This window comes from Corythoichthys intestinalis, chromosome 22, assembly GCF_030265065.1.
Source record: "Corythoichthys intestinalis isolate RoL2023-P3 chromosome 22, ASM3026506v1, whole genome shotgun sequence".
NCBI classification, from domain to species: domain Eukaryota; kingdom Metazoa; phylum Chordata; class Actinopteri; order Syngnathiformes; family Syngnathidae; genus Corythoichthys; species Corythoichthys intestinalis.
The window spans coordinates 16,589,196-16,877,553 of NC_080416.1; the positions used below are offsets into that span (position 1 = coordinate 16,589,196).

General features: G+C 38.9%; 4 protein-coding genes across 7 annotated transcripts; 3 read left to right on the top strand and 1 right to left on the bottom strand.

Moving 5' to 3' along the window:
* Nucleotides 1-1,199: 1,199 nt before the first annotated feature.
* kcnk9 (potassium channel, subfamily K, member 9) lies at nt 1,200-56,351 on the top strand. The gene is made up of 2 exons (XM_057828699.1): nt 1,200-2,163; nt 49,474-56,351. The coding sequence occupies exons 1-2, from the start codon at nt 1,572-1,574 to the stop codon at nt 50,361-50,363; spliced, it is 1,482 nt and encodes a 493-aa protein (XP_057684682.1). The 5' UTR covers nt 1,200-1,571; the 3' UTR covers nt 50,364-56,351.
* Nucleotides 56,352-62,577: 6,226 nt separating this feature from the next.
* col22a1 (collagen, type XXII, alpha 1) lies at nt 62,578-137,904 on the top strand. Of its 4 annotated transcripts, none has more exons than XM_057828464.1 (67): nt 62,578-63,285; nt 65,893-66,417; nt 67,653-67,755; nt 72,802-72,945; nt 73,022-73,588; nt 83,478-83,558; nt 93,930-94,041; nt 96,561-96,684; nt 98,307-98,582; nt 98,655-98,735; nt 98,959-99,075; nt 99,160-99,204; nt 99,288-99,350; nt 99,502-99,540; nt 102,544-102,597; nt 102,708-102,761; nt 102,837-102,890; nt 104,996-105,049; nt 105,128-105,172; nt 107,732-107,785; nt 107,853-107,906; nt 108,254-108,289; nt 108,374-108,403; nt 108,479-108,532; nt 108,691-108,744; nt 111,276-111,329; nt 111,560-111,613; nt 111,718-111,771; nt 111,852-111,905; nt 113,355-113,408; nt 113,505-113,549; nt 113,623-113,685; nt 113,765-113,818; nt 113,913-113,954; nt 114,077-114,109; nt 116,971-117,024; nt 117,435-117,488; nt 117,581-117,634; nt 117,727-117,780; nt 117,868-117,921; nt 118,256-118,360; nt 119,745-119,789; nt 119,985-120,062; nt 120,133-120,168; nt 120,244-120,297; nt 120,421-120,465; nt 121,809-121,844; nt 121,923-122,036; nt 122,309-122,362; nt 125,011-125,064; nt 125,140-125,193; nt 125,322-125,375; nt 125,453-125,506; nt 125,582-125,635; nt 125,700-125,753; nt 125,827-125,871; nt 128,104-128,157; nt 128,733-128,786; nt 128,888-128,941; nt 132,221-132,292; nt 132,365-132,400; nt 132,483-132,527; nt 132,604-132,783; nt 132,867-132,933; nt 133,888-134,070; nt 137,036-137,113; nt 137,194-137,904. In XM_057828464.1, exons 4-67 carry the CDS (start codon nt 72,855-72,857, stop codon nt 137,385-137,387), a joined length of 4,869 nt encoding a protein of 1,622 aa, XP_057684447.1. In that variant the 5' UTR covers nt 62,578-63,285; nt 65,893-66,417; nt 67,653-67,755; nt 72,802-72,854; the 3' UTR covers nt 137,388-137,904. The 4 variants fall into 4 exon arrangements, with proteins under 4 accessions (XP_057684447.1, XP_057684446.1, XP_057684448.1 ...); XM_057828463.1 differs by having other exon boundaries at nt 62,578-63,113; nt 63,248-63,285; nt 65,893-67,755; XM_057828465.1 differs by lacking the exons at nt 99,160-99,204; nt 99,288-99,350; nt 99,502-99,540; nt 102,544-102,597 and having other exon boundaries at nt 62,580-63,285; nt 65,893-67,755.
* Nucleotides 137,905-140,963: 3,059 nt separating this feature from the next.
* On the bottom strand, nt 140,964-169,954 carry LOC130910979 (collagen alpha-1(IX) chain). The gene is made up of 37 exons (XM_057828667.1): nt 169,894-169,954; nt 169,623-169,694; nt 168,218-168,347; nt 159,491-159,887; nt 159,311-159,391; nt 156,191-156,208; nt 155,819-155,908; nt 155,091-155,126; nt 154,228-154,299; nt 154,102-154,146; nt 153,974-154,009; nt 152,082-152,105; nt 151,949-152,002; nt 151,029-151,100; nt 148,765-148,803; nt 148,584-148,640; nt 148,433-148,486; nt 148,302-148,355; nt 148,170-148,223; nt 145,926-145,979; nt 145,797-145,850; nt 145,663-145,716; nt 145,496-145,549; nt 145,358-145,411; nt 145,176-145,220; nt 145,052-145,105; nt 144,924-144,977; nt 144,796-144,849; nt 144,626-144,697; nt 144,512-144,547; nt 144,385-144,429; nt 142,534-142,566; nt 142,261-142,407; nt 142,123-142,177; nt 141,860-142,054; nt 141,665-141,751; nt 140,964-141,588 (listed from the first exon to the last, which is right to left on the bottom strand). The coding sequence occupies exons 1-37, from the start codon at nt 169,952-169,954 to the stop codon at nt 141,383-141,385; spliced, it is 2,799 nt and encodes a 932-aa protein (XP_057684650.1). The 3' UTR covers nt 140,964-141,382.
* A 3,237-nt stretch (nt 169,955-173,191) lies between these two features.
* On the top strand, nt 173,192-242,236 carry fam135b (family with sequence similarity 135 member B). Its single transcript, XM_057828314.1, has 21 exons — nt 173,192-173,309; nt 183,848-184,300; nt 190,515-190,611; nt 194,763-194,842; nt 207,982-208,121; nt 212,427-212,497; nt 212,648-212,821; nt 213,024-213,150; nt 220,431-220,590; nt 220,680-220,729; nt 220,824-220,979; nt 223,016-223,089; nt 223,161-223,315; nt 223,397-225,188; nt 227,731-227,897; nt 228,013-228,104; nt 229,877-229,974; nt 230,847-230,998; nt 235,372-235,482; nt 235,951-236,064; nt 238,531-242,236. Exons 3-21 carry the CDS (start codon nt 190,535-190,537, stop codon nt 238,734-238,736), a joined length of 3,996 nt encoding a protein of 1,331 aa, XP_057684297.1. The 5' UTR covers nt 173,192-173,309; nt 183,848-184,300; nt 190,515-190,534; the 3' UTR covers nt 238,737-242,236.
* Nucleotides 242,237-288,358: the final 46,122 nt, after the last annotated feature.

Below are 288,358 nucleotides of genomic sequence, written 5' to 3' on the forward strand. Positions count from 1 at the left end.
ATTTTCTAATAATTGCTCCTACAGTTGATTTCATTTTCAGTTTATTCGCACATCATCAAATACAGTACATAATCATACACTAGCAGTTCACATGTTAAGATGGGCGAATAGGACACTCCAAAGAAGCTATTCAAAGCTTTTAGCTTCTTTACACCAAGCGTTTTACCTATTGCAGATTCAGTCTTCCCAGCCTGGTGCAGGTCTACAATTTTGTCTCTGGTGTCCTTCGACAGCTCTTTGTTCTTGGCCATAGTGGAGTTTGGAATGTGACTGACTGAGGTTGTGGACAGGTGTCTTTTATACCAATAATGAGTATTACGTGAAGTTAGACCTCTTTGACAGCCAGAAATCTTGCTTGTCTGTCGGTGACCAAATACTTATTTTCCACTATAATTTGGAAATAAATTCCTTAAAAATCAAACAATATGATCTTTTTTTTTTTTTTTCACATTCTGTCTCTCATGGTTGAGGTTTACCCATGTTGGCAATTACAGGCCTCTCTAATCTTTTCAAGTAGGAGAACTTGCACAATTGGTGGTTGACTAAATACTTATTTGCCCCACTGTAAATAATAAATCATTACATAAACATTTCTGCTGTTAAAGTGACTCAGCACACGTTCTCGCTGATAATTTCCCCCAAAAGTTGAAGTGCTGTAAGAGGCTTTTCCTCGCATTTTATTTTCTAGAATCAACCCCAAACGTATCATCAGCCTGTTGAAGAACATAGCTCGTTCGACTTACATGATTCCAATGTGGGAGGCACCATCGGCAGCAAAATGCGCCATCAGGCGGTTCAGCACCTCGGACAGATCCATCCACTGTGGTCACTCGTGGCAATGGGAGGGGTTGCGCGCTGTGTGAAACGAGAGTGGGTGGGGGGCGGGAATGAGTGGAGAAGATGCGGTCATTTGTTGCATTTGTGTAACACTTTCTAGAAAAAGTGATGCAGGAGCTGTGACGCCCACTGATTTTTTTTTTTTCCTTTCTCTTTTTGAGCGCGTGGAAATAGATAGTGACACACGTGGTGAACTCGCGATCACACGCTCGTGGTTTATTTTCTAATTGAGTTAGCGGAGGGAGGGTGCTGCGTGAGAGTGGCCAACACACGACCCCCCCACCCACCCACTCAAGAGTGCCACGGCTGTCACGCTGGAGGGCAACGAGCTGGTGTCCTTTTATTATTTGTCTCGACTAAAACTCCCGAGAAGCTTCTCGCACTGTGGAACCTGTTGGCAATTGGCGCGCGTGGAATATTTGACATCCCTCGCTTTGCGTCTTCTTTTGGCCACTAAGCACATTTTGTCTGGATGATTTGGAGGTTTTTAGGATAAAGGGGAGAGAAAAAAATAACATTTTTTCCCTAATCTGCTGCAGTCTTTTCCTGCGTGTGGAATCTGCGCGCAAAAAAGTGCATGCTGGAAGATGTTGCAGCGAACAGGTTGGTGCTGAAACTTAAGAAGGATGCCACGCCGCAGGGGCTCGCACATGCTCTTCGAGTGAATATGAAGACGTCCAGATGATGCGCGGTGTCGGCATAACCCAGCAGGCGGTACTGACAGCAGCTCGTTGATGGCACTGCGCACCGGGAGGACTTGGTTCGGACGGGTCTTGCGCAGGGTCTCGCGGCTGCAGGGCTCCTGGTCCAGGCGCTCCAGCAGTCTTTTGTGTCTCTCCGCCAACCAGGAGCACGATCCGGGCTTCTCGTACCGCTGCCCTAGCCCCGGCCCCGCAGGTGATCACCTCGGCCACCGTCATCGGTGCGCGCCCCTCCGCGCGTCCGCCTCCAGGCGCAGTGCACTCGGCTTCTTCCCTTCTCGTCGCACCATCCCGGGGAACACGAGGGGACATGAGCCCCTCACTCGCCGGCTCCTTGTGGCCATGAAGCGGCAAAACGTGCGGACCTTATCCCTGATCGTTTGCACGTTCACCTACCTGCTGGTGGGGGCCGCCGTCTTCGACGCCCTGGAGTCCGACTTCGAGATGAGGGAGAAGGAGCAGCTGGAAGCCGAGGAGAGGCGCCTCCAGGGGAAGTACAACATCAGCGAGGACGACTACCGCAAACTGGAGAGCATTATCATGGAGGCCGAGCCACACAGAGCCGGGGTGCAGTGGAAATTCGCCGGTTCCTTTTACTTTGCCATCACAGTCATCACCACCATAGGTAAGTCAGGACCCTAAGGTAGGCTGGCTACCCCCTTTTCACGCCTTAGTCAGTCTTTTAGCCTACAATTCACGCCTTATTCAAAGTTTTTACGCTCATTCTAATACTTTGCATTGATTATCACGCACTAAACTGGAGTGTAATTAGTTGTCATTATGTAACATGTGCTCCATTTGGCGCATTTAACTCAACTTTTGCACCACGGGGATGCACTGTCGAGCCAAATTTTGCGCATGGAATGCAATTTTTGTAGTGTATTGTGATTAAATTGACTGATTTGAACACTATGGCACAAGTTAAGTGTCTTGTATTGTGGGAGAGACTCACACGCAATAATTAGGCTGTGACGTCACGACCAAAGACCTGTCAAACGTGCATTTTCCCACCCCAGTTGATCATTTTATTAGGCACTCCTCAATGTTAAATATCAACTCATTGACTGCCATTTACAGTGATATAAAATCTATTTGACCTGGGCCTGCCGGCATTGAGTGCTATTTTCTCTGCCATTGACAGCGATAGACGTCCAATCCAATTTGACTCCCATGTCAAAATGGATTGGACTTGTATCGCTGTCAATAACGGTCAATGTGTTCGGAACACAGTCCAAGTGTGATGAGATAAGAATTAGAATTAACCCATTCAGACCTGCATTTTTTCTGCTGGGTAAAAAATATATGCGCTGATTTTCACTCCGCTCAAACACCAGAACAAAGGGCAATTTTTTTGGTCTAGAAAAGACATGTCCAAAGTCCGGCCCGGGGGCCAAATGCGGCCTGTGGACAAATTTCATCCGGCCCCCAGCATCTGTCATAAAATCAATAACGTCTGACCCACACACAGACTTAATAAATTGGTCAGCAGTACTGCTACCAGCATATGAAGTATCTTACACACTAAATGCTGCTTCTCATTTACCCACAAAAAGGCAGCAGCACTCTAAGCAACATTACCCCGTGTGGCCTGTACTCCCAATTTTCTAAAATGTTGACTGCGACGGCCGACGCTTCAAGGATAGGTGGAAATTGGACCGTTTCTTCACTAAAATACGCAACAACTGTCTGCCTCATTTGCAAAAAGACAGTTGCTGTTTTTAAAGAGTTCAATGTGAGGCGATATTACCAAACAAGACACGCTGACATATACAACAAGATTACAGGGAAGATCCGTAGCGAGAAATTGAAGCAACTTGAAGCTAGTTTAATTTCACAGCAGCGGTATTTCACAAGAGCCCGAGAGTCAAAAGAGAACGCCACAAAGGTGAGTTGTGAGATTGTTGAAATTATTAATTAAAAAAATAATATAGCAAATGTGACACAAAGAATGGCTTGCTAAAATTTGCTTAAACATTTTGTTCGACATAAAGGACCCCCAAATTATTACCACACCAAATCTGGCCCCCTTTGCAAAAAGTTTGGACACCCCTGTTCTAGAATATTTCATTGTTTTTTGGGGTTATTTTTAATGTTAATGTGTTTTTAATGAGAAATTAGCACTTAATGTTATCATTTTTAAAGTTGCTTTTGGTCAGCCATTTTCAAAGCGCCAAAAACTAGCCAAGAGGGCGTGCCAAATCTCATGATTTGATTTCGATGGGTAAAGTTTCATCCAATCATCTCCCAGAAGTGGCAATCGCATAAAAAAAAAAAATCTGTGTATTTATTGGTTTAGTATCCTGCAGCAGCATACTTAGGTCTGAAGGGGTTAAAATTACATGTAAAGTGTTTTTCATTTAGAGATTTCTCTATTATTGAGGCTCATTTTTTATCTTTTTACCTTGTATTTATGATACATAATGTACCTGGGATGGCAGTGAATGAGTTCATAGGTCACCTCAAGCTGTTCAACATGGGGCATGATGCTCTCCCGCCCCCTTTACGGTCCTTCTTTGGAAGACATTATGGGAAATTAAGGATGAACTGTGAGAGCTGAGGAAGATAAAAAAGCAATCTTTTTTCTTTCCCTGTTGCGTTTTTATAGCCCACGTTGATTGTTCATGATTTCCCACCGAAAGGAGACATAATTCACATCCGTTTGACGCTAATTGCCGCTATGCATTTGCGTCATGAAGATTTATTTCACGCTGCCGCACGTTTTCTTCTTCCGCTCTGGCGCGTCTCAGCCACAAATGTGTTGTTGGATTGTCTTTGTCAGACTTGTTGCTTGATTCTGGCTTGAACTTCTCTTAAGAAGAGGTCACAGGGCCGCTCCATTACAGGGAGTCACATGCTGTTATTCAAGGTGAGGGCTGGAGAGGCTAATGCACCGCTAGGCCCTGTCCTGCACTTTTTTTGCCAGGCAACACTCAAGAGGGGGGCCGCAACCGCCAGTGGTGGCCGACGGCTATCTGTCCGCTGTTGTTACCAGGCTACGGCTCCTGAAGCCACTGTAATATTCACGTTCTTATCAAAAGCTTGCGTCTTTTGCTGCCTGTGGGGAAATGAGGATGATGAAGTCTCAGCAAGACTCCTAAAGATGCTTTCCATGTTGTCATGCATGGAAAAATCACGCATATAGAAAGCCTTTTGAGAAAGTATTCAATATCCAGCTTCAGATCCATGTTCTCATATGCAGTGTGCAGAAATGTCTGAGTAGTTGAAAAGAAACATAACAGCCTCATTGCTTAAATCAGTGCTTCTCAATTATTTTCTGTTGCATCCTCCCCAGGAAGACGTAAAAGTTTTGCGCCCTAACAACTCTCTTACAACTGTAAATAGTATCATTTACCTATAAAATTATCATAAGTCTTGCAGTCTCTGCATACCATTGTGTCCTTTTTTTACATTAAAGAAAAAACCAGTTCATTGATCCTTCGCTACTTCACGCTTCCAACTTCGCGCCCTGAGTCCATCTCGGAGTTTTTTTTGTCCCCATCAAAAAAATAAATAAATACAGATGAGCTCACTTAGCCTCACTCTCCCTCCTGCTGCTTTTCCGGGTCAGGCAGTGCACTGGAGTTGCTTGCTAAAGTTAACGATGATTGACGGATGTTAAGGTTTGATTTTGCCAAAGAAGCTTTAAAGGCCTTCAAAGCGCCGCATGTGTCAATCATCGTTCAGCTTGTTAAAACCTTGCTTGAGCAACTCGTGTGAAACTGTGCAGCGTGAACTGATTTCAGTGGACTCATGAAGCATTTAATAAAGACAAGCATTTTTCAACATTATTGTTGTTTAAAAATCATTCGGTGGGACAGTAACATGTTTAAAACTTATCATTATTTCTTTTAAAGTACTTAAAAAGAAAAAAATATATATATAAGTAAAAAATATGCTACTTCGCGGTTTTTCAGTTATAGCGGAGAGTTCTGGTCCCCATTAACAGCGAAAAACGATGGATCACTGTAATATAGAGCAACTTACAATAAGTATTAACACTGTTTTATTTGTAACAGAAAAGACTTAAAGCGCATCAATTTGCCTGAATTAATAATAATAATAAAAAAAGTTGCATCCAAACTGGAAAAAATATAGTCAAGCAGAGGTGGAATTTGACTTCTGGAGCAGGGGGGGCACAACATGTTGATGACCTGAAAATGCAGTGTCAGCAATAAAATTAACTTAGAGGAATATTAATAATAAAAAGTTGAAAATGAGCGTTTTTTTGTTTCCTATCATTTTTTAGGGGAATTTTAAATCAGGCTGCTTAGGACAACAATAATTTTCGCTAAGATCTTCATCCATTGAATATGGTCCACCCGCCGGTGCTGGCTCTGTTTTGCAATTAGCGTCTTCAGTGGGGCAAATTGAAAGTCTGTTTCATGGTCAACATTTTCAATTCTTGTTTCTTGCTCAATAGTTGTTGTCGCTTTTGAAACTTTAGGTTTGAAAAATATAGGAACATCCATCATGCCTCTTCGGTCCTCAGGTGGTTTTGGCTAAGCAAAGCAAATGACCGTCTAAGGTGCTGGTCACATGATCTGTTTGAAAAAGAATTTTGACCGATTATAAAGATATATATTTTTTGTTCATTCCATTCATTTTTGTTGTTTGCTTTATTATTTACACTTTTTGTGGACAATATTTTACTGGAAAACTCTTAATTTTAAAATCATATATAGGAAAGTCAATTATATGCAATGATACTTTTCGGCCAACTTAAACTCGGCGTATGTACTCAAGGTACATTTTAGACCATTTGATACTGAAAAATAAAAATGACTAAAAATAATATTAATAAATTAAAAAATGATTAGCCACATAAACTCGTATGCCAAACAATTTGACCAAAAAAACTAATATTAATAGACCACAAACGACAGTGTCATTGGACAGTTTTTATTTTTGCTGCAGGCAGTATCAGCTCCTTTGCTATGGTGTGGGGTTATTTTGCACTAAGCAACTTGGTATGCCACCTTATGTGATGCTAACAACGCTCGCTGGTTTACTGATGTAACATTGACAAAGCGGGCCGATTGTTGGCAATAATCGGAACGTGTCGCTGAAAAACATTCAAGCGGCTTATCAATGTGATTGGGTCGAACGTCTTTAAGTGACGTCTTAATTGATTTGGCCTTCCGTTGTTCACTCCAAACATTTTTAGAAACAGCAAACAAACTGATATTATTTCCTCGTCCCCCACTGTATTAGAAGTGAAAGCCAAAAGCTACATACGCTTCATCATATTTCCTCATCTTAGCTTTTCATATCTCCAGTGCTCTTTGCTGTGTGCTCTCGTTTGGTTCAAAAATACTGTGCACACTCTAAAAATAAGAGCGCCATTCTCACTGAGTGGATGTGCAATAACACTTTACAATAAGGGTCTCTTAATTAACATTACTTAATGCATTTTAGACAATAACTAATGTTTAAGTAACATGACAATTATTCATTCAATCCCTTATCCAACATTTATTAATATATTAATTAACATGAGTTAATGCATTAGTTAATGCATAACCAGACAGTAACTAATAGTTTGGTAAAATTAAAAATATATATCGGCCTATATAAGGTTAGGTTATAATATATGATATATATAATACATTACCTAGCACTAATTCACATGTATATTAGAGCATTAATAAATAGTTATTAATGTATACTGGTACTAGTAAGGGATTATGTTATTTTAAAATGAGAAACATTGCTCTGTGAGTCCTTGGGTGCTGCGTATGTAGCCAAACGCTACATACGCTTTGTCATATTTCCTCGTCTTAGCTCTTCATATCTCTAGTGCTCCTTGCTGTGTGCTCGTTTGGTTCAAAAATACTGCGCACACTCTAAAAATGAGAGCGCCAGTCCCACTGAGTGGATGTGCAATAACACTTTGGGTAACACTTTACAATAAGGGTCCCTTAATTAAAATTATTTACTGCATTTTAAGACAATAACTGATGTTTAGGTAACATTACAATAATTCATATAATCCCTTATTTAACATTTAGTAATATATTAATTAACAATAATTTTAGTAATATATTAATTAACATTAGTTAATGCATTAGTTAATGCATAACCAGACAGTAACTTATAGTTTGGTAAAATTAAAAATATTATATAGGCCTATATAGGGTTAGGTTATAAGTTAAGTTAGGTTATAATATATGATATATAATACATTACTTAACATTAATTCACACGTACATTAGTGCATTAATAAATAGTTATTAATGTATACTGGTGCTAGTAAGGGATTGTTATTTTAAAATGAGAATCATTGCTCTGTGAGTCCTTGGGTGATGCTAACCTAACCTTAAGTATGGTATTATTTCATGTGAACGTACCTCATAAGTATTACTTAACCTTAATTAACCATTACTGAATGTTTTTTGGACCCTTATTGTAAAGTGTAGCACATGTGTCCCTTAACTAAGAAATTATAAATCCTTAAGTTAACAAACCCTGAACCCTAACCCTATATAGGCCTATATATATTTTTAAGTTTTTCTAACATTTGTAACTGTCTATCTATGCATTAACTAATGCTTTAACTCATGTTAATCAATATATTAATAAATGTTAGATAAGCAATTATATTACATATTGTAATGTTACTTAAACATTAGTTATTGTCTAAAAATGCATTAACTAATGTTAATTAAGGGACCCTTATTGCAAAATGCTACCACACTTTGTTGCATGGCAAAAAAGTATGTTTCCTGAGGTTACATGCTCCACCCCCGGCATGCTCTGTACTGGCTTAAATGTTGTACAGTTATTGATCCGTGTAGCACATTGGGCCATGTCAACCAAAGTCGAATTTGTGAAGTTAGTTTACAACATTGTTTTATTGTGTTTTTCTGGAGAAATGACAATATTTGTTGATTTCATGCAACAAGTGTCCAACTCTTACAATAGTTTAGTCTGTTTTACAATGTTTTTTATTGCGGTTGTGCTGGTGTGGAAATGCACTGCATCGTACTGAGGGATTTAGACTTGTAAAATAATAGAACTCTAAGTGTGATGCAGTACGAATAATAATGCTAAAAAATTGTAATGTTTGCTATCGGAGCTCAATGTATTACGCATGCGTCACAATTGAGGATGACTGACACTCTTGACCTAAGCCACTAAGTAATTTGTCTTGGGAGAGTTTTGACTCTCGATCAAGTCCAGCACACGGCTTTAAGAATTTTTTTCTTGGCCTTATCAACTGCAAGGATTATTTTCTCGCAGAAATAATGAGAACGGCTTTCGCCCTGAATCAAACGTTGATTTGGGGCGGTGAAATTGAACGAGTGAAAAGTAACTGCGGTGAAGATAAGGGAACCATTTGGACTGTGTCAACGGTGCTGTTTGTGGAAACTAATTATACCTGCTGTCATTGTACGGCTCTGTATGAAACCAAATAAGATATCGATTAAGATAGCTGATGTTCTGTGTTTCTGCTCAAGGCCAGGGCCAAGTACATGCTACATACGATACTTTAAAAACATTGGTTACTAAGTGTTTCGGACGCAGATGTCATATTTGAACCCAAACCTACAGCCTAAAAAAGTTTTTTGGTAACACTTTACAATAAGGGTCCCTTAACATTAGTTAATGCATTTTTAGACAATAACTCATGTTTAAGTAACATGACAATAATTCATTTAATCCGTAATCTAAAATTTATTAATATATTAATCAACATGAGTTAATGCATTAGTTAATGAATTTCAAGACAATAACTAATGTTTAAGTAACATTCATTCATTCATTCATTCATTTTCCATGCCGCTTATTCCTCACGAGGGTCGCAGAGGTGCTGGAGCCTATCCCAGCTAACAACGGGCAGTAGGCAGGGGACACCCTGAACTGGTTGCCAGCCAATCGCAGAGTAACATTACAATAATTAATATAATTGCTTATCTAACATTTATTAATATATTAATTAACGTGAGTTAATGCATTAGTTAATGCATAACCAGACAGTAACTAATAGTTTGGCAAAATTAAAAAAAAATATAGGCCTATAGGGTAGGGGTAGGGTTTAGGCTTTAGGGTTAGATAACTTAAGCATTTATAATTTTTTAGTAAAGGGACACATGTGCTACACTTTACAATGAGGGTCCAAAAAGCATTCAGTAATGGTTAATAAAGGTTAAGGGGGGAACTTAAGCATTTATAATTTGTTAGTGAAGGGACACATGCGCTACACTTTACAATAAGGGTCCAAAAAGCATTCAGTAATGTTGAATAAAGGTTAAGACGGTGGAACTTAAGCATTTATAATTTCTTAGTTAAGGGATTTGTGTGCAACACTTTACAATATGGGTCCAAAAAACATTCAGTAATGGTTAATTAAGGTTTAAGAAATACTTATGAGGTACGTTCACGTGAAATCATATCATACTTAAGCTTAGGTTATAATATATAATATATATAATACATTATTTAACATTAATTCACATATACATTAGTGTATTAATAAATAGTTATTAATGTATACTGGTACTAGTAAGTGATTATGTTATTTTAAAACATTGCTCTTTGAGTCTTTGGGTGTTGCTAACCTAACCTTAAGTATGGTATTATTTCACGGGAACGTACCTCATAAGTATTACTTAAACTTTATTAACCATGACTGAATGCTTTTTGGACCCTTATTGTAAAGTGTAGCACATGTGTCCCTTAACTAAGAAATGCTATTTTTAATTTTACCAAACCATTAATTACTGTCTGCTTATGCATTAACGAATGCATTAGCTAATGCATTAACTCATGTTAATTAATATATTAATAAATGTTAGATAAGCATTTATATTAATTATTATAATGTTACTTAAACATTAGTTATTGTCTAAAAATGCATTAACTAATGTTAATTAAGGGACCCTTATTGTAAAGTGTTACCGTTTTTTTTTTTTCTTTTTCTTTTCTTTTCTTTTATAAAAGTGGGTATAAACTTTTTATTAACTGTCAAGTCTTTAAAGCATAACTAACACTGTTTATACTAGATTCGTACACTGGAGGAAAGCAGACAAAAAAAAAAACAAAAAAACAAACAATGTCCTGTAAATATATTGTTCAGTTGAAGTGCTTTAAGGGGATCTCATAGCCATTTAGGACCATTTCCTGCATCGTTATTGGTAGCAATATAGTTGTAACCGCATTAACGAGCGCAATTATGTCTCATTTGATATGCGCCAGACTACAGTGCTTGTAGTTAAAGTGCATCATAACGGTCGTGCTACGTAATAGCACAGCGGTGTGTTTTGATGTGTAGAGCATGAATAAACATGCATGCAAACTAAGCAAATTGGCTATTATAATGTAAATGCATTAACATCCCATTTCACACATACTGTTTAATGTGCTGTTACACATTTGTACACTGTTGCTCTCCACTCTTATAGTACATTAGATTCCATGATTTGCGAAAACCGTGAATAATTGACACCATTATAATTGCATCAAAAATTATAATACCAGGGGATATTTCACCCTCCCTCACAAAAAATATATACACATATATATTATATTTAAACTAGGGCTGTCAAATTTATCGCGTTAACGGGCGGCAATTAATTTTTTAAAATTAATCACTCTAAAATATTTAACACATTCAACGCATGCACGGAACGACCCACTCACGCAGTGCCGCAAACAGACTACAATGGCGCCGTTTTATGTATACTGAGAGTTAAGAGGCAGAGACAAGCGAGTGGAGTGGACACAGGCATTCATTGGGGTCGCGCTTTTTATTGGCAAAAGCTTTGGCATCTCTTCTACAACAATTATATCTATTGTGGTGAGCGACGTAGGGTAGAATGACAGAAGTTGATCTTTTTCTTAACACCCTGTATTGAACACAACGCAGAGAACATATACCATTTGGAGCCACCACTGACAGTCATGGCTGCCCAACTTCCCATCATGCATCTGGGCAGAACAGTTAAGCCGCTACAGTATCATTTACTGAAAGCACAACAAAAATAATATTCCTATCGCTCAAAAAAAAAAATAATGTACACAAAAAGAAAAGCTCTCAACGCAAAGAGAACTGACATTCCCAATCAAAATAGCTATGCAAAATAATACTCAGACATTGGTCAAACTCTATTCAAACATTCCGTTTAGCTCAACAAATACACTAGATGACAATATTTAGTCACAATATACAAACTCACATTTATCTTTTAAGAATTACTAGTCTTTCTATCCGCAGATCCCTATCACAGAAAGAATGTTAATAATGTTAATGCCATCTTGCGGATTTATTGTTATAATAAACAAATACAGTACTTATGTACAGTATGTTGAATGTATATATCCGTCTTGTCTTATCTTTCCATTCCAACAATAATTTACAGAAAAATATGGCATATTTTAGAGACGGTTTTAACTGTGATTAATTACGATTAATTAATTTTTAAGCTGTGATTAACTCGATTAAAATTTTTAATCGTTTGACATCCCTAAATTAAACATATCTGCAAGTACTTGAATATGACGATCTGAAACCGCGAATATGTGTGAGTCCACTGTAACATTATTTAAAGATAAAACCATGAATTGTTTGGCTGGACTATCAAACTTACAAGATAAAAACGAACATCTGCAGCTGGTGGCATCGCCTAACAACACTCCTTTTGATAAGAATACGTTACTCACTTTTTCGACCACTTCCCGCTTCCACATTATCATCCTAACCCTGAAAAAAATCCCCCAAAGTAACTGTCTTGATGACGCTCATCCATCCCTCCCTGTCTTCTGCATCCCTACTGACCTGCAGCTTGCCTCTGTTGATTTCAGAGAGTAATAGCGCAGAATGTGACACTTAGCCACGACAGCTGCACTAAAGTCTTTCTGTATAAGAGCGGCCATGGCTGCACAAGGCGACGCGCACCACGTTGCCGGGAGACAAAAGTCATCTCAGCTAAATGTCCGGAAATATCAACACCACCCTATATGTGGCATACAGTATTATACACTGTTCATTTTTTCAAGACAATATTCATTCAGTAGCCATGCATTGTCACGCTAAAATGTCTATTTGTAAAATATGACATCAAGCATATTTCCTCCAATAATTACCGTAATTTTCGGACTATAAGCCGCTACTTTTTTCCTTCATTTTGAATCCTGCAGCTTATAGTCCAGTGCGGCTTATTTATTGATTTATATGGAATAATAGGCAACGCTTTGACAGCGGCGTCATAAGACTGCAATAAGACCGTCATGATTGTGACCATGACACTATCGTGGGCATTAATGACATTATGAATTGTGTCAGTAACTCTATTTATGTCCAGCTAGGATCTTTACATCCATTGAAAACAGATAATTTGCCAGATGACACATAATGACATCTGTCATAAGCATTCATTAATGCCCATAACAGTGTCATGTCATAATTATGATGGTCTCATAACAGTTTTATTGCGCCACTGTCAAATAAAGTGTTACCAAATATCATAACTAGCAAATAATGAAACAAGTGGAACAGTAACTAAAGAAATAACTAGCACAGAACAAGATTTTGGATTGTCATATACATCTGTAGCGCTGCTATGCATGCTAAGAGGCATGTTGGATGACAAGAATGTTGACAGTAGGTGGCAGCAGAAGTTGACTGTCTCCTCAAGGGAGCAGTGATGGCCAAATGAAGCTTCTTGAAGCAATTAAGCTTTGCAAGCAGAACTGTCTCGGAAACTTGTTTATAAAGCTACCCTTTGCCGTGATCTATGTTACAATTAAGTACACTTCTGGCCAAAAGAATTGGCACCCCTGCAATTCTGTCAGATAATGCTCAATTTCTCCCAGAAAATGATTGCAATTACAAATGCTTTGGTAGTAAAATCTTCATTTATTTTGCTTGCAATAAAAAACACAAAAGAAAATTGATTTTTTTTCATCATTATCATTTACACAAAACTCCAAAAATAGGCCTGACAAAAGTATTGCCACTGGCACTGGACTACTTGACCGTGTGCATGGCATTATGAACTCTGAAAACTACCAACAAACTTTGCAGATTAATGTAGGGCCCAGTGTGAGAAAGCTGGGTCTCCCTTAGAGGTCAGGGTTCTTCCAGTAGGACAATGACCCAGAACACACTTCAAAAAGCATTAGAAAATGGTTTGAGAGAAAGCACTGGAGACTTCTAAAGTGGCCAGCAATGAGTACAGACCTGAATCCGATAGAACACCTGTGGAGAAATCTGAAAATGGCAGTTTGGAGAAGCACCCTTCAAATCTCAGATTTGGTGTGGTAAAAATGCGGGGGGCTACCTTGGCTGATTTACATAGAACACTATATTTAAACAAATTTTAGTAAGCCCTTCTGTGTGTCACATTTGCTTTATTATTATTTTTAATTCATAATTTCAACAGTCTCGTCTTTGTGGCGTTCTCTTTCGACACTCGGGCTCTTGCGAAATACTGCTGCTGTAGCTTCAAGTTGCTATAATTTCTCGCTGCGTATCTTCCCTGTAATGTTGTCGTACATGTTAGCGTGTCTTGTTCGGTCATATCATTATCGCGTCACATCGAACTCTTTGAAAACAGCGACTGTCTCTTTGCAAATGAGGCAGACACAGTTGTTGCGTGTTTTATTGAAGAAATAGTCCAATATCCACCTATCCTTGAAGCGTCGGCCATCGCAGTCAACTTTTTTTTTTTTTTTTGAATGTCGCCATTTTAGAAAATTGGAAGGGTCACACGGGGTAATGTTGCTTAGAGTGCTGCTCTTAAAGTTTTTCAAACTTTCGTGAGAATAGGCTGATTTTGTGTGGACAAGATAGTTGTAGATATCAGGGTAGCAGATGTCAGGCAGAGAGGGTGAAGACAGCGGGTCGAAAAATATCGATTTAGGCATCAAATATGGATCTGGCGAATGGATAGACTGAAGCTTTTCCACATAACGCCTTTTATGCAACGCATCCAATGAGTTTACAGCGTCTGAAAGCACCGGGGCTTCCATGAATTGCACTATAAATTGCACGACAAATTGAAACCATTGAGAATACGGATAAACAAAGATGGACAATATGGCGGCCGGATACGGCGACGCGTCATTCTGTGACGTTGGTGAGTAGGGTCTATACTTCTGTCCGGCCCATTTTGGGAGTTTTGTGTAAAATTACAATGATTTTTTTTTTTTTTTCCCATTCTCTTTTGTGTTTTTTCATTGCAAGCAAAATAAATCAAGATATTACTACCAAAGCATTTGTAAATGCAATCATTTTCTTGGAGAAATTGATCATTATCTGACAGAATTGCAGGGGTGCCAATACTTTTGGCCAGCAGTGTAGAATACCAATAAAACCAGGTATTTGCAAGATAGTGAGCACTGCTTTTCATTAACCTCACTCTGTCACCCGTGGAAGCCATTTTGATGCAGAGTTCTCTTGACAGAGGCCTACTTCTTTTCTAATAGACGAGGGACCGTCACTTACGCTCAAAGGGGACATTCCGCAGGTCCAGACCTGCTATCTCTAGAGAGTCCTAGTCTCAGAGCCGTCACAGGAAGCGCGGGAAAGCATTTCCATCGATCCACACCGAGGCCTCCATCAAGCTCACGGCGGGCGTCCTCGGCAAAGTGAAAATAATCTCCTGGCAGCAAAGTGCGCCGGCACGACATTTTTCAATAAGCAACCCGTCACGCTACGTGATCAACTGTTTCTGTTCTTGGAGGGATTCGACTATATTTGTTGGTGACAAGAAAATGCTACCATCAACTGGTTGATGATTTTAGCAAATAAGTCATTTAATATTTTTCGGATAATAACATTGTTATGCTAATTTTATATAGAGTGGGCCTGGTTTACAGAGTTAGAATATTGTTAAGAAATCCTGTCTCAAATTGAAACATTGTTCTTACTCAGCACAAAAAGTTAGACAAAGTATCCAGATGTGACGTCGGCCATTTTCCATGTCCCCTGGAGAGCAATTACCTTGTTTTGGGCTAGCTAGCCTCGCGGGCATCCTGCTGTCCACGGACCACTTTTTTGGGGCCAGAGGGGGGATGAATTAATTATGAATGTGCCTCATTGCAAAAAAACAGTCCAAAAACTTGTTGTTTTCGATAAGTCCTTTGTGGAAGTTTGTGTCTCGGCTGAGGTTGGCCTTGGTGGTTGTCTGATCTTGTTATCTTTGTCAAGGCGGACTTGTTGATTCAGCTGGATCTCATTGGAGAGTGCAGGTGTACCTGACGTGTCTGGGTTTGACAACTTTTACATTGTACAAAGCGCTTTGTAGAGATGTTATCAAGTTTTACTAATGCCATTAAAACATGTGCTGTATTCACGAATATCACCTGGAGAATTGGCAGTGCGGTATTTATTTGTAGCTGGTTTGATAGCTGCCCCTGTTATACATCACTTTGCCTTGGGCCATGAACAACCATGCATCTACAATGAGGAATGAAAGTAGCTTGTTCAAACAGAAAGAAAGAAAAACAGGGTAAACAGGGTTTGTATTTTGTTTGGACTGGACTATGTTGTTTTGCTGTTTGATATTGTTCTAAAGACAGTGCCCTGTGAAAACAGCTTTAAAAAGGGCATGGACATGTGTCATGTATAAAGATTATCGTAATTTTCAGACTGTAAGCCACTAATTTTCCCCCTCATTTCGAATGCTGTGGATTTTTGTCCAGTGCGGCTTATTTGTTGATTTATTGGGTTAATATGTAACACTTTATTTGACAATGGAGTCATAAGACTGCCTTAAGACCATCATAATTATGACATGACACTATTATGGACATTAATGAATGCATATGACAGATGTCATTAAGTGCCATCCGGCAAATTATGTCACTAACTCCATTTATTTTCTGCTTGGATATTTTACATCAATTCAAAAGTGAGATAATTTGCCGGATGACACAAAATGTGTCATAAGCATTCATTAATTCTCATGGCAGTGTCATGTCATAATCATGATGGTCTTATAACGGTCTTATTGCACCACTTTCAATTCCAGTGTTACCAGATACCATAATTAGCAATTAATGAAACAACTAGAACGGTAACTGAAGAAATATGAACTTTGATTGTTATTTACAGCCGTAGGGCTGCAATGTATGCTTGGAGGCATGTTGGACAAAAACAGTGTTAACAGCCGGCAGCAGAAGAGGCTGACTGTCCCCCCCAAGGGAGTAGTGATGGCCAAGTGAAGCTTTTTGAAGCAATGAAGCTTTGCAGTCATTTGGTTCAAAGCTTCATGGTGGTTCATTTGGTCCTATGATAGTCTTATGTTGTCGCTGCCAAATAAATTGTTATCGGTTAATATCTTTTTGTGTAAATATCCCATAATACAGTGAGGTCCGGGGCGGCTTATCTATGAGCACATGCTGTTTTCATGTCAAATTTGGTAGGTTGCGGCTTATAGTCAGGTACGCCTTATAGTCCAAAAATTACGGTAGATTAAGTTTGCTCTAAACCTAATCCCATAATCATAATATAATGTGGTATTTTTTTCCCATAAATGTCAAGTTATAATGCCTGATAAAGAGAGATACCTTGGCAGACAACAAGCATATTTTCTTTCATTTGATTTGGAAATTTCCACTGTAGCTAATATAAAGTAGAAAACCCCAATCCTCAGTCTTACCATGTCATGCTGTTTTATTGAATTAATCCAATTCATAAAACTACCTTAGGTACACCAGTACTGATAAGAAATGCTAAAAATTCAACAAGGTCCAAATATAGACTTAATTTTCACACTATTAGGTCCACTTGCACAGTCTAAGATCCAGTCCGAGACATATTAGCAATGTTTATCTATTTACATTGCCTTTGCAGTTTGAACTTTACATTATTTCAAGGTTTCCCGCAGTAACTGTCTATGGATGATTAATAAATCATCCCAAACAGCATGTTTTCTATTAATTAAGCCCTTTTTAGACATACGCATACATATTTAAACAGATAGCGTTTATGTCTGAGAGCAATTTTCACGGGTAGACTGACACAGACATGACACGGACTTTAACCGGGTTGCGTTCTAGTATAATGTTCGGACTTACCCGGCACGTGAGAAAGCAGCCGTTTGATTCCCGGGTGACAACTGATGACGTAAATATCACTGCGGGTCGATCGTCATTTCCTCTTTCTTTGTAGTAAGATGAAAAGACCTAAACAAACACCGTAATTATTAACAGGACAAACTGGAAAGATAGAGAAACTAAACTGGAAACGTAACGAAATTTAATTGCTAATGGATCTTAGAGCCGAGGAAGAGACAGTCCATCGTCCATCCATAGACTTCGTAATATATTGATAGGACACGGGGTGCGGGGCGCGGGGCAGATTCATAGGGGGCCTATTTTTAAAAAAATAAAATAAAATTTAAATATTTTCAAAACCAAAGCTGCTACCGACCTACAACATAAACAGGCCTTAGGCATATAAGAGTCTCCATGAGCAGCGGCATCAAAAAATTCAAAGTCATTCCCTAATAAAATCCAGATTTATTATTTTTTATATAAGAATAAAAAAACTTAAAATGGCTATAAAATTCTCAGATTTTACACTAAATACACAAAAATCACCAAATGCAGAGATAATGATCTATATTTTCATGATCAATAGCAATATTTAACATAAATGTTTTCGCCCAAAAGTTATCAACAGCTAATAAATCACTCAATTTTCACATCAGAAACTTAATACTTGAGGAAAACATGCAGAATCAATTATAAAAAATATATAAATAGATGATTGATAAATTCTATATACAATCACAACTTATAGAAGCCCTTTATTGTCATTATACAGTTGTACTCTGTAATTGTGGAGCATCTCCCTTTACAGTGCAGGACAAGTTAAAATCTCAAAAGTGACTTACAAGTATAAAGTATAAAGTATAAAATCTAAATAAACATAAATATACAACGCGTATGAGAGTTTTATGTTCGGACGGCGCAAATAATCGAAGTGAAATAGCAGCAGTTTGACAGTAAAGGCATTAAATCTTTCACGTTAATATTGCACGTAATTACGGTAAGTATTGCACATAGAATATTGCATATGTACAATATATACTATCGCTCTCTCTCTCTCTCTCTATCCATCCATCCATCCATCCATCCATCCATCCATCCATCCATCCATCCATCCATCCATCCATCCATCCATCCATCCATCCATCCATCCATCCATCCATCCATCCATCCATCCATCCATCCATCCATCCATCCATCCATCCATCCATCCATCCATCCATCCATCCATCCATCCATCCATCCATCCATCCATCCATCCATCCATCCACAGTGTATCACAAACATGAGTACACCCCTCGCATTTCTACAGATATTTCATAATATCTTTTCATGGGACAACACTGACAAAATGACACTGTGACACAATGAAAAGTAGTCTGTGTGCAGCTTTTAAAATAGTTAATTTATATTCCCCTCAAAATAACTCAAAATATAGCCATTTATATCTAAACCCCTGGCAACAAAAGTGAGTACACCCCTTAGAAACTACATACATCCCTAAATGTCCAAATTGAGTACTGCTCGTCATTTTCCCTCCAAAATGTCATGTGACTCATTACAGGAGTGCTGTCAGCATTGCTGCAGAGATTGAAGAGGTGGGTGGGTGGGGGTGTGGGGGTTCAGACTTTTAGCGCTCAGACCGTACGCCGCACTCTACATCAAATTGGTGTGCATGGCTGTCACCCCAGAAGGAAGCCTCTTCTGAAGACGGTACACAAGAAAGCCCGCAAACAGTTTGCTGAAGACATGTCCACAAAGCACATGGATTACTGGAACCATGTCCTATCGTCTGATGAGACTGGCATGCATGGACATGGGACAAGTCTGAAAGTGTCCAACGCCGGTAATTCCTGGTACATCTCCCCATGTGTGAAAGCCGTGACACGGGTAAATCCCACATCGTCTTAGACTGGAATTTAAAAGGGGCTATAATGAAGCTCTTTTCCTCTCTTCATCAAAGTCTTTCGACACCAAAGCACATTTTTACATGGGACCATCAAATAATTTCATGGACGAATTTGCAAATATAAAACTATTGCTTTGGCGGTAATTTGTCATTTTGGTGCCATGCCAGCGAACTGGGAAGTAAGTTGAGGAGCTTCATAGATTAAAAAAAAAAAAAAGTAGTCCTTTACCGCTATCTTCTGGCATCTAAAGGCAATTAGTACAGTAGAAATTTTCGAATGGATTCCAATTACTTGCAGATTTTTGCTTTTCGTAAAAGGGTTCGGTCGCTATCCCCCGCGACTTCTCCAAGACCACCTGCTCCTAATTTTCTCCTGCTGGACATTGACACTTATCTTCCCCGTGAAGCCTTTGTGCTGTAATGCGCTCCCACGTAGTCTTCTCACAACCACTTGACTTGATTCCGTGGGAGTGTGTGCGTGCGAGCACTCGTGTGCGCGTAACTCCTCTGAGTTATCGGCACACAACAGCAGCATGAAAATCGGCGTTGGCGGCTCATGAACAGTGTGTGGTCCGCTCGCTCTGAATTGCTATTTATTTCTTTCTTTTGGAAAAAGCACGAGTAGTGTCTCTGATGCTAAATATGGCACCCCTGCAGGGAGAAAAACAAATATACAGCAGCCGGCACGAGCGCTGACCCACACAGGTTGTAAACCTGTGAGATGAGCTCCGTGCATCTTTTTTGAGTTTTGTTTGATTCTGTCATTGTTGATGCATTCCGATGGTTCGGTTTGGATATAGCTATGGGAGTCAGGTCGTGTCATTACAAAAATGAATTTGTCATTTCAAAAAATGCTACTTCTAAATATTGGCCTTTATTTATACATTTATTACTACTGACTTTATCTGTATAGTGCGATTAAGTTGAAATGATATACTATTATTTCATTACATACAAACCCTGAAAACAGTGATTATATGCTTTGAATACATATATCTATAATTTTGTTAATTTTCTTTAACTATTTGTCTAATCTTTTCTATATATTTGTTTGATGTTGGAAGCTATACCAAGCTGTACTGAAAACAAATTCCACCAGCCTAGTCATTTATTCATTCATTATTTTTTAGTTAAAATTATGATATATGACTACACTACAGCCCATTTTCAAAGAGCCAAAAATAGCATAGGGGCCATGCCAAACCTCATGATTTGATTTCGATAGGTAAAATCTCATCTAATCATCTCCCAGAATTGTCAATAGCAACTAAATTCGGTGTATTTATTGGTTTAGAGACGGGAACGCGTCATGTCCTTCAGCAGCATACTCAGGTCTGAAGGGATTAAAATATATATCCAGTATCTAGTATACTGCTTGACTGATTTCAAAACTGATGGAGAATAAAATATATATTTATAAGTTTGTAGTTTAGTGCATTTATTTTGAAAGTATTGATCGGTTGAACGGTGAAAATTAGAAGAAAATTTCAGTAATTTTCAGCAAAAAAAAAAATTCCACATGGCAAATTTGTTTTGCCACATTAAAAAAAAAAGCCACATGGCAAAAATGTTTTGCCACATGGAAAAAAAAAATTGTGACATGGCAAAAAAAAATTGCCACATGGCAAAAAAATGTTGGCACATAAATGCCACATGGAAATTTTTTTTTGCCACATGGCAAAAAAAAAAGCCACATGGCAAAAAAAAATTGTGACATGGCAAAAAAAAATTGCCACATGGCAAAAAAAAATGTCCACATGGCAAAAAAATGTTGGCACATAAATGCCACATGGCAAAATTTTTTTGCCACAAGGCAAATTTTTTTTGCCACATGGCAAAGCCACGTTCTCGCTGTCTCTCAAAAATTTTGTATGTCGATTTTCAGTGTGCGCCCCTAAAATTTTAAATTCGGGGCCACTATGCTCCTAGTAAAAAATGTTAGTGTAGAGCCATGCCTAATAGTAGTTGGTTTTTCAAAAAAAATTTTTTTCCTAAAATATTAACTTAATCGAATATTTAGTTAAATTTAAGAGCAAAAGACTGATGAATACAATAAGCTGAAATCAAATAATGACAGTCACAACAGAGCTATGTAGAAATAATAAGACCGCTAATTGGAGTATATTTACATTTAACTCTAAAATTGGATTTGTTTCATGCTTTTCTTTGGACAGACTGTGTATAGTTATCGTTTTTAGGTTTAGTGAATTAAGTTTGGCGGGGGAGGATCGTGTAGAGTTTGGCGTGATTGAGGTGAAAGTGGTTTTGAGTGCGACTGCACTGAGGGGTCAGGGCCACAACAGGCCAAGTGGTGTCACTTTCTCTGAGGAAGTGATTTTCGAATGAGAACGGCCAAGTGCCTGTTGCTTAGCAGCGCTCGCTTGGCCGTAATTCCTGACACTGGCCGATGAGCTTCATTAGGTGCAGGAGCCTATAGTGCGGGCGAAGGGTGACACCTGGGACGCGGGCGAGCGAGCTGCACTGGTGTCCTTTGAAATGTTTGAAGGAGAGAGTTTATACTGCACTTTAGTTTGCCTTTTTCCTTGTGCACATGAGGCCAAATCCTCTCAAATGTTGTTCACAAACTGTGACGATTTTTGATAGTGAGCACATCTCTTAGCCCAAATAATCCATCAACCTCACAGTTGGAGCATTTCAAGGGGCTGACTAGACAGCATGATTATTATATTGGATTAGATTGCCCACAATAAAAGCACACTCAAAATGTGCAGGACAGCTGTATTGAGGAAGATGGGGTCAGAAAGCCAAAGAAGAATACATATGCCAGTGTACTGAAGCAGCGTGTGCCAACAGGTCGGCCATTTTGTTAAGAACATATATCAGTGGTCCCCAAGCTTTTTTGCACCATGACGGGGCTAAAAACGAACATTAAGTGCAGGGAAAATGTACCTCAACATACGCCGAATCGACCTTTTTTTTTTTTAACAGCGGCCCTTCCTAAAACTTGACGGCATACCCTTGGTCGCAGGCATAATGAGTTCTTCAATCGTGAAACGTTTCTTGGCTTTAGCAATACGATTTGCCACAAGTTATGATGTTCTCAGTGCCTCCATTTGTTGCCTCGTTTGCTAGCTTTTAGCCATGTATTATGCAGAATGGACTTGGTTGTAGGTTCCTCTTCTGACTCAGCAGGTGGCCTTTCTAATATCTGTCCAAAGACATCGCCGCTCGCAGCACACAGCCATCAGCAGCTAAGGTTACTGTTTACATTGACTGATGCTGGGCTGCAATAGGTGTGCAAACACCCCAGTAATGGCGGGCAACCACTAGAGGGTGACGTACACAAATCTCTACTCTGATTAGTCAAGAGGTACAGCCTAGATTTAGGTCGTTAGCAATTTATTTATTATTTCTCTGCGGCCCGTTAGCAAATACGACATTGACCCCGGTCCCTGGCCTGGTGGTTGGGGATCACTGCAATACAGTGATCCCTCGCTACTTCGCGCTTCAAACTTCGTGCCCTCAGTCCATCGCGGATTTTTTTTTTTCAATTAAAAAAAAAAAAAATTACAGATGAGCTGTCTTGAGCCGATCACACTGTCTCACACTCGCTCCCTCCCTTCCCTCTCCCTGCTTTTTGTTCGTCAGAGATTGACCTGGAGTTGTTTATTAACTCATTCACTCCCAGCCATTTTCACCGGATCAACCCCATTAAAATTCTCTTCTCTTGCTATATAAACATGGAACCCACCAAAAGAAAGAGTAGACTCTCTTCTTTCAGCAGGAAAAACGTAAGTTCATATCTTTTTCCATTCTTTAGAAATCAGCATTAGAAAATAGCTTAGTTTGAGCAATTTTCCAATTTCTGATGAAAAAACAGAGAAATTGAGCTTTTTGTGAAAGCATACATTTCAAACATAACTTTGACTTTAACACAGCTATTTTTTTGCTTTAGTTACATCCCAAACATCTGAATAATGTTTTCCTTTAACAAAATAACATAAACAACAAGACAAATAGAGCTTTTGATTGCAAAGTAACAATTTATTTACACATAACTAACTGAGAGATGACGCTGTTGTGGCCCCGACAGCCGGGTAAAGTTTTCCCTCATCGCCACCTGTCTCATAAAGATGGATTTTTTTGAGTCTCTGCGGGGTCTGCTCGGCAAGCAGCACGGACTCAACGGCATCGTCCGCTGCACTAGTGGTCCCGGTCTTTCTGCTCGGTCGTCCGGCGCCTGGCATCCCGGGTGTCCTCTAGGTTGTTCTGCTCGGTCATCCGCCGCCTGGCATCCTGGACGCCATTCGGTCGTCTACCGCCGGCGGCCCGGCTGTTTGTTGCCATTGAATCAGGTTACGGGTCTTACCAAATGCGCTACTGCCCTCCAGTGGCCAGTTTTATTGATTTAAAATGGATTTTCAGCTTTGTGCTTTGGAGCTAAATTGAATCAGAACCCAGAGATTTCTCTTTAAAAAAAAAAAAAAAACGTAAAAGACGTATAAATACAGCTTTGGGACACTGAAACAAAAATGGAACGTATTTATAAGTTTTTCGGAGCAAATGAGTTAAAGTAAACAATGATTGACAGACAGTAATGCTTTGGTCTTGACAAAAACAACGACCTTCGAAGTGCCTCATGCGTCAATCATCGTTTGACCTGTTAAACAGTTGCTATGACAACTCATTGTGTGTAAGTGAGCAGCTGGAGCGGATTTGAGTGAACACTCAATGAAGCATTTAAGAAAGACAAGCATTTTTTTTCTCTACCCTGAACTCTTTAAATGGATTGGGCGTATTTTTTGTTTAAAAATTATTCTGTGGGACAGTAACATGTTTAAAACTTATCATAATTATCTATCTGTCTATCTGTCTGTCTGTCTATCTGTCTATCTGTCCGTCTGTCCGTCTGTCTACTTTGGGGAAAAGGTAAAAAAAACACGTCTTATGTTATTAAAATGTATCATTTTCCAATTATAGAGCTGAATAAATACATTGAAGAAAAAAATTGAATAAATTAAAATAATATATAGTATATTGCTTTTTTTGGGGGGGTGGCGGTGGCGCTACTCCGTGGTTTTTCACTTATCGCGACGCGTTCTGGTCCCCATAAACCGTGAAAAACGAAGTATCACTGTACATCACATCGCATACTACGGTATGTAATAGAGTTGTCTGATAATGACTTTTTAACCGATATTCCGAAATTGTCCATCTCATAAAAATCCGATGCTGATATCAAACCGATACTGATATATCCCGTCGTCGACTTAGCATATCTATTATTTTTCAATCATTTTATTGTTCATTTCATTTTTGCACCATGAATGCAAATGGCCTGCTCACATAATAAATCCCAAGCATCTTAGTTTGGAGACATTTAATGGTCAATAAGCAAAGCTCCTGTGCTAAGCTGTGACAAGTCCTTGTACAAAAGCAGTAGGTAGAAGGCTTCTGTATTCACTTTGAAGGCAGCACGCATATTTTTCCAAAACCGATAAAGAAAAACTGATGTCGATGGTATCCATTTTAAAATGCTTTTATGTGACGATATTATTGGCTGCTCGGTAATATTCAGTGTGGGTACGGTAGCCAAAAATTTCACTCAAGTAATAGTAGGGTTACATCAAAATTATATTATCAAGTAAGAGTAAAAGTAGCCATCCAAAAAATGTACTCAAGTACAAGTAAAAAAAATCTAGTGAAAAGAATACTCAATTAATGAGTAACATTTTGAGTAACTGCTTTTTTTTTTTTTGATTTTTTTTTTTTTTTTTTAAACAATGGTATTTTTTTTCTCTCAGCACAAACTTATCTATATGAAGTGATCATTAAATTCCGGCAAGAGAGGGAAAAAAAAAAAAAACTGTAATGAAGCATTATTTGTCCAAAGAGCATTCCTCACCCTCTAGTGGAGAAAATAGTTCCTAGTTTGAATAGTGAATACTGTAGTTCCTTCATAGCGCGGATTACGAAATTAAAGGGATCATATCTACGTTTTTCAATCGGTGCCAACCTGGGAGAGTGTTTTGAATCTTTGCTTTCAATTCATGTTGAGGGCAGCGCTCTATGTCAAATACTCATTTGTTACGGTGCTTTAAAGATGCCACGTGATTGAACAGGCTGGCGTGATCATAGAACGGCAAGCTTGCGTCTGATTGGTGTAATGGAGTTACACCCCCCCCAGCTTTTAATGTTTCGTACATTAGTACCAAAAATGTTTAAAAAATCCTCTCAGGCTAAGCCAAACTACTATTTCAGTATCAAGTTTATAGTTCAAAACAGTAAATAAAATAATCAAGTCCCCATTCTGTATCAGCAGCTTTAAAGGGGATGTAGCGCCCTGGGAAAATTTTGATATTCCATCATTTATCCATAAACGCATGCCTTTTGTATTCATATCATGCCACTTCGTGTAATTACACACAAGAAAATGAGAGAAATTTGGCTCGATTGTCAAGCTAAAACGACCGGCGCCCGAGATCTGGCAGATTGTGTGCGTGACGTCACGTCAAGTGAAGAGAGTGCCACCGGCCACTAGGGGGGCAGCGCCTGTCTGCATCAATATAATTCCTTCTAGTGTGGGGAGAATTGGGGGTGTTTTGAGCTGTTTATGCTGATGCATTGTGTTCGTCCTGCACATATTCCAGGTTCCCTCATGAAGAAACACCGCTCGTTGTCAATAAAAGAGAATTCAGAGTTGGCAGTGAGGGCTGTTTCTTCAACAAGCAAAAGGCTCAGTGCTTTAATACTGAATGGCGGCGATAATGGCAGACAATTTCGTTTCTAGTTTCAGCGACGAATCCGACGTAGAAGGACGTAACGAATGTTCATCTAATGGTGACGAGGAGAGTTGCAAAGCTTTAATCGGTGTTATAGGTGACCAATTTGAGCCCAAACGAACGCCAATGCAGCGTAATGAAACGGTCATTGAGGGGAGCAATGACACTGACGAAACATCGGCAGCAGATCGTGTGGGAAACACCAATGATTTGTTTAGCATTTCTTTTTGTGAAGCTGATACACCGTGACTGCAAAATAAAGGAATGCATAGAATAATTATAATTTATTGCGCTATCATAGCTTTTCGCTCTGCCAACAGACACAAATATGAACGGGATCAGAGGATTTGTTCTATATATTTTACGAACGATCATTTATACATGTGTCGAGTCCTGTATCCAAAGGCGTGACATTTTTTTTTATTAATTATAAAAGAGTACTCACTCTGGCCATTTCAAGCTTGGCTGCTCCCTTCTTTGCGTAGCTTTAGCCTCCTTTAGCAGTCATCGTCTCTCTCTTGATATCTCGGGACATTTAGGTGGCTGTGCATCTATGGTCGGCACCGCATCTCCTTTGAGCAGCAATCTTTTAGCAAAACCCGATTTCTCTTGTCCATAGTTCGAGAAGCTTTCAGTTGGAAAATGCGCACCACAGAAAAGCGTGCCGGAGGCTGTGTCTAGAAAATTAGCCCTCTTTGCACGGACGAACTTTACCCATTTTCTGTGTAGTCCAGCTTTTTTTTTTCGCGTTCAGGAACTCATGGATACTATATTCCGATAAACAACTATTTGTACACCACATAGCACAGCAGTTTTGAACCATCGTTGTGATGTTTTGGTCAAACAAACCCCAACGCTACTCTCTCGTCGTTAAAAAACAATGGCACCTAGCTCCGCCTCGACTTTCAATCACTTGTCGTGACGTCGCCGCCCCATTCGGCTGTTTCCGGAACACTTTCGGTAGTGTTCGTCATTTTCGATCTATTTTCGATAATTGCTCATTAATGTGATTGATTTTTTTGTTAACTTTATCAATATTTGTTATCTTGGCGCATAACGGTTCTATTGATGTCTCACACCCCCTTTGCCGAAACATCCCCTTTAAACTGCGTTCAATTAATTTAATGTTGTGAATCAACCGTTAAAGTTGACAAAATTGCTCCCGTTATTCCATAATTTCCCTTCCTTCTACTTTCGACATGTGAATGTTTTAAAATGGTTTCATCATTTAAAGATAAACTCAAGTCAAGATTTTGCCGATTTAGCAGTATTTCAGATAAAAAGATGATTAGGTTCGCTACAACAGAGCCTTCCAGAGACGTATTCTGCTTAAAGATGGCGGCTGTTTACTAACGCCGACAAGTCTGTAATTTCGCATCTAGTTCTCTATACATGTTCTAACGCCGCCGCCATCTGTCATTTCGCATCTAGTTCTATATATATATGTGTTATCTAACATAGTATTTTGTGGCCTTATGTTTGTAGCAGCTAGCAACTGGGCGTTGTTTGTAGTTGCTGTCGCCCGCAGCCAGGTATTGTTTTTTTTTTTTTTATCTAGCGGCGTGAGTTGAACATGAGATTTACTTTTGGTCCATTCCTCATTGCGTCCCGAAGACCGTACTGACTGTGTTGTAGTTCCACTTTACCTGGTATGATAAAATAATTGTAATTTGGATGTTTGGATGTGAATTGTTCTCCAATCTTTTACGGCCAAATCGCGAAAAATCTAAGAAATTGAGTCATGAGATTGTTGTTGCAACGTCTCATTGGTGAAATTAGTAGCCTTACTCTTGGCAATAGCAGTACAATAAACATACAATTGCAATCTCTAGCAAAAAATAAAAATTAATCTAACATGAAGAATAAAGAGGAAAAATGTAAAGACTCTTTTGTAGCCCAAAGTAACGGAGTAAGAGTAGCGTTTTTTTCTTCACAAATCTACTCAAGTAAAATTAAAAAGTATTGCTTCGTAAAATACTCTTAGAAGTACATTTTTCTCAAAAAGTTACTCAAGTAAATGTAATGGAGTACACGTAACGTGTTACTACCCACCTCTGATAATATCCGACAACTCTAGTAATAATTACACTATGTAAATCTATAATTATTATTTACATATTTGTTTTTTGCTTTTTTAAACCCGTCCTGTTCAGCTGTTTGACATGGAGAATGGAAGTCTGAACAGTTTTAATGTTTCACATTGAGAGTCTGACATACTCCCTTTGTGATCATTCAACATACCTCATTTATTATGACAAAACAGCGAACAGGAAGGGGTTATGGGGGAACAGAAGAAAAGAAACACAAACAACAACATTAAATACATGAAATACATTGAACGCTGAGCTACACTAACTACTAATACGTTGGTGCTATCGTCAGCTAAATGCATTTCCAGTTGACACCATGTGGGGGGCCTGTTGACCAGGGAAAGAGGGGGAAGAAGGTGGGGGAGTCTAAAAGCTAAGTGATAGAAAGGGGTAGAGTGTACACAAATCATCTTTGTGATTTAGAACCCAGTAATCGTGTGAATCCCTAGTGAGTGTAAGCCCGTTGGCGACCGACCCTATGCCGCCCCATCACCAATCCCGGCATCGGGACCCCCCGCCCGAGCGCGCCCAATAACATGACATATTTGTTAGGTTATTCATTTCAGTCATGCATTTCTTTTTTTAAAGTAAAGTATCTCCTACACTGTAATAATCTGTTTGGCGCATTCATAACAAAACTACAGGTCGTGACATGCCAATTTGTGTTGCTTGAAGAAAACAACAGCCTCAAATCACAATCCCTCTCTAAAAATTACTGATGGTTATTGCCATTGCTCATAATGAGACCATAACACCTTGTTAGTAGCATTAAAACTCTGTTACAGCTTATGGGTGAGGCAAACCTCTCTCCGACTTTCCCTCTACACTACAGACATTAACGACTTTTAAATAATTCACCATTCATTGGCATCCCTCTTGTCTCTTTATGGGCAAAGCCACGTAAAAGTTTGAGCTGCTGGAAATAGCTTTGATTCCCATTTGCATCTGTCCAAATAGTCTGGCGTGTTACCCGCCTCTCGGCTAAATGTCATTAAATTAACTCATTTGTTTGGCTGTGAAGTGGATTCACTGGAGAATGACACAAGAACAGAAGCCTTGCTAATTCTGTCAAGATTTTGTTATTGTCGTTTTTAAGTTTTATTCATTTGCCAATTTAGTGAAAAATATCCTGGTACAAGCAGGTTATCACGTCATTCATATGATGCTGTTGTCGCGCAGCCATCCATTATCGGGGGAGGCTCCAGTCACTCCCTAAAATGCCGACATCACCGAGTACAAACATTTCAAAGCGTCTGCATTTGAAAGGGAGCAAATTACTGTTAAATAGAATTATTAAATTTTACTTCGCCTTGAAGTTTGCATGAGTCATTTCTTCATAGTCACCCCCCCAACCCCTTCCGAGGTGGTTTTATCTCTGGCCGGCAGTGTTGTTAACCAGGAGAAAAAATTGTTGAGCAGCTCTATAATGAGTTGATATAAATTGTTTGATGACTCACTGTTTATTCGTGGAGTGGTGATTTGACTTACGTGTTTAATTAATTCTATGACTCTCATATTTCAAAATATGTTTCTCAACTCCTTTGAGATGTATGGATATGCCACACATTGTTCTCATTCTGTGATTCACGCATTGGTCAGTAGGTGCAGAATACAGTGCTACCTCTACATACGAAGTTGATTAGTTCAAGGAACTTGTTTGTAAGTCGAAATGGTCATATGTCGAGCAGAATTTTCCCGTAAGAATACATTATAATTCCATCTATTCATTCCACAGCCCGAAAACCTACACTAAATCCTTAATAAATACTGCTGGTACTATAACAAATGGCAATTGCACATAGCAGAACAAATAAATTATAAATAAAAATCAGAATAATAATACCATATAATAATAATAATTTGTGTAAAAATTAGGGCTGTCAAAATGATCGCGTTAGCGGGCGGTAATTTTTTTTTTTTAATTAATCACGTTAAAATATTTGACGCATTTAACGCACATGCCCCGCTCAAACAGATTAAAATGACAACAGTGTAACGTCCACTTGTTATTTGTGTTTTTTTAGTGTTTTGTCGCCCTCTGCTGGTGCTTGGGTGCGACTGATTTTATGGGTTTCAGCACCATGAGCATTGTGTAATTATTGACATCAACAATCGCGAGTCACTAGTTTATTTTATGATTGAAAATTTTACAAATTTATTAAAACGAAAACATTAAGAGGGTTTTTAATATAAAATTTCTATAACTTGTACTAACATTTATCTTTTAAGAACTGCAAGTCTTTCTATCCACGGATCGCTTTAACAGAATGTTAATAATGTTAATACCATCTTGTGGATTTATTGTTATAATAAACAAATACAGTACTTATGTACCGTATGTTGAATGTTTAGTACCGTCTTGTGTCTTATCTTTCCATTCCAACAATAATTTACAGAAAAATATGGGCTATTTTATCGATGGTTTGAATTGCGATTAATTACAATTAATTAATTTTTAAGCTGTAATTAACTCGATTAAAAATTTTAATCGTTTGACAGCCCTAGTAAAAATGTCACAAATTGGGTTTTAATGTGGAGGATGTGTTTTGCTAGCTGTACCTGAACGCACCGTGTGGCTGACGTGACTGTGAGATAAGTGCGGTAGAGATTTTACTTTCTTTTAATGTTCTGTTGTTCTGACAGTAGGCTGTCGTGTTGCACAAGTTCTGAAATAAATGATTAAAAACCTGACAAAGCTGATGATTTCTTTGGCAATTTTACCACAATAATAATTGTCACCTTAACTTACAAAGACCGGCGAACGGAGGTTGGAGGCGGACCGTCGAGATCGTAGACATCTTACGGCTGTATTGTCGAGCCAGTTCACGGACCCGCACACCACACTCATATTTTTCTATCATTTCCATCTTCGTTTCAATGGTAAGCATCACTTTTTTCCTTTTTTTTCACCACCTGCACTAACCTTTTTGGAACCCGTGTTGATTTCTCTCACAAGAAAATCCGCCGTGCGTCCATCGTGCTGCACTGTCATAAATTGTCGTATTTTGAGCATGTCGGTTGTAGAAAAAAAATGGCGAGTCAAACTTTACGTCCAAACTTTACCGTATTGGCCCGAATATAAGATGGCCCTGATTATAAGATGACCCCCTCTTTTCAAGACTCAAGTTTGAAAAAAAACACTTTTTCAACACCAAATTAATTTTTATACAGAAAATAATTACAGTACATCCAAAACAAATAATTCAAATGAGTCATTTTGCCTCATTCAAATCTTAATATCTTAACATTTAAATATGTAAACTAAATTGCAATCACATTCGTAAATGAATGGCTTCTGGTTTTTGAAATGTAAATAAACCAATCTATTGTGATAAAACAACAACTGATAAAGCAATAACTGCATTAACCATCAAAGTGAAGTCTAACTGTAACTCTAGTCATGAAACAAATCTGAATAAGGAAAAACACTGCAATAAAATAATGCAAACTGGTTAAACTTCAGAGTAGCTGAGCTCTGTCATGACAGAACATCGCTTCAATGATATATGGCGCCATCTAGCGTCGTGAATGAGTATAATGTCTAGACCGCGAATATAAGACGACCCCCCTCTTTTTCAGTGTTATTTCAATGCAAAAAACACTGTCTTATATTCATGCCAATACGGTATATACATATGCTGTACAGGTATACTAGTATACATACAGACATCTCTGTCAATATTCAAAGACAGAACCAGAAAAATGATTGACCGCTCGGTTTTATTTAAAACTGTGCAGAATGAAAAAAAAAAAACAAGCAATAAAATTGACTGCACTGTAAACAGAAGCTTAACAAGCTCAAAAACTCCAAAACCTCATTAACCTGCCTAATTTTGCTTGTACTCGTGTTGCTGCCTCTAGTGCTCAGTTACATAAAGTAGAGGAGTAAAAAGTACAGATACGTGCTGTAAAATGTAGTGAAGTAAAAGTAAAAAGTACCACTTCATATTTGTACTTAAGTAAAATACAGATACACAAAAATGTGCTGATGTACAGTTACAAAGTAGTTTTACTTAGTTACATTCCACCACTGTTTGTCAATGATCCGAGCACTGAAGGCTGGACTATAAATGTACATTTGCAGCTTGGCTTTAGGGCCTGAGACCTTTGGACCAAGCGGGTCATGCTGGTCACCAGCAGCCTTCTGTTAAGACGCCGTCTCACATTTTCCAAAGTGACAAGCTGTCGCTGTCATGCGGCAAACGCCGGCGAAGATGTGTGCATCGTCTTGACAGCTCTTCGCATTGTTTGGCGTGCACGTGCATCTGTTGCCTCCTCGTGCTCAGAACTGAAGGCCGCCTATTTCTTTCTTCCTGCTGAATCCTTAAATCATTCGTACTTCTTATTTTTAATGCCCAAATACAATTATTGTAGTTCTGTCAAAGTTTAAGCTTCAACTTTAACTGTGGCTATAAATATCATTAGATTCGTCCCTGCCATGGATAAGAAAGCTACAATTACCGCCGTCTGATTTTTACCGAAACCAGCCTAGATTGAAAAACATACAGACTTCGGACACTTCTACTCGACATTCTTACCGACCCTTTGAAGACAAAAAAAAAAAAAGGCCAACAAAGACGGATACATAGCACGAAGTGAATTCATTCCCGTTCATTTAGCCGGTAATTGCCAGCGCATGCGACCAGACGTTTCCTTTTACAATAACTACACCGGATAAGTCTGACAACATGAAATACAGACATCTAAATGCAGGCGGCGTGCTTTGCTATTAACATTCTTTCCCTGAGGTGTTTGACTATCATACCTGAGGTGTCTGATGGCGAAGACGTGTACCGCATCATGCCGAGCCGTTGCTAATGTTTTGTCCCTCATGTGCTCTACTTCTGGGGAACTGATGAACTCATTAGCTGCAATTGGCCGTCCAATCCATTTGTAATGGGAGGTTTGGGAGTGATCATGTAAACAAGAAATGTGCTCAAATGACCTTTCTTGTTAATATTCCAAACCATACATGAAAGGATTTACCGATAATTATCAAACATTCCTTGGAAGTCACAATGACCCTTCAGTGGTGAGCTTTGTGGTAGTACCGTAATTATCGGACTATAAGCCGCTACTTTTTTCCCTCATTAGTGCGGCTTATTTGTTCAGTGTTATCTGTCAAATTATGTTACTAACTCCATTTATGTCCAGCTCGGATCTTTTACATCCATTCAAAAGTGAGACCATTTGCAGGATGACACTAATTGACATCTGTTATCAGCATTCATTAACTCATTTGCTCCCAAAAACGTATAAATACGTTCTATTTTTAATTGTTTCAGTGTCCCAAAGGCGTATTTATAGGTCTTTTACGTTTCTTTTATTTTTATTTTTTTTAAAGACATTTCTGGGTTCTGATTCAATTTAGCTCCAAAGCACAAACATGAAAATCCATTTTAAAGCAATAAAACTGGCTACTGGAGGGCAGTAGCACATTTGGTAAGACCCGCAACCCGATTAAACGGCAATGAACGGCCAAGCCGCACGGCTGGGGCGCCGGCGGAAGACGGCCAAATGGATGTCAGGCGGCAGACGACCGAGCAGAACAACCGGTAGGACGCCCGGAATGCCAGGCGCTGGATGACTGAGCAGAATGACCGGGACCGCTAGTGCAGCGGACGATGCCTTTGAGTCCGTGCTGCTCGCGAGCAGAGCCCGCAGAGACTGCGATGAGGGAAAAGTTTAACCAGCTGTCGGGGCCACAACAGCGTCATCTTTCAGTTAGTTATGTGTAAATAAATTGTTCCTTTGCTATCAAAAGCTCTATTTGTCTTGTTGTTTATCTTATTTTGTAAAAGGAAAACATTATTCAGATGTTTGGGATGTAACTAAAGCAAAAAATAGCTGTGTTAAAGTCAGTTATGTTTGAAATGTATGCTTTCACAAAAAGCTCAATTTCTCCATTTTTTTCATCAGAAATTGGAAAATTGCTCAAACTAAGCTATTTTGTAAAGCTGATTTCTAAAGAATGGAAAAAGATATGAACTAACTTTTTTCCCGCTGAAAGAAGAGAGTCTAATCTTTCTTTTGGTGGGTTCCATTTTTATATAGCAATAGAACAGAATTTTCTGTGGGCCTTGCAAAATCAGTCAAAATCCAGTAAAACGGCCTGGAGCGAAGGGGGTTGCTCCGGGGAAAATGGCTGGGAGTTAATGAGTTAATGCTCATGACAGTGTCATGTCATAATTATGATTGTCTTCAGGCGCCACTGTCAAATAAAGTGTTACCAAATACCATTACTAGCAATGAATGAATCAACCTGAATAGTAACTGAAGAAATAATTAGCACAGAACATACATTTTGATTGTTATCTACATCTGCAGTGCTGCAGTGCATGCTAGGAGGCATGTTGGACGACAACAGTGTTGACAGAGGAGGTTGACTGTCTTCCCCAAGGGAGCAGTGATGGCCAAATGAAGCTTCTTGAAGCAATGAAGCTTTGCGACCAAATGGTTCAAAGCTTCATGGTGGTTCATTTGGTCTTATGATGCCGCTGTCAAATAAAGTGTTACTGGTTAACATTTTTTCGGTGTAAATATCCCATCATACAGTGAGGACAGCTCCGGCTTAGAGTGCAGTGGGGCTTATCTATGAACAAATGCTGTTTTCGTGTCAGATTTGTTGGGTGGCGGCTTATAGTCATGTGCGCCTTATAGTCCAAAAATTACGGTAATAATTCAACCTTTTTTGTGTTCTAAGTACATACATTCGACTCTTGCCAAGTCAGACAAAAAAATGACATTTGTACTCTGCCGGTTAACCTCAGCCCTCCGACACCCTCTTAACTCACCTGACGTTTTCTTGCCTCCGAGCCGCTCTTGACCTTCATTAAAATGCCAGAGCCTGCAGCAATGAACACCTCTGGGCTACCTGAGAAGGTTGGAGGCAGATTAACCCATGGATCAAAAGAGCAAAAGGTGCTGGTTTAAGCAAGTGCTCCACACTTGTAACGTTAATAGCCAGATTACGTTTGGGCCTTGGTTTACGTTATAAATATTGCATGAAGCAGGGAAACTGATAAAAACCTCATTGTGGTAGAACCTTAACTAAACATGATTTTTTTTTGACTTAATGAATTATGAAGTATCATTGCATCATGTACAGTAGCTTAGTGATGCTGAAAACATGAAAACATCAATTTTGCCTAAGTTTACCGTTTCATCATGAAATGTATATACAGTATTTTTCAGACTATAAGTCGCAGTTTTTTTCAGTGGTTTGGCGGGGGTTGTGAAAAATACACATGTATATTATATTTTTATATGTTAGGGCTGTCAAACTATTAAAAATTTTAATCGAGTTAATCGCAGCTTAAAAATTAATCGAAATTAATCGCAATTAAAACCATCTCTCATATTTTTCTGTAAATTACTGTTGGAATGGCAAGATAAGACACAAAACGGACATAAACATTCAACATACTGTACATAAGTACTGTATTTGTTTATTATAACAATAAATCCTCAAGATGGCATTAACATTAATAACATTCTTTCTGTTAAAGGGATCCATGGAAAGAAAGACTTGTAGTTCTTAAAAGATAAATTTGAGAAGTTCTTTTCTATTAAAACCCCTCTTAATGTTTTCGTTCTAATAAAATTTGTAAAATTTTCAATCAAAAAAATAAACTAATAGCTCGCCATTGTTGACGTCGCCGAGCGAGACGTCACATGGGCTCTTCTACTTCTTTCTTCCACAATGTCTTTAACTACGTAAGGTAGTGATTGAAATACACCACAAGGTGTCAATGGCGAGTTTTAAATTAATTAGAGATTTAGCCGAGGCAAAGTCTGAGTAAGTTTATGTGTATTTTGCATAGCTATTTTGATTGAAAATGCCAGTTCTTTTTGCATTTAGCGCTTTTCTTTTTGTGAACATTATTTTTTTGAGAGATAGGAATATTATTTTTGTTGTGCTTTCACTAAATGATACTGTAGTGACTTAACTGTTTCGCCCAAATGCATCATGGGAAGTTGGGCAACAATGACTGTCAGTGGTGGCTGCAAATGGTATACAGTATGTTCTGCGTTGTGTTCATTGAAGCACGTTAAGAAAAAGATTGTCTCTTGTGTGAGATAGGAATATTATTTTTGTTGTGCTTTCACTAAATGATACTGTAGCGACTTAACTGTTCCGACCAAATGCATGATGGGAAGTTGGGCAACCATGACTTCATCATCAGTGGTGGCTGCAAATCGTATACAGTATGTTCTGCGTTGTGTTCAATTAAGCGTGTTAAGAAAAAGATCGTCTCCTGTCATTCTTCCCCACGTCGCTCGCCACAATACTTATAATTGTTGTGAAAGATATGCCAAAGCTTAAGCCAATAAAAGGCGAGGTCCAATGACCGCCTGTGTCCGCTCGCATTTCTCTGCCTTTTCGCTCTCAATGTGCTAAAACGGCGTCATTGTAAACTGTGTGAGGCAATGCATGAACGAGTCATTCCGTGCATGCGTTAAATGCGTCAAATATTTTAACATGATTAATTAAAAAAAATAATTACCGCCCGTTAATGCGATAAATTTGACAGCACCAATTTATATATAGGGTGTTCCAAAATGTTTGACCCCATTTCATAGTCCAATAATTTTGACAATTTTCGTTGGAATAACCTCAAATTTTCACAGCTTGTGTAGAAACGTTTCAAGTTTTTGTGTGTAACGTTTGGCATTTCTATCTTTTCAGGTTAAGCAATGCCGTTCACTTCAAAAGAAAAGGCATTTTGTGTGTTAGAGTATGCTCGGACTCATTCACCGAAGACAGTGCAACGTGCCTTATTCACAAATTTTGCAAAGAAGGCACCAAAAACAAAACAAAATAAGACTTGGCACCAAAAATTTCAAGAAATTTCAGCGAGTTTGGCAGGAGTTCTAATACCGACTCAACGTGTGCAGAGTCACAGGCGGCGCTCATATTGAACATTTATGAAAATCTGTCATAGAACCAACGAATATTTGTACTTTTCTTTGTAAATTTAACCAATAAAACTTATGACCTTAAACATGAAGTGTATTTAGTTTCATTAAGATCCATCAAGTAGTTTCCGTGATATGGGCATTTAGAATGGGGTCAACCATTTTGGAACACCATATATATTTATATATGTATATATATGTATATATGTATAAATATGTATATATAATTATTTTCTGATTAATAGCCTTTGCCTTGGCATTGGTTTGACAACCCCGAAGGCTCAAGAGTTTGAAAGGTGCCGATTCTGAAACCCCATCGAACGGTTCCGTCAAATTTCTCACCTCATCAAAAATTGCATCTCACGGTAAGTTTGGGACACTCGTAAAATGGGTGTCACGCCTCCAATTGCTAAGCTAAAGGAGATCTCTACGTTCTTTTGTGTGGAACTGTCGTTCAATACAACAACAAAAAGCTATTCCGTTTTTCGCCAAAACTAGTAAAGCTCTTTACAAGGCTATTACAATTTCTCCTAGTCCTTAAAATAAGACTCGATGTTTTCTTGTGCAACAAGTGGAATCGATCATGAGCCAGAGGAGTGGGCAGAGTTCTAGCGGCGATGAAGCCAAGTTTCTCCCGGCCGGATTAAACGGTGACTGGCAGAAGGGGTGTGGAAGTCACGGAAAAAAAGTGTTAAAAAGTGCACTACGAAGTTTTTCACTAATCGCAGCGGGTTCTGGTCCCCATTAACCGCGAAAAACGAGGGATCACTGTACATCATTTGACGTTATTTTCACACTTAAGCACACCTCTAGCATAGAACCGTACACTTATTCAGCCTGTTGTTCTCTATTTTTTTTTTTATTTTGAATTGCCTTTCAAAATGACATGTCTGTTCTGTTGGACTTCAAAATAAATCAGATACATTTCCCCCCAGAAGGCAACTTTTACTCCAATGTGACTTATATATATATTTTTTTCCACTTCATTGCCCATTTTTTTTGCTGATGGGACTTATACTCAGTTGCGACTTAATACTGTAGTCCAAACAACACGGTACTGCCAGGAACGTCGTCAAATTTATAGATTTTAAAACATGGAAACATCATATAGTGCCTCATTTATCCCTGGATTTTGTAACTTGTAAACCTGATTTGGAAAACTAATTTAGCCACTCAGGGGCCGTTTACATGGTGACTCTCTGAGAATACGAAAACTTTCAAAAATTTATATTTATATGGGCCTGTCTCAATTCGAACAGTGTCGCAATTCTGCATTTAAAAAATGTAGTATTTATGCCAAGCCCTAGGGGGCAGTGTATATTTACAGGGTGACAGCGAATGATGCACTTTAACCCCACCAAGCTCCTCAACCTGGAAAAATATGTGCCCGCCTACTCTAAGCAATGGCATTTTTCTTTTGTTCAAAAAGGCACAAAAATGGAAACATTCAACATATTTAATTAAAAAATATTATTAAAACAGTAAATTAAAGCCAACATCCCGCCATATTTGCTGTTATTAATGTTTAGTAGCACCGCTGCGCACGCCCAATGTGATGTGTTCGAGTACTGACGTTATCGGCGCAGTCTTGCGGCGCGGGAGCCTTTGATATGCATGCGGAGCAAGCCCCCCTCAACCCCCTGCAATCGAATTCTTCCACTTTGGAGGGAGGATTCAGAATTTTTCGTCTTCGCCGACACCATATGCATGTGAGACCATTCTGCTACTCAGTCATTGCGTCTTTGTGTCGCAGAGTCGCCATGTAAACTGCCCCTATGAGCCCTAAAGCAGAGCCAATCTGCCCTTTTCTCAACTTTGGTGACTTCGATTTAAAACACGTCTCTGCATCAATAGGTGTGCGCCACCCCCTCCTTCAGCCATCAAATGCCATGCTACTATGACCCCCTGGAGCCCAATTATCTCCATGAAAATCAAAGCATCCCCATTAAAGCAAAGTTAACAGACCTTCTCGGCTGGTTTTACGGCTTTTTATTTTAACACCTGTGTGCGAACTGTTTGGAGCTAATGTATTTTCTAACAGCCACACTGTGAAGTTCCGATAAAGCTGGCTTGCTTTGCCCACTGGGATTCAAGTCGACCATTTTCTTAAAAAATGTGTCATGTGGTAAATGTTGCTGGGTCCCTGGGAAATGAAAAAGACGTTTGGACCTCTTAATAAACAGTCAAGTGTTACCTGCTCACTTGGAGAGGGCTGTCCTCATGGGCAAAAAGCAATGTTTCACTTTGGGGAGCTTGATTATTAAGGACTGTGACTGTTTTGATGGAATGATTTATTGGCTCCCTCGCAACGTAATTCAAACACTGTTGGGTCTAATTGAGGTGTGTGCAGGCTATTCCTTGGTGGGTCAGGAAACACCCAGTGAATAAGTTCAGCATCAGTCAGAAATGGAAGTCATTTTAATCTTAATCAACCATTCAGTTTGAGGACTCATGTGACTTCTATCTTTAATTTAGTGTCTTTTTTCGTGTGTGTTGTTTTTACGGCCAACTGTTCATTTGGAGCAATTGTAGTCCCTAAGTGGAGCGGATCAGAGTGGAACCGTTAAGAAAAGTGGAAAAAAGAAAATCCTGGAGTGCGCACTTTCTTGTTAATGAAGGATGATATAAAATGTTATGACTTAGCGGACGGTGGTGCCATCCTGGACACTGTGGATGGGTTCATAAATGCAATGAAGTGATCCCTCGTTTTTCGCGGTTAATGGGGACCAGAACTCGCCGCGATGTGAAAAACGGTAAACACCCTTTGTGTGTTGAATGTGTTTATTCAGATTTAGCATTGGAAAGTTTTATATATATATATATATATATATATATATATATATATATATACATATACATACTGTAAAGACATTAAAAAAAAAAAAAAAAAAAAAAAACGTATTGGCCCGGTTATAAGACAGTGCTTTTTGCATTGAAATAAGATTGAAAAAGTGGGAGTCGTCTTATTTTCAGGGTCTAGACATTATACCCATTGACGACGCTAGATGACGTCAGATATTATTGAAGCGAATGCTGAACTTGAGGAGTAATGTTCTGTCATGACAGATCTCAACTACTCTCAAGTTTAACCAGTTTGCATTATTTTATCGCAATGTTTTTGCTTATTCAGATTTGTTTCAAGACTACAGTTACAGTTAGACCTCACTTTGATGGTTAATGCAATAATTGCAATTTTGTTGTTTTATCACAATAGATTGGTTTATTTACATTTCAAAAACCAGAAGCCATTTATTTACAAATGTGATTGCACTTTAGTTTACATATTTAAATGTTCTGATATTAAGATTTTAATTAGGCAAAATAACATACTTTTTCTCTCAAATGTATTGTTATAATCATTTGTTTCAGAAGTATTGTAATTATTTTCTGTATAAAAATTAATTTGGTGTTCAAAAAGTCTTTTTTTCAAACATGAGTCTTGAAAAAGAGGGGGTCGTCTTATAATCAGGGCGGTCTTATATTCGGGCCAATACGGTATATATATGTTACAGTTATAATGGATTTGTGTGATTCCATATGTTCACATTAGAAGGCACAATAGCGCCCCTCAACTCACGCGGTGACTAGAAATAGCTGGGCGCGTCGCGGGTGGTGCCAGTTGTATTTTGTCATCAGCAAAGTTGAGTTGGGTAGTATTGCTAAGTTGCTATTAGCTTAGCGCCGCAGAGCTAAGCAATTTAATTATTCTTTAGCACGTTGTGGCGAGGCCGTGAGAATGACCAGTTCGAGTCGTGTGCGTGTGTTATGCAGGCACAGTTATTGTTCATTATTTACTTATGCCAGTTGTATTTTGTCATCAGTAAAGCATGTTGTGGCGAGGCCGTGAGACTGACCAGCTCGCATCGTATGCGTGTGTGTAATGCAGACAATAAAAGTCAAAACCATCCACGTCCCCTGGAAACATTTTAAAACACAACACAATACAGAGTCAAGGAGTTCGAAGCTCCAAATCGAAGCGGACAAAGGAAAAGGGGTTACATTAATATATTTTTAAGCACTTAAAATGTAATAATTCGGATAAATTTTAAATATTTGACTGTCCCACCGAATTATTTTTAAACAAGAATAATGCAGAAAAATGCGTGGCTTTATTAAATGCTTTATTTAGTGAGTCCTCTCAAAGCTGCTCACTTACACACAATGAGTTGCCAAAGCAACTGTTTAACAAGTTAAACGATGATTGACGCATGCAGCGCTTTGAAGTTCACTTCTCTGGAAAGATCAAATATTAAATATCTGTCAATCATCGTTAACTTTAATTGGCAACTCCAGTGCACTCGTTGCCTGGCCAACAAAGACCAGGGAGAGGGAGGGAGGGATGGAGGGAGGGAGGTAGGGAGGGAGAGAGAGAGGGAGGGAGAGTGACTGACTCGGGACAGCTCATCTGTATTTTTTTTTAAATTGAAAAAAATCCGTGACGGACTGAGGGTGTGAAGTTTGAATCGCGAAGTAGCGAGGGATCATTGTAGTGTCTCAAATTTGGTTAAATTAACCACACTTGTGTAATCTTGTGGAATTTGTGAAATTTGAATGAAAATGAATCTCAATCATTTGTATTTCTAAAAAAATAACAACAGCTAATGACATTTTGAGGAAATTCTGGTCCACCATCCGGCACCTCAGAAGACGAAAGCGGTGCACCATTAATACTGTGTATAGGGGAGATGGGGTACTGCTGACCTCAACTCGGGACATCGTGAGTCGGTGGGGAGAATACTTTGAAGACTTCCTCAATTCCACCGACACGCAGAGTCTGGGGACTTAGGAGACCCCGCCTCTATCTCTGGGGTTGAAGTCACTGAGGTGGTTGGAAAGCTGCTCGGTGACTGGCCCCCGGGGGTGGATGAGATTGCTCGGAGTTCCTAAAGACTTTGGATGTTGTGGGGCTGTAGTGGCTGACACATATCTACAGCATAGCATGGACATCGGTGACAGCGCCTCTGGATTGGTAAACCAGGGTGCTGGTTCCCCTTTTAAGAAGGGGGACCGGAGGGTGTGTTCCAACTGGGGTGGCGTGACTCAGTGGTAGAGTAGTTTTCCCCCAACCCAGAGGTTGTGGGTTCGATTCTTCGCCCTGATGAACTTGTCTAAGTGTCCTCGAGCAAGATACTGAACCCCACGTTGCTCCTGGTGCTGTGTCACCAGTAGGTGGATGGCGAGATAGTGTAAAGCGCTTTGAGCGCCTTGAAAGGTGGAAAAGCGCTATATAAGTATAACACCATTTACCATATAGAGGGATCACACTACTCAACCACCCTGGTAAAGTCTATTCAGGGGTGCTGGAGAGGAGAGTCCGTTGGGAGGTTGAACTTCGGATTCAGGGGGAGCAGTGTGGTTTCCATTCCGGCTGTGGAACAGTGGACCAGCTCTACACCCTCGGCAGGGTCCTTGAGGGTGCATTGGAGTTTGCCACACTAGTCTACATGTGTTTTCTGGATTTACAGAAGGCGTTCGACAGTGTCGCTTGGGGAGTCCTGTTGGGGGTGCTTCGGGAATACAGGGTAACAGGCTGTTTGGTCCCTGTACGACCGGTGTCCGAGTTTGTTCCGCATTTCAGGGAGTAAGTTGGATTCATTCCCAGCGAGGGTTGGACTCCACCAAGGTTGCTCTTTGTCACTGATTCTGTTCATAATTTTTATGGACAGAATTTCTAGGGGGGTTGAGGGAGTCTGGTTTGGTGGCTTCAGCAATGCATCTCTGCAGAGGATGTGGTGCTGTTGGCTTCATCAAAACGTGATCTCCAACTCTCACCTGAGTGGTTCACAGCCGAGTGTGAAGCAGTTGGGGTGAATATCATCCCCTCCAAATCTGAGACTATGGTCCTCAGTCTGAAAGGGTGACGTGCCCTCTCTGGGTTGGGATGAGATCTTGCCCCACGTGGAGGAGTTCATGTATCTTGGAGTCTTGTTTACGAGTGAGGGTAGGAGGGGGTGGGAGATCGACAGGCGGATTGGTGGTGTGTCTGCAGCGATGCAGACTCTGTACCGGTCTGTTGTGTGGAAAAAGGAGCTGAGCCGAAAGGCAAAGCTCTCAATTTACCAGGCAATCTACATTATTATGCTCACCTATGGTCACGAGCTGTGGGTCGTGACCAAAAGAACAAGATCTTGGATACAAGTGGCCGAAATTAGTTTCCTCCGCAGGGTGTCTGGGCTCTCTCCTAGAGATAGGTTAAGACATCGATCATCCAGGAGAGACTCAGAGTTGAGCTGCTACTCCTCCGTGGTAGGAGGAGCCAGCTAAGGTGGCTCGGGCATCTGGTTCGGATGCCTCCTGGAAGCCTCCCTGGCGGGAGGCCTCGGGGACATCCTATGACACCCTGGAGAGACTATGTCTCTCGGCTGGCCTGGCAAAGCCTTGGGAACCCGCCTGAGGAGCTGGTTGAAATGGCTGAGGAGAGGGAAGTCTAGGTTTCCGTGCTAAAGTTGCTGCCCTCACAACCCGGCCTTAGATTAAGCAGTAGATAATGGATGAATTGAGGAATATATTAAAATAAACACGACTGGTAACTATAGATAACATGAAAAATGGTAATGCTCAGCATCCATCCATGTGTCCATCCATCTTCTACCTCTTATTCGAGGATGGAAAGCAAATTCATTCAGAACATTCTCACTATTTAATCAGTTTTAGCCAATTGAATGAAAAGGAACCTCTCAGTGTGACTGTAGTCATTATTAATTGCGTGCATAATATGCAGAAATCTTATAACCATATGCTGTCAGGTTGTTAAAGACCTGAACACGCATTATCATTCGTCTTCTTGCCGCTCTGAACTCTTTTTCCTTGTTGATATATTCATTAGGCTGTTACGATTTGCATGATGAGATAATTGAAAAATGTGTGATATTATAATGGAGCGACATCATAATGGAATTTGCCCTTTCATGCTGTGTCAGTTCAATTTGAGCATCAATGACTCAAAAGTCCAGCGCTGCTGCGGCCCTCGCACACACACAAACACACGCATGCACACGCACTCACACTGGTGTCGGCGTGGGCTGACGCTCCAAATAAGTGAAGTGCAAAGCAGCCAAACAAACGTTGACTCATGCGGTACGAGAGCAAAGCGGTGTGCATGTGGTCTCAAAATTGTAGAACATGCCAGGTGCTCGGCTTCTCGCACAACAAGTGTGCAGTTTGTCACTTTATTATGGGATTTAGTGGAGCTTTATTTACTTGAGGCAATATATATTTTTTTACCATAATTTATCACTGAACAGAAATATCCCAGCACACAAACATTTTTACTTTTTAAATACACGTCATCTGGTATGTCAAACTTTATATATATATTATATATTTCAAATTGCGTTGGTATCAGAAATTTAACAATTTACTTTCTCCAATAAATCTTTATGTCAAGATATGATGACGTAACATTTGTGAGTGACCACAGATGATAATTATTGTTTGTCTTTACCCGCTGACCAACCATTCTCATTCATTTCAAAGCATTCTCTTTGTGATAGCGGTTCTCCACAAAGAAAGTCAAGCTTCACCTGTGCACACACACAAAGTGCAAGAGCACCTGCGCCTTGCGCAACAAATACGTCTGTTCCCAAGACAACAATGGATAATTGAGTCATTACAAGAGCACAAACAGTTTAAAATAACTTCAATTTCAAGCAATATGGCAATCCTTCCAAAATTATTCTCCTGTATTTTACCTGAAATTAAATAATTATAAAGTTTCTCATGAAATACAGCTTTAATTTCTCAAAAAAAAAAAAAAAAAAAGACAAATTAGTTTATTTACTTAATTTTATTGTACTGTCAGTCTTACCCCCCTAAAATGTGAAATAAATATGTAACTTGGACTTATTTTACAAAAATGAGAAATTTGTTAAGGTAATATTAAGACAAAAAAACCTGACAAATATATATTTCTTATATACATATCTATATATATATTAGGGCTGTCAAAATTAACGCGTTAACGGGTGGTAATTAATTTTTTAAATTAATCACGTTAAAATATTTGACGCAATTGACAGACATGCCCCGCTCAGACAGATTTAAATGACAGAACAGTGAAAGGCCCACTTGTTAATTGTGTTTTATGGAGTTTTGCCGCCCTCTGCTGGCGCTTGGGTGCGACTGATTTTATAGGCTTCAGTACCCATGAGCATATGTAAGTAATTATTTACATCAACAATGGCGGGCTACTAGTTTATTTTTTAATTGAAAATTTTTCAAATTTTATTAAAACGAAAACATTAGGAGGGGTTTTAATATAAAATTTCTATAACTTGTACTCACATTTATCTTTTAAGAACTACAAGTCTTTCTATACATGGATCGCTTTAACAGAATGTTAATAATGTTAATGCCATCTTGTTTATTTATTGTTATAATAAACAAATACAGTCCTTATGTACCGTATGTTGAATGTATATATCCATCTTGTGTCTTATCTTTCCATACCAACAATAATTTACAGAAATACAGTATATGGCATGTTTTTTAGATGGTTTGAATTGCAATTAATTACGATTAATTAATTTTTAAGCTGTAATTAACTCGATTAAAAATTTTAATCGTTTGACAGCCCTAATTTTTTTTATGTATATGTTATATCAATAAATGTATATAAAACCCAATGAATGCATATGTTATCATTAGAACATATAAGAAGTTTGAAAGATGAAAAATAAAATATTAATAACATACTGTAAATAACATACTATCCATAAAATAATGTATAAACAATATAAAAAGTACTATAGATTTATTCTTTCTCACTCATATAAGTATGTGTAAGTATATGCAAATAAAATGTACCTAAATTTGTTTTTAGAACTCTTATACTCTCATAAAAAGATAGTAAAAACAAGATTACTAAATCCGCGATGCACTGATGCACGAAAGTTGAGCCGCGAAGTAGTGAGGGATCACTGTACTTTATTCTCATATTAGATATGAGTCATTTTACACCACCCCCAAATCATAAAATATGTCAAACTATTAAAGCATTGTAGTGATAAAATAGATATATTTTTTGTTTAGATTCCAACTTTATTTTTTTAACAGTCTGGCCTTAATACTATAGAATGGTGATTTTTTTCATTTTGCTAAGAAAATATACATCATATGTCACAATCAAAATACTACATTTGCAGTTGTAAATATGTCAAGTTGTTAAAGGAAACCACTGATAGAAAGACTGATAGTTCTTAAAAGATAAACATTAGTATGAGTTAAAATAATTTAATATAATATAATCATATAAAAAGCCCCTGTTGATGTTTTCGTTTTCATACAATAATAAAATTAAATTAGTAAGTCGCCATTGTTGTTGATTTCGCAGGGCGGTGACGTCACTGGACTACACTGCCGGGCTTCCAGAGTGTGACTAGTGACATAAACATGTCATCTGTTCAGCCCTTTCAATTTGAACCCGAGAAGAACAATAATGAGCAGGACAGCACTGTTGATATTTCACAAAACGAGCAGCAAAAGCAAAATGAACAGGAAAGACGGGATGAGATGAGACGAGAGTATGACAAAACTGGTGTTCTGCCAAAATGTGCTACACCGGTGAATTGTCCTACAAGAGGTGAATTTGACACCCAAAGTACTACCGTGCGCTTTCAGCTTGTTTTCTTGATATGCATACAGGCAGAACATACTAAAGATGCCTTAAGAAAATATTTAAACATAGTAATATCAAATAAGGGTGCTTTAAATACGCTACGTGACTAATGTGGTCAACTGATCAACAATCTGCTTTAAAGCTACCGCAAGAAAACACAATGTTTAAAGGTATGAGAGGGAAACACACGCAGAAAGTATTTTGAGGTAGTGAAAGGGTAATAAAAGACTCAATAAAAACACAAATAGTAAGTACTCACCGCTTTAAACATATGGGCGTATGTGTTGGACGTCTCGTCGCATAAAAAACCAAGGCAAGCGACGAAGGAATCGTGAATAAAAACCATCAAATGGCAGCAAGTCAATTTCTCGGCAACCTGCTTAGGATCACTTTAAAGACATTACTAACGGGCTAAAAATGGATGCATGTACCACGTCGGTGACTCATCCCACAGTTCTTTAACAAAACAATCTGACCGGCAGCAGAATGTGACAATCGTGCCAGTCGTCATACTAGCTTTGTTTGCTAGCTAGCACAGCTATTCCCCCAGTCCAGGCCGACTACGTCATCACCCCGAGCGTCCATTGCGCGCTTGAAACATGGCGCCCTCTGTAGGTCATAACCATTACTAAATATTATAGATTTTTAAATTAATGGCAATGTTTTATGTGTTTCTAATAACATACAGTGGGGCAAATAAGTATTTAGTTAACCACCAATTGTGCAAGTTCTACTACTTGAAAAGATTAGAGAGGCCTGTAATCGTCAACATGGGTAAACCTCAACCATGAGAGACAGAATGTGGAAAAAAAAAAAAAAAACAGAAAATCACATTGTTTGATTTTTAAAGAATTTATTTCCAAATTAGAGTGGAAAATAACTATCTGGTCACCTACAAACAAGCAAGATTTCTGGCTGTCAAAGAGGTCTAACTTCTTCTAACGAGGTCTAACGAGACTCCACTCGTTACCTGTATTAATGGCACCTGTTTTAACACACTATCGGTATAAAAGACACCTGTCCACAATCTCAGTCAGTCACAATCCAAACTCCATTCTATTAGAAAATGGAAGACATAAAAGACCACTGATAATCTCCCTCGATCTGAGGCTCCAGGCAAGATCTCACCCCGTGGCGTCAAAATGATAACAACAACAGTGAGCAAAACTCCCAGAACCACACTGGGAGACCTAGTGAATGGCCTACAGAGAGCTGGGACCACAGTAACAAAGGCTACTATCAGTAACACAATGCGCTGCCAGGGACTCAAATCCTGCACTGCCAGACGTGTCCCCCTGCTGAAGAAAGTACACGTCCAGGCCCGTTTGCGGTTCGCTAGAGAGCATTTAGATGATCCAGAAGAGGACTGGGAGAATGTGTTATGGTCAGATGAAACCAAAATAGAACTTTTTGGTAGAAACACAGGTTCTCGTGTTTGGAGGAGAAAGAATACTGAACTGCACCCGAAGAACACCATACCCACTGTGACGCATGGGGGGTGGAAACATCATGCTTTGGGGCTGTTTTTCTGCAAAGGGACCAGGACGACTGATCCGTGTAAAGGAGAGAATGAATGGGGCCATTTATAGAGAGATTTTGAGTGAAAATGTCCTTCCATCAGCAAGGGCATTGAAGATGAGATGTGGCTGGGTCTTTCAGCATGACAATGATCCCAAACACACAGCCAGGGCAACAAAGGTGTGGCTTCGAAAGAAGCATTTCAAGGTCCTGGAGTGGCCTAGCCAGTATCCAGATCTCAACCCCATAGAAAATCTGTGGAGGGAGTTGAAAGTGTGTGTTGTCCAACGACAGCCCCAAAACATCACTGCTCTAGAGGTTATCTGTATGGAGGAATGGGCCAAAATACCAGCAACAGTGTGTGAAAAGCTTGTGAAGTGTTACAGAAAACGTTTGGCCTCCGTTATGGCCAACAAAGGGTACATAACAAAGTATTGAGATGAACTTTTGGTATTGACCAAATTTTCCACCATGATTTGCAAATCAATTCTTTAAAAATCAAGCAATGTGATTTTCTGTTTTTCTTTCCCACATTCTGTCTCTCATGGTTTACCCATGTTGACAATTACTGGCCTCTCTAATATTTTTTGAAGTGGGACAACTTAGTGGTTGACTAAATACTTATTTGCCCCACTGTATTTAGAACAATTGTGGCTTATGAGAGCCTACAAGTCTTTAATTCCGAGGTTCCCTTTAAATGATGTATTCTGAATCCTACCTGAAGGAAATAAATAGCTTGAGATTCATTTACTTTTGCAATCAAAGCAGCGAATTGATCAAAATTTCAGGGGAGTTGTTTTGCTGCATTTTTTCAATTATATACTATATTATTCTCATAATAGCAATGATGTACGCAAGAGCAGTTCGGAATACATTCCTCATAATCGAGCGCTTTAAAGTGCAGGACTTTTGCGAGGACCATAATGGTTGTGAGTCAGCAACTTAAGTTTCATCAGCTAAAAGCGTCACTGGCTCGGCATTAGCCCTCCTTCCTCCAAACTCATCTAACTCTCTGCAAACTAATTGGATAACTTCCTCTCCCCCTACTGTGGTGTGTGCCAGTTCCACCTCCAAATGTTTTGGCAGCTTCCGCTGTACACAAAAAACTTCCAACTATAATGCAATTCATTCTTCTCTCCGTCAGGCTACGGGCATGCGGCACCAGGAACCGACGCGGGGAAGGCCTTCTGCATGTTCTACGCCGTCCTGGGCATCCCTTTGACTCTGGTGATGTTCCAGAGTCTTGGTGAGAGGATGAACACGTTCGTGAAGTACCTGCTGAAACGCATCAAGAAATGCTGCGGTATGAGCATCACCGACGTCTCCATGGAGAACATGGTGACGGTGGGTTTCTTCTCCTGCATCGGCACGCTTTGCATCGGCGCTGCCGCTTTCTCACACTACGAGGACTGGAGTTTCTTCCAGTCGTACTACTACTGCTTTATCACATTGACCACCATAGGCTTCGGGGACTTTGTGGCCTTGCAGAAGAACAGGGCGCTGCAGAAAAAGCCCCTTTACGTGGCCTTCAGCTTCATGTACATCCTGGTGGGCCTCACGGTCATTGGGGCCTTCCTTAACCTGGTGGTGCTGCGATTCCTGACAATGAACAGTGAGGATGAACGGCGGGACGCCGAGGAACGAGCCTCGCTAGCGGGGAACCGTAGCAGCATGATCATCCACATCCAGGACGAGTCGCTGCAGCGAGGGAGGCGGCGGGGAGCCCGCGAGAGCCACCGGGACGAGATGAGCGACTTGCACTCGGTGTGCTCCTGCATGCGCTACCGCTCGCACGAGCTGGCCACCTCCGGGGGGCTGATGGGCGGACTGGGATGTGCCTTCTCCAACCAGAACTCGCTAGGCTCGCAGCTCAACCCGGGCCACTACTACCACTCCATCTCCTACAAGATTGAGGAGATCTCACCCAGCACGCTGAAGAACAGCTTTTACCCGTCACCCATCAGCTCGGTGTCTCCGGGTCTTCACAGCTTCACGGAAAAACTCCAGCTCATGAGGAGGAGAAAGTCCGTCTAGGCTGCCCTGACTAAACCTCATTACAAGCACTTTCCTTTTTTGTTCTATTTTTTCCTGCTCCTGATGGAGAACACTCTCATGGGATGCAAAAGCATGAAGCATGGATGTCTATTTTTTCAAGGGATTACCACACACAACCACTCAGACCTTCTAGACGGACTTCAAAAAACTCTTATCTACGAACGTTGGTTTCCTACCATATGATGCACACTTGGGGAAATGTTATTTTTCATAAAGGAGGAGGACGCTGGTTTCACCTTAGCTTGAAAAACCACTGCGCAGATGAAGAGGAGGATTTTCTACAAGCCATCACACACAAATGCATGTGCATTTACAGTAATAATCGGTGTTTTTCACATACTTTTGTCTGTCCTCAACCGGATTTGTTTGGAATCCAAAGGATCATGCTGCTGTTACCACCAGTACAGCTTTTCACAGCTGTAATCGAATACATGGTATGGAAGATATAAAACCCACTAGCCAAACCTTTTTGGGAAAATCCCCAGATTTAAATATAATCGAGAATACTGTACATTTTCTAGCTGAAATGTCATTTGACAAATTCAGAATTCCATAATGAAAATGAAAGACATTCTCAGTGAGACCTATTTTAGTTTAGCTGCAGAATAAAGATATTTGGCTTTGACATCCCAAGATGAATGAGTTAGCAAGAGTTTCTATCTTTCGATTACAGTGGTACCTCTAATTATGACATTAAATTATTCTGGAAGTAGTCTTGTAACCCCCAAAAATCATAAATAGAGACCCATTTTACATGCCTTATCCATTCCAAGCACTACTGACATGCCACGTTGAATTTTATAATTTGGGTAAAACCGGATAACAGCCAAACACCTTTGAATCATTCCATGTACCTAACCTAACCTTCCCGTCGTCCTTGTCTGTCTTCATCTTTGTCTTTCCTTCGGGAAAACAAAATTCTGAAAATGTTCCACACTCTGAAACTGTTAATGATTTTGATAATGATTTTGATGATTTTTGTTTGATGATGATTTGATGATGATAATGACAATGACAATAAAAAAAAAAATCATTCATAAACACCTAACGTAACGTAACGTAACGTAACGTAACGTAGCCTAGCCTAACTGTTAATGCCTGTAATGAAGTAGATAAATAGAACAAAATGTTAAGAAAAAATGAAAAAAAAAAAAACCTTTTGAGTGAGGCCATGCCGTTTTTCACGAGATCAAAGGTGCCTATTGTCTATCTCACACACACAAAACACAGAAACGCAAGAAGACCTATCCTCTAATGTGCTATGAATGTAATGAACCGTCTGTGGGCTTAAAAAAACTCTTCGTGAGAAGAAAACATGAGGAGCCTTGTGCTCATTTGGCTCGGACGTCCACCCGCAATAGCAACAATAACACAGTTGCGTCCCAAATTGAAACGTCATCAACAATAGGCCAATAGGAGAGCAGAATCCCATTATAAGGTGTGATGGGAAAATATTATGACCAATTGGGCACCAGAATCTTATGGTGCGACATTTAAAAGCAGAAAGAAGGAAGTACATATGTATCTTTTACAGTATTGTATAGTATTTTTGCCTCTCCTAACCTGAATTTTTTTCACAATAGACAATACTTTCCTGTTTAAATATGTCGTAACCTAAAAATAGCATTCGTAAAGACAGTCTTAAGTAGAGATACCACTGTAATTCTATTTCCAATAATTTGCATTGTGTTGACCAACTGATATCAAGCAAACTTTCTCATTTGTGTTTGACTTAAATCCTATAGAGCATGTAATTTAGCAACTAAAGAGATGACTGAATAAAGTATTAATATTACTAGATACATTTCAAACAAAAAAAAAGATAATTATGTGTTCTGTATTACACAGAAATTAGATATCTGGAAGGGAAATGTTTCAGCACGATCCTTTGGATTTTTTGTTCCAAGAGGTTACGTATAAAGGTAGTCTCCGGGTTTCGTTGTACCCAACTTGGAGTCTCATCCGCCATTCTGTCTCAAGTTGTTGTTGTTGTTGTTTTTTTTTTTTGAATTTTAAATTTGTGTAAACAGTACCTAGTTCCCATTGCTATTCTTCATGATCCCCTCCACCTACAGCAGCGTTGCCGCTGTCTATAGTTCCTGACGGCGTCAGGTCCCACTTCCTTGTTCTCATGCTCCCGAACGCCGACTTCTCTAGTGAGTCCCAATCCGTTTTTCTGAGTTCGGACGGCGGGCTGGCATTGAGAGAGGTTACGCTGGCGACCTGAGCGGCCATGATATCTCGCCTCCCTACTAGTTCCACATTGCCCTTTTCTCTCAGCAAGGCAACTCACCCGCCCGAAAAGTCATTGACGGCATAACGGCATTTAACGCCATGCTATCTCACAGTATCTTATTGTTTTTTCACTTTACTTTATTAAATACATGTTTTGGGATAGTTATTTTGAGATTTAGGCAGAAATTAGGGGTTCTTAATGGGTTAATTCTGATCTACGTGGAAAAAAGGTTACATCACCAGAGTAGGAACGGAACTAGTTTGTAACCCGGAGACTACCTGTAGGTCACGTTTGATGGTTCTGATATGTTTTGTGTTTTTAAAAGAAATCTGCTTTACTGCATTGCATTCTAATGTCCCAACTGGTCAAACTCGCCAATAATGTTTGCTCTCAGGTTTGAACCAATCGCCTTTGTCTTTATGTTTTGCTTTGCTTTGCTCAGACTTAAAATGACACACAATGTAAATACCTCCAGTCTCCTTCAAATATTTCAAGAAGTTTTCCAAAAGAAAGACTACTGAGGTGCATCATCTCGCCAGGCCAGGTCTCCTTTGTAGATATTTGAGACCATTCTGGCCTGTTTTAAAGCCCAAATCTGCCTTTTCTCTCACACTCAGCCAGTCTAGGAGCGCATGGTGAAAGCATTTCAACTGTATATAATTTGTATACCAATTCTAGCTTTTCATAAACTGCACAAGACTAAGAGCTCTTTCCCCCTTCCTTTATTAAGTTATAGCAGACAAGAAATCATATTTATGGGCTCAAATTCCTTGTCCATCTTGCCTTGTCTTATCACATAGGAAAAACCCAGCGCCACCACTCTACTTTGGATAAAAATCTTAAATTGAGTCATGATAAATGTACAGAGGCAAGGTATTGGTGTATGGGATAAACCTTGTTTCGTTATGGGAACACGACCGGCTTATATGTTTGTATCAAGCTTTGGAATAAATACAACAAAAAAAGAGGCATATGTATTTTTTACACATTTGCGTAGACGTGCCTTGAAAAAACTGTGCTTTCTGCACAAATGGGCATACGGTATTTACACATATAGAACTGATTATAGCAACATTTTATGTATAGACAACCAAGACAGAGTTATAATATTTTCATAATTCCACACGCAATTTGTTCACAGTCCTGCAAGATGTTACACAGACTCACTGCAAAGCTCTGAAGATAATTCTTTTAATTTTGCCCATGCTAATTTCAGGTGGGATGTTTACATTTTAGAACCTGAAATGCATTAATTTTTCATAACAGTTCCTAATACAGTGGTATGAAAAAGTATCTGAACCTTTTGGAATTTCTCACATTTCTACATAAAATCCCCATCAAAATGTGATCTGATCTTTGTCAAAATCACACAGATTACAAAACAGTGTCTGCTTTAACTAAAACAACCCAAACATTTATAGGTTCTCATATTTTATTGATGATAGCATGCAAACGATGACAGAAGGGGGAAAAACATGTAAGTGAACCGTCTGCCTAAGGAGACTTAAAGAGTAATTGAAACCAATTTTTACCAAACAATTTAAGTCAGATGTGTGCCCAATCACTGATGAGTGGTTTAAAGCTTCCCTGCCCATTATAAAACACACACCTGGTAAGAATTGTCTTGATGAGAAGCAATGTCTGATGTTCATCATGGCTCGGTCAAAAGAGCTGTCTGAAGACCTGCGATCAAGGATTGTTGATTTGGTTAAAGCTGGGAAAGGATACAAAACAATCTCTAAAAGTCTGGAAGTTTCGGAGAACAAAATAGACATTCTGGAGTGGCCAAGTCAAAGTCCAGACTTGAACCCCATTGAGATGCTTTGGCATGACCTAAAGACAGCGATTCATGCCAGACACCCCAGGAATCTGACTGAACTACTGCAGTTCTGTAGAGAAGAATGGGCCAAGATTAGTCCTGGTCGATGGGCCAGACTGATCTGCAACTACAGAAAGCATCTGTTTAAAGTTATTATTGCCAAACGGGGGACCACAAAATATTAAATATGATTGTTCACTTACTTATTTTCCCCCTTCTGTCATTGTTTGCATACTATCCTCATTAAAATATGAAAACCTATAAATATTTGGGTGGTTTTGGTGAAAACAGACTGTTTTTTCATCTGTGTGATTTTGACAAAGATCAGATCACATTTGATGGTGATTTCATGCAGAAATGTGAGAAATTTCAAAAGGTTCAGATACTTTTTCATACCACTGTATGATCTGGCGGGTGATTAGTGTACAAATCATTATGATACAGTCGATGATACAGAAAAAATAACTTAAAATGTACGATGAGAAAGCACGGTTGTTTGTTCAGCCTTCGCGGATTACACAATTGCGATTTATTTCTGAATAATGTGCCATGATGTGAAATTTTAATGACAATTTAATCTTTCTTTTACCAAAAATCCAAACTTTGAGGGAAGTTTCTCAGCCAAATTGAGTTATTTTTGTGGAAATAACCACCACTAATTGGTTCATCATGACCCAAATGTCATATCATTTTCCCAGCCCACTCCCACCCACTCCTTATCCACCACATGCGCACATATGACTCTGATTTGTTAGCTGCCGTGCCACATGTTACGCTTATGGCCCTCGACAGATGGCGTGCTCGCAGGCACGCGCACACACACACCATCGCTGGCATAAGGCATGTTGTGTTTTCCCCCAAACCCTCAAAGCTGAGATAAACTGTATTGGTTTGCATGTGGCATTGATGGCCATTCCTCTGTTAGCAACGCCACACGTCTACTCTAATGTGTCTCATTATGCTTATTTGTCTGTGACTGAACAAATCAAGTGTACCGTAATCCTATAACAGGAGTCTTGTATGCGGTTACACAGTCATGCCTCGTGTCATAAGGCCAAGGGTAAACGAACCATCTACGTAGTTTATTTGAATGTTTACTTTTCCCTTTGCACCTTTTTTTCTCTCGGTTCTTTTAGAGTGTGTGCATGATTCGGTGCGGGTGACTCACTGGGTGGCGTGGCACAGCTGGGTCAAGCCATAGCACACTTTAATAATAAAACAAACAAATGCTAAGCTTCTCAAAGCCTTCTGTCTTCTTCTATTATGGCTGCTACACTAAAAACTTGTGTGGTATTAACTTGGAGAATTGCCTTTTTACTATAGAGAAAAGTACACTTGTGGTTTGCATGTCTTCCTCACCGCCAAGAGGATTTGCATGTTTTCCTTGCATGTTTATTTTTTTGTTCTGGGCACTCTGACTTCTTCCCACATTTTAAAAAAATATTTTGACTGAGCTTGAATGAAAATGCGAGTTGTTGTCGGAGAAACCATGCATAGTCTGTCAAAAATCAACTACCACGTATTTTTTGAATGCAGGCGAATATTACCATACCTTGAGTTAAGAGTGCACCGACAAGTTTATCGAATTACAAGCCATCGCTCAGTAGATTTATTTGATTTGTGTTAAGACGAAATCTGACTTCTTATGGTTGTCAACTGGCTGACAAAAAATAAAGGGCACCTCATTGGTAAAGTCGTCCGGCCCGATAACCGTCACCCTTTACTTATTTTTTTGGTTATTGTTTTACAATTGTAACGATTTTACTCAAAACGGAATTAATTATATACACATTTGAGGGATATAAGCACATGAAAAACAATAATTATCAGCAATGTATTTTTAATACAAAAAATACTAGAATAAACATCTGGAATGCTACATTTAAAACTGAATAATTTAACCCTTCACTAATAGAGAGACTTATAGTTCTTAAAAGATAAACGTTATTACATGTTGAAATAATTTGATATTAAAATCTCTTGATGTGTTCGTTTTTATACAATTTGTAAAATTAGCTTATCTAGTTGGTCGCCGTTATTGTCGCAGAGCGGTGACGTCACTTCCACAGTGTCACTTATTAGCTACATAAACATACCGTCGGTTCTGCCCTTCCGATTTAAACCCGAGAGAACCATTAATGAGCATGACAGCACTATCGATATTTCACAAAACGAGCAGCAAAAGCAAAATGAACGGGAAAGACGGGATGAGACGAGATGAGAGTATGACAAAACCGGTGTTCTGCCACAATGTGCTACCCCGGCGAAACGTACAACAAGAGGTGAATTTGACACCCGAAGTACTACCTTGCGCTTTCAGCTTGTTTTGTTTAGATGCATACAGGCAAAACGTCATAAAAATGCCTTAAGAAAATACTTAAACATAGTAATATCAAATAAGGGTGGTTTAAATACACTACGTGACTAATGTGGTCAACAATCTGCTTTAAAGTTACCACAATAAAACAATGCTTATAAGTATGAGAAGGAAACATATGCAAAAACTATTTTGAGGCAATGAAAAGGTAACAAAAGACTCAACAAAAACACAAATAGTAAGTACTCGCCGCTTTTAACCAATGAGCGCATGTATATAACGTCTCGCTGCGTAGAAGTGCAGTAACTCGGTAGCATTTGTCGAGTGACAGTAACAATCTACGTCATCACCCCGGGCATCCATTCCGCGCTTAAAACATGCCGCCCTGCGTAGGTCAAAACATGTACGAAATATTGTAGATTTTTAATCAATGGCAATATTTTCATGTGTTTCTCATAACATCTTCTAGTAAAAGAGAACAATTGTGGCTTATTAGAGCCTACAAGTCTTTAAGTCCGAGGTTCCCTTTTAGTTCCTGAGCCTTTTTCTGTGTTTGTGTAGTGTTATTGGCTGTTTATCAAAGTACTTTTTTAAAACGTGCAAACAAACTCTGAGGTAATCTATTTTTAACAATTGAGGTGCGTTCAAAGTCCCATCAGCAATAACAGTTTCGCAAATTATCACTACAAATATTAATGTGGAAATGCAAACGAAATTGGCAGAACACAAAAATATTATACAAATACATGTAGTCCCCGGGTTTCGAACGAATTCCGTTCCAATGCTAGCTACGTAACCTAAATTTCTGCGTGAATCGGAATTGACCTTTTAAGTACCCCTAAATACCCCCTAAATCTCAAAATAATTACCCAAAAACATGTATTATGTGTCATTGTACTGTCTTCGCCAAGACCTAGCTAGACAGCGAGATGAACTCGGAAATGACGATGTCAGACGTCTGTGTGGTTTGCTGACTTTATTCAGCTGCTCATCACAACAACACTTGCAGAATGAAACTAAAATAAAAATACAAATAAATCATCTTCAATAACAGCAATTCAAATTTGCGTTTATAACTAGCTGCTGATACAGCAATAACCATCCACACAAATGATTAGCATGTATGAGTTAGCGTACGCACATCATCAAAAACAATCAATGGAAATAAGTACACAGAGAAGAACAAGATAACACATTATCATCATTTTGAACATGCTTTTTACTCACACTTCACTCAATCCTCTTTTCTCCAACATTCTTATGTTGTCTTCCTTTTCCACCATTGCAGCTGCAGTACCTTCTCAACCAATGAGATGAGCAGGGTTGTCATTGTTCTGTCAGCTCATTGGTCGGAAAGCAGTGGAGGTGGGGGAATGCATCCTCCAACATATTCTTGTAAAGCATGATACCAGTATCTGTTCGTTTTACAAATAAAACACTATTTCGATTTTCATGATAATATGGGACAAGGCGCGTTCCTTGTAAGCTCACAGGACCGTTTTCATTTTTAAAGGGACGGTTTGCAACTCTAATCGTGCTTAAGATTTGATTGAAGTCTGAAAAATGAAATTGACTTTCTGCAATGTATTGCGTGTAGACAAATGTTAAATGTTTTTCTCAACAGAAGTCACATATACAAACATGAACAGAACTATCTGCCTTAGATCAATTGCCATCCTCAAAACACGTCATGTTTTGCCTGTTCTGTGATGCCATAAAATAGAAATTAGACATCTTTTATTCAATATAACACCATTTTAATTTGTAAGATTTTGCTTTTTATAGCACTGTAATGGTGTCAGGATGAAAAAAAATTCATTCACTGACAACCCTTCTACTGATAAAGTACAACTTCAAAACTTCAAAATTTGTCACAGTCTATGCTACTTACTAGCCAGCCAAGCTAACCTGGCTAACCACATGTTCCTTGCTTGCAACATTTGCGGTGAAAGGTCATGTCTTTTTTTGTTCTTGTGAAGACGACAAACTGTGGTCTAACGTTTGCGAGATAAACAATTTCTTCTATTCTTATCGAAGAAAATACACAACTGCAGCATTTCCTTTATTTTGCCCTTTTCCCATGTGCGTTGCAGCTGCACGTTCAGGAGGTGGGCAAATGATAAGCGGACCACACCGCCATAATTACAGCGTACGCCGTGTAAACGTCAGGCCAGGAAAAAGGCAACACAATAAGAGCGCAAGCGAAGGGGCGTTTGGGCCCCCCTCGCTCTGTCCAGAGCTGTAATTTGGCAGACGTAAACTGAGAAAATGTGGCTGAACCGTGATGGAGCATCGCAATAAGGAGGAACACACACCTGTTTTTCTTTAGGCACTTTTTTCAAGACCCAAGGCCAGTAGCAGACGAGTCTCATGAAAAATTGATGTGTTGTCGGAAAGCTCAACTGCTTGTTTGCCACCAGCTCATCCATTGTGGAAAGTCAACGCCAGTCAGCCTCCCAAATTCAATAAATGAGCCTGATGTGGGAGTAATGGAGCTAAAATTATAACCGGCGATTGGGATTGTCGAGGTTGTGTGCTCCAGTAAGGTTCCTGCCAGGAGCGCTCAGGACACACAACAACTTGTGGAAAGCTCTCCAATATTGAGTTGCAGAATGCTTGCAGGCTGCGGAATCTTGTTCATTATCACACTCTGATTAGAGAGCAAGCCAAGAAGGGATGAAACAGAAGGGAATTGAATCAATGCAAATCATCAAATGTAATATTGCCTGTATTACTGAGAGGTACTTTAGCCCTTCACTCATTGAAATACTTCAGACGAAATTCAAAAATTATATGAGAACTACGACTAACCTGGATATCTGGAGACATAGGCGACAAAGTAAATACTTGTTATGTGATGTTATGTGACCCTAACCCCCCCCAAAAAAACAATTAAAAAAAAAAAAAAAAAAGCTACAATGCTCAAGTAGGTCGAAATCCAGCGTAGGGCTATTTCACCTTAAAACATGTTTTGTTTTCTCCTTGAGATAACAGTTGTTGTAATTTGGTCTAAACAAATAAACCTTGATTTGATTTTGTTTGACTTGGAACACATCCTTAACTGAACAGTATGGGCATGCAGGTGACAATGTTTTTTTTAGGTAACCTATTGTGGTTCCTCAGTTTTGTTGTTATTATAGTTATTCTTTGTTCCGCAGCCCCTTTGATCTTAATTTGACCCCCTTAGAATGCTTCAAAATGCACCAAAATCGGCAGGCAGGTCAAGACAGGTGCAGTCTTTGGTGTCAACCGGAAATACATTTAGCTGACGATAGCACCAACATATTAGTAGTTAGTGTAGTTAGGCGTTCAATGTATTTCTTGCTGTTGTTTGTGTTTCTTTTCTTTCTTCTCTCGTGTTTCTTTTCTTCTGTTCCCCCATAACCCCTTCCTGTTCGCTGCTTTGTCATAATAAACGAGGTATGTTGAATGATCACAATGGGAGTATGTCAGACTCTCAATGTGAAACATTAAAACTGTTCAGACTATCTGGGCACTTAGACTTTCATTCTCCATGTCAAACAGCTGAACAGGACAGGTTATTTAAAAAAAAAAAAAAAAAGACAGGTGCAGTCTTTTGATAAGACATATTCCAAATACACTATGTAGCGCCCCCTATCAGTAATTATTTGTCCCGCCGACGCTTTGAGCCCTACTTTGACGCCCTCAGAATTCTTCAAAACAAACCAAACTCAACAGCCAGGCGAACACTGGTGAAAACTTTGATAAAACAAACAAAAAATAATCAGAATATGTGTACATTTGTGAAGCGCCCCCTAGGAACAAAACCAATATTTCATTTCATTTTTTTTTTTTTTTCAGGACTTTCTGGCCTTGTTGGGGGAAAGGTAGGTTATTTGTTGCAAGGCCGTAGGTTTGGTCTCAACATTGGTAGGGGCGATATAACAGCATAACCTGTATGTAAACTTTTTGCTGGGGATGGGACATTAATAAGACCAAACAGATTGTGTGAACGGGGGTCAGGGCTGCATTTCTCACAAAGATGAACCTAAATAATTGATAGGCCAATGACAAAATAAATAAAATAAACATGAAAATTGGGAAGAAGGAAGGGAAACCTTGGTTTACCACATATCCGTTTAATTAACCTTAACAGTAGAAAACAGAACACACGTCGCTCTAAGCAGCTTCCTACTTGAGTTTGGCAAGTTACCAAATTCACACAGTGTGTTATGTTAACTCTGATGCAGATCGGACTTTCACTAGGAAAATTAGTGGTGTGTTCCCCACCTCCACAACATCCCTCCTCTCCGAAGGGGGCGTAGGAGGCAGCATGTTGTCGATATGTTGCATTTTTATGGGGAGTGCGAGTGCTTGTGTGTGTGTGTGTGTGGGTGGGGGTGGGGGGGATCAAGTGATCAGCCAATCAAACGTGCGTTTGAGGGATAACGATGGACTGGCACATTCAGCAGGCAAAACGGGGTTAATGTAAGTCTGAACGTAATTCACATGATAAATGTATGGTCAATTCTATTCTTACAACATATGGAAAGGCAATCTAAATTATCCATACAACTGAAGTCATTATATAATGCAAATAAGGTTTCTTAAAAGTTGGTTGGGACAATTTGAGCATCCCGAAACGGTGGTTGTGTTGTATCCCTACCATCACTATGCAAACCTACGCCCTTGCGACTGATGATAATCAAATGATAACTGAAACGATACCCTATAAAAAAACTAGATCCTATAATAGTCAGAGGTGGGTAGTAACGCATTACATTTACTCCGTTTCATTTACTCTTCTTGATAAAAATGTACTTCTAAGAGTAGTTTTACTAAGCCATACTGTTTACTTTTACTTGAGTAGATTTGTGAAGAAGAAACGCTACTCTTACTCCGCTACTTTGGGTTAGACTAGTCGTTAATATTTCCTATTTGTTCTACAAATTAGATTTCACTTCTTTTATTTATTTTTTTGCCAGGGACGCCAATAGCGGCTCAACCAGTTTCACCAATGAGACGTCGCAACAGTAATCACATGACTCCATTACACCAATCAGACTCAAGCTTTCCGTTCTAAGATCACACCGCCCTGTTCAATCACATGGCGTCTTTAATGCACTGTAAAAAAAGTAAGTATTCGACATAGAGCGCCACCGTGAACATGACTCGAAAGTGCAGATTTTAATCTCTCTCCCAGATTTTAGTTAGCACTGACTGACCATGGAAAACCAAGTATGTGATCCTTTTAGTTTCATAATAGAAAATATGTTTTCTCCACTAGAGGGCCCTCATGCTCTTTGGAGGAATAATGTTTAATTTCTGTTGATTTTTCTTCTCGCCGCAATTCAATGTTCGTTTTTTGTTTTGTTTTGTATAATAGTCCAGTATAATAATAACAGTTTCTATAGATAACTTCGTGCTGAGAAAAAAAAAGTACCATTGTTTAAAAAAAAAAAAAAAAAATCAAACACTTTAACCCCTTCAGATGTGAGCATGCTGCTGAAGGACATGACACGTTCGCGTCTCTAAATCAATAAGTACACTGAATTTAGTTGCTATTGCCACTTCTGGGAGATGATTGGACGAGACTTTACCCATCGAAATGGAATAATTAGGTTTAGCATGCCCTCTTGCCTATTTCTGGCTCCTTGAAAATGACCGAAACAAAACACAACTTCAAAAAGGCAAACATAAGTGCTCATTTCTCATAAAAAAAAAAAAAAACAAAACCTAACATTAAAAATAACCAATAAAAGCATGAAATATCCCTGACCAAAAATTGCACTTTGCTCTTATATTTGAGTAGATTCAAGATTTTTTTTTTTTTTTTTGCACAGCAGAAAAAAATCGGGTCTGAAGGGATTAAGCAGTTACTCATAATGTTATTACTTGAATATTCTTATCACCGAACTTTTTTTTTTACTTGAGTAAATTTTTTGGATGACAATTTTTTACTTTTTCTTGAGTAATGTTATTTTGAAATAACACTACTCTTAATTGAGTAAAAGAAACATTCTCTACCCACCTCTGATAATAGTATACATTTTTCTTTTACGTGCCTTTTCTTCATAACAATGGCACACTAAAGACATTTACTTTTTAAAGTAATGATGTTGTCATTAATAATGATGATTGCCTGAAAGAGCTTTAAGATATATTAGTCTACATATTTAAGAAACTAATCGAGGTTATTATTCAAGTACTGTACTGTGATTTTCATTCTATAGTTGTCAAAATGAAAATGATGCTCTGTCCCAAATGAGGTCTTTGGCATCATCTAGTGGTAAAATGAAGAAAAACTGGCTGATGTAACCTTTCATCCGAGTATGGATCTTCAATACGTGAAAATGAACAATGAAAGTGATGACAAAAAAGTCGATAAAAATCATGGTATGGCATTTCTTCACTTGGCTTTCAATCTTTGTTTAGAAGCCACTTTTACTTCTTAGTGAGTGTAATCTCCATAATCCCATTAAGACTGCTTAAACCTGTTTAAGAAGCAGCAATCTTTTTTCCACAAACAGGCGATGAAGATGAAGAAAACATGAAGGAAGACACACCGGTGAGTTTGTTTTGTATCTTCAAAAACTTGCTGTCTTGCATTTTAATGACTATTTCTTCATCTATTTCAAATATATTTATCTTACCAATTCTTAAAACAGTATATTCAATTTATATGAAGTTTTATTAACGTTCTATAGCCTACATTTGTCTGTTTACCTCAAAAGAGTGACTTCTTTGCAAAATATTGTTTTTGTTATTCATGTATTATTTCATCATTTCACCTGAATTATACTACTGGACTTTAGAGCCATAAAATGTATATTTATATAAAAATTGATAACACAATGTGATTGTTCTTCATCAGGTTATATTTCATTTCATTCTGCAGTACAGTTTCCATTCTTATTCAATTTATTACTTATGTATTGAGTTTACAATTGTGTTTTCTAATATATGCAGCATTTTTCGCTAAAAGTAATTTAAAAAATGACATATTGTTGGTAATATTTTTAAATGACCCCACAAAAAGTATTATGTGTTTGCTTTAATAAAAAACAAATTAATAATTTATGCAAATAAAAATGGCAAATAAGTAACTACACAAAAGTAAAAAGAAAAAAAAATGTTTAAGCAAACGAAATATGTGTGTATTCAAGTACATAAAATTTTGTAACAGTAAAAACTGTATGTAGATTTTGTACTTATGTACTAAACCACTAATGTGTGGTTCATTTGACAAAAAAATCACTATGTTTAATATTTTTGTGCATTAGTCTGGATGATTGAAATTCATAGTTGTGTTTTTGTTGGGATTGACACACGCCGTCTTTTGTTCAGGATGTTTCTCGACAGGAAAAAATGCCAAGCCTCCAAGTTAAAAATACCGCCTTGCGTCCGAACAGTCGAAACCTTCGCCCGTTGGCTAAAAATGGCTGCCATTCAAAAACACCTGGCTGCCATTTGTCAGCGACACATGGGAAGGAAGCCACGGGTCATCTTACGGCACCCTCGAGCTCCCTAACGTCCTCAGCGCAGTTGGATCTGGTGCCTCTGAAATTGCCGGGCCCTGAGTCGCCGAGGGAAACAATGAGACGCCCTTTGAAGTTAGCGCCTCTGTCTGACCACGTGGTGAAGATCCAGAAGCAAAAACTGCTGTTTCTTCAGCAAGAAGCTATGGCAGTCAAAGCTACGGCGTGTTCTGCGAACCTTAAAGAAATGAGACCTTCGAGGCCTCATCTGCCAAAATTGGAGCCCGTGGCAGCGAGCTGTCGTATTCGCCTGGAAGGTGTTCAGTGTCGAGGCACCGGCGCTCATTTGTGCAGCAAAATGGCACCTCCTGCTCATTCATGTCGCACGGTTTGCGGCGATGCCCAGCTTGAAGCCCCCAAAAAAGAAGTTGGAAGGCGTGCCAGGCTGAGGAAAGAGCGACACCTTGAAGAGGATCAAGTCATTGCTTCAGTGGGATTGGCGGTGGAACAAAGCAACCTGGAGGTCCGAGGCGCTAGATGCCAGCTAGGAAAGTGCATGGGGGGGACGAGAAAGTGTCATGAATATCCATTGTGATGTTTTGATTCAGGGACCAAGTCATATAATATTTTGTATCTGACAAGAAACTATGATCTGTAATTCATCGAATTAATCTTTTTTTTCCATCTCACTTGATTTGCTGAGAATCATTTGTTGGTAAATAAACGACAGTAATTTGTTCAATTTTCTGGTTCTATTTAGCACAGTTGCACAAATCACTATGATCCGAGTCACAACTAAGTCCTCCGTCTTACTTGTTGTTGTCGAGTCTCGAATTTATGTCGAATCAAGTCGAGTCGAGTCATGAGGCTATGTCGAGTAGAGTCACAAGGTTATGTCGAGTCGAGCCGAGTCAAGTCAAGTCACAAGGTTATGTTGATTCGAGTCACGAGGTTATGTCGAGTCGAGCCGAGTCAAGTCACAAGGTTATGACGAGTCGAGACACAAGGTTATGCCGAGTTGAGTCAAGTCGCGAGGTCGTGTCCTGTCGTGAGATCATGTTGAGTTGGGTCGAGCCACGAAGTCATGTTGAGTCGAATCACAAAGTCATGTTGAGTCGAGTCTCGAGGTCATGTCGAGTCAAGCCGAGCCAAGTCACAGGTTAGTCGAGGCCTTCACCATTGTGTTGGCAAAATTAATCACCTTGGGAACTGGCCCTGCTGAACTTGCCATGATGCGTCCACTGTCTCGGTCTGCGCTCAGTTGATTGCCATCATGTTCCATGAGGGTGTGGTGAGAGCGGCCACGGCAACCAAGCGGGTCACTGGCAGGCGAGAATCAATCTACGGTTCAAGTTTTTCGAGTCAGCTTATTGAGTCTTAAGTCAGTGGTTCACGATTCAAGCCAAGTTGCGTCTCGAGTGATTGCCTCACAAGTCGAGTCTCAAGTCTTGGACCCTCCCAGCTCAAGCGAGTCAAGTTCAAGTCTATACGTTTCTCCGAGTCGAGTTGTGAGACATCAAATATGCGACTGGAGTCCGAGTACCTGTCACTCAAGTCGAATTGTCTGCTATTTAGTTCCTAGTCTTGCTTTGCCTTACTTCATTTCAGTGATGGCTTTTTCGGAATGTGTTCGTCACTGAAGAACATATAGAAAATAATAATAAATCAATTTTGATTTGATGTGATCCACTTTGCAGACGTGGGAGGATGAAGGCTGGCTGGTCAGTCGTTTGACAGATGGTCTACTCTCCTCCTCCGGTGCATCACAGGCCCGTCTTTAACCCTATCACCAACAGCACCAGACGCTCTTCCAGACCGACACCATCGCTCATAACTCACATCTGCTCAGAATCATCATCCCATTTCCCTTCTCCTTCACACCGAGCCTATCTAAACATAGCCTGGCGAGAGCCGCTCTCACTTTCCTTGGCTACAAAGGTGCTGGAAATAGGCCTGGCATGGAACGGCTCTGTTATTTGTTGTCTGTCACATCTAAATGTTGACATTATATGCTTTGGAGCATTTTACTGCCACATCAGCTCGATAGAGATTTATTTCCAAAGAAGTGGCGGATGTCTTTAAAAGCAAATTACCATCGAGCTGTCAGTGATGCAGAAACTTACAGGAAGTATGTGTGACAGTCTGACCACACATGACATCAGGCTGCTTTACACAGCATGGATATTTTCAATCTCGAATCAGCACAGGCCTCTGTCTTTAAAGTAAGGACTTTTACTGTCAACATTCAGAATTATTGTTGTTAAAATTCGCAAGGAGTTTTGTAATCAGTATTTGAACACACAATAACAGTAAATAAAAACGAAGGAAACCGACTTACCAATGTACTTTGTTTTGAAGGGGTGTTTCTGTCTTGCTATGGAAACTCTCCACCATAACCCTCCATTTATCCTCCGTCCAGTCACATACGACACATGAGGTCAACATTTGCCTTCGAAGGAAAATGTCATGTGGGTTGTAAAATTGTTTGTTTGATGTACTCATTCACTTTGAGTACATTTTGCAAAAAATATAGGCAAATGAAAGGCAGCGTGCTGGAACGTGGTTAGCACATCAAAGCTTTTGGATATAAAAAAGATCTTGAATCGGGCCTTTCTGTGTGAAGTTTCAGTGTTCTCTCCCTTGCTTCCTCCCGCATAACAAAAACAAGCAAGTTGTGTTAATTAAAGACTCTAAATTGGCAATAGGTGTGTACGTGAGACGTCTATGTGCCTCACTTTGGCATCGTAATGACCAGTACTGAGTGTTCTGCCTTAAATTTAGCTAAGATAGGCCTTGGATAAAAATGACAACAATTCTAGAAAAAGCATGGCTATGTTAATTCAGCTCTATTTTTTTCCAATGGTAGCGACTGAGTTAACGAAAAGGCAAACCATCCATGAAAACATTTTAAAAACGACAGATGCTGTGGTCTGATGCGAATGCGATGTCAGACCAGTGCATAATTCATGTAATAGGATCACAGAACCACTGGAAGTTCCGACATCTAACGGTACGCCGTATGTAATGCTGTTCTGTAATCATTTGGCCAACTTAAACACAGGCCTGCACCAGAAGTGCACGGCCGGGCCTCAAAAGGGCGGTTCCACTGTGGCAATCTGGACACTTGTGGTGGCAGGATGGTGAAAACGCTAGAGAAGCTTGAGCTTGAAAGGAAGGGGTAAAAAGTAAGCGGGGTGGGGGACCAAAATATCCTGAAAGTTGGATCTATAATTGGCCACGCTTTTTATGTGTGAGTGAAGCATAGGCTACAGAAGCCACCACGTTTTTACCCCCCCAACACCATCACCGACATGCATGAAACCCAACACCCCTCCCACCACCACCACCACTGCACTGTTCCCTCCCACTTGCTTCAGCCATCCACAAGGTTCTTTCAACCCATCTCACAGTTTGAACTGCACACTGGATTTTCACCCAGGATTTTACGCCACTTTAGTGCAATTTGGATGAAGATGCTGCTGGGCTGCTGATACGGGTGGCGAGGGCCTGCAGGCAAGGGGTCGAGCTGACGCCTACAGTGGAGCTGATTGACAAGGCAGGTAAGAACAAGTCAGAGTTTTGATTAAACCAACTTAATCGTTGGATATTTTTGGTCTTTTTGCATGGGTTTGCATCAGGGACAATACAGCATGTTCTGCTTTTCAGATTTAACCAATCATTAACATGATGGTTCTGTTTTATACATCTTCACTTGCATTCCCAAGTCTACAATTGACAGAGTGTGAGAGGAAGTGGAAACAAGCACGCATCCTAAAACTCGGCAACAAACAGCTCGATTATTACTTTAACATATTGCGTGGCTGCTTACAAGGAAGACGACTGAGACAATGTGAGACCTGTGGGGAAACCTTGAAGAATTTTGGAGTGGTTATACAGGGCCGGCTTTCCCAGACAAATTGGTGGTAATTAGTTGCTGTAACAAGCCTGATCGGCTGAATAGCGCCAGTGAAAGCAAGAGGTAGAAATAGCCTAATGGACCATCAGATAAGAATACAATTTACAGTACCTTGAGTAAATAGGTGGTTCTCCTCCAAAATGTACTCCACCTTCACTTTGTCCGGCAAATATGCGATGACATCAACCTGATACTAGTAGTTTTGTATAGTAAAAGTGTCCTCTCTAAGCCATTTACTTTGTTTCTTACAGCAAAACAATGAATGGGATATTAACCACATTATTTTAATTGTAACATGGTTCATTCTAGCACTTTTATTTCCTGCGTTTCAGAAATAGGATGCTAAATTAGCCGTTGTAGATTAGCTTAGCAGCTATAAGCTAATTTGTGTGATGTCATCTGATGAGCAAAATGCAAAATGGAACAGAAAGCATCCAATGAAATTAAACTAGATGAAGCCCATCATACTGTAACAATACGACTCACCGGTTTGATTTAACAAATCACTTGGTTCTGCAACCATCTTGAACACTCATTTTATGTTCAATACACCCAAAAAAAGTACACATCTGTATGTGGTTTCCACAAAAAGATTAGCTTTGTTCCTAGAATACAGTTCTTTTAGCGTGTTCACTTAAGCGTAATTTGTGGTCATTGGCAGCAATTGGTGTTGAACTGAAATGCTATTTAAACTTCGTAAACTCCTATAGCAGCGGTCGGCAACCCAAAATGTTGAAAGACCCATATTGGAGCAAAAAAAAACACAGATATGTCTGGAGCTGCAAAAAATTGATTATAATGAAGGCAACACATGCTGTATGTACTGTATCTTCGCTATATTAGCCTACTATCAAAATGACTAAGTTACAAATACATAATGAGCCTTCATGATTACCGTATTTTCCGCACTAAAAGGTGCAGCTGAAAGCCTTCAATTTTCTCAAAAATTGACAGTGCGCCTTATATATGGATCAATATTGTTTAATAATGGCATGACATTCCATTTAGTTCAGCTTCATCTTGTGGATGCATAACGTAACACAACGCCAACCACCACTACTACTGCAACTTATAATGCAATGCGCCCTATACACGAAAAAAGTTTTAAAATAGGCCAATTATTGAAGGTGTGCCTTATACCCCAATGCGCCTTACACAGTCCCTGACAAAAGTCTTGTCGCTTATCCATTTTGTAGAAACAATTGCTAATAATCTGACTTTTAATTATTCAATTGGTTTCAGAAATGGCTCATATGAAAGCTAAGACCCTCCCAAATGATGATGAATGTACAAAAATATATTTGTTTCACAGAAAAAAGATTTATCATTTAATGAAGACTTAAAGGTCAAATTTTGGAAAGGCAAAAGTTTGCCACCAATAGAAAGTAGTGTGAAAGTTGAACCAAAAATGTACTTCAAATAGAAAAATATGTTACATAACATAAGCAAATTAAGTAGTGGTGCTGTTAGATCCAAATTTAACATTTTGTATGACTTCCATGAGCTTGAAGGACTGCATCCATGCCGCTCGGCAAGGATTCATACAATTTATTGATGAAGTCATCAGGAACATCAAAGAAAGCAATCTTGCATGCCTCCCAGAGTTCATCAACATCCTTGGGTTTCGTCTTCCATGCTTCCTCTTTCATCCTGTTCATGTCTGGTGAGTGGGCTGGCCAGTCCTGGAGGATCTTGATCTTCTTTGCCTTGAGAAACTTTGAGGTAGAGATTGAAGTAAGCGATGGAGCACCATCCTGCTTCAGAATTTGTCCCTTTTTATGGTTAGGAATGTAAGAGGCGGCTAAGATTTGTTGATATTTCAGACTATTTATGTTGCCTTTCACCCTGCAGATCTCTCGCACACCCTCATACTGGATGTAACCCCAAGACCATTTCTGAAAATCATTGAATGATTAAAAGTCAGGTTATTAGCAATTGTTTCTACAAAATGGATAAGCGACAAGACTTTTGTCAGGGACTGTAGTGTGGAAAATATTGTAAACCTGTATTTTCCCTGCAGTGCATCCTATAGAGAACAATGCACCACATTACTACACTGTTGTACGATGCCGCCTCAAGTTTATTCATTATAATATTAATGCATTAGAATAATGTTTGTGTCATGTTTGTCCTCCTACGGAAACCATATAAAAGCCAAAAAATATTATTCCCTCCCCCATCTTTTTCCATCTTCAAACATTTTTGAAAAAGCTCCAGGGAGCCAAGAGGGCAGCGCTAAAGATCTGCATGCGGCTCTTGAGCCGCAGGTTGCTGACCCCCGTCCTAGAGGAATACATCAGATTTGAACTTTGGGTTTGGTCTAACTGACTACATTTGAGTAAACTACTGTAATATGTTTGGACTTTAAGGCGCACCTGATTATATGCCGCCACCAACCAAATTTGACACAAAAACGGTAATTGTACATAGATAAGCCGCACTGGACTTTAAGCTGCAGCTGTCCTCACTGTATTATGTAATTTTTACACGAAAAGATATTAACCGGTAACACTTTATTTGACAGCGGCATCATACGACTGTCATAAGACCAAATGAACCACCGGGAAGCTTTGCACTAATTGGCTTCATTGCTCAAGAAGCTTCATTTGGCCATCAGTGCTCCCTTGGGGGAGACAGTAAACCTCTGCTGCCACCTGCTGTCAACACTGTTGTTGTCTAACATGCCTCCTAGCATGCATTGCAGCATTACAGATGTAAATAACAATCAACAGTCATGTTCTCTGCTAATTATTTATTCAGTTACTGTTCTAATTGTTTGATTAAATGCTAGCTTTGGTATTTGGGAACACTTCATTTGACAATGTTGCTATAAGACTCTCATCAGACCATTATAATTATGAAATGAGACAGTCATAAGCATAAATGAATGCTTATAACAGATGTGATTTTGTGTCATCCACTTTTGAATGGATGTAAAATATCCGAGCTGGACATAAATGGAGTTAGTGACATACAGTATTTGCCCGAATATAAGACGGCGTTTTTTGCATTGAAAAGAAGACTGAAAAAGTGGGGGTCGTCTTATATTCGCGGTCTAGATGTTATTCCCATTCACGACGCTAGATGACGCCAGATATCATTGAAGCGATGTTCTGTCATTACAGATTTCAGCTACTCTTAAGTTTAACCAGTTTGCAATATTTTATTGCAATGTTTTCCCTTATTCAGATTTGTTTCAAGATATCAGTTAGACTTCACTTTGATAGTTAATGTAGTTATTGCAATTTTGTTGTTTTATCACAATAGATTGGTTTATTTACATTTCAAAAACCAGAAGCCATTCATTTACGAATGTGATTGCACTTTAGTTTACATATTTAAATGTTCAGATATTAGGATTTGAATGAGGCGAAATAACATGCTTTTTCTCTCAAATTTATTGTTATAATCATTTGTTTCAGATGTACTGTAATTATTTTATGTATAAAAATTAATTTGGTGTTCAAAAAGTCTTTTGTCAAACTTGAGTCTTGAAAAAGAGGGGGTCGTCTTATAATCAGGGTCATCTTATATTCAGGCCGATACAGTAATTTGCCGAATGACACATCATGACATCTGTCATAAGCATTCAGTAATGCCCATGACAGTGTCATGTCATAGTTATGACGGTTTTATGACGCCGCTGTCAAATATGTGTTACCTGTTAACCCAAATAAATAAACAAATAAGCCACACTGGACTATAAGCTGCAGGATTCAAAATGAAGGAAACAAAGTAGCGGCTTATAGTCCAAAAATTACGGTAGCTTTGTTATCAGAATACTTTTAGCGTATTCAATGAAGCGTAATTTGTGGTCATTGGCAGCAATTGGTGCTGAACTGAAATGCTATTTAAACTTCGTAAACTCCTAGAGGAATACATCAGCTTTTAACTTTGGTTTTGGTCTAACTGACTACACGTGAGACAACTAATTGGTTAGATATAAATATTTAAGGTGGTTGAATAAGTGCACAAAGTTAATTACAGTCTAATCTCCCATAGACATCACCTTGGACTTTGAATCACCTTTTCCAGTATAGTGATGAGACAGTGTTATGGCTAGAACCAGTCATACACCCATCACTTGTGTACAATAATCCCAAACAAGGTTTTGTGTTAATGTGACACATTTGTGTCATTGCCACACAGGCACAAGTGGCACCTACCATATAATCGTGTGGAAGGACAGTAGAATGATCCTCAGAGACCTACAACTAAGAAAACCAAGAATCACCTCGATGGACTTCTAAATTTAAAAGCATGAAGCACGTCTAAAAACTGCAAAGTCATATTTTCTTTCTCATGCCATAGTGGTGTTTGGACATCATAAAACTAGTTTGGCACATTTTCCCAACAATCTTTGGTGAGACCAGTTTCCTCAGGGAGGCTAGTATATTTTTGTCATAGGTATTATTATCTTGAGAATAGATGACATTCAATTCCAGAGTGCAGAGCAGAAACCAAGAAATTCAAACTGGACACTAGATTAAAAAAATATTTAGATGAGAAACCATCTGATTTGCATTAGACGAAGCAGTAGACATAATCAAACGCATTGTTTTATTACCAGTTACATTTTGGTTTTCTTTCCGAAATAAGAACCGGCCAACTTGTGCTTGTTTTAAGTTAAGCATTCCTCCTCTTAATTGCCACTTGGGAAGTAAATGCTGTTGATGTTTCCACACACCAGAGACTTGGATGGTGCTAATAAACTAAAGGGAACCAACCCACACCAAGACCAAGATGGAATTCCGACTGGGATTTAGGATCACACTGGTCTTGGTCATCCTGGCAGTGACTTTTTTTGGGGAGAGCGTGAAAGCACAGAGGGCAGGTAAGATCATTTGGATAAGAACGTGTTAGCTAATCGGCACAGGATGATGCTCATGTGTATCTTTTGTTTATGCCAGGCTGCAAAAACGTCCACTATGATCTAGCGTTCATCTTGGATACTTCATCTAGTGTTGGCAAGGAGAACTTTGAGAAGATCAGGCAATGGGTGGCCAATTTGGTGGAGTCTTTTGACGTCGCCCCAGACAAGACCAGAGTGGCCGTGGTTCGCTACAGTGACCGGCCCACTACTGAGTTCTACCTGGGGAGACACCGGACTCTGGAGGAAGTGAAGCAAGCCGCCAGGAACATACGTTACCTTGGGGGGAATACTATGACCGGGGATGCTATCAGCTACACCACCAACAACATCTTTTCAGAGCAAAACGGAGCGAGACCTGCCGCCAGGGGGATCCAAAAGGTGGCCATTTTGCTCACGGACGGCCGAAGTCAGGATTATGTGCTGGAGCCGTCCAGGGCGGCTGCCAGGGCTGGCATTAGGATGTTCGCTGTAGGCATTGGAGAGGCACTGAAAGTGGAGCTGGAGGAGATTGCGGCTGAGCCAAAGAACGCTCATGTCTTCCACGTGACGGACTTTAACGCCATTGATAAGATCAGAGGCCGACTCAGGAGGAGGCTGTGCGAAAGTAAGTCGTTTGTCACTCAATTAATGTTCTTGGTTTGAAGACGCCACACCCTTGATCTGCAGTTCATTAGAGTAGGCCTTGGTTTGAACCTTCAAAGGCGTACTCTGACCGCCGAGCGCATGTTCTTACCATTCTGCTTCCTACAGTCGAATGGTTCTGTGGTCTACTCTTGTTTCTTTTCACCTATGTACAGCACTTGCAATTTTTCACTACAGGAAAAGATGCATTAAATCAATGTACACTTTATAAATTAATACACAAAATGATTGCTTGCTAATGATCAGTAAAGAAATAGTGACTTAAGCATCTACACGCGGCTGTAAAAAAGGAAGTTTTTTTTTTAATGCCAACAAAATTAGATCAAATTACTATAGTGCAGTGTTTTTCAACCTCTTCCGAGCCACGGCATGTTTTTACCTTGGAAAAAATCTTGCGGCACACCACAAACCAAAAGTGTTCCAAAATGACTTTCTGTACTGTATATTTAAATAGAATATAATTTTCAATTGTTATACTTACTCAATGTGAAACTTGATGGAACGTGAAACCTAATAGAATAGGTTTCGTCTCATCCCCGGTGAAAGTAAATCCGAACGAAACATTACCTTACCTTTGAGGTTTTCGCTTTATTTATATATATATATATAAATGTATATATATATTTTTTTACCACCACTCATACTAGAGCCTTCATCTGAGTCAAAATCTTTTCCAAGACTCACTTTGGATTGCACATCTACTCTACTTCATTTAATTAGAGTCATCAAGTGTCGATAGACAGAAAAGTATCCTATCCATTTTATCCATATGTGACGACCGTCAATCCTCCCCCTGTGTTTTCTTCTAACACATTGTCGTAGACAGCAAGATGGCCGATGACTAGAAATCCAAGCAGTTCTTGAACGCGACACGAGTAATACCTCGCTCACCTGCACACAACCGAGAGCCTTCCCACCTACTCCTTCCTTCCAACTGTAACTCCGCCTGATGACGTCCGTGTCCTGCTAACAAGGCTGAGTGTCCTTCAAAATACCAGACAAGTGACCACCCTATTAAATTTTATGAATGAAATTATTTTTTAAAAATACATATTTTATATAAATTAAGACTTTGGCGGTAAAATATTGTCTATTAAAGTAGTAACGCAATAAAATAAATGAATAAAATGAACAACATTATTTTTATAATGGGTCAAAATTATTTTTCAAACAAATCATGTGACTAGCACCTTAGAGACCGTCATTTGATTTGCTTGACCCTCCCAAAAAAATAAAACCTGAGGACAGAAGAGGGAAGGTGTATATACGTAATATTTTCAAACTTAAGCTTTCAAAAGCAACAACAACTACTGAGCGAGAACCAAGGATTGAAGATGAAGACCATGAAACGCCGGAGAGCACCGCCAAAAGTTTGCTCCACTAAAAGATGTTAACCCTAAAAAATGATGGGAAACAAGACGTTAACCCTAAAAAATGATGGGAAACAAAAATAACAACAACAAAAACCCCGCTAATTTTCAATGTATTATCATAAATGTTGCTGGCGGGACTATTCAGTCAAAAAGGGATGCAGCGTCTACTTCTCCACTAGGTCAGACAGAAATACACGCGCTCACGCATGCACGCACACACACGCACACCCCCCCCCCCCACACACACACAGCTAGGATGCCTGCATGTACGAGCATGGGCTAAGCTACTGTCCGAGCATATATCTTGTGACTAAGTTAATATTACTGCTGACACTGCGTTTCAGGGTCACAACTTTCAAACCCAAACCCCCCACCCCACCCCCCCGCAACAAAAGTCAAACTCCACCTATTGGCACACTGGTTGAAAAATACTGCTATAGTGTAATGTGGTTGCATCAGTGTGTTGCATAAGTGTTTTAATTTTACCATAAACCTGACATTTGACTTTTAGACATTCACCCATACATCAATTATATTTACAGTACAGGCCAATAGTTTGGATACACCTCAGTGCAACACAAATGAAGGTCCCAACTCCATTGATAAAGCAATAAATTGCACTAACCAACCCTGGAAAGTCATACCTGTGAAGTCAAAAAACATTTTAGGTGACTCCCTCTTGAAGCTCATCAAGAGAATGGCAAGAGTATTAAAAAAAGTAATCAGAGCAAAGGGTGGCTACTTTAAAGATACTGGAACATTGTACATGTTTTTAGTTATTTCACCTTTTTTTTTTGCTAAGTACGTAATTTCACACGCGTTCATTCATAGTTTTATTAGCTTCAGTGAGAGTTTACAATGGTGTTTTTTTGCACTGAAATAAGAATGAAAAACAGGGGGTCGTCTTATATTCGCAGTCTATACATTATACCCATTCACGACGCTAGATGGCGCCAGATATCATTGAAGCGATGTTCTGTCATGAAAGATCTCAGCTACTCTCCCCATTCACGACGCTAGATGGCGCCAGTTATCATTGAAGCGATGTTCTGTCATGACAGATCTCAGCTACCCTCAAGTTTAACCAGTTTGCATTGTTTTATTGCAATAGTTTTCCTTATTCAGATTTGTTTCAAGACTACAGTTACCGTTAGACTTCACTTTGATGGTTAATGCAGTTATTGCAATTTTGTTGTTTTATCACAATACATTGGTTTATTTACATTTCAAAAACCAGACGCCATTCATTTACGAATGTGATTGAACTTTAGAGTACAAATTTAAATGTTGCGATATTAAGATTTGAATGAAGCAAAGTAACATGCTTTTTTTCTCAAATATATTTTTATAATCATTTGTTTCGGATGTACTGTAATTATTTTCTGTATGAAAATTAATTAGTGTTCAAAGGCTTTTTTCAAACTTCAGTCTTTAAAAAGAGGGAGTCTTATAATCAGGGCCGTCTTATATTTGGGCCAATACGGTATGTATGATTACTCAGTTATCTATTGATTTTTGGGCTATCACAGGTTAAAAAAAATTTGTTGTCATGGGGTAAATGTTATTCTGCACCACTCTTGACAGTAATGGAGGATGTTGTTGCATTTTCCGTGTTAACTCATTGGCTGCTGTTGACTGCACTTGACGTCCAATCCATTTGAAGTGGGAGAGTTGCTAGCGAATGAACACTCATTCGCTGCCACCCTCCCAGTTCAAATGGATTGGACATCTAGTAGTCATAAACTCTGTTACAGAGTTTTAATTTTTCATAAGCCATAAGTCTGGACGGCTAACACCGTCCAATGGCACTGAACGAGTGCCTAAAAAAACGTGTTTTTTAAATTTTATTTTTTTATTTTTTATTTACGTAGTATTGAAAATGGTATTGAGTATTTTTTTTTAGTATAGCTATCGAGTTGAAAATTATATAGTATCGCGACAACAGTAAACTTGAGGTGTGACTATGCCTGTGGCTTATCGTCCAGTGCGGCTTATTCACGAGCAAATAGTTTTCTTGTCAAATTTGGTAGGTCTGGCTTATAATATTCCGAAAATTATAGTACTACATTTTAACTCCACATAAAATTTGTATTAACTTATAATCACTTTAATCTGGAGTGGTGGTGGTGGTGATTCACTCGGTAATGCGCCAAAATGAATTCTGCCCAGCTACAAGTGTACACTCTATACTGTTGTGCCAGTGGCTTTTAAACAATGTTTTGTGTTGTTCAGTGCATTGTATGTCAAGATAAATTGGGAGGGCACTAGACAGTAAATAGCCCTTTAGTCTTCCTGGTATGTAGCCTTACCTAACTAGTTGGTGCCCTTCTATTTTTCTCCATATAAATACGCCAAGGAGAATGATGGATGTGCTATACTCCAATGCATGGAAATTCCAGCTTAAAATAACGCCGTGAGGGAAGAGAATAAGGCTTTGTGTCTTCTTCAATGAAGAGGGAATACAGTACAAATTGTAAGGATCTAATTTTGTGGTTTCACTGTAACCTGTCACTTGGTCCAGTCAAAAAAAACAAAAACAAAGATTTGTTTCTAAGAAACCTTGGCTACTCATTCCAATGCGTCTACCCTTTAACCTTGAATAACGGAACCCTTGGGTGGCAGTGTTTCCTAAATGTAGATGACAGCAGGAGGCCAAATTTTCCTTAGAAGCAAGTTTTTATTTCTGTAATCTCTTGAATGACCACAGTGAGGATATAAGTATATCAGTGGTTGAGTTGCCAAGCAGTGCAAGCTATTTTCACCCAGAAAATTACAGCTCTCGTTGTTTTTAAGTGTGTCCAGTGCTGCCGCCCTGATGTCAGTGTTCATTACCTTCACCTTCTAATCAACACGTACAAATTAAAAACAAATAAACACCTGAACCTGAAAAATTAACCAAATAATGATTTCAAACAGTTAAAATATGCAACGGGGACATAAAATAAAGATTGAATGAACTGAAGTTTGCAATCACATTTTCAGTCCTCTGATAAAACAAATAAACTGTCTGAGATATTCCGTTCCACAAGGAAAGCTTTTTTTGCATGGCTTCCATTTTAAATTGCAGCGGGAGCCTTAATTATAGTTTGGAGTGCCACAAGTGCAGGGAGTAGTTGTCCGGCATGCAGAGTGTCATGGAAGCGCGACAGTAGCGCTCTTTAAAAAACGGTGACGCACAACCCTTGGTCAATTTCTACTGGGACTTGTGGGCTTCACAGACAATAAAGGCCTGTCCGATTATCGCTTGAAAAAGGAGTGAAGAGCATTCTTTCCTTTATTTCTGTTCCAAAAATATATTGTAAAAGCAAGTAAAATAACTGCTGAAATGATAAACGATACGTCAGATTTTATTCAAATTTACTATACTAATACCGGCAGCCCGAATATGGTAGTATAGAGGCGTGTCATAGGCGTCTTTAAGTCTGCATTCAGACTACTGTAGAGTGGTGTGAAAATTTTGAAATTTCTCACATTTCTGCGTGAAATCACAATCAAATGTGATCTGATTTTTGTCAAAATCACACAGATGTAAAAACAGTGTCTGCTTTAACTAAAACCACCCAAACATTTATAGTTTTTTTAAAAAATATTTTAATGAGGATAGCATGCAAACAATGACAGAAGAAGGAAAAATAAGTAAGTGAACCCTCTGCCTAAGGAGACTTAAAGAGCAATTGAAACCATTTTTTACCAAACATTTTAAGTCAAATGTGTGCCCAATTTCTGATGAGTGGTTTAAAGCTGCCCTGCCTGCTATAAAACGCACACCTTGTAAGGATTGTCTTCATGAGACGCATTGTCTGATGTGCATCATGGCTCGGTCCAAAGTGCTGTTTGAAAACCTGCGATCAAGGATTACTGATTTGTATAAAGCTGGGAAAGGATACATAACCATCTCTAAAAGTCTGGAAGTTCATCAATCAACAGTCAGAGAAGTTGTCTACAAATAATGAGAGTTTGGCACTGTTGCTTCTTTCCCAACAAGTGTCCGTCCACCAAAGATGACGCCAAGAGTTCAGCGCAGAATACTCAGAGTGGTAAAAAAATAACCCTAGAGTGTCTGCTAAAGACTTACAGAAATCACTGGCACTCTCTGTGTACATATCAACCATATGTAAAACTATGGCCAAGAATGGTGTTCATGGGAGGACTCTACAGAAGAAGCCACTGCTGTCTAAAAAAACCCATTGTTGCTCGTTTAATATTCGGAAAAAGGCACTTGGACACTCCACTGATGTTTTGGCAAAATGTTTTGCGGACTGATGAGACCAAAGTTGAATTGTTTGGGAGTAACACACAACGTCATGTGTGGAGGAAAAAATAGAACAGCTCACCAACATCAACACCTCATCCCCACCGTAAAGCATGGTGGAGGGAGCATCATGATTTGGGGCTGTTTTGCTACTTCAGGGCTTGGACAACTTGCAATCATTAATGGAAAAATGAATTCAAAACTTTATCAGGATGTTTTGCAGGAAAACCTGAGGCTGTCTGTCAGACAGTTGAAGCTAAAAAGAGGATGGATGCTCCAACAAGACAATGATCCAAAACACAGAAGTAAATCAACTTCAGAATAGTTTCAGAAGAACAAAATACACGTTCTGGAGTGGCCAAGTCAAAGTCCAGACTTGAACCCCATTGAGATGCTGTGGCATGACCTAAAGACAGCGATTCATGCCAGACATCCCAGGAATCTGATTGAACTACAGCAGTTTTGTCGAGAAGAACAGGCCAAGAGCAGTCCTGATCGATGTGCCAGACTGATCTGCAGCTAAAGGAAGCATCTGATTGAAGTTATTGCTGCCAAAGGGGGGGCACAACATATTAAATTTGATGGTTCACTTACTTTTGTCTGTCATTGTATGTATTCTATCCTCATTGAAATATGGAAACCTATAAATGTTTGGGTGGTTTTAGTTAAAGCAGACACTGTTTTTTCATCTGTGCGATTTTGACAAAGATCAGATCACATTTGATGGGGATTTTATGCAGAAATGTGAGAAATTCCAAAAGGTTCAGATACTTTTCATACCACTGTACAGGCATATCTGATTCCAATCGGATTCCTCCTCAAATCTGATATTTTAAGACTGACTGTTCACACTATTTTAGCAAGTGTCCAATTCAGATTTGGGCCTGTTCAGACTGGTCCACATTATTGATACACCTGACAGGTTGCTGTGGTAACAAAGGCGTCATCCAGCATAGATTGATGTAACATAGTCAAATTCCATTTGAGCTGTTCAGACTGAGAAGCATCTTGTCCAAATCTGATATGACACTCCCTCCCATAAGTGGTATCAATTAGTCTCACAAATATCAGATTTCTGTGCTTTGAGACTGTTCAGACAACAAAAGAGCTATCTAGTTTCAATCTCTGATGTTGCCTGCCAGTCTGAACAAGGCCTAACAATTTCAGATTCAAGTTAAAAAAACACACATGATTGCATAATTTAGTCAAATTTCGTGCATCATTTTCAAGCTGTGATTTATAGAATACAATTAAAGCTAACATCCAATAGAAAGCACTCGGTTTTGTGGTGTAAGCAAATGTACAGTATAGCTTTCAGAACAGCTTGCGGCATATTTACTTGTTTATGATTTTCCACTGAAACAGTGGGCATACATTCTATATCCCCAAGTATTTGTATACAATCAATTATACACAATGATATACCTTTTTCATCAATTCACAAATAAACTGTGATTATTATCGCTATCATAGACACAGGTGAACGATCTCCTATTTTGTACGACCATCATGCCAAATTAAGGTTTACTTTCACTTTACAGAACAAACAGGATGTCTTTTTGGAGTAACAGAGCTGCCGTCTTTACACAAATAGCAAACCTGCCATTAAATACTGGCAGGGTTGTCTTTCCTTCTGTCATCACAATGAGTAAAATACGTCTGTGCGGAAATATAAGACTGACTTGCGACTGGGCCCCCTGGCTTTCCAGACCAAAACAAGCTCTCTACTCTCAGACATGAACATGAAAACCCCTTTCGCAGAAAGTCAGCTCATATGGTATTTGTCTGTGTTCTTCATGTCACGTCCAACTACAGGATGCATTTGTCAAAGCATTACAGTGACGCACTTTGACATCTGCAACTTCACCTATTTGCTGAAGAGGGACTCACTACTACTGTATACACACATACACACACACACGCGCACATACATACATACAGTATATATATATATATATATATATATATATATATATATATATATATCAGAGGTTGCGCTAGACATTTTCGTTGTCTGTCATTTTGACTGACAGGGTCATAAAAATCCGGTCATAGTCTATTTTTACCCGTCACTTAAATTTTTAAAATGATAATGATGACATATTCAATAGTATTTAGTTTTCATTCATTTTTAATTAATATTGTAACGCTTGCTTGGCGGCGAAAAATTAGACACGGAAGTCGTGGTATTTTTCTCCCTTTTTACTCTGCTTACCGCCAACAACTCCGCCCCCAAAGAAAAGGAGGCAACGATATAGACCCCAATCACCAACGTCACACAATGATCTTAATTGTGGTTGTCAGCCCAAAATCTTCTAAATATATATTAAATGCATCTTACCAGATATAAAAAGACTACTACATAGTCTGTGGTGATCGTTTGGTGCCCAGATTTCTTGTCGAATTACAGCAGTCCATCTCGCTCTCATCTTCGCGTCTCTCAGAATACGGTAGAACTTCAAGTCTCTCCGTCTATCTTCTCTGCAACCTGTCAAAATGACTGACGGACTTCAGTTTTTTCCGTCACCGTTTTAAAAAACCGGTCAACGACGGAAAATTTCCGGTTAACGCGACCCCTGATATATATATATATATATCTCAATACTGAATGCTTATGACAAAGGTCATTTAAGTGTCATCTGGCAAATTATGTCACTAACTCCATCTATATCCAGCTCGGATCTTTTACATCCATTCAAAAGTGAGATCATTTGCCAGATTATACTAAATGACATCTGTTATAAGCATTCGTTAATGCTTATAACAGTGTCATGTCCTAATTTTGATTGTATTATGACAGTCTTATGGCGCCACTGTCAAATAAACTGTTACCATAATGGCCGAATGAAGTTTCTTGAAACAATGAAGCTTTGCAGCCAATTGGTTCAAAGCTTCATGGTGCTTCATTTGGTCTTATGACAGTCCTATGATGCCGCTGTCAAATAAATTGTAACTGGTTATTATCTTTTTGTGTAAATATCCCACAATACAGTGAGGACAGCTGCGGCTTATAGTCCAGTGCGGCTTATCTATGAACAAATGTTGTTTTTGTGTCGAATCTGGTGGGTGGCGGCTTATAGTCAGGTGCGCCTTATAGTACAAAAATTGTGGTGTACATATATATACACACATATATATAAGCAGGGGTGAAAGTGGCTAAAATTTCTTGCCGGAACTCCCCGACGTGAAGGCCACCGCGGAGCCAGAAATTTTATTTATTATTAATTTTTCATTCAAAATTGTATTTTTTCAATGATTTGCAAAATAAATGTTAACAAAAACAGCAATAACCCCAACCTCCATCTCCTTATTTTCATATTCCCTCATTTCCTCACATACTAAATGCCAAATCTCAATTTTAACTACTTAAGAACATAGGATATATATCAAAATTGAAGTTAATGTAAACATTTACTTTTTTTTTTTTTTTTTTTTTAAATAATAAAGATATAAGTAAATGCATTCAGAAAAAGAAGTACAAATGAGTTATATTATGCAGAGTGAAATGGAATATATTTTGAATATCGTGCAAACATTGACTTTTTTAAATTATAAGGAAATGAATAAGTATCCTAACATAAATGAACAAAACCCAACTGTTTCGGTGCACTTAAAGATTTGATCAATTTGATGTTGCATTGCCCTTTGTTTGTCACATCAATTCAACAAACTTTTTTTTTCTTGCAGTTCCAGAAAACATGCACATTTGAACCAATCAGAGCTAACCATCTCTGCTGATCACATGTCAGAATATCAGCCAATTGAACGGACAAATGAGTCCAGGCATTTTGCTTTGCTGCGTGCATTCGCACATTGACGTGACTCATCATCGTCAGACTCAGATAACTGCAGCAGCTGGGAAAACCTCCATGCCGTCCGTGGAATTAAATCAATAATAAATATTGGTAGAAACGGATTACGCCACACAAGCACTTTATTATGCTTGTTGTTAACACTTGTGTATGTAAATCTGATGTTGGTAGATTGTGCTGAAATGCATGTGTGGCAGCTTAGCATTTTTTTTTTTTTTTTTTTTGGACATAGCGTTTTGACAGTTGCTGTCATATTTTCGGAATCAAAGCACCGTGTACCGGAACAGCATTCCGGCCCTGAATCTTATACCGGAACTGCGTTCCTGACCATTCTGGCCCACTTTCACCCCTGTATATAAGTATATGATTATAAAAGCATAACTTGCTTCCTAACATGTGCTCGTTTCTCTTCAGATGTACTGTGTCCAAACATGAAAGTCCAACCTGATCGCTTTCAACACAACAGTAGCAGTCATGGCCTTCAGCAGGTTCCAGGTATGTGCAAAACACACTGTAGCAACGGTGTCTGTCACTGTCACAGTCCTAATTCCTATGTTTTGATTAAGTAGACATGACTCTTTCTGGGTTGGTTGATAAGCTCCCAATATTCAGCTTATCTTCAACTTTACTTGGAAAGTTCATATGGGGGGAATTTTGGATGTATTATGTCTATTTATGTTTGACATGTTCCATTGGAATCACTGTCAAGAAAGTGCACACTTCAAAGCTTGATGGGCTTTGAACTCGGTATTACATTCACATTGAATATTGTAATAACATCCTCCAAGGATGCATGGTCAACCTAAAGTGATCTTCTAGTGTAACCAACATGACAGTGATGAGTGCACTTTCCAAATTGGAAAAGGGCTTATCATATTGACCCTTTAAATACGTGTGAGTCCTCTACTTGGAAAACTTTTGGACTGTCCTGTGAGATGTTCCCGTTTTCCCGTTAAACTTTTCTGAGAACACTTGGACAACATTTCTCCAGAAATTTGGGATGTTGTTACAAGAGTGTCTTTCATTGGGGGGGTTGTGAGTTCCTGTCTAGATCTCCCACCCACGTGAATTACACAAAGAGAAAAAACAGATGGATGGACTGTTTGTACGATTGTGGAAATAAGAGGTGCCGAAGTTTGCAGAGGAAATCATGTCAATTAGTCTTCATCCATTAGCGGTAGTCCGTTTCCCCTAGAGGAGTGTTATTGATTGAGCTGGCTCCTCATTCCTATTTCCTAGATGAGGGTCAGGTTTTACATTGACTGGTTATGCACACAAATTCATCTGAAACTGCATTTTAAAACTAAAATAGAAGCTATGTGAAGGTCAACTCCACCAACAAGACATTAGGCTTATATATTTGATATGCATTCAGTAGGGAGCAAATCTCCATTAAGGTCATAAATTGGATCAGCACACGTTATATATTGGAGTGTATAACAACATACTGATTTGCATTTTTATGGTTAAGATTCATAAATTATTCATTGAGGAATTAGTGTTGGGAAATCTTCAATTTCTTGACAAAAGTGGAATAAAACACCCTTGTAAATCGAACGGGTAAACTAACAGTGATAAATAGCATTACTTTTCCTCCATTCATTATCTATATGGGTTGCCCTCATAAGGATTGCAGGTGAGGTGGGTTTTTATCCCAGTTGGGATAATTAACAGTAGTTTTTATCATGGAATTAAATTGTTGATTATTATTTCGCATCACAATAAAGTAGTTGGCACATCTGCTTCACAGTCCAGAGGTTGTGGATTCAATTCCTGTGGGATGTGTATTTGGTTCCCATTTTGTGGGTTTTCTCCAGTACTTCCTGCCACATTCCAAAAACATGCATGATAGGTTTAATGAAGACTCCAAATCTTGCGTAGGTGTGATTGCAATATATTCCTGGATAAATACAATTACAATACATAACATCCTGTAGACAGTATTTCTTCAGTTCCCTCTCAGAGTTTGTGTCTATGTAATAAGTGTCAGTGGTTGTCTCTTTCTGTGTTTGTGCCCTGTGGTTGGCTGGTGACCTGTCCAGAGGGTAATCTGTCTTTACTCCCAAACTCAGCTGTGATGGGCTATAGCTTACTCGCGACCGTATATAGAAGTACAGAAAATAAATGTTTGCTATTCATTCCAACATTCCAGTCAATCCCCTTGTCAGGAAACATAACTCAAATTTGAACAGAGCTGTTCTTCGTTTCTTGAGATTAGAAGAATGCATAGCGTCATAGTGAGTTGTCAGGTCATAACCACCAAGACAACTGCGGTCTATTCCGGTTTTGTATCCGCCGTAGGCCGTCTGGTCGAACCCTTCCGTCTGAACGTGCTGTGGCGTAAATACTCACATCTGGTCCAATCAAAAGAGCCTCGCCATGTCCACCAGTCAGTGAACTCATCTGGCGTTTCCCGCAGGTTCTCCTCATCCCACTCCAGCCCTCCTCCCCCCTGACGTTTTTGGAGCCGTCCAAAATAACTTTCTGACTTGATTATACAGTACAGCAAGCATCGCCCGTCCAAATTACAACTGTGTGCAACGATGGCCTCCAAACAACCACGCAGAGGCAGCGTGGTGTGCACTGAGTGTGCGCTATGCAAGCTTGCATTGCACGAGCGGTACGGTACACCTAAAAAAAAAATAGTAACAGGGTCAAATCAGAAAGCTGTTCAATTCATCAGCTTTATCTGAATTTTATTGGAATTTAGATTTGTAAATCATAGCTTTTTCCTATGTAATTGCTATTTTCACATGCGTTGCTTCCCCTTGATTTAATGGCATTTATGTATATATATATATATATATATATATATATATATATATATATATATATATATATATTTATATGAAAAAAAAAACAACTTCTGGGCTCTCCTTTCAAAAATTACATACTAGAATCTGAAACTGTTTCTTAACACTTTCAAGGACAGTGGTCAATACAGTGGATATTTATTCAAAAGTTGTCATTATCTTAACTCATTCACTGCCAGCCCAGGTCACAGCGTACTGTATGTGTTGTTGTAGTGAGCGTAAGCGGATTTTAAGGGGGGGGCAGCCCCCCCCCGTGGTCAAAAAGTACCATTGCATGTAATTGACTCTCCTATATACTAGTATATATAAAACATATAAAAATGATCCAAAAAAAAAAAAAATTATAATGGGTCGAAATTATTTTTCGAGCATAATATATATCCTATATATACAGTGCCTTGCAAAAGTATTCGGCCCCCTTGAATCTTGCAACCTTTCGCCACATTTTAGGCTTCAAACATAAAGATATGAAATTTAATTTTTTTGTCAAGAATCAACAACAAGTGGGACACAATCGTGAAGTGGAACAACATTTATTGGATAATTTAAACTTTTTTAACAAATAAAAAACTGAAAAGTGGGGCGTGCAATATTATTCGGCCCCCTTGCGTTAATACTTTGTAGCGCCACCTTTTGCTCCAATTACAGCTACAAGTCGCTTGGGGTATGTTTCTATCAGTTTTGCACATCGAGAGACTGACATTCTTGCCCATTCTTCCTTGCAAAACAGCTCGAGCTCAGTGAGGTTGGATGGAGAGTGTTTGTGAACAGCAGTCTTCAGCTCTTTCCACAGATTCTCGATTGGATTCAGGTCTGGACTTTGACTTGGCCATTCTAACACCTGGATAAGTTTATTTTTGAACCATTCCATTGTAGATTTGGCTTTATGTTTTGGATCATTGTCCTGTTGGAAGATAAATCTCCGTCCCAGTCTCAGGTCTTGTGCAGATAACAACAGGTTTTCTTCCAGAATGTTCCTGTATTTGGCTGCATCCATCTGCCCGTCAATTTTAACCATCTTCCCTGTCCCTGCTGAAGAAAAGCAGGCCCAAACCATGATGCTGCCACCACCATGTTTGACAGTGGGGATGGTGTGTTCAGGGTGATGAGCTGTGTTGCTTTTACGCCAAACATATCATTTTGCATTGTGGCCAAAAAGTTCAATTTTGGTTTCATCTGACCAGAGCACCTTATTCCACATGTTTGGTGTGTCTCCCAGGTGGCTTGTGGCAAACTTTAAACGAGAAATGGTATCTTTGAGAAATGGCTTTCTTCTTGCCACTCTTCCATAAAGGCCAGATTTTTGCAGTGTACGACTGATTGTTGTCCTATGGACAGACTCTCCCACCTCAGCTATAGATCTCTGCAGTTCATCCAGAGTGATCATGGGCCTCTTGGCTGCATCTCTGATCAGTTTTCTCCTTGTTTGAGAAGAAAGTTTGGAAGGACGGCCGGGTCTTGGTAGATTTGCAGTGGTCTGATGCTCCTTCCATTTCAATATGATGGCTTGCACAGTTCTCCTTGAGATGTTTAAAGCTTGGGAAATCTTTTTGTATCCAAATCCGGCTTTAAACTTCTCCACAACAGTATCTCGGACCTGCCTGGTGTGTTCCTTGGTTTTCATAATGCTCTCTGCACTTTAAACAGAACCCTGAGACTATCACAGAGCACGTGCATTTATACGGAGACTTGATTACACACAGGTGGATTCTATTTAGCATCATCGGTCATTTAGGACAACATTGGATCATTCAGAGATCCTCACTGAACTTCTGGAGTGAGTTTGCTGCACTGAAAGTAAAGGGGCCGAATAATATTGCACGCCCCACTTTTCAGTTTTTTATGTGTTAAAAAAGTTTAAATTATCCAATAAATGTTGTTCCACTTCACGATTGTGTCCCACTTGTTGTTGATTCTTGACAAAAAAATTAAATATCATATCTTTATGTTTGAAGCCTGAAATGTGGCGAAAGGTTGCAAGATTCAAGAGGGCCGAATACTTTTGCAAGGCACTGTAAATATATATATGAATTAGAGAAAAAATGTTTTTTTAAAATGATTTTCTTCATTGATTGAAAATATATATTTTTTTGATTTACGCAACTTTATGGGGGATTGAATGATTTAGACACAAATGTCCTAATCATAATCTGGCCCAAACACAAAAAGGATTGCTTCAATCAAAACTTTTTCAGTGAAAAATTAAGTGTTGAAATGTAAATTTTTCAAATATTAAATATATATATATATATATATATATATATATATATATATATATATATATATATATATATATATATATATATATATATATATATATATATATATATATATTTCTTTATATATATATATATTTCTTTATATATCACCAATATATCTCAAATATTTGTTTGCATTGAAAACTTTTTTCTTTGATTGAAAATGTTTTTCTTTTTGATTGAAGTGTTTTTATTTATAAATGTATATTTTTTAAACTTATTTTTTTATTGAATAATAGAGAAAAATATCCAAGCCAAAATGGGACCCAAACACAAATCAACATTACTTCAATCAAAAAGTTGCTTCAATCACAAAACAAAAAAACAAAACTTGACTTAAATAAAAATAAAAACAATAAAAATTAATCAAAGAAAAATAGCTTTCACATGCATTTTTTCAAGTTTTTTGAGTTTCAGATTTATTTTTGCTTTCAAACACATTTTTTTTTTTCGATTGAAGTGACTTGTTTTGGTTGAAAATATATATATTTTGATTTAAGCAACTGGGTCCGCCCAGGGGATACAATTTTTGACTGGGGTAACTACATTGGCACGACACAGGCGGGCGTACCAAATTCAATGGATGACGATCTTGGCGGAAAGTATTGCCTAAGCAACCTGATTTAGAATTCCCCTCAAGAATGATGGGAAACAAAACACGCTAATTATCAACTTATTATTATAAATATTCTTGTAAGTTAATTTCATTGCTGACACTGCGTTTTGGGGTCATCAACATGTTGTGCCCCCCCCTGCCCCAAAAGTCAAACTCCGTCTATGGTAGTGAGTAAAAGAGGGAAATTGATATTGAACACCGACAGTGAAGAAAATAAGTATTTGAACACCCTGCTATTTTGCAAGTTCTGCCACTTAGAAATCATGGATGGATCTGAAATTTTCATTGTGTGTGCATGCCCACCGTGAGAGAGATAATCTATAAAGAAAAGTCCAGAAATCACAATGTATATTTTTTTAACTATTTATTTGTGTGATACAGTTGCAAATAAGTATTTGAACAACTGAGAAAATGAATGTTTATCTTTAGTACAGGACCCTTTGTTTGCAACAGATTTGACACAGATCTTTTCTCGATCAGTCAGGTTTCTGGGCTGTTGCTGAGAAACGTGGAGTTTGAGCTCCCTCCAAAGGTTTTCTATTGAGTTTAGGTCTGGAGACAGGCTAGGCCGTGCTAGAACCTTCTAATGGAGCCACTCCTTGGTGATCCTGGCTGTGTGCTTCGGGTCATGCTTCAATGCTCTGACTGAGGGAAGGAGGTTGTTCCCCAAAATCTCACAATACAGGGCCCCAGTCATCCTCTCTTTAATACAGTGCACTCATCCTGTCCCATGTGCAGAAAAACACTCCCAAAGTATGATGATACCACCCCCATGCTTCACAGTAGGGATGGTGTTCTTGGGATAGAACTCATCATTCTTATTCTTTCAAACACAGTTAGTGGAATCATGACCAAAAAGTTCTATTTTGGTCTCATCCGACAACAAAATTTGCTCTCATGACTCCTCTGTATCATCCAAATGGCCATAGGCAAACTTAAGACGGGCCTTGACATGTGCTGGTTTAAGCAGGGGAACCTTCAGTGCCATGCATGATTTCAAACCATGACGTCTGAGTGTATTGCCAACAGTAACCTTGGAAACGGTGGTCCCAGCTCTTATCAGGTCATTGATCAACTCCTGTTGTGTAGTTCTGGGGTGATTCCTCACCTTTCTTAGGATCATTGAGACCCCACGAGGTGATATCTTACATAGGGCTCCACTCTGATTGAGATTGACCGTCATGTTTAGCATCTTCCATTTTCTCATGATGGCTCGAAAAGTGGACCTTTTTTTCACCAAGCTGCTTGGCAATTGCTCCGTAGCCCATTCCTGCCTTGTCTCTGGTGTCTTTGCACAGCTCTTTGGTTTTGGCCATGTTACTAGTTTGAGTCTTACTGATCGTATGGGGTGGACAGGTGTCTTTATGCAGCTGACAACCTCAAACAGGAGCATCTGATTCACCATAATACATGGAGTGGTGCTGAACTTTTAACAGGTGGACTAACAGGTCAGAATTCTATCTGATAGACAGGTGTTCAAATACTTATTTGCAGCTGTGTCTCACAAATAAATCGTTAAAAAATCATGCATTGTCATTTTATTCTTTTTTGATTATCTCTCTCACAGTGGACATGCAACAACGATGGAAATTTCAGACCCCTCCATGATTTCTTAGTGGGACAACTTGCAAAATAGCAGGGTGTTCAAATACTTATTTTCTTCATTATATTGACAGTGAGAGACCATCATCCGATCGCTTACAGCTCCTCCAAGTTTAAATGAATTGGACGTCCATACTGTCAATGGCAACCAAAGAGTTAAGCTATGTAAGGTCAAAAGAGGTAAATAAAATAAAACAAAACATACATAAATAAAATTCCCACAGAAAAATACACTATTATGCATAATGATAAATATACATATAGCTCCTTCAATTGATTAATTATATTCAATCATTCGTTCATCTAAGTACTGGACCGGTTAACCTCACAAGGGATGCAGGGGTGCTGGAGCATATCCCAGCTAACAATGGGCAGGAGGCAAGGTCCACCCGGAACTGGTTGCCAGCCTGTCGCAGGGCACATAGAGAAAGACAACCATCCACGCACACACTCACACCTACAGACAATTTGGAGCGTTCAGTCAGCCTATCCTGCATGTTTTTGGGATGTGGGAGGAAGCCGGAGTACCTGCAAAGAACCCACGCAGGCACGGGGAGAACATGCAAATTTCACACAGTGAGCACGGAGCTGGTATTGAACCAAAAATCTCAGAACTGTGAGGCGGACGTGCTAACCACTCTTTCACTGTGCGGCCTTTAATTAATTCATTTTATTTTGAATTGTTTTCTATATATATATATTTTACTGCCCATTGCAAAATATATGGTGGCAACACTAATACTACAATTGGATGTCAAATGAGGGCTGCAAAATAATGTCCTTTGGGTCGCAATTGACCCCCGGGCCACCATTTTGAGACCACTATCCTATATAGGGTGTGACAAAATATCAAAATGGTGATATATCGTGATACTTAGTATTTCAAAAGGTTATCGATATGCTCCTGCCGAGAATCGAGATATCGTTTTAAAAAAGTGTCAATGAATGTCCAAAAGGGCGGCACGGTGGTGAGTGGTTAGCACGCCTGCCTCACAGTTCGAGATCAGGGGTTCAATCCCGGGCTTCGGCCTTCCTGTGTGGAGTTTGCATGTTCTCCCCGTGCCTGCGTGGGTTTCCTCCGGGAACTCCGGTTTCCTCCCACATCCCAAAAACATGCATGGTAGGCTGACTGAACACTCCAAATTGTCTGTAGGTGTGAGTGTGTGCGTGAATGGTTGTATGTCTCCTTGTGCCCTGCGATTGGCTGGCAACCAGTTCAGGGTGTCCCCTGCCTACTGTCAGTTGTTAGCTGGGATAGGCTCCAGCACCTCCGCGACCCTCGTGAGGAAAAAGCGGCATGGAAAATGAATGAATGAATGAATGAATGTCCAAAAGAAAAATGAACGAACAAATTGCTACCAAAATGTTCCACTATAATAATGTCTTGGTTAGCTCTTAGGCTGCATTGACGGGGCAAACGCCCAATCCATTTAGACTGGGAACGTTCGTTCATTTGAAACCAGAGCATTAACGTCATTCTGTCCAGTGGTGTTACCAGGATGCCCGGTGTGGGTGGGCATTAGTCTTACCTGGGTCGGCAAAAAAACAAAAAACAAAAAAAACAACCTATAATGCTCAAGTAGGTCGAAATCCAGCGTAGGGCTACTGCACCTTAAAACATGTCTTTGTTTTCTTGAGATAACTGTTGTTGTGATTTGGTCTAAACAAATCAATCAATCAATCAATCAATCAATCAATCAATCAATCAATCAATCAATCAATCAATCAATCAATCAATCAATCAATCAATCAATCAATCAATCAATCAATCAATCAATCAATCAATCAATCAAATTTATTTATGTAGCCCTTTACAAAACCTGAAAAGCCCTCAAAGTGCTTTACAACAAAACATGACTCAAGATAAATAAAAGGCAGGAAAGTATTTAACAATGACATTAAGAAAAAAAGAAATGAAACAAAAACAGCACACCACGATAGAAGTCCAGCAAATAAAACAATAAAACCCTAAAGCAAATAAAAGTTGATTTGATTTTATTTGACTTAGAACACATCCATAACTGAACAGTATGGACATGCAGGTGACAATGTTTTTTTTAGGTAACCTATTGTGGTTCCTCGGTTTTTAAAATTATTATTATAGTTATTCTTTGTTCCGCAGCCCCTTTGAGTTCAATTTGACCCCCTTAGAATGCTTCAAAATGCACCAAAATAAGCAGGCAAGTGAAGATAGGTGCAATGTTTGATACCATGTAAAGACAAATTCCAATTACACTATGTAGCCTCCCCGAGCAGTCATTTTTGTCCCGCCGACGCTTTGAGCCCTACTTTGACCCCTCAGAATGCTTCAAAACTCACCAAACTCAACAGCCAGGTGAACACTGGTGAAAACTTTGATAAAATGTAAAAAAAAAAAATAAAAAAAAAAAAAAAAAAAGAAAATCAAAATATGCGTAAATGTGTGTAGCGCCCCCTAGAAACAAAACCAACATTTCATTTATTTATTTATTTATTGTTAAGGTGAAAGAGGAGGTAACAACGCAAAGGTTTAAACTTAGAACACATCAGTACCATATGAATGGGATACCATACGCGGTGCCCAGACTGCCGTTAGTACTACATCCAGTTTTCTTTGGGTGGGCAGAGCGTGTCCACTGCCCCCCACCCCCAGGTAAATTCTGTCCGATTTTCAGGGCATTCACAGGTCACTCTCTGTTCATTTTAGGGCATTTACAGGTCATTTTCTGTTGAGTTTGAGTCACTGCCTATTCATTTGGGGTTCCCAAGTCACTTCCTGTTCTGTAACACAAAATAAACAGGAAGAGACCCATAAAATACCCCAAATCAACAGGAAGTAACTGAAAATCAACTGGAAAATGACCTTAAATGGCCCAAAATGACCTCATTGCCTGGCATTGGCTGCCACTACTGGCTTTAGACGTTCAATCCGTTTGAAGTCGGAGGGATGGCCACCCTCCCAGTTCAAAAGGATTGGACGTCTACAAGTGATAAACTCATTCCAATTCACAGCAGAAGCTTGTTTTTCTGTTTATTAGTTGTTTGTAGAATATCCTAGAATGATCTCCTGACCAATGTATTGATAATCCTTGTACCGCCATATCGTCAGATCATGTTATCGTGAGCTTTGTATCGCAAATCAGATCGTATCGTAAGGTACTAAGAGGTTTCCACTCCTAATCCTATATGAATCTAATAAAACATTTAAGAAAAAAAATCGTAATTTGTGCATGAAATCCTTATATGCCTTTTAAGAGGTACAGAAATGACCATCAACTCATCTGGACAAACTGGTCCAATTGTGCGTGCGTCACCATAGCTACAGAGTTTGTTTATTATATAAGGGAGTGTCCCCTCTTCGCCACACGAAATCTGTACACGGTCTGTGGCTGCGCCACTTCAAACGACAAACTTGTGCACGTGTACTTAAAGGCTCACAATTGGGGAGTGTACCAGTGATAGTGACTTATTTTTTCCCTCTCCTTGGAACACACGAGCCAACATTTGACACAGCGTCACTGACGTTCATATAAATCCTTACTTGACCTCAATACTGGAGTGACGTATGTGTGCTTCTTTTTATTGTGTTCTCATGCAGGCTTTGACTTGATGGAGTACTTCAGTGTCAGAGATATTTTGGGCACCAGACTTGATGAGGGTCAAAGTGCATATGTCCGTCTTGGCACTATGCCCATTGTACAGCAGACTGAGTAAGTAGCTAAAGCATTGCAATATCTGCACATGTTGGTTTAAAAGTTCATATTGTATTTTGTATGCTTCATGGAAATGGTGATAGTAATTAGACGTCAAGGTCAAGTTTCGTTGGCTAGGAAACAAAAAAAAAACAACTATCCAACCAAGGTTGAAATTAAACAGGAACTTGTCCATTTAGGTCAAATTGTTCAAGCTTGGACTGTTTAAAAAAAAAAAATCCTTGTCAAATTAGGCTTAGTTTTTTTGTCTACACCAGCTAATGCTGAAGAAGCATTACCTCAAAGTTAGATGATCAATTTAAGGATTTGCCATGGAAAAAGGGAAACACTATTATTAGATGTACAGTGGGGCAAATAAGTATTTAGTCAACCACCAATTGCGCAAGTTGTCCTACTTGAAAAGATTAGAGAGGCCTGTAATTGTCAACATGGGTAAACCTCAACCATGAGAGAAAGAATGTGAAAAAAATCGCATTGTTTTATTTTTAAAGAATTTATTTTCAAAATAGAGTGGAAAATAAGTATTTGGTCACCTACAAACAAGCAAGATTTCTGGCTGTCAAAGAGGTCTAACTTCTTCTAACGAGGTCTAACGAGGCTCCACTCGTTACCTGTATTAATGGCACCTGTTTTAACTCATTATCGGTATGTAAGACACCAGTCCACAACCACAGTCAGTCACACTCCAAACTCTACTATGGCCAAGACCAAAGAGCTGTCGAAGGACACTAGAGACAAAATTGTAGACCTGCACCAGGCTGGGAAGACTGAATCTGCAAAAGGTAAAACGCTTGGTGAAAAGAAATCAACTGTGGGAGCAATTATTGGAAAACGGAAGACATACAAGACCACTGATAATCTCCTTTGATCTGGGGCTCCATGCAAGATCTCACCCCGTGGCATCAAAATGATAACAAGAACGGTGAGCAAAATTTCCAGAAGCACACGGGGGGACCTAGTGAATGACCTACAGAGAGCTGGGACCACAGTAACAAAGGCTACTATCAGTAACACAATGCGCCGCCAGGGACTCAAATCCTGAACTGCCAGACGTGTCCCTCTGCTGAAGTCAGTACACGTCCAGGCCCGTCTGCGGTTCGCTAGAGAGCATTTGGATGATCCAGAAGAGGACTGGGAGAATGTGTTATGGTCAGATGAAACCAAAAAAGAACTTTTTGGTAGAAACACAGGATCTCTTGTTTGGAGGAAAAAGAATACTGAATTGCACCATACCCACTGTGAAGCATGGGGTGGAAACATGCTTTGGGGCTGTTTTTCTGCAAAGGGACCAGGACGACTGATCTGTGTAAAGGAAAGAATGAATCGGGCCATGTATCAAGAGATTTTGAGTGAAAATCTCCTTCCATCAGCAAGGGCTTTGAAGATGAGACGTGACTGGGTCTTACAGCAGGACTATGATCCCAAACACACAGCCAGGGCAACAAAGGAGTGGCTTTGTAAGAAGCATTTCAAGGTCCTGGAGTGGTCTAGCCAGTCTCCAGATCTCAACCCCATAGAAAAGTTGAAAGTCCGTGTTGCCAAACAACAGCCCCAAAACATCACTGTTCTAGAGGAGATCTGCATGGAGGAATGGGCCAAAATACCAGCAACACTGTGTGAAAAGCTTGTGAAGAGTTACAGAAAACGTTTGGCCTCCGTTATAGCCAACAAAGGGTACATAACAAAGTATTGAGATGAACTTTTGGTATATACCAAATGCTTATTTTCCACCATGATTTGCAAATAAATTATTTAAAAATCAAACAATGTGATTTTCTGTTTTTTTTTTCTCCACATTCTGTCTCTCGTGGTTGAGGTCTACCCATGTTGACAATTACAGGCCTCTCTAATATTTTTTGAACTGGGAGAACTTGCATAATTAGTGGTTGACTAAATACTTATTTGCCCCACTGTATAAGTATTTAGATAATACTTTTGGAGTCTCTTTAACATCTTTAACAATTGTTTATCATGTGCATGGATACTTATATGCATGTAGTGGAATGGAAATGTTCCAATTCCAATTATCTAAATCATAATTGGAGAACGATGTAAAGCTGCTGGAACCAATCCCTCCAAAAGCTAATTTAAATCGTGCCCTAATTAATGCATTTGTCAGCTAGGAAAAAAATGATGATTAAAAATGCTAACTTTTTACTCTTGCTAAGCTTTGGTTAGAGGAATAAAAAGTGTTTTAATCTACATAATCTAAGGCGTTCTTGTGATTTGACGTGATGTGAAATCAAATTAAAAAGAAAATGTGCTGTTCTTCTGACTCACTTTGTACTGCGTTTGACACATTTGGCTTGGTCCATTTTATGTATTCCTCAGAGACTCATTGGGCATGCAATATAAACAAAATGTTGGAAATACACAGTGGGCAAACCGCTGGTCTCAGGACCACCCACTGACTGCATGAAGATAGGAAATGTGATTAATATTATACACTGTCATTACAGAACTACAACTATCCATTATTTGTTGTAATATTAAGTGAAAGTGCTTTCTTTCCACAGAGACGTGTTCCCCCAGGGATTGCCAGATGAATACGCCTTTGTGACGACGTTTAAATTCAGGAAAACCTCAAGGCGAGAAGATTGGTACCTTTGGCAGATATTTGACAAATATGGAATCCCACAGGTGGGTCAGCAATCCCAAAAAGGCAATAAGTGGAAAGGTTTTCAGTTTTTTTCTGAATCACTCCCTTAATTTGGGGCAGGATCATGATTATTTACATTATTATTAAATTAAAATTATTAGTATGAACAAACAAATGTGACATGAATGATAAATAAGTATAATCATACTGTATGTTGATGAGAATGTAAATTAAGTTTGATTTTAGTCAAATCTATTGTGAGTTTATAAAAAGTCTTATATCTATCGTATTTTCAGCACTATAAACCGCACCTAAAAGCCTTCTATTTTCCCAAAAACAGACAATGTGCCTTATAATCTGATGCGCGTTATATATAAAGAAGATCATTATTGGTTAAAGGGGAAGTTCAGAATTTTTGACGTCAGGCTTAATCTTCGAATTAGTGGAGGTTTCATTAATAGGTGCAGTTGATTTCGACAAATTCCATGCAGTTTGCTAGTTATTTGTTGGTTTCAGGGCTTCGGAGTGGCTAAGCTAACGTGAGTCAATGATACTGCTAACCATACTAATAAAAAAAAACATATGCACGCATGAGAGCAACTGATGACCCGTGTAATCAATAGTTTTGGCTATGTTTTCAAGATAAAGTTATCAAAACTGACTATTTTATATCAATAATTGTAGTATGAACAGCAACATTTGTAATCCAGCAGCTCTGCAGAGAACATGCTGCCTAGGCAAGCGTGGCGGATTGATATCACATTGTTTTTTTTCACCGCTGATTCTTTTTGTGGGAACAAAAGGCACTCCCCAGCAGATTGAACACGAGTGGCCGAAGCCTATTGTGGTCTATTGTGGTCGCATTACGCATATACAAAAATTGTCCTGCAGAATGACATGAAATACGGCAGTTTGATGGGACATTGTTTTGGCCGCATGGGTATTTGGAACAGTGAACTGCATTTTGAATTTATGTGACGATGTTAGATCTGTTAATAACGTTTTTTTTTTTATTGGCGTGCTAAGCAGGCACCATAAACTCCTGCTAGCTTAACCACTCTGGAGCCTTGAAACGAACAAATATCTGAAAAACTACAATGGAAATTGTTGAATTCAACTCCACCGACTAATTAAATGCTCGCTAACTTGAAGATTAGGCGTAATGTCAAAAATTCTGAACTTCCCCTTTAATCATGGCTTGTGCAGCCAATTCTAGTGGATGTATAACACCACTACTACTACTGCACCTTATAATGTGGTGCTTCTATACATGGAAACAGTTTTAAATAGGCCATTCATTGAAGGTGCGCCTTATAGTCCGGAAAATATGGTGCTCACTTTGTTCTGTTTTACATTTTTTTTTTGAGAAATTGTATCTATTTATTTTGTTTATTCAATTTTGTGTAATTAATTTTGTTGGTTCGGTTGGTTTGTTCAGAGCATTTATTTTATTTTATTTTATTTTATTTTATTTTATTTTATTTTATTTTTTTAAAAAGTGTCATGACTTCATAAGATTCAGATTTTTTATCACTCAAAGTTTCTAAATTAATCCATTCATTTATTTGTTACTAGTCACCGATTCTTTGTCAATTATTTCTATATAAATGACACCAGCCTTTTTCTCCCCCAACACAATCCTATCCTTAATCTGTCATGTCAGGTGTCCATTAGGCTAGATGGTGAAAACAAGGCGGTGGAGTACAACGCCGTCGGCTTAACCCGTGACGCGGTCCGAGCCGTGTTCAAGAACTCCGAAGTGGACAACCTGTTCGACCGCAACTGGCACAAGATTGCTTTAAGCGTGGAGGCCAAGACTGTCTCTCTCTACCTGGACTGTAAACACATCCAGACGCTGCCCATTGGCGACAGAGAGGATATCGACATCCAAGGAAAGACTGTCATTGGAAAGAGATTATATGACAGCGTGCCCATTGATGTGAGTCTCTTTGCAAAGCGTCATCAATCTTTCTAGTCCACGGGGTCGCTCATGTGTCTGTTTACCGCACAGTTTGACCTCCAGAGGATGGTTATTTACTGCGACTCCAAACATGCCGAGTTGGAAACATGCTGCGATTTACCCAATGGCCCTGTAAGTACACATCAATGGAATTTCATGTGAACTTCCAGTTATTTTTGGCCTTTTTTTTGACTACTTGGTGTGTGTGTTGGTTTCATGAAATATTGCAATATCTAATAATATCATACCACAACTCATATGTTCCAACCGAGCTTGAATACTGATCTCTGGATGACCTTTTTGCATACACCCAAATAATTTCTGCAATATTTTAATGTATTGTGTGTCATTTTAGTGTCCAAAGAAGGTTGTGACCGAGGCGCCTCCTTTACCGATTCCCACCCCAACACCCACTACAGTGGAGCAGCAAAGGGGCCCCCAAGCCAACTGCTCCTGCCCTGCCGGAGACAAGGTGAATGCCTCCTTTACTTCTATTGGTCCTCCTGACTTGAATTCCCTCCAGGCATTTTCTTTAACGATGTTTCATTCCTCGTAGGGAGAGGCAGGTGCACCTGGCCGTGCAGGTCAAAAGGGTGAAAAGGTCTTCTACCCCACCTTTTAGCCATCTTTTGTTTGGCAATTACACACCGTTATGGTGTTTGACTGTGTGGACTACTTTCACAGGGTGAAGCCGGGCTTCGAGGTGCCACCGGCCTGACTGGCCTCCGAGGCGAAAAAGGAGAAAGTGTATGGATAAACTCAATTAAAAATAGATTCATTAATGAGTTTTAATACCAAACACACAAGTCATTTCGGACCGCATGCTTTCCCTTCCTTGTCTCTCTGGCTTTCTGCCAGCCTCGATAATAATTAATCCTTGTTGATTAATTATTTGCAGGGCAAAGTCATCTCAGTTAGAGGTGATAGAGGGGAGAAGGTAAGTAAACCTGTCGCTGATTGCGCTGCATGGGTCTTATTATAGTTTGTCAGCATGTATTCTCATCAATAGCATGTATTACTAAAGCTTTTCGTCCCACTTGAACATGTTCCATTCTACTTCTTTACATAGCGTACATTTTGAAAAAAGACAAAAGAAAAAGCACCAGACATGCTATTATACTATACAGGTAGTCCCCGGGTTACAACGTGCCCGTTTTACGTGATTTTGACTTTACAACGCCGGAGTCTCGTCCGTCATTTCGTCTCCAGTCGATTGTGATGCATGCTTTTATTTTGGCGCACGAAGCGCAGAGCAGGTAGTACTTCCTTACGCAAGTAAGAGCGCATGTACACACGAATAAGAACGCAAGCACACACAGGAGGAAGAGCGCATTTATGTACAAGAAGTGGGCAAGAGATGAGTGAGAGAGAGAGAGAGAGAGAGAGAGAGAGGGGATAGTTTACAGCTGCACGCCTGCGCGCACATTTGTTGATCGTGAAGCATCCACAGAGGCAACGCCTGTATATAACACCTTTTGTACTGTTTGTTGTGGGTTTTCAATTGTGGTGGAATACTGTAATTATTGCACTATAAGGCGCACCTAACTATAAGCCACCACCCACAAAATGTGACACAAAAACGGCATTTGTTCATTGATAAGCCGCGCTGGACTATAAGCCGCAACTGTCCTCACTGTATTATGAGATATTCACACCAAAAGATATTAACCGGTAACGCTTTATTTGACAACGACATCATAAGACTGTCATAAGACCAAATGAACCACCACGAAGCTTTGGAGCAATTGGCTGTCAACAATGCTGTTGTCCAACATGCCTCCTAGCATGCATTGCAGCGCTATAGATGTAAGTAGCAATCAAAATGCATGTTCTGTGCTGTTTCATTAACTGCTAGTTGTGGTATTTGGTAACACTTTATTTGACAGTGGGGTCATAAGACTGGATGTAAAAGATCCTAACTGGACAAAAATGGAGTTATTAACATAATTTGCCACACTTAATGACATCTGTCTTAGCCATTCAGTAATCCTCATGATAGTGTCATGTCATAAATATGACCATCTTATGACAGTCTTATGACACAACTGTCAAATGAAGTGTTACCAAATACCATAACAAGCAATTAATGAAACAACTGGAACAGTAACTGAATAAATATTTAGCACAGAACATGAATTTTGATTGTTATTTACATCTGTAGCGCTGCGATGCATGCTAGGAGGCATGTGTTGCCTATAAACCCAAATAAATCAACAAATAAGCCGCACTGGACTGTAAACCGCAGGATTCAAAATGAAGGAAAAATTAGCGGCTGATAGTCCGAAAATTACGTCATTTTTGATGATGTGGGGACGCTAACTGATTTGTATTACAGTTATTGAAGATGAAACTGATTTAATTGCATTTATATTTTAGTTCTATTCTGCAAGTGTTGATGTCATGAGCATCTGAAAAAAGTCAGCAAACCCTCATAGACATCTGACATTGTCATTCGAGAGTTTAGCTCACTATTTAGCTCGGACTTAGCATTAACGTCTTGGCGAGGACAGTACAATGACGTATAATACATGTTTTTGATAGTTATTTTGAGGTTTAGGGGTACTTTAAAGGGTTTCCGATTTACATGGAAATTCGGGCTACGTCGCCAGCGTAGAAACAGAACTCGTTCGTAACCCGGGGACTACCTGTACCCATTGAACTCATTAGGTGCCATTGACAGTTATAAATGTCCAATCCATTTTGACCGAGAGGGGTGCTAGCAGTGATCTTTTTAACTCATTGCCTGTCACTGACAACAATAGATGTCCAATCCATTTGAACTGGGAGGGTTGGCAGCAAATTAAGCATGTTCATTCGCTGCCAACCCTCCCAATTCAAATGGATTGGATGTCTACTCGTCACAAACTCCTTTAAATTCATAGCAGACAGATGAAAAGAGCCACAGTATTGGGCTTCTATCGCTGCCAATGGCAGGAATTTCATTTCTGCATGCATATTTCTTCTGGGCACAATTTGTTGCTTAAACAGCTAAAATTGTGACACAAACCAGCCCTGCACTGCGGTATAAAATAACACAGGTTGGGTCATTGAGTTGCACGGGGTGAAAGTGAATTCATCCCACTTTCATGCCTCTAATTGCACCTTTCAACGACTCACTCACAAGGGCATTTCCCCTGTGAAGTAATGCTGTTTTAAGTAATGTCTCTCGTGAACGGAGACGGTCTTTATCTTAATCTCGGATGAAAGAAATGACGTGTGTTCAAATTATATACTGTACATACACCGCTTACAGTGGAAGGCATGTATGTATGTCATGTTAAATTGGTTTATTATATAACCCTCGCAAGGTAATTTCAGAAACGTTCTTTGTGAAGACTTTCTGGTTCAAGATCCATACAACAAACAATCTTTTTAAAGTTTTTTTTTTGCCAACTGATACAATTTTAAGACAATAAATTTGACAAGTGGGATAGCAGGTATACGCGCATACCTGCTATTACTTCAAGATATTTGAGCCATGTGCTTTTGTCAAATGTGACTCTTTGTGTGTGTCCAAACTTGTGTGTACATTAGTGGTTGCCAAACTTTTTTTTTTTTTTTTTTGCAGCGCCCCCTTTTGGAGATGAAATTATTTTCATCCTCTTAGCTTACCTTATCTTGCAAACATTATTCTTTTGGAATCAACAAAAACTTGAAATACAAACATAAATACAATAATTATTGCTGTGGTCACTTCAGTTGAAAAAATGTAACGCATAATAAAAAGTTAAATGTCGCCCTAGGCATAACACTGGGCCACCCCTAGGGAGCGCACCCCCAAGTTTGATAACCACTAGTGTTCAACATTGATTCCTTCTAACAAACCATCCAATTTAACCTTATTTTATGGAGCTAACAGGTTGTGACAGCACGCCTTCGCCCTGCATGCTCAAGTGTGGCCCGTCGTTCCGTGAAAATAACAAATACTTTGCTTTAACAGGGTGATAGAGGCAGCATTGGGCTGACGGGTGCCCCCGGACAAAAAGGGGAGAAGGTCTGGCACGTCTGAACCTGGATTTACAGTGAATTTAAAATCCAAACAGTTCTCCAACTGGTGCTGAGGTTTTTTTTTTTTTTTTTTTTTTTTTTTTTATGATCTAACAGGGAATTGGTGGCACTCCTGGTTTCGATGGTTTATCTGGAGAAAAAGGCGACAAAGTAAATACTTGTTGTGTGGTGTTATTTTGAGAATGAAATGAACACCTTTTTTTTTTTTTTTTTTTTTTTTGATAGGGAGAGGCTGGGTTGACTGGGAATCCAGGACTTCCTGGCCTTGTTGGAGAAAAGGTAGGTTATTGTAGTCAAATAGTAACATTATTACAGTTAATCATAGCATATTTGCAGTTTGGCTTGTTTTTTTAGAACCAACTTTCACTCAAAAATTGATAACAAAGTGTCTTTGACAGCATATAAAAATCTTAAACAGCATTATTATGTGAATGAAAAATCATATTTTGAGACGATTCGACTATATAGAACAATTCGGCAATGCTCAGATGACGAAAAATGAGTCTTTTAATCCGCCATTTAGCCCCGCCTGTCATTATAGCGTTGTAGCGCCTCCATCTGGGTGATGACGTCAGCAGAGTAACGATTTCAGCTGATTTACAATTCAGCCCAATGGGAAAGATTCAGAGCGAAGAAAATGCGACAGAGCAGAAAAAATGTCATCATTGTTTTCATATCTCCAGTATTTTTACAGGATAGTCTTTTAAATATTTTTCCCCAATTGCTAAATAAATTGTATGGTCATGACAAATAATAGTCTTGTGCTAAGTTGAATATGTAATATTAAAAATGCATTTATTTCATACGACAGGGCTAAATTACTGCATAATGGTCAAAACTGCCGACTTCTTAAACCTCCTGAATGGTATGTTATGCCACCGGAGTTAGTCCGGCTTTTGTCATTTCCCTGCCCCGGCTTCAGAGATAGAGGAAAGAGCGTAAAGAAAACAGAAGGCGTGAAGCTTGGCGACATGCTAACCCGAACCGAGCGACTCTTCCAAGTCTTTTCCTCACATTTGAAAAAGAAAAATCACACAAAACTACCCCGATTCATGTCAAACACGGCGGCGGGGTTGATTGTCTTCACCGATTGGCCACCCCCAGACGGTGAGCAAGTTTCGGCTGGTCGTTCTGCTGCAGCCCCGGCAGTGCTTGTTGCCAGGGACGCAGAGGGGAATGAACGCCGAAAATGGCACGTTCTCGGTGAAAAAAAAGGCCGACGTCGGAGCGCGTGGCTGCCCAAGCCAAAGCCGAGTATAGCACTCTATAGGCGGGCATGCAAAGAGGACCGAGGGGGCTGGAAGTCTGGACACAATGGAGAACTGGAGACGAGAGCGGAGGGCTCCCCGGGCCCAAGCCGAGGATAGCGCTCTATAGGCAGGCACGCCTTTATTGGCCGGTGACCATGGTGTGTGACAAGTCGTCGGCCGAGTGACATTCTCGGTGGACAGGGATCATTATTACCCACAAAATGCAAGCCACCTCATTAAAACGTTTGCCATGATCCCAGTATTTGACTCAACATAAAACATGTAGCTTACTCACTTAGTCATCCGACAATGGTCTCTTGATTGTCGGACTTGCTTTGCCCTTTCTTTGTGGTGTACATGATCTTTTGGAAATCCCAAAAAGTCTCACACCACTCTCCCTGGTGCAGCAACAAAAGCCTGCAGCACATTGGAGTGGTGCGACGCAAGAAAATAAACAAATTAATCCGCTGAATCCGCAGTTCTCCTGCATACGATAGTAATGGCAGTATTGTGAAGAGGATTAGTCGGCTGATGTCACATTCGCCTTCTTTTTCTTCTTCTTAAATATATTGATCGCTTCCACACACGCGGTCTATTTCATTCAGCAGCATAAAATACAGCATGTAATATGAAATAAACATGCTTTTGCATTGAGGCAGCATTTAGTTATTATGCTCCTCACCTCTGGAACAAGTTACCTGAAGATCTGAAGTATGCTCAAACTGTTAGCTCTTTTAAATCAGGGCTAAAAATGCTTTTGTTTAGCACTGCATATCCATAACTGTCTATATATTTCAATCTATTTGCTTTCCATTCTCTTGTGCAAAATTATTAATAATATTGTTATAATTATTATGTATATATATATATATATATATATATATATATATATATATATATATATATATATTTTTTATTCTATTCATGATTAAATGTGATTTTTATGTATAATTTTATTTCCTACTTCGATTGTCTTTGTTTTTACGTCCTATTAATTTAAATGTGATTTTTATGATCTTCATGTGATGTAAAGCACTTTAAATTGCCTATTGTTGAGTTGTGCTACATAAATAAATTTGCCTTGCCTTGCCTTTTATGTGTCACATTATAATGTCATGTTTGTTTACTTTGTAGGGCGTTCAAGGTGACGCAGGTTATCCAGGAGCACCAGGTCCAAAAGGTGTCAGTGTAAGTGTGTGTACAATCACTGTTAATATGTGATAGTGAATGAATACTATATCATAACATGTCTAAATTTCTTTATAGGGTGGCGACGGAAAAAAAGGTGAAAAAGGATCGACAGGCCTAAGTGTAAGTGATGCTGTATTTGTGGAGTGAAGTGTGCACCTCTGTCCTTATGCATTGATCCCTAGTTGGACACGTTTTGATAGTTCCTCAAAAACACATATGATTGTTTCACTTAAAGGTTATGAAAATGTCAGAGAAATTATAGTTATATTTTCAATATTCTTTTTGAACTATTGGAAACTAACATTTCTCTTTGGATGAAGTCCTACTAAATCACGAATCTGTTTAAATAATGAAGATGTTAAGTTAAACAAGCATTACATTCTGTCACGCCTGAGGTGAGGACAACTTATTGTGAGAACGAGACCATTTCTCTCGGTGAACCTGCAAACCCAGGGACATAAAAATTGCACAAACAGATGTGACTTCTTTGATTCACTTTCCTCACTTCCCATCTGCCTCAAATGTGGGGGTACTTTTTGGCTACAGTGCAGCTAATTCCCAAACCCACAGACGTTTTGTTGATGTCTAATGCTTCCGCAAACATCATAACACCTCATGTCTAAAGCAGTAATGCTATAGATGTAAATAGCAACCTGTCAGTTTCCATTTAATCTTTTGTTAATATAGCAGTAAGTACAGAATCCTTTGATGACTTTTCCACACGGCAACAAGGATATGGAGCAGGCTGTCAGCATACTGAGATCTCATCAAAAACTGCACTGTGAGGTGTTCTGCCTGTCACTCAAACTGCGATTCAGCAACTTCCACAGGGTCAAGAGCGGGGAAGTACTTGTGAAAGTGATGAAGAGACTCGAAGTCACTTAGCTGACCTCTATTCTCCTCGCTCACAGCAGTATGACTGCTGGAGTGTTTTTATTTGAATCTGAAAGGCCCTTAAAAACCCAATGCACGGACATCCAACCCTGTAGAAACGATTTTTTTAAATGAAAAAATTAAGAATTGTTAGAAAATAACTACCCACGTATTGATTTACTTAAAATGTATAGCACATAAAAATTGAATTAAAATTGCATTTAAAAACCGGGTTTCTAAAAACAATTGAATGAAAACTGTACTTAAATAACAATTTCTAAAAATGAAATTTTAATTGAACTAACGAGTTAAATACAACTGAACTTTACAGGGACAGTTATTTAGTTGTGTACCACTAGAGGGAGCCTCCGGACAACTCATGGTACTTTTTACACCCTTGTGGTCCAATATAAAAGTATTACTGAAGCACCATCTAGTGGTATCTTGGTGCACAGCAACTCCTATAGTGGAAGTCGGCAATCTTGTGGCGCTTTTGTGCAAAAAACCATGTCATCCTGAACCCATAGGCGGAGTTTGACTTTTTGGGCAGGGGGGGCACAACATGTTGATGTCCCCGAAACGCAGTGTCAGCAATAAAATTAACTTACAAGAATATTTATTATAATAAGTTGACAATGAGCGCTTTTTCTTTCCCCATCATTCTTGAGGGGAATTCTAAATCAAGCTGCTCAGGCAGTACTTTTCGGCAAGATCGTCAACCATTGAATGTGGTACGCCCGCCGGTGTCGTGCCAATGTAGTTACCCCAGTCAAAAACTGTATCCCCTGAGCGAGCGGAGCCATATGGAGGTAGATTTGTGTCTTTATTATTCAATCCCCAAAAAGTTGCTTCAATCAAAATATATATTTTCAATCAAAAAAAGTCGCTTCAATCAAAAAAAAAAAAAGTTTTTGAATGCAAAAATGAACTTGAAACTTTAAAAAAATGCATGTGAAAGCTGTTTTTCTTTGAATTTTTTTTTTTTTTTGGCTTGAAGCAACTTTTATGATTGAAGAAATGTTGATTTGTGTTTGGACCACATTTTGGCCAGGACGTTTTTGTGTTTATTATTCAATAAAAAAATAAGTTGCTTCAAAAAAATATATATTTTCAAAAAGAAAAATCACTTCAATAAAAAAAAGAACAATTTCATAGAAAACGTCTTTGAATGCGGAAAAATATTTGAGATTGAAAAATTTGCATTTGAACACAATATTTCATTGAAAAAGTTTTGATTGAAGCAATCCTTTTTGTGGTTGGGCCATATTAATGTTAGGATATTGTGTCTGAATCATTCAATCCCCAAAAAAGTTGCTTCAATCAAAAAAATATTTTCAATCAATGAAAAAAATCATTTGAAAAATACAATTGCTCTCCCCTGTTTTAAAAAAAAAAAAAAAATATTATATGCAGAGTAAATGACCGTCTAAGGTGCTAGTCACATGATCTGTTCGAAAAATAATTTTGACCCATTATAAAAATATATTTTTTTGTTCATTTTATTCATTGTTGTTGCAGTTTTATTGCTTTACAACTTTTATAAAGATAGGAAAGTCAATTTCATGCAATGACACTTTTAGGCCACCAGGGGTGGGGGCTACCCCCCCCCCCCCCCCCCTAAAATCCGCTTATGCCTGAACCTCTTACTAAAGATTTCTGGAAGCATGGAATTGCACACTCTTTACATTTATTGAAACATAGTACAGTGCATTTTTTATCAATAAAAGTTATTTTCTCACTGTGCCGATTATTTGAAAGCGTCTTATTTCATTTTTTAAAAAACGCAATTAATCTTTTTTATTTTAGGGAGAGCGTGGTTTGGACGGATTCCCGGGAAAGCCCGGCATTCAAGGCAAAGACGTAAGTTGTGAACAAAGCATGGCATGTTTGTTTCTTGTCGTTATCATAACAGTTTTTCTGTATTTAGGGCTTGAGAGGACAAGCTGGCTTGCCGGGGGCTGCTGGGATAAAAGGTGACAAGGTAAGCGTCAATAATAATGTCATTATCCACAGATATAAATCATTTCTTGAAGGTATAATTCGTTTTTAAAGCATGTGTGTAAACAGCCCAGACATTCCTCTGTCTCTTTTTGTACCATCAAAAGTAAGAGCTTTCATTTGCTTACCTGCAATTAGTAACTCTGTTCATCTTACTCAGTCTCACAACGCCCATGTGCACGCACACAATAACACACACACCCAGAATGCATTGCAATTGGCCTTTTACGAGTACTGTTACTGTATTGCGAGCTAGTTGTTATCATGTCGCCCAAGGGAATTTAAGAGTTTTTTTATGTTTGATGACTTTTTGTGGGAACTGTGTCACAGGGGGAGCGAGGAATTCGTGGTTTACCTGGTGATGTGGTAAGTGCACAAGTGAAAACATACAGAAACAACAACAAAAAGATATAACATTGATTTTTAAAAAGTGGGTCTTTATTTTTTCAGTATCAAAAAGAGGGCCTAAGGGGAGAAAAGGTGAGATAGTTTATACAGTTATGTTTGTGTTTGACTGACTGTATAAGCAAATACTTAATACCTGATCAATTTTAGGGAGAGCTTGGCCTTCCGGGGCCTCCAGGGGCCGATGGGCCACCCGGACCGCCTGTGAGTACATACTGTATTAAAATTTTCCTTTCATCTTCACTTGCACTGTCATGGGGGGAATATTCAATTTCCAGATTTTAATGCTATTCACAAAGACATTCCCAGATTTTAATGCTATTCACAAAGACACCCACTGAACTAACATGTTTTCTCCAAAGGGCCCTCCAGGACGACAGGGAATCCCAGGAGAGCCTGGGGAGTTTGGCCAAAGGGTGAGAATTGTCATTTTATGGGGGAAAAACATAATTGATAGAGAAGGTTCCTGAGCGAAATATGGGTGGCGCCATCGATGACAATTTCTGCTTCGAACTTCCGGTTTAGAAAATACTTCATGAGCGGTTGAAGCTAGCAGTGTGTTGAAGAAGTTCAAACTGCAAAATCAAGCCAGAGGAACCCACGTAATCTCCAAAAATGGATTCAGCACGACGTAGATGAGACGTTGATGACATTGTATGATTGTTCTTATCAGTTCGTTGATCATTCGTGGACAAAATTATAACAACATGTCAGCCTGTGCTGACTTGAGGTATAGATTGATATGCCGGCCACTTGAGGGACCAAAAGGAGGTCAAATTTCAAATTATATTACATTTGCTGAATGCAGAAGGGCTGACACAGATTTTGTTGTTACAAGGAAAGACTACAAGGTATGTACATATAAACAAAAATAGTATGTCATTCTTATTTATTGCAGATATTGATCGCAATCAAACATTTGGACAACATGATTCCATTTCTTGTTTTATTTAAAACGATTGGTGCATGTGCAAAACAGGTCAATGAATCACAATTTATAAAATTATTGGAAAAATAGCATACAAAAATGTATATATATTTTTAGTATTTTTTGAGCACCGGACACATGAAAATTGAGGGAGAGGAATAACATACCTTCCATAACACAGTGCAACATGGCTACAAAAACACCCGGTCTTTGTGGTGGCACGAGCTTGGTTCCCCATCTGCCTTCATGAACATGTTGTCCTCCCCTGTCGTGAATCTGATGGCAGATGTATGCGGTATTTCCAAATGGTCTTTTTAAGGGATTTTGATGAATAATTTTACTCCAGCTCCACTGTTGTTTTGGATGGAGAAATTCTAAAACGGAAGTTGCTTGCAGACATACAGAAGTAAAGCGGAAGTACATCAGAAACTTGTCCATAATTTTGAGAACCTGCAATGTTCACTGTTATCACCGTAGCGAATGATCGTTGTCTGCTCTCCCATTTCAAACGGTATGACATCTATTGCCGTCAAAGGCAACCGATGAGTCAATTTGGATCTGCATCCTCCACCAAATTCTCCGATTAGTTCTTTCTTAGCCCTCACCCCTCCACAAGGGAAATGAACTAATTGCGCACAAACAAACAACCTTCCACGTTCTGGTTGGATGATTTTTCTCTCTTGAGACGTCCTCCCGCAAACCAAACATATGGCTCATGTCAGCTGGCAGCGTTTAATCTCATTGCTAAATGAATCGTAGCCCAGTGAGACGATTGAGAGAGCCTGAACGTTAATTCTTTGCGCTAATTAATGAGCAGTATTTTGCTTTTATGAGACATCCACCCACTTAGGTCCACTGGTTTTCCATTAAAATTCTTACAGTGGTAACTTCCAAAATACTAATACAGGCAAACACTTCATTTAGATCAGTGAGTATTACTGTGGGAGACAGTCTCCCTCTAATGGTATGTCAAAGAAACATCACCTTAGTACAGTTCAGTTGTATTTAACTTTTTAGTACTTAGTAACTTTTTGGACACATTCCAATACATTTTATTCAAATAATTCTATATGTACTGGTATTTTCTATTACTGTATTGGCCTGTTTTTTGCATTGAAATAAGACTGAAAAATAGGGGATCATCTTATATTCACGGTCTAGACATTATACCCATTCACGACATTAGATGGCACCAGATATCATTGAAGCGATGTTCTGTCATGATAGATCTCAGCTACTCTCCCCATTCACAACGCTAGATGGCGCCAGATATCATTGAAGCGATGTTCTGTCATGACAGATTTCAGCTACTCAAGTTTAACCAGTTTGCATTATTTTATTGCAATGTTTTTTTCCCTATTCAGATTTGTTTCAAGACTACAGTTACAGTTAGACTTCACTTTGATGGTTAATGCAGTTATTGCAATTTTGTTGTTTTATCACAATGGAATGGTTTATTTACATTTGGAAAAAAAACAGAAGCCATTCATTTACGAATGTGATTGCACTTTAGTTTACATATTTAAATGTTAAATCAAAATCTGAATGAGGCAAAATAACATGCTTTTTCTCTCAAATATGTTTTTATAACCATTTGTTTCGGACATACTGTAATTATTTTCAGTATAAAAATTAATTTGGTGTTCAAAAAGTCTTTTTTTCAAACGAGTTTTGAAAAAGGGGGTCGTCGTATCATCAGGGTCGTCTTATATTTGGGTCAATACGGTCATATACTGTATTTAGGCTCAATGATATATAATAATGCCATACCATTGTATGTTATTGATTGTCATAATTATAATACTTGGAGAGCTAAGTACTTGTTTTAGGTGGTATTAGTTTACTGAGAGCTATTACCTTTACTTATGCATAAATGTGCAGCAATAAACAGTCGTACTGTAGATGCTCCGATAACGTGTGGTTTATTGTCATCGTTATAGTTTAAGACCAGAAATGCGTTTTTTAATTTATTTTTATTAATAAGGTTTTCATCAGTTTCCATCATAATTTGTCTTGCAGGGAAAGAAAGGCGAAAGCGGATTGCCTGGAGTTGATGGACTCCCAGGACCTATTGTAAGAACGTGTTCATTTTCATACCATTAAGCAATGAGCAAGAACATTGGAAATTTATCACATATTTTAAAAGTGTGGACTGCTCACTAATTCAAAGTGGAATAAAAAATGACTTGCTTCTCTCGAGGGTGTCTTTCAGCTTCAAATTAACTTCGCAGGTTGAGCCAAATAATGTTCCGGCAAGCTTTTGCTTGAAACTTTTATTTAGGCTGTAAATGTTTATTTTGCAGGGCCCGCAGGGTCCACCTGGACCGCCAGGAAACAATGGCAACACAGGCCCACCTGTAAGAAGAATAAATCACATGCATTTATATATTATTAATACATAATTTGACAAAATATATTAGCTTTGTGGGTTGTTTAATAATTTCCCTTTTTCATTTGAAAGGGTCTGCCAGGTGAAATTGGATTTTCCGGCAAACCTGGCGAGGCTGGAAAGCCTGTGAGTTTCAATTATTTAAATGAATTAAGCCAACACTGTTATATTTCATGTCTGCATAACTTAATGTCCTCCATCAAAAGGGTCTTCCTGGTAAAGATGGGCTGGATGGTCTTCCAGGAAATGACGGTGCCATGGTTAGTTTCTTTTGAAGTACTTTTTAGAGCAAGTAAAGAGACTGAGTAACTCCAATGGAAGCAACGCACCATATTTGGTGATTGACACTGAAATTAGGAAGAAAATTATTGGTAACAAACTGATACAGGGTGGGGCAGAGCAACTTGCTTATTTAGATTCGGCCCCCTCAAGCGATGGTTTCTCTGAGGATGGGTGGGATGGACTTATTTGAGAAGGTGGGGCTTAAAGTTTGGTTCTTAATATGCGTTATTTATTTTGTGTTTATCTTTTAGGAACCCCATTGAGCATCATGGAGTGGACGAAGCTGGAACGCGCTTTCGCTGTTGAGGCATTTTTTTCAAACGGTCGCTCAATGGTCGCAATGCAACATGCATTCTGTAGACATTTCGATATTGTCCCCCGAGATATTGTTCCGGGCCGGCAGTCTATTGTTACATCGGTAAAGAACTTCAGGGAAATGGGTGATGTAAAGAAAAAGAAACCTGGCCTCCCACGAACAGCAAGGTCACCCAGAAACATTGACGCAGTGAGCCAATCTGTTTTGAGATCTCCCTGGCGGTTTGCCCGCAAACAGGCATCTGCTCATAGGTTATCTGCTCGTTCTGTGAGACGAATCCTCCATGAAGAATTGAAATTTCATCCCTACAAATTAGCTATGGCGCAGGAACTTAATCCACGTGACTTTATTGCTTGTGAAAATGTTTTGTGTGGCGCTTTTGGGCTTGCCTGATGACACACTTACTTTCTTCAGTGATGAGGCTCACTTCCATCAGTCTGGATCTGTAAATAAGCAAAACATGCAGTATTGGAGTCCTGAAAACCCCAGAGAACTTCATCAACATCCTCGACACGCACTACGTGTAACTGTTTGGTGCACTATTGCGTGTTGACATAATTGTCCCATGGTTTTTCGAAGAAAACGAACAGGCAGTATCGGTGACATCTGACCATTATGTCAACATGATCAATGAATGTTTTCTGCCTACACTGAACCAGATGGGTGTGGAACAGGGGGCAATATTGAAATGTCTACAGAATGCACGTTCTGTTGTGATGACTGAGCGACCGCTTGAAAAAAATGCCTCAACAGCAAAAGCGCGTTCCTACTTTGTCCATTCCATGATGCTCACTGGGGTTCTTGAAAAATAAACACAAAATAAATAACGCACGTTAAGAACCAAACTTTAAGCACCACTCTCTAATATGAGTCCAACCCTACCATCCGCAGAGCATCCATCGCTTCAGTGCGCCAAATTTAAATAAGCAAGTAGCTCTGCCCCACCCTGTATAAGGAACCATATTGTGTAATATCAACCAAATTAGGAAAACATACAATATGTTGCCCTCACAATTATAATTGGTAAACACATTACACTGGTATATTTCCTACACAGTCAACAGAGTACTGTACTATATGACGTCTTAATGAAGGTATGATGTCTCTGAAGGGGCCTAGAGGAGAGCGTGGAGCAGATGGTTTTCCTGGCAAAGCTGGACCAAAAGTACTGTGACTAACACACAGCTCTATCACAAAACACACTAAGCAGCATTTTGTGAGTATGATTTTTCCATATGAACATCTCACCAACTCGTTATAGGGAGATGATGGGCCTCCTGGACCAAGAGGACCTCCAGGGGAGAGAGTAAGTTGACCAAGGACTGTCTTAGAGAAAAAAAAAGATTGAAGAAAGTAAGGTTTTGGGGATATTTTAACAGGGATTGGCTGGCCCTCCCGGTGTAGCTGGTGTTGCTGGTGCGAGAGGAGAGAGAGGAACTCCTGTATGTATAAATAACATAACTGTGTTTTTCCCCCTCAATATCTGACCTATTTAACTTCTATATTGATTGTATTCATTAGGGTGACAGGGGACAAGACGGTCCAATCGGCCCAAAAGGTGAAAAGGGCGATAAGGTGAAAAAATGGTCATTGTTTAACCAATGATACCCTGATCTAATGTTTCTCATTTCTAATTCCAATGTGTATTGTATTCTTTTACTGTACTTAGGGTGAAGTAGGGGCCAGAGGACTGCCCGGTGTGCCTGGAAATGTAAATTACAATTTGTAATTTTTGTAGCATAAATACATTAATAATGAATTGGAAATACTGTATGTATATAGTATTGATCCTCTAGTATTTGGCATACATTTTGAATATTTTTTGCTTTGCAGATAGCAAGTGTCATTCCTGAGCCTGGCGAACCTGTAAGTTGATGCCTGGGAAAATATTATCTTTGAAGAGATAAAAAGTTGCAATTCAGATATTGTGTTTTCGAGTTAAATTTGTCGTTCCTTCTTTGTTATGTTCAAGGAACAAATGTGTCGATAAGGATACATAAGGACAAAGATATTAGGGCTGAACGATATTGGAAAAAACTGACACTGCGACTTTTTGGGGGTTTGCCATATATTGCGATGTTAAAAGTATAATACAGTGCCTTGCAAAAGTATTCGGCCCCCTTGAACCTTGCAACCTTTCGCCACATTTCAGGCTTCAAACATAAAGATATAAAATTTTAATTTTTTGTCAAGAATCAACAACAAGTGGGACACAACGGTGAAGTGGAACAAAATTTATTGGATAATTTAAACATTTTTAACAAATAAAAAACTGAAAAGTGGGGCGTGCAATATTATTCGGCCCCCTTGCGTTAATACTTTGTAGCGCCACCTTTTGCTCCAATTACAGCTGCAAGTCGCTTGGGGTATGTTTCTATCAGTTTTGCACATCAAGAGACTGACATCCTTGCCCATTCTTCCTTGCAAAACAGCTCGAGCTCAGTGAGGTTGGATGGAGAGTGTTTGTGAACAGCAGTCTTCAGCTCTTTCCACAGATTCTCGATTGGATTCAGGTCTGGACTTTGACTTGGCCATTCTAACACCTGGATACGTTTATTTTGAACCATTCCATTGTAGATTTGGCTTTATGTTTTGGATCATTGTCCTGTTGGAAGATAAATCTCCGTCCCAGTCTCAGGTCTTGTGCAGATACCAACAGGTTTTCTTCCAGAATGTTCCTGTATTTGGCTGCATCCATCTTCCCGTCAATTTTAACCATCTGCCCTGTCCCTGCTGAAGAAAAGCAGGCCCAAACCATGATGCTGCCACCACCATATTTGACAGTGGGGATGGTGTGTTCAGGGTGATGAGCTGTGTTGCTTTTACGCCAAACATATCGTTTTGCATTGTGGCCAAAAAGTTCAATTTTGGTTTCATCTGACCAGAGCACCTTCTTCCACATGTTTGGTGTGTCTCCCAGGTGGCTTGTGGCAAACTTTAAACGAGACTTTTTATGGATATCTTTGAGAAATGCCTTTCTTCTTGCCACTCTTCCATAAAGGCCAGATTTGTGCAGTGTACGACTGATTGTTGTCCTATGGACAGACTCTCCCACCTCAGCTGTAGATCTCTGCAGTTCATCCAGAGTGATCATGGGCCTCTTGGCTGCATCTCTGATCAGTTTTCTCCTTGTTTGAGAAGAAAGTTTGGAAGGACGGCCGGGTCTTGGTAGATTTGCAGTGGTCTGATGCTCCTTCCATTTCAATATGATGGCTTGCACAGTGCTCCTTGAGATGTTTAAAGCTTGGGAAATCTTTTTGTATCCAAATCTGGCTTTAAACTTCCCCACAACAGTATCTCGGACCTGCCTGGTGTGTTCCTTGGTTTTCATAATGCTCTCTGCACTTGAAACAGAACCCTGAGACTATCACAGAGCAGGTGCATTTATACGGAGACTTGATTACACACATTTGGATTCTATTTATCATCATCGGTCATTTAGGACAACATTGGATCATTCAGAGATCCTCACTGAACTTCTGGAGTGAGTTTGCTGCACTGAAAGTAAAGGGGCCGAATAATATTGCACGCCCCACTTTTCAGTTTTTTATTTCTTAAAAAAGTTTAAATTATCCAATAAATGTTGTTCCACTTCTCGATTGTGTCCCACTTGCTGTTGATTCTTGACAAAAAAATTAAATTTCATATCTTTATGTTTGAAGCCTGAAATGTGGCGAAAGGTTGCAAGATTCAAGGGGGCCAAATACTTTTGCAAGGCACTGTAATTTTCACCAGAGGACTTGAATAGCTCTATCTGGGAAGACTTTTGTTGACTCACTATGACCACATTGCATTCATTAGAGATGTCCCGATCCGATCACGTGTTTGGAAATTAGGGCGATCGTGGCAGTTTTCAGAGGATCGGAATCGGGTGAAAAGGATCGGATTTTTAATTTACCAAAAAAAAAAAAAAAAAAAGTTTTTTGGTTATGCTCGCACAGCCTCTCACCCTCTCTTTTACTAAGCAGTGCGATCAAACTGTTTTTCTTGGTCACCAGTGCAGCTGGCGTTTGGAACTTAAAGTTAACGATGATTGACAGGTTTGTAACTTTGATCTGGCCAGAGTCGCCTCGGTAGCGCTACGATCCAAGGCACAAATGTGTTAACCATCGTTAAACTTGGTACACAGTCTGTGTGTGGTGTGGCAACTCATTCATTGTGTAAGTGAGAGGCTTTTTTTTTTTTTTTTTTTTTTTAAACAAACTTTATTTTTCCCCGGTACTGGATGGGGACTGTATCGGCAGACTCTCAAAATCAGTTAACTCGGAACCAGGTGCAAAAATATGCTATCGGGACATCCCTTGTATTCTGTTTAATCCAGGCTAAGGGGGTTTATCTGTGAATGATGAAGATTAGTGTACAGAAAAGGGATCCAGGAAGCCATGTCTCTGCACAATTGCTACTTTTTATGAAGCAAAACAAATCTACAACAACAACAAAAAACAAACAAAAAAACGAATCCCACGTCCTGTGATGGGACTATTGCACATGCGCACATTGCGTTCAAACATTATATTGTGCAGGCCTTAAAGATATCTGGCCAATATATAATATTTGTGGAAAACCAAGCCCCTACTAAAAGCTTTAAATGGCTTCCTTAGAGTGTCTTTTTCGCGCATCTAAATGTATAAACATATACTGTATCTATTGGTATATGACATGTATTGTATGCTTTGAATGATTTGTAAATAAACTGAACTGACATTGACTTTATCTGTAACTTGTAGGGAAAACCAGGAGAAAAAGGAGAGAAAGGGGACCAAGGACAAACTGGAGAAATGGTACGACTTCATAAATAAGTTTTTCATAGTTATTATGTTTCATTATTATTGTTGTTTTACACTCGCTTTACAGTAGTCCCTAAATTACATCTTGCAACGAGCTAAGAAATCCACCAGATGTCACTAGAGATAGAAAATGAATTGTACATGGCAGGAGCGTTGAGAGTTATTCTTGTAAACAGATGTTTGTCGTCTCATCATAATGTGCAATGTACAGTATAATCTTGGTTGATTATTCTAAGACAATAGGTATTCATGTATAAAAGAAAAACATTCAATTCATGTGTATACATTGCTTAAATGTGTCAAAAATATACGTTCAAAATTGTCATTGTTTTAAAGCTAATTGAGGCATTAAACAAAAATTAAATTACAATGTTAAATGTGCTAACAAATGTCATCCTCTGAAGGGCCCGAGAGGATTACCCGGGGAGCAAGGCTTCAAAGGTCCACCTGGCCTAGCGGTAAGAATGTGCTAGTTAAGCATGTAAAAGCTGTAATAAATTGGATCAATCGATTGATCGGTCATAGTTGATTGGACTTTTCTTCCTCATAGGGTGCAAAAGGAGATTCAGGACTTCAAGGAGAGGCCGGACGTATTGGGGACCCAGTGAGTTTAATGGATTTCAAGTGATTCACTGTAAGAAGCCCATTAAGAGTATGTAGTAAATGGTATAGTAACCACTAATGTGTTTGCTCCAGGGGCCTCCTGGTGTAGCAGGTCCTCAAGGGCCTCGCGGGCTACCGGGCAACGTGGTAGGTCTACATGCACAATTTTATTGTATAGAGAGCGACTAAATACTAGTTTACGATGACTGGCTTTATTATGTTTTATTTTTTTAGGGCATACCGGGTGTCACTGGGCCCCCAGGGCCAGCCGGAGAAAGAGGAGACAAGGTCACACAGTTCATTTTTGTGTGGTTGGATGATATTCTTACATGAAGGTTTCGAAAATAAGCCGTGTAGCATCGTCCTGTGCAATATTTGAAAATTCATATTTTACTGCTCCCAAATTGATGTTATTGTTGTTTTTGTTGTTATTATCACTGGTAGTAGTCGTTGTACGCATTTGCTGTATTTAAGAATGATTTTGTTTTGGAAAAAACAAATGCAGATATGAATCATTTTACTACATTAACAAAATGGTATCAATACTATTACTACTACTACTACTGTATATTACTTTGTACGCTAATGAATTTTGACATATTACGCTTACTATTTTTTTTAGGGTGAGTCAGGCAAGCCAGGACAAACAGGTCAACGAGGACCACCTGGAGAGCCCGGTTCGATTGGACCCCCAGGGCCAACAGGGAAGGGAAAAGATGGGCTAACTGTAAGATACAAATTATTACTGTAATTTTTTTACTATAAACTTCTACTTTTTTCCCTCATTTTGAATCCCTCGGCTTGTCGTCCAGTGTGGTTTATTTGTTGATTTATTTGGATTAACAGGTAACACTTTCTTTGATGGCGGTGTCATTAGACTGCCAAAAGTTATGACATGACACTATCATGGGCATTAATGACATTATGAATCATGTCACTAACTCCATTTATGTCCAGCTCGGATCTTTACATCCATTCAAAAGTGAAATAATTTGCCGGATGACACAAAATGACATCAGTCATAAGCATTCATTAATGCTCATGGCAGTGACATCAGTCATAAGCATTCATTAATGCTCATGGCAGTGTCATGCCATAATTATGATGGTCTTATGACAGCCTTATGGCGCCACTGTCAAATAAAGTGTTACCAAATTGCATAACTAGCAATTCATGAAACAACTGGAACAGTAACTGAAGAAATAATTAGCACAGAACATGAATTTTGTCTGTAGCGCCGCAATGCATGCCAGGAGGCATGTTGGACGACAGCAGTGTTGACAGCAGGTGGCAGCAGAGGTTGACTGTCTCCCCTAAGAGAGCAGTGATGACCAAATGAAGCTTCTTGAAGCAATGAAGCTTTGCAACCAATTGGTTCAAAACTTCTTGGTGGTTCATTTGATCTTATGACAGTTGCCACTGCCGCTGTCAAATATAGTGTTACTGGTTAATATCTTTTTGTGTAAATGTCCCATAATACAGTGAAGACAGCTGCGGCTTATTGTCCAGTGCGGCTTATTTATGAACAAATGCTGTTTTGGTGTCAGATTTGGTAGGTGGCGGCTTATAGTCAGGTGCACATTATAGTCCGAAAATCACGGTATACACAATAGTACACCATCTGTGTTTACTCTTTAAATTCAGGAGGTTGCACTGCAGCCTGTCCTACTTGTATCATATATTGGGGATAAGAAATGTTAGATTTACTTATCAATATGCATTTATGTATCCACTTTTCGCTCCCATTGACTCTCACAAACAGATCTTTCCTTCCACATGTTGTAAACATGCACAATGTGGCATACATGTTGAACCACGAGCCTTACTTGCACATTTTATGCTGCGGCGCAACGTGTTCCTCCAATCTATTTTTTTCCACCCCAGAGCTGCTGACGAGGCACTAGCAAACAGGAAGCACGCTTGATTTTTATTTATTTCTTCATTTTATAGCAGCCAGGTGCGGCCCCGAGCCTTGCTGCTGCTATTTACGAGCATGAAAAATGAACTCGTACCACTTTCTGATGCCTAATGATTTAGCCTAAGTGGCTTATATCATATGAGGTGTTTGTCTATCTGAAATATCTAACAGATGTAACTGTGTGATATGACAGGGGGAACCTGGACCACGTGGAAATGAAGGACCCCCCGGGCCTAAGGTAGGATATTTTATGTAGTTTTTTACTGTGTGCGGCAATAGTTTTTTTTTTCCCTCCCTAAGCCAAACACATTGTTGCCTTGACTTACGAGAGACCTGACATACTGTATGCATTTGACCTGACAATATGAGCTTTGCAAATAATACATAGCACTGAGGATGATGAAGGTAGAATAAGCTTGTTTTTTTTTCTCAGGGTCCACCAGGGTTAAGAGGAGAGCCTGGATTACCAGGAGATAGAGGCTCCCCAGGGGAAGGCAAAACTGGACCTCAGGTCAATTACAAAATACTGTACTGTTCGAATTGAGAACATCTCTAAAATGATTATCTTTGTCTTTTCATAGGGCCCTCCTGGAAACAACGGGGATCCCGGAGCCCCTGTTAGTTGAATTGTATTTTGTTCATTTTACTCCATCATTTGATTATATTTTCACTTTCCCCCCCTTGATATTCAGGGATTGAGGGGTTTACCTGGCATTGCTGGTCCTGATGGGCCACCAGGGCATAACGTGAGTCCAAATATGGCTACAATTTTGTTATTTGATTTGATTTTCTTTTTTTTTAAGATTAAAATTAAGGTATTTGTCCAATTAATTTAATGCAGTAAAAATATGTTCTTCTTCGCCAATTAGGGACTACCAGGAAGGCCAGGAGAGAAGGGATCACCTGGAGAGCCTGTGAGCATGGCTTGAATAACATTTTTTTTTTTTTTTTTCTTTTCAAATTTTTTAATATTTAAATTCAACTCAGCCCAAGAATATATACAGTATGGTGGAAAACATTCAGGTGACTTGAAGTTCCGGTCTGGCAAATTTCAAAATTGTCCTATACGCATGTGTGATACATCCTTGGATAGCAAAATTTTGGAATGGAAGAAACATTTTGAACAGGAGGGCATTTAAGAAAATAAAATAAAATTTTAAACCCCTAAACCCTAACTTGAGGTGAGAGCATGAGAGAGTGTCATTAAAGACACCATGATTTAAACGAGATATTATCGTGTACTTACCTTGTTTTGATCCAAAGGCTCTGTGTAGCATGTCTCACCGAGTGTCAAGACACAGCTGTGAATGGCCACAGCTTGACTTTTTTGGGATTTTATGGGTGAAACACGGTAATATAACAAGGGTCGCAATGCAGAAAATGCAGATATCAAGGAGTGGTCGAGATTTTCGTTTTTTAAATATTTATCTTTTTCAACGTTTTTTTTCCCCCAATTTTTCTTTGGATGATTATTTATTATCTAAAATAATGATAAATGTAACAACTTTGAGGTTTTCCATATAAACATTCTGTGAAAAATAAGACGACAACCTCAACTAAAGTTATGGAAAAAGTTCCTATATTGCATTGCTATATTTATTGTTGAAATAAAAATAGTGCAAACATCAGTTTGTTGGTTCTAGTGCAGAATAAGTGCCAGTAAGGCTCACACACACCAATAAGGCACTTATTCTGTCTTCAATGTGTGTGTGAGTAGACAAATCCACAGATAGCGAACAAATCAGACAGATAGCGAATAAATCAGGCTCTAAAGAGAAGTCAGACGCTGGAGCAAAGTTGACCTGGCTTTACTGTGGCCGTCTTTCTCTTGACAAGAGCAATGATATTTTTTGTAAAAACTAAAAACAGCAAAACATTGAGTCAATAACATGAAATAAAGTCACAAATAACATAAAGTATACACCATGTGTCAATTTGAATAGCAACTGGTAGTACAACTTGCAAGCAATGAAATAATAACCACATTTTACCACAAATGATAACATAAAAAGTTTACACATCTGCAATATACCAGTGCTAGACAACACTCATGAATTTAAAACAAAGGAGGAATAAAACTTACAAGTGATTTAGTTATAAAAATCCGAACTTTTATATTAATATTTAAAAAAATACCCATTAAAAGAAATTAAATTGGGGGGCTGGACATCCTATCCCTTTTGTCTGTCAATGGCAGCTAAAGAGTTGAAATACGCCATTGAGCATCTTTTGATATTTAATGTTCATCTCCTCTTAGGGAAAAGCAGCAGACCTTTCTGACATAAAGCTTAAGGTAAACCCGACTCAAGTTTTAAAAATAGTTATAGTAAGTAAAGATTTTACATTACAGCCCTCTGTTTGCATCTTTTAGGACATCTGCTCAGATTGTCCAGCGGGTCCCCCTGGGCCAGCAGGTCTCCCGGGACTACCAGGAGACAAAGGACAACACGGCCCTCCTGGAAAAGATGGTCAAGATGGCTACCAAGTAGGACAGAGTCATTCGTATTCTGCTTTGTTGTTAATTTCACCTTTCCCCTAATGTAAAGTCAATGAAGAGTGTGGGTGTCTGGCTGTGTGTGCATTCATTAGGTTTAAAAACTAGGCATGAGGTCAACGGTACTAATGTGTTCTCATCAATCAATGTTCGCCCAAACACAGTCTGCATCATTAGTAGGGCCTCCTCCGGGGGCACTAGCGAGCAATTAGGGCGCGCTTAGTGTTCAGGACAAAGACTGATTGTCTGCTATGTCGTTACAGGGTGCACCGGGACTACCGGGACCTCAAGGACCACCTGGAGCGGATGGAGGGAAGGCAAGTTAACTCTTCCTTTATTTTTGCTGACACTGCCAGATGCAAATACTGTAATCTCATTTTTACTATATTTACTCACTGAGGGCGATAGACGTCCAGTGATGTAGCTTTTTTTTTTATCCTTCTGCTGTGGATTTGAATGATTTTATCATTAGTAGATGTCCAATCAATTTGAAGTGGGAGGGATGGCAGCGAATGAAAAAAAAAAAAAAAAACTTACTCCATTTTATAAACTGGAGGCAAGGAAACAGTTCTGTCATAACTGAAGTTAAATATATTATTACATCTTTAAATAAAACTGTGTGTTTATTGTTTATTGTCATCATCATCGGTATCATTGACAATTACAGATAGCATTGTGATATAATTAACCTGAAGAAAAGCGAAGAAAAGACAAGGGCTGACGGGAGAAGCCTGAGTTTATCTAGGCCCGTCCCCTTTAGACCAAGGACGCACATCATTACGTATATAATAGAGTCGATATTCCACTTTGTGTTACATGTACAGTGATTTTTTTTTTTTTTTTTCTCCCCCGAAAGTCATTGATATAACATAACACATGGGTAAAGCTGTGAATCAACTGTTTGCTCATTGGTTAGGACAAGATTGTCTGATTTGTTAAAGGAGGAATAGCCGAGGGAGGAAAACCTCTTCCACATCCTCGTTCTGCCGCGGTCAAACATATGGGCCTCCATTTCTCCCAGCCATCCTCCATAAAATCCTGACATGAGAGTATTGGCCGGATATGGGCGTTGGCTCGATGTAGGTCGCATTGTTGAGAAAAACCTGTCCATTGTCCATAGATCAGTTTAGTAACTCCATTGTACACAATTGTTACAGATTTAATCAAGGTGGACAACATTCACGTATGTCAGCACTTGAATGTTTTGTCTTTGCGACAGAACTGTTTATTAGGGAATGTTATGATTACCATTATCTTTAGCCATTGAAGTTCCTTCACTTTTGTTATTGGAACACTTTGTGGTGTCTGTGTGTCTGGCAGAACGCCTTTGTTTGACTCTAGTTCTGTTGATTTACAAAACTTGGAGGTCAATCATGGTGGCGACTAAGAATACTGTCCTTATATTTTCTTTTAAATGCTGCTAGGGACCATATGTTGGTTAATGCAGGGTCAAGAGCATTCCAGAGGCGAGCGCCTATGTCGGTAATCGAAAAAGATTTCAAGGTGGTTCTAACTTGAGCATAGGTAAACACATTGTTCCCTCTCAAATCATAAGTCGATTCCCTTTCTTGGAAGTAAATTTGTAAGTTGTACGGAAGACAATTTGTATGGGCCTTGTACATCATCTGAACAGTTTTGAAGTGTATCAAATCATAAAATTTTAAAAACTTGGATTTGATGTTGAGTTCATTTGTGTGTGCTTGTGTGCTTGTGCTGTGTGGATGATCCGAATTGCTTTTTTTTTTTTGAAGGATCAGCAGGATTTATCTTAAATTTTGAAAGTCTCCTTTTTTGATGATATTCTCGGATGATTAAGAATAAATAAAACTGCTGGTTGAGTCTTTTTGTGTTTTTAATGTCAGAAAATCCTGACATTGACACTTCACATTAAAAAGTTCTATATAGAATAAACATGTGGCGATTACCACTTTCAAGGTGTACCATGGAATGAAAACGTCAAGGTTTCAAAACTGCAAAAATTTTCCGTCATACCGTCCCGAAGGTATCAGCTATTTATTATGTCCCAAAAATGCATGGAGAAATCCCTCGCTTGCAGCTGTAAGGCACAACCCTCTACTACCGGTTGTTGCTCAGTGTCAGTGAGACAGCTGTGCTACACGATGGTTGGAGGAGGTGAAACTCCTGAACTTTTTCCTCCATCAAAGAAAACGAATCGCTTGTATGGGAATAATTCGGTTACAGAAAAGTTACAGATGGCCACGCCTTACAGGAAGATTGCCAACCGACGTGTATGCATGTTTGCGGAGGGTGGCTGCCGAGGAGGCAATACCTCCAATATGATTTCACATTTATACATATATAAAGGTTGGTAAACACTGTCACGAACGTTTCCCACCAGTTACGAGAGTTAACTCCAGCGTGTTTAGTGTGTCTAGTGGTGGTAAAACATGGTGTTTTTTCTTTCTGGCAACTGTCTGTGTTGAGAAAGAGAGTGTGTGTATAATGTAAACACGATACGAGTCATACACACATCTTGTTTACGGAAAATATTTCAATTATTTTTGTTCTGATGGTAATAATATTGAGCTGCATTTATTTTAATTAGAATATTTTGTTATTTTTGTAAATTTATTTAAACTTAACATTATACCTATGTTTCAATTTGCTAATATGTTTTGAAAAATAAAAATCCTGTTCAATCGATTTTTTTAAAAACCCAAATAAAGTAACACATTTTAAAGCTGTAATTACAATAACGTGATAACATGAAACAGTGATATTTTTGCTCAAGGTTCTCATACCGTCAGAATATCGTACATGCCCAATAAGGAGTTACTTTTAAAATAATTCCTGGATGTTTTCAAATATCCAAACATTTGTATGTAAGCTACTTTGTGACTTATAATACATAGTGTCTGAAAAGTGTTATTTTTGGTTATTAATCATTTGCAACAACAACAACAAAAAAAAACAATGCATTTTTTTATCTAATTAATTCTCTCAGGGACTTAAAGGCGATCGTGGAACTTCCGGAATGCCTGGAGATAAAGGAGAAAAAGTAGGCACACAAATTATTCATCATCTCAATATTTGGCAAATGTCATGTTTGAATCATTTCTTCTTTACTTAACAGGGTCACCCTGGACCTCCAGGTCATCCTGGCCCTGCTGGAATGATGGGTGCAGCGGTAAATTTCTCTCTCTCTCTCTCTTTTTTTTTTTTTTTTTTTTACATTATAGTTTCTAATGCAAGCTCCAAATAGTCTCAGATGCGGCACTTATTTGCCCAATTTGACAACATTTTCTTCTCGGTCAGGGTAATGATGGACAACCTGGTCCTCCTGGTCCACAAGGACCTCCTGGAGAGAAGGTAAACATTCATTCAATCTGTCTTGCATTTACTGTTGTCATTGTGAGTATTAATTTTAATGACATTGTTTTTAACAGGGCAAAGAGGGCCTCAAAGGAATCCAGGGTCCTCCAGGTCTACCTGGTTTGATCGTAAGAATAACTTTCCAGCATCAGTGTTCACATTCACCTGTAGTGTAATGATCAACTTACTCTACACTTCTTCAGGGTCCACCTGGAAAAATAGGAAAAGACGGCATGCAAGGCGAACAAGGAGAACCAGTAAGTAGAAAAGTTTTGCCATATTTTTCTGTTTGTATCTAGCTCAAACTGTTTCTGATTCCAGGGCAAACAAGGTGAACCTGGACCACTTGGAAACCCTGGTCTGCGGGGACTTCCAGTAAGTTGATTTATGTTTAACTGACCAGAGAGGTAGTTGCAGCCAGTTCACAACAATATCTCTTGCTGTTCAGGGCTTCAAGGGCCACAGAGGAGAACCCGGTTCTCCCGGTTCAAAGGTAAGAAAAGTTATCGCGATTGAAGTGAAGCTAGTACTCGTCATAGATGATGCAAACGCTCAGTATTTTTGGATCTACAAACTCATACATCACAAATTACAATTATGACAATTCCTACATACCATCAAGATAAAACAAGAAGGCGGTAAACACTCAGGTGACTTGAAGTTCTGCTCTGAGACCCCCATTTTGGCCAATTTTTAAAATTGTTCTATATGCATGTGTGATAGATCATTGGAAAGCTCATTAAAAAAGGGTTTTGGACACCCATCCTGGCACAGAATAAATAACAAACACTTCTACATGATCCTCCTTTGTCTACTCAAGTCTTTGATAATTAATATTAATACACTAAGACATGTGGGTGGATGTACACTAGTAAAGGAAATTGGTATGTGACTTAGGCTTTATGATTTAAGTATTTAATGTATCTAATACATCGATATCATCCCATCATAAGCAATCCAAACGGCAACCTGGGTTGAAAAGATAATGGATAGCACGCTAGTCAGTTAGCCTACTGCGTCCATAATTCTCGCACTAGGGTTCTACTGCAATGCATGTCTTTTTTTGGCTTTTTCCGGTAACTCGAGGAGTGAGCATGAGCGTGCATCATTAAAGGCATGGTGATTTTAACAAGATATTATCACGTACTTACCCTGTTTTGATCCAAAAACTCCATGTAGCATGTATCACGGAGTGTCAAAACACAGCTGTGAATGGCCACAGCTGGACTTTGTGGGAATTTTATGGTTGATACACGGTAATATAACAAGGGTCACAATGCATAAAATGCAGATATCAAGGAGTGGTCTAGATTTTCTTTTTCAAATCTTTACCTTTTTCAACATTTTTTTTGATGATTAATAATCATCTAAAATCATGATAACTATAACAACTTCAAGGTTTTCCAAATAAACATTCTGTGAAAACTTCAACTAAAGTTATGGAAAAAGCTCCTATATTGCATTGCTATATTTATTGTTGAAATAAAAATAGTGGAAAGATCAGTTTTTTGGTTCTAGTGCAAACATCAGTTTTTTGGTTCTAGTGCAGAATAAGTGCCAATAAGGCGAACAGATCAGGCTCTAAAGAGAAGTCAGATGCTGGAGCAAAGTTGACTTGACTTTACTGTGGCCATCTTTCTCTTGACAAGACCAATGATATTTTTTTGTAAAACTAAAAACAGCAAAACATTGAGTTAATACCATGAAATAAAGTAAAAAATAACGCAAAGTATACACCATGTGTCAATTTGAATAGCAACGGGTAGTACAAGCAAGCAATGAAATAATAACCACGTTTGACCACAAATGATAACAAAACAAAGTATAAACATCTACAATATACTACACAACACTCATGAATATAAAACAAAGGAAGAATTAAACTTCAAGCGATGTAGTTATAAAAATCCGAACTTTTATATTAATATTCAACGTGGAAGTCACGGACAAAACAGAGTGGTCGGGATTTTCTTTTTCAAATATTTACCCTTTTAAACTTTTTTTTTTTTTTTCTTTGTTTGGATCGATTATTTATTATCCAAAATATTGGTGAAAATGCAACAATAACAAAAAAAAAAAAAAAAAAAAAACAATTAAGCGATAGTTATGAGGTAGATATCCGTGACCTATTTACAGATGTATTTTTCTTCATCGTGATGTAATTTGTTTTAAAAGTAAAAATAATTTTTTAAAGTCTTTTTTTTTTTTTTTTTTAACTAGATATTAGACATCACTTAATGAATCTAAGCTAATAATGATAGACATTTTGAACAATAAATATAATTACTTCTTTTTATGGCTGGGTTGAAACAAAAGCGGTTGTGAAGTGTGCGTAAACAGGGGTCTCCAGGGTAAAACGGACTAATTAAGAATAGTCCGGGGCCATAATGCGCCATGAAACTGCTATGGCAGCATATACATATATTGTTCTATCAAACACAACAGTTCTTTTGGCTTAAAATGCAGCAGTTTATTTTAAAGAGGGGTGCAAGAGCAGAAACTCCTTTTTTGAGCCTTGTGTGTTTTTTCCGCCCTAGCTTATAAATTATAGGTATAAATAGATATAGACAGTATCTCACATTTACAGTACAAAGCTTTAGCCAGACTGAACACATAAGGTAAGTACATTCATAGGTAATTTATATATGTACTTTGCATTTATTATGTATACGATTAAATATTCAGTATACAAGACATTGAGGATGTTATTTTATGTGTCAAACAGGGGGAAGATGGAAAAGCTGGAGCACCTGGTCGTGATGGCAAACCTGGAAAAGAGGTACGGTTTATTTATATTTTTCAATAAAGGATGTGTCTCTCATGACTAGAAACATGTGGCATAGCAGGTGCTGGAGTTCCCTCCTGGAAAAATAAAGACGGTTGCATGAATATATATATCTTTGTTCATCCCAGCTAGGCTGTATAGTTGAGATATGGTTAATATTGCACCGTAGAAAATCCTAGACTGTTATAAATACAGAAAGCACTATTCAGGGTGGAGCATTGTGTCCCATCGTCTTCTGAAATTAAACCCAGTGATGATTAAAACAAGCTTGGAGCAGAATGCCAAAGTAACATTTAATCATGTCTATTTATTTACTCAATAGCAGTATACAGTGGGGAGAACAAGTATTTGATACACAGTCAATGGGAAAACCCATTGGCAGTGTATCAAATAATTGTTTTCCCCACTGTAATATATTACACTGCAGGAGATTGCTTTATTAGAAGAGTTTTGTCCCATTTATCATCAAAAAGGGATCAACTTTTGACCCATCTGCCTTCACTGCTAAAGGCTAGAACACCTTGATTCTTCCATGTGTATATTTCTAAGCTTTTGCTTTGTTATGGCAGGGTCCAAAGGGGCCTCCGGGACCAGAGGGACTCGTTGGAGCAAGAGGAGAGCCAGTGAGCATGAACACACGACTCAGCAAAGTGTCATGTCAAGCAGAATGGAAATGGAAATGAGTCCATCACTTCCTTTCTCTCTCTTTTTTTTTCCTTCCCAGGGCAAACAGGGTGAACCAGGCCCGTCGGGCAAAGCAGGTCTCCCAGGAACTCCAGTGAGTTATATGGTGCTACTCCAGAATATGCCAGTTGCGGGAATATAAATTTCATTCAGCAACAACAATATCATCATCTTCAAAAGCTACACTGTCACTATAAACAGTTTGATTGATGTTGATGTTGGAAAACGGGGGGAAAAAATGAGAATGGAAATAATGTTTGCAACAAAACATCCTTGTACAACTTATACTGAAATGGAGCTTTGAAGTATATAAAATGTAATAATTTATAACCAATTACCGTAATTTTCGGACGATAAGACGCAACTTTTTTCCCCTCATTTTGAATCCTGTGGCTTACAGTCCAGTGCGGCTTATTTGTTGATTTATTTGGGTTCACAGGCAACACTTTATTTGACAGCGGCGTTGTAACACTGCCATAAGGCTGTCATAATTATGATATGACCTTATCATAGGCATAAATGAATGCTTATTACAGATGTCATTAAGTGTCATCCGGCAAATTATGTCACTCCATTTGTGTCAAGCTCGGATCTTTTCCACCCATTAAAAAGTTAGATAATTTGCCGGATGACACAAAATGACATCTGTCATAAGCATTCATTAATGCTCATGGCAGTGTCATGTCATAATTATGATAGCTTTCTGACAGTATTATGCACCGCTGTCATATACAACAGCACTGACAGTAACTGGAACAGTAACTGAAGAAATAATTAGCACAGAACAATGAATTTTGATTGTTATTTACATCTGTAGCGCTGCAATGCAAGCTAGGAGGCATGTCGGACGACAAGATTGTTGACAGAAGGTGGCAGAAGAAGTTGACTGTCTCCCCCAAAGGAGCAGTGATGGCCGAATAAAGCTTTTTGAAACAATTAAGCTTTACAGCCAATTGGTTCAAAGCTTCATTTGTTCTTATGACAGTCTTAGGATGACACTTTTAAATTATTTTATACATATATATTTAAAAATTATAGTTATCGCATAATATCTTTGGTGTAACTATTAAGCTTGAGAACGATAAACCGATACGACCGGATATCTGGTTTTACAGGCGAGCGATACGGCTGTATTGATACTAACCATTCGACAGTAAATAGCCAGTAAATCTTAGATGTATCGATAGTACGACAAGGACACGGCTGACGCGAATGTAAAAACTGGTTATCAGCGTCCATACCATTGCTTTACTAATTTTATATACCAAGCAATGTGTAAATGAATGACACACAATTAGCCTGTACTTCAATAATGCTGCACAGTGCCTTCCCTCTGTTCGACCCGAAGGATCGCCGCACTTCAAGTGAGAGAGCCTACATCACATAACATGAACAGCCACCACTCACAGTCTTGGTTGCCTCAACTTCCCATCATGCATTTCGATCGTGACGGGCGTGTCATAACTATGCCAGAGCAAACGAAACCACAGTTCGCGCAGGCTAAAACAATGGACAAGTAACACGAGCGCGATCGCCAGCTTGCCAGGCGGAAGTTACGAATTACAGCGATTGATTTTCAACTCACGTCGGACTTTGAAGTGAAGACGGCAGCCAGATTTGTATGGGACAGAGATCGTGAGTTTCTAACCCTGAAAAATAACCCACTACAATGGCACGACCTGCTGGAGATATTGTTTCCACAAAATGCAGTCTACTTAAACATGAACATGTGGATCAGTTGATATTCCTCAAGAAAAATCTGCCCTTCAAAAAAGGACAGTGATGAGGACTAAAAATGTGGAAGCACCGGCATAAGTGAATGACTTTGCTGTGTATAAGGTTAGAATAATGATTATTGACCTATCTGGCTAAAATGCCATGTTTTTATTCCCCCAATTATACCAGAGGTAGAGAATAATAGCTTTATGCTTTATTTATTATTTATTTATTATTATAACACTAGCAGGTTTAATTATTTTTTTTCTAGTGCTCCTGCATATAATTTTAGTTTGTAAGATGTTTACGTTGAAAGGTTGCACTTAAATTATCTACCTCTTGTGTTCAAAACGCCAGGAAATACAGAGATTGAATTACTGCACTTTATTGTTATCTGTCACTGGAGTTTTATTTTATTATCAATCCCAGCCAACAAAATGATGGTCATCTAGTTGACCTCATTTTTTTTTCATGTCTCAGAAATAAAAATACATTGGTATGAACTTTTGTTGTTTAATTTTGCTTGTAGAAATTTGGTCTTTTTTATCTGTTTAAAATACTGTATGAACAAACAACAAATGTTTGCTATCGTATCGTTTTCACACTGTATCAAACCGTATCGTTCTTAAACTTTATCTAATCGCTCTGCCTTAAAAATGTATCGTTTTTTTAATCGAGTCATAACCTGTGCATCTAGATACATATTGAATCGGCTTTATTCCAGAGATTCCCAACCCTAGTAACTATGGTATCCCATAATACAGTGAGGACAGCTTTGGCTTATAGTCCAGTGCGGCTTATCTATGAACTAATGCCGTTTTTGTGTCAGATTTGGTGGGTGGCGGCTTATAGTCAGAAAATTACGGTATGCTGTTATATTTGATGGGAATTTCTGTAGTTTTTGCATGTTCTATTTTGTTCGTTTTCAATCTTGAATTCCCATTTAAAAGTTTCACATTATACATCTTAAGGTAAATCTCCTCATGGCAGACTGAGGACTCGCTCAGTGACTGTCGCTTACTTGCAGCACTCATCTATTCAATGTGCCACCCGAGTCCTCTTAAAGCTTCTGAAGCCTCTGCTCTCTGTGTAATTGAGTGATTTCACACTCAAATGATGTCAGTCCACTTGTATAAGGAGTGTGGGGTGATACAAGGACCAGGCCATGAACACTGGAGCGTAGAAAGGCGACTGCAGGTCTTCAGGCTGATAAATGGTTACTCGGGAGGAGGTGGCGTGCGGATGGGTGGTATAGCAGATAATCAGAAATGTCCTCGAGGAGGGAAGAGGGAAGGAAGCCGAGAGGTTAAAGGAGGATAGTGTGTAGTAGAGTAGAGACGGGATTGTACAATAACCAAATAATGTCAAGTCTTTGTTACATATAGTGATTCCAACATTCTCTAATTGTATAATCCACTCTGGTCCTTGGCCCTTAAAAATATTTTAATCCATTACAGCTAAATAAAATAAATCTGACAGAAAAGATTGCTTTATGAGATTTTGATCCTCAGTACTGCACCACGTTGCTTAGAACGCTAAGCTAAATGTTAATCTTGCTGAATCCTCCCTAAGGAGCAGGCTTTTTGGAGTACGCTCAAGGATGAGAAAGAATATATTTTGTGTGTGATTAACGGCCATGTTTTTCTCCATCGTTCAGGGTGCAAGAGGAGAAAGGGGAGAGGCCGGCAATCCAGGATTACCAGGCTTCAGTGGGCCTAAAGGGCCTCCGGTAAGTGCTTGTTGGTTAAAAAGGTTTACAGATTTATACCTCTCTAATTTTGACATTTATCCTGATTTCCAGGGTCCACCTGGTCCAGTTGGTCCAGAAGGGAAACAGGTAGCTACTGTAAAATCACTTATATCATTAAATAGAACAGTAGTCTCAATTATGTTTTTTTTTTTTTTGCGGTGTTTTGTAGGGAATGACAGGCCGAGTGGGCGATCGTGGCATTAAGGGGGACAAAGTAAGTACGCGAACGTAATTTCATGCAAAGTGCTCTGCTGAAAAACCTAACTTGCAAATGTTCTTATCTAATTCAGGGTGACTCAGGCATAAAAGGAGACAAAGGACAATCAGGAGAGCCAGGTATTCCAGGAAATACAGGACCACCTGGCAGAAAGGGCCACACTGGGATGATGGGTATGTCAGGACCACCAGGTGAAACTGGTGCTCCTGGTCCACAAGGACCTTCCGGGAACCCTGGAATTCCAGGCCCGAGGGTGAGTCCTTGAAACAATTTTACTGTGCATGCACAATATAGTGGAAATAATTTTGTCATCGAGGGACATTGACATCTTTCCAGGGGGAGTCCGTATCAATGGAGCATATGAGAAGGCTCATCCAGGAGGAATTGTCAAAACAGCTGGACGGTGGGGCACTGGCACCACTCGGGTTCTTTTCATACATGAAGGGTTTCATCTAGTGTTGTTTTTGGCAGCCATTTTAATTTTCGTCTAAGTCTTTTGGATGAAAATACTTATTTATTAGTCTTAGTCATATTTTAGTTATTTCAAAAGTGTTCATCTTCGTCTAGTTTGTCAACCAAAACTCAGACAAATTTCGTCAAGTTTTCTTCGACAATTCTCAAAATGTTTTCGTTTATAAACTTCAAAAGTTTTAGTCCATGAATAAATAAATTGAAGGTTTCCAACAATTTCGAATGAACATGACCGACGAGCACATAACTGTAGAGTCTACAAGGTTATCACCATTTTCATGAAGATATTATACACTCAGCAGGACAGCAGCACATTATTTGCAGTTAATTAAACTCACCTGGAGTCCACGAACTGGATGTAAAATGTTTTCCAAGAGTTTAAGAAGACACCGAGTCAGCGCGCTAAATGCAAATGCTAACGCGAACGCTATGCTAACACTACAAGTTAGTTTAGTACGTGATGATCACTTAGCACAGACCTTTAAAGGCTAAGGCAACATGGCATATCTACCCAAGATAAAAAAGCTAAACTTACCAAGCAGCACTTGACACATATGTTTCACAAAGGAAGCATGGAATGGGCACAGGCTTACTAAGTGTGTGTGTGGGGCGGGAGGCACAGCACATCACATGAGTGACACGGCCAAGCACTGCTAAACTGCGTTCTAACTACACAAACAATAAGAAAATATCACACATTGTGAATTTATGACAAAAACTACCGCGAATTTTCATCTCGTTCTCGTGTCGTCAGACGACAACTGGCATCCATCTCATTACGTTTTCAGCGCGTGATCGTGACGTCATCGTCATGAAAAAATTGTTTGTTGACGAAAACAACACTGGTTTCATCAAATGTACTTGAAAACGCTTTTTGTGTTTCCAGCTAAAATGGCCTACCTAATGGCTCAGATACAACCAGCCCACGTTAAGAGCTCCGCAGGACGACCAGGACCACCTGGTCCTCCTGGTAAAGATGGCCTCCCTGGACGACCTGGCCCACCAGGTGAACCGGGCATACCTGGACTGAATGGAGGCGAAGGATCGAGGGGACCCATGGGGCCTAAAGGTAGCGACGTCAATGCTTTTCAATAGGACTGTGTAAGAATTGGTGGTGATTCCAATTGGGATTTGAGTGAGCATGGAAAAGCAATCAGCAAATTTTTGGACTTGAATCAGAAAGAGTCTTGTTGCGTATATTGTCAAAACTTGAATGTAAGAATGACGAATGTATGTGGGATATGCAATGTTTTGTGTGGAATCAGGCACTTTCAAACAAGACACCTGGAAGATTGTGGGCTGGAATGTGAATAGCCAGCTAATGAGCCTTAAATTAAACTGTTAAACAGTCAGTCAATAAAGCCCATCCGGGCAGTGTATCAACGATTCTGTCGTTACTTTGCTGTTGGCCTCTCACTCACTCATAGCGAGAAACAAAGCGAGTGCCAACACGGGTCTCCAAAGAGAGAGACTTCTACCCTTCTAGCTTAGCTATAGCAATCAAGGATGAAGCTGGTCCCAGCCGACAAGGACGGATTTACGGGATCAAAATGAACAAAGCCCAACTCAGCGAGGGATCCTGGTTGAAGTAAGCCATTTTCAACTAAACAACTTTTCCGAAGGGAGAAGCAGCAGCCAACACGCAACTGCATACTTTTCGGTGAAATGCACTTTAAGCACCATAGGGTGTAGAGAAAGTGCTATACAGGCTCACAAAACTGAGCATGGATTAACCATTCGAAAGGTGTTTGATACTGTCAACTCAAATATCTGAATCGGGATTACGGATACGAGTCCCAGCTTCTCGCGCATGTATAGTGGCTCACACGGTTGACGTGCCACAAGCATGTGATTGTTTCCTAGCAATGACCACAGATGGGAATGATCATCTGTCACACCGTACCCTATGATTGCTTGGTAACCAATCCAGGGTGTAGTATGCCTTTTACCACCAGGCATAGGCATACTCGTTTTGACTTTCAATTGCCCCTTTCAGACATACGCTCAACTCCGGTTAAATCCCGGGATTTAAACGGGAAGCCCCTATGTCTGAAACAAATTTCCCGGGTCGACTGACAAGGAGATGACACGGACATTAACCGGGTCGTGTCCTAGTATAATGTCTAGGACTTACCTGGGACGCAGCTTGTGTGAAAGCTGCCGTTTAATTCTCGGGTCACAGCACGAAGGCTGATGGCAAGGCAAGGCAAATTTATTTGTATAGCACAATGCAACACAAGTCAATTCAAAGTGCTTTACATCACATGAAGGTCATAATCACATTAAGAATGTTAATACACAGCAAATCGAAACAGGAAAGAAAATCATACATGCACAATAAATTGAAATCGGAAATGGAAATAAAGCAGAAAAGAAATAAAAAGCAAATAGCTTGAAATTTGAAATAGACAGTTATGGACATGCTGTGATAAACAAAAGCATTTTTGCCCTGATTTTAAGAAGCTAACAGTTTTAGCGCACTTCAGACCTTCAGTTAATTTGTTCCAGAGATGAATAGCACAATAACTAAATGCTGCCTCACCCTGCTTGGTTCTTGTACTTGGAACACAAAGGAGACTGGTTCCAGACATGTTTCTTGTACTTGGAACATATAGGAGACCAGTTCCAGACGACCTTAGGGGTCTAGATGTTTCATAGGGATCCAACAAATCACGCATGTATTATGGTCCAAGGCCATCAAGTGTTTTGTAGACGAGCAGTAGTATTTTATAGTCTATCCTTTGACTCACAGGAAGCCAGTGTAACGATTTCAAAACTGATGTAATGTGGTCCAATTTCCTTGTATTTGTAAGGACTCTGGTAGCAGCATTCTGTACTAGCTGCAGCTTCCTGACTGATTTTTTATCAAGACCTGTAAATATACCGTTGCAATAGTCCAATCTACTGAAAATGAATGCATGCATAAATTTTTCCATGTCTTGTTGAGTCAGAAGCCCCTTAATTCTGGCTATATTTTTTTAGGTTGTAATAAGCAGATTTAGTGATGGACTTTAGATGGCTATCAAATTTTAGGTCTGAGTCAATAATTAAGGCAAGATTTCTGACTTGATTTGTAGCTGTAAGTGACATTGTGCTAAGGTGCGTGCTTATCTTCGATCTTTCCTTTTTTTAGCCCAAGAATGATCACTTCTGTCTTCTCCACATTTAGCTGGAGAAAATTCTGCCACATCCATTTATTGATTTGATGAGTGTGTTTACTCAGAGAGACTAAGGGACCATAATCATGTGAGGGACACAGAAATGTAGAGGTGTGTGTCATCTGCATAGGTGTGATTGGAGATGTCATACTGTTCCATGATCTGAGCTCGGGGAAGCATATAGATGTTAAATAAGAGTGGTCCAAGAATGAACCCTTGAGGGACTCCACACAGGAATTTGGTTCGTTCTAACTGATGGTTTCCGATTGACGCACAGAAATCCCAATCATGACGTAAATATCATGGTGGGCAGATCGTCATTTCCTTTTTCTTCGCAGTAAGACCAAAATCGGTAAACAAACATCGCAATTATCAACATGGCAAAACGGAAAGATAGCAAAATTTAACTGGAAACATATCAAAATTAAATTACTACTGGATCTTGGAGCCGAGGAAGAGACAGTCCACCGTCTATCTTTGGAAATGTGTCGTTTATTTTGTTGCCGATGCCGACCAAAAATGACGTAATGTTCGGGTTATAAAATCCCGCCCCTCGCACTCCCCCCACAGAGATTGCTGAGTCACCAACACGGGCCAAGTCTGAAAGTGTCCAACCCGGGTAATTCCGGGTACATCTCCCCATGTCTGAAAGCCGTGACACTGTTAATCCTGCATTACCTTACACAGGAATTTAGCGGCATATAAGTCTGAAAGGGGCTAATGTGTTGTTAGTACAATCAATATGTTGGTTGGTAGCAGTTTCTGGTCATCAGAAACTGTGATTCTTGTCATAGCCAACATGGGCAAACCTGTCTCGGTATGTGTGGTTGGTCTTTATGACTTGGCATGATGCACTAATGCTATTGTTCTTTCCAGGTGAAACGGGGACTAAAGGAGACAAGGGAGATAATGGGATTGGTGAAAGAGGAGAGCAAGGCCCTCCGGGTGCAATTGGTAATAACGACAAACAAAACTTTCTATTTTACATTGTGTTATTGGATTTGTAGGCTAAAGTGTTTTATTGTACATTACAGGTCCAGCTGGTATCCCTGGTTATGGCAAAGATGGAAGCCCAGGACAAGCTGGAGCTCAAGGGGAGCCAGGAAACCCCGGCCCACACGGTCCACCTGGCCCTCCGGGACCTCCTGGGCAATGTGACCCATCCCAATGTGCCTACTATGCCAGCCTTGCCAACAGACCTCACACCAAAAATGTCAAGGGAACTTAAACAATTTTTTTCAAGAAGGCACCAAGATCTTGACGAAGAGCTGTATTTATGAACATTGTGGTGTCTGAATCCAGAACATTTCGAGGGTAAATAACCTCACTTTTGGAGGACTGAAGCAATACGTGTGGATGGTCATTAATTGCTTTCTTTTTTTCTTTTTTTGGGGTATGATGCTTATAATTTCGGGGGATTGGACTCTGGGAACTTTTTCAGATGGAACGGGTGGTAAAGAGGGCAGCTAATTATGTTTTTCTGACTTGCATGCTTCCTGTAAAATATATCAGGAGACAAGACGAATAATGCAGGTCCCTCCAGGTATGTCAAGCTTTAATTTTTATCTCAGTGTCAGTTGCTAGATCGGCCGCTGGTCAGTCTGTTGGGTAATTGCTTGGTATAGGGGTTATTGATTTCTTGATAGTAGTTGAGTGGGGAGCTTTGGGAAGCCATGTTTTGTTTCTTAGTCAGTATTACAAATGATTGTTTATGGGAGTGTGTGTGTTTTGTGTTTCTTATGTAGCCCCAACTGGGATCATTCTGCCCAGTTTGCCAAATATAGAGGTGAGTTGTAGCACCCTCTTTTTGATTAAATTAAGCTTTAACGATGGAATAAACCTACGGCCATGCAACTCGCCTCACGCTCTCCCAAATCATTGATTTGAGCATCTCTACCTCTGGGAGAGAATGATAGGATTTCATTTTCAAATGTAGTTCACCACGTTAAAAAAAAAAAAATCGCAACTGCAAAAGATTTTGCACATTAATTAAAAATGAATGAAATTTCAAGTTTCATTTTTATTTAAGATGAATAACGAGCAACATTCGTTCTTGCAAAAAAATTTAAAGGCCCATTGCTTGAAAGCAATTTCTTTTGATCCACTTTATGACTCATGGGTGAGTCTTATTAAGAGCGTTCATGAACAGGCCAAGTGAGCTAATTCATTCGTCCCTTAGTATATTGTTATATTGTCAAATGTGCTAGTCATCAACAATTTATGGGGTTGTCTGATTTAAATGTATTCTATTTGACATCCTTTTGAAGAATGAACAATTATAAAAAAAAAAAAAAAAGTAAAAAATAAACCTGAAATGCTCTCTGTAGAGCGATCGTTATTGTATTTTATTTCATTGAGATAATGCATAGCTTAAAAATAAATGATCCCTTATTCCATGTCTATTATCCGTTTCAGCTTTAATCTGGAAGATCAAATCATAAAAATATTCCTCTTTTGTTCTCTAATTTGACAATTGGAAGTCCATTTATTCCGTACCGCAATATATTCTGTTATTATCTGGGGAACATGGTGCTAAAGTGTTTTTAAAACGATGTCATATTGTAAGTACTTCAAAGAGTTATGTAATGTACTGTACTATAAAGATTGGAATAAATTAATCTCAAACCAGAATTCGAGACTTTTTTTTTAATGTGAAGACACTACAACTAATTTATTTAGTAATACAGTGGTATAAAAAAGTATCTCATCCTTTCGGAATTTCTCACATTTCTGCATAAAATCACCATCAAATGTGATCAGATCTTTGTCAAAATCACACAGATGTAAAAACAGTGCCTGCTTTAACTGGAACCAACCAAACATTCATGTTTTTTTTTCATATCTTAATGAGGATAGCATGCAAACAAAGACAGAAGGGGGAAAAATAAGTAAGTGAACCCTCTACCTAAGGAGACTTAAAGAGCAATTGAAACCAATTTTTACCAAACAATTTAAGTCAGGTGAGTGCCCAATCACTGATGAGTCGTTTAAAGCTGCCCGCTACAAAAACACACACCTTGTAAGAATTGTCTAGATGAGAAGCATTGTCTGCTCGGTCAAAAGAGCTGTCTGAAGACCTAAGATCAAGGATTGTTGATTTGTATAAAGCTGAGAAAGGATACAAAACCATCTGTAAATTCTGCATGTTTATCAATCGACAGTCAGAGAAGTTGTCTACAAATGGAGAGAGTTAGGCACTGTTGCTTATCTCCTAAGCAGTGGCCATCCACCAAAGATAACACCAAAAGTTCAGCGCAGAATACTCAGAGGTAAAAAAGAACCCTAGACTGCCTGCTAGAGACTAATAGAAATCACTGGCACAGTCCAATATCTTTGTGTACACATCAGCTATTGGAGGACTCCATGCAGGAAGCCACTGCTCTCTAAAAAAAACATTGTTGCTCGTTTAATGTTTGCAAAAAGGCACTTGGACACTCCACAGAAGGTTTGGCAAAATATTTTGTGGACTAATGAAACCAAACTAGAATTTTTTGGGAGTAACACACAACGTCATGTGTGGAGGAAAAATGGAACAGCTCACCAACATCAACACCTCATCCCCACCGTGAAGCATGTTAGTGGGAGCATCATGATTTGGGACTGTTTTGCTACCTCAGGGCCTGGACAACTTGCAATTATTCATGGAAGAATGAGAAGTGGAATGGAATGGAAGTTTATCAGGATGTTTTGCAGGAAAACCTGAGGCTGTCGGTCAGATCGTTGAAGCTAAAAACAGGATGGATGCTGCAACATGACAATGATCCAAAACACAGAAGTAAATCAACTTCAGAATGGTTTCAGAAGAACAAAATACATGTTCTGGAGTGGCCAAGTCAAAGTCCAGACTTGAACCTCATTGAGATGCTTTGGCATGACCTAAAGACAGTTATTCATACCAGAAATCCCAGGAATCTGACTGAACTACAGAAATTTTGTATAGAAGAATGGGCCAAGATGAGTTCTGATCGATGTGCCAGTCTAATCTGCAGTTACAGGAAGCATCTGGCTGAAGTCATTGCTGCCAAAGGGGGGCTCACAAAATATTAAATGTGATGGTTCACTTACTTATTTTCCCCCATTCTGTCATTTTTTGCATACTATTCTCATTAAAATATGAAAACCTGTAAATGTTTGGGTGGTTTTAGTTAAAGCAGACACTGTTTTTTCATCTGTGTGATTTTGACAAAGATCAGATCACATTTGATGGTAATTTTATGCAGAAATGTGAAAAATTCCAAAAGGTTCAGGTACTTTTTCATACCACTGTATATCATCACTTGGAGCATTACCATAGGGGATTGTAGTTCATGGTTTATACTTCTATACAGACTGGTTGTAGGTAGGATGAGCTAGTTCTTGAGGTGGTTTAACAGGTGAAATAATTATATTTGATCCGATGTTTGCAGTTTGCATGCACAGGGTACAATATTGACTTTCTTTTTGTCTGGGCAACACAGAATGACAACCTCACTAATCTTTTAAGGGACATTTGGTGCAATAAGGGGCTGTTTCACTGCAGGGATATCATTTTATGTTATTGTGCCAATACAATAATGTTTTTAATTGCTGCTTCAGGACAAAAAAAGGCTCGTCATTTCGCTGGCAAGGTATGCAACACTTCCAAAACATATCAATTTATTACAATGTTTGAAAAAGAACATTGCTATGATGTTTACTGTAATGATTCTACATCAACAAGCACATTTTAGCCGTGGGTCTGCACTTCAAGTGAAATCTTTTGAAGTTTTGTCTTGAGAGCAAAAGCACCAAAAGGTAATACTACTAAAGTCTCCTCCTAACTGGTTTTTAATTGGACTGAAACTCAGTGGGTCCAAACCCTGTCGAGAGCTGTAAAAGAACATGTCAAAGTTTCTGTGAGCTTATTAAGAATGAAATGATGCATGTAGTCAAAATTAAGTCTTTTCTATTTTACAGTTTGTTCATAACTGTTTTGTTAAAGAAACTAAATTCAGAAGCTTGTTCTTGGGAGCTTCTTTTTAGTAGGTACACACCTTCTGGTGAGCTTACTTTACAGTCACCCACAAGTCCAAATGTCTATACAGTTTCTACAGTTGTCCCGTGTCTTATTTCCCTTTGTGTCGCTAACATCCGCAGTTCCAATGTCGTCTCCAGAAGAATACCAAAACTGGACTTGTGGACCACCCAAGAAACTCCGTCACTTGAAGGTTGAAGATCTGAGTGTGCCAAATGAGCTGTGGTGTCTCACTTTTTTTTGTAAACTGACGACTTCTTTCCGCTGTACATAAAGAGTGGTGGTGGATTTCGGCTTATACAGGTTGATGGATCACAAAGACCTGGTGGACCAGGGGAACCCTTTAGGCCAGCTGTGCCAGGGATACCGGGGCTTCCTTGTTCACCACGTTCTCCGTCCTTGCCATCCTTGCCGATGCCAGGAGCACCCGGGACACCTAATGTGGTGTGATTATTTAAATTAAAAAAAAGAGTCTGTTGTTTTGCATCTTAACATGTCAACAGTTGTTTTACCTGGTGCACCTGGTAATCCTGCACTTCCTTTGATTCCAACACCATCCTCACCCTTATCGCCTTTATCACCCTTAGATCCAGGATCACCTACAGAAAGGAAGCTATTTGATAGCTGGGCACTTGCAAAAGGTCCCAAAATCTACACTCTGACCTGAGAATGTTGGTTATTTCAGGAGCAATTTATGTCAAACTGACCTTTCTTTCCAGGTGCTCCCGGCATCCCAAAGAAACCAGGATGGCCTTTAGCACCCATCGGCCCTTGAGCTCCTGGAATTCCTGGTGCTCCATCTGCTCCAGCAGGGCCAGGTGGCCCAGCTACTCCTGGTACACCAGGGGCTCCTAGGGCAGCAGGCCTTTTCAGGAAATCTTTCATGAATTCTTCTAATTGTTCTGCATTGGAAAGAGAAAGCGCAAGTAAATTTGTTCTACTATTTTAAGTCAAAGTGCATCGACTTTACCTTCAACAACAGCTGAACACATTTCCCGAAGCTTTTCATCACTCACTTTTGGGCCCTGGAAGTTCAATAATAATCATTCAATTTTTTATATATGCATTGAGAGCAGATTATGGCAATGGTAGCAGGTAAAACACTTACAGGTAGACCTCTGGGACCCGGTGCTCCAGGTAATCCTGGCTCTCCTTCCAAACCTCGGGCACCCATTGGACCGGCCAAACCTTCATGTCCCGGTTGACCTGGTCTTCCTTCAGCTCCGGTTGCTCCTCTCATGCCCTTTGATCCATGCTGAGTAAGAAAGTGTACCTCAATTACATTCTGACATTATCAACCGCTGTAAGTCCAATTTAAATACGGGCTATTTTTTTTTCTATGGTTCTCCAATGATGATAAGCAGTAAGATAACAATTGCACCTCTCCTCTAACTCCAGGAATACCAGGTGGGCCCTGAAAGACACAACCAAGAGAAGAGGTATGTTTAAATTGTCCTGAAATCTTACATTAAGTAAAATATCGTTGTTCCAGTTAGACATGAGCCGACTACTGGTTTCAAGTTATACCGTGGTATGAAACATCACGGTTTCAAAACTGCTACAATTTTCCGTTATACCGTCTTTACGGTAGTGGCTTTTTTTATGTCCCAAAAATGCAGGGGGAAATCCCCCGCTTGCAGCTGCAAGGTTCAACCCTCCCCCACCGGTTGTTGCTCAGTGTCAGTGAGTCAGCTGTGCTACACGATGGCTGGAGGAGGTGAAACTCCTGAACTTCCCCCCCTCCATCGAAGAAAACAAAATTGCTTTTATGGGAATACTTCAGCTACAGAAATGTTACAGACGGCCGCGGCTTAGAGGAGGAGGGACAACTGACATGTGAAACATGTTTGCGGAGGGTGGCTGCCAAGAAGGCAGGACCTCCATTATGATTTCGCATTTATACAAAATTAAAGGTTAGTAAACACTGTCATGAACATTTCCCACCAGCTACGAGAGAGCGTGTTTAGTTTGTCTAGCATAGGTAAAACATATGGTGTTTTTTTTCTCTCTGGCAAATGTCTGTGTTGAGAAAGAAAGCGTGCGTATAATGTAAGGATGATACGAGTTATACAAGTGTGCTTTTTATGGAAAATGATTTAACTATTTTTGTTCTGATGGCATCCGCGACCCTCGTGAGGAAAAGCGGCATGGAAAATGAATGAATGAATGAATGTTCTGATGGCAATGAAGTTGATCTGTGGCTGTGGGTTTACGCTCACCAAAAGGACTACTGCATTTATTTTCATTTAATTTAGAATATTTCTGTTATTTTTTTGTAATTTTTAAAAATTTATTTTAACCCAACATGTGTAATGCTGCAACGATTAATCGATTAACTCGAGTAATTCGATTGGAAAAAAGCTTTGAATCAAATTTTGCTGCTTTAATTCGTCGTTTAATTAGAGTGGTGTTGTAATGGTTTGTTTCGAAAATTTCTCTATTTAGTTTTATTGATTTGGGTGGATACACTGCCCTGTAGTGGCAGCAGTTAATATGACATAATTTATTTAACATGGCTAAATCCTGCTGCTCCCTGTTAAGACCAATATAAGTTAAGTTTTTGTTTGAGCTAAAATATTTTTTTAATGCATTCGTAATTTAGTTAATAGGTACATTTAGTTTTTTGTGGAAACGTGAACAATTTGTTTAGAGCATTGTTCAAAAAAAGTATTTTATGGCATTTACGCTTGCAGACTTTTGCTATGCAAGTTAGCCAACTTTTTTTTTTTTCTCGTTTATTATTATGACAAAGCAGCGAACAGGAAGGTGTTATACAACTTTTCGTTCGTATACTTAGATCCTCATTTATTTATTTTTTGATACTGTTTGAGGCTAAGCTCAAGTGTTTTAATTTATTTTGAAATGAAAGTGCATTTCTGCATACTTTGAAGAAACACTCAGGGAATTTTATTTTGTATTCACATTTAATGCTATTTTGAAAGTGCAATCTTAGCTAACCGATGTTTTAAATCTCCTAAAATGTATTCTGCAACGCATTAAATGTTCCTCATCCGATTACTCGATTATTCAAACTAATTAGTTGATAGATTAATCGACTACAAAGATAATCGATAGCTGCAGCCCTACTTAAGTTCCAATTTGCTAATATGTTTTAAAAAATAAAAATCATTGCAAAACCGTGATACTGTGAAACCGTGGAATTTTTGCTCAATCTTATCATACCGTCAGAATTTCATACCGTCACATGCCTAGTTCCAATACAAATACATACCTGGTCTCCCTTGACACCAGGATCTCCAGGAACACCTGTATTACCCTAGTAACAAAATAATTTAAAAAATGACATAATATATTCATTAAATAGGAATAATAATGTTTCTTGAGAACAGTAGACATACCAAACTTCCCTTTGGTCCTTCTGGTCCCATTGGTCCCTGTAGACAGCATACTAATTAGTCTATTTGACTCATGTTTGCTCAAGGACATTTTCTGGAAGTAGAATGTTGTATAACCTGATCTCCCTTGTGCCCAGTGTGACCTTTCATTCCTTTCCCCCCAGTGCTGCCCTTTTCTCCCTTTTCACCCTGTTGAGGATCGGTTCAAAACAATTCTAAACCAGTCTGCTCATTTATCATTTGAACATCACTCTGATATAGCCCCAAATGATATTAAAAGGTGTCACCTCAATGCCTGGCGGCCCTGCAGGCCCAACTGGCCCTTGTTTCCCAGTTTCACCCTTAAAACAAATCACATATTTAATGCTAAGCCTGAAATAATATACATAAAAAAGGTAAGTAAATATCCACACACAGTTGACCCTTTGTCTCCTGGTTTTCCATCTTCTCCAGGTATTCCAGCCTCACCCTGTACAAATGCGTGAATTAATATATTGAACAAAAAGTGTTACATTTTTAAAGGTTCCATTCAATGAAGCTCACAGTTTTTCCGGGAAGTCCAATAGGCCCTGGAAGTCCCTCAGCACCGCTATCACCCTAAAGATAATCATAATAGTCAATGCATATTTTAGAAACATGATTTAGTCAACATAAAACAAAAGTATACCTTTTCACCACGAGGTCCAATTACTCCCTGCTTGCCCGGAAGACCCTAAAGAGATAAAAGATGATAAAATTACCATCAAAATGCGTTTAGAGACATTTATAGAAACTACAATACTTCCTATAGAGTCATAATAATAATGTACACGAATTGTTCTGAATGCAATAAATATTTATGGGACTTACAGGAATACCCACAACTCCTCTGACACCGACTGTTCCAGAGGGACCAGGTTCTCCCTGTTTAGTAAATTCACAATTTATGTTGACACGCAAAAAAATCTTTTTGAAAATATGATTAGTCATTTAAAGCTGAAAAGTCACCTTAGCACCATCAACTCCAGGAATTCCATTTATTCCATCTTTGCCTGACGCTCCCTGTTATGCCCGACCACACAGGTCAAACAAAGAACAAGTGGTTGTAAGTGCTTTGTTAAAAATGCAACAGCAGAATATCCATAAATTTTTGAAAACCAATCAATTCAACTTACAACATCTCCTTTTTCTCCCTGAATGCCCTGCTCCCCCTGAGGTCCTATTGCGCCCTAATAAACATGGCCCGATCATACATTCCAAAATTTGAAATGATATTCTATTATTTAACATGTTGAATTGGAATACTCACTTCATCACCTTTGGGTCCCTCCAAACCTTGACGTCCCCGCAGCCCTTCCACACCCTGAGGTTAAAAATGTACATTCATAGTCAATGCCAGAGAACATTAAAGGCGTAAATGCACAACATGATTGCTTACAGGAGCTCCGGGTGGGCCGGTGGGTCCAGGCATGCCATTGAAACCTGGCGGACCCTATAACAGACTCGGCATTAATTGAGACTTAAATAAGTGATTAGATAAGCAGGAACCTTAGCACAATGTCACTTACAGCTCCAAATCAAGTCAGAAACCTTGGTGTAATTATTGACTCAGACCTAAAATTTGATCGCCATCTAAAGTCCGTCACTAAATCTGTTTATTACCACCTAAAAAATATAGCCAGAATTAAGGGGCTTCTGACTCAACAAGACATGGAAAAACTTATACATGCATTCATTTTCAGCAGATTGGACTATTGCAACGGTATATTTACAGGTCTTGATAAAAAATCAGTCAGGAAGGTCCAGCTAGTACAGAATGCTGCAGCCAGAGTCCTCACAAATACAAGGAAACTGGACCACATTACACCGGTTTTGAAATCGCTACACTGGCTTTCATTGAGTCAGAGGATAGACTATAAAATACTGCTGCTCGTCTACAAAACACTTATTGGCCTTGGACCAAAATACATGCGTGATTTGTTAGATTCATATGAAACATCGAGACCCCTAAGGTCGTCTGGAACCGGTCTTCTGCATGTTCCAAGAACAAGAACCAAGCAGGGTGAGGCAGCTTTTAGTTATTATGCTCCTCACCTCTGGTTACCTGAAGGTCTGAAGTATGCTCAAACTGTTAGCACCTTTAAATCAGGGCTAAAAACGCTTTTCTTTAGCACTGCATATCCTTAACTGTCTATATATTTCAATCTATTTGCTTTCTATTCCTCTTGTGCTTATCTCAATTGCTGATTTCAATTATTAGCAGGAGTAGTAGTATTTGTTTTATTTTTCATTTATTTTTTATTCTATTCGTGATTAAATTCGATTTATATGTATAATTTCCTATTTCGCTTGTCTTTGTTTTTACGATCTATTGATTTTAATGTGGATTTTTATGATCTTCATGTGATGTAAAGCACTTTGAATTGCCTTGTGTTGAATTGTGCTGGATAAATAAATTTGCCTTGCCGTGCCTATAACAGACTCGGCATTAATTAAGACTTAAATAAGTGATTACACTGGTCTACAAGCAAAATGCTTCCTGGATAAAAGTAGTGAGACTTAATTAAATTTGGGTCACTAAAAAGGAAAAATGAGGTCGAAAGTGTCAATTGGCTCTAGTTTTTGAGATACAGTATCTGACCGAAATATTAAAGTCCAAGCAATTTAGGAATGCAATTGAAATGGAAATGGTTATTTCTGGGTAAATACCTGACTACCTAAAAAATTGATCAAAATGCATCAATGTGGACACATTTCATAAGCAGTGACACATACTAATACATCTATTTTGTATCAAAGGTAGCAACTTGTAAAACGGATCTTATATATTACACCAATTATCTTTGTAATCAAACTTTAACATTAAATATCTTGAATACTTTAGCCAACAAGCACTCAAATCTATAATTTTCCTAACCATATTACCACAGCAAGTACGATTTAACCAGTGGCAGAACAAATGTGAACTGGACACACTCAAGTAGAAAACCTCAGTGTCAGGATCAGCGATAAAACAGCATAGACTAGGATGCCGACATACTCACACTCACAAGGGATTCACAAAAAAATGGTTTCTAGACCACATGGCTGACTTGTGTACACTCCACCCCTCCCAATCAGTTATTTTTCAGACTTAACCCGCCCCCTCCTTTCCTTGGTCATCAGGCTCCCCGCATGGTGTCAACCGGAAATACAACTAGCTAACAATTGCACCAACATATTCATAGTTAGTGTAGGCGTTCAATGTGTTTCTTGTTTTTGTTTGTGCTTCTTCTTTCTCTCTCTCCTTCTTTTCTTCTGTTCCCCCATAACCCCTTCCTGTTCACTGTTTTCTCCTAAAAAAATGAGGTATGTTGAATGATTACAATGGGAGTGTGTCATACAGTACATCAATGCGAAACAGCAAAACCGTTCAGACCAATCGGACACTCAGATCTCCATAAACGGGGACCCCCGAGTGGATCGTCTGATGGGAGGATGCTAATGGACAATTATTCGCCAGCCAGCCCCTCAAGATGATCATCCGGTATGTGTGTGTGTGTGTGGAGGGGGGTTTAATTGTTATAACACTTAAAACTAATTACGCTGCACCATATCGACACAGCACTGCGCTAAGTTCCGCCCCTGGATTTAACCATTTTTATATCTGTAGCAGACATCTCCCAAAATTGTATAAACTTACTTTATCTCCTTTTTCTCCACTTGAACCGGGTAATCCAATAGGTCCTCTTTGACCCTGAGGTAAACAAATATCACATTATGAACAATAAAGTTACCCAATGTCATCCACCATTTTATCAATGAATAGTCTTACATCATCTCCCATGCGTCCTGGAGTTCCTTGAGGACCTTCAGGTCCTGAATCTCCCTGTAGAAACAACAAATAAAATCACATGCTGACAATAAATCTTGTATTTGTACGACTTTTTTCATTGTGTCAAATACCTTTTCTCCAGGTATACCATCTTTTCCATTTTCACCAGGCATACCCTTGTGTCCCTAATGGTCACAATCCAGTAATAAGCGATAGACAATTGTTGTAGTTAGTGTTTTGAATTTAATAAGCAGTGATTTTTGGAAGTTTCTCACTGCTCACCTTCATGCCTGGTAGCCCAGCCAATCCCTGGGGCCCAGCAGGGCAGGCTGCAGGACACTAAAAATATATTATAGACATACAGACTGAAAAAAAGAACACAAACTCCTCTGCTCTTCATTCTCTGACATATTCGCAGTCATGCATCAAAGAAGTATGATGACAGGGTGAAAGACAGACTCACAGCTTCCCCACTTCCCTCACCACTGGCACCAGGAGGCCCCTAAAACACAACATAGTCACATCTAAAACATCCAGAGGGGCTTTAGATGTTTAAACAGATCAAGCACCCATAACAGAAAGTCCCAGAGATGAAAATGAACAGCAAAAAAAGACATAATAATCACCACTTGACGAGCTGAACTATTTCTGATGTGAATTTGAATACGTTTATTACTAGTTGGCGTCCAATCCATTTGAAGTGCGAGGTTCCACCAAAGGCGTAGGTTCTCATAGGGACGGTAAGGACAAAACACTACCAACTTTTCAGGAGGCTCAAATTGTCCCCACCAACTTTTAAGCAACCTTATTTACATTAAATGTGCCATTCCATGTTTTTTTCCCCTCAAATGCACGTTTGATTGGCTGATGACTTGACCCCCACACCACCCCCACCCGCTCCCCCTCCACACATACACATGCAACTCTCACAGTACAGAATCACGTTAAATGGGAGGGATATTAGACGGGTTTTTTTTTGGGCAGCAGCCTGCTGTAAGTAATGTAAAACGTAATTGTTGTGAAACACACCACTAATTTTGCTACTGAAAGTCCGACATCACATCTTGCATCACAGTTTATCATTACTATTACTTTAAACTGTGCGAACTTGCTAAAGGAGTAGGAAGCTGCGTAGGAGAGGTGTCATTCTGTATGTGTTTTCTACTTTGTTATCGTTAATTTGGCTGTTCTTGTGGACAAAATCAGTAGTGTTTTTCCTGTAAGAAGGCAAAATATTTATTTATTTTTGTTATTCCCTAAATAAGAAGTTTTTGTTTGTTGTTGTTGTATTTCATTTATTTAGACAGACAATATGGAGTGGTATTAAGACAAATGTTTATTTTCATTTATTTATTTATTTGCATTCCTGGATACTTAAGAGATGATTAACAAGTTTGTATTTCTTGTATACGTTAATATAATTTGTGTTCAGATAATTACATTTAAATTTCCTAATAAAATCCAGGCATTTATTTTGTAAGTTTTCAAAAAATTAAATTCCCTTGTTTTCAGTCTAAATCTACTAGAAATGAGTGAAATTATCTCCTTGTACTTTAAATAAATTTTACTCAGATTTCTTGAAATACTATAAAATAGCTAGCTGAAAATAAGCTTAACAGACTTATTTTAAGTAAAAAAAAAAAATAAAAATTGTATATTTAATCTTAAAAAAATTTGTTTGCCAGAAATGCTCTTAATTCAATAATACGACTAGCTAATGATAGCACCAACATATTCATAGTTAGTGTTGGCGTTCAATGTATTTGTTATTGTTGTTTGTGCTTCTTCTCTCTCTCTCTCTCTCGCTCTCTCTCTCTCTCTCGCTCTCTCTCTCTCGCTCTCTTCTTTTCTTCTGTTCCCCTCCTGTTCGCTAATAAATGAGGTACGTTGAATGATCACAATGGGAGTATTTCATACTCTCATGTGATATCTTAAAACGGTTTAGACCAATCGGACACTCAGATCTCCATTCTCTGTGTCAAGCAGCTGAGCAAGATGGGTTAAAAAATAAAAAATAGGTTGAATGAATGTTCTTAATTCAAGAATATTGTTCAAAACATTATTTGAAGGCATTTTTTTCCTGATTTATGTGAAACATGACTGACTTTTAGATGTATAGGCTTAATAAGAACAAACGGTAATATTTACTAAAAGTGGAAGAATCTGACTGATTAACATGTTAACTAGCCTTCAAAACTCAAAACAAGATAAAAATTATTCGACTAGATTCAAGATACAATAACAGATCAAGACGTCATACTGTAAATTTGCAGTGTGAAAGTTAGTCAATACAGATTTATTTTGCATTAATCATTTAGCCTATCAATGAATTAGGTTCTTGTTGGTGAGAAATGTAGCCCTGACTGCAGTTCACCCAATCTGTTTAGTTTTATTAATGTCCCGTCCCGTCCCAAAATGTGTACATGCAGGTTATTATTAAAGTTATATTGTCCCTACCAACATTGAGACCAAACCTACGCCCTTGGGTTCACAGCGTATGAACGAACATTCACTGCCACCCTACCACTTCAAACGGATTGGACGTATATCACTGTCAATGGCAGCCAATGAGTTAAGAATACTGGCAGAAAATCATCATGATTGAAATTGTTGCAGACGTACACTGACCAGTTACTCTAGCCTTACTTACCATCAGCATTTTTAAATTCAAACATTAACACCCAGGAAACCAGGAACAACAAATAGCTTCAATCAGGCTTTTCTTACCACTGGACCAGGAGGTCCTGGAAGCCCGGGAGGTCCTGGCTTTCCACTGTCCCCTTTGGGTCCTGGTGCGCCCTGCAAGAATTGTCATCAAACCTTTTGATTAGGGATGTCCCAATTGCATATTTTTGCACCCGAATCCAAGTCACCTGATTTTTAGAATCTGCCGATACAGTGTTCCGATCCAATATCGATAAAAAACGTTTTTTTGTTGTTGTTTTTTTTTTTATTTGAGCACATTTTTCAAACATGTTTCTGTCCCACTGTGCCGCCTCCATGATGTGAAATATTTTTAAAAGGCAATAACGTAGAAAAATGATTGTCTTTATTAAATGTTTCATTGAGTGTGTCCACTGAAATTCACTCACGCTTAGATGCTCACACCTCTGAGTACAGTCTCTCACTTACACAATGAGTTGCCACAGCACACTACCACTAGTGTATAACAAGCTAAACGAGGATTGACGCATTTGCGCCTTTGATCCTAGAGTTACCAAGCGTCTCTGGCAAGATCAAAGATACAACCTGTCAATCATTGTTAACTTTAAGTACCAAATGCAAGCTGTACTGGACAGTTTGGCTCCACTGGTTAGCACGAGCGAGGTGTGGCACTATACGAGTATGAAGCAAAAAAATATAAATAATATTTTTTAAATTGAAAACTCGATACTTTTCACCTGATTCCGATCGTCTGAAAAATGGCACAATCGGTCCAATTTCTGATCACTTCATCAGATCGGGACATTCCTACTTTTAGTACCACAAAATCTTGACCAAATGCTTGACTGGAAGTCTATTTGACTGGAGGAAATAATAAAACTACTGTTCTATAACTGGATATTCATTCACAGCATTACTGACTACCTTGGAGTACTTATAAAATTTTCATTTTCTAACTCTTGGATTTTGATTAGGACTCTGACCTCAGGCCCGATATTTCCTTCATCCCCCGGAATTCCTGGTTTTCCTGGTGGTCCCTGTCCAAAACAGATATGCTGTCACTTAAAGCAGCACTTTAACAGTATAGCAGGCTAGGCTGGCGTTGCAACTACATACAGCAGGTCCTTCAGTTGCTGGGCCCTGTCGAGAAAACAGTACAAAACACAGTTGGTTATTTAATGACTGATAATTTTTGTTTGATGTAGAGGAAACACTTTACAATAAGGAACCCTTAATTAACATTAGTTATTGCATTTTTAGACAATAACTAATTTTTAAGTAACATTACAATAATTATTATAATTGATTATCTAACATATTAATAAAAGTAATATATTAATTAACATGAGTTAATGCATTAGGTAATGCATTAGTTAATGCATAACCAGGCTGTAACTAAAAGTTTGGTAAAATTAAAAAAAAACTATATTGGCCTATATAGGGTTAGGGTTTGTTAACTTAAGCATTTTAATTTCTTAGTTAAGGGACACGTGTGCTACACTTTACAATAAGGGTCCAAAAAATTCTGTAATGGTTCATTAAGGTTAAGTAATACGTATGAGGTACGTTCATGTGAAATAATATCATACTTAAGGTTAGATTATAATATATATAATACATTACTTAACATTAATTCACAAATACATTAGTGCATTAATAAATAGTTATTAATGTATACTGGCACTAGCAAGTGATTATGTTATTTTGAAATGAGAAACCTTGCTCTGGGATACGTGTGTTGCACTTTACAATAAGGGTCCAAAAAACATTCATTAAAGGTTAATTAAGGTTAAGTAATGCTTTTGAGGTACGTTCACGTGAAATAATACCATACTTAAGGTTATGTTATAATTTACATAATGTATTACGTAACATCTGCTCCAAACACGAGAACCTGTGTTTCTACCCAAAAGTTCTATTTTGTTTTCATTTGACCATAACACAAATCTCCAAATCCTCTTCTGGATCATCCAAATGCTCGCTAGCGAACCGCAGGCGGGCCTGGATGTGTACTGGCTTCAGCAGGGGAACACGTCTGGCAGTACAGGATTTGAGTCCCTGACGGTGCATTGTGTTACTGATAGTAGCCTTTGTTTCTGAGGTCCCAGCTCTCCGTGGGTCATTCACTAGGTCCCCACCGTGTGGTTCTGGGATTTTTGCTCACCGTTCTTGTTATCATTTTGACGCCACGGGGTGAGATCTTGCATGGAGCCCCAGATAGAGGGAGACTATCAGTGGTCTTGTATGTATTCCATTTTCTAAGAATTGCTCCCACAGTTGATTTTCTTTACACTAAGCGTTTTACCTATTGCAGATCCAGTCTTCCTAGCCTGGTGCAGGTCTACAATTTTGGTGTCTGGTGTCCTTCAACAGCTCTTTGGTCTTGGCCATAGTGGAGTTTGGAGTGTGACTGACTGAGCTTGTGGACAGGTGTCTTTTATACCGATAATGAGTTAAAACAGGTGCCATTAATACAGGTAACGAGTGGAGCCTCGTTAGACCTCGTTACAAGAAGTTAGACCTCTTTGACAGCCAGAAATCTTGTTTGTTTGTAGGTGACCAAATACTTATTTTCCACTCTAATTTGGAAATAAATTCTTTAAAAATCAAACAATGTGATTTTCTGTTTTTTTTTTCCACATTATGTCTCTCATGGTTGAGGTTTACCCATGTTGACAACTACAGGCCTCTCTAATCTTTTCAAGTAGGTCAACTTGCACAATTGGTGGTTGATTAAATACTTATTTGCCCCACTGTACATTTTTAATTTTATCAAACCATTGCTTACTGTCTGGTTATGCATTAGCTAATGCATTAGCTAATGCATTAGTCAATGCATTAACTCATGTTAATTAATATATTAATAAATGTTAGATAAGCAATTATATTAATTATTGTAATGTTACTTAAACATTAGTTATTGTCTAAAAATGCATTAACTAATGTTAGTTAAGGGACCCTTAATGTAAAGTGTTACCGATGTAGGTAAAAGAATGCCATTCACTCACAGAAGGACCTGGAGGCCCAGGAAAGCCAGGAAGACCCTAAGAACAGGGACAAACAGATTAGTGTAACGGTTATTTTATCCTCCCTCTTACTACTAGAAGACTATAATGAGATTTAAATGGTTCCTTACTCTTTCACCCACTGGCCCTCTGGGACCCATTGGGCCAGGAGAACCCTATGGAAAGCAAAACAGATCACATTGGTAGTGTAGCAGATATCAAAAAGTGCAGAGATTAATTGAGTGTTTTTCTCTTACAGGCGGTCCTGAAAGACCCTGTAGACCTCGTTGCCCAGGAAGTCCAATTTCCCCCTGCTCGCCTTTGCTGCCCTGAAAAACGCACACAACACAAATAGGAGCGCTTTATCTTCCTTGCCTCATAGTTGGTCGACTGTGCAAAGGTAGTGACAGTGAACATAAATCATTGTTTCTATGCTTGTTTAAGTTCTGGATAGCACTAGACTAATGAGAGTGATGAGCTCACCTTTTGCGTCATGTTCATTTTAGCTTCAGGTAGCTGGTCTTTAGGATGGTGATGAAAATGTATGGTTAACTAATACAGATTGATTGGGTTCTGTGATTGTGTATTGACGAGGCAACATTGACAAACTACGTGAACAGACTTTTGATGCGTGCATTAGAACGAGAATGAAGGGAATTACAGCCCAAAAATTGTGGTCCAGTGCCATGTTTTGCTCTTTCGAAGGTTATTTAGATAGTGATGCAGGACACATCAATAGTAATGATGATAAATGATTCTTCTTATTTCCCGAGCAAAGAATAGGCTGGCCCCATCAGTGTATCAGTTGAATCAATGCAGCAGTTTCCAAAATGAAGTGGGCATTCATTCTCATGTGTCTCATAGAAAAAGAACAACAAGTATTCAATCATTTTCAAAGGCTCTCTGTTATCAGTTCGCTATCACTTCACTTCCATGCTTGGATGGGCTGCAAAATTGATGGTTTGACTGCTCTGCTTAGCCTTGCAAGGCTGACTATTCGGACGCCATCAAAGGATCAAGGTTTACGTCCTTAAGTGCGAGTCACTTTACCTTGATTTAAGGGTAAGACAGAAAGGTAAAGCCATAGAATTTTTAAAGGGTTTATTTATTTCATACTTACAGTCGGACCTGGGCTGCCGGGAGACCCTGGAAGTCCCTACAGAGAAAATTGTGAAAAAAAAAAATGAAAAAAACTTCAAATAATAGACAGAAATACTGTATTGACCGGAATATAAGACGGCCTTGATTATAAAACGACCCCCTCTTTTTCAAGACTCAAGTTTGAAAAAAGACTTTTTGAACACCAAATTAATTTTTATACTGAAAATAATTACAGTACATCAGAAACAAATGATTATAACAAAGTATTTGAGAGAAAAAGCATGTTATTTTGCCTCATTCAAGTCTTAATATCTGAACATTTAAATATGTAAACTAAAGTGCAATCACATTCGTAAATGAATGGCTTCTGGTTTTAGAAATGTAAATAAACCAATCTATTGTGATAAAACAACAGAATTGCAATAACTGCATTAACCATCAAAGTGAGGTCTAACTGTAACTGTAGTCTTGAAACAAATCTGAATAAGGAAAAACATTGCAATAAAATAATGCAAACTGGTTAAAATTGAGAGTAGCTGAGATCTGTCATGACAGAACATTACTCCTCAAGTTCAGCATTCGCTTCAATGATATCTGGCGCCATCTAGCGTCGTGAATGGGTAGATAATGTCTAGACCCCGAATATAAGACAACTCCCACTTTTTCAGTCTTATTTCAATGCAAAAAACACCATCTTATATTTGGGCCAATACGGTATATTGAGTCTTTTCAGATTGAAATTCTTACATCTCGTCCATCTCTGCCATCTTCCCCTGCAGGCCCACGAGGACCCTCAGGGCCAGTGGCTCCAGGGGGGCCTGGGATTGATCTGTCAGGCTGTGACATGTAATGGACAGTCAGTCATAAAAATAGCCTATTGTTACGTCACAATTAAATAAATATCCAAATTTAGTGAATTCCTTAATATGCTGTGCTCTAGCAGGTGAATCAGTCAAATCAGTAGTATTGTATGCAAATGTTAAAGTGCTTTCTTTCAACCACCAAGCCACCATTATAACTTAAATTTGCAACAAAGCAATGAGGCGGTCCTGCACCGGTGCACTGAAATGGAGTTTAAGCAAAAAAAAAAAAAGTTGAGTAGAGTAGATAGATAAATACCTCAGCATTGGCAAACATCTGAAGGAGCCAGAAAAATCAGAAAAAAATAGCAGAGTTAGTGAAAGTAGTCACACCCCCTCGTCACCGTAAGAGCCAGCAGAAGTGCATCTGCTAAGAATTCATTGCAGTGAGTTATCATGCTGTCATTTCAATAGGAAAAAATTCCTTGTACACAACCACTTCCCAGCCGTCAGTCAACATGTTAGCCTGCAGCTCATCAGGCAAATGCATGAATGAAAGTATATGTTTGATTCAACACTTTGCATACATTAATGTAGTACACCTTGTTAACTTGTTTGCTGCCATTGATGCTAACAAATGCGATGTTTTTCACAGTCAATGGCAGTGAATTAGTTAAATACTTATCTGAGTTTGAAATTGTGTTTAATGAGGGACTAAAATCCTAGAGCAGTGGTTCTTAACCCGGGTTTGATCGAACCCTGGGGTTTGGTATGTAAGTCTAAGGGTTTCAGCGAAGGTAAAGAAACGCAGAGCCATAGACTTCATAATGATATTGACGGGAGACTATCCCCAGACATTGCGCCACGCCTTCAATTAAGGGGCCGTCCCACACGCCGCTGCAGTCGGTCGAAGTCGGTCACAGTTATTCTCAAACACATGCAGCGATCCAATGCCGGATTTAGATTGAAAAAGTACCAAAGCTGTACCGCATACAAACAGGAAGGATTGTGTCAGGAGGGATTTCTTCGAAGATTCAAGGTATTTATTCTATTTTTCGTACCATGCATGCATTTTGAAACGTTGTGAAAAAACTCAATGGGAGAAATTAACCGAGAAGGCATTGGCGTCATAATTCGCAATATTTATGTAAAATAAATGCTAACTGCCCGTTTTTTTTTTTTTTTGCTTTTAATGCAGAATCGAGACTGTTTTACATTCATATCTATAAAGAATTCAGGGATTTACGCATTTATTCACAATAATTTTTTAAGCCACAGTGGCTTAAAGACTAGCAGCCCTTTCGACAAATGTATCTAAACTAAATGCTAACTGCCCGTTTTTTTTTTTCTTTTTGACCAAGAATTGAGACTGTTTTACGTCGATATCTATAAAGAATTCAGGGATTATAGCATTTATTCAGAAGAATTATCAACGTAAAAAGTTCTTTGTGGTTATAAGGCGGTGCCACAGCGGCTTAAATACTAGGAGCACATTCAACATATTTACGTAAAATAAATGCTAACTGCTCAGTTCTTTGCTCTTTTAACAAATAATCGAGACTGTTTTACATCCATATCTATTAAGAATTCAGGGATTTACGCATTTATTCACAAGAATTTTTCAACGTAAAAAGCTCTTTGTGGTTATAAGGCGGCGCCACAGTGGCTTAAACACTAGCAGCACATTTTACATATTTAAGTACAATAAATGCTAACTGCCCGTTTTTTGTTTTTTTTTTGCTTGTAACCATGAATTGAGACGTTTTACATCCATGTCTATAAAGAATTCAGGGATTTAAGCATTTACTCACAAGAATTTTCAATATAAAAAGCTCTTTGTGGTGATAAGGCGGTGCCACAGTGGCTTAAAGACTAGCAGCCCATACGACATATTTATTTAAAATAAATGCTAACATCCCGTTTTTTTTGCTTTTTAACCAAGTATTGAGACTGCTTTACGTCCATATCTATAAAGAATTCAGGGATTTAAGCATTTATTCACAAGAATTTTCAACGTAAAAAGCTCTTTGTGGTTATAAGGCGGCGCCACAGTGGCTTAAAGACAAGCAGCGCATTTGACATATTTACATAAAATAAATGCTAACTGCCCGTTTTTTTGTTTTGCTTTTGTTTTTGCTTTTAACCAAGAATCGAGACAGTTTTACGTCGATATCTACAAAGTATTCAGGGATTTAAGCATTTATTCACAAGAATTTTCAACGTAAAAAGCTCATTGTGGTGATAAGGCGGCGCCACAGCGGCTTAAATACTAGCAGCACATTCAACATATCTACGTAAAATAAATGCTATCTGCCCGTTTTTTTTTTTTTTTTTTTTCTGTTAACCAGGAATCGAGACTGTTTTACGTCCACATTTATAAAGAATTCAGGGATTTAAGAATGTATTCACAATAATTTTCAACGTAAAAAGCTCTTTGTCTATGTTTCCACTTGGTCAGCTTTGACGGTGATAGATCCTCTATTAATCAGCCCCGCGCCACGTGTCCCGTCAATATATTATGAAGTCTATGGCAGAGCCCTATTTTCGTAAGCTAATTAAATCTAGGAAAAGTGGCTTATTAGACCAGGTTTTGGACTGTCTGCTCCCAATTTACAGGCTTAATCCATTTTTTTAACTGTTAGTCCTCGACCTGATAGGAGGAGGAACTGGTTTGCTCAGTGGAAGGTTGTCTTGTATTTGGTATGAGGGAATACAACAGACCAATGGGCAGCGTGGTCTCAAATTTTGACCCGTTTATAAATCATACTGTCAAAATGAGAAGAATTTTAAACAGGAGTTTGCTAAATTATTAGCTCACTAGCTTAGATATGTTGGTATTGAATTAGAAACGCTCTATTATCTAATTCTGAAGTGTTTGGTGAATCCACATATGAAACTTGTGGGGTTCGATACCTCTAACAAGTTTAAGAACCACTGCCCTAGAGTAAGAAGCATGCTATTGAAAAAAAGTCTTTCCCAACACTCTAACATGCACACTTGGATGAAAAGTTAATATCGATACATTCACAAAAAACAAAATGTACACGTTACTTTTAAAAGTCAATCAAGAACAATCAAGTTTAAATGCATTGCATATGGCAATGTCATTACTGTGGGTGGTTGAACTCTTCCAAGAAATGATGTGGCACGAACCATTTTGGTCTGAAGTTAAATTAAACAGTAACCACTGGAATTACCAACAGCATGCAGACTGACTGTAGTTTTCCCCAGTTTACAGAAACAAAATTTCTTAATGTGGTGCATCCAGGCTTCATATATTAAGTGCTATAAGAGTCCTTGTTCACATCAGTGTGTTGGTTACACTTGTACAATTCCATCTCAGCATCTTGTTTTCTCCCAGCATGCAAAAGGGCCGCCCACTTGGATGAAAACCACAAACCGCATCAGCAGATGCTGAACACATCTGAGTCGCATGTACCTCGGTGGCAGGCAGCTCATTGCAGCTCTCTCGCTGGGCTCTCTTTGGGTCGCAGTGAATCAGCATCCACTGGAGCTCAAACTGAAAAAAAAAAATACATTAGTGTCACTTGCAGGAGGAATGATGCTGTTATTTTTTATGTTTGTAATGCCTTCCTCGTAATGTATTGTCACTGCTTACCACTACGGATGCCCCGGGATCTGCATCCAACCGGCCTATGAGAGTGTCTCCCTCTGTGTTAATGGGCCCCTTGCCCTTGATGGGCTTCTGGTCCACAGGCTGGCAGTCCACGTAGAGCGTGACCATGTCGCGCTCCACGCCGATCATCACCTTGTGCCACTTGGTGTTGAAGAGCACGGACAGGCCGGGAAAGGTGACGGTTTGTAGGTTGCCATCGGGGCTGGTTAGGAAGTACTCCAGAGATTGCTGGTCACCGTTTAATCTCATCCCTGCTTGTTTGCGGCCGTCCTCGTCCACTATTTGCCAAACGTTCCACACTTTGCTCACTGTGTTCTTGATCATGCGGAACGTCACCATGAAGGAGTACTCATCGGGGAAACCGCGAGGAAAGTTAAGCCTAGAGCACAATTGAAAAATACAAATACATTTTTCCCCAAATTAAAAATCAGGAAATTACAGTAAAATGCACTTTAATGCTTGATTTTAGGAAATATCGGTAGTTACGAGACGTACCCGACTTATGTGATTTCTACTTTACGACTCCGGAGTCTCATTTGTTTGTTTTGTTTTTTATTAATGTTGACTTTTGGTTTATGATGCATGGTTTTTGGCGCAGGAAGCGTAGAGCTGGTAGTACGAATATCACTCGAGTAAGAGCACATGAACACACTAAGAAGAACGTGTTTGCGTACACCAGGGGTGTCCAAACTTTTTGCAAAGGGGGCCAGATTTGGTGTGGTAAAAATGTGGAGGGCCGACCTTGGCTGACATCCTTTACGTAGAACAATATATTTAAGCAAATTTTAGCAAGCCATTCTGTGTATTACATTTGCTTTATTATTATTTTTTAATTAATAATTTCAACAATCCCGCAACTAGTCTTTGTGGCGTTCTCTTTCACCTCTTTGGCTCTTGCGAAATACTACTGCTGTAAAATTAAGCCAGCTTCAAGTTGGTTCAATTTCTCGCTACGTATCTTCCCTGTAATCTTGTCAGCGTGTCTTGTTTGGTGATATCCCCTCAGATTGAAGTCTTTAAAAACAGCGACTGTCTCTTTGCAAATTAGGCGGACACAGTTGTTTCGTATTTTAGGGGCAGTTTACATGGCGACTCTGCGACACAAAGATGCAATGCCTGAGTAGCGGAATCGCCTCGCGTGCATATGGTGTCGGCGAAGACGTAAGTTGAAGACGAAAAAGTCTAAATCTTGCCTCCAAAGTGGAAGAATTCGATTGCGGGGGATTGAGGGAGGCTTGCTCTGCATGAATATCAAAAGCTCCTGCGGCGCAAGACCGCGCCAATAATCTCAGCACTTGTACACGTCACATTGGGCGTGTGCAGCGGTGCTACTAAACATTAAAAACAGCAAATATGGCGGAATGTCTGCTTTAATTTAATTTACTATTTAAATCAAATATGTTGATTGTTTCCATTTTTATGCCTTTTTGAACAAAAGAAAAATGCCATTGCTTCATGTGGGCGGGCATATTTTTTTCCAGGCTGTTGGGAGCTTGTTGGGGTCAAAGTGCATCATTCACTGTCGCCTTGTAAATCTGCACTGCCCCCTAGGGCCTGGCATGAATACTACATCGTTTTCATGCGGAATTTCGACATTGTTCGAATGGAGCGGGCCCGTATAGATGCAAATTTGAAGTTTTTCGTATGCTCGGAGAGTCATCATGTAAATGGTCCCTTAGTGTAGAAATAGTTCAATTTCCACCTATCCTTGAAGTCTCGGCCGTCGCAGTCAACTTTCTTCATTTGTTGATTGTTGCCATTTTAGAAAATTGGGAGTAAAGGGTCACACAAGGTAATGTTGCTTACAGTGCTGCTGCCATTTAGTGGGTAAATGAGGAGCAGCATTTAGTGTCTAAGTTACTTCATATGCTGGTAGCAGTACTGCTGACCAATTTATTAGTTCTGTGTGCGGGTCGGACGTTATTGATTTTATGACAGAGGCTGGGGGCCGGATGAAATATGACCACGGGCCGCATTTGGCCCCCGAGCCGGACTTTGGACATGTCTGGCCTACACGAAGAACAGCGCACTAGCACACATGACGAAGAGGCAGTTGCTCTCCCAAAGAGGTCGCGCAGTCGAGTGAGAGAGAGAAGGGACAGATTACAGATGCAAGCCTGCGCGCACACTTGTTGCTTGTGAAGCATCCACAGAAGGAACACCTGTATATAACACCTTTTGTATTGTTTATTGTGCGTTTTCAATTGTGGTCGAATACTTGGGGCGGGTTTATGTGGTTGTTTTTGATGATGGGCGGACGCTAACTGATGCAGTACATGCTAATCATTTGTGTGGATTGTTATTCATGTATTAGCAGTTGCAGCAAATTTGAATTGCCGTTATTGAAGTTGAAACTGATTTAATTTATTTTTTATTTTAGTTTAAATCTGCAAGTGTTGATGTTGTGAGCAGTTGAATAATGTGAGCAAACCACACGGATGTCTGACAAGTGAGGATGTACTTCCAACATCTTGGCGAGAAAGTGCAATGAAGTATAATACATGTTTTTGGAAAATTGTTTTGAGATTTGGGTGGTATTTAGGGGTACTTAAAGGGTTAATTCCGACTTACGCAGACATTCGGGTTACATTGCCTGCGTAGGAACGGAACTTGTTCGTAACCCGGGGACTGCCTGCATACGATTTTATCTTATAAACACTTTAAGATGACGACTTATTATCTCATTGGTTCCCATGAGATGCCACTTTTTAAATTATATTATTTTTTTTAATGTAACTATTCTTTCTTTAATACAAACTACAACAGCACCAACCTTAATTTTTGGACTATAAACCATTACTTTTTTCCCTCATTTTGAATCCTGCGACTTATAATTCAGTGCAGCTTATTTCTTGATTGATTTGGGTTAATAGGTAACACTTTATTTGACAGCAGCGTCATAAGACTATTATAAGACCGTCGTAATTATGACGTGACACTATCATGGGCATTACTGAATGCTTATGACAGATGAGTCATAAGTGTCATCCGGCAAATTATGTCACATACTCCATTTATGTCCAGTTTGGATCTTTCACATCCATCCACTGGAACAGTAACTGAAGAAATAATTAGCACAGAACATGAGTTTTGTCTGTAGCACCGCAATGCATGCCAGGAGGCATGTTGGATGACAACAGTGTTGACAGCAGGTGGCAGCAGAGGTTGACTGTCTCCCCCAAAGCAGCAGTGATGGCCAAATGAAGCGCCTTGAAGCAATGGTGTTTCAGTTGGATTTATGACTTTCTATTGATGCTGCTGTCAAATAAAATGGTACCGTTTAATATCTTTTGGTGTAAATATCCTATATCCAGCTGCGGCTTTTAGTCCAGTGCGGGCTTATCTATGAACAAATGCCGTTTTCCTGTCAAATTTGGTGGGTGGCGGCCAATGTTGTTATAACGGCGTTACTAACGACGTTATTTTCTTCAGTAGTGAGTAATCTAATTAATTACTTTTCTTATCTTGGCAACGCCGTTACCGTGCGTGCGTTACTATGCTGGTTGACTGACGCGAGAAAAGTCTGAGAAAGACGGACTCACGGAGACGAGAGAGCAGAGCAGGAGTGGGGAGGAGGCAAGGGAGTGTGACGCCGTTGCGAACGCGATGCTACAATGCTAGGTGGCTCCAATAATACCTACTGTAGCTGATTGCCTACAAACTAAGCCCACATAATGCTATGGTAGATATCACATATATACAGAACTAGATGCAAATGAAAGAGACGGCGGCATTAGCAATGTGTATAAAGAACTAGATGCGTTAGTAAACAGCCGCCATCTTAAAGCAGTAGACTTCTCAGGAAGGCTCTGTTGTAGAGAACCTTCCTAGCGAACCTAAGTAACTTTTTATCTAAAATGCTACTAAATCAGCAAAACTTAACTTAAATCTGTCTTTAAATGATGAAACAGTTTTAAAACTTACATAGACAGAAGGGAACTAATGCAATAACGGGAGCAATTTTAACAACTTTAACGGTTGATTGATTCACAACATTAATGACTTCCACACATAGCAAAGGTTACTATCTAGTTATCGCAATATCCGTAATACCCCTGTGTCTATTTAAGTTTAGGGTAAAGAATTATGCTAGAGCCAATTGTCCCAAAAACCCTTTAAACTTCACATTGTGTGACGTGTTTTTTTTTTTTTTTTTTGACAAAATAAAACCATGAAAATTATCACCAGTTACTTTGCCATGTAACTAATTACTCTAACATTCAGGTAACTGAGTTAATAACGCAAATACTTCCTGGGAGAAGTAATTTGTAACTGATATTATTTACTTTTTTAAAGTAAGATAAACAACACTGTTGGCGGCTTATAGTCAGGTGTGGCTCATAGTCTGAAAATTACGGTAATCCATGAATACAATACATAAATATTTTTTTTTTTCATGTGTCATCTTGTTCTAATGTAAATCATGATATTATCAGTCAAAGTCAAATTGAGGTTAATGAATAATCTCAACTATAAAGCTTGGCATAAAAAGAACTAATTCGATCCATAAGGTAATATCTACACGTGTTACTATCTGATTATTCAGGCACTGTGGCTTATTCTTCCTCAGTGGGTGTAATTCAATCTTTCACTTAGACCAGCCTCCGCTCTGTGTGTTTTTTTAATGAGCCAGATTCACTGTAGGTGGTGAATTCATAGATGAGTGCTGCGGCCCGCTTTTTCGTTTATTTATTTATTTTTATCGTCTTGTAAACATCAAAGGAGCACCAATAAAAGAAGTTTCCTGTTACCCAATAAAACAAATGAAGCTCTTTTTAGCATGAGCCTGAGGTCAGAATTTCTCAAGTATGTGATGCCTTTGCCCTGCAGAAGGGGATGTGCAGTCGAGAGCACCTTGGCGAGCACCGACTTTAAAGTGGCGGGTGCTGGACTGGATAGCAGTAAACACGTATTAGCATTCAGTGTGACAGTGGGATGTTACATAACAGCTTGTGATCAAGCCGGCCTGCCGGAGGATCAGCGTCGATGTGGCCAAAGCTGAAGGGTGGCAGCTTTGATTATGTAAAGTGCCATTACCTGAACACTCTTTAATTCATTTCTTTGAAAAAACGTCTTACAAAGGCTAAGCTCACACGGCTAATAAGCAGGAATGATCACCAAATACTAAGGCATTCATTACACATCACTTGTTGTTTTGATGGTTGTTATTTAGGGAACGTCACTAGTCCCTGATGAACCATTAGGACAAAACTATAATTATAGAAAAATGAAGGTTATGACTAAAAGCTTTTTCTTCTCTTTTTTTTTTTATTTTCAATTTTGATTTACTGGCAGCTCTTAAAAGGCGCCCACGTCTAAATTTTAAACTTTGCATTCCCCCTCCGGAAAAGAAAAAAGAAAGAAAAAGAAAATGCTAATCCGGACACGCTGCCAAGTCCAGCCTTTAATTACGAACTCGTGAATTTTTTACAGGAACCTAGTGATGTTGTCAGCACTCGTTATTTATCTCACTTTTGTTTCATAGGCTTCAGGGAGCACACACAGCAGAAGATAAATCTTTACCAAATAGGCGTCACACTAGTAACTTTTTGTTGTGAAAATGTATAAGTATTTGGAGTGAAAACTGCCCTATAATTAGTATTACAAGATCATAACAAAATATTTTAATGTTTTATTTCTTTGTTTGCTTAGTTGTAAAATAAGTAAAAGATTACAATACATTTTCATTAAAAAAAATTGTATGTGCAGCTCAACATTGTATTTAGATTAGTGTTTTTCAATCGGTGTGCCATGAGAGATCGTCAGGTGTGCCACGAAAAATTAGCCAATATCGTGAGAAATTATACAATATCGCGTTTTTTTTTTTTTTTTTTTTTTTTGCGTCGTCGGGCAGAGTTGCAGTAGGAAGGAAGCAGTAGGTACTATAAGGTTTTGGTCATGTGCAGATGAGCGAGGTATTGCTCGTGTCGTGTTCAAGAACTGCTCGGATTTCTAGCAATCAGCCGCCTTGCTGTCCGCGTAAATGTGAACCCCAGCACGTCTACTGTACATCATTTCATTAGACTCGCCAAGTGTTGATTTATACAAAAGTGTCTTTTCCATTTTATCCATATGTGACGACCGTCAATCCTCCCCCTGTGTTTTATTCTAACACATCGTCGAGGACAGCAAGGTGGCTGATGACTAGAAATTTGTTCTTGAACGTGACACAAGCAGCTATCCAACAGCGCCGTGGTGCTAAGCATGCTTAAACGAAAGCTCCAAACGAAACACACGTTACTTCAAAACAAGTCAATGTACTATTTTGTTCGCCTTCGGGAAAACACGGAGAAGAAGGCAACTTTTTTGAGAAAAGCTACAAAGGTAAATGAGAAAGCCCTAAAAGCCAGTTACCTTGTTAATGAGCTTGTTGCTAAAACCAAAAAGTCCCACACTGTGGCAGAGAAATTAATACTACCTGGCTGCAAAGCAATTGTCAGTGTGATGCTCGGCCCTGCTGCGGTTAAAGACATTGCTAAAGTCCGCCTGTCTGAGAATTCTGAGTTTTTCAAGGATAACTACTATAAAAAAATAAAAACAGAGAGACACTGAGAGCTGTTGAAGAAGAGCTTCAAATGTGTCTTTCTTCAATTCCTGCCAGGATATCAGCTTTGTGTTCATCTAAACCAGAGGTGGGTATTAACGTGTTACATGTACTCCATGACATTTATTAGAGTAACTTTTTGAGAAAAATGGGTAACACTTTAAAATAACTATCTGTTTTACTAGTTAATAAATCATTAGTAAACTGTTGATAAATGATTTACTGTTGATTTGTAAAGTATTTGTTAACAGTTTTTTAAGCATTTACAGGGTGTTCGTAACCTGAAACACAGTTTGTGTAGAAATGTTTCAAGTTTTTGTGTGTAACGTTTGGCATTTCTATCTTTTCAGGTTAAGAAATACTGTTCACTTCAAAAGAAAAGGCATTTTGATCAGGCATTTCGCAGGCAGCGCTCATGTTGCACATTTATGAAAACCTGCCATAGAACCAACAAATATTTGTACTTTTCTTTGTATACTTAACCAATAAAACTGATGACCTTCAACATAAAGTGTATATAGTTTTATTAAGATCCATCAACTAGCATGGGCATTTAGAATGGGGTCAACCATATTGGAACACCCTGTAAATGCTTAACAAACTGTTAACAAATACTTCACAAATCAACAATAAATCATTTATCAACAGTTTACTAATGATCTATTAACTAGTAAAACGGATTGTTATTATAAAGTGTTACCGAAAAATGTACTTCTAAGAGTGTTTTACTAAGCCATTCTTTTTACTTTTACCTGAGTAGATTTGTCAAGAAAAAAACGTTACTCTTACTCTATGCTACTTTGGGCTACACAAGAGTCATTACATTTTTCCTCTTTAGTCTACATATTAGATTTATTTTTTTCATTTATTTTTTGCTAGCGATGCTATTGCCAAGAGTAGCACTACTAATTTCACCAATGAGACGTCACAACAATAATTACATGACTCTATTACACCAATCAGACGCAAGCTTGCCGTTCTTTGATCGAACGCGCCTGTTCAATCACGCGTCTTTAAAGCAGCGTAACATATGATATATTTGACAAAGAGCACTGCCCTCAACATGAATCGAAAGCGCGGATTTAAAACTCCTTCCCAGTTTTTATTTGGCACCGATTGACAACGGAAAAATGGAAATATGATCATTTTATTTCATAATAGTAACTATGAAGAAACTACAGTATTCGGAACTATAAGAAACTATTTTCTCCACTAGAGGGCAGGGCGCACATGCTCTTTGGACGAATAATGCTTCATTACTGTTTTTTCCCCCTCTTCTTTAATTCAATAATTTTTTTTTTTTTTTGGGGGGGGGGGGGGGGGCTTAATGTGGTTATGTAATGGGTTAATTTACATTATTGTTATAACAACAGTTCATATAGATACGTTCGTGCTGAAAGAAGAAAAAAAACATTGTTTAAAAAAAAATCTAACAAAAATAAGCAGTTACTCAAAATGTTATTTATTATTTGAGTATTCTTTACACTGGATACTTTTTTAAACTTGTTTTTAAGTGCATTTTTAGATGACTACTTTTACTTTTACTTGAGTAATATTATTTTGAAGTAGCGCTACTCTTACTTGAGTAAAATTTTTGGATACTCTAACCACCTCTGATCTAAACAGGCTTGTTTCACACTGAGTAATTATAAATATTTATAAATTATTTAATAGTTAAATATACTGTACAGAAAGTCATTGTGGAACGTTTTTGGTTTGTAATGTGCCGTGAGATTTTTTCCAATGTAAAAACGTGCCGTGACTCAGAAAAGGTTGAAAAACACTCATCTAGATTTTTGCCAAAAATATTTGCCCTAACTGACTAAATTAAGATGGATGCCTTAACATTAAAATCCTGTTTTTTCCTGATCATTTCTTTTTTGTCGGAAAATGAATGAATGATCAATGACATCCCATAGAAATTCCGAGAAGACTTGTTTTCTTCAACTTCTCCACTGTAATGCATTCAAAACATCCCTTTATGGTCCACTTGATGTCAAATATGTTCTGACATGTTTTCACTACTGATTACGTGTCGCTCGCCACGCAGTAACATCTGTAGCCAACCTGTAATAATGCAACACCTGCTACATGAGTGCGCCCGGCGACAATCACGCGTGCCTTTATCTGTTCTTTGAAAGCCTACACTGAAAAACTGTACTTACATGGTTGGAATTTGGAAGTTGGCCTCCCGGTCGAGGCGGTAGGCCACCTGGAGGGGAGTCGAGCCGTCCACCTTCCTCACTCCTTTCAGTGGGATGACATCCAGTTGGAATTGGGTTATCAAATCGAAACCTGTGGTAGCAAGAAGAAATCGTTAGATGAAAGTTTTATCTATATTGTCTACAACAGTTAGTCTGAACAAAGGGAGAAAGGATAGCAGTTGTGGGGTTGTTTGTGCTGGCTGGCGAGCAGGACATAATTTAAACGCAGCCTTGGGGACAATGTGGTTGAGTTTGAATAATTTTAATCACATTTTCAAGCTCAAGCGGAACCATTTATTTGCCTCATTTATAATCACATTACTTGTGTTCGCAGGAATTTGATAAGACTCCTTTTAAAATCATTGACGTTATTGCTTTCCTTCTGAATAATCAAGCGTGTTCTAAATTTTCCTGGGCATTTAATTCCTTAGCGAAAAAGTGAAAATCAACTTGTAATTGACACCCCGAGAAAGGTTTATTATAGGGCTGTCAAAATTATCGTGTTACCGGGCGGTAATTAATTTTTTTGATTAATCACGTTAAAATATTTGATGCATTTAACGCACATGCCCCGCTCAAACAGATTCAAATGACAGTACAGTCCCATGTCCACTTGTTACTTGTGTTTTTTGGTGTTTTGTCGCCCTCTGCTGGCGCTTGGGTGCGACTGATTTTATGGGTTTCAGCACCATGAGCATTGTGTAAAAGCTACTAGTTTTTTTTTTTTTTTTTTGATTGATTGATTGAAAATTTTACAAATTTTATTAAAACAAAAACATTAAGAGGGGTTTTAATATAAAATTTCTATAACTTGTACTAACATTTATCTTTTAAGAACTTCACGTCTTTCTATCCACGCATCGCTTTAACAGAATGTTAATAATGTTATTGCCATCTTGTCGATTTATGGTTATAATGAACAAATACAGTACTTATGTACAGTATGTTGAATGTATGTATCCGTCTTGTGTCTTATCTTTCCATTCCAACAATAATTTACAGAAACATATGGCATATTTTAGAGATGGTTTGAATTGCGATTAATTATGATTAATTAATAAGTTGTGATAAACTCGATTAAAATTTTTAATCGTTTGACAGCCCTAGTTTATCATTACCTAACGGTACGATTTGGCAACAAAACAATACTTATATGTTTCTAATAAAACTCATCAACTCACTTCAACATAGTTTATTACCACCAAGATGCCACTAGATGGCGTCAATCAAATGACACTTATGTTGTGGCCAGAACACAAAAACAGGAAATTCAATAAAATTTCGGTTGATATTAGTGAATTACTGAATTAAAGAACATATGGAGGTTTACAATGTAGTATTTGATGTTGTATTAAAAGTTTTCCACCTGGTAGATCATCCTGTCCACTTCTCATGGGTGGGCACACAGTGTCCCCATCCAGTCGGTTAAAGTCCAGTTCTGATAGGAAAGAAAATTTTCAAAATCTTAAGCACATACATCTTTAATACAGTGTATTATGATACTGAATACCTTTTCTCACAACACTATTGTTTCTTAAAACCAAATTTCCAGGTGTGCCCGCTTATTATGATTATATTTTTTTCTTTCCCACAGTCCCAATGGTGCCAGCCATTTGGAGTTGCCCCTAATCAACAACCTGAGTCAGCCTGCGACACATCTGGAAGCCCTTCACTGAGCCCACATAATCGCTGAGACATGAGACCAAAGTAGTGAGATGGAATTTATGATACTTTTTTTCGTGTGTGCTACTAAACACTTATCTGACCGCATACGCAAACTGTTAAAGTTATTGCCTGCCTACCGTCGCTTTATACGGGCAAAGCAAGGCATTTGTGCAACGAGCATGAGATGAACCACAATGAAGATGTCACATGGTATCGTCACGCTTTGAAAAAAAGATGCACTCTTACTTCATCTGCAGCTTACTACTGTCATATTACATTTACGGATTCCCTAAACAAGCGCAGACAATGGGAAAATTGCGATTTTCAGAGGGGGGGATTTTTAATCTGATGTAATCTTCAGCACGACACAGACCAGTATAGCATGGCTGCTATTTTGGGCACTTCGCTTAGTGTTTTATGATAAAGGGGACACAGGGAACTGTACAGGATTTAACAATAATCCGATACATTGACTGGCTCCTTAATTACATACACATAATCAGTGGTAAATATACTGTATACCGTTTAACCACAAGTATACGGTATGCATATTACCCAAGGCCACAGGGCTTGAGTTTAACACTTGTAGTGTAATTCAAAAGCAAGCAAGGAAATTTGAGATTGTATATTGACTCACGTCCGAGTACTGAAGAAAACAGTAGGGAAGCAAGAACTGTGAAGACAGGTGAATATGTCCGTGTTGTCACCGCACGTGGCTGCTTTCTGCATAGAAATAATGGGAAACATTACTGTAGTTGTCTTTATAAAAATTAGCAATGCGTGTATGAAAATTACAGTTGCGGATCAACAATAGTTTCACTGACATCGATACTCTTTTCATCCTTCAGCACCTGGTAACGTTTCAGTGTTGCTCGATTTTAGCGAAGCCGGTGGAAGAAAGCGGTAGTGGTTTGCCTTAAGGAAGACTACGTTTCCCATGAGGACCAGTGCTGCCTTACACATGAGGACCAGCTCATACCCATACAGTGTCATCAAATCAATCAATCAATCAATCAATCAATCAATCAATCAATCAATCAATCAATCAATCAATCAATCAATCAATCAATCAATCAATCAATCAATCAATCAATCAATCAATCAATCAATCACCCGGTCGCCTGCAGATGGATTAAACAACATTTCTGTTTCCAGCGGCTGTGTGAAGGATGAATAGCATGACGGTTAGTAACTGTGTGGCTAAGTGTGGCTAACCCCCATCCCACCCGAACTTATCAGCATTGACGAGTTCAGCCATTTTACGCCAGTGAGTGAAAGCCAGGCTTATGTTTATTCTGTATATCCTGGTAGCCTGCATTTTTTTTCCTCCTCAGACAAAACTTTTTGTCTCTTTTGTTGCTCTGCCATCTTTGCAGAATTCGCACAAAAGCATTCGCATCGACTTCCATCTTTATAATGAATGGTGAAAGGGGGAAGTGACGTATAATGTAAAGCAGTGAAGCAGTATGTTTTTTTTTGTGTGGAAGGGTTCCTGCCTCCCTCCAAAGTTAATTATTGTCGGTGAAAGTGATACAGACCCCCTAAAGATATAAAAGAGGTGTCATTCAAATAGTTGTCAGTCGACATATTATCACAAATAGGGGTGTGACAAAATATCGAAATGGTGATATATCGTTGTTTTCCGAAATTTCCAGGTTCGCGGTGAATCAGTAACAGGCACACTTTTCCTCAATAGACGATGTTTATTGATTAGAAAATGCAGAATAAATGAGATTTATTGATCACAATCCCACAAAAGAAAGCAAACAGATATCAAAAACAAGCAAACAAATGGTAACGTGATACTAGATTTGGAGTTCGTCAATCTCAGAATCCCCGCGTTACGTTACAGCACAACTAGTTGTCCCTTAGAAATGAAAATCGCTTACCGTGACAAACGAGTGGGAAGTCCGCCTGCGGGTCACGTACGGATCGCCTGGCTTTGTCCTTTTGCCGCTTTACTGGAGTGTTGATGGCTTCCCACTCGTTTGTCACGGTAAGCGATTTTCATTTCTAAGGGACAACTAGTTGTGCTATAACGTAACGCGGGGATTCTGAGATTGATAAACTCAAATCTAGCATCACGTTACCATTTGTTTGCTTGTTTTTGATATCTGTTTGTTTGCTTTTGTGGGATTGTGATCAATGAATCTCATTTATTCTGCATTTTCTAATCAATAAACATCGTCTATTGAGCAAAAGTGTGCCTGTTACTGATTCAAATTTCGGAAAACAATCGTGATACTTTGTATCCCAAAAGGTTATCGATATGCTCCTGTCAAGTATCGAGATATCGTTCTAAAAAGGTGTCCAAAAAAAAAAAAGGCTGCCATTGATGGTGCTTGACGCCCAATCCATTTAGACTGGGAACGTTCGTTCATTCACAACCAGAGCATTAAGTCATTCGGTTCGATTTTCGGGGCATTTACAGGTCACTCGCTTTTCATTTTAGAGCATTTACAGGTCGTTTCCTGTTGAGTTTGAGTCACTGCCTATTCATTTGGGTGATTCCCAGGTCACTTCCTGTTCTGTAACGCAAATAAACAGCAAGTGACACATAAAATACCCCCAAATCAACAGGAATTAACTGAAAATCAACAGGTAATTGACCTTAAATGGCCCAAAATTACTCATTGCCTGGCATTGGCTGCCACTGACGGCCATAGACGTTCAATCCGTTTGAAGTGGGAGGGATGGCAGCGAATAAACGAATGCTGCCACCCTCCCAGTTCAAATGGATTGGACGTCTATTAGTGATAAACTCATTCCAATTAACAGCAGAAGCTTGTTTTTCTGTTTATTAGTTTTTTGTAGATTTCCTGACCAATGGATCGAAAATCATCGTATCGCTATATCGTCAGATCACCGTTATCGTGAGCTTTATACCACAAATCGTATCGTATCGTGAGGTACCAAGAGGTTCCCACACCTAATCACAAATGTTATGAAAATATTTTATAAAAGTTGAAAAGTTACCTAGTGTTGCCTTTACATGTGTTTATCACTAGTTGATGTCCAATCTGTTTGAACTAGGGAGGGTGCCCTCTCCCTTCGAATGGATTTGATATCTATCACTGTCAATGGCAGCCAATAAAGTAAATTGGAGGGGAAAAAAAGGCATGGAAAGTTCTGTCGTAACTGAAACAGCAAAAAGCGAAATGACATGAATTTAAAAAAAAAAAAAGCCTCAACTTGTCAAGGGCGTAACCGCTCTCAGTGTTAACTCTCTTGCAGAAATGTGTGAACGGACGTGTGAGTGAAATGCCAAGAGAGGTGACCGATTGCCTTGTCAGCAGGAAGGTCTTTGCAGGGGCAGACGTCAGCCTCCGAGCCCCTTCAAACCCCCTCAGGGCTGGCTGGCATCTTTTTATGTCAGTCCATCTCTAAGGTACCAACGCATCTGTCACGTTTCTGAAATACCGTCAGTTATGCATGGAAAAAATGCTGGTCTAGGTTATAATGAGTGGCGATGTCAATCTTTTCTTTAAATCATTTAAGCTATAATGAACATTTACCTCTCATTATCACCCGCAATTGACACCTAAATGGTGTGTGATATTTTACAGGCGACAAATTAATTCTGCAATGTCGGTGTGAACGTTGCTGAACAATAAAGTGATAAAAGTCCACCATATCTTGCATTAACACGTCAGAATAATTTAGAATTTATCGTCGCCTTTGTTGCATTCTCTTAAATAAAATGTCCATATATTTTCAGATGAGCATAACAAATGTTGATACTCCATTCAAATCACATTAGGAGCCATGCAAACACTAAGTGCCCTCTTGTGTTTGTTGATTAGCATCTGAATGAGGTACAGTATTGATAAAGTGCAGGCAGCCTTCACAGTCACTCAAGTAGTTGAAGCAGAATATGTTAGAAAAAAAATCATGAACACATTTGAATACCACAGAGGTTTATAAATAAAGTGGAACCTCTACATATAAATTTAATTTGTTCCAGGACCTGGTTTGTAAGTCGAAATAGTTGTATATCGAGTGGGATTTTTCCATATGAATTAGGGCTGTCAAAATTATCGCGTTAACGCGCGGTAATTAATTTTTTAAATTAATCACGTTAAAATATTTGACGCAATTAACGCATATGTCCCGCTCAGACAGTATTCTGCCTTTTGGTAAGTTTTACAGCAAGGCTTTTTGTGCTGTCTAACAGCGAACTCTTGTGGTCGCTTTGCGACATGGTTTATTGTGTTCTTGCCAGTTCAATATGGCTGCACGACGTCTCGGGCTGACGCCTACGTTGTAATATTGTGCTTATATGATCCTTGGACAAGATTTGTCCGTAAGTATGGTTGTTGTAAAGAATGTACATATTATGTCAGTAAGCGAAATGTTATATTTTTTGTATGAGACGCTTTTTGTTTATGTTTAGTGAACCTGTATAGCGTGCTAAGCTAACGTTGTTGCTAATGCAATGCTTGTGTACTTTTTTTTGTAGTTTTACGACGGTCTAAAGAGGACAATGGTTTGAGGCCATTTTATTAATAAATCAGATGAAAAAGGAAGAAGTCTGATTATTAAGGCATCATTCACTAGCTGTCTAGCTTTGGAAAAAGTAGACGCTTTGGAGTGAGGACAGCATAGACAGATTTAAATGACAGTAGAGTGAAATGCCCACTACAGTCCTTATGTACCGTAGGTTGAATGTATATATCCACCTTGTGTCTTATCTTTCCATTCCAGCAATTTATTTTACAGAATACATATATAATTTACAGAAAAATATGGCATATTTTATAGATGGTTTGAATTGCGATTAATTGCGATGAATTAATTTTTAAGCTGTAATTAACTCGATTAAAAATTTTAATCGTTTGACAGCCCTAATATGAATACATTATAATTCGATTAATTCATTCGACAGCCCAAAAACCTACATCCTCTAAATTTTTTTTAAATACTGGTGGTACAATTACAAATAGCAATTACATATAGAAAAACAAATAAATTATGAATACAAATTGGAATAGTAATAATATGATAATAACAATGTAACAAACTAGGTTCTAATTTGGCGGTTGTGTTTTGCATGCTGTTCCTGAACGCACCATGTGACTGACGAGCGAGAGGGCCGGTAGACCGGAAAGTTTTTACTTTTTTTCCATGTTGACAGTAGTCGTGTTGTGTAGCACAAGTTCTGAAATAAATGATTAAAAAACCTGACGAAGCTGGCGACTTCCTTGGCGATGTAACAACAATAATAATAATTGTCACCTTAACTTGTAAAAACTTGCGAACGGAGGTTAGAGGAGGACCGTCGAGATCGTAGACATATTCTGGCCATATTGTCGAGCCAGTTCAATGACGCGCAGACCACGCTCATATTTTTCTATCATTTCCATCTTACTTTCAATGGTAACCGACAACTTTTTCCTTTATTCACCACTCGCACAAACTTTCTTAGGACCTACCGTAATTTTCCGAATATAAGGCGCACCCGTGTATAACGCGCACCCCAAATTTATTTGTAAAATCTAGGGAAAATTATTGTACCAGTATATAACGCGCACCCTAATTTTAGCACCACTAGAATAGAAGAATAAAAGAAATCATAGCTCGTGTACAGATACAGAAATGTCATTTAACTGACTGGTGAAACACAGCACAAGCATAGCACATTGGTAGTTAAAAAAATTACCGTAAACTCACCATATGTACGGTAATAATATGAGCTGATAACATCTTGAACTTACCAGAATCCAGGCGAAAACAAAACAGATGTGATTTTTCTTTTAAAGGCTGCTGTATAACTTTCTCGTTCCATCATGATGAATAAATGTTTCCTCCATGGATTGATACGGTAAAATGAAAGTGAGAACGTAAGTCGGAAATCCGAGAGAGCTCATCGCTGTCGACACGACAGTAACAATAGGAACTATTGTTATTTGAGTTTGAGTGTCCCGAGGGACAGATATAGTTGACGGACACAGGAAGTCTGTGTTGTTACGTTTGTTATGGTCCAAGTTGCAATGGTCCAAGGGCTGCAATAAACATTGACTCAAATGAGTTCGAGAAAATAAATTCTGTGCTTTATGAAGAGTGAAAAAAGCAGAATTTAACACAGACGAAATCATTCGGCCGATCAGAGTGAATTATTACTGAAACAAAATGGTGACGTCACGTACCGGAATGGTCGGCAACGGATCGCCGCATACGTTTCTTCAACAACATATATATATATATATTTCTGTCTCCATCCATGTACCCGTTTATAATGCGCACCATGATTTTAGAAGAAAGTGCGCATTATATTCGGGAAATGTATGTTGATTTGCCTCACAAGAAAATCCACCATGTCCGTCTTGCGGGAAAACAAAGAAATTGGGACTCTGTCATAAATCGTCGTATTTTGTCTTCATTTTATGTCGGAGGTCGAAAGGATTGTATGTCGATGTACCACTGTACACGTTACTTGGGATCTTGACCTCAAATTGTCCCACTCCGATGTAAATGAGCGCTAAAACAATCGAAGACTCTTTTAAAATAACTTGTACTAATAACTCCTGTTCAAATAAATGACATTGCTAATCATAAATATTCTCAATGTACTTAATGAAAATGGGTGAATTTCACAAAATTACTGTACAAAAAAACATTAAAATGAATACTGTGTGTCTTACATTGAAACCTAAGGTCTTCTGAGGTTCCTATCTTTTATGTGTAAGCCCTTGACCTATAAGTAACCTGCAATAGCTGCCAAATACCATTACTCGTTATATGTACCATAACTAATTACGCCGTACAATCAATCTCATGTCATTCCCCATTATTCCTTCCATTCTGCAAATGTTTTTCAATAGAGTTCTCCTCATTGCCTCTCAGGAAGTTTATTTCCCAGCGACATCGTTGGCCGTTAATTGACCAGATGTAAAGCAAGACTTGAAATCACTCTCCGGAGGGCCTCTTTATGGAAGGTCACGATAAAGTTGAGTGATGAGGAGCCTTGACATTGATCTGACGTGAGTTATTTACCTCGTCAAAGGAGAGGAGCAGAAGGCCATGTTTCACAGCGACGGAGACTTGGCAATGTGGTACGGATGCCGAAGTTGAATTAGAATTAGAATCCCCCACCCCTCAGCCGGTTCCTACCTGCGCATGTTGAGGAGTGAGGTCGAGCGGCCGCGCAGGGATGTTCAAGCATTTTCTGAGGCCAAATAAAAGTTTGCTTAATGGCGTCCCATTGGCCAGGAGTTCTTGAGGAGGTGGTGTCAATGTTTTATTACCGACACTTAAAAAGATGCCGGAGCCCCGGGGCCCATGTGCGTAAACTTACCTCTCTTGGGTGCCCCCTAATGATATGTGCGGCCTGTGTGTAAATCTCGTAATAATTATCCTCGTAATAGTGAAGAAGTAGAGCGCAGGTGATGAGATGTGCATTTTATAATCACGCGTTGGCATCAGTTTGCCTGAAGAATGCATGTCGCTCGTCATGTTGACATGAGCTAGCCTTGTTATTAACCACATATGCTACATTTGCCTGAATACGCAACATTCTTGCTTTAATGAAGGGAATAGTTACTTTTCTCACACACACCATATAACTGTTTGCATTACTCTAACACACATAATATAATCAATCAGGTCAGGTAATCTATCATTTCTCATATTTACTGTAGGATTGTTTCTATTACTCTAACACACCTAACATAAAATAAATAGCACTTACACCATAGTTTAATGAAAAGAAGCAGAATAGAGGGCATAAAAGATTCACAACGCCATCTTATCACAGAAGCCCAACGCATCATGAGCAAGATTGACACACCAACTCTTGCAATCGGGCACTCCAGCACAAAGAGCAGGGCGCTCTGTCCTAAAACAAGTAGCATTGGAGTCACCCTCGCCCAGCCAGGATAACAAGTTGATGGACGTCAAAACCTGAGTCGGTCGCCGTGGCAACCACATCCCAGCCACGAAGGATGACTCATGAACTTCACCGCCCAAACTTGCCACAGAGGGATGATCTCAAGACGACACCCAGCCACGCCTTCGCCCCAGCCCAGGCCACCGCAGCTTTCAAAAAGAACTGATCATTTAGGTAACACAGTCGTTGCTCTGGAACATTTCTACAGAGAGGCAAATAAGTATTTAGTCAACCACTAATTGTTCTCCCACTTGAAAATATTAGAGAGGCCTGTAATTGTCAACATGGGTAAACCTCAACCATGAGAAAAAAAAAAAAAAAAACCACAAAATAACATTGTTTGATTTTTAAAGAATTTATTTGCAAATCATGGTGGAAAATAAGTATTCGGTCAATACTAAAAGTTCATCTCAATACTTTGTTATGTATCCTTTGTTGGCAATAACGGAGGCCAAACGTTTTCTGTAACTCTTCACAAGCTTTTCACACACTGTTGCTGGTATTTTGGCCCATTCCTCCATGCAGATCTCCTCTAGAGCAGTGATGTTTTGGGGCTGTCGTTGGGCAACACGGACTTTCAACTCCCTCCACAGATTTTCTATGGGGTTGAGATCTGGAGACTGGCTAGGCCACTCGAGGAACTTGAAATGCTTCTTACGAAGCCACTCCTTTGTTGCCCTGGCTGTGTGTTTGGGATCATTGTCATGCTGAAAGACCCAGCCAAGTCTCATCTTCAATGCTCTTGCTGATGGAAGGAGATTTTCACTCAAAATCTCTCGATACATGGCCCCATTCATTCTTTCCTTTACACAGATCAGTCGTCCTGGTCCCTTTGTAGAAAAACAACCCAAAAGCATGATGTTTCCACCCCCATGCTTCACAGTGGGTATGGTGTTCTTCGGATGCAATTCAGTATTCTTTCTCCTCCAAACACAAGAAGCTGTGTTTCTACCAAAAAGTTCTATTTTGGTTTCATCTGACCATAACACATTCTCCCAATCCTCTTCTGGCTCATCCAAATGCTCTCTAGCGAACCGCAGACGGGCCTGGATGTGTACTTTCTTCAGCAACGGGCCATGTTTGGCAGTGCAGGATTTGAGTCTCTGCCGGCGCATTATGTTACTGATAGTAGCATTTGTTACTGTGGTCCCAGCTCTCTGTAGGTCATTCACTAGGTCCCCCTGTGTGGTTCTGGGATTTTTGCTCACCGTTCTTGTTATCATTTTAACGCCACGGGGTGAGATCTTGCATGGAGCCCCAGATCGAGGCAGATTATCAGTGGTCTTTTATGTCTTCCATTTTCTAATAGTTGCTCCCACAGTTGATTTCTTTACACCAAGCGTTTTACCTATTGCAGATTCAGTCTTCCCAGCCTGGTGCAGGTCTACAGATGTCTTTTATACCGATAATGAGTTAAAACAGGTGCCATTAATACAGGTAAAGAGTGGAGCCTCGTTAGACCTCATTAGACCTAGTTAGAAGAAGTTAGACCTCTTTGACAGCTAGAAATCTTGCTTGTTTGTAGATGACCAGATACTTATTTTCCACTCTAATTTGGAAATAAATTCTTTAAAAATCAAACAATGTGATTTTCTGTTTTTTTTCCACATTCTGTCTCTCATGGTTGAGGTTTACCCATGTTGAAAATTACAGGCCTCTCTAATCTTTTCAAGTAGGAGAACTTGCAAAATTAGTGGTTGACTAAATACTTATTTGCCCCACTGTATGTAGCCATGTTTTGCGGACCCTGGGTCCCGCAGGGTCTCTCCGTCGTCTGTTTTTGCCTTGTTTTTGACCATTGTCGACACTGTCGAATAAATTGTCAACCTGTTTTCGGTGAGCCTTCTTCAAACTTTTGGAACATGGAGTCAGTACAAAGGGTTAACACCGGAGGGAACGTGCAGAATTTTGGCCCTTCCGGCCGACTTGCGGGAGTGGTCCAAGCGGAACATCCATTTCGTTCGGCTGTCGCTGTTTCCGCGGCTTGGCCGGGGGGCCGAATTCCTTCAATCTTGTAATAATTATCCTCGTAATAGTGACTAAGCAGAGCGCAGGTGATGAGATGTCCATTTTATAATCACGTGTTGGAATCAGTTTGCCTGAAGAATGCATGTCACTCGTCGTGTTGACATGAGCTAGCCTTGTTATTAAGCACACATGCTACATATGCCTGAATACGCAACATTCTCGCTTCAAGCTAAGCACGCTCCGTTAAGCAGAATTAAGCTTCAGCATTATATGTTGACTGTCGTTCGCAAGATTGTAAACAGACGTTTTATGTAAGTGAGAGACCATCTGACGCGTGCCGCTGAAGGCCTAAGTGAATGACATTTGTGGTTTTAAAGTATGAATGTTTTGGATAGCAACACCTGCTTCACAGGAAAAGACCGTTTTGATCTGAACAGAAATAATATCTGTTTGGATTTTACAAGACAGGATTCTAAAGTGTATGACTTGGTCTTGCAGTTCCACAAAGAGGCAAACTATAACCACAATAATTAAAAACCACCATATTTTATTTACACAAATGATAATAGAATGACCAAGTGAGCTGGCATACTGTCTGACCTCGATGGGACCATGTTAACATTATTGAGAGTTTGAGCAAGCACAGTCACAGCCAGCAGTAAGAGGGAAAAAAAGGTTGCTTTTTTTCATCAGGCCTCATGACTAGTACTCTCATGACCTGTGCACATAAACAACTCCAGCCCTTAGCTGCAGTCTACTTGGATCATCAAAATCATAATAGTTGGAGTGCACTGAAACACTGAAAGTTACATGTCTACTTGTACAACATCCAGGTTATTTCGTTCTGACCCAATGTCCAAGTCCATTTGTTAGAATTTTAGGGCAAATTAAAAAGTGCACATCAAATTTTAGATGCACATTTTCATGTACAGTGGTACCTCGACATACGATCGCATCGACATATGATCCTTTCAACATCAGACGTAAAATTTGACTTGTCATTTGTCCAAAGGCAGAGTTTGACTTTTGGGGCAGGGGTGCACAACATGTTGATGACCCGAAACGTAGTGTCAGCAATAAAATTAACTTACAAGAATATTTATAATAATAATTTGAAAATCAGTGTTTTTTGTTTCCCATCATTCTTGAGGGGACTTCTAAATCAGGCTGCTTAGGACAGCTCCAATTTTCGCCAAGATCGTCATCCATTGAATATGGTACGCCCACCGGTGTCGTGCCAATGTAGTTACCCCCGTCAAAAATTGCATCCTCTGGGCGGAGCCACTGCACTGCACCGATTTGCTTGATTTCTGTGTTTTGGTGATGTAGTTATCTACAAGGTTTTTTTCTGTCTTATAACGTAAAATACGTACTGAATGTAAAAAATGCAATGTTTTACGGTTTTACTCGTAGGATGACCTATAAATATTATTACTATAATTCAAGTCCTGTATGGAGTTTCTTCAGTTTATTAAATGCTGATGTCCAAAATACATAACTGTGGTTCTTTTCTGGCTTCAAGTAATTCTTTAAGTCGATATAACTCATGACTAATATGTGTGTCTGCGCTCCCGCGGCCAGAAGATACAATTTTTGATTGGGGTAACTACATTGGTAAGACACCGGTGGTGGCTCTGTTGTACAATTAACGTCTTTAGTGGGGCAAATTGAAACTCCGCTCACCATTTTGGCGGTACTTTCTGGCGTTTCATGGTCCACATTTTCATTCCTTGGTTCTTGCTCAGTACTTTTTGTCGCTTTTGAAAGCCAAGGTTTGAAAAAATTACGTATATCCATTTTGCCTCTTCGGTCCTCGGGTTATTTTGGCTAAGCAAAGCAAAACAAAGCAAAGCAAAGCAAAGCAAAGCAAAGCAAATGATCGTCTAAGGTGCTAGTCACAACCTTAGGCCCCACAACCAATGGGTCAAAAAATCATTTTGACCCATTATGAAAATATTTGTTCATTTCGTTCATTTTTGTTGTTTTATTGCTTTACAACTTTTATAGACAATATTTTTACCAGACAACGCTTAATTTTAATTTTAATACATAGGAAAGTTAATTACATGCATTTATTGGCTGATGACTTGACCCCCTGACCCATCCTCCCGCCACACAGACACACAGACACGCTCACACAACCATGCCGACAGAAATACAACATGCCGCCTCCTCCACCGCCTTCGAAGAGGAGGGATATTATAAGTTTTTTTTCCGGCTAGCACAAGCCACTGTAAGTAATGTGAAAAGACGTCAATGTTGTGGAGGGGGGGACACACAACTAATTTTGCTACTGAAAGTCCAATCTGCATCAGAGTTTGCATAACGTTAAACTGTGTCAACTTGCTAACCTGCAAAACTACTACGGTCAAGCCAGCCTCCACAAGATACAATGAAGTTGAGTTAGCTGTTAGCTGTGATAATTGTTTGCATTATGTGCATTACGGTAATGTAACACGGTGGGTTCAGAGTGCAAGTCCCTTTATTAAGAACAAAAACAAGGAGCTCCACTTTTGTGAGACACTGACATGAAAAAAAAAATATCTGTGAAATGAAATCACACATCAAAATTTAATGACAGTACTGTACTTTGGTTTGAGTCTTGGGGTAGCCTTAGATGTAGCTGTAATAAAGGGACTTTTCACTTCAAAATGTTTCTTTAGTAGTTTTTGAAAACAAAGGTTTGAATCAAACATTGTATCACCTGAACCAATACACATGAAAGCTAGTATACGTGAATACAGATTTATTTTGCATTGATCATTTAGCCTATCAATTAAATAGGTTCATACTTGGGAAAAATGTAGCCCTGACCCTTGTACAATAACTACGCCCTTGCCTCTCTTACTCTGTCGTCAGTCACATGGTGCAGTCAGGAACAGCATGCTAAAAACAACCGCAACATTAGAATCCGATTCTTTACATAATAATAATAATATTATTAGTCTGATTTGTACTTAAGTTTTTTTGGTTTTGCTTTGTGTATTTGCTATTTGTAATTGTGCTAGCAGTATTACTTAAGGATTTAGCGTAGGTTTTTGGGCTCTGGAACGAATTAATCGAATTATATAATGTATTGTTATGGTAAAGACCCGCTAGACATATGACCATTTCAACTTACAAACCAGGTCCCGGAACAAATTAAATTCATATGTAGAGGTACCACTGTATTGAAGTGTACAACCTATTTAACTGTTACATGTATTCACGAACTCATTGACTAGCATATTTTGGTGTGAAAATCCAATCAGTCTTTATAGTTGTCAAGGTTAAATTTTACTTTTTTACTGTATACATTTGTTGCTAATCTTAGCCCGATTCCTAATCAATTGAGCATTGGCTATTTCCATGAGGTAAAAATAGGCTTATTTTAGCAAAGCTCGTTTATGTTCGTTAACAAATTTGGTTGAAAATTAGAAAAAGGGGTAAAAAAATAAAAAAAAAAGCATTTCTATTGACATTCACCTTAGTTTGGAGTCCTCCTTAGTCTGCGAAAAAATGTTTTGTCTGGATTCGAACAGTCTAATGCCAAACTAAAAGGTGGAAGTGCAAAACACCTCATTCGCCATGCCATGACAAAATTCTTGCTAATAAAATTACATTCAAACGAATTGATATTAGAAGTCGTTATGGAATTATGGACAGATGTTTTCCTGTAATATTTTATTATTATTGACCTGGCAGTCAGCGTCCTTGCGGCCTAACTTCTCTGATTCTGCCAGGCTTTTTCATTCTGATACTCCGGCGAACAGTTGGGAATAGAATCAATAGCGCTCCATCCTTAATCAAGAGTGCTCCAAGCCTATGGCATAGAGCCATGTGAGAAAAGCCGCGATTGACTTTGGCTTTTTAAAAGGAAGGTGAAGATGGGAAGAGAGTGCAGACAACCATCTAACTTAGTGCTTCCTAAACCTTAACTCATTCGCTGCCATTGACTGAAATAGCAGTCCAATGGCAGTGAATTAATCATGATGATACTGTCATTCTGCAACTTATCTACAACGTTGATCTTATTTTGCATCAACACATGTTAAGCATGAGTTATCACTTTTCCTTCCTTCCTCATACTGAAGACTCACTTCAGCTTTTAGTGGGCTGGCTCTGATGTCAGCCGGCTGGTTGGCTGGCTGGACGCACGATGCGAGAGTGCAGCAGCAGGACACACACGGCGCCGCGTCTGCACGCTTTACTATTAATACCGCAGCCGTACGCTCGCCTGTGCATGGACTGTACACTGGGGGGCGAGGACAAAGGCAGATTAAGCTACAAATGCCCAAATTTGACATCCCCCTCCTCCTCTCCATGTGGATGGGAGAGACACGGATTGATGAAGAGCGATAGAGCACGCGCAAGAGAGGAAAAGTGGGGGGACTGCAGTACACGCAGGGTCTGGATGAATAACCATGGCAACAGCAGCAGCAGCAGTAGCAGCAGTAGCGGTGCAAGCAGAGATATAAACATTGCACAGAAGCGCATCCATCTGCATTAACACACTGGATCATATCACATCCTGGATCATTCCTAAGGTAAGGATGTCACACTTTGCTCTGTCTGCATTGGTTTTGTATGTATTGGTCAGTCTGTGTGCGCTCGTACAGTACAGAGCAGACAAGGAGACTGCGTGAAAGAGGTTTTTATGGTAGACAATGATTCGAGATGCTTATTACTGGACATTACTACGAACTACGTTCAGTGAGAGTGAATGAGTCTTGCGCATTTTATGTGTTCAACTTTCTGCATCTTAAATGCATCACTATCAGAAATCATGTACCGAAATACAAGTTGAAACGCAGATCGACACCAATGCCAACTTAGTTTTGGAGTCAAACAGTACAATTTCAGTAATACCAAGGACATTTACTGTACTTGTCTTCAATTATAAAAATGCTAAAAGTGTGTGTGTGTTGGGGGTTGCTCTTATATAAAATATAAATTGTACTTTCCGAGCTTATGGCACAATGTATCAGAAAGTTATTTTTAAGTCACTACACTAATTAAAAAAGAAAAACACAATAGGATTGTAAATGATGTACAGTTAATCTCCTTCCTTCACATGTTTTTAAAATATATTTTTTTTATGAATGTACGTATTTTTGGACAAGCAACTATGTTGAAGTGAGAGGAGGTGCTTTATTTGCACTATTGTGAGATCTATTGGCAAATTCACAGGTTATTTGGGATTGGCATCAATTACCGTAATTTTCGCACTGTAAGGCACGCCTGACTATAAGCCGCCACACACCAAATTTGACACGAAAACGACATTTATTCATAGATAAGCCGCACTGAACTATAAGCCATGGCTGTCCTCACTGTATTATGGGATATTTACAACAAAAGATATTAACCGGTAACACTTTACTTGACAGCGGCATCATACGACTGTCATAAGACCAAATGAACCACCATGATTGCTTCAAGAAGCTTCATTTGGCCATCACTGTTCCCTTGGGGGAGACAGTCAATCTCTGCTGCCACCTGCTGTCAACACTGTTGTTGCCCAGAATGCCTCTTAGCATGCATTGCAGCACTACAGATTTAAATAACAATCAAAATTCATGTTTTGTGCTAATTATTTCTTCAGTTACTCTTCCAGTTGTTTCATTAATTGCTAGTTATGATATTTGGTAGCACTTTATTTGACAGTGGCGCCATAAGACTGTCATTAGACAATCATAATAATGACATGACACTGTCTTGAGCATTTATGAACGCTTATAACAGATGTCATTTAGTGTGATCTGACTTTTGAATGGATGTAAAAGATCTAATCTGGACACAAATGGAGTTAGTGACATAATTTGCCGGATGACACTTCATGACATCTGTCATAAGCATTCAGTAATGCCCATGATCGTGACATGATCGTCTTATGACACCGCTGTCAAATAAAGTGTTATATATTAACTAGGGTTGTTCCGATCATGTTTTTTGCTCCTGATCCGATCCCGATCGTTTTAGTTTGACTATCTGCTGATCCCGATATTTCCCGATCCGATTGCTTTTTTTTGTGCTCCCGATTCAATTCCAATCATTCCCGATAATTTTTCCCGATCATATACATTTTGGCAATGCATTAAGAAAAAAATGAATACAACTCGGACAAATATATACATTCAACATACAGTACATAAGTACTGTATTTGTTTATTATGACAATAAATCCTCAAGATGGCATTTACATTATTCACATTCTTTCTGTGAGAGGGATCCACGGACAGAAAGACTTGTAATTCTTAAAGGATAAATGTGACTTTGTATATTGTGACTAAATATTGCCATCTAGTGTATTTGTTGAGCTTTCAGTAAATGATACTGTAGCCATTTCACTGTTCTGCCCAAATGCATGATGGGAAGTGCAACCATGACTGTGCATAGTGGTACCAATTGATATATATCTTCTCTGCGTTGGGAAATAACATAGGGAGTGAAGAAAAAGATCGACTACTACCTTTCTTCCTCACATTGTGTCCCACGATATTTCTAATCGTTGGGAGAGGGATTGAAAAGCTTTAGCCAATTAAAAAAAGTCTCCAAAGGCTGCCAAAATTCACTCTACTCATTTTACGCTGCCTTTTAGCTCTATATATAGGTATAACGGCCGATATTTTTTTGCCGATTCCGATACTTTGAAAATGATGTGATCGGACCCGATCGATCGGGACATCTCTAATAATAACCCATATAAATCAACAAATAAACTGCACTGGACTATAAGCCGCAGGATTCAAAATGAAGAAAAAAAGTAGTGGCCAATTGTCCAAAAATTACGGTACATGCCCCACCCCTCTAATTTCAACTTTGTATCATTGCAACTCATGTTATATTCAATAGCAGTTAATGAAAAAACAATGAAATTGCACCTTGTTTTAGACGAATTTCAATAGGCCCGATTTGATCCATGCCTCACTGCACTTTGAGTTAGGAGTGATTATGCAAGCTTTTGAATGGAGGAAATTGTATTTAGACAAGGCATAATGAATGACACATTGTTCGTTTCAAGTGAAAAATGAACGTAGGGAGTTAAGAATTACTACAATTTTAATACAGTGTAAACTGACTGCACAAGTCACATGCAGTGTGTCATCTATTATTAGTTGTGCACAGATGCCACGGTTCGAAACATCTGCACCGCTCTGTCACTGCTATCTTTGTGGTTCGCGGTCTGAAAATATACGGTAGGCTCACCATATCGCGTTTAGTACGTGTTGCATTCATGTGCAGTGTTGCCTTGTGTGCGGCCTCTCATGTGACTGCTGCTGCTTATATTGCAACACAGGAGCAGGAGAGCACAAGATCATGTCGATGCTTTGCAACAGGCGAGGAACAAATAGTCACTGTCATGCCTATCTTAGCACATGACAGATGGAATGGCGTGCAGACAAGTTTACAAAAGAGGTGTCTGCCTACAAGCTTTGAGTGTAAGATAGTGAAAATACTCTTATTAAGACATTATTTTTTTTACTTCTTTAGTCAAATTGATATGCATTTAACTCTGTTCACTCCCAAGCACTGCATTGTAATGCTGTAAACGCTAAGAGCTTAATACGGCACCATCAGGGTAGTGGGGGGGTTTCAGCAAAGATTATGACATCACATGATTTCTGGCTCAGTGTTTTCCTTGCCAAGGACACATTGTCTCCCTTTATCTTCTGGGAAATGCATGACTTTGTCCAGGTGGGTGCAGCGGTAAAAGCATGTGTTAAAACAACAATAATGCAATCAAACGTCACCATCCCACATGGAATATGCTGCCCCGATGGAGCAAAAATATGTAAGTCTGTTATCTAATCTGCTTGGCATCACAAAAATATCAGCCTCGCTGGACAAGAAAGTCTTTAAAGTGCATTTTTTTCTTTGCTTAAGATATATTTGCAGCCTACAAGGAGATATTTTCCTCATCTCTTCTTGCTTCATTGTTGTCAAAAAAGGCATCACAGGCCATTGCGGGGTGAACGTGAGCCTTTCTTCTGTTCAGCGTGGGTGCTTTGGTGACATAATTAACTTATTGATGAATTTTCAAGCGGATTCCAATAATAAAGCCGATGAGGTCTGCCTGTGTGTCCGTCTTACGTAATCACCACATTATGAAGATAGATTGTTTTGGGGAAGACCGTCGTTACTGGCAGTACATGATGTTCAATTTACAAGTCTATGCAAAGTTAACACATTTCTAGAGAGAGGAGCTGACAAAATGATGAAAATTATTGTGAAGTGAAAGAATAAGGGCCTTTCATCTTCAAACAAGTGTAAAGTAATGACTATTATCTGTGTTTGTTTGAGCACAAGAATTCTGTTCTTTGGAGCTGCAAGTGAATGTACATCATTGTCAAACTCAGCGCAGAATCAGCAAAATGATAGCAATCAATTGTCATTGTCGTTTTTTGCTTCAGTGCATTTCCACCAGTCAGCTGTGAACACATACCTTATATAGAATGACCATTTATCTTTTTTTTATTTTATTTTTTAATTTTTTTATTTTAGAGATGTCTATTTTATTGCATTTTTAACCCCCTGTTACGTCGATGGGTCATATTGACCCGTTTTAATTTTTAACACATCGTTTGATGTGAAATTGGTATTTTAATGTTTTTTTTTTCATTTGGATGTTTACTCATGGAGGTCAAATTGACTTGTTTTTCCCCATATTTTAAATAGTTCAGTTTTTATTTATGAAACATTTTAACAAATATTTTGCAGTGACATTATTAATGGGGTTATTTTATATTAGGCAACTATTCCTTTCAGTAAATATCTTTTCTCACACACACCATATAACTGTTTGCATTACTCTAACACACGTAATATAATTAATCAGGGAATAGTATCATTTCTCATATTTACTGTAGGACTGTACTACTTTAACACACCTAATATAAAATAAATAGCACACCATAGTTTAATGAAAAGAAGCAGAATAGATACACAATGCCATCTTATCACAGAAGCCCAATGTGTGCATCACGAGCAAGGTTGACGCACCAACTCTTGCAATCAATTCTCCTGACCACTCCAAGGACAAAGAGCAGGGCGCTCTGTCCTAAAACAAGTAGCGTCTCGCCCAGGCAGGATTACAAAGTTGATAGTGGGCGCTTGGGACGTCAAGACCAGTGTTGGTCGATGTGGCAACCATGTCCCATCCACACACGAACCTAACCACCCAAAACCGGCCACAGAGGGATGATACCGAAACAACACCCTTCGGCCCGGCCCACTCCACAGCAGCCTTCAAAAACACTGGACTGAGATAACAAACAGATTCGCTGCTCGGAAACTTGTCTATGTAGCCTTGTTTTGGATCGAGCATTGTACCTCCATCGTCTGTTTTTGCCTTGTTTTTGACCATTGTCGACGAATAAATTGTCAACCTGTTTTCGGTGAGCCTTCTTCAAACTTTTGGAACATGGAGCCAGTACAAAGGGATAACACAAGAGGTGAACACGCGGAATTTCAGCCCTCCCGGTTGACTCGTGCGGAGGCGACATCGGCAGAGCGGCACTTCGTTCGGCTGTCGCCATTTCCGTGCGACTTGACCGTGGGGGCAAATTCCTTCATAGATATCAAATTGACCTTTCTGTAAAAAAAACAAAAGGTATTTTGTGTTATTAAATGTGTTTTGTTAGTGTTAATTGGGGTTAGTGGCACATGTTTGAAACTAGATTAAAAGTTTTAAAAATTGTCTGACACGTTTAAATCTCATTGCCATTGACGGCGATAAACAAACATTCATCCGCCCCCTCTCAATCAAAAATGGATTACATGTCTATCGCCGTCAATGGCAGCCGATGAGTCTTAGCCTAATTTTTAATAATATGTCGACACTTGCATGTTCCTTGGGTCAAACCGACCCAACAAAACTTGTGTAAAAGGAGGGTTAAAAGCATCTGCGGTTTTAATTATAAATTATGTAATATAAATATCATCTGGGATTTGATAACCTCAGTCACCATGCATTCTTCTGGCACAAGCTTACACTTTAATTTTAGCTAATGCTGAAGCTATAATTAAAAGTATCATATTATTGAACTCCTTTAAAACAGTTAAAACACTTCATCAAGTGTGGTTCCAGACTATTTTAATTTCCCTCATTGGAATCGTACCAACTTTCATGCACTTGAAAATGAGTGACAGAAGACAACTCATCCTAAACTGAGCTTGCAAACCCATAATCAATTATAAACGCTATGTAAATCTACAATTTTCAGTGCCGTACATTCAATATAGTAGAGTAATGCCATTTTTGGATCTCTTCCCAGTGCCGATCAACCACATTATGTTTTAAAACGTTACGCATTACATTTGTATGCATTTGATAGACAGTTACTGAATACACTTAGCTATAAAGAGTGTCCTTCTCTAAAGTGGCTGAGCATTTTCCCTTCTACACATTTTAGCAATATCCCTGAGAATATAAATCTCAGTCTGCGTTGTCCAAATGGGATCCAGACATTGTTGGTTAAACAGAAAACAAACATGCTGTGTTTGTGTCCGTTAGGCCTCAGGCTGTCTGTGATGCAGTACACTGGTCATATTTTTAGGTCTAAGTCCTTTCTCAATAGCCACATTTCTGTGACTTACAGTAAAGTCAGTGTGATAATTCTCCAATTTTTTAGACTAAGACTTGGAAAGTAAATGTCAGTGAATAGATAGTGTTATAACAGTAACTGAAATCAAATGTCTTATAGCGTTATAACAGTACCTGAAATCAAATGTTCTTCTTTGCATGTTCTTTTTTGGCAGGTGATGACTGCGATTATATCATGTCTGAAGTACAGGGAACATTGGAGTTTTCCGTAGAGTTGCACAAGTTTCACAATGTGGATCTTTTTCAGCGAGGGTAAGAAATATTGCATATGTTATATGTTAAACAAGTGAAGCAACAACGCTTTAATCCATCATGAGCGCGAGTGCTGCAATTCTCATTAACTAATGGCTATAACCTACGATTGACACAATGGTGTGAACTTTAGAATCCAATTTGTCTGCAAATTAAAATGCCCAAACCTTTCCACCCATCAATGCTGATGGGCAATTAGTGCACATATTCATATTATGTATGAGACAGAGGCGATATCATGACATAAAAATGCATCTGCAGGGCTTTAAAACCTTAGCCAGCATCAAAATGAAACATAATGTAATAATTGAATGGTTGCAATGACATTGTCATCGTTTCAATGAACTGTAAAAATTAGACTAATTCAATCTTAATTTGAAGATGGGTGTGAAATACAAATTGCGTTTAAAAAAAAAAAAAAAAAATTAACATTCTTCTACTGTGAATTTAAATGAGTTCATCACAAGTCGACGTCCAATCCATTTGAGCCAGGAGGGTACCGTCTAATGCTGTCAATGACTGCCAATGAGTGACTCCTTGCCCAAAGGTTGGGTCCTCATGAAGGGCATAAGTTTGCATAGGGACGGTAGGGACATAACATTACCAACTTTTCAGGAAGCTCAATTTGTCCTCACCAACATTTAAGCCACCTTATTTGCATTAGCATTGAGTTCATTTATATGGGTAATTTTGATTGTCTTCCCATATGATGTAAGGATAGAATAGACCCTACCATTATTAAGTGAATTATTTTCATTATGCTCGGACTTACATTTATCCCTTTTCACTTGCTGAATGTGCCGGTCCATTTTTGCCCCCTCAAACGCACGTTTGATCGGCTGATGACGTGACCTCCCGACCCCTCTTCCCGCCACACAGACGCAAACACACACACATACATACATACATACATACATACAGTGGGGCAAATAAGTATTTAGTCAACCACTAATTGTGCAAGTTCTCCCACTTGAAAATATTAGAGAGGCATGTCATTGTCAACATGGGTAAACCTCATCCATGAGAGAAAGAATGTGGAACCCCCCCCCCCCCCCCCCCCCCGAAAATCACATTGTTTGATTTTTAAAGAATTTATTCGCAAATCATGGTGGAAAATAAGTATTTGGTCAATACCAAAAGTTCATCTCAATACTTTGTTATGTACCCTTTGTTGGCAAAAACGGAGGCCAAACGTTTTCTGTAACTCTTCACAAGCTTTTCACACACTGTTGCTGGTATTTTGGCCCATTGCTCCATGCAGATCTCCTCTAGAGCAGCGATGTTTTGAGGCTGTCGTTGGGTAACACGGACTTTCAACTCCCTCCACGGATTTTCTATGGGGTTGAGATTTGGAGACTGGCTAGGCCACTCCAGGGCCTTGAAATGCTTCTTACGAAGCCACTCCTTTGTTGCCCTGGCTATGTGTTTGGTATCATTGTCATGCTGAAAGACCCAGCCAAGTCTCATCTTCGATGCCCTTGGTGATGGAAGGTCATTTCACTCAAAATCTCTCGATACATGGCCCCATTCATTCTTTCCTTTACACAGATCCTGGTCCCTTTGCAGAAAAACAGCCCCAAAGCATGATGTTTCCACCCCCATGCTTCACAGTAGGTATGGTGTTCTTCGGTTGCAATTCAATATTCTTTCTCCTCGAAACACGAGAACCTGTGTTTCTACCAAAAAGTTCTATTTTGGTTTCATCTGACCATAACACATTCTCACAGTCCTCTTCTGGACCATCCAAATGCTCTCTAGCGAACCACAGATGCGCCTGGGCATGTACTTTCTTCAGCTTGGGGACACGTCTGGCAGTGCAGGATTTGAGTCCCTGGCGGCGCATTGTGTTACTAATAGTAGCCTTTGTTACTGTGGTCCCAGCTCTCTGTAGGTCATTCACTAGGTCCCCCCCGTGTGGTTCTGGGATTTTTGCTCACCGTTCTTGTTATCATTTTGACGCCACAGGGTGAGATCTTGCATGGAGCCCTAGATCGAGGCAGATTATCAGTGGTCTTGTATATCTTCCATTTTCTAATAATTGCTCCCACAGTAGATTTCTTTGCACCAAGCGTTTTACCTATTGCAGATTCAGTCTTCCCAGCCTGATGCAGGTCTACAGCTTTGTCTCTGGTGTCCTTCGACAGCTCTTTGGTCTTGGCCGTAGTGGAGTTTAGAGTGTGACTGACTGAGCTTTTGGACAGGTGTCTTTTATACCGATAATGAGTTAAAACAGGTGCCATTAATACAGGTAACGAGTGACGCCTCGTTAGACCTCGTTAGAAGAAGTAAGACCTCTTTGACAGTCAGAAATCTTGCTTGTTTGTAGGTGACCAAATACTTATTGTCCACTCTAATTTGGAAATAAATTCTTTGAAAATCAAACAATGTGATTTTCAGTTTTTTTTCACCATTCTGTCTCTCATGGTTGAGGTTTACCCATGTTGACAATTCCAGGCCTCTCTAATCTTTTCAAGTAGGAGAACTTTAGTTACAATTAGTGGTTGACTAAATAGTTATTTGCCCCACTGTACATGTATCCCTTTTCACTTGCTGAATGTACCTGTCCATTTTTTTCCCCCTCAAATGCACGTTTGATTGGCTGATGACTTGACCCCCCGATGCAAACACACACGTATAGTCACACAACCCCGCCGACAGAAATACAACATGGCCACCCCCTTCAAAGAGGAGGGATATTAGAAGTTTTTTTCGGCCGATACAAGCCACACAAGTAATGTTAAAAGACGTTAATTATGTGGAGATGGGAAACACCACTAATTTTGCTACTAAAAGTCCAACCTGCATCAGAGTTAGCATAACATTAATATTTGTGAAACTTGCTAACTTGAAAACTACTGCAGTCAAGCCAGCCTCCACAAAGAACAATGAAGCCAATCAAGCCGTCCCTCATTTGGATCATTGTTTACATTGTGTGCATTATCGTAATGCAATGCAGTGGCTCCAGAGTACAAGTCCCCACTTCTGAGGGACACTGACATGAACATGAACTGACATGAAAAAAAAAAAATCTGTGAAATGAATTCACACATCAGAATTTCATGGGAATAGGTTGGTTAGAGTCTTGGGGTAGTCTAGGAGGAGGATCGGTCCTTGGATATCTCAGATTTCTTCCCCATGAATTTTTTCCCTAAATCACTTTTATATTACAATACTTTAGTTTGAATCTTGGGGTGCTCCAGTGTCCCCAGAAGTGGATCCATTCTTGGATAGCTCCCCATTTTTTTAATAAAGGGACTTGCACTTCAAAATGTTTCTTTAGAAGTTCCTGAAAACAAAGGTTTGAATCGAACATTGTATCACGTAAACCAATTCATATAAAAGTTAATAAAAAAAAGTTAAAAAAATAATAAAAAAAGTTATTTTGCCTTGATCATTTCGCTTATCAATAAATTAGGTTCATATTCGTGAGAAATGTGGCCCTGACCCCCGTTCAATAATCTGTTTGGTCTTATATTTCCCGTCTCCAGCAAAAATTGTATATGAAGGTTATGCTGTTATATCGTCCCTACCAATGTTGAGACCAAACATATGCCCTTGGTCCTCATTAAGAGTACATTACGTACTTTACGTAATGGAGTGTTGAATTTTATATTACCATAGCGACACTTTGTAATATCATTCTAATTGAATCTTTTCTTTGCCTTTAAGCGGTTTAAAAAAATAAAGTTCTTTTTACAGTATTTATACAATCATCTAAACAAGACAGAAACCAAATTTTATGTCCATTAACTTGTCACCCTTTCCATGCCATAACATATATTATGCATTTATTGACTGTCATCTTTTGGAACGTTGTCACTAAAGCACTGATGTGATCATTATGTTTACTGCCACAAAGCGCTGTACCCGATTGTCCAATATCTCCCCGGAGAGTTGAGACTTTTCTTTAGCGCAAAGCCGCATCGATTTAATCTACTCGTGCTGCCTGTGTTGATTGCCATCCTCGAGAAGGCCCTGTAAAGAAACCCTATTTAACCACTTAGGATTTACATCACCAACACTGTTTCGTTTAAAAATGTATCAATTTATTTGTATTGCATGTTGGATTACGATAGTAAATAGTTACGTGGTGATGTAGTTTGCCTGATTTGCATTTCAAAATGTATTTATACAGTATTTTGCTCCTTTAGGTTCTACCAAGTTCGAACAGGGTTGAAGGTCTCCCCTCGTGTGCTCCACAGGTTAATAGTGACAACCCAAGATAATGCAAGTGAGTGCATCCACTTTGTCATACCCTGCTGTAGAATGTCAAATATGTCATGAATATGAACATCATTTGTACCATAATCTAGTTTGTTAGTTCCTGTGAGTCATAATCGTGCAGAGCTTTTATAACGACTTATTTCGTTTCTCGTTTTGAAATCCAAAATCTGAAAAAGGATAACGACTTATTTCATTTCTCGTTTTGAAAAAAATAATATCAGTCGATCATTAATCCATTCCATATCTGTTTAAGAATCCAAAATCAGAAAACGGATGACAACTTGTTTTTTTATTTCTTGTTTTAGAATCCAAAGTCGGAAAACGGATAACAACTTATTTCATTTCTCATTTTCAAATCAAAAATACGAAAACTAATAATGGCCTATTTTTCGCTGTTTTGAAATGAAGGGAATTATCATGGTATTTTTGTTCGTTTTGTTTCATTTTTGATGTGTTGTGACGCCAAAGTGCCATTTTTTTTTTCCTGGGGAAGGTCAGTCAGTCTCTACCGGGTGATTCCATAGATGAGTGAATCGAGCAGCATTATAGTTTTACAGTTATTATTACTCTACGTTTTTGTCAAGGATGGCTGACGAGTATATTTTTCGGACTATAAGTCGCACCTGAGTATAAGTCACACCAGCTATAAAATGCCCAACAAAGAGATAAAAAACATATAAATCGCACCGGAGTATAGGTCGCATTTTTGGGGGAAATTTACTTGATAAAATCCAACACATAGAACAGATATGTCATCTTGACAGGCAATTTAATATAAAAATACAATAGAGAACAACATACTGAATAAGTGTACAGTACGATGTTAGATGATGCATGAACAACAAAATGCGAATATACTGTCCTCACCAGGACGCTACGGCTCGGTCCTGGCTATACAGCGATCTAAACTCCCAAATGACGATGCTGGACGTCCGTATAATTTTCTGTATCAATATTATCCTTGATACCAAACAGGTATCAAGCGTGTCAGCGTAAATAAATGATAATTAGGTGCTGTTACAGCAATGACACAAATGGTTAGCATGCGGTCGCTAGCATTAGCACATCGTTAAAACAACCACACAACTTGCTCTAAGTGTCTGATCGCGGGTGGAAAACACACAACAACAACAGAAAAGATTATACACACAGGCGTTGCCTCTGTAGAGACATTTTACAAGCATAAACAATGAACGTAGGTTCGCAGCCGTGTCTCACTCTTTCTCTCTCGCCCACTCGCTCAGAGACGCTGCGTAGCTGTCTATCTTCTTTTGGCGTGTGAGGGCTCTTCTTCGCGTAAACAAGTGCGAGTGCACCCCCACTTGGGCGTGAAAGCGCCACAAACTAAAAGCATGCATTTCAATATAAAAAAAGTCAATAATACAACTGAACACACATTGCCAAAGGCAGAACGCGAACGTGGCCATAGCTATTGAGTTATTCAGATAACTATAGCATAAAGAACATGCTAACAAATTTACCAAACCATCAGTGTCACTCCAAAACACCAAAATAACATGTGAAATGATATCATAATGTGTTAATAATTTCACACATAAGTCGCTCCTGAGTATAAGTCGCACCCCCAGCCAAACTATGAATAAAACTGCGACTTATAGTCCGAAAAATACGGTATATGCTTTTTAAAGAGGGGAAGCGTGTCACATTTAGGGTTAAAGCGCAGTTAAAGACTGGTCTGAAAAAAAATCCAACAACTTATGGGTCACAACACATCGAAAACGATACAAATCGGACAAAAATATAATCTCTAATAACTAAGGGTGTAACGGTACATGTATTTGTATTGAACCGTTTCGGTACGTGGTGCTCGGTTCGGAATGGAGGCCTACCAAACGAGTTTCTGACGTAATGTAACCCTTACTTTTTGAGGCTGTGAGTCGATCGGGTTACAGTTTCTTTGTGTAGATTATATTTGCTCCGTCTTCTCTACTATAATGAGGACCAACACAGTAGAACAGTAAAACCCAGAAACGTCAACGGCGCGAGAACGCAGTGAAACGCGGGCATTAAAGTCAATCAGCCAATGCACACTAGTCACAGTGCGGCCGTGTGTTAGACGCGTCCCAGAAGCGGCTCAACGCGACGCACGCGAAAAGAACGGCAGAGTTTATTATCTGACCGTCCTGCGTCAATACTACTACCGGTAGCTAGGATCGGGCAGACCGGAAGTCACTCGTGTAAAAATACGGTGGATCCGGTCGATTTTCAAATTAATATGCAATCGTAACCCACTTTTTGAGTCGATCAGATCTCGAGTGGTAAATCGGGGCACAGTTAACTTGTCTTTGTTGATTTACTGCTGTCTTCTCTGCTATAATAATCACCAACACAACCCCGTGTTCAATACAAAACCCTCCTACCACAACAAAACAAGTAGGAACTAATATTCACATAGGAACTAAAGTTATACAACATAAAATATACAATATAAATGAATACTACATCACATTTGTAAAATATAAACACATAATAAAATAAATAATAGCCCATTTTAATAAAATTGATTGAAATAATTAAATAATAAGAATAATACACAGATCCTGCTTACACAATTACATTTTTTAATTTCTATGTGGCGCTTTAACTCGAGAAAATCCACCAATAAAGCTTTTGAAAACCGTTCATAACAAAAAAAATGATTCATTGAGGTATTTCATTTGTAAAATACATTTTAAAATATTTGTCATTGGGATTGCTTTTCTCTTTAGTACAGGACTTCTTGTTTCTTCTTTCTTTCTTTCAGAAAGAAAGCTGACCAATACTCGGGGTCTGAAAGGCAAATTATTGTTGGATTATCTTTAAATAGCCGCTACTTTTTGAGCAGAATTCTAGCTTTGTATAGGTTAATGTTCCTATTGTTGAAAGCACAAAGGTGTGTAATAAACAACTAGCACATTTATATTTTGCATTTTGTTTTCTTACTGTACCGAAAATGAACGGAACCTTGACCTCAAAACAGAGGTACGTACCGAACCGAGATTTTTGTGTACCGTTACACCCCTACTAATAACCTATTTTTAATTTAAAAAACAAAATGATTGGAAAAAAACAAAAAACAAATGGGGGATTCTACAACGAGAAATTAAATAAGAAGTCGTTATCCGTTTTCCGATTTTGAATTCTGAAACAGGTATGGAATGAATGAATGAATGATACACTGATAAGCTTTATTTACTTTTGTTAACACAGTTAATGTTCAATAACACAGTGGCCGCCATTGTCGAAGATGGATGTCTAATCCATTCCAATTCAAATGGATTGAACGTCTTTTGCAGTCAATGCAAAGTATTTACTGAAGCAATGAAATGCTTTGCTTTGTCTGCATCACGGTCCCACAAATCATATTTAAATGCCTGTGCATCCAGTTGACATGCTTGACAACTTGCTTTTTCTTCTTGCTGAACCCTTCTGAGCCTTACAATCTGCTTTTCCAGCAATACAGGAAGCCAATTCACTGGCAATAATGATTCACTGTAATAAGTTATTTTTAGCTTCTCCGGACCGGCAAATCGTGTCTGTGTGCGAGTGTGAGTGTGTGTGCACATCCTGGCAGGATTGTGGGTCTTCTGCTCTTAAAAAGTTCTGTTCTTTAGAGGGCATATTTTATTGCGAGCCCTTTTGGAATATGGAAATTACATTTTGGCGGATGTGTATGAGCTATAGTTATGATTTTGATTCATGTCATTACTGGTAAGATGACAGGAACATGGTGACACAAATCAATATGGGAAGTTATTTGCTTCCCTTGTTAATTTATGGCTTTTGTGGAATTTTAAACAGGACATGAATCATATGCAATACTTGCTTATGAATTCCACAGATTTTAATGGGGACGGGTTATTTATTTATTTATTTACTTATTTATTTATTTATTTACCAATTCTTGGTCAGGCAGTGCACTGGAGTTGCTTATCAACGTTAACAATGATTGATAGACGTTAAGGTTTGATCTTGCCAGAGATATTTGGAAGCCAAAACTTCAAAGTGCTACTTGTGTCAATCATTGTTTAGCTTGTTAAACACTTGCTGTGGCAACTCATTGTAAGCTTGAGCGGATTTGAGTGGACTCACTCAAATGAAGCATTTAGTAAAGACAAGCATATTTCTACATTATTATTGTTTGAAAATAATTCAGTGGGACAGTAACATGTTTAAAACTTGTCATAATTATTACATTTGAAGTGTTTAAAAACTATTTATTCAAATATATATTAAATTTTTTTTTTTTTTTTAATTATACCATAGACTTCATAATATATTGACGTGACACATTCCCTATTCACTGCATCACGCCTTCCCGAAGGGGGCCGACCCACACTCCGCTTCATTTATTAGCCAGCGATCTAACGCCGCATTTAGGTTGAAAAAGTGCAAAAGTTGTACTGCATACAAACAGGAAGGATTGTCTCAGGAATGATTTGTTCAAGGATTCAAAGTAATTATTATATTTTTCGTACCATGCATGCATTTTGAAATGTTGTGAAAAAAATCAATGGGAGAAATTAGCCGCTACAGCATTGGCATTATACTTCGCAATATTTACGTAAAATAATTGCTAACTGTCCGATTTTTTGCTTTTAACCAAGAATTGAGACTGTTTTACATTGATATCTATAAAGAATTCAGGGATTTAAGCATTTATTCACAAGAATTTTTCAACGCAAAAAGCTCTTTGTTGTACTAAGGGGGTCGCCACAGTGACTTAAAGACTAGCAGCACATTCGACATATTTACGTAAAATAAATGCTTACTGCCCTGTTTTTTTTGTTTTTGTTTTTTGTTTTTGCTTTTAACCAAGAATCGAGACTGTTTTACGTCCATATCTATGTAGAATTCGGGGATTTAAGCATTTATTCACAAGAATTTTCAATGGAAAAAGCTCTTTGGTTACATAAGGCAGCCGCCAATTTGCTTACTGACAAGCATCATAGTTCGCAATATTTATGTAAAATAAATGCTAACTGGACGTTTTGTTTTGTTTGTTTTTTGCTTGTAAACAAGAATTGAGACTGCTTTACGTCCATTTCGATAAAGAATGAAGGGATTTAAGCATTTATTCACAAGAATTTTCAATGGAAAAAGCTCTTTGGTTACATAAGGCGGCCGCCAATTTGCTTACTGACTAGCATCATAGTTCGCAGTATTTACTTATAATAAATGGTAAGTGCAGGTTTTCTTTTTTTTTGCTTTTAACCAAGAATCGAGACTGTTTTACGTCCATATCTATAACGAATGAAGGGATTTAAGCATTTATTCAGAAGAATTTTCAATGGAAAAAGCTCTTTGTCTGTGATACGTCAGCTGCTAATTTGCATACTGACTAGCATCATAGTTCGCAATATTTACGTAAAATAAATGCTAACTGGACGTTTTTTTTTTGCTTTTAAACAAGAATCGAGGCTACTTTACGTCCATTTCGATAAAGAATGAAGGGATTTAAGCATTTATTTACAAGAATTTTCAATGGAAAAAGCTCTTTGGTTACATAAGGCGGCCGCCAATTTGCTTACTGACTAGCATCGTAGTTCGCAATATTTACGTATAATAAATGCTAACTGCAGGTTTTTTTTTTTTTTGCTTTTTACCAAGACTCAAGACTGTTTTACCTCCATATCTATTAAGAATTCAGGGATTTAAGCATTTATTCACAAGAATTTTCAATGGAAAAAGCTCTTTGTCTGTGATATGTCAGCCGCTAATTTGCATACTGACTAGCATCATAGTTCGCAATATTTACTTAAAATAAATGCTAACTGGACGTTTTTTTTTTTTTTGTTTTTTTTTTGCTTTTAAACAAGAATCAAGACTACTTTACGTCCATTTCGATAAAGAATTAAGGGATTTAAGCATTTATTCACAAGAATTTTCAACAGAAAAAGCTCTTGGTCTGTGTTTCCACTCGGTCAGCTTTGCCGGAGATAGGCCCCCTATGAATCGGCCCCACCCCCCGTGTCCCGTCAATACATTTACTCCAAAAAAGCTGTTTTTCAAAAGTAGAATTTACATGTTAATGATAAGGTTGTATTTGTTGTGAAAAAAAGGCTTTACAAACGAATAGGGCTCACTTCAGCTTTGAGTTGTCATTTTAAGTAGGCAAGTTACTCATTCCCCGACTGTTTCATTAAGTGAAAGTGTCATAGGGAAAATTACATGACATATTCATATCCATATCCAGATCGTAAGTCTGCCGTCCGCTCCTTGCTCTGCGGCACCTTTCGCAAGGTCATGAATTAAAAGCCCACTCACCTCGTCGTCTGATTGCATTAAAAAAAAACAAAAAAAAAAACATTTTGCATATGGAGCAAAGGGAAATAATCTCTTAGTGTGAGCTCTCTTGAAGTGCATGCTTGACATTATGTTATTTGGCCCCAGACAAACACATCTTGTGTATGCGACAGCTTGCGCCAAACACTCAACTGAAGCATTTAATGATGGCCATTCAACGATGATAAAATCCTGATTTTCAGGGCAGAATGTCACAGTATCATGAAGAGCAATTGTACGCTGAGAGTTTTGTGTGTTTTATTGATAGGACTGGAAACCACTACCTCACACGTACACAAATATATACACACAATTTAACACACAGCAGATGTAGACTACCAAAGGGCTGTAAGCAGATTATTTCTGGCACAGAATCACTGTGACTAAAGCTTAGGGGCATTTCAGCAAGTTTTAAAGTGCAGGATGTAATAACGCCCCAAAACGTGTACAGACGGAAGCATCTCATTATGCAATAACTGTTTGATGTGTGACTAGTGCACATGTTAGTTCCATGCACTATTTGGTTAAAATAGAATGGAACAGAATAGAACACAGTCAGAACGATATCAGGTTGGAAGCTTGTGTTATTTTGATTGAGCATTATCTTGATTGCTTTCAACACGTGTTTAAAACCTGTGTAAAAAACTCATGGCTTTCATTAGTGATTGGGCCTGGTCTGAATTAGAGTATTTAACACTAATGGCTAGTTGGCTTTGAGTTTTACCTGGAAGCTGTTTTGTTAGTTCTCGCAGAATCACATTGTTTTGCTACTATACATAATTTTCAGAGCTTGGAATTGGGGTCAATTTTATACACACATGGTTGCACCCCCCCCCCCCCCCCCAAATATATTTTCAAGGTGCTGAAATGCTCACTTTCACATTCTGGAATGGCACAGAAACTTCAGCAATTACACCGAGGCTCAAAACGGACTGATTGATCAAAATTCAATCCAAAAATGCAATTTTTTTATATCAGCAAGCCAAGAAAGTAGTATATTCACGCCAGTGGCAGAACTAATGTGAACAGGGTGTTTGGCGGGTGCAAGTGGACATTTTTTGCAGGCCCCAGCATACAACCGGCCAAGCGGCTGGCAGAGATATTTAAACATTTAGGGCACTTTCACACTAGCGCTGTTTGGTCCTTTTTAACTCAATCATTCCCAGTCATTTTCACTGGAGCAAGGCCCTTCGCTCCCGGCCGTTTTACTGGATTTTGACTGATTTTGCAAGGCCCACAGAAAATTTTCTTCTATTGCTATATAAACATAGAACCCACCAAAAGAAAGATTAGACTCTCTTCTTTCAGCAGAAAAAAGTTAGTTCATATCTTTTTCCATTCTTTAGAAATAAGTATTAGAAAATAGCTTAGTTTGAGCAATTTTCCAATTTCTGATGAAAAAACAGAGAAATTGAGCTTTTTGTAAACGCATACATTTCAAACATAACTTTGACTTTAACACAGCTATTTTTTGCTTTAGTTATATCCCAAACATCTGAATAATGTTTTCCTTTTACAAAATAACAAACAACAAGACAAATGGAGCTTTTGATCGTAAAATAACAATTTATTTACACATAACTAAACTATTGAACCGTTGAACAATTTGTGCACATAACAACGGGGAAGGCTCTCGGCTGCTCCTGGTTGAATGAGGTGGCTCCCAGTAATCTGATGAGTCCGGGTCAAGATTGGTCTCACATTTTTCATCATCTTCATCATCATCATCATTGGTTTCAAACTCGGGCTCAGGAGTAACGCAACGTGAGTTTCGCAGAACGCGTGTGGAACCTGATGCTGTAGTGGCCGTCACTGTCTGTCTCATCAAGATAGATTTTTTTTAATCCTTCTTTGACGATGGTTTCGTTTTCTTTTCAAAACACTCCTCCAGTTTCGTTTGCCTTTTTTTCCCCGATCGTTCTCCACATTTTTCTCAAATTCTCACGTGTCTTTAAAAGATCCCTCCAATTTCCGTTTCCTGACTATTTTTCTTCACTTCCTTTCTTGGCCCGAAATGAGTTCTTACAAAATGTGCCACTGCCCTCCAGTGGCCAGTTTTATTGCTTTAAAATGAGTTTTATGCTTTGTGCATTGCAGTTTAGGTGCAACAGAACCTAGAGATGCCTCTTGTCAAAAAACAAAAAAACAATAATAAAACGTAAAAGACGTATAAATACGTTTTTGGGACACTGAAACAATTAAAAATAGAACGTATTTATACGTTTTTGGGAGAAAATGAGCTAAACAGACCAGAGTTCTTTTTCTCAGATAGTCTGCTTTGTTTTGCAAATGTGAATGCGCATTCGAACTCTAGTTCGGACCAAACAAACAAACTCTGGTCTGCTGATAAATTGTGGGTCTCGGTCCTCTTTAAACGCACCCTGCATCGCTTGTGAATGCAACTAGAGCAGAGTGCGCTTTTGCTACTTTACGTGCAGCGTCACAGCGTGGAGCTGTCATGCTCTAAGCTGTGACGGTACACAGAGGGCATTCTTGGAAGCGGAAGTACAGGGCGGACGATATTCGAAATCAACAATGGCAAGATGACAGACAATTTGCCATTGCCAAATGTTATGCTGTGCTAAGCAGTTGCATTTGACACACAGAATCAGGTTCTAATGAGGCAATTGTGAGTGAATGGCCAAGACAGGCGGAGCCTCTCGCTCTCCTGGAAGTGGCGACAATCCAGTCCAGAAAGTCACAACCGTGAGTGATCGTGCGCCTGTGTGACTTTGGGTACCACGCAGTTCCCTTTCGTGGTTTAATTTTCCTCTATCCATTTTTTAATACACTTTAGTTCGCTGGGCGAGCGGTGACTATGCTAAGTTACGTTTTGTTTTTCATTTTTATTGGAACTTACATGCCTACAAACTTCACATACAGATACAGATGCACAGTTATATTATCATTGCAAAATAAAAGACAGTAGCAAAAAAACAACAACAAAAAAACAAATCCTATATACAGTTTAACACGTAAATATAATGCTATGCTACATTACGTGCAGCATCACAACACCATGCTGAGTCGCTCCACGCTCCCTCCCCTCCCAGGAGGGAGGTATTTCCTCTTGTAAATTTGTCCCTTCAATGAATGCGCCTTTCGTCCACGTGATGCTACTTGGAAAGTTTGGTGGGAGCAGTGTGACATTTCAACAAGTAATTTGCAAGTGTTGTTGCGAGATAGCTCTCCGACCGAATCCTGGTCCTCTTGGCCTGATGTGAAAGTGCCCTTAAGCAACTGGCCCCCATAGAGGCCCGGGCCCTGCACCCTCAGCACCACCCTAAACCGTGATTCACTCACGTTCCTAACATTTAATATTCCCATCACTAATCTCCCGCACCATTTGTCAGTCAATGAGGTGAGAGCAGCACACTCCCGTGACGGTAAAAACAGGTCTCCTTCACGCATCTAACAAGTCGTTGACGGGAGTCATGATCCCTCACTCCCACCCGACATGTTTGGGACTGTTTGATGGTGCAGGGAGCGTCAGAATGATCAGGTGGGAGCCCTGTGGAGAAGGGCCGATCAGAGCGAGACAGACGGGCACACCGTCTCTACGGGGCATTTCAAAACCCCCTCGGGGCTCGCAGCTGGACACCAGTGCAGTTTGTGTGAAAATAACATTGGCTAAAGAACAGGCATCATTTTGCAGTGATGCTGGTACAGTACATCACAGGACTTTTTATTTTTTAAAATTTTTTAACTGTGTGCAGTTTCTGCAGCTTTAATTTATCTATGCCATTCTTCTGCTTTAGGACTGAGATGTGGATGTGCTCTGTTTTTTAAACAGCTAAAATATAAACATAGCACAATGAGAAATACATAGTGAACTAGTTAAAATGCAGGGACCTTGATGAAACTGCTTGGCATTATTATTTTTTAACTTGAGCAGTGTTCCAAAATAAGACGGCACTAGAAACTGCAATTTTTGAATAACACAAATTTAACATCTAGATATTAACGTATGTACAATAGCTACACTAGTTGTAGTACATTATAAGATGAAGGTTCTACACTTGTGTAAACAACATAAAAACGACATGTTTCCATCCATCCATGCATCCATCCATCCATGCATCCATCCATCCATCCATCCATCCATCCATCCATCCATCCATCCATCCATCCATCCATCCATCCATCCATCCATCCATCCATCCATCCATCCATCCATCCATCCATCCATCCATCCATCCATCCATCCATCCATCCATCCATCCATCCATCCATCATCTTCCGCTTAATCCAGGGTCGGGTCGCGGGGGCAGCAGCTTTAGCAGGGAAGCTCAGACTTCCCTCTCCCCAGCCACTTTATCCAGCTCCTCCTTCCCAAGCCAGCCAGGAGACATAGTCTCTCCAGCGTGTCCTGGGTCGTCCCTGGGACCTCCCGCCTTTGGGACATGCCCGGAACACCTTTCCAGGGAGGCATCCAGGAGGCATCTGAACCAGATGCCCAAGCCACCTCAGCTGGCTTCTCTCAACATGGAATTGCGGCTCGACCCTGAGTCCCTCCCGGATGACCGAGCTTCTCACCCTTTAAAATATACAGTACTATTGTAATTTTCGCACTATAAGGCGCACCTGACTATAAGCCGCCCCCCACCAAATTTGACCTGAAAACGGCATTTGTTCATAGCCGCACTGGACTATAAGCTGCAGATGTCCTCACTGTATTATGAGATATTCACACCAAAAGATATAAACCGGTAACATTAATTTGACAGTGGCATCATCAGACTATCATACCACCAAATGAACCACCATGAAGCTTGCTTCAAGTAGCTTCATTTGGCCATCATCTGCTGTCAGACTGTTGTCGTCCAACATGCCTCCTAGCATACATTGCAGTGCTACAGATGGAAATAACAAATCAAAATTCAATGTCTGTGCTAATTATTTCTTCAGTTACTGTTCTAGTTGTTTCATTAATTGTGAGTTACCGTATGGAATTTGGTAACACTTTATTTGACAGCAGCATCATAAGACTGTCATAAGACCAAATGAACCACCATGAAGCTTTAAACCAGGGGTCTCCAACCCAGTCCTCAAGGCCCACTGTGGGTCCTGGTTTTTGTTCCAGCCGATCCAGCAGAGACAGTTGAACCAATGAGGCTTCTGCTAAAACAAGCCACACCTGACTGCAATCAACTGATTGCACTTGTAAAACACCAGATTGGGAAAAAAGTGTTGTCATCTTGTTTGGTAGGAATGAAATCCTGCACCCACAGTGGACCTTTGTGGAATAGGTTGGGGACCCCTGCTTTAAACCAATGAGCTACTAAGCTTAATTGCTTCAAGAAGCTTCATTTGGCCATCACTGTTCTCTTTGGGGAGACAGTCAACCTCTGCTCTCAACTGCTGTCAACATTGTTGTCATCCGACATGCCTCCTAGCATGCACTGCAGCGACACAGATGGAAATAACAAATCAAAATTCACCTTGTGTGCTAATTATTTCTTTAGTTACTGTTCTAGTTGTTTCATTAATTGCTAGTTATGTAATTTGGTACCACTTTATTTGACAGTGGCATCATCAGACTGTCATAAGACAAAATGAACCACCATGAAGCTTTGAACCAATTGGCTGCAAAGCTTCACTGCTTCAAGAAGCTTCATTTGGCCATCACTGCTCTCTTTGGGAAGACAGTCAACATCTGCTGCCAACTGCTGTCAACACTGCTGTCATACAACATGCCTTCTAGCATGCATTGCAGCACTAATGATGGAAATAACAAATCAAAATTTATGTTCTGTGCTAATTATTCAGTTACTGTTCTAGTTGTTTCATTAATTGCTAGTTATGGAATTTGGTAGCACTTTATTTAACAGTGGCATCATCAGACTATCATATGACCAAATGAACCACCATGATGCTTTGAACCAATTATCTGCAAAGCTTCATTGCTTCAAGAAGCTTCATTTGGCCATCACTGTTCTCTTTGGGGAGACAGTCAACCTCTGCTGCCAACTGCTGTCAAACTGTTGTCATCCAACATGCCTCCTAGCATGTATTGCAGCACTACAGATGGAACAAATCAAACTTCATGTTCTGTGCTAATTATTTCTTCAGTTACTGTTCTAGTTTCATTAATTGCGAGTTACTGTATGGATTATGGTAACACTTTATTTGACAGTGGCGCCATAAGACTGTCATAAGACAATCATAATTATGACATAACACTTCCATGAATATTAATGAATGCTTATAACATATGTCATTTTGTGCCATCCAGCAAATTATCTCCCTTTTGAATGGATGTAAAAGATCCGAGCTGGACATAAATGGAGTTAGTGACGTAATTTGCCGGATGACACTTGATGACATCAGTCATAAGCATTTATCAATGCCCGTGATAATATTATGTCATAATTATGACGGTCTTATGCAGTTTAATGACGTCGCTGTAAAATAAAATGTTATCTATTAACCCAAATAAATCAACAAATAAGCCGCACTGGACTATAGGCTGCAGGATTCATAATGAGGGGGAAAAAAGTAGCGGCTTATAGTCAGAAAATTCCGGTACGTAGATTTTCAACACCATTTGACAAGCCATTTTGTGACATTGATATCAAACTTGAATTTAGTCAACAAACAACCATTTCTATCTATTAAATTTGGAACAATTTATCGCATTTTAAAACTTTTGTAAAATGATTAGGTGATTTCCACAATATCATCATGTTAGGGCTGGAGTTTAACATCAACACTACTGACAGTTTCCCAAATGCCAAATAATGTCCCTCAAACAGTAGGAAACCATTTGCATAAATGGAGTTCAGCCCCCGTCACGGTTGGTGAGCAAGTGTCGCTGCCGACATTTGTAAGTAACGTATATGCTATGTTGTTGCACAGCAGGTGAATGCAGCTTCAGCTCCCCGGGGGTGTACGACGGCAATGTATTCAGCCGGATATTCCAGATCCTTTACAGGAATGAGGATATCACCGTCAATGACTGCATGGTGTTCAAAGTGCACCTGCTGCTGGATGGAGAGAGGGTGAGTCACGCGGGTGACATTTTGTGCACCCAGGAACACAAGCACATGTTTTTGTTCTTTCTGGGTTCATTCCATTGCTGATTATTGGGATCCTATGCAATATAAATGCTTCTCCTTAAGAGAAATGTACATCATATCCTCAATTCCCAAATAAAATAAAATAAAATAATAAACTTGTTTGTTCTAGAATTGTTGTTCTTATTTCATTTGATTCACATTGTAAAGCTTAAACTGAAGCCCCTAACTGAAAACTTTATGAGCTGTATTTTACATTGTTATTATCCTGTTTTTTGCACATGGACTCATTGTACATAGGAAATATTGTACAGTCCCTGGCAAAAGTCTTGTCGCTTATCCATTTTGTAGAAACAATTGCTAATAACCTGACTTTTAATTATTCAATTGGTTTCAAAAATGGCTCATATGAAAGCTAGGACCCTCCCAAATGATGTTGAATGTACAAAAATATATACAGTACTGTGCAAAAGTTTTAGGCAGGACACCTGCCTAAAACTTTTGCACAGTACTGTATATATATATTTTTAATTATTAAATTTATTAGGGTCATGGAAGGTTCCACTTTGGGAAAATATATACATACAGTATATCCTCTATATACATAATATTATAAAAATATACAGTACTGTGCAAAAGTTTTAGGCAGGTGTCCTGCCTAAAACTTTTGCACAGTACTGTATATAACTGAAAAAAGATTTATCATTTAATGAAGACATAAAGGTCAAATTTTGCCAAGACAAACGTTTTGTCGCCTACAGAAAGTAGTGTGAAAATTGAACAAAAAATGTACTTCAAATACAAAAATATGTTACATAACATAAGCGAATTAAGTAGTGGTTCACTGTTTTCTGAGTGAATCTCGGATCCATGCGGGCTCCAGTAGGTCTCCTGCAATATTTGCGGCGACTGTGGTGTAATTCAATGCAAGATTCATCTGAAAAAATCCACCTTTTACCACAAAACAGTGAAGTTTAGTGGTGGCAAAATCATGGTCTGGGGTTACATCCAGTATGGGGGTGTGCGAGAGATCTGCAGGGTGGAAGGCAACATAAATAGTCTGAAATATCAACAAATCTTAGCTACCTCTTACATTCCTAACCGTAAAAAGCTACACATTCTGCAGCAGGATGGTGCTCAATCGCATACTTCAATCTCTACCTCAAAGTTCCTCAAGGCAAAGAAGATCAAGATCCTCCAGGACTGGCCAGCCCAGTCACCAGACATGAACATCATTGAGCATGTCTGGGGTAGGATGAAAGAGGAAGCATGGAAGACGAAACACAAGAATGTTGATGAACTCTGGGAGGCATGCAAGACTGCTTTCTTTGATGTTCCTGGTGACTTCATCAATAAATTGTATGAATCCCTTGCCGAACCAATTGGATGCAGTCCTTCAAGCCAATGGAAGTCATGCAAAATATTACATTTGGATCTCACAGCACCACTACTTAAATCGCTTATGTTATGTAACATATTTTTGTATTTGAAGTACATTTTTTGTTCAACTTTCACGCTACTTTCTGTAGGCGACAAAACTTTTGTCTTGCCAAAATTTGACCTTTATGTCTTCATTAAATGATAAATCTTTTTTTCAGTTAAACAGTACATTCAACATCATTTGGGAGGGTCTTAGCTTTCATATGAGCCATTTCTGAAACCAATCGAACAATTAAAAGTCAGGTTATTAGCAATTGTTTCTACAAAATGCATAAGCAGCAAGACTTTTGTCAGGGACTGTATAGCTACCGCCATTTGTGTTAATGCACATCCCATTTGCAACAGTGTAATTATGTGCGTCATTTCCCTACACGCGCCATTTAGCCTTCTGCGTCAGCGTGAAGTGACGTACACATAATAGTATTAGCAAAAAGGTTATATAGATTATATCTAGTTTTGATTTGTTGTTTTTCAATGAGCATGGCACATTTAAGACATGTTGAATTACAAATAGTGGACAATGCAGAATATAAATCTGCATAAAAGTTAACTTTTATAGCAGACAGAGGAGCATTAAGACATGTCGAGTGTCACTAGTGAACTCTCCCCAAGGCTCCTGGCTCATTAACCTTCTAGAGGCCGCTCATTTCCTGAGATAGCGCGAGCGCAGACCAAAATAGCGCCCCATCCCCACTATGTGCGATCTGTCTTTGATCGATGGCGATATCAATACTGGACAGTGGAGCAAAGTACGCTGTGTTTACTGTTGTGTGGGGAGCAGCGCGGATGCACTCTCATCTCCACCGCTGTGCGAATCCATTAACATCACCTTCAACCTTCAAAAGACACCATCAATTGGCCGGTTTCATGCTGTTTTGTTTTCGTACTAGGCTGGGCAGCTTTGATTCTATGCCACATTAATTCCCTTACTTTGCATAAGACTTGAGATGGAGTATAGGAGATGCTGAATATAAGGCTAGCTATTTATAGTACACATTGCATAACTAGTTTAAACACTGTACCCAGTTGATCATTGCGAAGTAATTGCATTAAAATCAGCAATATTGTTTGTATTGTATTTTAGCTTCGTCCTAGTAACCATTTACAGTTGGGCAAATAAGTATTTAGTCAACCACCAATTGTGCAAGTTCTCCTACTAATGGGTAAACCTCAACCATAAGAGACATAATGTGGAAAAAAAAAAACAACAAGAAAATCACTTTGTTTGATTTTTAAAGAATTTAATTCCAAATTAGAGTGGGAAATAAGTATTTGGTCACCTACAAACAAGCAAGATTTCTGGCTGTCAAAGAGGTCTAACAAGGCTCCACTCGTTACCTGTATTAATGGCACCTGTTTTAACTCATTATCGGTATAAAAGACACCTGTCCACAGCCTCAGTCAGTCACACTCCAAACTCCACTATGGCCAAGACCAAAGAGCTGTCGAAGGACACCAGAGACAAAACTGTAGACCTGCGCCAGGCTGGGAAGACTGAATCTGCAATAGGTAAAACGCTTGGTGTAAAGAAATCAACTGCGGGAGCAATTATTAGAAAATGGAAGACATACAAGACCACTGATAATCTCCCTCTATCTGGGGCTCCATGCAACATCTCACCCCGTGGCGTCAAAATGATAACAAGAACGGTGAGCAAAAATCCCAGAACCACACGGGGGGACCTAGTGAATGACCTACAGAGAGCTGGGACCACAGTTACAAAGGCAACAATCAGTAACATAATGCGCCGCCAGGGACTCAAATCCTGCACTGCCAGACGTGTCCCCCTGCTGGAGAAAGTACACGTCCAGGCCGGTCTGCGGTTCGCTAGAGAGCATTTGGATGGTCCAGAAGAGGACTGGGAGAATGTGTTATGGTCAGATGAAACCAAAATAGAACTTTTTGGTAGAAACACAGGTTCTCGTGTTTGTCTGAGAAAGAATACTGAATTGCATCCGAAGAACACCATATCCACTGTGAAGCATGGGGGTGGAAACATCTTGTTTTGGGGCTGTTTTTCCTGCAAAGGGAACAGGACGACTGATCTGTGTAAAGGAAAGGATGAATGGGGCCATGTATCGAGAGCTTTTGAGTGTACATCTCCTTCCATCAGCAACGGCATTGAAGATGAGATGTGGCTGGGTCTTTCAGCATGACAATGATCCCAAACACACAGGCAGGGCAAGAAAGGAGTGGCTTCGTAAGAAGCAATCCAAGGTCCTGGAGTGGCCTAGCCAGTCTCCAGATCTCAACCCCATAGAAAATCTGTGGAGGGAGTGGAAAGTACATATTGCCCAACGACAGCCCCAAAACATCATTGCTTTAGAGGAGATCTGCATGGAGGAATGGGCCAAAATACCAGCAACAATGTGTGAAAAGCTTGTGAAGAGTTACAGAAAACGTTTGGCCTCCGTTATTGCCAACAAAGGATACATAACAAAGTATTGAGATGAACTTTTGGTGTTGACCAAAATACTTATTTTTTGCAAATAAATTATTTAAAAATCAAACAATGTGATTTTCTGTTTTTTTTTTCACATTCTGTCTCTCATGGTTGAGGTTTACCCATGTTGACAATAGAGGCCTCTCTAATATTTTCAAGTGGGAGAACTTTAGTTACAATTAGTGGTTGACTAAATACTTATTTGCCCCACTGCACTTATATAGGTACTATAAAAGCTGGTTACCCACATACTGATTTGATTTGGGACAGTGGCACAGTGGTTTAGTTCTAGAATAAGATACAGAAAATTTGTGAAAATGAAAAAATACGTATCTGAGGTCTAGTCAACTTAATATTAAAACTTAATTTATGATCTGGACGCTTAATGAGTGCTCTTGTGTTTTCAGGTGGAGGAGGCCCTTAGCGAAGTAGATTTCCAGTTGAAGCTGGATCTGCACTTCACCGATAATGAACAACAGTAAGTTGAGTCGTATTTGTTTTTTGATTATGAAAAATAATTTGACAGATGGTTAAAATTTTTGGGGCTTGAGGACCAGTCCCCCAAAATGTTTTTGCACGTGTCTGTGCATAGCTTATGTATTCATAGATATACCATCTACTTTTCCAGATTGTCGGACATCGCCGCCGTCCCGTTGATCAGCAGCCGCACCCTCAACCTCCACTTCCACCCACGGAGAGGCTTGCATCATCATGTTCCTGTCATGTTTGACTATTTCCATCTGTCCGTCATTTCTGTCTCCATCCACGCCTCACTGGTTGCCTTACATCAGCCGCTAATCAGGTACAGCAAAAAGCGGGTTATTTGCATATCTTTAAAATTGCACAAAGCACAGCGGTTGTTTTGATGTAGTCCTCTTGCTTGGGATTAATTAGCCATTCATCCGCCAAGCTATGATATCAGGGGGGCTACAACCCCTCATATTTTGCAGTTAATTGAGTATACCATATGCGTTCTGCATTTGAAAATGTGCTCTTTTCTACAGCTTTGCTCGAACAGGAAAGGGCTCCTGGCTGGGAAAAGGTACACCAGAGAACACCAGTGACCCAGCTGCAATTTCTGTGGAAAACCTTGTGTTTGGTGCAGGGTATTGCAAGCCCATCAACTCTGAGGTAAGGCCTCCGTTCTGGGATGAAGAAGTGTCATCTCCAATTATGTAGGAGATACTCCAGTTGGCCGATGCCATGTGCGATGACAGTGTAGTCTGTTTAAAGGGAACCTCGGACTTAAAGACCTGTAGGCTCCAATAAACCACAATTGTTCACTTTTACTAAATATGTTTCTAGAAAAACATAAAATATTGTCATTGATTTAAAAATCTATAATATTTAGTACATGTTTTGACCTTGTTTTATGTGCGCAATGGACGCTCGGGGTGGTGACGTAGTTGGCCTGGACTGGGAGAATAGCTGTGCTAGTTAGCAAGCGAAGCTAATATGACCACTGGCATGATTTTGTCACATTCTGCTGCTGGTCAGGTTGTTTTGTTACAGAGCTGTGGGATGAGTTCCCGACGCCGTACCTGCATCCAATTACATCTCATCAGCAGTGTCTTTAAACCGATCCTAGGCAGGTTGCCAAGAGATTGACTTTTGCAATGTTACTTTTTGCAACATTGACTGTTGCCATTTGACAGTTTGTATTCTCGATCCCTTCGTTGCTTGCCTTGGTTTTTTACGCGCCGAGTTGTCTAACACATGCGTACATTGGTTAAAAGCAGTGAGTACTTAGTATTTGTAATTCTTTTATTACATTATAATTTCCTCAAAATACCTTTTGCAGGTGTTTCCCCTCATACATTTAAGCATTGAGTTTTCTTGTGGTTGCCATAGACTTCATAATTGTATTCATTGGTCAATTTGGCCAGCCACTGCGCAACGCCTTTAAACAGGGGGTCCATCCCACAATCCGCTTCAGTTATTCGCAGTCGGTCACAGTGACACATGCAGCAATTCGACGCCGGATTTAGAATAAAAGTACGAAAGCTGTACCGCATGCAGACAGGAAGGATTGTCTCAGGAGTGATTTGTTCGAGAGTCCAAGTTAATTATTCTATTTTTCGTACCATGCACGCATTTTGAAACGTTGTCAAAATAATCAATGGGAGAAATTGGCCGCTACAGCATTGGCATCATAGTTCGTAACATTTACGTAAAATAAATGCTAAATGCCAGGTTCTTTGCTCTTTTAACAAAGAATCGAGACGGTTTTATGTCCATATCTATATAGAATTCAGGGATTTACGCATTTATTCACTAGAGTTTCAACGTAAAAAGCCCTTTGTCTCTGTTTCCACTTGGTCAGCTTTGACGGAGATAGGTCCCCTATTAATCAGCCCCGCGCCCCGTCAATACCATTATGAAGTCTATGCGGTAGCTTTAAAGCAGATTGTTGATCTATTGAGCACATTAGTCACATCGCATATTTAAACCACCCTTATTTGATATTACCACGTTTAAGTATTTTCTTCAGGCATCTTTAGTATGTTCTGTCTGTATGCATCTAAACAAAACAAGCTGAAAGCGCACTGTAGTACTTTGGGTGTCAAATTCGCCTCTTGTAGGACGTTGCTCTGGTGTAGCACATTTTGGCCGAACATCGGTTTTGTCCTACTCATCTCATCCCGTCTTTCCTGTTCATTTTGCTTTTGCTGCTTTGTGAAATATCGACAGTGCTGTTCTGCTCATTAATGTTCCTCTCAGGTTCAAATTGAAAGGGCTGAACAGATGACATGTTTATGTTGTTAGTCATACTCTGGAAGCCCAGCAGCGAAGTCCAGTGACGCCAACAACAATGGCGACCTACTAGTTAAACTAATTTTACAAACTGTATAAAAACGAAAACCTCAAGAGGAGTTTTAATATAAAATTATTTCAACTTATACTAAAGTTTATCTTTAAGTATGTCTAGCCGTGGTTTCATTTAGAGACAGCAGACTCAATAGATTAGGACTGCTTTTTGCATTGGATGTCCATAATGATGCATTACGGCTCAGCCAAATCGGAATTAGATCTTGGATTTGTGTCACCCTTGGAATTTGTCACTTGAGGCTAAAGAAAAAATGGACTCTAACACAGATTACAGGGTTTTAAACTGACTGAGCCAACAAGTGGAACAAATTTCTGATATCTGCTCTGAATTTGTTACATTAAATTCACCAGGCTCGTCTTGAATTCAGAAAACACTTGTATACTTTCTGCACTACTTGGCATCAGGCCCTCTCCACTACCAAAACGTGATACAGCAATATACGTTCACAACACATTTACCATTCGATGCTTCCCTGTACGGGTGTAAAATGGTTCTATAGTTTTTAAACTTGCTTCTCAGGTTCGTTTGAACGTCACCGTCTCCACTGTAAATCTTAATGAGTACCCCAGTCATCTCCTTTTGCTTTTATTCCCACTGCTGGCTGGCCACTTTAATAATCTCTGGCTATAGAACAAGACCAGGAGGAGGGAGGGGTGGTGACGAGGTGTCTTTTGATCCCAGTAATGAGTTCTTCTCACAAGCGCCACGTACAACATAGCTGCAGGTGAAAGGCTTCCTATACGCTCAATTTTATTTAGTGAGATTTCTTTCTTAGTTGTCGTTGGCTTGTATAATATCATAATTTTAAAAGATGCAATATAATTTTGGTGCATGAGCATGCTTTCCAATTGGGATTTAGCTGGACTTTATTTCATTGATTGAATAAGTGGAGTCATTCATTCATTCATTTTCCATGCTGCTTATTCCTCACGAGGAGTCAATGAATCAATTATAAGTTTCAAGACTGAATGTTCTAAACTGATGTTTCTTAATCAGTTTTTGTAATATTATTTTTAATTTGATGAATTATTACCGCTACCGCTGCATAATGGGAAAAAAACATTTGCACTTTACTATTTGTCACAGAGGTTATAGAAATGGAGTGAAGCCAATTTTTGTTAGTACAGCCAAAAACAATGTTTTTAGTATAATGACTAGTTCAAACAAGAACATTGCTACTTTGTTCAGCCGTCACTCTGCGGCCTTAAAGGCTTCTTATAGGAAAAAAGAATTATGAAAGTTTACATACAGATGTTCCTTCCTGGTCGCCTTATACTGTGCCTCAACGATTACAGAGCACACAAAGGTATGATGATAGGGCCAGAGACTGAATTGACCAAGTTTAAATTATAGTATGTCCGTAGATACTCCAGGCATGCGCTGTTTTGTATTTTCCAAGTAAGAGCGCTAAGACTCTCTCACCACAGAAAACAGTCGACGGAAGCAGCTTGAGGCCGGGCACGAGCGGTGTCTTGCTGATATCTGATATGATGTCTCCTCCAGATGATAAATTAGGATTGTGAATGCGGCATCATGGCTGCAAAGGCTGTATCAGTTTGCTGAGGTCATTTAAGGAACAAACAAATTCATTTTTGTGTTAATGCTTTGATAGGGAGACATCTGCTGGGAAAGTCTTATACTGTAATTCCTTACACTATGGCAGTACTTCTCAAATAGTGGGGCATGTGACTTTGGGGAACATACTTTTTGCCGTACTAGATTAAAGTGTAATTGCACATCCACTCAGTGGGTGGCAGTGCCCCCCTCATTTTCAGCGTGTGCGCAATGTTTTTGAACCAAACAAGAGCATACAGCAAAGAGCACTGGACATATGAAATGCAACAAGGAAATATGACGAAGCGTATGTAGCATTTGGCTTTGCCTTTTAGTACAGTGCGGGCGCGGAAAGACCAGTCTGTTTACTTTGTCTAAAAACGTTCACAGCGTACAGCAGAAATTATTTTTTTCAGCGAAAATGTGCCGAATATTGTTAGCAATCCTCCCGCTTTGTCAGTGTTAAATCAGTAAACCAGCAAGCACTGTCAGCATCATATAAGGTGGCATACCAAGTTGCTCAGTGCAAAATAACCCCACACCATAGCAAAGGAGCTGATACTGCCTGCAGCCAAAATAAAAACTGTTCTCCTTTCCAAAGAAACTGTTGTTTTTGTTCTATTGATTTTTATTTGTTCGGTCTAATTGTATGGCATACTGTCCTCGTGAGTTAATATGCTAATCAATTTGAATTTATTATTATTTATTGATTTTATTAGGTATAATTTTTCAGTATTTTTACAGTATGGATTTTTTTTTTTTTTTTTTTTTTTTTACACTTTATTGTAAGTTGATCTATATTAGTTTTTCTTTAATATTAAAAAGAACACAATGTTATGCAGAGGTGTAGTCCGATCACGTCATTTTCAAAGTATCGGAATCGGCAAAAAAATATCGGACATGCCTTTTTTTAATATATATACAGTATATTTTTTAATTAAATCGTTTTCTAATTGTGTTTAACGTTACAGACATAATGTGTTACACTCTTCCAGAGTCTTTAGTTTAAGCTTAAAGTAGGGTTATCAAATTTATAGCGTTAACGGCGAGAATTAATATTTATTATATTTATCACGTCACAATATTTAACGCAATTAACGCATTGTCGCGATCAATCTATAATGGCGCTATTTTACCCATACAGTATATACAGTGCCTTGCAAAAGTATTCGGCCCCCTTGAACCTTGCAACCTTTCGCCACATTTCAGGCTTCAAACATAAAGATATCAAATTTAAATTTTTTGTCAAGAATCAACAACAAGTGGGACACAATCGTGAAGTGGAACAACATTTATTGGATAATTTAAACTTTTTTAACAAATAAAAAACTGAAAAGTGGGGCGTGCAATATTATTCGGCCCCCTTGCGTTAATACTTTGTAGCGCCACCTTTTGCTCCAATTACAGCTGCAAGTCGCATGGGGTATGTTTCTATCAGTTTTGCACATCGAGAGACTGACATTCTTGCCCATTCTTCCTTGCAAAACAGCTCGAGCTCAGTGAGGTTGGTTGGAGAGTGTTTGTGAACAGCAGTCTTCAGCTCTTTCCACAGATTCTCGATTGGATTCAGGTCTGGACTTTGACTTGGCCATTCTAACACCTGGATACATTTATTTTTTAACCATTCCATTGTAGATTTGGCTTTATGTTTTGGATCATTGTCCTGTTGGAAGATAAATCTCCGTCCCAGTCTCAGGTCTTGTGCAGATACCAACAGGTTTTCTTCCAGAATGTTCCTGTATTTGGCTGCATCCATCTTCCCGTCAATTTTAACCATCTTCCCTGTCCCTGCTGAAGAAAAGCAGGCCCAAACCATGATGCTGCCACCACCATGTTTGACAGTGGGGATGGTGTGTTCAGGGTGATGAGCTGTGTTGCTTTTACGCCAAACATATCGTTTTGCACTGTGGCCAAAAAGTTCAATTTTGGTTTCATCTGACCAGAGCACCTTCTTCCACATGTTTGGTGTGTCTCCCAGGTGGCTTGTGGCAAACTTTAAACGAGACTTTTTATGGATATCTTTGAGAAATGGCTTTCTTCTTGCCACTCTTCCATAAAGGCCAGATTTGTGCAGTGTACGACTGATTGTTGTCCTATGGACAGACTCTCCCACCTCAGCTGTAGATCTCTGCAGTTCATCCAGAGTGATCATGGGCCTCTTGGCTGCATCTCTGATCAGTTTTCTCCTTGTTTGAGAAGAAAGTTTGGAGGGACGGCCGGGTCTTGGTAGATTTGCAGTGGTCTGATGCTCCTTCCATTTCAATATGATGGCTTGCACAGTGCTCCTTGAGATGTTTAAAGCTTGGGAAATCTTTTTGTATCCAAATCCGGCTTTAAACTTCTCCACAACAGTATCTCGGACCTGCCTGGTGTGTTCCTTGGTTTTCATAATGCTCTCTGCACTTTAAACAGAACCCTGAGACTATCACAGAGCAGGTGCATTTATACAAAGACTTGATTACACATAGGTGGATTCTATTTATCATCATTGGTCATTTAGGACAACATTGGATCATTCAGAGATCCTCACTGAACTTCTGGGGTGAGTTTGCTGCACTGAAAGTAAAGGGGCCGAATAATATTGCACGCCCCACTTTTCAGTTTTTTATTTGTTAAAAAAGTTTAAATTATCCAATAAATGTTGTTCCACTTCACGATTGTGTTGCACTTGTTGTTGATTCTTGACAAAAAAAATTAAATTTCATATCTTTATGTTTGAAGCCTGAAATGTGGCGAAAGGTTGCAAGATTCAAGGGGGCCGAATACTTTTGCAAGGCACTGTAGAGCTAAAAGGCAGTGTAAAAATGAGTAGAGAGAATTTTGGCAGCCTTTGGAGCCTTTTTGTAAATGGCTAAAGCCGTACAATCCCTCTCCCAAAATTTAGAATAATCATGGGAAGCAACGTGGGGAAGAAAAGTAGTAGTTGATCTTTTACTTAACACCCTAAATTATTTCCCAACACAGAGAAGATATAACAATTGGTACCACGACGCACAGTCATGGTTGCACTTCTCATCATGCATTTGGGCAGAAGTTAAATGGCTACAGTATCATTTACTGAAAGCTCAACAAATACACTAGATGGCAATATTTAGTCACAATATACAAAGTCACATTTATCCTTTAAGAATACAAGTCTTTCTATCCATGGATCCCTCCCACAGAAAGAATGTTAATAATGTAAATGCCATCTTGAGGATTTATTGTCATAATAAACAAATACAGTACTTATGTACTGTATGTTGAATGTATATATTCGTCCGAGTTTTATTCCTTTTTTTCTTAATGCATTGCCAAAATGTATATGATCAGGAAAAATGATCGGGAATGATTGGAATTGAATCGGAAGCAAAAAAAAAGCAATCGGATCGGGAAATATCGGGATCGGCAGATACTCAAACTAAAACGATCGGGATCGGATCGGGAGCAAAAAAACATAATCGGAACAACCTTACTTATAATAATAAGAATGTTGCATACAAATGATACTACAGTATATTTACAGTGGCGGCAGAGAGTTGGGGGGGGGGGGCGGAACATTTACGTCTTCCTGGAGGGGGAGGGGGCATAACAGAATATAATTGAGAAGCACTGCACTATGGTTTGTTTTACTTCCAGACAGCAACATTTGCCAGTGGTTTTCACATATTATTCCCATTTTCTAAACATTTGACTTCAAATCAAGGAGTTTTGACCTCAAGGTCAAAAACAAGGCCACATTACATCCTGCTGCGTTCCATGCTGACGATATTGATGTGCCTTTACGGCTCCCAGCAAGCTGTGTTTAAGCTCCATTTCTTTCCCCCATCTTATTTGATCTTCCACGTAATTACTATGACTTTGCCAATGCGCGAATAGGCTCTCTTTTAACACAAGGTCAACCAGCCGCCATCACAACTGTTTCAGAGATGGCTATAAAGTTCAAATATGTGTACACGGCCATTATTAAGTAAGAGCCTTTTTGGAGAGGCGACCACTGGCCTACATAGCTGATGACATTTCCCTTCTTGACTCTTCTCTCCCCCAGGGAAGTTTTTATGTACCCAGTGAGGACTGCCTGCAGAGAGCTCACACATGGCACAGAAGACTCTGTCGCCTCCTGCTGTCCGCATATGGGGGCCTCAATAGCTACTGCACTGCACTAATGAAGGAGATTCCACAGCTACAGCAGATACCAGTGGAAACAGGTGAACAGTAATATCTCAATAATCATGTTTAAATACACATAATTATATATGTTACATTTCTCTGTCATTTCAACACTACTTCATCCTAGAAGTCGTGCCTGTCGAAGAGACCTTAAATCAGATTGCAATAGAGTTACAGGTATGTGGTAAAGACACATAACACATATATGAATATATCATGTCATTTGTACCTCAGAGATTATAATCATTTCCCAACGCTCTGTCCATGGCAGCTGCAGGAGGGCCACGAGAAGGTGGCTGAGCAAATCAGCAAGGACGTAGCCCACCTCTGCACACGGCTGGTTGCCTTGTGGAGCCATTTCCTGGAAGCTTCTGTCCTCAATCCCCATGTTCTGACATACCTAGCCCAGGAACATCACACACTTCGGGTAAATGGCATTAACAAAGAATTAAGAATTATGTTCATGTCTTCAACTTTCTCTCATGCTATGTCACCTTATTGAACTGGAAATACAAAACACAATGCCATAAATACAAATACAAATGCAAGCGACCTGAGCACCTTATATAGTTTCATTGACAACGATTGTAACCACAGAAACTACGTTGTAATCAGTGTTGTCACATATTATTTGAATAAGTAATTTAATTACTGATCACGCTTCAAAAATGTAATCTAGTTACTTTACTGATTACTGTATCGGCAAAGTAACTAAGTTACTTTAAAAGTAATGTATCAGTTACTTTTTACATTTTTTTCTCCCATTTTTGCCTCAACATAAGAATGACAATGTCATAAAAATGTCATCCCATGTAATTAACTTTCTGATAATTTGTTTTAAAGGGGAAGATGAGAATTTTTCACATAAGGCTTAATCTTTGAGTTAGCGGAGGTTTAATTAGTCGATGGAGTCTACTTCAACCACCATAGACTTGCGCTAGCTTAGCGACTCCGGAGCCCTGAAACTAACAAATAACTGACAAACTGCATGGAATTTGTTGAAGTCAACTCAACCGACTAATTAAACCGTTATTAAACTTGAAGATTAAGCCTGATGTCAACAATTCTAAATTTCGGGGTAAGGTATAGGGGGTAACATCATATCAGTGCCATTGTAAAACAATGCAAATGACTGCACTATAATCAACAGCACACATATGAATTGCAGAGTGCAATAAACACAAAGGTGGGGGCGGGCGCGGATGTGTGTGCACAACCCGGAAATACGCCGTGCACACACGCGGTCAACTTGGCCACAAAAAGTGGCGATAACGAAGCCCTTTACACTCTATCGGACATACAGTACTGTGCAAAAGTTTTAGGCAGGACACCTGCCTAAAACTTTTGCACAGTACTGTATATATTTTTTTTTAATTATTAAATTTATTAGGATCATGGAAGCTTCCACTTGGGGAAAATATATACATACAGTATATCCTGTATATACATAACATAATGAAAATATACAGTACTGTGCAAAAGTTTTAGGCAGGTGTGCTGCCTAAAACTTTTGCACAGTACTTCACAACACATCCCAGAGATGCTAAACGAACACGTCACCTCATGGCATAAATGTGCAACACGAATATGATGTACACAATGCTTGCCAACTTGGAGCGATGAGTACTCGCAGTTGCAACGGCAAAGCTACAAAACAACCACGCATGTAGGGGTCCGACCTATGACTGTAACCCTCCGGAATGAAGGAAAAATACTCTCGTTCATTCATGGACGTGCACAGATCAACATTCCCTCGCACACCTCATCAGGAGGCTGCACTTGGCTCGAATGTGCACACACTTAGCACATGTGACTCAGACTAAAACAGGAAGTAACTGTAAGCGGTTACCATGGAAACGAAGACATAGTGGGAACCTTTCTAGCATTTTCTATTCAAAATGCTTTTCGTACATGACTACAATATTCTTCATTCTATGTACATTATTAGGCAATAACAAAATAGTAACGCAAAGACACTAAGGAAACTAACTTCAATTAGATAACTGGTTTGGAAAAATGAATTTGTTAGATTACTCATTACCGGAAGAAAGTTATCAGATAGTGACAAAACTGGTTGTAATTACTGGACCATTTAAAATTATGAGAAAAGTGTGTTCGGTGTGTCTCTTCGGGGGGTGATTTTGCTTTGTTGCACTTGTCTAGAAGTAATCAACATGTTTGCTTTGGATATGAAGTACTCAGTCGCAGCGGGATGTTGGCAAGCCTTCACCCGTCAAAGGATTTTCAATTAACAAGTGTGCTGTAATTATTTGGGGTTAAAAATACACCAGGAATCTAGTCCTGCAGGCAATGTATTGTCCTAGTCCCTGTGTTGTAATTATGATGCATTTCTGAATTGGAAATGTAAACATAATAGTATCTCTTTTGGAATATTCTATTTGCTCCTCTGTTTGTGGCATTTTAACCCCGAAATGATCCTTATGGTGATTATGTTTCTTGAAGGTGAGGAGATTTTCAGAGGCATATTTCTTCACAGAGCATCCCAAAGAGACATCATTGACATTTCAAGAAGAGCTGTAAGTATAAAAAAAACAGATAAACACATATAGACAAACCAGTGCAAAAAAATTATTATTGTGTGTTCAAGAATCAACAGACAAGGTCAGATTGCTGCAGAAGTGCGCTGCTCAGACTACTTGGCCAAGATGCCTCCTTTACCTGTCGAGTGCCTGGAAATTGATGGTGACCTGAACAGCCTTCCCATAATCTTCGAAGACAGATATGTGGAGTTTTCTCAAACAGGTGCAGTATCTAAGAAGTGTTTTGAGGTATGTTATAGGACAAAATATTTGCTCTAGAACTGCCCTGGTCTTTTCTGTCCAGAGTGGCTACACCATGTGCCAGTTCTTGCCACGTCCGAAGATCCGACTGACTCCAGTGCTAATATCATGGCTGCCAAAAGGACTCATCTAAATAGTCTAAGAGCCAAATGCTTTGAAGTATCGTCCCAGGATCCTTCGGATAGCGACGACTGCATGGATTTGACCACATATGTGTCACTCATAGGAAAGCAGAGTAACACCAACTGTAGACATTCTCCAAACACAATACCAATGGAGGAAAACATTGAACAACCAGTAGCTGATCTGCAGGAATCAAACAATTTCACATCAGTCAGGGAAAGCGATAGTTCAGTTACGGAAAAATCGTGTGTTGTCAATTCTTCTCAAAAAGATGACATTCAAAAGAATGTGAATGCGTCTCTTGTTCCTGAAGATCACATCGACCAATACAATGCCTCAAAGGACAGCATTAGCCAAAAGAGTGAGGACAATGAATTCGATATGCCGCTAAATCAGTTCGCGGAGGACTTAAATGATGATGCGCCAATTGGCGCTCTCGTAGTCTCTCCACATTGTATTTCATCTTCGTCCCCTGGTGGGCTCAGAAGGGATATGCCCAACCGAGGAGGTCAAGTCATCTCGAAGATCATAAAGCGCTCGTCCTCGGTCATTTCAGATTCGGGTATCGAGAGTGAACCCAGCTCTGTGGTTTGGCCTGTTGAGGCAGTGCTACGTAGTCGCCCTCCTTTGGATTTCTCCAGCGAACGGGAGATTCCACGGCAGAAAGTGTTTCGCCATCCAGTCCTACGAAGCTCTTTGGAGGGCCTGCAAATGGAGAGCAACGGTAGCCTTCCGAGCGGAGGTATACAAGCCTCGTTGACATCGATAAGCTCCCTGCCGTATGAAGATGAGCGTGAGCAGAGCCCGGGCGGCAAACTAACCAAGTCCATGTCTGCACCGCAAATCAGTAGCCCAGATGATAATGAGGAGGACTGCATGCCTCTAATTCAGGAATTACATGACACAATACATTCTGGTCACAAACCCTTTTCATTGAACTCAGAGCAGTCGGAATCATCGATTTTCGACACACGCTCAATGACAAACGATAGTACTGAAAGGACCGTCAGTTCTGAAATGTCAAATCAACCACAAAACATTTTCGAGACCTACAAATGTAAGTCGGCACTAAGTTGCGAGTCCGTGGAGGGCCCTAGCATCAAGGATAGTGCTGTTATGGACTGCCATGGGGAGAATGTGAATTATCACATCAGTGGAGTAAGTGTCTCTGTGGAGGATGTGGCTTTGGAAGCACTTCCCTGCAGTAGTGGACATGAGCCAAGTGGTCATAAAAGCGCAATGGACCAGCAGACTGTCATCAGTGCTGATGAGTGCCAAAGTCTCCATCAGACTGAACCTTACAATCGGGAGTCCGGAACGCAACTTGCATTTGATTCTTTGAGATCATCACAAGGCTGTGACCTGGCAAGGCCGACAAACGATGAGATCACGTCACACATTGAACATAACGGGATATCAGCCAGTGGGAACGAGGCATCAGACGGCCAGACGAAGCCGTCGAAGGTGCCCAACTCAGGCTTGGCCTTCGTCAACAAGAAGGTGGTGGAAGTGGTGAACATGTCAGTGTCCTGTGCGCCCACCTGTCTACCCTTTTCCTCTGTTCTAAGAGACTCTCCATCTATGAGTGGCATGTCCACTCGCCAGACTACCTCACCCGTTACCAATCAGCCTCTGGGGTCGTTTGGTATCATTTCCTCAACGTTAGCCGACCATCTCGGCATGGACCACGAGACCAACGAACGCATGCTGAGGTTTGTCTTTACACACTTAATACACAGGTCCAGTAGTCAGTTTTTTTGGTTTTAGTCAAACATCATACAAGTTTTACTTGACAAACTACCGTAATTTCCCGAATATAATGCACAATTTTTTTCCCCAAAATGTACTCGTAAAATCATGGGTGCACGTTATTCACGGGTACAGGGACGGAGACAGAAAAAAATCATCATGATTCATGTTCCATTGTAAGCATGGACCAGCACAATATTACCTAATCTGAACAACAGTGATATAATAATCAAGTTTCATGTGGTAAAAAATTGTTTTCGTGATATTTTTCACATCTAATAGAATTAAAATGTTTTTTTTTGTACTATTCATTTATTATTTACCGGTACATTTTTATACCTTATCGTTGCAACATGCCGGCACATGGCGATATTGTCTTGAAGAGAACGTAACGGCGATCTGTTTCGTATAAATGTTGACCGTGTGGCGAGCTAGGACAGGAGTCTGAGGAAGAGTGTCGAACCACTGAGCCAAGCCGCGTTGTTTTATTTACATTGAAACTCACAAAGTAACAACGTACGTCTTGCACGCAAATCGCGGGACATTTGTTTACTTCTGGCTGTTCCCTTAACTAAACTCTTCCCCTCGGGAACTACACAACTTGCCAACATTAGTTCCGCTGGTGAAGTCTGTTAAAACTCACTACAACTCCTTACTTTGTGAAAATTATTATCGTATACTGTGAGCAATTTTACCACAGAAAATTAATATTCTATTTTTTAGAAAAAAAATTTGACAAAAGGATTAAAAATTGCTGCAACCGCTTACTTTATAAAAGTTAGAGACACGAGACTCATATTTATTGGTGCTAAAATTAGGGTGCGCTTTATACACGGGTACAAGAATTTTCCCTAGATTTTACAGGTAAATTTGGGGTGCGCGTAATATACGGGTGCGCATTATATTCGGGAAATTACGGTACTTAATGGCAACTATGAAGGTCATATTTTGTGTTGAAATAAATACAGTGGTACGTTGACATATGATCGCGTCGACATACGATCCTTTCGATATCAGACGTAAAATTTGACTGGTCATTTGTCTCGACATTTGACGACATGCTGGAAATACGACGATCTATGGCAGCGTCTCAATTTCATTGTTTTCCCGCGAGGCAGATTTTCTTGTGAGAGAAATCAACATGGGTCCAAAGAAGGTTAGTGAAGCTGGTTAAAAAAGGAAAAAGATGACGCTTTACCATTGAAATTAAGATGGAATAGATGGAAAAATATGAGCCTGGTGTGGGCGTCAGTGAACTGGCTCGACAATACGGCTGGAATATGTCCAGGATCTCAAGGACGACTCTGATTATCATTATTATTATTGTAACATCGGCAAGAAAGTCGCCAGCTTCGTCAGGTTTTTAATCATTTATTTCAGAACTTGTGCAACACAACACGGCTACTGTCCGCCGTAGCCGACTCCAATAACAACAGCAACAGACATGAAAAGAGAACTTAAAAACTTCCCACTCTTCCTCAACACTCACACACACTCGTCAGTCACACGGTGCATTCAGGAACAGCATGCAAAACATAACCGCAACATTAGAACCAGATTCATTACATTTTTATTATTATTAGGGTATATGATTATTATTCTGATTTGTATTTATAATTTTTTTCTTTTTCTATGTGTAATTGCTATTTGTAATTGTACCAGCAGTATTTATTAACCCCTTCAGACCCGCATTTTTTCTGCTGGGCAAAAAAAAAAAAAAAAAAAAAAAAAAATCATGCTTTTATTTCATGCTTTTATTAGTTTTTTTTTCTCCCGTATTTTTACTATCCCCCCCCCCCCAAAAAAAAAGGACAAGAACTGAGAGTTATATAGTTATTTTTAATGTTAATGTGTTTTTGATAAGAAATGAGCACTTATGTTTGCCTTTTTGAAGGTGCATTTTGCCATTTTCAAAAAGCCAAAATTAGCAAAGACAGCATGCTAAACTTCATGATTTGATTTCGATGGGCAGTGTTTCATCCAACCATCTCTTTAAGAAGTGGCAATGGCAACTAAATTCAGTGTATTTATTGGTTTAGAGACGCGAACGCGTCATGTCCTTCTGCAGCATGCTCAGGTCTGAAGGAGTTAAGGATTTAGCGTAGGTTTTTGGACCGTGGAACGAATTAATCGATTTATAATGTATTCTTATGGGAAAATCCCGCTTGACATACGACTATTTACGACCTGGAATGAATTAAATTCGTATGTAGAGGTACCACTGTGCTCACATTTTTGTTACATGTTATCTTTTAACTTATTGACTGTCAAAGACGGCAGTAGATGTCAAATCTATTTAAACTGGCAGAGGTCGTTCAATCACTGCCATCCCTCCCATTTTAAACGGATTGGACGTCTACTTGTAAAAAGTTAATTTCAATTCACAGCATAAGGCTGAAATGAGTGACTTGGACGTCTGTTATCGTTGATTGCACTGAAAGAGTTTCGACGATTTGTACAACATTTTTAATTACACCATTTGCTTGTACCCACACACATACGTAGTTTCTTCAAAGCCAAAGAGGAGCTGTTTAAAGGGATGAGCTTCCAAGGTGGCTTATACAGCGATCTTCCTCTACTGGCATCAGACCTGCCCTATTTCCCCCCAGAGGAGGATGACGAGGAGTTTGACGATGGCATCCACCTTGTGGTGTGTGTGCACGGGCTAGATGGTGAGTCCTGCTATTAAAACTGATTATGAAGGGATGCAGGGGGCTTGCTTTAATTTCTGCTCGTCAAGGTAATTGATTCAGACATGGTGTGTAATAATTTGATCTTTGCTTCCAGGAAATAGCGCAGACCTTCGCTTGGTGAAGACGTTCATTGAGTTAGGCCTGCCAGGATCGCGGCTGGATTTTCTCATGTCTGAAAGAAACCAGGTACAGTTATAGAGGAAGTCCAGTTAATTAACACTGAAAAAAAGGGAAAATAATTACCGTATTGGCCCGAATATAAGACGGTGTTTTTATGCATTGAAATAAGATTGAAAAAGTGGGGGTCGTCTTATATTCGCGGTCTAGACGTTATACCCATTCACGACGCTAGATGGCGCCAAATATCATTGAAGTGATGTTCTGTCATGACAGATCTCAGCTACTCTCAAGTTTAACCAGTTTGCATTATTTTATTGCAATGTTTTTCCTTATTCCGATTTGTTTCAAGACTACAGTTACAGTTAGACTTCACTTTGATAGTTACTGCAGTTATTGCATTTTTTGTTTTGTTTTATCACAATAGATTGGTTTTAGGGCTGTCAAACAGTTAAAAATTTTAATCGAGTTAATCACAGCTTTAAAATTAATTAATCGTAATTAATCGTAATTAATCGCAATTCAAACAATCTCTAAAATATGCCATATTTTTCTGTAAATTAATGTGGGAATGGAAAGATAAGACACAAGACGGATATATACATACAACATACTGTACATAAGTACTGTATTTGTTTATTGTAACAATAAATCCACAAATGGCATTATTAACATTCTTTCTGTTAAAGTGATCCACGGATAGAAAGACTTGTAGTTCTCAAAAGATAAATGTTATAGTTACAAGTTATAGTAATTTTATATTAAAAACCCTCTTCATGTTTTCATTTTAATAAAATTTGTAAAATTTTCAATCAAAAGTAGAGTTAATATAATAATAATAAGAAGAATAAAAATAACAATAATAAGAATAGAGTGACCAAAGTCTGAGTACGTTTTACGTGTATTTTGCATAGCTATATTGATATGGAATGCCAGTTCATTTTGCATTGTTGTTTAACTGTGTGAGAATAGGGCCTCATTACTATAGACTGAAGTGCTTTTCATTTTGTGAACATTACTTTTTTTTAGAGATAGGAATATTATTTTTGTTGTGCTTTCACTAAACGATACTTATGTTTGTTGTGAAGGAGTTGCTGAAGCTTATGCCAATAAACGGCGCGGTCCAAAGAACGCCTGTGTCCACTCGCCTTTATAAAATATATATCTCTTTACATATCTTACCCAAAATACAACAAGAGAGACATAATTGCCACTAAAAGAAAGAAAACTTACCGAAATATGTGTGGAGCACCAACAGCAATTGCATTGTGCATACAGCATAAACATCGCTCAACTACTAATTCTCCCACATTTAGAAGAAATAACATTAGTATGGAACGGCGCTGCCCCCAAGCGGCCGGTGGCATTCGCTTCACTCTTAATGTCCATCAACGGCCTCATTTTAATCTGTTTGAGGCAATGTGCAAGCGGGTCATACAGTGCATGCGTTTATTGTGTCAAATATTTTAACGTGATTAATTTAAAAAATTAATTATCGCCCGTTAACACGATAATTTTGACAGCCCTAATTGGTTTATTTACTTTTCAAAAACCAGAAGCCATTCATTTATGAATATGATTGCACTTTAGTTTACATATTTAAATGTTCAGATATTAAGATTTGAATGAGGCAAAATAACATGCTTTTTCTCTCAAATATATTGTTATAATCATATGTTTCAGATGTACTGTTATTACTTTCTGTATAAAATGAATTTGGTGTTCAAAAAGTCTTTTTTCAAACTTCAGTCTTGAAAAAGAGGGGGTCGTCTTATAATCAGGCCCGTCTTATATTTGGGGCAATACGGGTAATGTCCTCTTTTATGGTTTTGTTTTTGCAGACTGACACGTTTGCTGATTTTGATACAATGACGGACAGATTGCTGGATGAGATTATTCAACATATCCAGTTGTACAATCTCACTATTGGCAGGATAAGGTCAGTTTCCACCTATTTAAAAAAGGCCGCAATGTCTAACGATATAAAATTCCAAAACTATTTAGATATAATTCCCAGTTTTGACCACGAAATTGAAATACTGTATAGTGTTTGTCTACTTTTGTATTTTTTGCTTTTTTCCAGTTGATGTTAAGTGTGTCCTTATATGTTTTCGTCTTGTGTCAAATGAAAACAATTAGAAATATTATTAAGGGTATATGAGCTGTTTTTACTCCAAAAGAAATGTTAAATGTTTCACCTAAACTGATTTTCCATCCTAAAAGTATTCGTGGAATGTCAGTAGAGGGCAGCAGAGACAGCAAAAATCCAGCCCGTAGTGGGTCCCCATGATAATTTATTGACCCCGGCAAACTCAGAATGTATGAAACGCTCTTATCATTCATAGCCAAAAGGTTTTGGAACATATACTTGATTGACTGTTCGCTTAATACAGAGAGGGGTTGCCTAGCTCTCATCAAATTACACTATTCATCTTCCCTCTTAATTGCCCTCAAAATGCCAGGGAGAAGAGTTCCCACTCAACTTTCCTGTCACGAGCTACACTCTCTGGAGAGTTGAGTGCGTGTGAGGCAAAAAGCATCCGGTTAATTTCTTGTAGCGAGTTGTGTCGAGACAGAGGAGAAGGAGTCGGTACGGCGATGAGGGATTTTCAATGGAGTTGCAGCAATAGTGGAGTAATTAAACTTAGTGACTAGGCCTAGCTGTATCCACTGCAATTAATTCTCATGCTTTGTCTTCTTTGCAAGCATCATTCAGTGTCCTTTGAGGACATAATAACATTGAACAATTTAATGAGTGCAGGCAATCAGTTTTAAGTCTCTCTCTAAAACGGGAATTTCTAACACCAACAGCTTTATCGGCCACTCTCTGGGTAACGTCATCATCCGCTCGGTGCTGACGAGGCCTCGCTTCCGCTGCTATCTGCCGAGGCTTCACACGTTCCTCTCGCTTTCAGGCCCTCACTTGGGCACACTGTATAACAACAGCACACTGGTCAGCACAGGTAAGGCATTTTTGCACATCTCATTGGCAATTAACTCATTGGCTTCCATTAATGGCATTAGATGCCCAATCCTTTCTTTGAATTAATGGGGACAGGTTGGTACCCATTGTGATCTTGATGCCTGATGTGGAAAAAAATGTCTGATTTACATCATATTTTTGGATGATTTTTACTCCATATCTGAAGTAATCACAAAAGAATACAGTGGTACCTCGACAATCCGTTCGACACACGATCTTTTCGACATCCGACGTAAAATTTGACTCGCCATTTGTTTCTACATCCGACGACATGCTCGAACAACGCCGTAGGTTTGCATAGGGACGGTAGGGACATAACACTACCAACTTTTCAAGATGCTCAAAATGTCCTCACCAATTTTTAAGCAACCTTATTTGCATTGTATAATTAGTTTAGCTATACAGGGCGGAAAACAAAGACAAGGCTGAAATAGCAGTTTCTGCTCTTGCACTCCTGTTTAAAAGAAACCGCTATATTTTAAGCCAAAAGAACTGTTGTGTTTGATAGAACAACATGTATATATGCTGCCATAGCAGATTTATGGCGCATGAAGCCCCCGAACTATTTTTAATATGTCCGTTTTACCCTGAAGACCCCCGTTTACAGACGTCGCGCAACCGCTTTTGTTTCAACCCAGACATAAAACAAAGGTAATTAATTATATTTATTATTCAAAATGTCTGTCGTTTTTAGCTTAGAATCATTAATTGATGTCTCATATTTCGTTAAAAAAAAAAACAAAAGACAAAAAAATTATTCACATATTTTAAACTTTTTAACAAATTGTGTCACAATGAAAAAAAAGGCGTCTGTAAAAAAGTCACGGATATCTACCTCATAACTATCGCTTAATTGTATTTATTTTTTGTTACTGTCGCATTTTCTCCGATATGTTAAATGATAAATAATCGATCCAAAAAAAAAAAAATAGAAAAAAAAACATTTAAAAGGGTAAAATTATGAAAAGAAAATCTTGACCACTCCTTGATGTTGGCGATTTCTGCATCGCGACCCTTGTTATATTACCATGTTTCACGCATAAAACCCCAAAGAATCCAGCTGTGGCCATTCACAGCTGTGTCTTGACACTCTGTGATACATGCTACGTGGGGTTTTTGGATTGAAACAAGGTAAGTACGTGATAATATCTCCTTAAAGTTATGGCGTCTGTAATTCTGCTTTCGTGTGCTCTCACCTCCAGATAGGGTTTTTCTGTTTAAAAAACATTTAAAAAATTTCAACATTTTTTTCTTCCCCCAGAAAATTGAGATTTTAAGCTTTCCAATGATGTATCACACATGCATATCGGACAATTTTGAAAGTTGCCTAAATTGAGGGTCTCAGAGTGGAACTTCAAGTCACCTGAGTATTTTCCGCCATAGGTCATTTAGAGTGTCTTCCCATATGTTTTTAGGATAGAATTGACCCTACCATTATTAAGTGAATTACTTTCAGTATTTTCTGATTTATTTGACTTACTTTTTCACTTGCTGAATGTGCCAGTTAATTTTTTTTTTTAATCAAATGTACGTTTGATTGGCTGATGACTTGACCCCCTTCCCTCCCACACACATGCAACCTCAGCCCCGAGACAAATATAAAATGCAGCCTCCTCAGCCCCCTTCAAAGACAAGGAATACCTGTATTCGTTTTTTTCCGTCAGCAGCAGCCATTGTAAGTAATGAAAAAGACATCAGTGTTGTGGAGGTAGGGGAACACACCACTAATTTTGATCCTGAAAGTCTTAAGACAAATGTTTATTTTTGGCATACCTGGGTAATTAAGAGATTATTAACAGGTTTGCATTTATTTTGTCTTTTAATATAATTTATGTTCAAATATTCCAATTTAAATTTGCTAATAAATTCTGGAAGATTTCAAAATGTTTCTTTATTAGGTTTTGAAAATAAAGGTTTGAATCAAACAGTGTATCACCTGAACCAATACATATGTACTGTAAAAACACACCTCCTTAAAACTAGTTAAATTCCCTTGTTTTCAGTGTAGATCTACTACTAATAAGTGAAAATATCTACCAGTTCTTCATATAATTTTACTCACTTAGATTTCTTGAAACTATTCTTTAAAACTCAAAACAAGATGGAGAAAATTATTCAACTAAACTTAAGAAAAATTATCAGACTAAGATGTTACAAATTTGCAGTGTGAAAGTTAGAATAATACAGATTTATTTTGCATTGATCATTTAGCCTATCAGTTAAAAATTCATATTTGTGAGAAATGTAGCTCTGATCACCGTTCACCCAATTTGTTTGGTTTTATAAATGTCCTGTCCCCAGCAAAAAGTGGACATGCAGGGTATGCTGTTATACCGTCCCTACCAATATTGAGACCAAATCTACCCTTGTGCTCGAAATTTGACGATTTATGACAGCGCCGCAGTTTCTTTGTTTTCCCGCAAGACGGGCGCACGGCGTATTTTTTTGTGGGAGAAATCAACATGGGTTCCAACAATGTTAGTACAGGTGGTGAAAAAAAAGAAAAAGGTGAGGTTTACCATTGAAACGAGGTTGGAAATCAATTATTATTATTATTGCAACATCGCAAAAGAAATCGCAAGGTTCGTCAGGTTTTTAATCATTCATTTCAGAACTTGTGCAACACAACATGCCTACTGTCCACCGCGGCTGAACATGAAAAGTGAAAGTAAAAAATCCTCCCTCACTTTGACACATCAACCACGCGGTGCATTCAGGTATACCCTGCAAAAATACATCTGCCACATTAGAAACCGATTCGTTAACATTATTACAGTTATTATTAGAGCTGGGAATCTTTGGGCACCTAACGATTCGATTACGATTCAGAGGCTCCGATTCGATTATAAAATGATTATTGATGCACCCCCCTCATTTTTTGTTTGTTTTGTTTTGTACATTAGTTTTCAAAATTATTTAAAAATCCTCTCAGGCTAAACCGAACTACTATTTCAGTATCAAGTTAACATATAACAGTAAACAGATGTACAAAAACAGCAGTAAATAAAAAACTCCAGTCCCCATTCTGAATCAGCAGCTTTAAACTACATTCAATTAATTTAATGTTGTGAATAAACTGTTACAGTTGTTAAAATTGCTCCCGTTATTCCATAATTTCCCTTCTGTCTACTTCTGTCAAAGTTTTAAAACTATTTCATCATTTAAAGATAGATTCAGGACAAGATTCTGCTGATTTAGGAGTATTTTAGATAAAAAGTTAATCAAGTTCGCTGCAACAGAGCCTAGAGAGGTCTACTGCTTTAAGATGGCAGCTGTTTACTCATGCCGGAAAGTGTCATTTCGCATCTCTGTTCAATAATACATCTTCTAACAACGACGTCGTCTCTCATATTGCATCTAGTTCTACATATATATGATATCTACTGTATCCGTATGTTTGTAGCAACTAGCAACTGGGCGTTGTTTGTAGCGGCTGTCGGCCGCAGTCAGGTATGATTGTTTTATTTATCTAGCGCCATGAGTTGAACATGATATTTACTCTCGGTCCGTTCCTCATTGCGTCCCAAAGACCGAGCTGACTGTGTTTTACTTCCGCTTTACCTGGTATAATTCAATAATCGCAATTTGGATATTTGTGAATCGTTCTTGAATCTTCCACGGGCGAATCGCGAATAATCTAAGAATTTTTTTCGCACGCCTCTAGTTATTATTACTATCATTACTATTATTATATTATTATTCTGATTTTTATTCATAATTTATTTGCTTTGCTTTGTGTAATTGCTGTTTGCAATAGTACCAGCAGTTTTTATTAAGGATTTAGTGTAGGTTTTCAGGCTGTGGAACGAATTAATGGAATTATAATGTGTTTTTATGGGAAAGTCCTGCTCAACATACGACCATTTCGACTTACAAACAAGGTCCTGGAAAGAATTAATTCGTATGTAGAGGTACCACTGTATAGAAACTTGTGTTCTGCCCAAGATGCATACTCCCACCAAGTTTGAAGACCATGTGATACATAGTCCTCTAATAAAGCCTGACAGACAAAAAGATTCTGGTGAATCATACTGTATGTGGTATGTTTATGTATTGCTTTATCTAATGAACTGCTTTTAGTAATTACTGTATAGTAATCTTTGAGAGAACAGTGAGCACATTCATATAAATATCAATATGCAATATTTTCAATAACTCAAAATGTCTACCCATTTTAAATACCCAAAGGTGTTAAAAATGCACCCTATTGTGTTTGATTATATTTAAAAATAATGCTTGAAAGATGAACGTTGTTCAAAATGTCCTCCAATAATTATCTTGACATTTTAAGTTGTTCATTTAGAAGGCTATGCGTCTATCTACTTATCGAAGTGCATTATTGGTATGTTGAAGGTCTTTGGCTAATGCAGAAGCTGAAGAAATCCGGATCTTTGCTGCAGCTCACCTTCAGAGACCACGTGGATCCCCGAAAAACGTTCCTTTATCTCTTAAGTCAGAAACCAGGTACGACAACTGCCAAGACACGATATTGCAAAAAACACACACAAAAAAAAATAATAAAATAAAAGAAAGCACCAAATATTCATAGGCATTTGTGTCAAGTTTCTCCCTGTGAAAGGCCTCCCCGCTGTGTGAGTGCAACAACCCTGTCGTTTGTCGCCCAGCCTTGACGACGATAATCACGGAAATGCTTTTTGTCAAACCCACCCACCGAACCACACACACACAAATGGTGACGAGTGGCACAATCTGACACCCTGTCAATGAAAACCCACCAGAGTGCACTTTTAAAAGCACTCGCTGACAGGAAACCAAAAAGAAAAAGACTGTTTTATTGTGTCTCGCCTGTCATTGCACTTTGGGATTGTGCTTTGCCATTTACAGTAAATTGACTCCTTGGCTCTGTCACACACACACGCATGCACACGCACGTAGCAGTTTCTTTCAATTGTTTTGTTTTATTTCCATCAGGGCTTCAGTTCTTCAAGAATGTGGTTCTGGTGGCGTCTCCACAGGACCGTTATGTTCCTTTCCATTCTGCCCGAATAGAGATGTGCAAAACTGCTCTCAGAGACAAAACTACAGGTAAATATGACCAGAACATAACATTGACTTCTTACTTTAGAGCAGTACTTCTCAAATACAGTTTATCACAAAAGTGAGTACACCCCTCGCATTTCTGCAGATATTTAAGTATATCTTTTCATGGGACAACATTGACAAAATGAAACTTTGACACAATAAAAAGTAGTCTGTGTGCGGCTTATATAATAGAGTTTATTTATTTTCCCCTCAAAATAACTCAAAATATAGCCATTGATATCTAAACCACTGGCAACAAAAGTAAGCAGTTTTGTCACAGATTACTTGAAAAACTAATTTAATTACTGATTACTCCTCCAAAAAGTAATCTAGTTACTTTACTGATTACTTTATTATCAAAGTAACTAAGTTACTTTAAAAATAATTTGTCAGTTAATTTTCCCAAGTTTTCTCCCTTTGCTGCCTCAACAGAAAAATTTCATCGCATGTAATTGAATTTTTCACATTTTTCAGTTAGTCGATGGTGTTGATTTCAACCACCTTTGACTTGCGCTAGCTCAGCCACTCCGGAGCCCTAAAGCTAACAAATAACTGACAAACTGCACGGAATTTGTTCTAAACAACTCCAACGACTAATTAAACCCCCGCTAACTCGAAGATTAAGCCTTATGTCAAAAATTCTGAACTCCCCCTTTAAAATAAAGACCGAGCTGTTAAAATGCTGTCTATAAAAGTTGTAAAGCAATAAAACAAACAACAAAAACGAATGAAATGAACAAGAATCCTACAAAGAATTTCATAATGCATGCAGTTAGGCCAAACGTTTGGAGACACCTCAAGGGTGGATACTTTGAAGAATGTAGAATATAACACCTGTTTTCAAGTACATAATTCCTCCTGTTCATTCATAGTTTTGATATTTTCAGGGAGAATTTACAATAGTAGTGAAAATATATAAAAAGCACAAATGATGAGGCGTGTCCAAACTTTTGACTCGCTGTTTTGCCCCCCAAAGTTGACTTTTGGGGAAAGTCAATTTTTGACTTTTTTGTAAGGGGGGGTGCTTACACATTTTTTCAAAATTTCAAAAACGGTCAAAAAACACTTTTGGCCAAGGAGCGCCGGGAAACGTTCCAAAAACATGTCAGGACTCTCGGCACAGCCCAAATATGCCAAAAAATTGTACTTTTGTGGGTAGTCAATTTTTGACTTTTTTGTAAGGGGGGGGGGGGGGGGGGTGCTTACACATTTTTTCAAAATTTCAAAAACTGTAAAAAAAAAAAAACGCTATTGTGTCAGAGAGCGCCGGGAAACGTTACAAAATCATGTCAGGACTCTCGGCACAGCCCAAAAATGCCAATAAAGTTGACTTTTGGGGAAAGTCAATTTTTGAATTTTTTGTAAGGGCGGGGGGGGGGGGGGGTGCTTACGCAATTTTTCAAAATTTCAAAAACAGTCAAAAAACACTTTTGGGCCAAGGAGCGCCGGGAAACGTTCCAAAAACATGTCAGGACTCTAAGCACAGCCCAAATATGCCAAAAAAGTGTACTTTTGTGGGTAGTCAATTTTTGACTTTTTTGTAAAGGGGGGGTGCTTACGCATTTTTTCAAAATTTCAAAAACAGTCAAAAACGCTATTGGGCCAAAGAGCGACGAGAAACGTTCCAAAAACACACCAGGACTCTCGGCACAGCCCAAATATTATTTACTAATATAGTACTTTGAGTGTATTGTTACAGTTTGGATGTGACTTTTGTCTTTTGTTTTAATTCTGGCAATTGTTGTGCTTTAATATTTTCTGTTACAAACAAAACAATGTTGATAAATTTATACTTCATTGTAAATGGATTTATATTACCCTTTTTTTTTAAATATATATATTTTAAAAAAATATTAAAAACGACACAATGTTATGAAGACGTGTACTTATAATAATAATTTTATAGGTAAATGATACTATTTGCAGTGGTGGAGGAGAGTTGGGGGGTGCAAGACCTTATGGCTTCCTGAGGGGTGTGGTGGGCGTAACGGAAAATAACGGAGAAGACCTACTTTAGAGTCTCAGTGTAATATGTTAAAAAATTTATCATAGTGTAGACACTAAAACATGTTCCTAACAGTTTCTTTGACTTACAAACTATTTTTAAAAGAGACAAAACAACATGAACATTTGTGAGCTGGAATCACTACGTCCAATCATACATTCTCTGTAGTCTGTAAGCACTTACCCTCACAAGGGCATCGAGTACTAACTATCTCCCCCAACAAACAATACAAGACAGAATCATAGAAATAATGAGGAGACACAACAAGGTACAGAGACACACACAAGACAAGAACATCAAATTTTAAAACAAAAGTGTATCAAACAAATGACAGAAAAGAAAGTATGTTTTGATAGAACTAGGTCAGTGTAGAACAACAACAAAAAAGTAAATAACTATCTCAAGTTGTGAATTATCAACCCTCTGTTTGTCCATTTGAATCCCTTCATTTTATAATCCATCAGGCCCCGTCTACACGGAGATGATTAACAACCTTCTGCAGCCTCTGATGGAGGCCAAAGATTGCCGTCTCATCCGTCAAAATGTTTTCCACGCTCTGCCCAACACAGCCAACACGCTGATCGGCCGAGCCGCGCACATCGCTGTCTTGGACTCAGAACTTTTCCTGGAGAAGTTCTTCTTGGTGGCGGGACTGGACTATTTCAAATAACGGTGCTTTTACCACCACCAGGTCTCTATGTACATAACTAACTGCTTGAAACGACGTGAGTATTTGTTCGTCAGGATGGTTAGCGATTCGTTTATCGTGACTGTTTCAGGCGCTCACCCGGTGGTGTGAGTGTGACTAGTAGCCATGCAAATTGTAACATATTATGTAACATCTATCCCGCATAGATGCTTCGTTGGCCTTATCAATAACCTTTCAGCCACAGCACTAACACAATGCTAGTTGCGTAAAATTCCGAGAATTTCCATAGATTGGAGTAGCCATCATCATCAGAGTTGCCATTTTATTAGGAACACATGCACAAGATAATGACATCCAATGCAAGATTTATATCAAAAGTATGGTAATGATGCTGAAAGCTGCTTTGTATTTGTGTGATTTTCTCCTTTTATGTAGCGTTAATCATAAGTTAAATTTGAACTTTTTATTTTGGACAGTGTTTTCATGAGTATCAGATAGAAGAAATGTGATCTAAATGAGGCTGTGCTGATTTACTCCTTTCAGTCAATTATTTTTCAAAGAGTCTGATATTTAAAAAAAAAAAATCTGATTTAGCGTTGCACATGTCATTATTAAATGCAATACAAAATATATAAAATATTTAAGAGCTGATATGTACATTTAGAACACTATAATAGATTTGCAATAAGTTGCACTAACAACTAACTGGCATTTACTGCATTTTTTTTGGTTTTGTTTTGTTTTGTTTAAAAAAGTATTTTAATCCAGCCGTAAGAAATTACTTTCAAAATTTAGATTTAAAAAAATGATAATTTTATATTATTTTGACTTTTAGCATTTCACATAATACAATGCTGGCCAACAGTATTGGCACCCCTGCAATTCTGTCAGATAATGCTCAAGTTCTCCCAGAAAACGATTGCAATTTCAAATACTTTGGTTAGTTTGGTAGTAATTTATTCATTTATTTATTATTATTTTTTTAATCATTATCATTTTACACAAAACTCCAAAAATAGCCCGGACAAAAGTATGGGCACCCTTTGAAAAATCATGTAATACTTCTCTAATTTGTGTAATTAACAGCACCTGTTACTTACCTGTGGCACATAACGAAATCACATTTGCAGCTAGTTAAAATGGATTAAAGTTGACTCAACCTCTGTCCTGTGTCCTTGTGTGTACCACATTGAGCATGGAGAAAAGAAAGAAGACCAAAGAACTGCCTGAGGACTTGAGAAGCAAAGTCAAGAGGAAGCATGGGCAATCTGAAGGCTACAAGTCCATCTACAAAGACCTGAATGTTCCTGTGTCTACGGTGCACAGTGTCATGAATAAGTGTAAAGCCCATGGCACTGTGTCTAACCTCCCTACATGTGGATGGAAAAGAAAAATTGACGAGAGATTTCAACAAGATTGTGCGGATGGTGGATAAAGAACCTAGACTAACATCCAAACAAGTTCAAGTAGTCCTGCAGTCCAAGGGTACAACAGTATCAACCCGTACTATCCGTCGACATCTGAATGAAAAGGGGTGTGGACTCTATGGTAGGATACCCAGGAAGACCCCACTTCTGACCCAGAGACATAAAAAAGCCAGGCTGGAGTTTGCCAAAACTTACCTGAGAAAGCCAAAAATGTTTTGGAAGAATGTTCTCTGGTCAGATGAGACAAAAGTAGAGCTTTGTGGGAAAAGGCATCAACATAGCGTTTGTAGGGGGGGACCAGACCTTCAAAGAAAAGAACACGGTCCCCACAGTCAAACATGACAGAAGTTCCCTGATGTTTTGTGGTTGCTTTTCTGCCTCTGGCACTGGACTGCTTGACCGTGTGCATGGCATTATGAAGTCTGAAGACGACCAACAAATTTTGCAGCATATCGTAGGGCCCAGTGCGAGAAAGCTGGGTCTTCCTCAGAGGTCACGGGTCTTCCAGCAGGACAATGACCCAAAGCACTCTTCAAAAAGAACTACAAAACAGTTTGAGAGAAAGCACTTCTAAAGTGGCATGCAATGAGTCCAGACCTGAATCCCATAGAACACCTGTGGAGAGAGCTGAAAATGGCAGTTTGGAGAAGGCCCCCTTCAAATCTCAGAAACCTGGAACAGTTGGCCAAAGAGGAATGGTCTAAAATTCCAGCAGAGCATTGTAAGAACATCATTTATGAATACCGGAAGCGGTTGTTCGGAGTTATTTTGTCTAAAGGTTGTGCTACCAAGTATTCGGCTGAGGGTGCCAATACTTTTGTCCGGGCCATTTTTGGAGTTTTGTGTAAAAAGATAATGATTTAATTTTTTTCCCATTCTATTCTGTGTTTTTTCATTGCAAGCAAAATAAATGAAGATATTAATACCAAAGCATTTGTAATTGCAATCATTTTCTGGGAGAAATTGAGCATTATCTGACAGAATTGCAAGGTTGGCAATACTTTTGGCCAGCACTGTATATAGCTTATATAAAAAGTTCACCCATAAAATTTTGATTTATCATGTAGTAATCCACAATTGTGGCTTTATTTCATCATATTTGTCTTATTACAGTTTTTCTCAATTGCTTTGGCGCGTTTCTCAGATTAGAATTGAAATTCTCAAAACTATTTGTTCAAGCCTCAAGTAGCAAAACAACATGGATTACCTGCAAAAGCCAGTTTTTTTGTGCAAAATACTTAGTGTATCGCTCAAAATTAAATTTCTGTGTCAACGAACAAGTCCTTGTTTCATTGTGTACAGACAAGACAGTCAAATTGCTTAGTCATGCTCTCAATTGAACAGTTACTCTGGTAGAAGGCGCTGATGCTGAAGATGGCGTACATAAGTTATGATGAAAATTGCAAATTACACCTTTGTGTGTGGGAGATTGATTGCAAGAGACGGGACAAGATTCTGTTTACACTTATATACTGTTTTTACAATTTCTTGACAGACCATGTCACTGCGATACAGAAAGCAAAAGACAGCACTGAGTACCACAAAGAGAAAAAACTAAAGCAAAATTAGAAATATGAACATAAAATAATCGACACAACTAAATTTTGAGTGCTACATGTCGGGATTTCCCTCCCATTCTTCCTACACATTTTGACATTCTTCCCTGTTGGGCCACAAATTTTTATCCACGTCACAATGGTTGTCCTCACTTGCTATACAGCGTGGAAAAAAATCTGCTTGAATGCCTTATCCAGCCTATGCAGCTTCTCCTGTGATGTCAATGCACGTTGCATTCACGCCATCCAGAAGAGTCATCTGAGTGTGAGGCTGACAATCATACACTTGCCATCTCCATGTGAAGAAAGAAATCTTCTATTGGATTGAGGAGTATGGTGGAAGGAACTCCATTATCATTCTCTTGTGGGTTGCAAACCATTCCCTGATGCTGGATACGAGTGATACAATGTTGCGAGGTTTGAACAAGTAGTTTTGAGAATTTTAATCCTGATCTGAGAAACCTACCAAAGCAATTGAGAAAAAAACTGTAAAACAGGTCATCAATTACAGTTGTTGTTGTCAAAAGTTTACATAGACTTGTGAAGAACATAATGTCATGGCTCTCTTGAGTTTCCAGTTATTTCTACAACTCTGATTTTTCTCTGATAGAGTGATTGGAACAGATACTTCTTTGTCACAAAAAACATTCATGAAGTTTGGTTCTTTTATGACTTTATTATGGGTGAACAGAAAAAAGTGATCAAATCTGCTGGGTCAAAAATATACATACGGCAGCGCTAATATTTGGTAACATATCCCTTGGCCATTTTCACTTCAATTAGGCGCTTTTGGTAGCCATCCACAAGCTTCTGGCAAGCTTCTGGTTGAATCTTTGACCACTCCTCTTGACAGAATTGGTGCAGTTCAGTTAAATTTGATGGCTTTCTGACATGGACTTGTTTCTTCAGCATTGTCCAAAAGTTCTCAATGGGGTTTAAGTCATGACTTTGGGAAGGCCATTCGAAAACCTTAATTCTAGCCTGATTTTGCCATTCCATTACCACTTTTGATGTGTGTTTGGGGTCATTGTCCTGTTGGAACACCCGAACACCCAACTGCGCCCAAGACCCAATCTTCGGGCTGATGACGTTAGGTTATCTTGAAGAATTTGAAGGTAATCCTCCTTCTTCATTATCCCATTTACTCTCTGTAAAGCACCAGTTCCATCGGCAGCAAAACAGCCCCACAGCATAATACTACCACCACTGTGCTTGATGGTAGGCATGGTGTACTTGGGGTTAAAGGCCTCACCTTTTCTCCTCCAAACATATTGCTGGGCATTGTGGCCAAACAGCTCGATTTTTGTTTCGTCTGACCACAGAACTTTCCTCCAGAAGGTCTTGTCTTTGTCCATGTGGTCAGCAGCAAACTTCAGTCGAGCCTTAAGGTGCCGATTTTGGAGCAAGGGCTTCCTTCTTGTGCGGCAGCCTCGGAGCCATGGAGATGCAAAACGCGCTTGACTGTGGACACTGACACCTGTGTTCCAGCAGCTTCTAATTCTTGGCAGATCTGCTTTTTGTTGATTCTGGGTGAAGACCCTCCTGACCAATTTTCTCTCAGCAGCAGGTGATAGCTTGCGTTTTCTTCCTGATCGTGGCAGTGACAAAACAGTGCCATGCACTTTATACTTACAAACAATTGTTTGCACTGTTGCTCTTGGGACCTGCAGCTGCTTTGAAATGGCTCCAAGTGGCTTTCCTGACTTGTTCAAGTCAATGATTCGCTTTTTCAGATCCATGTATGTATATTTTTGACCCAGCAGATTTGATCACTTTTTCTGTTAACCCATAATAAAGTCATAAAAGAACCAAACTTCATGAATGTTTTTTGCGACAAAGAAGTATCTGTTCCAATCACTCTATCGGAGAAAAATTTGAGTTGTAGAAATACCTGGAAACTCGAGAGAGCCATGACATTATGTTCTTCACAAGTGTATGTAAACTTTTGACCACAACTGTATGTGGTAATGCATACATGGCACTAACATCCTTTATTTTAATCCACAAGGAAATTTAAACAAACAACTATGTTTTCTTTATTATTATTATTATTTTTTTTTAAGGATTAGCAGGTTGTTCCTAATTATATGCACAGAAGGCAATATGTGAGCTAAATAAAAGTATTTGTGTAGCTAACCAGGCAAACTAACCTCAACTAGACTTATACTTTAGTAAACAAATGGATGGCGCTTAGCAAGTCCTTAAACCAAGTGTGCAATACAGCTTCAAATGTTTTTATATACACTGTAAACACATACACACATATATATGGAATCAATTCAATTCTAGATAGACACCATCAATAAATATACATTCAAAGAAACATTTTTTTTTTTTTTTTTTATAAAGCAAGATCCACAAAACGTGGTTAAGTGCGAATGATCTTGAGAGCCAAGACGACAGAAGTAGAAAAGTAGTTTACAGTAAATATATTTATATTTTCTATTTTTCAATCCCAATACTTGTGTCCATTTCTTTATTCTCCTTAATGTACGTCCTTGCATTTTGTCAATGAAGTTTACATGATGCCATTTAGAGCACTGCCTATTCTTCCGCATTGATAGTCAAGTATTAAATGAAAAGATCGCGTATGCTTAGCCTTTGCACCGCTTCGACGGCAAGTGCACATTATTGACAACCTTGAGTCAACCTCTGGCAGGCTTTGGAAAATCCATCTTTTTCCCAGCGCGCATCTGTTTGTTTGCCTTTAAACATGCAGCGCCTCCCTGGAGATGAAGGTCGCGTCCTAACCCCATGTCGTCCAAGCCGACCTCAGCTGTCTGCGCTTTTTGTGTCGCCAACAAGTCGATGACGGCGCTAAGTGTTCTTTTCTGCTCGAGTGTCATTGTGACTGACTGGAATGAAATGGATCCTTTTAAAAGAGCAGAATTGTTCCCCAAAAGCTCTCAGACAAGCTACAGTGGATCACAAAAGAGAGTACACCCCTCGCATTGCTGCAGATATTTAAGTATATAGTTTCATTGGACAACACTGCCAAAATGACACTTTGACACAATGAAAAGTAGTCTGTGTGCAGCTTATATAATAGAGTTAATTCATTTTCTCCTCAAAATAACTCAAGATATTAATATCTAAACCCCTGGCAACAAAAGTGATTACACCGCATGGGAACTACTGTACGTACATCCCTAAATGTCCAAATTGAGTACTGCTTGTCATTTTCCCTCCAAAATGTCATGTGACTTGTTACAGGAGTGCTGTCAGCATTGCTGCAGAGATTGAAGAGGTTATTTTTGGCCCATTCCTCCATGCAGATCTCCTCTAGAGCAGTGATGTTTTGGGGCTGTCGTTGGGCAACACGGATTTTCAACTCCCTCCACAGATTTTCTATGGGGTTGAGATCTGGAGACTGGCTAGGCCACTCCAGGACCTTGAAATGCTTCTTACGAAGCCACTCCTTTGTTGCCCTGGCTGTGTGTTTGGAATCATTGTCATGCTGAAAGACCCAGCCACGTCTCATCTTCAATGCCCTTGCTGATGAAAGGAGATTTTCACTCAAAATCTCTCGATACATGATCCCATTCATTCTTTCCTTTACACAGATCAGTCGTCCTGGTCCCATTGCAGAAAAACAGCCCCAAAGCATGATGTTCCCCCCCATGCTTCACAGTGGGTATGGTGTTCTTTGGATGCAATTCAGTGTTCTTTCTACCTCAAACACGAGAACCTGTGTTTCTACCAAAAAGTTCTATTTTGGTTTCATCTGACCATAACACTCTCCCAGTCCTCTTCTGGATCATCCAAATGCTCTCTAGCGAACTGCAGACGGGCCTGGACGTGTACTTTCTTGAGCAGCGGGACACGTCTGACAGTGCAGGATTTGAGTCCCTGGCGGCGCATTGTGTTACTGATAGTAGCCTTTGTTACTGTGGTCCAAGCTCTCTGTAGGCCATTCACTAGGTCCCCTCGTGTGGTTCTGGGATTTTTGCTCACTGTTCTTGTTATCATTTTGATGCCACGGTGTGAGATCTTGCATGGAGCCCCAGATCAAGGGAGATTATCAGTGGTCTTGTATGCCTTCCATTTTCTAATAATTGCTCCCACAGTTGATTTCTTTACACCAAGCGTTTTACCTATAGCAGATTCAGTCTTCCCAGCCTGGTGCAGGTTTACAATTTTGTCTCTGGTGTCCTTTGACAGCTCTTTGGTCTTGGCCATAGTGGAGTTTGGAGTGTGACTGACTGAGTTTGTGGACAGGTGTCTTTTATACCGATAATGAGTTAAAACAGGTGCCATTAATACAAGTAACGAGTGGAGCCTCGTTAGACCTCATAAGAAGAAATTAGACCTCTTTGACAGCCAGAAATCTTGCTTATTTGTAGGTGACCAAATACTTATTTTCCACTCTAATTTGGAAATAAATTCTTTAAAAATTAAACAATGTGATTTTCTCTTTTTTTTCTCGACATTCTGTCTCTCATGGTTGAGGTTTACCCATGTTGACAATTACAGGCCTCTCTAATCTTTTCAAGTAGGAGAACTTGCACAATTGGTGGTTGACTAAATACTTATTTGCCCCACTGTATGTAGTTTTTGAGGGGTGTACTCCCTTTTGTTGCCAGGGGTTTAGATATTGATGGCTATATTTTGAGTTATTTTGAAGGGAAAATAAATTAACTCTATTATATAAGCTGCACATAGACTACTTTTAATTATGTCAAAGTGTCATTCTGTCAGTGTTGTCCCGTGAAAAGATTTACTTAAATATCTGCAGAAATGCGTGGGAGTGTACTGACTTTTGTGATACACTGTATGTACAGTATAAGCAAGAAGTGCTGTGATACCAACTTACTAAAGGGGGTGAAGCAATTTAAATACCATACAACCACGTGAAATACTCCGATTCGTTATACAACTGAATTAGCATATGAAAACATGTAATGGATTAATTAGACTTTGGTACCTAATGTCAAATATGGTGGTTCTGCTAATTGTATTTCAAATCCAAATTGTTATCCAATTTCTTTTCTCATGTTTGTTGTGTGTTGAAGATAATGGTGACGTGAAAGCATTACGAACCTTTGGTCTGTTTTCTGTCTGTGTGAAAAGATGTATGTTCATTGTTTGTCCTAACCTGGAAAATCCTTCATGTACAGTATTTAAATGAATGTTTAAAAAAAAAAAAAAAAAAAAAAAAACATATTTAACATCACTGTGAGAACCATTTATTTATTTCATCCTGTAGTTATTTTGAAGTGTATAGTATGTAAAGTCCAGAGATAACTACTTCATCTGTGCCAATACGACTAAACAGATATGAAAGTGTAATAAAATAGTTTGTTTTGCATAATGTTTCGCTTTTCTGTGCTTCATTTATTTGAGGACAAAACCAAACCATTATTAGACACTCAACATTGTTTAATGCTTTATTGACTCATCGGAAGCCTTTGACCGGATTAATCACAGCAAACTTTTTCTTATGTTGACACAAAGGAGGGGTGCCCAAATATATCATCCGTATTCTGCATATCAACTTTTTCTCATTAGATGGGGTAGCTCAGACTCTTCTTGCTTCTAAGTAATTAATGGTGTGAGACAAGGAGGAATACTCATACCATATTTGTTCAATGTTTTCATTGACTTGTCCAGCCGTCTCAATAGGTGTAACACAGGCTGTTTTGTTGGAAGCACTGTCATTAACCATCTTACGTATGCAGATGATGTGGTGGTGCTCTCTCCATGAAGTGCTGGCTTACAGGAGTTACTCTACTTTTGTTCTCAGTTTGGGGACCAATTTGACATCAAATAGATTGCATAGAAAAGTAACATTTTGATTGTACGCTCTAAAGAAGATAGGGGGGCTGTATTTCCTCGGTTCTTTCTGGGCAAAAACAGCGCTAAATGTTTGCAATGAGGCTAAATATCTCGGCCACTTTATAACTGCTGAATTTATGCACAGGCAAACATGCTTAAGAAAAAAAATGTCCATGTGAAAACCTCACTATTTAGGGCGTACTGCACACCCTTTTACACCGTTCAGCTGTGGACCAGGTAGGCTACTTGGCTAAATCCATGCAAGGCTAAATGTAGCCCATAATGATGCCTTGAGGCTGTTATTGTGTGTGCCTAGATGGCACAGCACTAGCCAATTTGTCAGTTCTGGGTTACCCACCTTTAAAGTGCTATTAAGAAATTTGATGTGTAAATTCATGTGTTGATTAAATAAGTCTGAAAATAATGGTTTTAATGAAAATAATGGACCCACCAAATGGCTATGGATGTAGGTCCAGCAGAGGCGTAGCAAGGGTCCCCGAGGGCCCCAGGCAACAAGCACTCTTCTGAGTCACGTGACATACATACATACTCGCGCAGTATAATGAACACAAAGGTGGGGGGATGCGAGTGCGCGCTGCGTCCACGTGCGGTCATCTTGGCCATAAAAGTGGCGAAAACTAAGCACTTTACACTGACTCATATGGATGTACTTACATTCGTTCATGGACGCACACATTTTAAAAGGTGGCCGTCCTCTGCTCAAAATGCGCACCTTATGCCTATTCTCGCTCCCAGAATACGCAGCGCTTGTGACGTAGAACAATAACAAGACTGGTTGCTATGGGAACGTACACATACCCAAGGAACCTTGCTAAAAGGAGGATTTAAATTGCTAATAAACTCGTTTTGGATTATTTTAGATGCATATAGGTTATATTTTTCTCATGCAGTATTCGAAGAGGAATAAGATAGACCCTTTAATAGACTTTTTGGGAAAAATCACCATTTCTTTAAGTAGTCACATGAATAATGAGGGGGCCTGTGAAAATCAACGTAAAACAACTCGGCAAGGACTTTCCAGAGAGTACTTGGTGAGTCATTGTTTAAACAATCATGTAGTATTAATAGCTGACTGGACTTTCTTGAACATGTATAATCTACGTGATATGGTTAGTAGTGCTGATTGGGAATGATAACAGAATCAATAGATAATCTGCTAAATGATTCCATAGTATTGAAACACTCCCTACACTTGTCGCTGCGACAGTGCAGTAAAGCTGCGTGTGCTAAATCTGTTGGCCCTCTCGGGGCCCCTGCTGGCTGGGGGCCCTAGGCAATTGCTGGGTTTGCCTAATGGGATGCGACGCCTCTGAGGTCAAGTATGTGGCGCCATTGGCATAAAAGCCTGTTTGATGTGAACTTATAATTTGCGGCTTTTTAATGTTCTTTCTTTTCTAGTGTCTGTTTCTGCCTGTCTTCTTATGTCATTTTTCTGTTGGTTTGTGTGCTAGGGCTCTTTTAAAGATTCAGCATATCTTCTGAAACAAGGTGACAAACGCGTGATTAAGAAAAAGAAAAAATCTTCTAGAGGGAAGGTGAAAACACCTGCTGAGTTTTAATGGTATTTCTAGACTAACGTTTTTGCCTCTGATGACCAGGTAACATTTGCACAATACGCCAAATGTTGGAAACATTTCCTCATTTCACGGATCACCACAACTGTGGGTTCTGCATGGTGACGATTTGGGAATGTCTCAAATAATCACAGACCTCCTTGTTTGATGGAATTGTTCCCCAAGCCCCTTGCGCCATGATTAAGCCTGATTTTTTTCCCTTTCTACTCGTTCTCCCTCACTTACCAAAGCTGCACATTCGAAAATAGAAAACAGTTTTTAAGAAAAAGCAACATCAACAGTTTGTGTTTCAGTTTGTTTGGTTTTACGGAAAGTTCAACAGCAATGTTTTGTATTCTTTTGGGGGGTATTAGTGCAACATCAACTTTTTTGTTAGTTTCAGGACAAAACAACATCAAGAGTTTGTCTTGAGAACTCACATACTGCATTGTGTGTATCTAGTCATGAGCCAATCAGGGAGAGAGCTCAAGATCTCACCTGCTTTGTTGTTATTCTTGGTGAGGGCAGTAAAATTGCTACTCCTCTGTTTTTTTGTGGACAGATAACAATGACATTTTGAATGTATATTCTACAGCAGTGGTCCCCAAACTTTTTTGTACCTCGGACCGGTGTGATGTGGGCCTTTTTTTCACAGACTAGCAATGTGTGGCAGAAAATAACAATAAATATAAAATGACACGACAGGGATAAAATCAGACATTAAGTGTTGGGAAAATGTGAATCGCCATATGCTGAATCAACCTTTTTTAACAGCTGCCTCTCCTAAAACTTCACGGCAAATATCCTCGGTCGCAGGCATAATGAGTTCTCAAAACATGAAAGGTTTCTTGGCTTTGGGCTATACAGTTCACCATGAGGTATGACACGCTCAGTGCATTCGCTTTTGTTACCTAGTTTGCTAGTTTTTAGCCAGATACAGTATTATGCATAATGGAGTAAGTTGGAGGCTCCTCTTCTAACTCAGCAGGTGGCCTTTTCCCCGTAAAAAAGCTGTCCAAACACGTCGCCGCACACAGCCATCAGCAGCTAAAGTTACTGTTTACATTGACTGACGCCGGGCTGCTCTAGGTGTGCAAACACCCCAGTAATGGCGACCAGCCACTAGATAGCGACATACACTAATCTCTATTTGGATTAGTCAATAGAGTAGACAGGCATATTAATGTGTCAAGAGTTACAGGCCAGATTGCGGTCGTGAAAATATTATGCATTATTTCTCTGCGGCCCTGTAGCAAATGCGCCACAGACCGGTCCTGGTTCCCGGAATGTCGGTTGGGGGTCACTGTTCTAGAGAATGTATATGCATCAATCTTCTTTTTTTTTTCTTTTTAATGCTTTACCTGCCATTGACAACAATAGATGTCCAATTCATTTTAAACTGGGAAGACATGCTCATGTTTTAGTGCCATTGCCGGCACTTGATGTTCAATCCATTTTGACTGGTAGGGGCAAATTTGCCCTCTCCCAGTCAAAATGGATTGAACGTCAAAGTCTGCAATGGCAGCCAATGAGTTAATGAAGAACCACATTGATCTTGGCCTTGAACGTACTTATACGTACTGTACTGTATGCTCTATACCAGTGGTCCCCAACCACCGGGCCTTGGACCGGTACCGTTCCACGGTGCATTTGCTACCGGGCCGCAAAGAAATAAAAACATTCTTAACAACTGCAATCTGGCCTGTGGCTCTTGAAACATCAATATCCCTGTCTACTCGGTAGACTAATCCGAGTAAATATTTGTATAGGTCGCCATCTGGTGGTTGGTCACCATTACTAGGGTGTTTGCACACCATAACAGCCCAGCGCCAGTCAATGTAAACATTAACTTTAGCTGCTATTGGTTGTGTGCTGTGGGCGGTGATATCTTTGGACAGATTTTTCACAGGAAAAAGGCCACCTGCTGAGGCAAGGCAAGGCAAGGCATATTTATTTATATAGCACAATTCAACACAAGGCAATTCAAAGTGCTTTACATCACATGAAGATCATAAAAATCACATTTAAATCAACACAACGTAGAAACGAAGACAAAAGATCGCATTTAATCACAGAATAAAAATAAATAAATAAAATAAAAATAAAACAAAAACTACTACTAATAATAATAATTGAAATCAGCAATGGAGATAAAAACAAGAGGAATAGAAAGCAGGTAGATTGAAATATATAGACAGTTATAGATATGCAGTGCTAAACAAAAGCGTTTTTAGCCCTGATTTAAAAGAGCTAACAGTTTGAGCATACTTCAGACGTTCGGGTAACTTGTTCCAGAGGTGAGGAGCATAATAACTAAATGCTGCCTCACCCTGCTTGGTTCTTGTTCTTGGAACATGCAGAAGACTGGTTCCAGACGACCTTAGGGGTCTAGATGTCTCATAGGACTCTAACAAGTCAAGCATGTATTTTGGTCCAAGGCCATTAAGTGTTTTGTAGACGAGCAGTAGTATTTTATAGTCTATCCTTTGACTTACTGGAAGTCAGTGTAGCGATTTCAAAACTGGTGTAATGTGGTCCAGCTTCCTTGTATTTGTGAGGACTCTGGCTGCAGCATTCTGTACCAGCTGCAACTTCCTGACTGATTTTTTATCAAGACCTGTAAATATACCGTTGCAATAGTCCAATCTGCTGAAAATGAATGCATGCATAAGTTTTTCCATGTCTTGTTGAGTCAGAGGCCCCTTAATTCTGGTTATATTTTTTAGGTGGTAATAAGCGGATTTAGTGACGGACTTTAAATGGCTATCAAATTTTAGGTCTGAGTCAATAATTACGCCAAGGTTTCTGACTTGATTTGTAGCTGTAAGTGACATTGTGCTAAGTTCGCTGCTTATCTTTGACCTTTCCTTTTTTGGCCCAAAAATGATCACCTCTGTCTTCTGCACATTTAACTGGAGAAAATTCTGGCACATCCATTCATTGATTTGATGAATGCATTTGCTCAGGGTGACTAAGGGACTATAATCATGTGGGGACACAGAAATGTACAGTTGTGTGTCATCTGCATAGGCGTGATAGGAGATGTCATACTGTTCCATTATCTGAGCTAATGGAAGCATATAGATGTTAAATAAGAGTGGTCCAAGAATTGACCCTTGAGGGACTCCACACGTGAATTTGGTTCGTTCTGACTGATGGTTTCCGATTGACACAAAGAAATCCCTATCATGTAAATAGGATGTGAACCACTGAAGAATAGTGTCAGTAAGCCCTACCCACTATTCCAATCTGCTGAGTAGTATGTTGTGATCAACCGTGTCAAATGCGGCGCTGAGATCCAACAGTAGCAGAACAGATGATTTGCCTGCATCGGTATTCCGACGAATATCATTTAGGACTTTGATAAGCACAGTCTCGGTGCTGTGTTGTGGTCGAAATCCAGACTGAAATGAGTTAAAAAGATTGTTTTGCATCATATATTCTGGATCTGTTCGAACACAACCCTTTCGATAATTTTCCCCAGGAATGTCAGATTTGATATTGGCCTGTAATTACTAATGGCTGAGGCATCCAGATTAGGTTTTTTTAGGAGAGGTTTTATTACTGCAGTTTTTAAAGTCTGAGGAAACTCTCCTGTTTGGAGAGAAGTATTTATAATCTGAAGTATGTCTGGGGCTATGCAATGAAAAACAGTTTTGAAAAAGTTTGAAGGAAGGATGTCAAGGCAGCATGTTGTGGGCTTTAATTTCGACACAATTTCTGTTAAAGTGGCATAGTCCAAGAGGCTAAACTGTCTAAGATTGACAACGTAAAAACCAAGACAATCAAAATCGGAAATAAAATTATACATAAAAATCACATTTAATCACAAATAGAATAAAAATAAATAAATAAAAATAAAACAAAAACTACTACTCCTAATAATAATTGAAATCAGCAATGGAGATAAGCACAACAGGAATATAAAACAAGTAGATTGAAATATATAGACAGTTATGGATATGCAGTGCTAAACAAAAGCGTTTTTAGCCCTGATTTAAAAGAGCTAACAGTTTGAGCATACTTCAGACGTTCAGGTAACTTGTTCCAGAGGTGAGGAGCATAATAACTAAATGCTGCCTCACCCTGCTTGGTTCTTGTTCTTGGAACATGCAGGAGACCGGTTCCAGACGACCTTAGGGGTCTAGATGTCTTATAGGAATCTAACAAATCAAGCATGTATTTTGGTCCAAGGCCATTAAGTGTTTTGTAGACGAGCAGTAGTATTTTATAGTCTATCGTTTAACTCACTGGAAGCCAGTGTAGCGATTTCAAAACCGGTGTAATGTGGTCCAGCTTCCTTGTATTTGTGAGGACTCTGGCTGCAGCATTCTGTACTAGCTGCAGCTTCCTGATTGATTTTTTATCAAGACCCATAAATATACCGTTGCAATAGTCCAATCTGCTGAAAATGAATACATGCATAAGTTTTTCCATGTCTTGTTGATTCAGAAGCCCCTTAATTCTGGTTATATTTTTTAGGTGGTAATAAGCAGATTTAGTGACGGACTTTAGATAGCCTGAGCCAGAAGGGGATCCTACAACCAAGTCCATTCTGCATAATATGTGGCTAAAAGCTAGCAAACGAGGCAACAAAAGCAAATGCACTGAGAGCATCATACCTCATGGCGAACCGTACTGCTAAAGCTCAGAAACCTTTCACGGTTGGAGAAGAACTCATGATGCTTGCGACCAAGGATATTTGCCGAAATGTTTAAGGAGAGTCCCCTGTTAAAAAAAGGTTGGTTCAGTGTATGCTTGCTGAGTAACATTTTCTTTGCACTTGATATTCGTTTTTAGCCCCGACGTGTGATTTTATATTTACTGTCATTTTCTGCCACACGTTGCCGGTCCGTGAAAAAAAGGCCCACATTACACCGGTCCGTGGTGCAAGAAAAGGTAAGGGACCACTGTTATATACTACATAGTTGCTTGGTCCACAGAGGCAGATTTGTCACAACCTTTAACTCCCATCCATTCTATTAAGAATCCATTCTACACAACAACAATGACTCCCTTCTGTATTGAGTAGCGTTGACATGCACAGTAAACGAATCAAGGCAACAATCCCCCATCGGCGCTCCGTTTCAACTGCACCAATTTATGACTTCCAGGTTGAGGAGAACCCAAGAGCTATCTGTTCATCCCACAACAATCCATAGCCAATCTGATTACAGGGTGTTACTTTTCATCTTCCCCTCCATTTTTCACTGCATTTGGCGCTCAGGAACCAAGTGAGCCTCGTTGTGGACTCCCTTTTCTTGCCTTTACCCCTACTCCCAAATCAATAGATCTCATTTTTTGCTCTAGCAGAACGACACCTCTCCTATTGCGGGGAAACTGATGAGGGAGTACCCACTTACACGCAGTAATGCATTTGATTTGCTGCAAGTTAGCAGAAATTGCTTGGTCACCTTCACTTTGCATCAAGAAGCCAATAAGAGACGTGTTCTTGTTTACAGCATTGGTGCAAAGAGGAGAGAACTGACACATTCTGCACGTGTCGAGGAAAAATCAACCTGGCAAGAAATCCATTCGCTGATTGAAGCCTCGCTCACGCTATTGTAGTGAAGTGAAATGCATTTATCCTACGTTGTAGTGGGAGTCATTAGGGTATGAACTGTTGGTGCTTAAAAATGTCCTAAGCTGTCATTTTCCTCTCATTTTGTGAATACAGTATATGAGTAATAACATGTCAGAAAATTATACCACTTTTGATGCAATATTGAGATTTTTTTCATGTCTTTGGGTTGGGATTTGAGGTTAGAAACTGTGGTAGGGTTAGGACACTTAATGATGTTATGAAACAGCGAGCTGTTAAATATGGATCCAAACACAGGCTCAGATGAGGAATAGCGCATAGTGTGTACCATAATTTTCACACTATAAGGCACACCTGACTATATGCAGCAACCCACCAAATATGACACGAAAATGACATTTTTCAAATATAAGCCACACTCGACTATAAGCCGCAGCTGTTCTAGCTGTATTATGGAATATTTACTCCAAAAGATATCAACCGGTAACACTTTATTTGACAGTGGCACTATAAGACCAAATGAACCACCATGAAGCTTTGAACCAATTGGCTGCAAAGCAATATTGCTTCAAGAAGCTTCATTTGGCCATCACTGCTCCCTTAGTTAACCTCTGCTGCCAACACTGTTGTCGTCCAAGACGCCTCTTAGCATGCATTGCAGGGCTACAGATGTAAATATCAAAATTCCTCTTCTGTGTTAATTATCAGTTACTCTTCCAGTTGTTTTATGAATTTGTTTCACTGTTTCAATTGTTTCATTATTTGCTAGTTATGGTATTTGGTAGATGGGTTATAAGACAATCATAATTATGACACGACACTGTCATGAGCACTAATGATCCCAAACATCTGAATAATTTTTTCCTTTTACAAAATAACATAAACAACAAGACAAATAGAGCTTTTGATAGCAAAATAACTATTTACACATAACTAACTGAGAGAAGACGCTGTTGTGGCAGCGAAAGCCTTCCCTCATCGCCACCTATCTCATAAAGATGGATTTTTTTTTTTAGTCTTTCCAGCACTGGCTCAACAGCATCGCCCACTGCACTGGTGGTCCCGGTCGTTCTGCTCGGTCGTCTAGGGCCTGGCATCTCCTGCATTCTCCCGGTTGTTCTGCTCGGCCGTCTGCTGCCTGGCATCCTGGACGTCCATTCGGTTGTCTTCCGCCGTTCATTCTGTTGAACCGGGTTGCAGGTCTTATCAAATGCGCTACTGCCCTCCAGTGGCCAGTTTTATTGCTTTAAAATGGAGTTTCAGCTTTGTGCTTTGGAGCTAAATTGAATCAGAACCTAGAAATGTCTCTTGTTAAAAGAAATATATATAAAAGACGTATAAATACGTCTTTGGGACACTGAAACAATAAAAAATAGAACTTATTTAAACGTTTTTGGGAGCAAATGAGTTAATGTTCATGACAGTGTCATGGCATAATTATGACGGTTTTATGACAGTCTTATGACACCGAGTTCAAATAAAGTGTTGCAAAAATTAATTTAAAATCTTTTTTATTGTTGAGTTATCATCAAAAGTTATGTATTTGTATGAGTGGACATCGTCGGACCAGGCTGTCATTCAAAAACCATAAGGACAGTATGAACTGTGAATGAAATCATGACAAATTTTGTCCAAATCTTACAAGTGAGTTATCATTTAAATCATCTTTTATATGAAAATAATTCTATTGGTGAAAATCAAAAGCATGACTAAATGGTTTGGGTGCTCAAAATCTCAATAAACAAAATAAATAAATAAATTGATGCAAATATCTTAGACAAAAAATTTACATGGAATTTTCCATTTGCTCATGTTTTAAGTATAACTCGCTTTGGAACAAACCGAAAGTCACAAAAATTTACTATTAATTGTAGTCGTCATCTTGATGTATAAGTATCAAAACATTTGCATGAGTTATATTTTGATTAAGAAAAAAAGATATCATACCAACAAAATAATTATATCTTGTGGTGGTGTGCAGTCAGATTTTTCTACTAGTATTTGCTCAATGAACGAGGAACGCTAGCCAGTCTTACCAGCAGATGGTGCTACTGCTCTCTATTCCTCCCATTTCACCAATGGAAATTAGAACAGAAACAATTATTGGCCTTCATAATGTTTTCTCCTCTGTTCAAGAGACTTAAAGGCAGACTTCAATAATTTTTTTGCATATCTGTGGTTCTTTAACATTCATCTCACGTACCTAAAATCCTGCACAGGCCATTAACCATTCATCTTTCTTCTCTCTCCAGTTTTCAAGAGCAGACTTTTTTTTCCTTTTTTTCTCTGATTGACAAGGCTAAAACCTAAAATCCATCCATCATTGCTTGTGCTTGAACGGAGCAGTCAGAACTTTTTCTTCCACCTTTTGCCTCAAGGTGACCGGCTCTCTTTTTTCCCCCTGGTGCTGGATAAAAGTGAGGGAAAAAAATGATTTGGACAATAACCACCAATTTTGTTAGCATTGTTGGCGAGCACACTTGAGCGCTCACGTCTGTTTCACTGCTTAGCCGAGGTTGTGTGTGTTAGTGTGTGTGTGTGTGGGGGGGGGGGGGGGGGGTGCTGCAGAGGTCAGTGGATGTTGAAAGCAGATACATTTATACGAGGGTGGTGGGGAATGATGGCCTGTCAAGACAAGGAGAAGGAGCTTTAGTTAGAGGCAGGACCATGGACAGCGAGATGGATAGTAAATGCCAAGCTGAACAAAGACGGGTTAAAAAAGATGTGGGGTAAAAAGTAAGATGCCTTGGGAAAAGCACTTAATAGCTTCCTGTCTCAGAGTGAGATGAGAAAATTGATATAATTGTGTGTATTAAGCACAGAGCAAGAATTAGACTGAAAGCACTCAGGAATAGTGAAATACTTTTGTATAATTAGGCCAGAAACAATGTTGTAAAAGGGGTATTCTGGCAGCATGGCGAACTAGCGGTCAACACATCACATTTCTGAAGGACGGTATTTGGTTTGCTTTGTCTGAGGTTGGTTTTCTGCCACCCCACCCACCCACAATCAAATAAGCCAAGGCAAGGCAAATGAATTTGTATTGCACAAGGCAATTCAAGGTGCTTTACATCACATGAAGACCCACAAACAGCGATAAAATGATTCATAAAAATCACATTAAATCAAAAGGAAAGTTGAAAACAAAGACAACTGAAACAGGAAATAAAAGTAGACATGAAAATCACTATCGTTAAGACAAAAAAAAAAAAAAAAAAAAGAATGAAAAGTAAATAACTTGAAATTTGAAATACAGTATATAGGGCGGAAAACACAGACAAGACTGAAAAAGCAGTTTCTGCTCTTCCAAGCCACCACCCACCGAATTTGACACGAAAACGGCATTTGTTCATAGATAAGCCGCACTAGACTATAAGCCACAGTTGTCCGACCTGTATTATAAGTGCCTATCGTAAAACCAAATGAACCACTATGAAGCTTTGAACCAATTGGCTGGAAAAATCCCTTGCTTCAAGAAACTTCATTTGGTCATTACTGCTTCCTTGTTGGAGACAGTCAACAACTGCTGCCACCTGCTGTCAACACTTGTTGTTGTCCAACATGCCTCCAAGCATGCTTTGCAGTACTACAGCTGTAAATAACAATCAAAATTCATGTACTGTGCTAATTCTTTCTTCAGTTACTGTTCCAGCTGTTTCATTAATTTCCAGTTATGGTATGTCGTAACGCATTATTTGAGAGTGGCACCATAAGACTGTCATTACGCAATCATAATTATGACATGACACAGTCATGAGCATTAATGAATGCTTATAACAGATGTCATTTAGTGTTATCCGTCAAATTATCTCACTTTTGAATGAATGTAAAAGATCTGAGTTGGACATAGATGGAGTTAGCGCCATAATTTGCCAGATGACACTTAATGATATCTGTTATAAGCATTCAGCAATGTCCATGATAGTGTCATGTCATAATTATGTCATATGACAGTCTTATGACGCCGCTGTCAAATAAAGTTTTACCTATTAACCCAAATATATCAACAAATAAGCCGCACTGGACTATCAACCGCGGGATTCTAAATGAAGGAAAAAAGTAGCGGCTTATAGTCTGAAATTTACGGTATTTCTAAGGACTCTGGCAGCAGTATTTTGTTCTAGCTGCAACTTCCTGACTGATTTTTTAAAAAATTATTATTATTTTTTTTATTAAGACCTGTAAACATACCGTTGCAATAGTTTAATCTTCTTACAATTAATACACGCATATGTTTTTCCATGCCTTGTTTAGACAGAAGCCCCTTAATTCTGGCTATATTTTTAGGTGGTAATAGGCAGATTCAGTGATGAACTATAGGTGGCTGTCAATTTTTTTGGTCTCAGTCAATAATTACGCCAATAATTCTGACTTGATTTGTAGCTGTAAATGCGATTCTGCCAAGGTGCGTGTTGATCTTTGACCTTTCATTTTTGGACCAAGAATGATCAGGTTAAGAATAAGGTTAATTGACCTGGAGTGGTCATTTGTGCTCATCGCCTCCAAATCAGATTTTACGCTCAGGCCACAAACATATAAAATGGTCGGAATGTGTAATATATTGCTTCCAAAAATAAATGAAAGCTGAGACTCATGTGGTAGAATTAAGTCAACACATTTCACAATTGACACTTCTAACCAGAAGGCACTGCATTGCCCTGAAAACAAGGTGAACCTTTGCAAATATCGTTTTCATCCATGAAGGTTACAAAATAGAGCAGAACGATACTGTCCATAGCATAAGGGGAACTCGTATTGAATAAGGGACAAGTATTCCATGGTAAACCAGTATCTTACCACAACTGCTGGGTGGTAAACTAAAGTGTATTTAGCACAGACAGAAATATAAAAGAAGTAATCCTCCTGTAATCCTAAAAGATCCCAGCATGCAAAGAAATGCTAATCCCACGTAATGATAGATGATCCTGACAAAGGTCTGCGTTCTATCATGCAGAAGAAAAGCGACAGGAGAAGGTAAAAGAGAATCCGACTGATATCAAAGCGTGTTCGCGCTGGCTGCTGGACCAGATAGGTAAAATGTGATGACTTTCGACTAAATGTGTTACATCAGCAAAAGCGCAAAACATGCCTGACAAGAGATTAGATTCTTGATAGCTTGTGAATCCATTTCATTTTTTAACCACAGATTAACCTTGATCCCACATTATTTGAGATTATCCACTCAGTGACAAGTACATATGGTGTACTTTTCCGAAAGAAATGCACTCAACTCCAACCAGCTGCATGCATTCAATAAAATCCTCTGTCAAATATGGAAAATGATTTCCTTTGAGAAACAATAACACATAGTGTACGTGGCATAGAAATGAATCATCTCTAACTCATTGGCTGCCACTGACTGCATTAGATGTCCAATCCATTTGAAGTGGGAGGGTTGGCCGCTCTTCAACTTACAGTGGGGCAAATAAGTATTTAGTCAACCACCAATTGTGCAAGTTCTCCTACTTGAAAAGATTAGAGAGGCCTGTAATTGTCAACATGGGTAAACCTCAACCATGAGAGACAGAATGTGGGAAAAAAAACCAACAGAAAATCACATTGTTTGATTTTTAAAGAATTTATTTCCAAATTAGAGTGGAAAATAAGTATTTGGTAACCTACAAACAAGCAAGATTTCTGGCTGTCAAGAGGTCTACCTTCTTCTAACGAGGTCTAACGAGGTCTAACAAGGCTCCACTCGTATTAATGGCACCTATTTTTACTCATTATCGGTATAAAAGACACCTGTCCACAGTCTCAGTCAGTCACACTCCAAACTCCACTATGGCCAAGACCAAAGAGCTGTCGAAGGACACCAGAAACAAAATTGTAGACCTGCACCAGGCTGGGAAGACTGAATCTGCAATAGGTAAAACGTTTGGTGTAAAGAAATCAACTTTGGAAGCAATTATTAGAAAATGGAAGACATACAAGACCACTGATAATCTCCCTCGATCTGGGGCTCCATGCAAGATCTCACCCCGTGGCGTCAAAATGATAACAAGAACGGTGAGCAAAAATCCCAGAACCACACATGGGGACCTAGTGAATGACCTACAGAGAGCTGGGACCACATTAACAAAGGCTACTATCAGTAACACAATGCATGTCCCCACACAGACATGTCCCCCTGCTGAAGCCTGTACACGTCCAGGCCCGTCTGCGGTTCGCTAGAGAGCATTTGGATGATCCTGAAGAGGACTTAGAGAATGTGTTATTGTCAGATGAAACCAAAATAGAACTTTTTGGTAGAAACACAGGTTCTCGTGTTTGGAGGAGAAAGAATATTGAATTGCATCCGAAGAACACCATACCCACTGTGAAGCATGGGGGTGGAAACATCATGATTTGGGGCTGTTTTTCTGCAAAGGGACCAGGACGACTAATCTGTGTAAAGGAAAGAATGAATGGGGCCATATATCGAGAGATTTTGAGTGAAAATCTCCTTCCATCAGCAAGGGCATTGAAGATGAGACGTAGCTGGGTCTTTCAGCATGACAATGATCCCAAACACACAGCCAGGGCAACAAAGGAGTGGCTTCGTAAGAAGCATTTCAAGCGTTTCAACCCCATAGAAAATCTGTGTAGGGAGTTGAAAGTTCGTGTTTCCCAACGACAGCCCCAAAACATCATTGCTCTAGAGGAGATCTGCATGGAGAAATAGGCCAAAATACCAGCAACAGTGTGTGAAAAGCTTGTGAAGACTTACAGAAAACGCTTTGCCTCCATTATTGCCAACAAAGGGTACATAACAAAGTATTGAGATGAACTTTTTCACCATGATTTGCAAATAAAGTCTTTAAAAATCAAACATGTGATTTGCTGTTTTTTTTTTTCAACATTCTCTCATGGTTGAGGTTTACCCATGTTGACAATTTCAGGCCTCTCTAATATTTCAAGTGTGAGAACTTGCACAATTAGTGGTTGACTAAATACTTATTTGCCCCACTGTAAAATGGATTTGACGTCTACTATGGATAAACTCCTTTCCAATGAGTTCAACTATCTCTTTATAGAAGAGCTAAATTGAATGTTCGCCTTAAAATGTGATTTTAAATGTCAGTGTATTTTATTCACGGTGTTTAAAATGTAAATGAAGGAAAATGTCACATAAAAATGAAGAAACCAGTTACCCAAGACACTCTTGATGCTATTGTTTCTCATAAAACCGAAGGTTTTGTTTAAATAATGTGATGACAGCCTTCGTCAATTGCTCTTCTCTTGTTTTGGTCATCCCCCAGCATGTCTCTGCACTCACACAGGTTAATAATTGATCTTAAAAGCATAACAGTAAGCTAATTAGAACAGGAGGAGTTGAAGGTCATCCCGGCAAGAATCCCTTCCCACTTTTATTAAGACGCAGCGAAGAGCAACTGGGATGCTTCAATTCTAAACACGAAGCCTCCCATGTTAATACAGTTAATTGGCAATTTGATTAAATTTCAGAATTGAATTGAGAAGTCGGCTATTCATCCTTTTCATTTGAGCTGTATCATTCCCCCCCTCCTTTCTCTGGACTATGAGAGGGAAGTCTATTAATAAAAAATAATGGGGGCTAATTTACTAAGTTACTGACCCATTTAATAGCTCGCAGATGAGAATTGTCTGTAAAGATAGTTGAGACAAAAGATGTGATGGCATTGAATCATCATGGATAGAGCAGCGCCGTGGTAATTGTTTTTTTTTTTCTTTTTTATGTATGGTATGGATATCTGTAAAACGAAGTCACGAATCACAAAGTACATTGAAGAGAACTATTTCATGTATTTCACACATTTTCTTTCATTACTTTAAAACAATGTTTATTTCTATATACAGTGATCCCTCTCTACTTCAAAATTCGTGCCCTCAGTCCACTGCAGATTGTTTTTTATCAATTACAAAATAAATAAGTAAATAAATGCAGTATTTTATATAGCTGTATCGATCCGATCACGTAGTCTCTCACTGTCGCTCCTGCCGAATTTCTTGGTCAGGCATTGGCGTTGCTTATTAAAGTTAACGATGATTAAAAGACATTAAGTTTTGATCTTGCCAGAGATGCTTGGAAGTCGAAACCTCAAAGTGCCGCATGCGTCAATCATCGTTTAACTTAACCCTTTAACACCTAAGCCTATTTTGGCCGAATTTGCATGCCTTTGATGTTGCCTTTATATTTCAAAGAAAAAACTGTTCACAATGGCCAAGTTGGGTCCCTTTTTTAGGATACCTTGAACTTCATGTCCAAACTGTTGTTTTCTTCACTGACCAACTTTAATCCACATTTTGGACCCAAAAAGACAAAAAAATCCCGAAATCTTTTTTCAAAATTTGTAATGTTGAAGTCCCACTGACAACCAGACATGCTCGACCAAACATTTTGAAGCTTGATAATAATTATTTAACTTGCTAGGATAAACATTCAATAGAAAAAAATAAGATTGAATAGTTTTATGTTTGACAATTCAACACAAACAGCAGCTATGGTCATAGGCGTTTTTGGCCTTCACACATACTATGGACAAAACATGTTATATACAGTGCAAAATAGTGAGAAAAAAAAATTATATATATTATCCAGCACAAAAAGGGTTTGGAGGATATCTCTTTGTGAAGTTAGGTATTGTACTCATCACCTTATCAAAGGTATTTATGTACATGCAATCAAGCTTCTCGAACACACACCTATATAAAAATTGAAAATATTCATCGTGAAGAAAAAATAACAAACATTGAAAAAAAAGTATTTTCAAAAATATTGACAAGTAGTTCAGTTCAATTTTTTTTAGGCATGCGACCCAATAAAGTTTTTTTTTTTTTGAGCACTCAATAAAGTTTTGTTTTTGAACATGACACTAAGCTGCGTCACATACAACGTCACACAGTCTACTCATCCGCCGTTTGCGCGCTGCTGTCGCTTCTACTCGCCGAGACGCCGACTGATCCGAGGAAAATAATGACAAATACAGCTCATCCTATTCCTTGAGTTAATGTTATAATGCATTAGCTTGTGCTACATTTAGTTTTTGATTCATTCTGCACGTTTCAAAGTCGCTCGCTCAATCCAACCGGCCGTTGCTTGCTACGCGTGTCTCCTTTCCCTTAGTTGGCGCCTTGCTCGTCAATTTATTAAAAATGTTCACATTAGGCTCGTCCTTCTAGACATCACAACGGCTCTTGGGATATGTAGTCTTTTGTGCTGCTTTCGGTTTTGAAAAAAGGACAAGAAATGATGGAAATATGGAGATAGACACATGGTCTATGCAGCGTTTTAATGCATATTTATGAGTGCAATAAAACTATAAAACTCAAATGACATTATCTCCCGTTTTACTTGGTCGATTGACTTCAAATAAAAACTGGTGTGGACATCAACTTCCGTACTTTCAAACGAGAGCAACCAGGGGCACGTGGGTGATGTAATTACAGCGTTACGAGGCTTCAAAGATGATATGCGTAAACGTGTCGCATCCGACACGTTCGGTGTTAAACAGTTGCAGTGGCAACTCAGTGTGTGTAAGTAAGCAGCTTGAGCATTCTTGTTTAAAAATAATACATTTTTTTTCGTTCATTGTTTATTGTCATTATCATCGATATCATTGACAGTTACAATATAGCACTGTGATAAAATTAACCCGAAGAAAACCGAACAAAAGACAAGGGCTGAAGGGAGAAGCCTGAGCTTATTAAATCCCGTCCCCAATTAAACCAAAGGACGCACATCAATACATGATAGAGTAGGCATTTCACATTGTGGTACAAATACTGTTTTTTTTTTTTTTTGTGTTTTTTTTTGTTTTGTTTTTTTGTTTTTTCATTACACATGAATTATCTTCCCAAAAGTCATTGATTCCACGTAACAATTGGGTCAAGCTGTCTGTCCTCTGTTTGCTCATTGATTAGGGTAGAGTTTGTCTGATTTGTTGAAGGAGGATAGCCGAGGGAGACACGGAAATCAAGACGCGAAGGTGTTGGCCGGACATGGGCGTTGGCTCGATGTAGGTCACATTGTTGAGAAAATCCTGTCCAGAGTACTTAGTGCCCAGTTGAGTAGTTCCATTATACAAAAATTGTTGCAGATTTAATCAACGCTCGACAGCATTTGTGTATGTCAGCAGTTGAAATGTTCAGTCTTTGCGATAGAGCTGATTATTAGGGCATTTTATGACTACCTTATTTTTAGTCTCTGAAATTCCTCCACTTTTTGTTATGGGAACACTATGTGGTGTCTGTGTGTCTGGCAGAACGCCCTACTTTGACTCTCGTGCAATTGTTTTTTAAATACTGGAGGTCAGTCAGGTAGCGACTAAGTATACTGTCCTTATACTTTTTTTTTAAACCCTGCTAGTTTTAATTCCACTTTGTGAAAAAAAAATAAAAAACATGTCTAATATGTATTTCTTTCTAATGCTAAATCTGAATAAATACATTGAACACACACACACACAAAAATTACTTCGCAGTTTTTCACTTATCGCTCAATAACTGCGAAAAACGAGGGATCACTGTACTGTATTTTCACAATCATGAGGCGCACCTAAAAGTCAAACATTTTCTCCAAAACGGATAGTGCGCCTATTGTGAGGACTGCGTACCATGTGTCTGCCTGACTGAGCAATTTTTGAAAAGGCGGACGTGAGAGGCGCATGAGAACCTTAAAGGGAGAAGGTTGCTTGTGATAGGAGGGGTGCCCCCAATAGCTGTAATGTTCCAGTGTGTGCGTTAGGCTAAATAACATTGGTTTGGTGAAGGGCTCTAAAAAATTTCATCTCCTGCGAAGAGACACGCTTACAAAGCCTAGTTCAAACTCAAGGCTAACACCCTCGCGAAACAAAAAGAAACTGCCACCTTTGGCAATTATTAACAGGGAGACGCTGCCTAAATAAAAGTTGAGCTGCCGTGTTTGATGGAGACCGGCCCAGCTGTTCAATTCGGATACAAAAGATGAAGACTTTGATGGATTTGTGGATTGACTTGAGTACTTTGTTAAATTCTTTAATAAAGTACAATTGAACGTTGAATGTTTTGCTCCTGCTGCTTTAAAAAAAAAAAAAAAAAAAAAAAAAAAAAAGCTAGCGCGCATGCTAGTGTACATGCTAGTGTGCGTTTTTCATGTGCCCAATAATGCGGTGCACCTTGTGCGTGTGTTAAATACAAAAATATCATCCAAAAATGAGCCTGCGCTCTTTAATACGGTACGGACCAATGGTTTCGAAAATACGGTACAGTATTGGCACCCCTGCAATGCATCTCTAATTTGTGTAATTAACAGCACTTGTTACTTACCTGTGGCACACAACAGGTGGTGGAAATTATTTGAAATTTAAGTTGACTCAACCTCTATCGTATGTCCTTGTGTGTACCACATTGAGCATGGAGAAAAGAAAAGACCAAATAACTGTCTGAGGACTTGAGAAGCAAAATTGTGAAGAACCATGGGAAATCTCAAGGCTACAAGTCCATCTCCAAAGACCTGAATGTTCCTGTGTCTACCGCGCGCAGTGTCATCAATAAGTGTAAAGCCCATGGCACTGTGGCTAATTTCCCTAGATGTAGACGGAAAAGAAAAGCTGACGAGAGATTTCAATGAAAGATTGTGCGGATAGTGGATAAGGAACCTCGACTAACATCCAAACAAGTTCAAGCTGTCCTGCAGTCCGAGGGTACAACAGTGTCAACCCGTACTATCTGTCGGCGTCTGAATGTACAGTGACTCTATTGTAGGATACGCAGGAAGACCCCACTTCTGACCCAGAGACATAAAAAAGCCAGGCTGGACAAAACTTACCTGAAAAAGCCAAAAAGGTTTTGGAAGAATGTTCTCTGGTCAGATGTTACAAAGGTAGAGCTTTTTGAGAAAAGGCATCAACATAAGAGTTTACAGCAAAAAGAACACGGTCCCCAGAGTAAAACATGGCGGAGGTTCCCTGATGTTTTGGGGTTTCTTTGCTGCCTCTGGCACTGGACTGCTTGACCGTGTGCATGGCATTATGAAGTCTGAAGACTACCAACAATTTTTGCAGCATAATGTAGGGGCCCAGTGTGACAAAGCTCGGTCTCCCTCAGAGGTCATGGGTCTTCCAGCGGGACAATGACCCAAAACAAACTTCAAAAAGCACTAGAAAATGGTTTGAGAGAAAGCACTGGAAACTTCTGAAGTGGCCAGCAATGAGTCCAGACCTGAATCCCATAGAACACCTGTGGAGAGATCTAAAAATGGCAGTTTGGAGAAGGCACCCTTCAAATCTCAGAGACCTGGAGCAGTTGGCTAGAGTCTCTAGAGAGAGAAAGAAAGCCAGACTGGAGTTTGCCAAAACTAACCTGAGAAAGCCGAAAAAGTACAAATACCACAAAAGTGGAGCTTTTTGGGAAAATGCATCAACATAGAGTTTACAGGAAAAAAACGAGGCTTTCAAAGAAAAGAACACGGTCCCCACAGTCAAACATGGCGGACGTTCCCTGATGTTTTGGGGTTGCTTTGCTGCCTCTGGCACTGGACTGCAGTACCAGTTGGCCAAAGAAGAATGGTCTAAAATTCCAGCAGAGCATTGTAAGAAACTCATTGATGGACACCGGAAGCCGTTGTTCACAGTTATTTTGTCTAAAGCTCGTGCTACCAAGCATTAGGCTGAGAGTGCTAAAACTTTGGTCTGACCCATTTTTGGAGTTTTGTGTAAAATGCTACTTATTAATTTTTTTTTCTCATTCTCTTTTGTGTTTTTTCATTGCAAGAAAAATGAATGAAGATATTACTACCAAAGCATTTGTATTTGCAATCATTTTCTTTTCATTGAGCATTATCTGACAGAATTGCAGGGGTGCCAATATTTTTGGCCAGCACTGTAGGTCATTTATCTACAGTAGGACCTGAGTGGTTCATGATAGTCTTTAAGCTTTGAAAGCAAAATAAGTTCTTTCCTGTCTTTAATGTCTTGTCTCTGGTAGCCTTTCAATGCATTCCCCGCCTTTGTAACACCCACTGGGAGTGGACTCACTTCTTCATTTGCATATAGACTTAAAAGTTGACTTTACCTGAAAACGGGGCCCTCCCTTGAACCTGGAAGTCACTGAAAGGCGGACCGAGGGAGGGAGCCAATTGTCTAATTGTTTTGTGTGTGTGTAGTTTCAATGTGTTACTGTTCTATGTTCTGTTTGTTACGTTTTGCCATTTTATTATTAAATGTTTGCCTTCTTCTGTCTAATTGAGAGAATTTAAGAATTTGCAAGTTGAGGACGCCGAAATGCCTGTTTATTGCACACATAAAAAAAAAAAAAAAAGCTTCTTCTACAATCTGCATGACTTGCACTCTATTTTCACATGTCTAAACTCCAGTTGGGTAAGATACTTGCTATAGCGTTGGGAAGTGAGGGCTCAGAATACTTAATTATAAATCCACTTTCTTCCCAAAGTCGTGCAAAGTGAGAGTTGGACATAAGTGGGAGCCCATCGGAAGGGAAGTAATAAGGGGGGGGGGCTTCCGGTATACTTCATGAATTCAGGGATACCCGACACGCAAAGCGGCAGGGTCAGTTTTAATTGAAAGGAAATGCCTCTCGAGCTGCGCTGGAGGGTTTGATGTACTCAGTTTTTAATGGCACGCAGGTAAGACGAAGACAGGAAAAGAGAGAAAAAAAAAAGTCATTTTGTTCGGGAGCACCAACCCTTTTGTGAGATTTTCATTAGAGAGGAAAATCCAATGGATGGATCTTTCATCAGAGATATGTTGTGGAATGCGTTACTGTTGGAGAATTGTAAGCATTTTTACACAAGAGGATGAATATTAATCGATTACCTAGCAATTAGAGTGAAAAATTGATGGTCGGTCTTGGCACTTCATCTATAATGGAGAGCACTTCCCTTTTAGTTGACGGAGACAATGTTTACACAACAACAAGCAAGTAAAATGTTGCGTTTGGAAATTTTGAAGAGAAAAAAAACAAACACTCATAGCGGTAGAAATTCATAATTATTGCTAGCCGATTTTTGGTCTTTCAAGACCAATATTATAAATTAGAGCTGAAATGAATACTTGAGCAACTCGAGTAACTCGAGTTTAAAAACTGATCCGAGTAATTTTATTCACCTTGAGGAATCGTTTAATTTTGCCAGCTCTAAGCATCACGTTTTGCCCGGACTACTTTTAATGCGGGACAACGCGCTGACGTCCCGTGCGTAGAGGAAGAAGCAATAAAAAATTAAAAAATTTTTTTTAAAAACTTACCGCAGCCGACAGCCGCTACAAAATACGCCGACGTTGCTAAAAGTTACGCCTGCAGGATGCTAGTGTGGTAGCAAGTAGTGTCCGTTTCATAGATATCTCATGCATTTAGGACTAGATGCGAAATGACAGACTCAGCCGCGTCTGGGCAGCGTTAGTAAACAGCCGCCATCTTTAAGCAGTAGACTTCTCATCGCTAATAAATATAACATTACTGTCACTAGCTCACGTAACGTTAGCCCTTCGGAGGGCTAGGTTTCTATTGATTATGACCACTGTCGATGCTTGGCTAACGTGTCTTACATACAGGCTTTATTTAATCTGTAAAAACACAGCGCTGTAGAGTTATGATGGTGTAAAATTAAAACATAATAAAGCTAACTGTCAGTTTTAGCTCAGTAGTCATTGCTGAACATAACACCAAGTAGCACTGGTCCCCAATGTGCTCCAATACAGCAGGTATCATACATTTATTTTGAACACTGCAAAAACTCAAAATCCTATCAGTACTTACAGTTTAGACTAACTTAAAACTTAACTAGAACTTAAAAATGGCTTGACACAAATGGAAATTAAATTGAAACACGTGGGAAAAACACATAGCTTTCAAGTGATGTGTGTTATCAAGCGTAATTACATTTTTAGGTAAGAAATATGTTTTTTTTTTTTTTTTTTTATTAGATCTAGAAGTTTTTTGAGTGAAAGCAGTTAATTTTTTTTGTAGTCACATGTTAGATGCAATTGTTGGCTGTTTCCAACAATGTACATCAAAAATAAAGACATTGATTGACTGAAAATGGTTCAACATTGGATTAAATGTCTTTTTTTCTCAAGTATATTTATAAATGCTCTTAACCTAAAAAAAAATCTTTTATCTGATTACTCGATTAATCGATAGAATTTTCATTCGATTACTCGATTACTAAAATCTTCGATAGCGGCAGCACTATCATAAATACATGCTAGAAACATTTAAGGGATTACGTTTTGTAATCATAAATTTAGCCATATACTGTACACTACACAATGCACTTTAGTCATGCACCTAATGCGTAATGCGTAGCTGTCGTCATTTACCCAAGATTGCAGTTACACTTTTTCATATTTATGGAAAACACTTCTGTTAACATACAACATACACTCTGAAATGTACACATTTTATGTTGTCTGTTCAAATCTAAAAAGCTTCAACCTGTCAACTTTCATGAATACATACACAAACTATAGTCTTATGGATTCATGTGTTCATCCCTAAGAGAGTTACTTTTACACTGTGAGAGTTTCATCTCGGCTGCCTGCATGTCTTAATAGAAGAATGCATCTTCCACTAAATTCTGTCTCTTTAATGTTGCTTGGTGAGGAATACAAGGAAGAAAATAACAGCGAAATACGATGGCGAATTCGCAAGCGAGGACAGCGACAGCTTTCTAATTAAACAGCCACTGTGCAACATTGTTATATTAACAATTTGAAGTGAAGGAGAGACGATATCAGGTTATTTACATGAGGGATAGCTTTAAGTGTTGCTATTAGATGAATCCTTTCAGGGACAGTGGTCACTACAGTCGACATCTAATCCAAAGTTATCATTAGCTTTACTCATTCAATGCCAGCCCAGGTCACAGACTATGTATTGTGCAGAGGTGGGTAGTAACTACTGTTGCACCGATACCATTTTCTGGGCCCGATACCAATACCTGGCTGTGCAGTATCGGCCGATACCGATACCATTCCTATACCACTCTGTTCGTTAAAAAAAAAAAAAAAAAAATGTATATAAATGGCAATTGCAAGGGATGCAACGATACAGTTAAGTCACGGTTCGGTACAATTTTCGATACAATTTAATGTATTTAATGCTCTGAAAGAGAAAATACAACTGTTATGTTCTTATATATTTTTTATTTACTAACAATACAAGCAAAAATAACAATGCCATAATATAAACAAGTATTTTAGTGCATAATATTTATGTGCTTACTTCTTACTGATCTGAAGAAGTTTTGTATAAAAGTGCTGAGAACAATCTTTACTGTTTGTAAAGTGAGGTGGGGCACACTGTTGATTGCTGCAGCTATATTTACCACATGAGCAAAACATCTTATTTGTGGTCCAAATCCATCTGTGTCACATACTAAATTAACAGTATTTGCAGCATTTTCTATAGTCACTGGTATGGATTGATTTGGCCAGCTTAACTTCCATTCAGTCATGGCAGTTTTTAATTCATCAATGTAGTATATATGGACTTCGTGTCACTCTGGGCTCACCCAGCTAATGGCATGGGATCTAACGTAGCACATCTAGGTTGCTATTTGATTATATCTAGTGTGTGCGCATGAGTGTTTTCTGGGAAATAAGAAAGAAGGTTAACAAACGCCATTGAAGTCACTTCTGCTTATTACTGCACAACACCAGCATATGACAATCGACTTTCATAAACAAGACGAGTTTGAAGTACGACACTCTTAATTTGCCACTCATTGTTCATCATGAAACCGTGAGTTTGCTTAGTGTCCCACTGTCTTAAGGTTTCTGATCCCAACATCGTCATAACAGCAGACGTAAGCAAACGTATGCTAACCGCTAGTGAATGCCATATATGTACGAGCAGCGTATCTTCGCGTATTTCCGTTGTCGCAAATACACTTATTACTGTAGACTAAGGTGTTAATTTATCTTTGATATATTAGAGACAAAACATATGGATGTCATGCATTGGAAATTGGGAATTTAGCTCATTTGGTGAAGATAGTACAGTTGCGTTCAAGTGATGCCAGTAGATGGTATCGACGCCCTTAAAGTTGGTACTCGTATATACCGATACTACCTATTCGGGCCCAATCAGCGCCCCCTGACGATACTGGTATCGGTGCAACTTTAGTAGTAATGCGTTACATTTACCCAGTTACATTTACTTGAGTAACTTTTTGACAAAAATGTACTTCTTAGAGTAGTTTTAACGTGCAATACTTTTTACTTTTACTTGAGTAGATTTGTGAAGAAGAAACAAAACTCTTACAAGCTGCTACCTTGGGTTACACTAGAGATGTAACATTTTTCCTTTTTATTCTACATATTGACTTTATTTTTGGCAGAGATGCCGACAGTTGCTGTCTCAGTTTCACCAATGAAATGTTGCAACAATGACCACATGACTCCATTATACGAATCAGAGGTATTGATATTTTTTCTCCACTAGAGGGCACTCATGCTCTTTGGACGGGTAATGTTTCATTGTGCTGTTCTGGCCTGAATTCGATAATTTTTTTTTGTGTTAGCATTTTGGTCTAATATGGTCTTGTAAAAGGTTACAGTACAGTATAATAATAACAGTTCGTATAGATGAAGTTTTGCTGAGAAAAAAAAAACTTTAAAAAAAGCAGTTACTCACAATGTTACCGATTACTTGAATATTCTTTTCAAAGAATACGTTACTTGTACTTGAGTAAATTTTGGGATGACTACTTTTACCTTTACTTGAGTAATATTACCTAGAAGTAACACTACTCTTATTTGAGTAAAATTTTTGGCTACTCTACCGGCTTTATGTATTTTTGTGTTTTGGTAGTACAAAAGTACAAAATAGGGAACTTGATGATGAAAACAACAATTCCAATTTTTTAATAAAATTTTTTTTGGGAAGTTTTATTATTGCCCAATGCAAAATATGTGCTTGCAACTCTAATACTACAATTGGATGACAAGTGGAGGCCGCACAATATTGTCCCGTGGACTGAAATTGGTCCTTAGGCTGCAAGTTTAAAACCCCTGTTCTATATGTAAGTAATAAAAACATTAAAAAAAAATTTAAAAAAAAAAACATAATTTGTGCGTGTTTGTTTACTCTGTGGCCGAAATATTCTCTTTGCGGCATTTTTTTCACGGAAATTCTTTTAAGCCACTGAGTTCACAACAAAAATAGTGAAACTTTATGAGTTGATGACCTCTACCTTGTTCTTTCTGTTGAAAATCAAAATAACTTTCATGAAGAATTACCTGTTTAATTCAATTCCGCGTGGTTCAACAGGTAAGCACACTGAGATGTACACTAGAAATCCTATTAGCCTATGATAGATGACGGTCTGTCTGCAAATAAAGAGCTACATCCCTTTTCACCGCGTCTCCTAATTACAGGTTTGAAATTTAAAGAGGTAAATAATGATAATATGATTCATCAACTTTGCCTTTTGAGGTGGAGAGCACCCCCGAGTCATCATCTCTCATTAGGTAATGAATAGTGATTGGTATGAAATGACTTCACCCCACTCGGCTGCCTGTCCATTAGCGTGTTAATCAACAGCATATGACTGCCAGGTTGCGGCGGATCCCCTTGAAACAAAATCACCTCCGTTCTCCCCCGCACCTAAAAGACAATCCCTCATTTGCATAATGAGGGCCAAAGGAGGGCAATGTTTGCTCATCATCAGAATGCATTCATGCACGGGACTGGTATAGGCTTGCGTGTCACTTTAATTCACACCTGCACTCCTCTGGAATCAAATTCGAGTTGTGGAGTGGAAAGGAAATATATTGTGTATATTCATAATAACATGTTGTTGTCTTACTGTAGAAGCTTCAGTTTGAAAAAAAAAAAAAATTGTCAAGGGACAGCTATTCAAAAGTTTACGCTTGAAACTTTTTTGGTACATAAAAAAATAGGTATTCACTCAAGACATTTAACCCTTACTATTGAATGTTGGCCATTGTTATTGTGTCAATATTTTTTATTAACCATTATCATTTTTTAAAATAATTTTAAATGCATTTGTAAATGAATATGTTGTTAATAAAACTAAATGAATGACTTTAAATGAATAAAAACTGCTCGAGTTGTCCTGTTCGAATCCCGGCTAGGACTGCCCACTGTCAAAGGGCCTTTGTACAAGGCACTGAACCCTAATTTGCCCCGCAATAAATTGGCATCGCTTTGCATGGCAGCACCATTGGTGTCTGAATGTGTGTGTGAAAGGGTAAATGTGTGCTAATGTAAAACGCTTTGGGCATGTTAAACATGTAAATAAATGTGCTATATAGGTAGTCACCATTTACCAAATACACACTGGTTACAGCCCCAAGTAACATAGAAATAATTTCCTACTATAAACTAAGTTAGGTTCATACTGCAGGTCTTAATGCGCAATTCCGATTTTTTAGGCATACAGTGATACCTCAGCTCACGAACGCTTAAGCTCACGAACTTTTCGCCTCAAGAACATTAAATTCGCGAGCATATAGTCTCTGCTGACGAACTAGTTTTCGGCGGACGAACCAATGCACGCGGTCGAAAAGCGCCACGAGAAGCTGACGCACGCTCACGGCGTCCCAGTTCGTCCCCTCACTTTCGTTGAGTGCGGACGTGGTTTGTGTTTGATAGACATTTTGGACCATATTGAGTGTACTTTTGCTATTATGGGACCGAAAAAGAGTTACCTACAGTCCTTATGGAAGGTGACTCGTGTTACCAATTCGCCCTCGACTGGTAATTGGCGGTGCTTTCAGCTTCCCACCGTAGTGAGAAGTGGACCGGCGAGTCACGTTGGCTCGTTGTCGTCGGTTGTCTTCGGTTCGCCCGATTTCCTCTCCAGAAAGGAGGCGGCGTGCATACAAACACCCAGAGGCGTCGGATGGCTTTTTGTGGGCACTTTTATTAACAACCAAAAGCATGTGGGGGGCACAGCAGTGGAGTCTACGCTAACTGCGCACTTTGCCGGTAACACTCTCCTTCCAAACAGTAACTCCCTCCCTCCCTCCTCCTCCCACTCCATTCCATCAAGCCATCAACTACCATCACAAAGGTAAATAAAACGACTTTATTGTACAGTACAGTTTATTTCTTTAATTATAATACAATAGCACATTTATTATACATAAAATAAGGTATATTTTTGTGTAGTTTTAAGGCTTATTTAGTAGAAAATTATGTTTTATGGGGACCTGGGAACGGATTATTCTCATTTTAATGGTTTCTTATGGGAAATAAATGTTCGGAAGACGAACTTTTCGCCTTACACACACTTTCTGGGAACCAATTATGTTCTTGAGCTGAGGTATCACTGTATTTTTTTTTGGCGTGGCTGTTCAGACAGCGTTTGTCCAATGAGCCCGTTCCAGTATTACATAAGCCATATGAATGTAAAGTGCTTAGTTTTCGCCACGTTTATGGCCAAGATGACCGCACGTGCACGCAGCATGCTTCCTAGTTGTGTACGCGCACTCGCGCCCCCCCCCACCTTTGTGTCATTATAATATTAATAGTCATGTATGTGTGTAATGGACTGCTCTACTGTCAATTTGCATTGTTTATTGCATCAGCACTAATATGATGTAATTTTCTTTCCTTTCAGAACCACACACATACCCACACATTCCAGTCTTCTTCCGCACAAATATAAATACAATACTTACAATACAATCTTTCCATGCATGCTCTCATCTGCTCATTGAGTGATTGTCATATCAAGTGCCATTGCTTGTATATAGTTGCGCCTGTTGCCAAGTTGGATTAAAAGTGCGAAAGACCAACTCCACTCTCCACTCCTTGTGCTCTAACCGACACTCTGAGGCGAATGAACCATAAACATATCGAACCCAGAACCTCATACAGTCCATTCGTCCAAATTAGAATCGATAAGGGAATCGATAAAGAATCGAATCGTTAAGCAATATCGATAATGGAATTAGAATCGTAAAAATCTTATCAATTCCCATCCTTACCGTCTAGTACTGTCTATGGCAGTTATACATTAAATGGGTTCTTTCTTAGAATTAAAAGAAAAAAAATATATAACTGGTGCATGGACGTACCGTATTGGCCCAAATATAAGACGGCCCTGATTATAAGACGAACCCCTCTTTTTCAAGACTCAAGTTTGAAAAAAGAGTTTTTGAACACCAAATTGTTTTTATACAGAAAATAATTACAGTACATCCGAAACAAATTATTATAACAATATATTTGAGAGAAAAAGCATGTCATTTTGCCTCATTCAAATCTTAATATCTGAACATTTAAATTGTAAACTAAAGTGCAATCACATTCGTAAATGAATGGCTTCTGGTTTTTGAAATGTAAATAAACCAATCTATTGTGATAAAACAACAACATTTCAATAACTGCATTAACCATCAAAGTGAAGTCTAGCTGTAACTGGAGTCTCGAAACAAATATGAATAAGGAAAAACATTGCAATAAAATAATGCAAACTGGTTAAATTAAAAAGAGTAGCTGAGATCTGTCATGACAGAACATCGCTTCAATGATATCTGGCACCATCTAGCGTCGTGAATGGGGAGAGTAGCCGAGATCTGTCATGACAGAACATCGCTTCAATGATATCTGGCGCCATCTGGCGTCGTGAATGGGTTTAATGTCTAGACCGCGAATATAAGACGACCCCCTCTTTTTCAGTGTTATTTCAATGCAAAAAAACACCGTCTTTTATTCGGGCCAATACGGTAATTAACATTCCTGTTCTATAACATCCTAGCTTTGACAAGCACATCAGCAATGAAATATGAACATATCATAGTGTTTATACTAGGGCTGTCAAACGATTAAAATTTTTAATCGAGTTAATGACAGCTTAAAAATTAATTAATCGCAATGAATCGCAATTAATCGCAATTCAAACCATCTATAAAATATGCCATATTTTTCTGTAAATTATTGTTGGAATGGAAATATAAGACACAAGACAGATATATACATACGACATACTGTACATAAGTACTGTATTTGTTTATTGTAACAATAAATCCACAAAGGCATTAGTAACATTCTTTCTGTTAAAGTGATGCACGGATAGAAAGACTTGTAGTTCTTAAAAGATAAATGTTATAGTTACAAGTTATAGTAATTTTATATTAAAACCCCTCTTTATGTTTCCGTTTTAATAAAATTTGTAAAATTTTCAATCAAAAGTAGAGTTAATATAATAATAATAATAATCACAATAAGAATAAACATAACAATAATAAGAACAGAGTGACCAAAGTCTGAGTAAGTTTTATGTGTATTTTGCATAGCTATTTTGATATGGAATGCCAGTTCATTTTGCCTTGTTGTTTAACTGTGTGAGAATAGGGCCTCATTACTATAGACTGAAGTGCTTTTCTTTTTGTGAACATTATGTTTTTTGAGAGATAGGAATATTATTTTTGTTGTGCTTTCACTAAATGATACTTATGTTTGTTGTGAAGGAGTTGCCGAAGGTTATGCCAATAAACGGCGCGGTCCAAAGAACGCCTGTGTCCACTCACCTATATAAAATATATATCTCTGTACATATCTTACCCAAAATACATCAAGAGACACATAATTGCCACTAAAAGAAAGAAAACTCACCGAAATATGTGTGGAGCACAAATAGCACTTTGCATTGCATTGTGCATACAGCATAAACATCTCACAACTACTAATTCTCCCACGTTTAGAAGAAATAACATTAGTATGGAACGGCGCTGCCCCCAAGCGGCCGGGGACATTCTCTTTATTTGATGTCCATAAACGGCCTCATTGTAATCTGTTTGAGGCAATGTGCGAGAGGGTCATTCAGTGCATGCGTTAATTGTGTCAAATATTTTAACGTGATTAATTGAAAAAATTAATTAACGCCCGTTAACGCGATAATTTTGACAGCCCTAGTTTATACCTAACGACTGTTATTGTCCTGTAAAGATGAGAATAGATAATATACTTCTTTTCATCTCTGTCACAAAACACAAGTTGCCTAACAGGGAAAAAGGTCAAAAGCAAAATGTCAGACATGTTTACCTCTGGAGATGCACAGATTGGCTGTTACTCTTCATAAAAACAACAGTTTCTCATGGCATAATGTTCTGCCTAGCTCTTTTTTTATTTATTTTTTTTTCTAACCTCGCTTCTGAAGTTTGATTGTAGGAAAATAAATTGAAAAGGAAAAAATTAAGTCTAGACTGGACTGATGCTAGACAGTTAAGGTCAGTTTTAATGAATGGAGATAGAAATGTATTGCAAAATTATTAAGCAGACAAGCATTTCTTTTGATTACAACACACAATTTAAACATCAGAAACACAAAAGGTGCAGTTTGCAGCAAAATAAATTGCCTCTGTGTCCTCAAAGTAGAATACTCTTTCGGTGATGATGGTAGATGGTAAAATAGTTTTTCACAAGACAAATTCAAGTAAATAAACATGCTTTCCTAATGTGCTCGAATTGTTATATTCAGTCCTTCTAATGTAATTGCGCAAAAATAATGAAAAGAAAAAAAAAATCTGATTTGAACTCTTCAGGTGTCCGTGTGCGCACACTCTGCAAATTAGTTGAAGACGAGGGTTGTTGACATGTCTCATAACACGAGAAAAATGCAACATATTAAAATTAATGAAGCAACCAAGGCTTGTGTGCCGACATTAGGTCCAAAAATATCTAAATGATAAATCTGAAAACAGCATGCAGACACTGTAGGCACAATGTGTTGATGCGCATTAATGAAGAAAACAGTTCAGTGGACATGTATTTATTAAAGTCATATTTGAATTTAGGTTAAAGAGACCGCTTTTCACATCAAGTGCTTCTTCTGTTTTTTTGTCCTCACGAAGTCTCAATCTCGTCTCTCTAATGGCCACTTTTGGGTGATCTGAGTGACCCTTCAACATGTGGGTGACATTCAAGTGGAAATAATGGTTTGCTGAAAGCAAGCCTGGACCATTTATTCATCCATCTTTGAAAGAGATGAAACAAAATCGTATTTTTTTGTCACATTTGTCAGATGAAGACCTTTGACACACACTTGCAATCCAAACTGTAATTTCAAGATTTCTATTCACGCTTGACTGGACTGAGTGTCTCTGTCTCTCTCCCAGCTAGAAATTGACAACCATCCAGGGAAGCAGAACTCTTCCACACTGAATAAGTGATGATTTGATGAGTGCAATCTCACTGGAATAAAAATGCGACTACATTTGGTGTCAAATTCATTCCTCGTTCATCATCAATGTTTCACTCCAAATTTTAGGTTGTCGATTAAATGACGGAATGGACAAAACGATATAATACCCAGGAGAGCTGATGAGATCAGTTTGTTAGAATGGTTCAACAAATGCATCCCGTAATGATTTGTGCTGTAGCCATTACCGACAAGTAATTGCAGCCCATTTGATGAGCACATTTAATGAGTAGGACTTTTTATGCCAAGCAGTCATTCTGCTCTGTTGCATTTAAACTCAACATATACTTGCATTGAAATGCGTGACCTGTGAGCAGATGCCCATCCAATTAATGCTATTCATTCTATGACATCCTGGCTAGAAACGCATTAAGCATGAACGGACAAATTAAAAACCGTACTCCAGTAGATAGAAGTAGATTTGGTCTTTTATTCAACAGGTTTTTCTTGTGTTTTGCAATGTTTTTTCATACATTTTGTGTAGCTCATGGTGGTAAGTAAATAATAAAACATGTTCTATGACTGTTGTTGGTTTTAAAAAGTGATATGTGTATATTTTATTTCAATATTGGTATGAAGCCAATAAAAAAAGAAATGCAAAATTGCTGATCGTTTATTTATTTAGTAGCATTTTATTGTATTCTAACTAGGGCTGTCAAACGATTAAAATTTTTAATCAAGTTAATTACAGCTTAAAAATTAATTAATCGTAATTAATCACAATTAATCGCAATTCAAACCATTTATAAAATATGCCATATTTTTCTGTAAATTATATATATATTCTGTAAAATAAATTGTTGGAATGGAAAGATAAGACACAAGATGGATATATACATTCAACGTAGGGTACATAAGGACTGTAGTGGGCATTTCACTCTACTGTCACCGTAGTCCTCACTCCGAAGCGTCTACTTTTTCCAAAGCTAGACAGCGAGTGAACGACGCCTTAATAATTAGACTTCTTCCTTTTTCATCTGATTTATTAATAAAATGGCCTCAAACCATTGTCCTCTTTAGACCGTCGTAAAACTACAAAAAAAAAAGTACACAAGCATTGCATTAGCAACAATGTTAGCTTAGCATGCTATACAGGTTCACTAAACATAAACAAAAAGCGTCTCATACAAAAAATATAACATTTCGCTTACTAACATAATATGTACATTCTTTACAACAACCATACTTAAGGACAAATCTTGTCAAAGGATCATATAAGCACAACATTATCAGCCCGAGACGTCGTGCAGCCATAATGAACTGGCAAGAAAACAATAAACCATGTCGCAAAGCGACCACAAGAGTTCGCTGTTGGACAGCACAAAAAGACTTGCTGTAAAACTTACCAAAAGGCAGAATATTTTCTGAGCGGGACATGTGCGTTAATTGCGTCAAATATTTTAACGTGATTAATTTAAAAAATTAATTACCGCGCGTTAACGCGATAATTTTGACAGCCCTAATTCTAACATGGTTCGCTTGGTAAGAAATAAAATGTGATTTTAAAATTGCAAAATACATTTAAAAAAATATATATATAATTAATTAAAATAAATGATCAAATAAAAGAAATTGACTTCAATGTTAATGGTTTTTAATTACTGGGTTTTCTTTGTTAGTTTTTTTGTTTTTGTTTTTAGTAAACCAATAACAAACACTTAAGCCCTCGCAGATCGGCACAACTTGGACGTAACGCAACTCTAACGGCACGCAATTCAGGGTCAGGGCAGATCGTCCCCCTCTCTTTATCTCATGAGAAACTAACATGCTTGAAACTAGCCCCCTTTTTTTTTTTTTTTTTTTTGTGAAACTTCTTTTGTGTGTTGGGCATTGCTGACAGTGATGATTGTATATATCCTGTTCCCATATTTAAGAGGGTCCTACAAAAAAAGGAGGCGCTACTGAGCTGTGCAGCCACGCCCTCACTCCATGTTGGAAAAAAAAAAAACAAAAAAAACATAATAAGGGAGGCCTTTTTGAAAAATTCCAACAGGCGATGTTGTAACTTTTTTCTTTTGTAATTTTTTTCCAAGGATGCAAAATTATTGAGATTTACACCAAGCTGCGTGTATCTTCAAATTTTGGTGAGTTTTCGAGCATGTTATGGCCTCCAAATTGTCCATTTTCATTTCCCCTGAAATAAAAACCCCAATAATAATAGTAACTAGCCATAAAATGCCCAACTAAGACGAAAAAAACATATATAAATCACACCGGAGTATAAGTCACATTTTTTGGGGGAAATTTACTTGATAAAATCCAGATATTTTACAAGCATGCACAATGAGCGTAGGTTCGCAGCCGTGTTTCTCTCTCGCCTACTCGCTCAGACGCTGCGTAGCTGTTTGTCTTGTTCTGGCGTGTGAGCGCTCTTTTTCGCGTAAACAAATTCGAGTGCGCACCCACTTGGGCGTGAAAGCGCCACAGAGTAAAAGCATGCATTTCAATATAAAAAAATCAATAATACAATTGAACACACATTGCCAAAGGCAGAATGCGAATGTGGCCGTAGCTATTAAGTTATTCAGATAACTATAGCATAAAGAATATGCTAACAAGTTTACCAAATCATCAGTGGCACTCCAAAACACCTAAATAACATGTGAAATGATATCATAATGTGTTAATAATTTCACACATAAGTCGCTCCTGAGTATAAGTCGCACCCCCAGCCAAACTATGAAAAAAAAAAACGACTTATAGCCTGAAAAATACGGTATATTTTAAAACTCATAATATTGTAAAATAACGATAAGCGGATTTTAAGGGGGGGAGGCAGGAGGGCCAGACCCCCCTGGTGTCCGAAAAGTGTCATTGCAGGTAATTGACTTTCCGATATATGTATATATGTATATATATATAAGTTGTAAAACAATAAAACTGCAACAAAATGAATGAAATTAAGAAAAAAAAATATTTTTTATAATGGATAAAAAATATTTTTCAAGCATCTTAGACAGTCATTTGCTTTGCATATAATTAAAAAAAAAAAAAATAGAAAACAAAATATTTTAAAAAATGATTTTTTTCTTTGATCGAAAATATTTATTTTTTCTGATTGAAGCAAATTTTTGGGGATTGAATGATTTAGACAAAAATGTCCTAATCATAATATGGCCCAAACAAAAAAGTGGATTGCTTCAATCAAAGAAAACATTTTCAATGAAAAATTAAGTGTTCAAATGCAAATTTTTCAATCTTGAATACTTTTTCACATTCAAAAACTTTCTATGATTGAAATTTTTCTTTTTTTGATTGAATATTAAAGACAAAAATATCTTAGCCAAAATGTGGCCCAAAAACAAATCAACATTACTTCAATCAAAAAAGTTGCTCCAAAAAAAAAAAAAAAAAAAATTAAATAAAAATTTTAAAAAATCAAAGAAAAATAGCTTTCACAAGCATTTTTTTTTTGTTTTTAGAGTTTCAAATTTATTTTTGCATTCAAAGACTTTTTTTTTTTTTTTTATTGAAGCGACATTTTTTGGTTGAAAAATAAAGACACAAATCTACCTCCATATGGCTCCACCCAGGGGATACAATTTTTGACTGGTGTAACTACAGTACATTGACACAACACTGCCGGGCGTACCTTGGCGAAAAGTATTGCCCAAGCAGCCTGATTTAGAATTCACGTCAAGAATGATGGGGGGGAAAAAAACCCCTCATCGTCAACTTATAATAAATATTCTTGTAAGTTAATTTTAATGCTGACACTGCGTTTCGCGGTCATCAACATGTTGTGCCCCCCCCCGCCCCAAAAGTCAAACTCCGCCTCTGAAAATAACCCCAGTCAAAATGTAATTTAGCTTCTTGTACGTCTTCATTCCCAAGGTGTGGTTGACTTCATGTTTTAAACTTGAATTTCAAAGGTGCTTTTGTCCTATTAAGTACTCGTAACCTTAACTCAAGCTTTAGTCTCCTTTAAGATCCACTTAGCGCACCGGAGGGTTGCTGAAGGAAAACCAAGGAGAAGGACGAGATATTGGACAAGGTGCTTGAATTACGCCGACGCCTCGTGGAGCGCTGATAACCTTTCGGCTTATTATCCCAATTAGAGTACACAGCTGGAGGAGAAAATTAATCCTCCGCCGGGCCATTTTGTCTGCTTATTTACAGACGTGCGTGAATTGAAATGAGGGTAAACAGAGCCCTGATGATGGAGCCTTGTCTGTGCTAAATGGCTGCCATTGTTTTAAGCAGAAGTATGATGCCACCATTTTGCCGCCACGTCTGCTTTAAAGGGCCTATAAATTATATACCAGAATATCCGTTAAGACAATTGGGGCTTTATTTGGACGACAACATAAATTACCACTGAATGTAAAGTAGTAATTCCTAAAAGGAAAGTAGTAAGAAGTTTGAACATATTTGGTCAAACTCCAAGCGACTTTTTGGGGAATTCAAACTTCAAATGCAGCCAAATTTGTTTGTAAAGAGATTGAAATTTGGGATCTCAAAGTTGGCACATTGGAAGCGCAAGTGTACGCATCAGCCAAGAGTATAAGTGGCGCCTGCTCTCGCTCGTTTCCCCGCCGCCATAATGTGAGTTTCCGCTCTACGATTGTAATTTTCCTCCCTGGGGGGCAAGGTTGTTCCACACGAGCTGGTTCTCTAATAACCAAGCCAAGCCTCCAAGTAAAAAACCCATTAAGGTCAAGCCATGCATAGTTGATTTAGCATCTTGTCTGGTGGTCTGCTAAGGAGAGTCCAAGAATATCACATTAATCAGTAGCACAAAAAAAAACAAATAAATAAAAAGTATAATGATGGAGCAGCAGATGTTTTCGCAGGGTAGCTTTCATTTGTTGGTTTTTGGGGGCAATTTGCCATTACTAGTACATGTCTAATTTAGTACTGTATTTGTCTGTTCATTAAAGGCTTTGGAATTAAAGAGACCACATTCAAAGCTTGGTTTTTTCTGCAAACATTGACAAAAACGGTCTGTAATAGAAATAGAAAAAAATAAAACTGCTGAGAAGGCACAAAACTGTATTTAATATGTCTACTTTTACATGTTTTACAGAAAAACAAAAATCCTCCTTTCCCGATATGGCCCATTTTATATCACTATATCAACATGCCATATTTCATTATTTGATGAAAAATTATGCAACAGTAATGACAGCTTTTCCACCACTCACTTTTTGAATTGACATTAAGTTAACCTGCCACAAATGTTGAATTTGTAGCAATGTCTAATTATGTACTAATACTTGTGACCAGTGGTTTTGAATTTTAAAACTGCTGTATATAAAGTTGGCATACAGTGAAGAAAAGAATCATGGAAAGGTCTGAAGTTTATGATATTGTATGATATTTTTTAACTATTTATTTGTGTGATACAGCTGCAAATACGTATTTGAACACCTGAGAAAACAAATGTTTATTTTGTACAGTAGCCTTTGTTTGTAATTACAGAGATCAAACATTTCCTGTAGTTTTTCACTAGATTTGCACGCACTGCAGGAGGAATCTTGGCTCACCCATCAGTCAGGTTTTTGGGCTATTGCTGTGAAACACAGAGTTTGAGCTCCCTCCAAATGTTTTCTATTGGGTTTAGGTCTGGAGACCTGCTAGGCCATACTAAAACATTGTTATGCTTTTTACGGAGCCACTCCTTGGTTTTCGTGGCTGTGTGCTTCGGGACATTGCCATGTTGGAAGACCAAAACACGACCTATTTTAAATGCTCTGACTGAAGGAAGGACGTTGTTCCTCAAAATCTCACAATATAGGGCCCGTCATCCTCTCTTTAATACAATGCACTCATCCTGCCCCATGCGCAGAAAGCATGATTATTTAAATTTGCCTCCCCAGTCAAGCCGCACGGAAACAGCGACAGCCAAACCAAGTGCCTCTCTGCCGATGCTGCCTCGCGCGCGCCAACCGGGAAGGCGGAATTCCGCGCGTTCATCTCTGGTGTTAACCCTTTGTACTGACTCCATGTTCCAAAAGTTTGAAAAAGACTCGCCGAAAGCAGGTTGACAATTTATTCGTCAACAATGGTCAAAAACAAGGCAAAAACAGACGACGGAGGGACAATTCTGGATCCAAAACAAGCCTACATATTTCCGAGCAGCAAAATCTGTCTTATCTCAGTGTCCAGTGTTTTTTAAGTCCGTGATGTAGTGGGCCGGCTGAAGGTGTGTCCGGGCGTTGCTTTGGGATCATCCCTCTCTGGCAGGTTTCGGGCTGTCTGGGTTCGTGCGTGGATGGGATGTGGTTGCCACAGCAACAGAGGCTGGTCTTGACGTCCCAAGCGTCTGCTATTAACTTTGTTATCCGGGCTGGCTCTACTTGTTGTCGGACAAAGAGCGCTTTGTCCTTGCAGAACTGATTTGCAAGTTTTGGCGCGTCAATCTTGCTCGTGGCGCACACGCTGGGCTTCTATGATAAGATGGCATTGTGTATTTATTTTGCTTCTTTTCATTAAACTATGGTGTGCTATCTATTCTACACTAGGTGTGTCAGAGCAGTACAGTCCAACAGTAAATATGAGAAATGATACTATTCCCTGATTAATTGTATTCCGTGTGTTTGAGTAATGCAAACAGTTAGACGGTGCCTACGAGAAACGGTACCATTTTTCTATTTCCCCCTCAGGAGCCCCGTTAAGGTGATTAACTTTACTGTGTCAAGGCCACTGAGTGAAGTCTGGCTAAACTATAGTTAAATGAATGTGTTAGACTAATGCAAACAATTATATGGTGTGTGAGAGAATGGTACCTTTTCCCTTCATGATGCTACCACCCTCATGCTTCACAGTAGGGATGGTGTTCTTGAGATAGTAATGGTAATGGTAAATGGTGTTATACTTACACACGGTGAGTTGAATTATAACCAAAAAGTGTTATTATACTCTTATCTGTCCTCAAAACTTGCACTTGCTCCTCTGCATCATCCAAATGGTCATAGGCAAATTTAAGACGTGCCTTGACATGTACTGATTTAACCAGGGAAACCTTCCATGCCTTTCAAACCATGACGTCTTAGTGTATTACCAACAGTAACCTTGGAAACAGTGGTCCCAGCTCTTATCAGGTCATTGACCAACTCCTGTCGTGTAGTTATGGGCTGATTCCTCACCTTTCTTAGGATCATTGAGACCCCACGAGGTGATATATTACATGGGGCTCCACTCCAACTTAGATTGACTGTCATGTTTAGCTTCTTCCATTTTTTAATGATTGCTCCAACAATGGATCTTTTATCACCAAGCTGCTTGGCAATTGCTCCGTAACCCTTTTCAGCCTTGTTAAAGTGAACAATTTTGTCTTTGGACAGCTCTTTGGTCTTGACCATGTTACAAGTTTGAGTCTTACTGATTTTATGGGGTGGACAGGTGTCTTTATGCTGCTAATGACCTCAAAAAAGTGCATCTGATTCAGGATAATACATGGAGTTTAGGTGGACTTCTAATAGGCGTACTAACGGGTCTTTCAGGGTCAGAATTCTAGCTGATAGACACGTGTTCAAATACTTATTTGCAACTCTTTCACACAAGTAAATGGTAAAAAAAAAAATCATGCATTGTGATTTCTGGATTGTAAATTATCTCTCTCACAGTGGACATGCACCTACAATGAAAATTTCAGACTACTCTATGATTTATAAGTGGGAGAACTTGCAAAATAGCAGGGTGTTCAAATACTTATTTTCTTGATTATGATATCATTTTGCATGTTCGTACATGTAGGAACTAGGGACCAGGGACTCGAGTTCCAAATACCATTTTAGTTCCTACTGTGAGGTACGGACTTTCAGTGGGGCCATAGGAACTCGATTACGTAGGTGTTAGGTGATTATCTGAAATTAGCTGCCACGCCCCTTCCATACTCGCATGTATCAAGGAGTGGCCATTTTTAAAAACACTATTCTGTACTAAATCGGCGCGCTCTTCCAGTCTTGCCGTTAAATGCTGGATTACCTCACCAATGGAAACTATCCTCTTCAAACATGCAAGAATAGCCCCTGTGTCTTCGACGGTCACCATTTCGTCGTTTTCTGTTCAGCTGAGTTTTCATGGTTTTATTTTGCCTGAAGTGGGTTTGACGACTAAATAATGCGTCACTGGTGCAGACTACAACATCACAGCAGTTCGTATCAGGCGCAATACCCATGTGTGAACACGACTGCCTGGTGAAGGATAGTCCCTATAACTACTGCCGAGACTTATGGTTAAAGGAACATGTGCTACGGTTGTTGAAAGTTGGACTTATCCCATTCGGAAGGTACCAGTTGCGACCTCAAAGTATTCCAAGCAAATGTAAACACTAAAGATGGCTGATCGCGTCAAGTTGTTTTTTTTATTTTGACCATCAAAAGACATTTTGACCTCAAGCAAACCTGCCTTTTCGTTAGTGATCAGACAGTGGAGGAAAGATGACAGCTGAGGTAAATAGCACACACTGTAAATTGCTTTATATTAAATAGACACAAATAAACATATTTGTATAATTTATTTCTATAAATAAAAGAATATGTTTTGTACAAATTATCGCATAACTTCATGGAATAAAATAGCAGTATATCCTCACGCAAAGTCAGTAAAAATCATATAGTGTTACGGGAAGTTGTGTTGGTTAACTAAATTTATTTGTCGATAAATAGATGCAGTTAATTATATTGTCATGAATGTTTAATTTGTGTTTTACCATTGACCGGCTGCTCTTTGACGGGCAGTTCCATTTTGTCGAGAGACGTCAGATTGAAGCAACTCGGGAAGTCGCGGTACTTTTTTTCCGACTTCGTAACTAGGATCTCACAGTTTGAGTGCCGTTCCAATTATAATTTTCCTGGTTGGAGGTTGGAAAATTCCGACTTCCCATCTTCCTCGAATGCAGCATGTACTTATGCTGAACCTGAGTACTTTCAGAATCCTACAGTCCAAAAACAGCGAATGTTGCAAGTCTGCGGAAATTGGGCACCATCTGTTGTCCAAAAAGTACATTGCAGGAACAGGTCGATTTACAGCGATAACACAATACACATGTAAAATGTCGCTAAAATGTTTTATACCGTTGTGAAGGTATTTATCATCATATCGTACAGCTCTAACTGTCGACAATGACAATCATTACAGAGAAGTGTTGTACGCATTTTCATTTTTCGGAAATCAACACGTTAATACTGTGTCATCGAAGTGATAAAACAAAGTATATTTTTTTAACAAATCCGCTATTTAAAATATTAGGACATTTGCTAAACAAACAAACAAAACAAACAAAGGGGATATTTTTAAAATTTACAGATTGGACTCGAACGTACTGTATCAACCTACATTGGTCCAGATGCAAAGCCCGGCTCCTTCTATTCGCCGCCTCGTGCTGTTCTCCTTGCTCCATTAGTCGAGACATCACATCCATCCCATCGAGCCTCATCTGAGGAGACGGAACCAAGGACGCCACACTCTGATATCGTGGTCGTGTGTGTGTGTGTGGGAGTGGCCCACCTAGCAAATGACGCAGCCAAGCGTGAAATCATCTCTGCTCAGGTCTGAAGGGCTCTACATGGATTTTTAATGATGAGGCCATCTTTTTTTTCTTTACATGCTGAATATAGTTAATGACTCCATTCTTTTTAATGCATATTTAACAACACGGAATAGTGCGGCTCTAATGAGATGTGCACACATGTT

Coding starts and splice junctions, on each gene's coding strand:
- fam135b (XM_057828314.1), top strand. CDS start 190,535: ATGTCTGAAGTACAGGGAACATTGGAGTTTTCCGTAGAGTTGCACAAG. Junction 220,980..223,015: donor AGGAACATCACACACTTCGG/GTAAATGGCATT, acceptor TGTTTCTTGAAG/GTGAGGAGATTTTCAGAGGC. Junction 236,065..238,530: donor TCTCAGAGACAAAACTACAG/GTAAATATGACC, acceptor ATAATCCATCAG/GCCCCGTCTACACGGAGATG.
- col22a1 (XM_057828464.1), top strand. CDS start 72,855: ATGGAATTCCGACTGGGATTTAGGATCACACTGGTCTTGGTCATCCTG. Junction 102,891..104,995: donor CTGGCCTTGTTGGAGAAAAG/GTAGGTTATTGT, acceptor TTTACTTTGTAG/GGCGTTCAAGGTGACGCAGG. Junction 108,745..111,275: donor CTGGGGAGTTTGGCCAAAGG/GTGAGAATTGTC, acceptor TTTGTCTTGCAG/GGAAAGAAAGGCGAAAGCGG.
- kcnk9 (XM_057828699.1), top strand. CDS start 1,572: ATGGCACTGCGCACCGGGAGGACTTGGTTCGGACGGGTCTTGCGCAGG. Junction 2,164..49,473: donor CACAGTCATCACCACCATAG/GTAAGTCAGGAC, acceptor TCTCTCCGTCAG/GCTACGGGCATGCGGCACCA.
- LOC130910979 (XM_057828667.1), bottom strand. CDS start 169,954: ATGTCTCAGCGATTATGTGGGCTCAGTGAAGGGCTTCCAGATGTGTCG. Junction 154,300..155,090: donor CCGGCAGCCCAGGTCCGACT/GTAAGTATGAAA, acceptor TGCGTTTTTCAG/GGCAGCAAAGGCGAGCAGGG. Junction 144,548..144,625: donor CTGGGCACAAGGGAGATCAG/GTTATACAACAT, acceptor TGCTGTCTACAG/GGACCAATGGGACCAGAAGG.